This window comes from Bos grunniens, chromosome 19, assembly GCF_055505025.1.
Source record: "Bos grunniens cultivar Pamir isolate PY7600 chromosome 19, Bosgru_T2T1.0, whole genome shotgun sequence".
Lineage (NCBI taxonomy): Eukaryota > Metazoa > Chordata > Mammalia > Artiodactyla > Bovidae > Bos > Bos grunniens.
Window position 1 is genome coordinate 42,862,345 of NC_141183.1, and position 250,014 is coordinate 43,112,358.

General features: G+C 48.5%; 4 protein-coding genes, 2 long non-coding RNA genes, 3 other non-coding genes and 3 pseudogenes across 42 annotated transcripts; 5 read left to right on the top strand and 7 right to left on the bottom strand.

Annotated features, from left to right (window-relative positions):
• The first annotated feature begins 652 nt into the window (after window positions 1-652).
• LOC147352419 (U6 spliceosomal RNA) lies at window positions 653-759 on the top strand. The gene has a single exon (XR_015148531.1). It is a non-coding gene; the product is annotated as a U6 spliceosomal RNA (small nuclear RNA).
• A 4,700-nt stretch (window positions 760-5,459) lies between these two features.
• Window positions 5,460-6,298, bottom strand: LOC147352420 (small ribosomal subunit protein eS1 pseudogene; annotated as a pseudogene).
• A 5,752-nt stretch (window positions 6,299-12,050) lies between these two features.
• NUFIP2 (nuclear FMR1 interacting protein 2) lies at window positions 12,051-38,379 on the top strand. Of its 2 annotated transcripts, XM_086359958.1 has the most exons (4): window positions 12,051-12,394; window positions 17,497-19,221; window positions 29,677-29,709; window positions 31,564-38,379. In XM_086359958.1, exons 1-4 carry the CDS (start codon window positions 12,112-12,114, stop codon window positions 31,614-31,616), a joined length of 2,094 nt encoding a protein of 697 aa, XP_086216084.1. In that variant the 5' UTR covers window positions 12,051-12,111; the 3' UTR covers window positions 31,617-38,379. The 2 variants fall into 2 exon arrangements, with proteins under 2 accessions (XP_086216084.1, XP_086216085.1); XM_086359959.1 differs by lacking the exons at window positions 29,677-29,709; window positions 31,564-38,379 and adding an exon at window positions 28,187-28,215.
• Window positions 12,643-13,942, bottom strand: LOC147352422 (uncharacterized; annotated as a pseudogene).
• A 975-nt stretch (window positions 38,380-39,354) lies between the features above and the next one.
• CRYBA1 (crystallin beta A1) lies at window positions 39,355-46,715 on the bottom strand. Its single transcript, XM_086359960.1, has 5 exons — window positions 45,962-46,715; window positions 44,837-44,955; window positions 43,353-43,494; window positions 41,406-41,548; window positions 39,355-40,966 (listed from the first exon to the last, which is right to left on the bottom strand). The coding sequence occupies exons 1-5, from the start codon at window positions 46,004-46,006 to the stop codon at window positions 40,819-40,821; spliced, it is 597 nt and encodes a 198-aa protein (XP_086216086.1). The 5' UTR covers window positions 46,007-46,715; the 3' UTR covers window positions 39,355-40,818.
• Window positions 46,716-74,987: 28,272 nt separating this feature from the next.
• On the bottom strand, window positions 74,988-79,422 carry LOC147352424 (cytochrome c oxidase subunit 7C, mitochondrial pseudogene; annotated as a pseudogene).
• Window positions 79,423-81,485: 2,063 nt separating this feature from the next.
• Window positions 81,486-95,935, bottom strand: LOC147352425 (uncharacterized). Its single transcript, XR_015148160.1, has 4 exons — window positions 95,615-95,935; window positions 82,748-82,889; window positions 82,032-82,114; window positions 81,486-81,948 (listed from the first exon to the last, which is right to left on the bottom strand). It is a non-coding gene; the product is annotated as an uncharacterized LOC147352425 (long non-coding RNA).
• LOC147352426 (small nucleolar RNA SNORA72) lies at window positions 88,531-88,662 on the top strand. The gene has a single exon (XR_015148430.1). It is a non-coding gene; the product is annotated as a small nucleolar RNA SNORA72 (small nucleolar RNA).
• Window positions 95,899-197,136, top strand: MYO18A (myosin XVIIIA). Of its 32 annotated transcripts, XM_086359976.1 has the most exons (46): window positions 134,339-134,422; window positions 139,951-140,074; window positions 142,374-142,435; window positions 144,846-145,490; window positions 147,579-147,656; window positions 148,850-148,885; window positions 151,037-151,124; window positions 151,316-151,422; window positions 151,546-151,722; window positions 152,065-152,278; window positions 152,682-152,824; window positions 153,378-153,478; window positions 154,180-154,243; window positions 154,495-154,639; window positions 157,151-157,327; window positions 157,507-157,597; window positions 157,818-158,010; window positions 158,824-158,910; window positions 160,939-161,080; window positions 161,254-161,413; window positions 161,673-161,859; window positions 162,207-162,453; window positions 164,453-164,562; window positions 167,985-168,050; window positions 171,466-171,594; window positions 172,311-172,454; window positions 172,826-172,915; window positions 173,055-173,174; window positions 173,374-173,485; window positions 174,033-174,160; window positions 174,456-174,610; window positions 176,334-176,457; window positions 176,545-176,745; window positions 177,296-177,406; window positions 178,187-178,291; window positions 178,568-178,714; window positions 179,078-179,191; window positions 180,779-180,895; window positions 181,065-181,148; window positions 181,567-181,704; window positions 183,715-183,900; window positions 184,285-184,424; window positions 185,229-185,273; window positions 188,386-188,508; window positions 189,950-191,244; window positions 195,746-197,136. In XM_086359976.1, the coding sequence occupies exons 2-45, from the start codon at window positions 140,038-140,040 to the stop codon at window positions 191,238-191,240; spliced, it is 7,161 nt and encodes a 2,386-aa protein (XP_086216102.1). In that variant the 5' UTR covers window positions 134,339-134,422; window positions 139,951-140,037; the 3' UTR covers window positions 191,241-191,244; window positions 195,746-197,136. The 32 variants fall into 32 exon arrangements, with proteins under 32 accessions (XP_086216087.1, XP_086216095.1, XP_086216108.1 ...); XM_086359974.1 differs by lacking the exons at window positions 134,339-134,422; window positions 139,951-140,074 and adding an exon at window positions 140,633-140,859 and having other exon boundaries at window positions 142,376-142,435; XM_086359961.1 differs by lacking the exons at window positions 134,339-134,422; window positions 139,951-140,074; window positions 142,374-142,435; window positions 144,846-145,490; window positions 147,579-147,656 and adding exons at window positions 95,899-96,039; window positions 108,554-109,634; window positions 154,960-154,980 and having other exon boundaries at window positions 148,850-148,984.
• A 7,016-nt stretch (window positions 197,137-204,152) lies between these two features.
• LOC147352428 (uncharacterized) lies at window positions 204,153-220,379 on the top strand. Its single transcript, XR_015148161.1, has 3 exons — window positions 204,153-204,639; window positions 217,769-217,900; window positions 218,574-220,379. It is a non-coding gene; the product is annotated as an uncharacterized LOC147352428 (long non-coding RNA).
• On the bottom strand, window positions 208,206-208,278 carry TRNAV-CAC (transfer RNA valine (anticodon CAC)). The gene has a single exon. It is a non-coding gene; the product is annotated as a tRNA-Val (tRNA).
• Window positions 213,308-225,810, bottom strand: PIPOX (pipecolic acid and sarcosine oxidase). Of its 2 annotated transcripts, none has more exons than XM_086359997.1 (8): window positions 225,650-225,810; window positions 224,255-224,403; window positions 216,428-216,641; window positions 215,963-216,145; window positions 215,258-215,410; window positions 214,712-214,870; window positions 214,049-214,124; window positions 213,308-213,755 (listed from the first exon to the last, which is right to left on the bottom strand). In XM_086359997.1, the coding sequence occupies exons 1-8, from the start codon at window positions 225,761-225,763 to the stop codon at window positions 213,625-213,627; spliced, it is 1,179 nt and encodes a 392-aa protein (XP_086216123.1). In that variant the 5' UTR covers window positions 225,764-225,810; the 3' UTR covers window positions 213,308-213,624. The 2 variants fall into 2 exon arrangements, with proteins under 2 accessions (XP_086216123.1, XP_086216122.1); XM_086359996.1 differs by having other exon boundaries at window positions 214,049-214,320.
• Window positions 225,811-250,014: the final 24,204 nt, after the last annotated feature.

The window sequence follows — 250,014 nt, forward strand, 5'->3', positions numbered from 1 at the left end:
TTACTGTTGGAGGTGGGTCATAGAGGATCTTGCTTTGATTTATGTCATTGAGTGTTCTGCCTATGTTCCTCTAAGAGTTTTATAGTTTCTGGTCTTACATTTAGATCTTTAATCCATTTTGAGTTTATCTTTGTGTATGGTGTTAGGAAGGCTGCATTTCTTTATACTCACAATGAAATATCAGAAAGGAAAAGTACAAAAATAACCTCTTTTAAAATTGCATCCAAAAAAAAAAAAAAACCTTACCAATAAACCTGACCAAGAAGATGAAATACTTATATGCTCAGAACCACAAAACATTGATAAAGAAAATTAAAGATGATTCAAACAAGTGGAAAGATATCCTATGCTCTTGGATTGGAAGAATTAATATGTTAAAATGGACATACTACCCAAAGCAATCTACAGATTTAATGCAATCCCTATCAAATTACCCATGACATTTTTCACAGAACTAGAACAAATAATCCTAAAATTTATATAAAAGCATCAGTTCAGTCGCTCAGTTGTGTCCGACTCTTTGCGACCCCTGAACTGTAAAGATCCACAATTGCCAAAGTTATCCTGAGGAAAAAGAATGAAGCTGGAGGCATAACCCACCCAGACTTCAGACAATACTACAAAGCTACAGAAATCAAAACAGGGTGGTATTGTGCTTGCTTTGGCAGCACATATACTAAAATTGGAATAATACAGAGAAGATTAGCATGGTCCCTATGCAAGGATAACAAAAAACCAAAACAAAACAGTGTGGTATTGGCACAAAAACAGACATATGGATCAATGGAACAGAATAGAGAGCCCAGAAATAAACCCACATGCCTACAGTCAATTAATCTTCAACAAAGAAGGCAAGAATATACATAGAAAAATGACAGTCTCTTCAGCTAGTAATGTTGGGAAAGCTGGATAGTCACATGTAAAACAATGAAATTGAACACTCCCTCACACCATATGTAAAAATAAACTCAAAATTGCTTAAAGACTTAAATATAAGACATGGTATCATGAAACTCCTAGAAGAGAAGAACATAGACAAAATATTCAGACATATACCAATATTTTCTTAGGTCAGTCTCCTAAGGCAATAGAAATAAAAGCAAAAATAAACAAATGGTACCTAATTAAACTTACAAGCTTTTGCACAGAAAAGGAAACAATAAACAAAATGAAAAGACAACCTATGGACTGAGAGAAAATATTTGCAAATTATGTGACCAACAAGGTTTAATTTCCAAAATACACAAACAGTTCATACAACTAAAAAAAAAAAGATGGACATTTCTCTAAAGAAGACACACAGATTGTAAATAGGCACATGAAAAGATGTTCAACATTGTTAATTATTAGAGAAATGTAAATCAAAACTTCAAAGAGGTACCACCTCACATCAGTCAAAACGGCCATCATTAAGACGTCCACCAAGAAATGCTGGAGATATGATCCTGCAGTCCTACTCTTGGGTATATATCTGGAGAAAATTCTAATTCGAAAAGGTACATGCAACCCAATGTTCATAGCTGCACTCAGTCGAGACACGGAAGCAACCTAAATGACTACAGACAGATGAATGGATAAAGATATGGGATGATCCCCTGGAGAAGGGCATGGCAACCCACTCCAGTATTCTTGCCTGGAGAATCCCATGGACAGAGGAGCCTGGCAGGCTACAGTCCATGGGGTCGCAAAGAGCTGGACACAACTGAAGTGACTTAGCATGCAGGCACATGTGATAAATTTGAAATGCCTGTGATGTTTCTAAGATAGAACAGTAGGCAGCTGAGAGTCTGGAGCACAGAGGAGAGGATTAGGGACATATTTTAGAAATAACACTGTAGGGATAAGATTTTAGGCTTGGAGATGGGTAAGCTCTCCTAGGAAGAAAGAGTAAAGGGAGAAAAAAGGAGAGCTAGAGATTGAGCCTGGAGAATTAGCCAGGTGTAGAGCTATGCCACTAAAAGAAATGTTGAGGGCAGTTAAGAGGAGCATGTGGTTTGGAGAGGCTTCCCCAGTGGCTCAGCAGTAAAGGATCAGCCTGCAATGCAGGAGCCATAGGAGATGCAGGTTTGATCGCTGGGTCGGGAAGATCCCCTGGAGGAGGACATGGCAACCCACTCCAATATTCTTGCCTGGAGAATCTCATGGACAGAGGAGCCTGGCAGACTACAGTCCATAGGGTCACAAAGAGTCGGACATGACTGAAGCGACTTAGCACTCACATATGCGTGGTTTGGAAAGGAAACTGATGATTTATATTTGGAACTTACTAAGTTTGAGGTGCACACTACAGTCTTGTTATTTCTAGTGTCATGCCTGGGCAAAATGCGTAGGTCCCCTTCAGAATGTGAATGCCATATTTATATTTTACTTTGTGATTTGGTCTTATGATATCTCTGTGAATTTTCAAAATAAAACATTACTAATCATGTTCATGGTGGAGTTTGGAGCAGTAGAAACAATTCTGCTAAGATCCATGACACTGCAGCTGTTTCTGAATTATAGAGATAAATAATTTTCTATGTCGCCAGTCCTAAACAATAAGTGGCTATTTCATTTTGAGTAATGGACAGGAGATGAAGAAAGAAGAGTTGTCCAACATTGAGCCAATGTGCTTTATGGGAAGTACACGAGCTGGGAATGCAATGAAAATACACATATATTGAACATTTACCATGTGCCAGGTTCTGTGCTGGGTTTTGGGGATAACTCAGAGAACAAGACATAAAAGTCTTAGATTTTACAAATAAGTAAGGAAGATGGGAAAAATTAACCTGCAAATAAAATAGCCACAATGGGTGGCAAGTGCTGTGAAAGAAACAAACAAATACAGGAAATACATGGGAAAGGTGGTATGGCACTTTGAGTCTAGAAAGTGTCTTTAGAGAAATTTTCCTTGGGTAAATTTACTTAAGTCGACATTTACTTTAGTCGATTTCTGACGGATGAGGAGTCATATCAAGATGTGGGGACATGGTTTGCTATTGATAAATCACCAAATTGTTTTTTTGCAGAATTTGCCCCTGAAAAGTTAAAGCAAGCTGAAGAGCTCATACTACAATATGGGCAGTATGGGCACACTGAGGTGGGGGAAGCTGTTGGAAATGGTCTGCCCCCACAGGTAGTATTTTATCATTGACATTGTTTAAAATTGTGTGCACAGGGTGATAACAAAAAGTAGACTGATATTTAGTCAATTTTACTATTATTTAAAAATTTTTTTACAGACAACAGCCCCACCATGGGCTGAATGATGGCCCTCAAAAAGCTGTGTCTATATTCCAATTACTAGAAACTGTGAATATTACCTTACATAGTAAAAGAGTAAAAATTACCTTATATAAAAAGATTTTGAGAACATGTATCAGATTATCCTTTCATAAGTTGAATGCAGATATTAGATCTAAAAATTAAGCTACCCAGTTCTTAAAATAAATAGATACATGCTTTAATAGAGTTATCACTGTAGAATTCAATGCCATGTTGGGAGAAATGCTTTTTTTTTATTTGGCTGCACTGGGTCTTAGCTGCAGCATGTGGGATCTAGTTCCCCAATCAGGGATTGAACCTGTGTTCCCTGCATTGGGAGCACAGAGTCTTAACCACTGGACCACCAGGAAGTCCCCAAGGAGAAATGTTTCTTACATACAAGTTTGCTTACAGCCAAGTTACTTAACCCAAGTTAACTTGCCTGGCCATGTAGGCATTTTTCTTCGTTTGTTTGTTTTTAATATTTATTTAGCTGTGCCATGTCTTCGTTTCGGCATGCGGGATCTTTAATTAGGGCATGTGAATTCATAGTTGTGGCACTGTGGGATCTAGTTCCCTGGTCAGGGAGTGAACACTGACCCCCTGCATTAGGAGCATGGAGTCATAGCCGCTGGACCACCAGGGAAGCCCCCATGTAGGTGTTTTATATTGTCATTCCTATTGGAGAAGGAGGCCTCCTGATAGCTCAGGTGGGCCCTCTCAAGGCAGGACTACAGTCCTGGGCCTGGCCACAAATTTAGGTTTAGATATTAATACTTATCAGCATTAGGAAGACTGAATCACACTTACCAAACTCACAAGGCCAGCAGGTGACAAAATTCAAGTGTTTAAAAATATTTACTAATTTAATAAATGATGAGGAACTTCTGTGTGTTATTCAGTGTACTGTCTCTGCTTACAAACAAGTGACATATAAGGTGAGATTACATTTGGAATTACAGCTAGGTGATGACATCAGAGCAAGCAGAGGAAGTTTAATGAATGGTTTTATACCTGCGGTAGGCAGGCTCTGAGATGGCCTTCAATGATCTCTTTAATGAAAGTACAGTATTCACGCCCTCCTGTGATCTCCTCCCCTTGTGTGTAGGTGTGCACTCACTTCTACTAAATAGAATGCAGCAGAAGGGATGTCACATCTGAGATTAGGTTACAAAAAGACTACGGCTTCATCTTGAGAGCTCCCTCTTGTTCTATTGCTCACTTTGAGGAGAGACAATTGCTATGTTGTGGGCTGCCCTATAGAGAGGCCTCTGGCTAACGACCAGTGAGGAACTGAGGTCTTCGGCCAATATCTCACAAGGAACTGAATCCTACCATCAACCACATGAGTGACCTTGGAAGCAGATGCTCCCAGCAATCTCATGAGACCTTGAGCCAGAGGCACCCAACTAAGTAGCACCCAAATTCCTGACCCTCAGAAGCTGTGAGATAATAAATGTTTGCTGTTTTAAGGCACTAAGGTTTGGGGTAAGTTGTAACCCAGCAATAAATAACATAACACCAAACATATAACTTTTGAAGTACTAATTTAAAAATACTAAAAGACAATAAGAAGGGAAATAAAACTAACAACTACAATAGTAGTTTTCATGGATATACTATTTTAATAGTTTCTTCGGCAGTCTAATCACACTGACTAGATTCCCTATTAGTGGTTAATTTCATCCAGTTTATGTTGAGTCTTACTAGTTTTATTCTCAGGGAGTGACATTTTATCCAACTTCTGGATGCATCTAACTATGGACTCCAAAAAACTAAGTATACACACTGATAACTAAATATGTATTGATTCATTCATACTGAATTTATTTTGTCTACTGGAGACTAGAAAAGAATCCAAAATGGCATACGAAATAATTCCCTGGTCTTTTTTTAAAGTTAATGTTCACAGGGCAGACAGATGTTTAATTCATTTAAAAAAAAATACTCTTTTTTAACAAAAGGAATAAATGTTCAAAGTCCAACTTTTTGAAAAAAACAGAAGCAAAGAAGAAGAAAGTGAAAGTTAACTTTGAACCTGCTACTCAGAAAGGACTGTTAGTGAATGCACTATTGATTTTAGTTGACAACAGTTGCCTATTCTATTTTTTTAAACATCACAAATAAGACTTTTTGTCACCATTAAATATCTGAATTTTGAACAGATTCTTGAACTAATGGCTCCTATCTATCATCTCATTCAACTTTAGCATTCAACTCATCCACAAACTACTACCTTTATTATGAAGCTCCATCAGTTCACCCAATTCAAATGTTTGCTTCTTAGGATTTTTACTTTTCTAACAAGTAATCATAGAGAGGATAAAATGATTGGCAAGGCTTTTTCTATATCTTTCTCAATGCTATCTGGAATCAATTTATTGACAACTTTTTTCAAGTTATTTGTCTGCACTTCTCAGGTCATGATTCCAACCATCTTCTTCCGGATTTGGTGAACTTGTTGGTGCTTCCTTAACACAAGAGGGCTTCCAAATCTGACTATTGTGGTTTTTAGTAAAACCACAACAGAATAGATGAAGCAAATAACCATTGGTAGTCTTGATATCAACATGAGATTCAATCATGGCCTGCCACTTTTGGAACATTTTGGAACACAGTTTATCATGGCTACGATCCATACCATGGAAGCTGATTGGCAGTTTTTGCCCTAAACGGTCTCAGCACTTATCTTGGATTTTCTACATGAAACTCCATTATTCTGCAGATTAGCAAAGCTCACTTTTAAAACATGACCCTGAGGCCGTCAGATGCAATTTTGATTCCTTGAGTTCTCCTGACTGTTTATTCAGTATTTCATATATTGAACATAGCTGCTACTTTCACATCATACCAATTTTTCCTAGAGAATGGATTAATCACTTTCGTCTTGGCAACCTTTTTGCCACTTTTCAGAAGGCACTTGTTTTTGCCCCCTGCCATGGTGCTCTCCAAGAGCCAAAAGACCTATTTGTTTATTCTTTTAAAGATTGGGAAAACATTCTATTCTTGGTTAACTTGCTAATTGATTTTTCTAAAACTGTTTCCTTAATGAAATATCATATCTGCAAGTTTAACTTTATATATCTAATATTTAATAACTTAGTATAAGTAATATTAATATTTAGTACCACAAGCAGAGATATTACTTTGCCAACAAAGGTCCGTCTAGTCAAGGCTATGGTTTTTCCTGTGGTCATGTATGGATGTGAGAGTTGGACTGTGAAGAAGGCTGAGCGCTGAAGAATGGATGCTTTTGAACTGTGGTGTTGGAGAAGACTCTTGAGAGTCCCTTGGACTGCAAGGAGATCCAACCAGTCCATTCTGAAGATCAGCCCTGGGACTTCTTTGGAGGGAATGATGCTAAAGCTGAAACTCCAGTACTTTGGCCACCTCATGTGAAGAGCTGACTCATTGGAAAAGACTCTGATGCTGGGAGGGATTGGGGGCAGGAGGAGAAGGGGACGACAGAGGATGAGATGGCTGGATGGCATCACTGACTCGATGGATGTGAGTTTGAGTGAACTCCGGGAGTTTGTGATGGACAGGGAGGCCTGGCGTGCTGCGATTGATGGGGTCGCAAAGAGTCGGACATGACTGAGCTACTGAACTGAACTGAACTAACATTATAAACACTTTATTCAACAAATTTATTTACATTATCTAATTTGACTTTCATTATAACTTGTGAGGTAGGCATTAATATTACTTTCATTTTCAGAGAAGTAAACTAAGGCTTAGAGAGGAAAAATAATTTGCTCACACAGGATCACAAAGCTAAGCAGTTTCCATTCTAGATTCCATTCTAGTTCTGTCTGGCTACAAAATTTACAATCATACCTTTCTGCTATAGTTTCTCCCTCAAACTTTCCCCTTTATTTTTCATTAAAAAAAAAGTCATTTTAAAAAACTTTCATATTTAGAAAAGTCGTCATATCCCAGTTATTAAAAGACTAACCTAATTTACCCATACCTCTGTTCAACTCCTTTGAAAGTTTTTTGAAGTTAGTGTCTCAAGGCAAATATATTGAGATCTAAAGGAAATATACATGAATAAAATTCTTTCCCTGCTGAAATAAAACAGTGGATGTTACCAGTGATTTGCCTTGTTTGAAATTGGAACTATCATCAGAGAACCAATTTCCATTTATATAAAACTACATAATTCTGTTTCTGATTATAATTTCTGTAAAGTTATAATCAATTGTTACAGTTGGAAAAACTAGATTTTTATCAGCTACATTTCTTGCTGCTGAATAGTCCATTATAATGAAATAAAGGGGTAATCTGGAAATAAAGAGCAGTGATAATGATTATGAAATGTTAAGAGTGGGACGAACTTGGAGGTCACTTTGCCCATTCTCCAAATTTTGAGAATTCAGAGGTTCGAAGATTCAAATATCTCTGTATCTCTTAAGTGGTCATAGTAGACAAAGGTTAAGAATAAAGGTATGTGAAAAATGGCTTTCATCTGACAATTAAGACAGTGTCGTAAACATATTTACCCAAGTTCCAAACCTCTATCAATAAGAGAAATGAATTAAAAAAAAAACAACCCAAATAACAAAAAGCATAAGACCAGGTACATAAAAAGTACCTAATATATATTTGCGAATGAACAAATGAATAAAAAGGTTTTATTGCTTTCAAGTTCCCTCAGTCCTTGAATTCACATTTTACATGCAATCATAATGTATACATATAGTTTATTATCTTGATTTTTGCCCTTGAGTTATAGCATTTTTCCACGTTGTTATAAAACATGACTATAACCTTTTAAAGTACCTATTGAAGTTATACCACCACTGAGTCAGATTCCCAAATGATTGTTAAAAATCACTATTAACAGGGGTGAATCCAGGTTTTGGGGAGGGCCCTTATTAAGGAAAAAATACAAAATGATATTACTTTAAAAAATTTTTACAAAGTAAAATACCTAGCTCTTTCAAGAGATCATTTCTAGGGCCCCTCCAGGGCCTTGGAGGCCCCTGCCTCTGTTGATAACCAGATACTACCTTCATGGGGGTTATGATATAGCTTGAATGTTTTTCAGAGGTTACTACAATTTTAGAAATGTATACCACACTTGATAGTGTTAAAAATTCTTTCTATCCATCTGACCTGGAATCTGCTTCAGGCTCCAACATAAACTTGGTAGCTTTTAAATTATAAGCAAGTCTCTTTTAACTTCTTCAGGTCTCGTATGCCCCATCTGTAGAAATGGGCTTAATATCTACCTCAAGGAATTGCACATGAAAACAAAGGTAAAATAGTTCAGTTCCTGACACATCATAAATGCTCCATAGGTGTTATGAACACGGTGATAGTTAAAACATTAGCCTACCTTATATAGGAACCGCCTGTTTCTCCATTATAACTTCCTACACTGACTGTGGGTAAAATACGGCGTAAAATGAATTTTAAAGATTGTGTAGATTCCATTTTTTATTATTTTAATTACTTTTTTGGCCTCAGCATGCAGCATGTGGGATCTCAGTTCCCTGACCAGTAATCAAATAAGGGAAGTCCCTTATTTTAATTTTTAAAAATAATGTTATTATGAAAAGTAGTGACTATATAACAGCACATTTGGAAAATAGAAGAAAAAAAAAATAGCACCCAAAATTTCTTCAGACTTATACTACATTTCCTTAATGTGTTTTTTTTTCCCTTGATGCAGATTTTATTTAAAATATAAAAATATACTTGAAGTAAGGAGATCAGTCCTGGGTGTTCATTGGAAGGACTGATGTTGAAGCTGAAACTCAAATACTTTGGCTGACTCAACTGAAAAGACCCTGATGCTGGGAAAGATTGAGGGCAGGAGGAGAAGGGGACGACAGAGGATGAGATGGTTGGATGGCATCACCGACTCAATGGACATACTGCTGCTAAGTCACTTCAGTCGTGTCCGAATGGACATGAGGTTGGGTGAACTCCGGGAGTTGGTGATGGACTGGGAGGCCTGGCGTGCTGTGGTTCATGGGGTCGCAAAGAGTTGGACACGACTGAGCAACTGAACTGAACTGAAGTAGACCCAACTATTCTCTTTTCAAGGAAGTTTGGTATTATGGGATTATATTTTTCAAATACATGGCAAATCTTAAAATATGTTTTACATAAAACTATTTTAGAAAAATCAGCAGGAAGAAAAGTTACATTCTACTGTTGTTGTTCCATACTTAATTCCTATGAGCTGTGCAGTGTGGCCAAAGTAAACAAATAAGTAAACAAAGATTCATGTTTTTATAAGGTTATGATCTTACTGTACATAGAATTTAGTACTCTGCATTTTTTTCTTACATTATATCACGTCTTTCTCCATACTATTGCATACTACTACAGCAACATTCATAGTAACTAGAGCATATGAGAGCAAGGCTTAGTTTCCTAAACTTCATATAAATGTGCGTGAAGACACCAAGGCAGGCCAAAGATGTGAAAAGCTAGAAGCTCAGAAAGAGTGCTCTTGGTTTGCCTGCAACTATAATGCAGAAAATGTATTAAGAGAAATTATGACTCAAGGATTCTTGATTTTCAACCAAATGTCCAAATCAGCAAAAGAATATAAAGCCCTGTCAACATAATCCTAAATTCCATAAACACTTTTATTTCTTTAATAGATGGGAAAGTGGTACAATACTATTCAACAGCAAGGACTTATTTGTCATGACGTTATTAGGATTTTAGCTCTCAAAATTGGGTAAATATATACCCCTTTTACCCAAAGGGGTCTTTCTTTAAAATTTAGCAAGGCAACACAATCCTCACTATAAAGATCAAGTCAAGATCTGGACATGGTTGTCTGAATTCAGTGACATTTGCTCTTGGAAAAAGAGTTTTATCTTTTAATTATTCTTTTGTGCTGATATTCATTAATTGCGAAGTACAACTTTTTTCTTTTAAGCTTCTTTGTTCCTTTAACATGATCCTGCTGTAGGAATTCAAGCCACATCTAAAAAATTGTTAAGATATACGGTGAGGAAGCGATCCACATGTTCATTGCTGAATGAATGGAAAAACAAAATGTGGCATATGCATACAATGGAATATTATTCAGTGTTAAAAAGGAAGGAAATTCTGATACACACCACAACATAGATGAACCTTGAAGACATTATGTTAAGTGAAATAAGCCAAACAAAAGGACAAATACTGTATGATTCCACTTATACGAAGTATCATAGAAAAAGAAAATAAAATAATTGTTATCAGGGCACGGGGCAGGGGAGGAATGGGGAGTTATTGTTTAATGTGTATAGGGTTTCAGTTTCTGATGATGAAAAGTTCTGGAAATGGACAGTGGTGATGGATGCATAAAATGTGAGCGTCCTTAGCAACACTGGGCTGCATAGTGAAAAATGAGTAAAATGGTAAATCTTGTGTATTAAATGGTAAATCTTGTGTATTTTATGGTAAATTTTAAAAAATGCCCCCAATATAACACAGACTGAGAAAAAATGTATAATGTAACATTCATGGGCTTCCCTGGTGACTCAGACGGTAAAGAATTTGCCTGTAATGCAGAAGACCCTGGGTCAGGAAGATACCCTGGAGAAGGGAATTTAGCTACCAATTCTCATATTCTTGTCTGGAGAATTCCATGGATAGAGGAGCCTGGTGGGCTAGAGTCCATGGGGTATGGACTGCAAACAGTCCAACATGACTGAGGGACTCACACCGATGCACACATATTCAGTAAGAAATAATTATACAGCAAATATATCTGTAATCACTATCTAGGTCAAGAAATAAAGACTATCAGAGTGCACCCTCCTGCCCCCATCACAACCCTTTCCTCCTTCCTGAGTAACCACTCTCTTGACTAAACATTTACTTTTAAAAATCAGGCTGTAATGTGATAACGCCGGATAAGTTAAACCAATGTTACACAACGCAATAGAGTATTTCTTTACATTCCAATATTTTCCATATATGCAAAACATTTTTTAAAACTTAACTTCTAAAGTACTCTTTTCCTCTCTCTTGAAACTTCGCATCCTAAAACCTTTCTTGAATTCACCGTTGACCTCACCTGCAGAGTTAAAAAAAAAAAACAACCAAACAACTGCTTCTGTGTAGATTTCTAGATTTTCATTCCTCCCGCTCTCCCTTGCCTCCAACTACAAAGAAACAATGATTTAAACCCTTTGTGCCCTTTTAGAAAATTACACAGATACCCCATTGTGGAATCCTATAATCCCTTCGTGGAAAGGAAGAGATTAGCATATGAATACAAAGCAAAATGAATCCAGAATACAAAATGATCTACTGGATTGTGAAGCTCTTGTATTCTTAAAAATGTATTTATTTCTTCTTTTTGATTTGCCCCTTTAGTGGTCTCAGGGTTAAGGGAATTGAGCTTCCCCTCTGGTTACCCGGAAAAGGATTTAGGAAAAAAAAAAAAGAAAGCCAATAGATTCTAGGAGCTGCAAAACCAACAGATGCCTCCCAGAGCCAGCGGAATCGCCAGTGGAATCTGCTACCCTCGACATGAGCTAGCTTGCTGGCGAGGAGTGTAGAAAGTGCTGTTCGCAGACTGCGCGGTGAAGGAGAGAAAGCGACACAAGAGAGAGCCATAGTGCTGACGTTGAAGGCCCGGCCCTGTGAGGTTGCATAGGGTAAGTGGCGTTGGCCAGGAGGCTGTGGCGAAGGGGGAAGGAAAGAGGATTTGGGCTAGGGGCGGGGCCAGAGGCGCAGCGTGGCTCCTGATTGCTGGGATGCAGCTGCCAATCTCGCAGAATCGCTCTGTTAACCAGTGCGCTGGCGAGACGCGCTTAGATATACTGAGTGAGCCCTGAGAAGCAGTCTCAGATCCTGACGGTGCAGCAGCCCGCAGCCTCAGCCAGAGAGTCCCAGCCGCTTTCAATGGAGGAGAAGCCCGGCCAGCCACAGTCTCAGCACCATCACAGCCACCACCATCCGCACCATCACCCCCAGCAGCAGCAGCAGCAGCAGCAGCCGCACCACCATCACCATTATTATTTCTACAACCACAGCCACAACCACCATCACCACCACCATCACCAGCAGCCTCACCAATACCTGCAGCATGGAGCCGAGGGCAGCCCCAAGGCCCAGCCAAAGCCGCTGAAACATGAGCAGAAACACGCCCTCCAGCAGCACCAGGAAACGCCGAAGAAGAAAACAGGTCCGGGAGGGAGGACGAGTGGGGGAAGGGGGATGGGGTGGGGGGTGCGGGAGATGGGGGTGGGGCTGGATCGGAAAAGCGCGGAAGGGGTCGGGGTGTGTGCGCTTGTGTGCCGGTGTCCTGCGGGTGTGGGGAAGCCCCCTCATTCTCCGAAAGCTCGGGCTGGGCCTCAAGGTTTGCAGCGCCCTCTTCTCCTCAGCATGGGAGAGGCCCAACCAGGCCAGTGTGACCTTCCCGGCCCCCGCCCGGGCTGGAGGGAAACCCGGAGGGTCGGCCCTGGAAGTCTAGCCTTTATATTCCTCTCTCGTTTACCTTCCTGCGGCCCACGAGGGACCCTAATTTGGGGGCCCTGAGTTGGGGGCGAACCCAGCCCCCCGAAATGCTTCGGGGTGTAACTCAGGAAGGCCTAGCGAATTCCGACTCGGGTGGCGTCGCGAGACCCTTTTGCAGGCGGCGGGGAGCGGGTAGCGGGGCAGAGTTGAGGAAGTGTCCTCCCTCACCCGCCGCCCCAAGCCCACCTGTGGCCTTGGGGTTCCCCGTCTGGGGGGGCGGTTGGGACCCCTCATCTCTCGGGTCATTTCCACCCCTAGACGCTCGTTTCGGGCACCGGACCTCTCAGTTTGTCCCTGCGGCTCACTCCGAGGCCGGCGCCCCGGGCCCGCTCCCCCCAGAGCCGGCGCGGCTGGAATGTTCTCTCCTCCTCGCGGGGCCGCTTCCTGTCCGCCATGTTGGAAGCCGATTCCTGTCACCGACTCCGGCCCGCTGAAGAGCGGAGGGGGAAGGGTGTCGAGGGGCGCCCGGCGCGGCTGAGCCGGGTGCCTCGGGATCCCCCCGCGTCACCGCGCCCCCGACACTGCGGGGGCGCCGCGCCCCCGGCCCGCGGCCGCCCCTCCCCCCCGTCGCCGGCCGGGTTGTGTAACCCGGCGGCGGCCGCGCGGCCCCGGGCGGGTCCCTGGGGTGAGGGGCGGGGGCGGTTGGGGTGGGGGAGGGAAGCGGCCACGAGGGGAGCGGCCTGCGCCGGGCCCCGCGCGCCGGCGGCCGCGTTTCCCGCTCCCGGGTGCGGCGGGAGGCGCGGGCGGTCGGGGCGGGGAGCCGGCCTCAAAGCTGACGCGAGGGAGGAGGAGGCCGCGGGCGGCGGCCGCGGGCGCTCCTCTGGGCAGGGGGGCCGGGGGGGGATACATTTTGGGTAGAGGCGGTGCCTGAAGGCCGGGTGGGGTACCCAGCGGGAACCAGGCTCCCCGGTCACGAGTTTCTCTGCCACAGGAACCTCGTCTCCTGCCAGGTTCGCTCACGACTCCGCCTCTCAGGCTTTCACTTGGGTCGTTTTCTTCTAGCAGCTCATTTTTACAAAAAATGCTTGTTTTATCTTCTTCCAACAACCCCCCCCCCCCCCAACATTTACCTTCTGGGCTTGGGCAGTGGTTTTGAGGAATGAGATTAGAAGAGTGAGTGATTGAATGGAAGAGAGGGCGAGGTTTTTTTGACCCCTTTTTCTTGCCCTTAGGGGTGAACCGAGGTGGCTCATCCACGAGGTTTGTGCACTACCATCTTGCGTGGGATGAGACTTATTTCATGTTAATAAGGAAAGATGTTTTCCCATTTTAAAACCGATAGGAATCCCCAAACTCTTCTCTTTAACAAATATTAAATTGAAGGCAAAAGTCATTTTAGAAAACATTTAAGAAGAAATGAACTTTAAAAGTTTATAACCATGCAGATTTTTAACAATAGTTGTTCTCTTTATAAGTTGAAATTGTAAGAAAATATTAAACCCAGGGTGTCAGATTTGATATAAGCACTTACTGAGAGCTGGAGAAAAACTATTTCTCTTCTATTACAGACTTAATAGTACTTGAAGACTGAAATTGAGGGATCAGATTTTCCATTTTGGAGGGTGATAGGGACTGATGATGTGCAGTAGAAATGAACATTAAATTTGTTGAGTGTTTAACCTAAGGGTTTGGAACAGTTTAAGAGCTGTTAGAAACTACATCCTATATTTTTTTAAAAGGTTAAATCTTTTTCAGCTTCAGGTGGAAAAAAATTTTTATTATGCTTACTTGAACTATAAGGCAGTATTACAGTTCAGATTGGAAAATTCAGCTTTGTCTGTCAGGTATTAGTATACTCCCCGCAGGACTTCTCTCCACTTACGGAAGCATCCCCTGAGCCGTTCAAGGTGACATCTTTCAAATTAGTTTGTCTTATCCTGAAAGGGGATAAATAGGGGAAACTGGGTTTAGCAGTTGAGAGAATGTGAACAGTGTGGGGGAAGCAACTTTTCTTGTGTGTCCTGGCCACATTACTGTTGCTTCAACATGCATAGGTCTAATTTATTAAGAAAGCTTGTGAGGATTTTTGAAATGTGTCTGTAGCGTGTTGAGGGGGGCTTTGATGACCCATTACTCACAAATCTATAAAGAGGAACAGTTTTTCTTTATCCAGAAGAGGGCGCAAGAGAGGGAGAAATGCAAATATATTCGGTAATTTCAGATACTAATCTGGATTTTTCAGGACTCGAGTTTTGCTGAGTCCTTTTGAAGTAGGGTTAGATGCTTTGGCATGGCAACCCTAAATAATAAAAGCGCTAGGAGGCCTTTCATTTTTCTCAGTAATTCTATGTTTACATTTTTTAATACCTAAATTTAAAAAAAAGTCAGACATTTTGCATACCAACAAGGTTACCATGGGAATTTTTTTTGTTTTGGTGGGAAATTTTTAATATAGTTAAATGAGAAATTTTTTTTTTTTTATTAAAACTTAGAGGTAAAAGTATAGCGGCTTCTTGGTGATTTCTGATATCAGCAACTAAATAGTAAAAATTATTCTAGTTAATTTTAAAGTCTTGGCTTTGGTCCAACTTGATTTGCACTTTGGATTATTAATTTATTTACTTTTGTGTTTAAGACTGCTTATCTTGGAGATGTGAAAAGCTACGACTAATTGGCCCAAGAGTACAAGCCTTTGTTTTAGCCTGTTAGTACGTTAATGGTGTATGTAGTTCTGGTTAGTCTAGAGTGGTACACCAGTAAACTTATATCTGTTAAAGTGTTGAGAGTTTGTTGAAATTTCTGATTTTCTGGGGAAAAACAAACCTTTTAGAAAACATCCTAAGCAGCTCTCTCTCCTGTCTCATAGTTAGAATTTTTTCACCAAAAGTTTGATTTGATTGGTTATCATGGCTTCCCATGAGCTGAGGAGCCTGGTAGGCTGCAGTCCATAGGGTCACAAGAGTCAGACACGACTGACTGACTTCACTTTCACTTTTACTTTCATACATTGGAGAAGGAAATGGCAACCCACTCCAGTGTTCTTGCCTGGAGAATCCCAGGGACGGCGGAGCCTGGTCTATGGGGCTATGGGGTCACACAGAATCATGGCTTTTTCAGCCAGACGAAAAGTAAAATATAACTCTAGAGGAAGTTAAGAACTTTTTACAAATATATTGTCTCATGGAACAGGTTCTGTGCCACTCTTGCTCAAGAACGGTTATGCCTTAAGTATGTTTTCCTGAGTTAATTTCTGAAAGTTCATATAATTTGCTCATTTCACTGATGCAGAGTAAGTGACTTAAAATTGTAGTAAACCCTGTTGTGAATCTTCTCAGTGTGTTCTGTTTCACATCAATTTTTTTTTAAACAATGGTTCTCAAGCTGTTTTTAAAAAAAATCTTAATATTCTTTATCCTCTGAAAATATATGAAGAGCTAGTCGTATGGGCTATGTTTATTGCTGTTACCATATTGGATATTAAAACAAAATTTGAAAACAAAAATATACAAGCTCATGTGCGTTTTAGCCTTTTAGGGGCTACAGGCCCAAGAGAATGAATGAAAATGACAAATTATTTAGTATTTCTATTGGAATACTAATACCAAATACTATTGGATTCCCCCCATCCCCTTGTAAAGCTGATTTAAATGAATGAGTGTGTGTGTCTGTGAGTCTTATCCTTAGCTTTTATCTTGTATTTGTTTCTAATGACTTGACCTCACGGTGCTGTAGGGAATGTTTCATAGTAAGGTACTTAACTAGTGTCACTATTTTACTAGTAAGGAAATGAGAAAAGTTGTTGACCCAATTGAATTATCTGTAATAATAAACTGATTATGGTGATTGAAGTTCTTAAATTAAACTTGAATACCTTAACACTTTTTAAAATTAGATACCTTTTGTTAGTATTTTCTTAATTATTTGGTTAGGCAGTATGGTATAATGAAATGAAAAATGTAGTAAGAGTTGGCACATAGGCATTCTGGTTTCATACAATAATAGTATGATAGAATGTATGGGATGTGTCAAGTTTAACATCATTTTCGAAAAAGTTCACAAGTGTTAGATTTTTTGTTTGACAGAAGGCAATTAGGAACTTCTTATGGTGACCACCCAGAGAAGCCAATGGCACCCCCACTCCAATACTCTTGACTGGAAAATCCCATGGACGGAGGAGCCTGGTAGGCTGCAGTTCATGGGGTCGTGAAGAGTCAGACATGACTGAGCGACTTCACTTTCACTTTTCACTTTCATGCATTGGAGAAGGAAATGGTAACCGACTCCAGTGTTGGCCTGGAGAATCCCAGGGACAGGGGAGCCTGGTGGGCTGCCGTCTGTGGGGTCACACAGAGTCGGACAGGACTTAAGCGACTTAGCAGCAGCAGCAGCAGCATGGTGACCACCATCCATTTATGATTTCATAGAAGTGCAGTCTTTAGTTTTCCTGTAATACTTAGATTTACTGTATCCATTTAACTTGATTTTGCCCGAAGGGTAGCTCTGTTCTTAATGGTAATGGAAATTTTATAACAGCCTTGTGAGAATGATGAGAAGGTTGATGCTGTTAGAGAAAAGATATTATGCTTAAGAAGTTATGTTCTTTCTGACCTTGGACTCTGGTTTGATCCTAGGTCAGTTCTGTCTCTTAGTAAACTTGCTAATCTGTAAATGGGGCTAACAAGTGTTTTCTCATAGAGTTATTAAATAGTAAGATAAAGCTGAAGCTCAGCATAGAGTCTAGCACATTGTGAATATTAAATAGTCCTTAAATATTAGGTACTACTGTAGTTTACATATTCTAATTTTTTTTTTTAACTTTTTTCCCCCTAGGCTACGGTGAACTAAATGGTAATGCTGGAGAAAGAGAAATATCTTTAAAGAGCCTGGGTTCTGAGGAAGCTACCAACCCTATTTCCAGGGTCCTCAATGGCAACCAACAAGTTGTAGACACTAATCTGAAGCAGACTGTAAAGTCCAGCACCTTTGGGAAAGCAGGAATTAAAACCAGGAATTTTATTCAGAAAAACAGTATGGACAAAAAGAATGGGAAGTCTTATGAAAATAAATCTGGAGAGAACCAATCTATAGACAAGACTGATACTGTAGCAATTCCAAATGGTGTTGTAACAAATAATTCTGGCTATATTACTAATGGTTATATGGGCAAAGGAGCAGATAATGATGGTAGTGGATCTGAGAGCGGATATACCACTCCTAAAAAAAGGAAAGCTAGGCGCAATAGTGCCAAGGGTTGTGAAAACCTTAATTTAGTGCAGGACAAAATAATGCAACAAGAGACCAATGTCCCAACCTTAAAACAGGGACTTGAAACTTTCAAGCCTGACTACAGTGAACAAAAGGGAAATCGAGTAGATGGTTCAAAGCCTATTTGGAAGTATGAAACTGGGCCTGGAGGAACAAGTCGAGGAAAACCTGCTGTGGGTGATATGCTGCGGAAAAGCTCTGATATTAAGCCTGGTGTGAGCAGCAAAAAGTTTGATGATCGGCCCAAAGGAAAGCATACTTCTGCTGTTGCCTCCAAAGAGGACTCGTGGACCCTGTTTAAGCCACCCCCAGTTTTTCCAGTGGACAATAGCAGTGCTAAAATCGTTCCTAAAATAAGTTATGCAAGCAAAGTTAAGGAAAACCTCAACAAAACTGTACAGAACTCTTCTGTGTCACCATCTTCATCTTCATCTTCCTCATCATCTACTGGGGAAACTCAGACCCAAGCTTCAAGTCGATTATCCCAGGTCCCTATGTCAGCGCTGAAATCTGTTACTTCGGCCAGCTTTTCTAATGGGCCAGTTTTAGCAGGGACTGATGCAAGTGTGTATTCTCCAGGGGGTCAGCCACTGCTAACTACTGCTGCTAATACTCTAACACCCATCTCTTCTGGGACTGATTCAGTTCTCCAGGACATGAGTCTGACTTCAGCAGCTGTTGAACAAATTAAGTCCAGCCTTTTTATCTACCCTTCAAATATGCAAACTGTGCTGTTGAGCACAGCTCAAGTGGATCTACCCTCTCAGACAGATCAGCAAAACCTGGGGGATATCTTCCAGAATCAGTGGGGTTTATCATTTATCAATGAACCCAGTGCTGGCCCTGAAACTGTTACTGGGAAGTCATCAGATCATAAAGTGATGGAGGTGACATTTCAAGGGGAATATCCTGCCACTTTGGTTTCACAGGGTGCTGAAATAATCCCCTCAGGAACTGAGCATCCTGTGTTTCCCAAGGCATATGAGCTGGAAAAACGGACTAGTCCTCAAGTTCTGGGTAGCATTCTAAAATCTGGGACTACTAATGAGAGTGGAGCCTTATCCTTGGAACCCAGTCATATAGGTGACCTGCAAAAAGCAGACACCAGTAGTCAAGGTGCTTTAGTGTTTCTCTCAAAGGACTATGAGGTAGAAAATCAAAATCCTCTGGCGTCTCCTACGAACACTTTGTTAGGCTCCGCCAAAGAACAGAGATACCAGAGAGGCCTAGAAAGGAATGATAGCTGGGGTTCTTTTGACCTGAGGGCTGCTATTGTATATCACACTAAAGGTAACTTGTTTGTTTCCTATATGAAATTTCTTACTGGTCGTTTATTAATGCATATTTATTGGCTGTTATACTAAGGGTGAATTTTGGAAGCTACTATGAGATTCTTTAAGGATTGCAGAGCTTAGTTGAGAATAACATTATGGATAAGCAGCTGGTATCAAACAATTCAGGGTCTTGGAAATAGTATGGCTGAAGTTTAGAAGGAATATTCACTTTTGCAACTTAAAAACATTTCTTTTTATATAAACAAGTTATAATCGAGCTCTTTTGTTCAGGGAATAAAGGGGTGGGGGTGCTAAAGGGATGATGTTTTATTTTCTCTTAAACACTCATAAGAGTTCTATTTAATTTTTTTCTTTGAATAGCTGTGTCTCCTTTGCTTTTTATATCATGTGCTTATTAGTGAGCTCAATTAATAGTTCTAATTTGCCTAAAATGAATAGGAACAGTGTTTTGGAGAAGTCTAAAAAGTTAAGAGTGTCAGCTAATTTGTTTTCTTATAAGAAGGAGTAATGGGTGCTAAAGGTAACTAGAAATAAACTACCGTTACAGGGACAGTTAGCATTATAGCAACCAGGTTTTTGGGAGTCTGTTTTTCATAGCCCCAAAGCCCATGTTAAAAATGAACCAGATACCTTTCAAGCTCCATGTTAATAACTTCTTTAGAATATGGTTTATTTGTGCTTTAAAGGAAAATTTGTTTTATGGTATAAGTAATTTAAATCCTTAAAACAATGTTTTTCTTGTTTGTTTTTGCAGTATTCATGTAGCAGTTTTTTAAAAAATTATTTTTGAATTGAAGTGTAGTTGAATTAGTGTATTATTGCTCTACAGCAAAGTGACTCAGTTTTACATATCTTTTTCATATTTTCTTGTATGGTATATCACAGGATATTGAGTATAGTTCCCTGTGCTATACAGTAGGACCTTGTTTTATTATTCCATATATATGCCATATCCCATACTCCCAACAGTGGTTTTTGTTCTGTGAATGATGTTTACAAATGATGTTACAAGCACCTCTTTGCTTTGGAGAAGAGTGGTTTTCAGTTTTCCTTCTCTGTCTTCCACACCTCCCCTGAAAGAAATCCTTACCCCCTGCATGCATGTGTACACCCAATATATACTGCACAGCCCCATTTTGAACAGTAGCTCATTTAGGCAATGATTTGCAATCGTAAGGAAGAGGTAGCATACCTGATGGTGGTGATGAGGCAATTCATATTTTCCTTAGAAGAATCACTGCTTTGTAGATGAATAACAAAGCTATTTATGTGACTTCTAAGCAAATTATCTAGTCTCCATACCTTTCTGTCTGCAGATTGTAAAACATTTAGTAAACAGATACCCATTTAAATTTTTCTTCCTTTAAAAAATGGGAATAAATAGAATTGCCTATGGGACTTTAGGAGTAGAAATCCTGGCAGATAAAATTATCTGTCTTCACTTTTCTCCAGCACTGCTCTTTGGAAGTAAATAAAAGTTAACTAAGAGCTGGATATTTTTAGGAAAGTTTAGGGGAAAAAGAAATACTTAGTTTCTTAAGACATTGGTTAATTATAAGTTAAATTCTGCCAGGGTATTTGTAATATTTTCTGTGCCATCTGCCCTCCAGAGACCACTATATTTGGAAAATCTTTGCCAAACTGTTTTACAGCTGTGGTGGTTGTGTGAACCTGAGAGGTTCTCCCACAACCTGGAAGAATTCTGGGGCAAGTTGTTCCATTAGGTGCTTGGTTGGTGATGTCTGATTTTTATTATGGAAAAAATGCAGACCTTTTTAAATGAGAGTATTAATTCTTGTTTATTCTTAGGTGTTACGTGTATGTATTTGTCCTACAGATGGGCTAAACAGATATGAAATCACTGATACTTAGATAAACTAGATAATCATACGTGGATGCAGTTATATTTAGTTTTGGTGATGTTACTGAAAGATTTGCTTTAGTAAAGTGCATCAGTTTGAGTTTTATAGTTGGACATTATTGAGAAGAAATTGGTATTGTTTTTTCCTACCTAAAACAAACAATATTCGGTTCAGTGAGGTCACAAAGTGGCAGATTCTTTGAATTTCTGGCAAATGTAGATTGATCCATCACGTCACTAATTTTTCTTTTGTTTGAATTTTGTTTTGTGTCACAACCTTTGAAAGATATGAAGATCTTTTTAAATTAAGGCAAGTTTTCTGAAACTCTAAAAAGAGGTAATCAGTGGGACTTACTGGAATATCCTTTGCAAGAGCCCTTGACCTTTAAGAGAGTCCTTTAGTATGGTCTTTTCAAGTGTTCAAAAGTAATCTGTAAGTAAAGTTGATTGAAGTTCATCTTTGTTTAGTCACTAAGTGGTGTCTGACTCTTTTGCAACCCCATGGGCTATAGCCCAACAGGCTCCTGTGTGCATGGAATTTCCTAGGCACGAATACTGGAGTGGGTTGCCATTTCCTACTCCAGGGGATCTTCCATTGTGTGTCCTCAGTCACTTTAATCATGGCTGACTCTTTGTGACCCCATGGACTGTAGCCCACCAGGCTCCTCTGTCCATGGTATTCTCTAGGCAAGAACACTGGAGTGGGTTGCCATTCCCTTCTCTAGGGGATCTTGCCGCCCCAGGGATCGAACCCATGTCTCTTAACATCTCCTGCATTGGCAGGCAGGTTCTTTACCACTACCGCCAACTGGGAAGCCTCTTGATCATTGAGCCACCAGGGAAGCACTGGATGAAGTTAGGAGTCAACATTTTATTCATTGATACTTTTGAGTATGTTATAGAGTGATGGCTTTTAATGAACATACCCAAGACATATAACCATTGCCACCTTCAAAGTAGTTACTCAGAAATGCTGATTTGTTGTCAGAGGCTTAAAATTTTTAGATTTCTAACTTTCTGAGGTGATGTCATTGACTTTGAAATGGTCTAAACTTATTTGAAGCCGTGTCTTCAGAAGTAACATTGATTTGAGTTGTGTTTGGTTATAGTGTTAAACTAGTTAATTTACCTTGCCTGGCTAATATTGCACTAAATGATGTCAGGCATTCAAAATGCTGACATTTTGGAGTATTCATTAAATACTTTGATATGGTAAATTTTATCCAGCACATAGAGCTGTAGGGGAGATAAATTTTAATTTTTGATGGTTGGGATAAGTCAAAGTGAAAGTTATCTAGTATAAAATATTCCTGAGGCAATTATAGGCTATTGCAAGAAATTGAAAAAATTTCCCTATTACCTCCACAAGTGGCAGGTTATTGGAATAAGTGGTTTGATCCAGTAGATGTGAGTTGAACCCTGAATTTTTAAAAAAGATTTTAACTTACTGAGTGACACTAATTGCAGACTAGGATTGGAACTCTAAGTCTATAGGGAGGTTTCCTCAGCTTAATCCTTTGTGTGTGTGTGTGTGTGTGTGTGTGTGAGTTTTCCATACTACTGAAGAGTTGTACAATAAATTGTGTTTTCCTTTCCCTTGTATTGTACCTTCATAGGCAGAGTACTTTGCTTAGTTATGAAAGACTTGCATTTTCAGGGTGAATCTTTTCCTTAAAATAACTTCAGTACAGGAGAAAATAACACACACGTTTTAAGGCACAGATTTTAAATGTTTTAAGAAAAGTACAAATAAGAGATTTTAGTGAAGGGAGAGAGAATTTCTAATGGAGTAAAGGTAGGAAGAGTAAGTGCAGGGTATGTTTTCCTGGAGGCAGTGGCATTTAAGCTGGATTTTGATGGATGAGGGAAGACATTTTACTTAATGAAAATGCAGAGAACAGAAACATAAAGAACAGAAAAGTTGGGAAATGAGAGTGATGTGAATCTTGGAAGGTATCCACTTTGGATGTGGTGAGAGGATATATATAAAAGAGAAGAAAGGTAAATTACTGTCAAATCATGGAGGTTTTTAATTCCCATTGGAGGGCAGGGGGAGCCTCTGAGTATTGAAGATAGACTGGTAGTATGTAACTTAAACTGACAAAAGACAGGGGTATTAATGCTGCTATTCCTGACTCCTATGTGCTTGGGCAAATCATTTATCATTTTTAAGCCTGGGTTTCATAATATTATAAAGTAAGTATATCAGCCTTTGTCTACTCAACTGCTATAAAAACTGAGTTGCTCTTAAGCAGTTGACTTGTAGGTCTGTGTTCAGGTATATTAATGTGGCACCAATTTGTAGGGTAGATTAGAAGGCATTTTTCTGGTGACTAGAAGTAAAAGATCAGTCAGATTACTGGGATAGTCCAGGCAGAGAAATAACAAAGATTTTCCTCTTGTATTTTCAGTCTTGTGACTGTATTACTTAACCAGAAATAAAACAGACATTTCAAAAAGCTTTTAGATTTGGTAAGGGCAAGAGAGAACTGATAAATATTCCTTCATCTATAGGATATGGGAGACAGGATATTGAGGAGTCAAGTTATGGTTAATTGATCCATAAAACTGATGGGAACTGTTCATACAGTTTAGACATTTGTTCATGAATAGATCTGAATGTTAAATTTTCTCTTGTTAACGCAGTGCTTGATAAGCATTTTCAGTGTTTTTTATTGCATTTGCCCCGTAATTGTGCCATCAAAGCTATCTTCCTAACAATCTTATAAACAGGTACCTGCAGATTTAATTTGGGTTTCAGTCCAAATTGAACATCCTAGGTTTGGGAAGACTCCTTTTTTTCTCTCTGTAATATGAGACATATAGGAATATATATGACAAGTAATTCTTAACATTATGTAAGATCCTTTTTATCAGTGACTTTCCATTTTAACAACCATACTGGGTACTTGATTTCTCATTAATTCTGCTTTATGAGTACACTAGTTACTTTGCTGCTAATCTGGAAGGTAACTTTGAAGGAATTTAATAGAAGATAAAATTTAACTCCTACATTTTGTTAGCCTAAATCCTGAGGGAAAGGGAAGTAATTACCCATGCTATAGTAGCAGAAATTGTCTGTTACTGTCATAGCAACAGTTTCATTCTAAGCAACTTAAATTTTATATTTTACCATTAAAAGTAATAGAATAAGTGCTCCAAGTTCCTATTGTATTTAGAGGTGGTCCTGACAGTCGTGCTGTCTGTTGGTGTAGCTCCAAGTTGGGAATATAGGATTGAAATTGATCTACTGAAGAGTTAATTTACCATTTACTGAAAAGGTGATGATTTACAACTACCTTAATCAACTTGAAAATGTACTATATTTCTTTCTGGGTACAGTCAAAATGAAAAAAGGTTAGGGAGAAATTTCTGACAACCAAAAGAATAGGCAGGTAGGTGCAATGAGTGGTTGAGGAGAAGTTAAAATAACAAAACACAGTGTTGGGATAGCCAGAAATCAATCAAAAGGATGAATAAATCTGAACTAGGAAGAGAAGCAGAATTTAAATTTATGTCACCACCCCTGCAGGATTTTATAGAATTTGATCTAAAATATCTTAAGGGGTGGAAGCCATGATTACTGATAAATTGATCTAGGGGTTCACAGTTGTGGGAGTCAGCTTGTTTTGCCTTATATATGATTTGATTCTTTTTGGAGGGTGCCATTATGTACTTAAAATGTTAGTGTTTTTAAATGTGTTCTATTAACTGGGGCAATAGTATCTTTCAGTTTTAAAGAGAAAAAGTTAAGCTTCTATTTAGTTTTAACCCTCTTAGTTAACCTCAGTCTTTGAAGGATTTTAGAATTAAAATATGAATCGATATGAAATTGCTTTTTGTAGGTCAAAAGAGATTGAATAATAGTTTCAAATGGGTCTACCTGAAACATGTTCTATATTATTACTTCCTTGACTGATTTATGAGTAGTATTCTGTTCAAATCAATGTTTTATTTATTGTGTCAAGTACTGTGTGAAGCACTGGTGAGAAGTAGATGAAAACAGTGTTCATGTTATTAAAAAACTCAGTGTAATGGGAAAGAAATACATCACTAATGTGACTGCTCTGTAGAAAAATGCATTTGAAATACAGAGAAAGCACTAAGGTTGAGTAGGTGGGGTCAGGGGACACAGGTAGTTAGAATTCAAAGAAGTGGATGTTGGCTTATTGTAGAAGGAGAGTCAGAATATTTTAGGTGAAAACAGCATATGTTTGAAGTTTGCCAGTCACTCAGTTTCAGGAAAGGTGAATGGTACATGTTAAAAATCTTTAATTTATCAAGTTGTTAATGTACCTATTCTAGAAATAAATTTTATATCAGACACACAGAACTAATCTCCATGTTAGCAAATGGGAATCCAATGAAATGTTTTGAGCAATGCAGTCAATTTCAGATTTATATTTTTAAAGAAAGAGAATTATAACCATGGCTTAGAAGATAGAAACTGAGACTCAATTAATGGTCTCTAGATAAAAGACAACTTCAGAACGCTGTATAAGATACCACTGCTTGAACCAGGGCAATGGCACTGGGCAAGAGAAAGGGGAATGGGTAACTTCTGCCTGCCAGTGCAGGAGGCATGGTTGGATCCCTGGGCTGGGAAGATCCCCTGGAGAAGGAAATGGCAACCCACTGCAGTATTCTTGCCTGGGAAATCCCATGGACCAGGGACCCTGGTGGGCTGCAGTTTTGGGGTCGCAGAGAGTCAACATGACTTAGTGACTAAGCGCGCACACATATGCATATATTGTGGGATGTGGTGGTTGATAAATTTAGATAAGAGTTGCAGTTGTGAATACTCCCTCCCTACATTCTCTAACTCTGTCTATTCTTACTTTTGTATGTTTGATACAACATTCCTGATCTTCTTGGTATTATCATTCTCTTTTTCTCAAATGTTGATGTTCCTTCAGTCCCCTTTTCAGGCTTGCAAACTCTTCTGGGTAACTAATCCTGTTTCTGTGAATTAGTTAAGACTTCTTTAGCTGCTTTTATGCTGAGTTCAGACCACATGTATTCAATTCAATGTCACTCCAGTGCTGTGTTTATAAAACTGAATTCATTTTTTCCCCCACAACTGCCCTTTCTTGGCTTCCCCTTTAGTGAATTAACATACAACCCTTGTCATTTAGGTTCATATGGATCTTCTCTAACGTCTTCATTCTTTTCCATCTCTAATACAACTGCCCTAATTTCTTAACTTTTGCAGTAACATTTTGGGCTTTTTCTATTGTCATTTCATCCATTCCTAGCATGTACTATAATAACTTCATTTCTTCAGTGACTTTCCTTCACCTATGTGACTAAATAATAAGCTTTCTTTCATGAATGCTTTGTGCTCTTTCCCACAAATACCAAAATGGCATTTTTGTCTGAATCTTTCCTTTGTGGCAACTTTTAGTTCTGTTCCGTGAATGGTGGTGTTCTTTGTCTAAATCTTTTCGCCTTATTGACTTACTAAATTACTTGTGACTGCTGAAGCCTGAGTCAGTGAACTTGTTTTATAAAAGATCAGATAGTAGATATCTTAGTCTTTGCGAGCCATAGAGTCTCTGTTGTCACTTGGTTCTGCTTTGTACAAAAGCACTGGGTGAGGCTCTATACCAGTAACATTTTATTTGCAAATACAGGTGGTATGTAGAAACCAGTGGGCTGACTGCTGTAAGTTGGCATACGTTGTTTAATACCATCAAGCTTTGTTTGCGTTGATGCTTCTCCCTAGAAAAGTTACCTACCTACTTTACTGAGCTCACAAGAGTATTTCTTTCTGTTTTTGCATCTGTATCCTTATCCTCTAAGTAACACTTTTTAATCAACTTGGAGTTAAGAACTTTTATTTAATTGGATGTTTACTCCAGGAAGCCTTGTGATACGGACTATGTAGAAGTTGTCTGCTTTAGGAAATTGAATGTTAAATTTGCTTCATTTGAGCGGCATTACTTGAGGAAATTTAATTTGATGTAAAAATTCAATTGTGTTTGAATTTTTAAAATTTTGATACAGTAAAATCTCAAATTTTTATGGTAATGGTCTAAATGACAGAATTTTGGCAAAATTGACTACTAAGTTTGGCCCTGTGGCCATTTCTCAATAACTGTTTGGATAATTGGATGCTGTGATGCCTGTTGTAAAAGAACCGGGATTAAAGACTTGGGTATTTGTGTGTGTGTGTGTGTGTGTGTATGTAGAAGAGGGTAGTATTAGTAGTAAAAAGATTAATTACTATGTTGTGATTCTGTATAGTTCTATAGCCTTCTTTATACTGTTCAGCTTCTCTTGTGATAGTTAAAAAACAAGGTTATACAGAGAAACTCATTTTATATTTAACATCTGAATCCTAACTTGTAACCTGAAAGAGGGCAAAATGTCATTCACTTCTTTGTCATGTGCTCTGTATCACTAGCTTCCGGTTAGTCTTTTTAGAGTGGTTTAAACATGGCATAGAATCATACAAACAGTATTTGATTTATTTCCTCTTTTACATCTTAACTTGGAGTTTCATAGAAACATTAAAATTTTAATCAAGGAAATCAAGTTGCTACCAGTTAAGAAGTAATATTAAATAGCAGGAAAGGGAATTGCATTCATTTCTTAGTACAACACTTCAGATAATGCTGATTTCCTGACTGGAAGCTAGGCTGGCCCATGACTAATTTTTTAGCTAGATCAGACCATCTCTTTTCCCTCCTCATGGTCAGAGTCACTTATTCCAGAGCCCATATTTGAGGGCAATAAGATTTTCTTGCCAGAAATAATTAAAAATGTACAGTATTAGAGTAGAATGTAAAGCTGAATGTCCTAGTTGAAGTTAAGGAAATGTCTTCAGTCTGAAGTGTTTGCAAATAGTTATTGTTGTTTTTATTCAAAACATGTATATTTACTCTGCTTTTAAAGTAGCGTGGCTGCTACTGTGACCCTTGAATGTAGTACCCTCCCCATCCCCTGAATAAAGAATAGGGCAGGGGTAGGTTGAAGATTTCTTTGGTGGGGAAGAGAAAGGAAAATGTTATATAGTACAGGTGGGCTGTAACACTGGAAAGTTCTCTTGTTCCTTTCTTCTCTCAACATACAACTAAATATAGATTTATCTTTGCAGGAAGCAAATTTTGAATAATGAGCATCAAGGAACCTGTAAATACAGAACACCTCAGGAATTTTTGTTGCAAATGTGGTATTATTGTACTTTAGAAGGGAAAATGTGGTTGGGTTAATGTTCTTGTAATGATGTTAACCAGGAAAAGGCTTATCTTTGGACTTCTTAAAATTAGCTCTTCTGAGATCCAGAAATTTGTAGATAACAGCTTTAATGACTCTTGCAGCTCCTCCTAATTGTTTGAAACTAATAGTGTTAGAAATTGTATTCATGTGATAACTGAGTGCCATGACTAGAAATCCTTTCCTGATATACCTTTTCTTTCCCCCCAGATTAGATTGGTTGCAATTCTCTCTCCTTAGACCTCCTAGGAGATGGGAATTTTCCTGCCAATCTTTTTCCCCGCCCCCATCCATACACATCAAACAAAAAGTAATAATTTTAGATCTGTACACATTCTTTAGCCCCAGGGAGCCATTATGTTGTACATTAACTATAATTCATGTTTAAAAAAATCCATGTTCAGCTATATCTGATCTTTACGAGCTCCAATTTCATTTTTCTTTAACTATGGTTGATTGCTGATAAGTTACAGAATACAAAAAAATTATAGAATACAGACCATCCAGTTATACAGAATAAAAGCCACTTTTTTGTCTTTTCAGAATGGTAGTTATCTGGCCATGGAAGAGCATTTATTCTCAGTGTTAGTTACAGGTCATTCCTATTACTCGGTACAGTCCTTTGGTTCTTTCGCTGTAATAGTCATCTACTCCTCAAGACTTAAATATCCCTTCTGTGAAGCTTTTTCTATGCTTTGAGGTAGTTTTCCTTGTCCTCTGTCTATACTGTCACTATAGTTTCTTCATATACATACTTATTCTAAGATACTAAAGTAGGCATGTTATAAATAATCACATTTGAGTTGAGCAGATAAGGGTTGAATGCTATTAATAAATAGGCATGCATTGGCATTTTGACCTTTGGGCTTAAATATGAGTAGGTTGGGTTCGGAGGAGAGAACTACTTAAATATAGCAAAGAGTTAAGTAAAATTTTAATAAGGCATTTTAAGATCTAGTTTGATTAAATTTGATAATGCTTCCTTCAAAAGTGCCAGGCACCTTGTTGAAGGATGTTGGGTTGTTTTTAATAACAGTGAGTTTTGTTTTGTTTTTCATCATTTACCTATAGCATGCATCTGCAAATGTTTGCTGTTTGTGCAGATACAATTTAATCTTGGTGGTTTGATTTCAGGTAATAATTTACTTTCTGTAATCAACGTTTCAGACCATCTCAATGACACTCTAAACAATTAAAGGAAAATATGAGTGTTTTGTCTGGGTTTCTTAGAACTGTGTTATTTCAACCCTACCTCCAGCCCAGCAATAGTCAGTCTAGGTTTCTTAGCTTTAAAGTGAAAAGCTCAGCTTTAAACTTTCCTCTGCAAAATTTAGTATTTAAAAATAATTCTTTTTTTTTTCTTCTTTGCAGAAATGGAATCTGTTTGGAATTTGCAGAAGCAAGGTAAGAATGGTTAGGTTACCTGAAATGTTAGTACTAATCACTAGTCACAATACATTATTTTTGGGTGGGAATAATATGAATAGTGGCCCACCAAATAACTAGACTTTGTATTTTAAAGTTGTTTAATAATAACTACAACCAAAGGATAATAGCTGCCATACCAGGACTGCTAAAGACAGGGTAATACTGTAAGTGAAAAGAATGTATGTGAGTGTAGTTTTTACCTGCTGTGTAAAGAATGTGAATATTTTTCCTCCCTGAATATAAAGATAAGAAGACCAAAAATATTTTTTAATCTAGAAAACCAACATAAATGTTTCCACTTACGGTCAATCTTTATCTGTGTTGGAGTTCTCAAAAAACTGAAATTGGTTGTCCTAATTACTGAGTGCCTTCTGTCCAAATATAATAAAATATATTTGCTGTGGGATACCTGAAATAGAAGTGAGTTTTAGTTTAGAGAGTTAGTCACTGAAACTGATAGGTTAATATTGATAGGTTTTGGCTTTCAGAGCTCTGTAACTAAATTGGATCCCACTTGCCATATACTTTGCTGGGTAAAATAAGTGAATCGCAGACAGATGTGAAAGTCCTAGATTTTCAGAACTTGAGAGACATGAGAAATTCGATTTTCTTATTACAAATTAGAAAACTGAGGCACAGAGAGGTTACTATGTAAGCTATGTAAACTAGAGTGTAAACTAAAGTGTCCAGACTACAAAGTAAGTTTCCCTGATTTTCCAACATTGCTCTTTCTTATTCTTAGTCCAGATATTTTTTGTCTAACACAGCTGTGGCCTGAAAATAACTAACAAGTTCTTATTTTGTGTTGCTCTCTGTGTGCCTTTTTATTTAAACACGTAGTCTATAAAATATACTCTGCAAAAGTAAACCTACCTGTTTTTCACTTTAAAATGGTTATTAACTATTAAGAATGAATATTATCTTCATAGCAAGTTGCTAGTGGATGTCCCTTGGAGTTCTAGAAAGGATATTGTTTCTGGACAAAATTAGATTGATTCTTAGCCTGAGGTGAGCTTGAGTTTTTTGATACTGTTTTCAGGCCTTTATACTTTTCTGTTCGATAGCAAGTTTTATTGGTTTCCTATTTTTTTACTAAAGCATGTGTATGATTAAAAGTTCTTAGGATAGATAGATGTGGTATGCAATGCAATCTTTGCTCTCCAGAAGAGGGGGGCATACAGACAAATAATGGAAATTTAAAATAACGCTGGAATGTTTGGCCAAACACATTCTGACTGTTTTATACTCGAGCCCAGGATATCCACAGGTTTTTGCTGTTGCTGAGAATAAAGTCTGGAGGTACTGTGGGAAATTAGAAGGAAGAAATAAGTCATAGTTAAAACTGAAGTGATAGTTCTGCCAGACTTGTTAACCTGAAGTTTTTGGTGTTAGGTGTTAACTTGAACAGTTCTTTACTAGATAATCCTCACTGCTTAAAATAAATTTTGACTTCATTTTGCCAGGAACAAAAGAAAATAAATCTGAGTTTTTATTTAAAGTATTGGATTATTGACGACTTAAATTTTGTCTGCTTTTTTCAAATGTGCTGCTTTTATAGTCAGTAGAAGCACATTGTCCTGGTTAACTGAACTCAACCCTCTAATATATGGTCTTCCTCACTGGCAAGAGGACCTTGTTCCTGGGAATCCATTGAAATGGGTTGAGGAAAAGTGGGTCACATGTGTGTTAATACAAAGAGGAAATGGTCTTTAAATTGTGTTTTCATAAAAGAGGGCAGTTTACATGATGGTTATTGGGATTTATTTTTTGAACATGGGAATTTCAGACTTTGTTTTTATTTATGTGTTTATGTTTTAACCTTCCCTCCAGATCCCAAAAGGATAATCACTTACAATGAAGCCATGGATAGTCCAGATCAATGAAGGACCAGACTGCCTATTTGTAACCTTTCTGCAGCATTAGAGCCACCGTTCATGGGGGACACAAGGCTTTTATGCTCCTAGATCTTCAACGCAGCAGAGGAACCATAAGTAGAATCACAGGATAATATATACAAATATATATATATATACATTATATATATATAGTTATTTAAAAAAAGGCAACTGAAAGTAATTAGACTTCTTAAGGAAACAAATTTATTTCAAGAGACTACACATGGTTATTTAATCTCCGGTACTGAATAGTTTTGTTTTGTTTTGTTTTTAGTTTTTGTTTTTAAGTGTGAATGCAAGTGATTAATGAATATGGACTTATTAACAAGCGTGGTTCTAAAGTTCCTGCTGTCATCACCTTGGGCAACAAATGACCCACTGGAAAGGCAAATCCACTTTAAAAGATCTCTGTATCTTGTTCTGTGACTAAAGTGATACACTAATCACGGGGAACCCAGAATGATTCAACATTTTCCCCCACTCCTCCCTTGATCTTTTGGTTATACTTTGAACCCTGCGAGAATGCTGGATAAAATGCCTTGAAGTTTGCAGGGGTCTTTTTTTTTTTTTTAGTGAATATGATTTGCATGTCTTGCCAGGAATAAGCAGCCTCTGTGGGGTGTTGGGAAATATTTTCTTTGTTTTCTTTTATTTTTTGTGGGGTGGGGGGATAGGGGAGGGCATTGAAGTTCTACAGTTCTGAAGTAGTTGGTGGTACATAGTTTCACTTGGCTTTGGTTACCTATTGGACTTTAATAAGTAAAAACTTTATGAGTGTCATTTAAACAAAAGTTACAGAACAGACAATTGGCTTTAGATATTTAATCTGGAAAAATCCTCCTGTGCCCATGTTCTAACGTAACTGTGTAAGTGGGAGCAAAAATGTATTCTGCTTTTCAACTGTAGGTGCTCCAGACTTGCTCTCTGTCACTAACACTAAATGTGCTATTTTTCTTGTTTTTCATCAAACATCTGAAGAGAAACTTCTGTACCTTTCTGTAAATTCTTTTTAATTTCTCAGAAATCTAAAAGGGGAAGAAAAAAGTCCATGAAAACTAAAACTTCATGTTTTTAGCCAGTGAGGAGGTAATAAACCCTGCCTATAGAAGGTGTGTTTTCATGCAAACTATACTTCTGAGCTTATTAGCTTCTAATTATATCTTAATAAATATATTTTATTACTAGAGCAAATGGGTTTTTTTTAAGGAAAATAATGTGAAATTCTGGAAATTTTCTTTTGGGCAGAGAAGAGCATCAGCCCTGTCTTATCACATTACCATCCTGTTGCACTGCAGCTTGTATATAGCATGCTAAAATAAATTTTTTTGTGTGTGCAGAAACTAAGGGTCCAATATAAGGTTGGGTGATGTCAGTGGCATAAAAACAAGTTCTCTGGCCTGACATAGCATCGCGTCTCACACACACACAAACACAGAAATTAGTATATCCATGTATGTCAAATACAGGTTAAAATAGCAGGGTATTTATACAGAGAGATGTAGTCTTCTAATAAAAGTAGACTGGATCCCCAGGGTTATTTGGGGAGGAAGTAGCTACATTTTGCTCAGCCCTTTTGCTTAAGAAATGTCCAGTTTTGAGCGACTGTAGTATGGATGAGTTTTCATGTTTTGTTTGATTATTTGAGGCTTTTAACAAGTAGTTTGTGAAAGAAGCTGTTGGACTCAGCATAGAGTAGAGAAAATATCTTTATAGTCTGGATTTCTGCCCTGCTTAGATTTTAAAAGTATAAGCATGGATTGCCAATTCCACTTGATGTAAACAAAACTTTTATACATAATATATATATATATAAGATAACTTATTGTATCAGTCCAGGTTCAGAAACTTGTGGTAGGCCAGTTCCAGATAGTTTCATTTCACCTGTAAACTGTATCACTTTTACGGATATTGTAATTTTCAAATGTATAATATGTTTACAGATGTGCCCTGCATTTAGTCTGCCTTGTTCTATTTTGATTTTTGTTGAGTCTCCTGCCTGCTTGCCAAAAGCTAGGATGCTTCAGGCCCATGTACAATTGAAAGCAGAGGCATCCTTGAGCTTTAAAGCATTGAACAAACTGGAAAATGCATCATACCACACAACTGAAGTGAAAGAAGTCTGTGTTTTGTGTTTTTTTTTTTTTTTTTTTTTAATAAAAATTTTCAAAAGGTTAAAAAAAAAAAAGATACAAGGTTGATTAAAGAAAAAAAAAAAAAGGCTCCAGTTTGTTTTACAGGTTTTAAAGTTCTGCTGTGTGTTCAATTGCCTTGTGTAACCACTTGTCGCCTTAGGGCCAGATTCTCTCCCTCTCTTCTCGTCCTCATTCCCCGCCGCCCCCCACCCCTTTTTTTAAAACATCCATTTTGCTTGCCTGGTATTTGAAAGCTCTTCTGTCTCACAACTCACAAGAAACTTTCTGGGTTTGTGATATACAGAGGTTGAACGAATATATATTTTGAAAGGAATTAGAAAAACAGCCCTCATCTGAATTTTTAATTTAGAAGCAATGTTTATCTTCAAAATATCTTTGACAAGCTGTTGTTGCTTTCCTACTTCCCTTCCGTATCCCTCAGGCCTCTCTGTTTAGAGAAGCCAAAAAGAGAATGTCTCCCTTGTCTGTTTGTCCAAAGGTTTTTGAGTCTCCCTTCTAAATGAAACAACGCAACATTTCACTTTGATTTCCCCCACTGAAATTTCCTTCACTATATGGTTAGAGGTATAGAGTTAGGGATGTCTCTTTACCTTCTGGAACCCTAGTGCCCCATCATATTAACTGTCAGTATTTTGGGGGCATTGGGTTAATGGACTTACTTGCCTAGGTACAAGCAGGACTTTGGGACATATCTCCTTTGTGCTGTTTGGTAACACTTAACTCTACTTGTCGCAATCTTTCTTCTTAGGTCCTCACACAATTCCTTACAGAGCACTTATTAAAAAAAAAATCTTAAAGAGTTGATCTGTTTCCTGATTATTTTATGTAAGCTTCTAAACTTCAGCTGTGATTAATTTAGCACATTTAAATAACGTTGATGTGTTATTGTTCGGTATAAAGAATTTTTCTTCAACTCAGAGTATTAGTACTGTAGCATAAACCAAATACAGTCTAGAGGGGATTTTTAACATCCCTCCATTATAAAGACTGAAAAGGTGTGTGTCTGTGTGTTTGTTGAGTGCTTGTGTGTGTGTGAGAGAAGGAAATATTAAAAATTAGTAAGTGAATGTGTGTAAGACATTATATTAGTATTCAGAGAATGAACTTGTATTTATTTTGTGCCATTTGTTTTCATTACACAGAATAAAGTCAGGTGGTTTTAATCCTTAAAAGGGTAGTATTTGAAAAATGGCACTAAGAATGAAATCATGACCTATTTTTTTAATAGCTATGAAGATACTAATTATGGGTGAAGATTTCTTTTTAAATCTGCCTTGATTGTAGGTGTCTGCGTCACATACCACTCTCGTAGATGTCTTGAATAATTCCCCTTCCCCTCAAAAGACAGGGTGTATTTATCTTTCTCTTCGTTCACCCCACTTTAATGAACTGAAGTTAATTCCATAGCCTTTACTCTGACTTTAGTAATGAGCTTTCACATACAGTGTATTTACAGCATCTATAGTTAGCACTTCCTCCTCTACTTTCTAGGAGGGGATAGACAATAACTAGGAATTTGTTAATGCCAGTTTGTTTTTTCTTGAAATAAATGGCTGGAGAGTTTTAGAATTTTGCTGTTTTCCTTAATCATCTGCTTTCCTAATCACAGAATCTTGGCAAAAACTTTATAAAGGAAAAAAAAGTGCTGCATTGTTTTTTCAAATAACAGTTTCTAGGGGAAATACGGCAAACCTCAATTATGAGTGTTGTCCACAAGACAAAATGTGTTTCTTCACAAAACATTACATAGCAGCAGTAGTTTCGTGCTTGGTTGTTAGGCTTGTTGCTAACCCAACTGAAGGCATCTAATGGTTTATTTTATGCTGTAAACTTTTTAAAATACAAAAAAGCCATTTAGTGTGAAATTTGTGATGTACCAAATGGCCACAGTCAAGGAAATTGGGAAGAGAACATTGTTTGATTTTAAACTCCTCTAAGGAGGAAGTCATCGTTTCAAGACTTTCTTCCTCAAGTTCTAGAAATAGATTAAAAGTCCACAGTTTCCAAGGATTATGAGTATAGTTCTATCGCTGGGCCATATTCTCAAATAACACATGATCCCTCTTGTATACCTGTGCTAACTGTGTACAACAGACTATAGTGGAACAAATACATGTTATGATCAGGTTCGTTAATGCTGCACCAGTTGTAGATTCTGATCAGGCAGTGTCTTTCAGTAGTCCTACCCATAATTTTACTGTTGAATTTTTAAAAGAAAGGGTAGGATTTGCTCATCTTCCCCCCCACCCAAAGTGTTAACTTGTTTAAGGGGAGGGGCCAGAGGATAAGACTAGGAGAAAAGCTGCTTTGTGTTTGCAGAGACGCATTAGGTTATTAGTTCTTAATAAAGATGTTACTTTCATTAACTAATTGACAGAGCACCAGGATTCTTTTATAGTGAGAAAGTTGGGCTTCTGCTTCTAATTATCTTAAAATGTTTTTTTAAAAAATATACATCAATCTGTTCAGATGTGTGAGAACAAGGACCACCATGGGTTGGTTTAAAGAAGGATGAGTCAGTCATTGGCTTCATTCAAAAGCAAAATTCACATCACTCAAAGTTAACTGGGTTTTAATTAAATTCCACACCATTCTGCTACTCAAGAAGGAGCTTACAAATAGAAGTTTTAAATTGTCTGCACAACAAAAACACCCAGTGAAGTATGAATGGTATGTTGCTTTTGCATTACTGGGAGAGTCAAATAGCAATTCCGGGCTAGAAATGTATGAAACAGCCGTCCCTCACAAATGGGATTGCTGATTCGTACTTCCCTATCAAGTTTTATGTCCAGAGTTCTAAAGCCATTTTATAATACCGCAGTATCCCCTTTTCTACAGCCTTATTAAAATAGCTGCAAACATTTATTTTCCAATCCAGTTTCACTTTGATTGCACATTGAAATTTTATTCTAAAGACCAACAAACCAACTTGAGGTAGATTATAGCTTTCCATATGTCCTCTCCTCAGGTGCTAAACTAGGCTCCAAAAATGGATACTGCTTTAGTAATGTCTGCTTTATCCTTAAATATTACTTTTGCTAGGTGTAAAGATTTGGTGTTAACAAAAGTGGTTTTAATATGTAAATATGAATGAATGCCTTTAGTTTGCCCCTGTTTGTCTTATTAATCTGTTTCATTTATCCTCCATGGAGGAAAATCCTTTCATGATACTGAATACATTTCATTAGGTATTGTTGCATTTTAGGATGAAAATACAACTATTTTCTGTCTTGGAATAATCCTGCTGCTGCTATGAGAAACTGAAAAATCAAGAATGTGATGCACTTTTTATGTGACTATATACCATACCTTTATAGGTTGCTTTGATTACCTTTCCTGTAGCACAGCCACTAGCAAAAGTGATTGGATTTTAAAATTCCCTTTGGGAGATCCGTACAAAAAGTTTTTTATGGTATTGCCCTGTGAAGGATATTAACTTAGGAAAATACAAATTCTGTTAGTATTACACATTTTGGCCTTAAAATGTCTTCTACTACTGAAAATCTTTTAGTTTTGCTTCTGTTATTCCCTCTGCCTCAAAAAGAGAGGTTGGGAAGAATGGCTTAAAGGAAATAGTAGTACTGGTTTGTTGCTGATATTTTAGAAAGAAATCAATTGTCTACTATATATACTGGGGAGTTTGTTTGTATACAAAGGAGAAGTAACATTGCCCCAAGCCAATCTGATTTAGTTTAGTCAAATCAATCAAAACCAACTATTCTGCTTCTCTAGGTATTTTTACTTAGCAAAGATAAACTTACGCTACTTGACATGAGGAAAAGTCATTTCTCAAGCACATACTTGAAGGAGATTGAACCCAATTATGATGGAGGAAAAACACCAAATGGGGTGGAGGAATATGAGAAAGATACGTGGTCCAAAGCTATCTGATTATATTTTGATGTTGCCAATATTGCAAAGCCAAAATTTTAATTTGCTTATTTAATATATTTGTTGGCCAGAGATCTATTTTTATATCAATGTGCCTTGCATGTATATTTTAAAAAAACAATAAAATTGGAAAGGCCATGTTACAATGCCTGAGATAGTTGATGGTTCTTAACCACCTCACTAATTTTTATGCAGTATGAGATGTTCATTCTATTGCCCAACTGGTGCTCTCTGTTTCAAGTTATAGATCTTGTCACAAACTGGAACTGTTTTATAAACTGGTGATTTAAGTTACTGTTTTGGTTGTTTCTTTTTCTTTTTTCGTTTTGTTCTTAGTCTGTTAGTGGCTGTTCTGTAGTGGGAAATAGTAAAAAGATTCTTCCCTTCCCTCCCCTCTCAGCACCTTCTTCAAGTAATGTGATGACACCACTTGTGTGCTTTGAAAAAAGTTTCAGCTTGCTGTTTCCTTTAGTGTTATAAAGTGTTATAAAAAGCATTGTTTGCAAAATCTAGGGAGATGAGTCCACTTTAATTTGGAATTCTTTGTGAGCTATGATCCAAGTTATTGGCTCTTCCCAACTTAAAAATTTTTTATTGTTAAAGCACCTTGCTTAGAAAATTTTAAATATTTATGTCTGCAACAATTGTCTCAAAATAATGAACTGTGCAATTCTTGTCATTAAAAAAAAGAAAAGATCTGAACTCTCCCTACTGTGGCTTGTTAGTTTCTCTGTATTTTCTGCCAGTGTAAATGTGAAAAGCTTTGCTTGCATTACGTTTTAGAAATGCATTTTGCACACTCAAATTTTGCTGAAGCTCCATGAAAAGGTTAGACCTAAGTAGATGAATAAAGCTATGCACATGTTTTGAAAGTTTAATTTGTGTGTCATTACCAAAAGTGACCTATCCTTATTACTTTGCTGCTCTTAGCTTTACCATCTGTAGAAACATGGCTCAAAGTTAGAGTTCTGGGCTAGTTCATCATTGGAACTAGAAGAGAGAAAAATCGGCACCTATTTTAATAACATAGTTTTAAAATGAGAGCTTGACTCGTGTCTGCTAAAGGGCTTTTTTTTTTTTTTTTTTGAAACAGGGCAGTTTTATCAGCTTTACAAACTGTTGAATACTCCAATGAAATTTTGGTTTATTTGATCAAATAGAAATGAAAAGTGGTTGAAACTGAAATGAAGGAAGGACCTTTACCACATGGAGTTTTGTGACAATTTTATGTCTTAAACCTGGTTTAAAGGTAGGATGAGCTTTTTACCTTTGCTTTAGCATAAATTTTGGTTTACTGAATGATTGACTTGAGATTTAGAATCATTCAGTTGTTTAAAGATCAAAGCACAAGTTAAAGATAATGTGTATCTCTTTAAAACTGCCCAAGCTGATTAGAACAAGTTTAGAAATTGAGCTGATTTGATTTCATTGCTGCAGTCTGCATGTACTAAATAGCTTTACTTCACATGTTGTGTACTTAAAGGATTGTGTAGATGTACTGGCCAGGTTTTGTCAAATCATCTTTTAAAAGATTGTTTTGTATTTTCTTCCGGACCTTCGTAGAAGAGGCTAATATGTTTAAGTAGAGATAATACTAATGATATTTTCCCCTTGCTCCTAGATATAAAAGAAATATTTCCGTTTTATGTTTTTCCTATGTATAGAAGAGGATTACCTTCTCTATCATCAAGTGTGCTCTTAATGTATGTTGTTGACTGAAAACACAGCAAGCCCGCCCTTCTGTGTCTTCCCTGGAAGTGACAGTTAAAAATGAAGTCTACTAGTCAGAATGCAAAAGGTGGCCCATAATGCATGGCCTTAAAAGGCATGAATGCAGGAGTATAGCATCATCTTTGATGGTTATGGCTACTCCTCAGCATCTGTCAGGAGTTCACATGTTCAGTCTTGGAATGTATTGGAGGAGCGAAGTAATTTCTGTGTCTTGTGTGCGTTAGCACTTAGGAGCTGTTACCTCTTAATCTGGGGGAAGGGACAATTAGTGGGCTATAATTATGTGAGAGGATTTTTCCCTTCTGTCTCCCAATTTAAAAAATGTCCTTTCAGTGTTTGTTTTGCCCAGTCAAAAAGATAGGCCTTTTCTAGATATAAGAGCAGTGGCCAGAGATTTCCTCTTTTGCTAAATGCTTAGGTATTTGCCATAGCTGTTTTTGATGTCATGGATTCTGAGGAAGTGTCAGTTACGTGATGATCTTCCTTTATTGATGTCTTACTTCATGTTCAGTGTTTCAAAAATATAAATTACAAGCACTCTACATCCATACCCAGATTGACTTATTTTATCAGAAAAAAAAAAAACTTGAGAAATTTGTAGATCAAATTAAGAGACAATAAGTGTACATTGTTGAATAAAAAATTTTAAAGTTTCCAAGGTGTTTGTGTTATCATCTTTTGTGTGCTTTAATTCAAAAAAATGTACTGAGCACTAAGGTAAGATTGTGACATTGGTAATATTTTTTAAATGGGTCAAATGTACAAATAATTTAAGGCTTAAATATAGCATAGTCATAAGTTCCTAATCAGGTTATTAAGGTGCTTAGAATTTGCATATGTATGGAAAAATCACCTCTATGAGAACAGCTATGCTGTGTTTTGTCATGACACTGAGCCTTATGTTCTTACAGTTGAAATAAGCCGAAATTGAGCTAAACAGTGTGACAATTTGAGAAGCTTCCTAAGTTTGTTTAGCAGTGATCTGTCACAGGTGAAAAAATAGCAGTGCTAACATCAGTGTTAGAATGGGAGTAAGGAGAAAAAGAGAAAAGATGCAAAAACAATTACCAAAAGTGTGTCTGTCACTATATAGACTGATAGATTTGGGTTATATGCTGTAATGTTTTTTGAAATAGAGGATCATCGTCCTTGGTGTGGTAATGACTTACTTGCAAGGACACCAAAGGGAACTTGGGGTTTTATGGAAGCTTGTCTTTAAAGATTCTTAGCCATGTAAATGTGATTTCTATAAAGCATTCAGTCTACAAAGTTGTTGGGGTTTTTTTTTTAATGACATTTATTGTGGATTTCAGCAGCTAACATTTGGAAGCAATATCAGCAGAACATATATTTTATTCTAGATTGTTTAGGAAGGTCTCATGCTTGAGGAATTCTTACTTGGAGCTTTTAATCCACTACTGTTGGATACGGCGAATGGATTGAATCTGGGAAGTCTGGGCATGAGAACCCCACTCTCTCCAGTGTTTGTAGTCTCCTCCATGATGGTCACATTCCAAGATATACTGATAGCCACGGTACCCAGGATACTGGTAGCAAACCCAGCTGGAAAACCCAGAGGATATCAAGTTATTAAAACTAGTTAGAGACCTGGTAAACATCCCCCAAACCTAAGCCTCTGGTTTCCCTAACACAATAGTATGGAATGCTTTTAGGCTTAAAAATTAATAGCAATCCTAAATATTATCAGGCAGCATGTATGAACAGGTGCCTACAACCAGCTGAAAGTTGTGGAAAAGAGGTATGAGAGTAGTCAACGTAAGTCCTTCGGTAGTGGAATGTTTGGGGGAGAAAAAACTGAGGTTAATGATAGTGGTACCAAAAACTTGAGATTCAGAGTTCTAATAGCTAGAATGTGACGGTCATACCAATGGGACATCAATGTGTGAATTCAGATAATACACGACCATTGATACATTAATATTCATAAGGTTTACAACTGCAAGAGTTTGAAATGTGCTCCAACCCTGTTTTTTGCACTTACGCTCCACATTGTATCTTCATGGAGCCAACTTCGTTGTTGGGCCAACCCATGGCTTGCAAGGAGGGGTAGTCATCACAGATTTCCCATTGGCGTCCAATGAAATTTTCTTTCTCAAAAATTGTAATCTTAGACTCCTTATGATTCTGTAATACAGAAGTTTTTTTTCAGTTTAGCACCAGTGTTGAGGCTTGTCATAATTCTTTACCACATTTGTCAAACTCAAAATGCCCCTGGTTTATAGAAGAAAGTGCATGTAAAAATACTTCATGCAATACAGAGATTTTAAAAACTACCCGTAATCCTGTATAATCCAGTTTAATACTATGACATTAAAAATGTACAAAAAAAAAAAGTACAAATAACTGGTATCGTTTGGAACCACAAGAGACCAGTGAAAGAGAATATGACAGCAGGAAAAAAATAGTTGAGACAGCCGACCAAGGATTAATACTAATGTGGAAAAGGTTCTACAAGTTGAGAGGAAATGTAAGTCTGTGTGTGTGTTGGGGGTGGGGTGGGTGCACGCACACAGCATTGGAAAAAACGTGTCTGGTAGGGGACATGAGGACTACACACAGCATTGAGAAGGCAGAGACTGACCTTTATGAAGTTCAGAAACAGGCAAAATTAGCCCTAGTGATAGTGGAAAGGAGCAGTTGGAGAGGGACACCAGGTAATTTTATGAGGCAATGGAATTGTATATCTGATCAGGGTATTAGGTGGGTATGGATATTTTTCAAAACTCATATAAGAATATACAGTTAGAATTTGTGTATTTTACTATGTGTAAAGTATACATTTGAGGGGGGCGGAAATCGGGAGTTAAAATGAAAACACGTCCAGATAGGGAAATACTTTTTAGTTCTAGAGCTGTTTAGCATCTCCACTGCTTGGATTTTGGTAGGACTTTAAGATGAGATCGTTAACTAAAATCATGAGAAAAATCACATGATACAGATGAGTATTTGAAAAGGTTTCAGCCCAGCCTTATTCCCAATATAGGGATCATTTTTCAGCACACCCCTGAAGAACACCCTGCTTGTGCTTGAGTTCTCCACAGAGGAGAAGCGTCCCATTCTGATGCATAATTGAGTAATGCTTAGTGTATGACTTCCCTGGTGGCTCAGACCGTAAAGCGTCTGCCTACAATGCGGGAGACCCGGGTTCAATCCCTGGGTTGGGAACATCTGGAGAAAGAAATGGCAACCCACTCCAGTATTCTTGCCTGGAAAATCCCATGGATGGAGCAGCCTGGTAGACTATAGTCCATGGGGTGGCAAAGAGTCAGACACGACTGAGCGACTTCACTTTAGTGTTAGAAACAAAGTTACGAATCAAAGATAAGAGGTACTGGAAGTCTTGCCTATTTCTTCAGTCATCCCGCATACTAAAGGGTTACTTCACCTTTTCCCTGTTTCTAGGTAAAGTAGTATATAGATTGAAATTTAACTGTTCAAGGATTTACTACATGCCAAGTGCTCTAATTATCCTACTGCACTTTTGAAGATCTGAATATCTGCTTCCTGCCACCTCTAAGAAGGCCCTTGGTTGTTTAGTCGCTAAGTTGTATCCAGCTCTTTGTGACTCCATGTGACTCCATGTAGCCCACCAGGCTCCTCTGTCCATGGGATTTTCCCAGGCAGGAACCCTGGAATGGGCTGCCATTTCCTTCTCCAGAGGATCTTCCCAACACAGGGCCTGCGTTGACAGGCGAATTCTTTACTGACTGAGCCCCCAGGGAAGCCCAGGAAGGCCCACCCTTTTGGCTTAATGAAAATATCTAGGAGAGAAAAAAATAAAATGGCAGACTTGTGTTTTTCTCTTTATACTTTTATCTTCTTCCTACCACATTTCAGCATGACCAACTGATGGGAAATAAGTCAGTCCATATGCACCCTCTCTTATCCATCCCCCACACGCACAGAAATGAAAATCTCAAGGACTCACAGCTGAACAGATGGGGCGGAAGGACATGAGGCGCTCAATGTGATAGGCATTACTCCCGCTCCAGGCATCCCAGCGAGGGTACTCTCCTCTCTCCAGGACAAACTGTTGCCCACAGAAGCTGGTATGCTCATAACCAACCCAGCTGCCAAAGACAAGTAATGGTGTTTGTTCATGGTGTCCAGAGCTTACATGGCCGCAGGGAGAAAGCATCTTTGTTTTAGATGGTAACAGTGGGTGAAATAGCCAGTTCCGACAGAGCCATACAAAGTCATACATTTATCACAAGAGGTGGGGAATGAGCTGGCAGCTGCACTGTGTGGGTTTGTAAATATATTTGTTTTGGGATTGTCTACTGAAGAGGTCTACTTCACTGGCTTGAGTAATGAGTACTGGCAATGTCATTCTGAAATTATATTTCCTTTCTCCTCAAGGTGCTATATTCTCTACTTAGAGCTCCAGGTTCAAGATCTAGTGACTAGGGCATTCAGTTCAGTTCAGTCACTCGGTCGTGTCCGTCTCTTTGTGACCCCAGACTATGGCATTGGCTCCAGCCAAACCTATTGGCTTCTTTCTAAGGAAGCAAAGAGATGAATAAGCAGCATATGGATGACTTAAATCTCTTGTTTCCTTATCACTTCATGGGTTCTTTCTCCTGCAGACCTCTATATGCCTGATTGATTTATTTTGCCTTATTTATTAAAACAGCTCAAATTGACCTTTTTCAACCAGGTCTTAGTTACTGATGACACCTTAAAGTATTTCACTTTGAGGGTTGAAGAGCTCTAAGTTGGGGGTGAGCAACTTGTAGAAGCCTATCTACATACACAGCCAGTTCTGCCTAGACCTAGCCTTTGTGTTTTCAGGCGCAGTGAAATGTTTTCAGATGATCAAGGACTCAACTAACCTGCCAAGAGCAGGAAAACAAAGCAAGAGAGGGTCTTCCTTGCCAAGGAAACTAATCATCACCAAGAAACTCCTGAAAGACTAGCTAGAAACTAATATGACTCTCTGGAGTTGAGTTCCTTTGTATATAGAGAAATTAGCTCACAGTGTCTGCTCTGGGACATGTAGAAAGGGAGTTAGCTGTGAAGAGGCTGTAGCTTGATAGTTTCGTCTCTGTTTTATGTAGGCAAGAAAAACTCAAGGGGCCTGTGGCTTGTTTTGAGAGAACCCCAGGCAGAAGCCTACGGGCTCCAGAAGCACAGAACTGGTAATGTTCACTCCCTCACTCCATGATGTGTATTTCTTTAATCTCCCCCAGATCCAATTCCAAGCCATGAAGAATCTCATGTTCCTTCTAGCTTTGAGTTACTGAATTGCACATGTAAAATTTTTTTTGAGATTACTTAGGTATGGATGCTTCTCTCCCAGAAATGATTAGAGTCTGGGGGAAGATCTTTCTTCTCTGATCTCCATCTTTATGGTTCCATGTATGAAGGGATCAGAAATAGGAGGCCTGAGATTCTGCTGAGGTTGATACTCACGCGCCACATTCCACCTTGAGAGACCGGACGTTGTCAAAATTGCGCTCAGAGACATTTGGGCAGGAGCTGGTGAATTCCATTCTCTTGCCCTGGAAGTTCTCCTGGTCATAGATGGTAATCTGAAATGGGATTAAATGGGAGAATAGAGCTAGAATGTGGTCCATCAGGAAGAACAGAGGCCCAGGCCAACATCTTAACCCATGTCTGACCCAGTGTTTTTCATCACTAGCTGTAGCCCAGGAGGCCTGATGAGGTCTCTTCCAGTGTAGACAGGGTAAGAAGGGGTTTGAAGTAATATCACTGGTTGGAAGTGTTCACAGGCCCATAGGGATGAGGTGTGGGGCCAGGTTTCTAATAGTAATCGTCTACTGGGCATGATAGCTGGCCCTGTGGACATAACCAAGGATTTGTGGACTCATTCCAACATGCTTTCTGCATAAGTGTGGCCCAAAAGCCAGGATTCTGGAAGCTCCAAGGGCTCCCTCTGAATTAACTTTTAGCTTATTCAGCCATACCTGCTATAGAAACCTAATGTGTAAAGCGAGAGTTGTGATAAACCCCTATCATACCCTGAACTAGAAATTGACTCTTGAACCTGGCTAGAGGACAGCTCCCAAAACTGTGAACCAGACTTAGAGTTGATCCACTGAGGAGGTTAAGGGTACTGAGGGAAACAGTGGCTGAGGATCAGCCACTTCAAGCAGTGGTTACAGTCAGCCTCAAGTTGGGGTCAGAAGGAGACCATGATCCAATCATTGATTTGGGATCCGATGGCAAGTCTCTCCTCATTTCTGGGCCCTCAGTTTCTCCACATCATAATCCACTTGGGCTGCTCTATTTTAAGATAACTTTAGCAGGAGGAGAGTTGACCTAGAAAACTAGATAACATCTCCCACCCAACAAGGGTTTCCAGGATCATCCTTCTGTCCAAATGGGAGCATCCTGAGAGAGCCTTCCTGAGACAGCATCTAGACTTTGGCTGGACCCTTCCTTTACAAACTGATGTTTTACTGGCTGGTCACTGTCCCATGGAAAAGCATAGCTCTGGGTCCTACTCTGAGGTTGTATCACACCCCCTGCCCTGATGGATTCCTCAATTTTTCCACGTGATGGAGACGGGCTTACCTTCCATGGCCCCACAGACCCCGGCATGGGGTTAGTTTGAGCCATCTTGGTGGTTGGAAGGGATTCTGGAAGACAGAACACACACCAGTGTCATGGCCTCTGGGGTGAGGGATGAGGGGCACGGGTGAAAGTAAAAGAGGCTTGAAGTCCAATAAACAGACTTTGGTGCAGACTCTGCCTCTCACTAGCTGAGCCTCAGTCGTTTTGCATCAGTAAAACTTCAATGTGCAGAGGTATTATAAGGATGAGAAGCAATGATGCAGATAAAGCACTGCACAGATACCAGGACCACTTAATAAACATGGCTCTCACTCACTTGCCTGCCCCCAGCCACCCACTATAGCCTTGCCTCATTCTCACATACCCCAATATAAACCCTTTGGCAGCCACCTGGTCCAGACCCCTCATATCACCAAGGCGTGGTCTCACTCTTATCTGGCTCTGCCTAGCCCTCAAACTGGCCAGCTGTCCACGGCCATGCTCCCATCCCCTCCCTGCCTCTCTGTCTTCTAGACCTACCCAGCCTCGATCTTGCTTCCCGAGACTTTGCTGCTTTCCCCAGCCTATGGCAACTTGCTTTCTTTCCTCCTTCCCAGCACTCATCACAGCACTGATCCGTGTTCCTATTAAATATGTCCTGGGTGAACATCTCAGGAGCAGGGACTGGGTCTCCAGAGTGATTGATGGAGGACCACACTGAACCCATGTTGGGATGGTGAGGGTTGGAGGAGTGGGACAGGTGGCATCGAAAGACTTATTGAAGGAAAGTGAGGAAGAAAAGAGGATGATAATAATAGCTAACACTTAACCATGGCTCAGGGTTTCCCTGGTGGCTCAGATGGTAAAGAATCCATGTGCCATGCAGGAGACTTGGGTTTGATCTCTGGGTCGGGAAGATCCCCTGGAGAAGGGAATGGTTACCACTCCAGTATTCTTGCCTGGAAAATTCCATGGCCAGAGGAGCCCAGTGGACTATAGTCCTTGGGGTCCCAAAGAGTTGGACACGACTGAACAACTAACACACACACAACCATGGCTCACTCTGTGCCAGGTCTTATTCTTTATGTGTTACCTGCCTGAATACATTTAATCTTCACAATGAACCTATGAGTAAGCCCTGTCATTATCCCCATTTTACAGATGAGGATATTGAGGCTCATAGAGGCAAGGTAGACAGAAAAGATGATAGGAAGAGTAAAGGAAGGAAGGACAGTGAGGAGGGGACAAGGAGAGAGGGAAGAAAGGCAGACACATATGCATCAATTTTCTTAATTCAAAACAGCCATTCATGGCTTTTCCCTCTGACTGGTATTGGCCCAGAGACGAATGCATGTAAACTCTGTGATGTATCTTTCCATTCTGAAGCTCTGAACAAGCATTTTCTACCTCTGCCCCCTCCCCAATTTCCCTCTGTGCCTTAGAAGCCTGTCATTTCTGGGGCTCCCAAGTCCCCTCCCGGCCATGGTGGCTAGGGCAGTGGTTATGGTCATGTAAGTGACTCCTTTGGGGTGGCAAGAGAAGTCTGCTTCCCCCCAGAGTTCCCCAATCTTCTCCAGCCATCCTGAGAGGCTCTGACCACAAGGCAGGAAGATGGGGCCCCAGTCCTGGGCAGGGGGAGGAAAGGAAAGGCCAGAGCACCCCTTGGGGCCTTACTCACCCAGCTCCTGCTGCACAGTCTGGGTCTCCATCTGGTGCCGCTTCCTCGGTGGCTCCCGCTTTTTATAGCCCTGCGGCCAGCGGCCTCTGGCCCTGTCAGCACTCTGCTTTCCCTTGGCTTTTGTTCCCCCTGATCCCGGAGCTTTGGTGGCTCAGCCTGCTGGGCGGGCATCCCCCAGGGCTTTGTTTAAACCTGGGATACAGAAATCCAGGGAGGCCCCGCTGCTATGGGCCAGGCTGTCAGTGCGGGCCCTGCTGCTGTGGACTTGCTCTCAGAGCAGATGGGATGTGAGGACAGGTCTGCATGAGTTCTTGTCCTCCGCTCTTCTCCAGGTTCCTCTCGCCACCCCAGGACCTTCCTAAGACCTCGTGTCATATCAACACATCAAAATGCACCTCCCTTCCCATACGGGGTATACATTTGTTGTCGATGTTTAAAAATTAAGGATTATGATGATTCTGAACTCTATTTTTTAACAAGTGGTTCACAAAAAAAAAAAAAGAAAATAGCTCACTGTGTGCTCAGAAATCTTTATTATGTCATATTTATATGTATTGGGTTGAAAAAAAATTTTGAGTTTTTCCATAAGATGGTACAGAAAAACCCAGATGAAGCTTTTGCCCAACCCGATATAACTATGTAAGAGTTGAATTCAATTATGTAGTCACCTAGTAGACATGAAGTTCCCTATAGCTGTGCTATATTAATATTTATTCATTTTAATTTTGCAATTTTCTTTTTAAAATTTGGAGCCAAAAAGTTTTTTTTTTTTTTTTTTTTTTGGTGTTTGTTTTAATATTGATATACTGGTTTCGGCCCTTAGCAGTCACTCAAACCCAAGATACACTAACAGGTAAAATGATTGCTCCCTGGAAGTTCAGGGCTCCTGGTGAGAGTAGTGTGGGGTAATTGGAGGGCCTGCCCAGAAGGAGGGGAGGGTGTCTTGTTCAGGCCTCGTAGCTGCTGCGAGGAGCAGGAAGATGCCATGGGTGAGGAGAGCTCTGAGCCTGGCGGATGTGAGTTCCAATCCTAAACCCCCTGGGTGGGTGACCAGGCAAGTCATTCAGCCTTCTTTCAACACCGCCCCCCTCCCTCCAAAAAAAGGAGACTATCTGCCTGACACATTGTAGGCTTATTATTACGTATCACCCTACTCTCTTTCTGGTGATGGATACTATAAAAAATCTCAGCAGCTTGCAAAGAGGAAGGAACTCTTCCTAGTAAAGTTCTCTTAATCCCTCTGTGAATCTCTCCAGCCTGTGACTTGGGTTTGTCTGACCCCTCTTTTCTCAGAACCAAAAATCCATTTGCAGATTTAACAGAACATTCCCAGTGGACAGGTCTGACGCTAACACAATGTGCCACCCTAGGATGTTTCTGCCGCGTGACTAACTGGTGGCATCTGGATCAGTGGCTGGCAAAGGACAGAGTGGCCTTGAGTATCGTAGCAGGTACTGGCTGGCTGGTGGCTGTGCAAGGGCTCAAGGCACCAGCTGTTCATGGCTGGAGGTTCTTCCTCAACTTCCCTTTGCTTCCTCCTCAGAGTTGAGGATCTTAGGGAAACACTTACTTGTTCATTCATTCATTCATTCTTTTTTTCTTTCCTTAACCCCTGGACTGGCTTAGGTACCCCCATCAAGTGCTCTCATGGCACCCTGTACTTACTGATTATTGCATGGGTTTCAATAATCAATTATTCAAGAACTCAACAGGGGCTTGAATTGTGTGGAATTATTGCACGCTTGGAAACTGCTGTAGAAACCAGAAATACTGGGCTGCAAGGACAGAAACGAGACACAACTTGGGGCTTGGATATAGGATAAAACCTTTCATAATATACTTTTTTGTATTTTTCAAGTTTTGAACAATGTGGACATATTTTCTATAGAAACAAGGCTATTTTTGAAAACAAAGAAACTGATTGCTTAATTATCTGCTTCTTCCTCTACACACCATCCTTTATGAGGGTAAGAGCTCTGTCTTGTTCACTGTTGCATCTTCAGCCTTGAACAAAAGTCTTGGCTCAATAAATATGTTCTGAATAAATGAATGAATGAATGACATCCAATGACAGGGTTATGTGACTCTGCAGGCAGAGATGAAACTGACATACAGTCCTTACCAGTTCTAGCCACAACTGACATGCTTGTGTTGTCCTTGTGCTTCATATACTCTCAGCATCTCCATTTGGGAGCTTTACACCCTATTGAAGTGTTAGAACCATAAAGAAAGACGATGCTGTGAAAGTGCTGCACTCAATATGCCAGCAAATTTGGAAAACACAGCAGTGGCCACAGGACTGGAAAAGGTCAGTTTTCATTCCAATCCCAAAGAAAAGCAATGCCAAAGAATGCTCAAACTACTGCACAATTGCACTCATCTTACATGCTAGTAAAGTAATGCTTAAAATTCTCCAAGACAGGCTTCAGCAATACGTGAACCGTGAACTTCCAGATGTTCAAGCTGGTTTTAGAAAAGGCAGAGGAACCAGAGATCAAATTGCCAACATTCGCTGGATCATGGAAAAAGCAAGAGAGTTCCAGAAAAACATCTATTTCTGCTTTATTGACTATGCCAAAGCCTTTGAACTGTGTGGATCACAATAAACTGTGGAAAATTCTGAAAGAGATGGGAATACCAGACCACCTGACCTGCCTCTTGAGAAACCTATATGCAGGTCAGGAAGCAACAGTTAGAACTGGACATGGAACAATAGACTGGTTCCAAATAGGAAAAGGAGTACGTCAAGGCTGTATAGTGTCACCCTGCTTATTTAACTTATAAGCAGAGTACATCATGAGAAATGCTGGGCTGGAGGAAGCACAAGCTGGAATCAAGATTGCCAGGAAAAATATCAATAACCTCAGATATGCAGATGACACCACCCTTATGGCAGAAAGTGAAGAAGAGCCTCTTGATGAAAGTGAAAGAGGAGAGTGAAAAAGTTAGCTTAAAGTTCAACATTTCAGAAAACTAAGATCATGGCATCCAGTCCCATCACTTCATGGCAAATAGATGGGGAAACAGTGGAAACAGTATCAGACTTTATTTTTTTGGCTCCAAAATTACTGCAGATGGTGATTGCAGTCATGAAATTAAAAGACACTTACTCCTTGGAAGGAAAGTTATGACCAACCTAGATAGCGTATTCAAAAGCAGAGACATTACTTTGCCAACAAAGGTCCGTCTAGTCAAGGCTATGGTTTTTCCTGTGGTCATGTATGGATGTGAGAGTTAGACTATAAAGAAAGCTGAGTGCAGAAGAATTGATGCTCTTAAACTGTGGTGTTGGAGAAGATTCTTGAGAGTCCCTTAGACTGCAAGGAGATCCAACCAGTCCATCCTAAAGGAGATCAGTCCTTGGTGTTCATTGGAAGGACTGATGTTGAAGCTGAAACTCCAATACTTTGGCCACCTGATGCGAAGAGCTGACTCGTTTGAAAAGACCCTGATGCTGGGAAAGATTGATGGCAGGAGGAGAAAGGGACGACAGAGGATGAGATGGCTGGATGGCATCACCGACTTGATGGACGTGGGTTTGGGTGGACTCCGGGAGTTGGTGATGGACAGGGAGGCCTGGCGTGCTGCAGTTCATGGGGTCTCAAAGAATCAGACACGACTGAGCAAATGAACTGAACTGAACACCCTATTGAAGTGTTAGAACCATGAAGACTGATGGAATCAATTTTTTTTAGCCAGTTTTTAATTTTTGAAGAAAAATGGAGCATTTACGTTTGATTGAAAAGTCCAAATACATGAACAAAAATATTGTGAGGGGGATGATGAGGGTCACTGTGCAAACAATTTACAAATATCCATCCAATTTTCCTAGAGTTATAAGTATCCCCAGCCTGTCCTCTATCTGTTTTCCTCAATTATCCTAAGTTCAAGGAAGCCAGAGAAGGATCACCCACCTCCAGGGCTACCACCATACTTTGCAAATAACATCTGAATATGGTTTTTAACCAAGTTCTATAGGATACCCCCTCTGACATTGTCTGAAGCTGCTGCTTCCCTAGCCCTCTGATGGTTATGGCCTCCAAGCTCCAATTACCTCCGCCATCTCCTTCCAGGAAAGTCAGGGCAGAGCCACTCCAAGAGTGGGAATGAAGGGAGCAAACCAGCTTGTATCCCTTTCTCCTAAACTGAGCTTGGGTCTCTCCTCTTCATCTTTAATAACAATAACTACAACTTATGAAGCATTTACTGTGAACCAGACACTGCCTCCTTTATCCTCACGACAACCCCATGAAGTAGGTCATTATGATACCCATTTTACTGATGAGTTAATTGAGGTTCTGAGGAGCCAAGTTCTGGGCCAGGGAACTCAACAGGGTCTTGAATGTATGTCTATCTGCTCCAAAAGCTGTAGTCTTTCCTCTGGGCAACCCTGCCTCTCTGACATTAAGTCAGATTATAATACTTACCTGACCCATTGCTGTCAGATGAAGGGAAATGAAGGCATTTAGGGCAGTGATGGGACCCAGTGCCATCAATAAATGGTAACTATATTATTGATTGTTCCAAATCAGATAGAATCTTGTGCCAGATACTCACAGAGATTAGTGGGAGCAAGCAGCAAAGATTTTAGAGATATTTATCAGGTAAAAAATATTTCCTTTGGGGAATTTCTGGACAGCCAGTGGGGCTGGTTGGGACTCTGTGATTTTACTGCCGTGGCCTGGGTCCCTGGTTGGGGAGCTAAGATCCTGCAAACTGCGAGGCATGGCCCAAAAACAAAGTTTTTTTCTTTGAATTTGGAAAAGACCACTTTGTTCATTTTTTTCCCCAATATTTTTCTCTATTTCATCTTAACAGCACCTGGTGGCTCAGACAGTAAAGAATCTCCCTGTAATTAATGCTGGAGACCTGGGTTCGATCCCTGGGTTGGGAAGATCCCCTGGAGAAGGGAATGGCGATCCACTCCAGTATTCTTGCCTGAGAATTCCATGGACAAAGGAGCCTGTTGGACTACAGTCCATGAGGTCATAAAGAGATGGACACAAGTGAGCGACTAACATTTTCACTTTTCTGTCATATTTTCTGTACACTGTTGATCTATGGCGGACATGGATTGTGAAATCTGTTCTAAGTCCACACACTCATTGCATGAACAGGTGGGGTAACTGTCTGCCCAGTGGGATGGGCTTTAAGATTTGGAGGTGATAAAAGACATTAAGGGACTTCCCAGGTGGCACAGTGGTAAAGAGTCTGCCTGCCAACGTAGGAGACGCAAGAGATGTGGGTTCGATCCCTGGGTTGGGAAGATGCCCTGGAGGAGGAATTGGCAACCCTCTCCAGTATTCTTGCCCGGAGATCCCATGGACAGAAGAGCCTGGCGGGCTACAGTGCAAAGGGTCTCAAAGAGTCAGACACGACTTAGCGACTGAACACACATACACACCAGACATTAAGGAGAATGAGACCACCCCCAAATGTAATGTGGTTGATTTGAACCTTGAATTTCTCGACACTAGGGCTATGTGCCAGGCATGATAGAGGCTCAGTAGAACTTTATGAATGGCTTGGATCCCCTGGCCTTGCCTCTGGGCCCAGGGAGCCTCACAGGATGAGGCCCAGGGCGGGAGGGGTGAGGTCATGGGGCCAGGGTGGCCCCTGGACTCAGCACTTTCTGGCAAGAGCATAATGGGGCTGACCAGGCGGCTGAGCAGCACTTCTGTTGTTTGGGAATAAGCAGGCTGAGTACAAAGCAAAGGGCCCAGTCAGCGTTCAGCCAGCACCTACCTCCCCCATGAGGGGCTGCTCCTGGGGGATCTTTTTTGCCCTAGTCCTTGCTACACCTTTCAACAAGTAGGAGAGCCAGGACCTGGCTGGGCCTGAGAAGGCTTGAATACTGGGAGAGAATTTGGGAGGCATCTCAAGCCTCCAGATCTTTCTGAGCTCTCTCTGCATTCATCCATCCCTCTGCTTCCAGGCAAAAATGGATGCTTGCCTGCCTGCCTGCCTGCGAGGGACTGCTGCTGTCCTAAGGGGTCAGGCTCCTAGCCTGCTTCTTCTGTGTTTAACTAGCTGGAGGACATCTCAATTCCACTCAATCTTACTGAATTTCTCAGTTGTTGTGCAGTTGCTAAGTCGTTTCCGACTCTTTTGCAACCTCATGACTGCAGCACGCCAGGCTTCTGTCTTCCACTTTCTCCTGGAGTTTGCTCAAATCTTCTGTCGGCCCCTTGTCCTTTTGCCTTCAATCTTTCCAGAATCAGGGTCTATCCAATGAGTCAGCTCTTCGCATCAGGTGGCCAAAGTATTGGAGTTTCAGCTTCAGCATCAGTCCTTCCAATGAATATTCAGGATTGATTTCCTTTAGGATTGACTGGTTTGATCTCTTTGCAGCCCAAGGGATTCTCAAGAGTCTTCTCCAGCACAATTCAAAAGCATCAGTTCTTCAGTGCTCAGCCTTCTTTATGGTCCAGCTCTCACATCTGTACATGACTATTGGAAAAACTTTCTCAGTACTGAAGCTTAAAGTAATTTCCTCTCAGTGGAACCCTGTGAAGCTATTAGAAAAATAGGCACCAATAACAAGAGAAAAACAGGTATCCTATTGCAAGGCACTCAGCCCACTCAAACACAACCAAGTAGCTCAATTCTCTCTCTCTCTTAGTTCCCCAACCAGGGATTGAACCCGTGGCCCCTGCAGTGGAAGCATGGTGTCTCAACCACTAGACCTCTAGGGAAGTCTGTTTCATTTAGAGCAGCCAGGTTCAGCAAATAAAGATATAGGACACCCAGGTAAATTTGAATTCCAGATAAATGATTACTATTTCGAAGTATAAATAGGTCCCAAACATTTTTTGTGTTGTTTTTGTTGTCTATATTTTGGCCTCACCACCCAGCATGTGGAATCTTAGTTTCCTGACCAGGGATCGAACCCACACCCTCTGTGTTCAGTGCAGAGTCTTAACCACTGGGCCACTAGGGAAGCCCCACAACATCTTTTATGCTAAAACATTCAGTTCAGTTCAGTTCAGTCGTGTCCAACTCTTGTGACCCCATGAACCACAGCACGCCAGGCCTCCCTGTCCATCACCAACTCCTGGAGTCCACCCAAACCCATGTCCATTGAGTCGGTGATGCCATCCAGCCATCTCATCCTCTGTCATCCCCTTCTCCTCCTGCCCTCAATCTTTCCCAGCATCAGGGTCTTTTCAAATGAGTCAGCTCTTTACATCAGGTGGCCAAAGTATTGGAATTTCAGTTTCAACATCAGTCCTTTCAATGAACACCCAGGACTGATCTCCTTTAGGATGGACTGGTTGGATCTCCTTGCAGTCCAAGGGACTCTTACCTGTTGTTTATCTGAAATGGGCTTCCCTGGTGACTCAGCTGGTAAAGAATCCGCCTACAATGTGGGAAACCTGGGTTCGATCCCTGAGTTGGGAAGATCTTCTGGAGAAGGGAATGGCTACCCACTCCAGTATTCTGGCCTGGAGAATTCCATGGACTATTCCAGGGGGTCACTAAGAGTAGGACACAGCTGAGTGACTTTCACTTTCACTATACTTATGTGAAATTCAAACTGAACGGGATGTCCTGCATTTTATTTGCCAACACCAGTCTCCTTCCACCTCTATCTGGAGCCCCCTGTGATACTCCTCAGCCAATCCGCTTCTCTTTTTTCCTTTGGAGAAGACAGTGTGAAAAAAAAGTCACCATTCTCATGATCATTTTCCTGGCATACCCTGTCCCACCAACCGTCCTACAACCATCCTTTGATAAAATGGAGAATGGGAGGAAATCTGGATGTTTTAAAGTATTTTCCCAAATGTTATTTAATCCTCCCAAGTAACCCTGAGAGATATGTTTGTGTGTTAGTTGCTCAGTCGTGTTCGACTCTTTCTGACTCCATGGACTATAGCCCACCAGGCTCCTCTGTCCATGAAATTCTCCTGTCAAGAATACTGGAGTGGGTTGCCATTTCCTCCTCCAGGGGATATTCCCAACCTAGGGATTGAACCCATGTCTGCTGTGTCTCCCATCTGAGCCACCAGGGAAGCCTGAGAGATCTGCTTTAATTAACCTCATTTTGCAGTAGAAACCTGAGACTCAGAAAGCCTATGTTACTTACCCAAGGTCACAATGCTGGGAAGTGGCAGAACCAGATCTCAAACTCAATTCTCTTTGGTTCCAAAATCTATATTCTTTAGCATGCTGTTTACAGGAATCCCTCGCCCTTCATTTGTTTAAACAGGTATGACTCATGGTGAGTAGCCATAAAAGCAAATTTATTTCATTTCCTCTGCGTCGTTATGTTTTTCCATTGTGGCTAATTTCTTTCCCTTGCCTTGGATATAAACCTGGGCAGTCCGATGACTTTTTGTGGCCATTTTTAGGTAATTAAAAAGTTGGATGGTACTTTGAAAAATAAAAGACAGTCTCAATTTAAAACGAGAATGTTCAATCCATCATCAAAATGTCAATCTCCATTTGAAGGTAAGTCTCCTCCCTGCTACCTCAGATAGGACCTGGATTAGGCAGAAAGCCTGCACCCAGGTGAAGGGCACTCTTTTTTCTCTTTCCTGCTTACTCACTGACTTCTGATCCTTCAAAGATTGGAGGGAATAGGAGAGAAAGGAGAGCAGGACATTTCTTACTCAATGGTTCTGTGATAAGATGGCTTCACACTCTATGCCCAGCAACTCTTACAGCTGCCTGTCTCCTGGGCACTTCCTGGTTCTTGGGAGAGTCCCACCTATAGTAACCTTGACCCAGGTCTGTGCCTCTCCGCTCTGGCTATTCCTTTTACAGCCCCAAGGCACCTGATGGTTCACCTCTACTTTTACTCTGTGGAGGACCCCTCCATCCTTGGAATTCTGCTGGACTAAATCTGCTCCAGCCCCATTCCAGTTCCTTCTGAGGCATGACCCACCTCAGAAACCCAGACCTACATGGGAAACACTCATACGTGCTTTGCCTCAGCAAATTTCGGAATGCAGGCTGATTGTTGCTTAGGCTCCTCACTTTGCTTCATTCCTCAGCAATTGCCCAGCCCAACTTCTGACCTTTAGATTTCTCACTACAGGGACACATAACCAGTTTTCTAAGTGGAGCCCTTGGAGCCTTCACCTGAAGCTCTTTCACTCCTGCCCTGAAGGTTGGTGGGGTTCCCAGCACAATGTCCCAGAAAAACTCTCTCCACAGTCGGTCTCACATTTCTCCAACTTGATAACCTCAACATCAGAAGGAAAGGTTAAGAGCCGTCAAATCAGTTCTCAAACACCTCCTTTGAAATTTTATGCAACATAGTGTTCTGCTGCATAACTCGTTTTGATTTCTAATACCTACCACTTTAATGCCCATTTTCACATCCTGTGACGTGCTGTGTTACTTCACTGCTCTCCACACTGCTCACCCACCTGGGCTCCCTTTACTCCCAGCAGGAGACCTTACATCCTGTTTCATCAGACATGGATTTCCTCAACTTCCTGCCCCTGGAACCTACCATACCTGCAACACTATTTCCACATCTACCTCTTCACCTCCTGTCCCAGATGTTTACCACTTCCTGTCCTGGGTAACATACCATTCTGTCCTCTTAGGAACTTTGTTTAACTCATTAGCCCTCTCTTGAGGACTTCCCTGGTGATTCAATAGCTAAGACTGCACGTTCCCAATGCTGGGGGCCTGGGTTCCATCCCTGGTCAGGGAACTAGATCCTGCATGCCACAGCTAAGACCTGATGCTGCCAAAATACATACATAAGTAAATATTAAAAACATTGTAAATATTGAAATAAATATTTAAAATACTCTCTCTAGTATTTAAAAAGATAATTTCTACATTTTATTATAAAAGTATATGTGGCTTAAGTCATATATTTTTAAAATATGCACAATAGATAGTTTTTACAAACTATGTGTGATAGTATTTACAAACTAACTATAGATATTTTACAAACTATTTCAGCAGCCCTGCTTCTCATAAGTTACCATTTTCAACTCTTTTAGCTTTTCCTTCGGTATTCCTTGATTTTAGACATTACATGCTGATTTCTTTTTTTTTTAACATGCTGATTTCTTATTTGGCAGATGGAATTTTAGCTCTCTTGCCCTTCCCACCCTTCTGTAGATCTATTACAAATTTTGCTTAAATCCATAATCATTGTATCAGCTTCTACGACTTTGTAAATATTATTTACTACTGGTCCAAGTAATGCATGATAATGTCCTCTTTCTTGAACCATGTTTTGCTTTCCCTGGAGTTAAACATTTCCTAGTTTTGTCGTGTGTTCAATTTTTCTGCGTCTTCATGAAAAGTGAGAATGAAAGTGTTAATCACTGACTCTCTGCAACCCCATAGACTGTAGCCCGCCAGGCTCCTCTGTCCATGGAATTCTCCAGGCAAGAATACTGGAGTGGGTTGCCATTCCCTTCTCCAAGGCATCTTCCCGGCCCAGGGATCAAACCCTGGTCTCCTGCATCACAGGCAGATTCTTTACCATCTGAGCCATCAGGAAAGACCCCTTAATACAATATTCATGAATTTTATTAATATGTTATTATTTGTTATAAATATTATTTACTTATAATATTTATTAATAATTATTTTATATTTTATTAATATGTTATTGTTAGTATTTTAAATTATTTTATTAACAATTTTATTAGTAAAATTATTTAATAATTGTATTTCTATTGTATTAAGAGCCTTTCATGAATATTCATGAAATGCCTCTTAACACAATCTGCTATATAGGCAACCCATCAGCATCTATCGGCTCCATTTTTCTCCTTGGAGACTTCCATCTGGATGCCTCTGTTTTCTTGCTCCAGACCAAAGAAGTTTCCGTCTATGCTGCTGCATAGGTATTGTCCAGAGACCTCTCTTGGCTGACATCCTAGAAACTCCCTTGGCAGTGCTCCAGGGTTGAATCTGTATCCTCATTCATAATTTACCTTTTTATGTTAGTAAAACATATTCTGCAATAGTGTCCTAAGAAGTGGCAAATGGACATCATTTTTTTAAGGTCAAAATATCTAAAAATGTATTTTGGTGTGGTCACATTTGATTGATGGTTTGCTGGGTATAGAGTTGCTAGTACCTACGAACTGGGAAGGCAGCTCCCCATTGCCTTCTGTGTGCAATGTTGCTGTTGAGACATATAATATCACTTTGATTCTTGATCCTTTGTATAAGAGTTTTTTTCTTTCTAAAAGCTTATTTTAAAGGAAAAATTCCCAGTGATCTGAATTTCCTGAGGCTGTGCTTTTGTAAAAATCTTTCTTTATTTCTCTGGGCATTTAGTAGCCTCTTTCAAAAGTATGTCCTTCAATTCTCTGAAATGTTCTTATATTGTTTCTTTGATCATTTTCTCACCTCTTTTTAATATGTTTCTTTCTCTGCAACTTTTATTGTTGGAATGTTGGACCTCCTGAACTGATACTCTAGTTTTTTACATCTCTTTGTCTTTCTGTTCTGACATTTGAGAGATTTCCTTGATTAAAAAAATATATATTTATTTTTGACTGCTGGGTCTTTGTTGCTGTGTGTAGGCTTTCTAGTTGCAGTGAGCAGGGGTGCTCTCCGGTTGTGGTGCCCTTCTCTTGTTGTGGAGCAGGGCCTCTAGCTGCACAGGCTTCAGTAGTTCCGGCACTGTGGGCTCAACAGTCGAATGAGTGGGCTCCAGAGCGTGAACTCAGTAGCACGGGCTTTGTTGTCCCTCAGCAGGTGGCTCTTCCTAGACCAGGGATCAAAACGGTGTCCCCTGCATTTGCAAGGCCAATTCTAAACCACTGAACCACCAGGGAAGCCTGAGATTTCCTTGATTTTAGCTTTTAATTCTGTATTAGTGTCCTGTTGCTACTATCGCGAATTACTACCACAAACACAGTGACTTCCACTTCTGGAGGCAGGACTATATTCTTTCTGGAGGCTCTTGGGGAGGATCTGTTTCTTTGCCTTTTCCAGCTTCTAGAGGCTGGCTTCCTGCATTTCTTGGCCAATGGCCCCTTCCTTCAACTTCAAAGCCAATAGCATAGCATCTTTGAATCTGTCTCTGACTCTGGTCTTCCCAACTGCATCTGTCAGAAGGACCTTGTAATTATGAAGCCAGATGAAGAAGTGAACTGAAGTGAAGTCGCTCAGTCGTGTCTGACTCTTTGTGACCCCACGCACTGTAGCCTACCAGGTTCCACGATTCATGGGATTTTCCAGGCAAGAGTACTGGAGTGGGGTGCCATTTCCTTCTCCAGGAGATCTTCCCGACTGAGGGATTGAACCCCGGTCTCCCACATGGTAGGCATTGTAGGCAGACGCTTTACTGTCTGAGCCACCAGGGAAGATCCCATTAAGCCATATAACCCACCATAATCTCTCCCATCTCAAACTCCTTAATCATATCGGCAAAGGCCCTTTGTCAGGTATGATCATCTTCATAAGCTGTGTAGACATCTTTGGAGGGCTGTTATTCTGTCTGCCACAAACTTTTTGCTAAATTTGTTATTTTAACGATCCCATTTTTAATGTCCAAGAGTCCAGTTTTGTTTCCTCTGATTGTTTCATTTTTAAAGCATCCTGTTCTTATTCCAGAGACACAGCATTTTCTTTTATCTCTCTGAGGGTGTGTTTGCTTCTTTGAAGTTTTCTTCCTCTCCCTACATAATCTTCACTCGCTTCAGATTCCTTTACTTCTGTTTATTATTATTATTATTTTATGTTGGAGACATTTCCCAAATGTGTCATGATCTGTAGATTCCATCCTTATGAAAGAAAAAGCAGACTGAGTAAAACTTATTGGAAATTCTGGATGGCTGGGTAAGTAAGTGTTAGTCGCTCAGTCGTGCCCGACTCTTTGCGACCCCGTGGACTGCAGCCCACCAGGCTCCTCTGTCCATGAGATTTTCCAGGCAAGGATACTGGAGTGGGTTGCCATTTCCTTCTCCAGGGTATCTTCCCAACCTAGGGATCAAACCCGGGCCTTCTGCACTGCAGGTAAATTCTTTACCAACTGAGCTACAAGGGGATGGCTGGACAGAGACTGTCAACTGTAGATTTCATTATATGGCAAAGGGTGGTCAGTCAGCTTTTTTTTGTTGTTGTTGGCGATTGTTAAAAACCAGTGATGTTTTGCTTGGGTTGGCTTCCCTTTCTGGATGTCATACTGCACTCTTTGGGTCATTGTGCACAGCCCGAACACAGGGACTGGTGAGTTACACTCCTTAAGGGACCCTTGTTCACTTTTTGTTTTGTTTATTTGTTTTTAAATATTTGTTTATTTGGCCGAAACAAGTCAGAGCTGTGGCACGTGGGATCTTTAGCTGTGGCATGTGAACTCTAAGTTGCAGCATGTGGGCTCTAGTTCCCTGACCAGGGATTGAACCCAGGCCCCCTGCATTGGGAGCACAGAGTCTTAGCCACTGGACCACCAGGGAAGTCCTTGATTTTTGTTTTGAAGATCTGCTTGGAAGTTACATATGTCTCTAGTTTCATCAGGGAGGGAGTTTGTGTTTCTGTTTTTTGGTTTCTGTGTCATGTTCCTGTAGTTTTTAATCTCTCTCCAACTGACTTTTTCCTCAGCCTGTAAACATGCATAAGCCTCCCTCATTTCAAAAACAAAACCCCAATCTACCCCCTCCCCCAGCCTCTGCTTCCCCTTCTGGTCATCACCCACTCCCTCTGCCTTTATAACCACAGGCCTTAAAAGATTTAGTAACTATTTCAACTTCCTCACCTCCCTCTCAGGCTTCAAAAACAGCAGTCTTATTTCTGTCCTTGCCTTTCTTCCAAGACTGTTCTGCCCCAGAAGACCAGTGATTTCCATATTGCCACACCCAACTGACCCTTTTTTTTTTCTCTATGATATTTGGCCCATTGAACATGTCCTTCTTCACAAACACTCTCTTCCTTTGACCTCCGTCCAAGTGACCTCTCTGCTGCTCCTCTTCAATCTTCTTCATCTATTCCTTTTCCTCTTCCTGCTCCTTCCATGTCAGTTTTCCTGAGTCTGTTCTTGGCCTCCTTTCTCTTCTCATTCTAGACTCTCCTCAGATAATCTTATCTACTCCCAAGACCTCAACAACCACTTACTTTATGCTGATAACTCTCAAAGGTAAATTTCAAATTCAGACATCTCTCTTTGTATTCATTTCCTAGGGCTACTATACAAATAACCACAAACTTGGCTTAAAGCAACAGAAATTTATTTTCTGACAGTTCCTTTGGCTACACATTTTACTCATGGTGTCAGCATGGTCAGTTCCTTCTGGAGGTTCTTAGGCAGAAACTGTCCCCATGCCGCTCTCGTAGCTCCTGGCAAGTGAAGTCATTCAGTTGTGTCTAACTCTTATGGACTGTAGCCCACCACGCTTCTCCATCCATGGGATTTTCCAGGTAAGAGTACTGGAGTGGGTTGCCATTTCCTTCTCCAGAGGATCTGCCCAACCCAGGGATCAAACCCCGGTCTCCTGCATTGTAAGCAAGACACTTTACCGTCTGAGCCACCAGGGAAGTCCTTTCGTAGCTCCTGGAATTGCTGGCAATTCTTAGCCTTCCTCGGCTTGTGGGTTTATCACTCTGGTCTCTGCCATTATCTTCACATGCTGTTCTCCCCAGGTGGTTCTCTGTGTCTTCGCATTTCTGATTTCTGATAAGGACACCGTCATTGGATTTAGGGCCCACTCTAATCCAGTAAAAAATCTGCCTGCAATTCAGGAGACCTGGGTTCAATCCCTGGGTTGGAAAGATCCCCTGGAGAAGGGAATGGCAGCCCACTCCAGTATTCTTGCCTGGAGAATTCTGTGGATAGAGGAGTCTGGCAGGCTATAGTCCATGGGGTCGCAAAGAGTCGTACATGACTGAATGACTTTCACTTCACTAATCCAGTATGATCTCATCTAAGTTTGCCTAATTTCATCTGCAATGACCCTACTCCCATATAAGGTCCTGTTCTGAGGTTCCAGATGGACATGAAATTTTGGGGAGACACTATTCACCATTCAAGTCCAGTTTTGTGTATTCAGCTTCCTCCTGGGCACGTCTAGTTAGAAAGCTTCAAACAGACTCCTCTGTTTGAAACCCAACATAGCCGAACTGCTCAGATGATCTCCACTGTCACTCCTGCTCCCCAACTTGGTCTTCCTCTGACTTTGGCTGCCTCAGAGATGATGTCACCATTAAGTTATCCAAGCTAGAAATCAGGATCGATCTTGACTCCTCTCTGTTTCTAACCATCCCATCTAAACTTTGGCTGAATATTGCTAATTCTACCTCCTTAATAGTTTTAGACGTCTCCACTTCTCCATCCCCATTGTATCAGTTATTATAAGTTTGGCTGTAAGTAATAGAAAACCTAACGCAAACTGGCTTAGATAATAAGAAAATTATTTAGTTCGTTTCACAGACAATAATGCAGTAAGGTAAGCTTCAGGCTTGATTGACCCAGTGATGTTGCAATAACCTGGGTTTTTTCCATCTTTGTTTTACTGACTTCAGTGTTGGCTTCATTGTAAGCCTGATTGCTTTCACGAATTGGATGTTTTCCAGTAGCATTCGGGGCTGTGTGTTTCATTGTTCACATCCATCAGAAGAGAGAGAGTGGCTTCCTGTGACTTTCTAAAGTAAGAAAGAACTTTCCCAGCCGCCTTCAACCTCTAAACCTCATGCCTTACAGCCAGAATTAACGAGGTTAACATTTGGACATATTTACTTCAGATCTTTTTAAAAAAATAAACCTTACAGATAAAATCAAAGATTCCTTTGTACTCACCCCCTGCCCGTCTTATTCCCTTCAATCCTTTCTCAGAACCAACCACTATTCTGAAGTTAGTATGGATGTTTCCCATCTATGTTTGTATATTTCTAGCACAGAGTCGGACACGACTGAAGCGACTTAGCAGCAGCAGCAGCAGCAGTACATACTTATAAGGATATATGTGTATAATTTTTGTTTTGCAAAAATAAGTATATATAAAAATATTTGTGTATAATTTTCTACGTTTTGCAAAACTAAATACATAATGTACATGTAAATTATATACATATAAATATAAATTACACATATAAATTCTGCAAATCCTTTTCTTCCTTCAACATTATATTTTTGGAATCTGTCCTTGCTGATACATTCACTCACTTTATGGACTATATAATATTCCACAGTGTGAATTTGTTGTTCAGTTGCTCAGTTGTGTCACACTGTTTGTGACCCCATGGACTGCAGCATGTCAGGCTTCCGTGTCCTTCACAGTCCCCTGGAGTTTGCTCAAACTCATGTCCATTGAGTCGTTGATGCCATCCAACCATCTCATCCTCTGTTGTCCCTTTCTCCTCATGCCCTCATTCTTCCCAAGCATCTGGGTCTTTACTGCAATTTACAGTCTTACTTTGTGTCTTTTTTAAAAAATTGTGATTTTCTGTGCTTTTCTCCCTTCACTCCTGCCTTATGACTCTGTCAATGACCTTTTTTTTCCTCCACTGGCTTGAAAAGTGTACAGTCTCTTTCATTTTAGCAATTACATAGTCTTAAATGTGTCCAGTTTCTCTATGCTTCTGAACAAGATAAAGATCTTAATTCTGAACTTTCTATTCCTATATTGTATGTTATTGTTTGGTCCTTTATTTTATTCACTTTTAAAAAACACTTACTTAGATTTACCAATTAAAAACAAACAAACAAACAAAAAAAGATTTACCAATTAATATTTTATCATTCCTTCTTGCATTTCAGTCCTTTCTTCTGGATTTGTCTTCCTTGTTACCATAGTAATTCTTTAATAGTTCTTTCAGTAAATTTATTAAAATAATAAACTCTCTTAATCTTTATAAGTCTGAAAACAAATTATTTCACCCTTACTTTATATGTAAGTATAAAATTTTGATTGACAGTTATTTCCCCTGAGCAGTTTGATAATATTATGTCATTGTCTTCTGGAAACTTCAGCAATGATGGGAAATCCACTGTCCTTCTGATTAGTGTTCCTATGTAGGTAATCTGTTATCTTTTATCTTTAGTAGCCTTTAAGATATTCTGTTTATCTTTCAGTTCAGTTCAGTTCAGTTCATTTCAGTCGCTCAGTTGTGTCCGACTCTTTGCAACCCCACGAATTGCAGCACGCCAGGCCTCCCTGTCCATCATCAACTCCCGGAGTTCACTCAAACTCACATTCATGCATGTTGATGTATGGCAAAACCAATACAATATTGTAAAGTAAAATAAATAAATAAATAAATAAAATAATAATGAAAAAAACAAACTCACGTTCATCGAGTCGGTGATGACATCCACCCATCTCATCCTCTGTTGTCCCCTTTTCCTCCTGCCCCCAATCCCTCCCAGCATCAGAGTCTTTTCCAATGAGTCAACTCTTCGCATGAGATGGCCAAAGTACTGGAGTTTCTTTAATGCTCTGCAATTCCATTGGAGGTGCTGGATATGGACTTTAAAAAAAATTACATTTTGTGCTTCTTCAATTGGCAAACTCACCTCTCCTTCAGTTCTGAAAACTTCCCATTGTTACCTGTTAGTGTGCTTCCTCTCTTTTCTGCTACCTTTATCTTCCTCTCTCTGAACTCCTGTCTGGAACTTCTCATCCTATAGTAGTATAGTGTGTTAGTTGCTAAGTCGTGTCCAATTCTTTTGCAACCCTGTGGACCATAGTCCACCAGGCTCCTCTGTGTATGGGATTCTCCAATCAAGAATACTGGAGAGAGTACCCATTCCCTTCTCTGAGGATCTTCCAGATCCAGGGACTGAGACCTGGGTCTCCTGCATTGCAGGCAGATTCTTGACCGTCTGAGCGACCAGGGAAGCCCTCTCATCCTATATACCATGTATACTTCCTCTTTCTTATTTTCTGTCTCCTTATCTCTCTGTACCACATCCTGAACAACTTCCTCATCTTTGTCTTCCATTCATTAATTCAGTCTATAGCAGGATCTAGTTAATTGTCCGACTCTCTACTAGATTCTGTTTAAAAAACTGAAATCTCTACATGTTTTTTATTTCTAGAGTTTCTATTTGGTCATTTTTGTTTGTTTGTTTTGTTTTTAGAGAAGATGTGGTTTTGAAAAATACTATTTATTTGGCTGTGCCAGGTCTTATTTACATCACATGTGATCTTTGATCATCACTGTGGCATGCGACATCATTAGGTGCAGCCTGCGAACTCTTAGTTGTGACATGTGGGACCTAGTTTCCTGACCAGGGATTGAACCTGGGCCCCCTGCATTGGGAGTGAAGAGTCTTAGCCACTGGACCATCAGAGAAGTCCCTCTATTTGGTCTTTTTCAAACTCACCTTTCCCCCCACAATATCTCACTTATGATATGGATTTTACTTCTCCCTTCATGTATTTGAACATTTTGCTGCTGCTGCTGCTGCTAAGTCGCTTCAGTCGTGTCCGACTCTGTGCAACCCCAGAGATGGCAGCCCACCAGGCTCCCCCGTCCCTGGGATTCTCCAAGCAAGAATACTGGAGTGGGTTGCCATTTCCTTCTCCAATGCATGAAAGTGAGAAGTGAAAGTGAAGTCGCTCAGTCGTTTCTGACTCTTGTGACCCCATGGTCTGCAGCCTACCAGGCTCCTCCATCCATGGGATTTTCCAGGCAAGAGTACTGGAGTGGGTTGCCATTGCCTTCTCCGTTGAACATTTTAGACTTGTTTATTTTAAATCAGCTTTCATGTTTCATGAATGGAAGCATTTTTTCAGATTATGCTTTTACCTGTAAATCTAGGGGTATAAATTTTCTCATTTATTGCATCTGCCATCTCTCCATCATGACATTTTCTTCAGTATTTATTTGCTTCTTGAGGGGTCAGCATTTTGCTCATTCTCAGGGTTTTGGAGGATTCCTGTAGGGGTTGTTTTGTCTTTCTCTGTGCTATTATTATATGGGTTTCACCACTTCTGTTTCCTAATTTCTTGGAATGGAGTTCTCAAACGGGCAATCTAGCATGGGCCCAGGTGCTAGCTTTGTGATTGGCTCGGTGTTAGAGTCTGATTTTTCCACCTAGAGACTCCAGGCAGATACTGAGCCCTCTTGCTGTGTTCCATAGCACAATGATGTAGTTTTTCTAGAAACTGTTTTATCCACAAGAAAGGCTTTTTCTTCTTGGCTTTGAGCAGGAAACCTGCCTCCAGCTCAAGGAGCCTAGGCCACATTTCCCATCCTTAGAGGAGCATTGAATTCCTGATTCTGATACCCTATAGGACTCTGGGCTCTTGTAATGAGTGATATCTGAGTATATTCTGTGACTGGTCATGAGGGACCTATCAAGAGATTTTTAGGTAAACTTTTTATTGAAATCTAATATACTTATGGGGCTTCCCAGATGGCTCAGTGATGAAGAATCTGCCTGCCAATGCAGGAGATGGAAGAGAAGCAGATTCAATCCCTGGGTCAGGAAGATCCCCTGGAGCAGGAAATGGCAGCCCACTCCAGTTCTTGCCTGGGAAATTCCATAGACAGAGGAGCAACTGAGCACACATGCAACATACTTACAGAAGAGTGCACAATATATGACAAGTTTTTATAAAGTGCACACAATTGTTTGATTGCCACACACATCAAGATATAGAACTAATTGCCACTTTGCAGAAGCCTCCTCATACCTTCTCCAAGCACAAGAGTACTCTACTCTGAAAGGTAACTACTGTTCCAATCCGTACAGCATTAGATTCATTTTGACCGCTTTGTACTTCTTAAAATTTATTTATTGTGCCAAGTGGCTTGCAGGATCTTGATTTCCTGACCAGGGATCAAACTTGTGTCCCCTGCAATGGAAGCACTGGACTGCCAGGGAATGCCCCATTTTGTACTTATATACATGGAGCTGTAAGGTACATGGTCTTCAGTGTCTGGCTTCTTTGGCTTCTTTCTCTCAACATCAAACAATCTCATATTTGTGAGATTCTCCCATGTCATTATGTTCATTCCTAGTTTGCTCCTTTTCATTGCTGTATGGTAGTATTCTATGAAAATACCAGTTTTTAAATCCATTCTACTGTTGATAGATATTTGAGTAGCTCCCACTCTGGGACTGATATAAATAATATTGCTATGAACTGGGCTTCCCTATTGGCTCAGCAGTAAAGAGTCTGCCTGCCAGTGCAGGAGACACGGATTCAATCCCTGGGTTGGGAAGATCCCCTGGAGAAGGAATTGGCAACCCACTCCAGTATTCTTGTCTGGGAAACCCCATGGACAGAGGAGCCTAACAGGCTACAGTCCATGGGGTCGCAAAAGAGTCGGACACAACTTAGCAAATGAACAGCAACAACATTGCTATGAACATACTTATATATGTTTTTGGTTAAGATCTATAAGCATTTATTTGGAGCATATACCTAGGGGTGAATTGCTGGGTCATACACACACTCAGTTTTAGCAGACATTGTCAAACAAGTTTCCAATGTTGTACTAATTTACACTCCCACTAAGGGTGTGGAGTAGTTTGCATGTCTGTGGAACTAGAATTGGAGAAGGAAATGGCAACCCACTCCAGCATTCTTGCCTGGAGAATCCCAGGGACAGAGGAGCCTGGTGCGCTGCCGTCTATGGGGTCGCACAGAGTTGGACACAACTGAATTGACTTAGCAGCAGCAGGAACTAGAATAGATCTTTTCCCTCAATTGCACAGAACTGAGAATTATTAATAGTTCTTTTAGCTCCTTTTCATGGAGAATAAATCAAGATTGATATGAGAATCCCTGGTTTATCTCTTTTATATTCCATAATATGTGTGCTTCCTCAGTCACTCGGTGGTGTCCAACTCTTTGTGACCCGTGGACTGTAGCCTGCCAGGCTCCTCTGTCCATGGGATTCTCTAGGCAAGAATACTGGAGTGGGTTGCCATTTCCTCCTCCAGGGGTTGCCATTTCTTCCTCCTTCCAGGGGATGCCATTTCCTCCTTGCATCTCCTGCATTGCAGATGGATTCTTAACTACTGAGCCACCTGGGAAGTCCATAGTCCATGATATATAACTACAAAGTATATCAAAAGTACTAAGTTTTTCAAGCTTCTACCATGTGCCAGGCACTCTTCTAAGAGGCCGTTTTCCTCCCCATTACAACCCTGTGAGGTGGTAATTATTATTGCTTCATGTTCCAGGCGAGGGAGCTGCAACTCAGGAAGATTAAAGAACTGTCCCAGGACTCCAGAGCCTGAAGCAGCAGTTGCAGCAGCCTAACTCCGAAGCCTGGCCTCCTCACACCGCATGGCAAATACACACCTGCATCTTCCGCCAGAGTGTGGGCTCAGCTTTTCTCAGAAACCTCTTTTACACCTCCCTAAAAATCTAAAATGGGCTTCCCAGGTGGTACTAGTGGTAAAGAACCTGCCTGCCAACGGAGGAGACACAGGAGACGTGGGTTAGATCCCTGGGTCGGGAAGATCCCCTGGAGGAGGACGTGGCAACCCACTCCAGTATTCTTGCCTGGAGAATCCCATGGACCGAGGAGCTTGGTGGGCTACAGTCCATGGGATTGCACACAGTCAGACATGACTGAAGCAACTTAGCCCACGTGGACACGCAAAAATCTAAAATACAGAGCCATGTGTTATCAGATATGACAACCTGGAATCAGTTCAGTTCAGTCGCTCAGTTGTGTCCAGCTCTTTTGTGACCCCATTGACTACATGACTACCTGCAACAGGTGACATTTGCCCAACTGCAGCTTGAAATCCATGCCTCTGTATTGGTGGGTGAAAACAAGTAAGCAGCCACCTTGAAGAATGCTGTTCTCAGAAGTCTTGCTTCTGTCACGCGCATCATGAGTTATGCTGGCTCAGTGCTGGCACACAGTGGCACCTTAGGAACATTCACTGAACAGAATTGTAGAAAAATTCTCATTTGTGATACTGACCAGGAGCCCTCTCGGCTGCAGTTCCTGGCTTCTAATATCTGACCACCAGGGGGCACAATATCTGTCGCTGGTGCACCCTCTTTGTCCTGAAGCCATTTCCCTGTGGAAAAGAGGTGTCTGCAGGAAAACTGAATTTTGAAAAAAGATACAAGAGAATTGGGTCTTTCCAGGTGTGGTTCAAGTACCACCAAATCATAATCACCTACTGTGTGTAGCTAAAATGCAAGCTCCATCTTGTTCACATGAGACCTAGAAAATCAGACTTTCCAGGGGTAGAACCTAGGAATTGTAGCTTAAGCAAGGTCATCAGGTGATTTTTTTTTTTTTCATGCACGTGGCTCTGTATTCAGACTACCCGTGTTCAAATATTGACTTTTTCACATGTTAGCTGGTGGCTTTGAGTAAGTCAATTAACCTGAGACTCTATAATCATCAAAGAAGATCTTAAAAACAGACTTAACTCTTAAGAGATGCTGTAAGTAATAAATGAGACAATCCATGTGGAGAGCTCAGCATGGTGCTGGGCAGTATGTTAGCACTTATAAAGCTCAAGATATCATCATTATTGATTGATCTTAGGAAGGAGTGTGATGAAGGGGCAAGAGGACAGTGGATGAGACCCAAAGAAGTCTGGGATATCTACTTCCAGTGTAGGCTCTGCCGCTCTCACCAGCTGTGTGTTCTTGGGCAGGTCACTTGACTTCCCTGGGGCTCAGTTTCTGTACAAATAAAATGAGAGAGTGGGACTAATTGGCCTGGGAGATCGCTTCCAGTGCTGATGCTTCATGAACTCTTCACAGGGTTTGAGGATTCTCATAAACACACACAACATTTACACACACACACACACACCACCTCTACAGCCCCTGTGTGGCTCCTATGTGGGTCCTATCAGCCCTTGTGTGATTGTATCACATCAGATTACATTGCTAATTCTCTTCTCTGCTTTTTGTGAGAAGAGCAGGGCCCATGTCTTCATTCCAGGGACTCAGAGCCTGGCACATTGCCTGCCACATAACTGCTGTGCAATAAATATCATGTATATTGAGAAAGTAGAAATACACAGTGTGACACAAATGTGAAGAATTAGGATAACTGTTGTTCTTGTTGGTCTTAAGAAAACACCTATTGGGGTAGAGAAGAGGGTGAGGCCAAGAATGGCTGAAGGAGCCTGGAGGCTAAGGTGGGATTCGGGTGTGACTATTGGGTAGACAGAGAACTGGGAGCAGGGACTGGAAAAAAGGGAAAGCAGGTGGGACTCAGGGAGTTACAGTGGTTTATCTACCAGCCTCCTTCTGAAGGTGGCTTTCTTTTTGTTGTGGTCCATCTTATTTTTGTGAGGAGCAGGAATAGGGTCAGTGCCTAGCGTGATAACCTTCAAGTCGTAGACCTTCAAATATAGAAGTGCTGTACAGAAGTGCTGGAAGGAAGAGAGAAGTCAGAGGTGATCCTCTCATTTTTACAACAAAGCAGAAAAATATGTGCCAGGAAGAAAGAACCCCTTGCTTAAGACAACACATCGCAGGTTGTAGTGGAGACGGGCACGTGGGTCTGCCAACTTCCATCCCAGGGCTCTGCCCTGGACCCGGCTTCCTCCAACACTTTTAATGAACAATGAATGGACACAAGTGGGAACGTTTCGGAATGTGTGTGCATGTCTTTACTGGTCTTTGCGTCTGTCCAGCTGTGTGTCTAGCTGCCTCCTGCATCACTTCCCCTGGGTGGCCCCCAGGCATTAAAAATGCAGATAGCCCAAACTCACAACCTTCTTCCCAAGTCTTCTACTTCCCTTTTCTGTTTTCTCTCTCAACAAATGATGCCACTGTTTATTATTCTGTTACTCAGATTAGAAACCTGGGTACCACTCTTTTTTTCAGCTGCACTGTGCAACTTGTCAGATCTCATTTCCGCAACCAGGAATTGAACCCGGGCCCTCAGCAGTTAAAGCCTGGAATTTTAACCACTAGGTAGTTAGAATTCCTGTGGGTACACGCTTGACTCCTGCTTCTCCCTCACCCATCATCACCAAGGCCTGGCAGTCCCACCTCCTGCTCTCTTCCTTTCATCCCCCTGAAGCTGTTGGGGACTTTTTCAGGAACCCTGCAGAGTCCTAACCAGTGTCACTTCTCTTCACTTCATCTCCAGATCCCAACAGTTTGAAGCATCAGTTGCTGTCTGGTTGTAAAATATGAACCTGTGAAAATATTTATTGAGGTTCTGTGCTGGGTGATAAGTGAATGATGATGAACAAGACAGGGATGGTCCATGAAATAAGCAGAGCAAGGATGATATGGACAAGTAAGTGGGTAATTACAGTGGATCATGGTAAGCGTTATGATGAGGGAAGTATGGAGTGAGATAAGAGCTTTGGGGAGCGGCAGCTACTGAGCTTGGTTTGTTGAATGAGTAAATGAGAGTAAATGAACAGTTCTAATCCTGTGAGATTTCACTATCTGCTCACCCTCCCCAACCCCCATGTCTTGTGGGCTGTATGTGCACTGCACTTTGTGAATATGTCTGGTTTAAACAAGATAGAAGTTTCTTTGTTCTCTGACTTCAAGTCCAGACTTAGTGGTCTAGGGCTGGTGTGCTTTTAGAATAAGGTTGAAAATTCTTTGACACTCCTCCCATTGAGAAGTATAGGTTTGTGACCCTTCTCCTCAATTCTGGGTGAGCTTGTGACTGCTTTAACCAATAGCATAAGCAGAAATGATGGCAAGTGGTTTCCAAGGCTCAGTTGTAAAAGGCCATGGAGTGTCTGTCTGGATCCTTGGAAGCCTTGCTCTTGGAGCCCTGAGCTGCCATGTAAGAAGTCCAGCTCTCTTGAGGTTATCACGCTGGTCACACATGGGTGCTCCAAAAGATTGTACCACAGGAACCTTTCCCTAAAAGCTGCCCCACCAAAATGCTGGACATGTGAGTGACACTGACTTGGACATTCCAAGCCAACTCGTGCACCAACTGAATACCAGCAGGTGACCTCAGTCAGTAGTACAAAACCACCTAGCTGAGTCTACCTGGAAGTTGCGTTGGCACTTCCTGTACATCCATAGAGCGTAGTCATATGGCCACCCTCTCTGAAAAGAAGACTGGGAAATGAGATCTTTAGTCTGGGTAGATATTGCCTAGCTACTGATAAAAAATTCTATCACTACAGAAGAAAAGGAATCTCATATTAGGGGAAGATTAGCAATCTCTGTCACTCTGTGTATATGTGTAAGTGTGTGTGTGTGTGTGTGTGTGTACAAGCTGGACCTGGAATGTGAAGCTTTGGTTGAGGTTGACCACTCACTTCCCAAGACCAGACTGCTCACACTTGTTTCATCTGACACCACTTTCTGGTACCCACATTCCAGATGGATGAAGAGATTCTGAATTAGGGCAGTGATTTCCCAGCATTCTGCAGAAGAGAGAGAAGACAGGCTGGTGGTGGGTGCAGCCTGGAATCCCAGCAATGCTTCTGAGCCAGGCCTGGGGACCCCAGTGCCAGGTGGGCCAAAGACCCACGGTCTGGTCTTTTGGTCCTTGGGAGTAACCTCCCTCCTAGCCAACTTCCTGCTTCTGCAGGTGAAACCAGTTCTCGTCAACATTCCATTACATCCTTGCCTGGGAAGCTGCCTGACTTGCTAGTATACAATATTTCTTGATGCTGGTGAGTGAGCAGCCTGAATGATACTGGCCAGCTAACTCCTGAGGCTTTATGGTGCGTCTGGACAGTGTGGCCCAGTGGCTGCTGCACAATCTCTGGAGTCAGAAAACTGAGAGCCAGACTCCTCACCTACATGTCGTAAGATCTAGGGGCACAGCTCTCTGAGGGTCAATTTCCTCTTGTGTAAAATGGGGATAATAAGAACTGTCTCATAGGATTTTTATGAGAATTCAATGGAATTATACAAATATGGCACTTATCATAGTGCACCTCAACATATATTAAGCCATTGTTATCATTAGTGTTATTCCCGCTACTGCTAGTACTAAGCCCTGCAAGGCTATATCTCTGCCTCTAAGGAAAAGAGAATTGGAAGAAGAATAGTACGTTTGTATAAGATTGTTGATGTAATTTTTTTTTGAGATCTTACACATTTCCCCCCTTACTGTTGATGTTTTTAACAGCTCACCCACCATTGCCCACCTTTCAAGGAGCTGGGTTATCTTGTGCTCGTTGCCTCAGAGGATGATGCCTCGGATATAAAGTTGCTTTTTGGCCTTGCTGGCTCAGACAGTAAAGAATCTGCCTGCAATGCAGGGGATGCAGGTTCGATGCCTGGGTTGGGAAGATCCCCTGGAGAAGGAAGTAACAACCCACTCCAATATTCTTGTCTGGGAAGTCCTATGGACAGAGGAGCCTGGCGGGCTACAGTCCATGGGGTCGCAAGAGTCAGACACGACTTAGTGACTAAACCACCACTACCACAAGACAGATATAAAGTTCACATCTATTTCCCACACTCTGCAGTAGAGGACTATGCTGTGTCAAGTACCATAACTTTTAAAATATATTTTAAAATATTTATTTATTTGGCTGTACCAGGTCTTAGTTGTGGCATGTGAAGTCTTTTAGTTGCAGCATCTGGGATCTAGTTCCTTGGCTAGGGATCGAACCCACACCCCTGCATTGGCAGCATGGAGTCTTAGCCAGTGGAAAACAAGGGAAGTCCCTCTAGTACTTTATAGTTACAAAGGGAATCTGTGGAGTTGGAGTCACCTAGACCTCGGTTGAATTCCAGATGAGTGATCCCAGCTAAGTTACTTAACCTCTCTGGTCTTCTGTCCACCTTGCTACAGTGTACAGATACTAATATCAACCCCACAGGATTGCAGAGAGGATATGAAAGAGTCAAGGAATGTAAAGTTCCAGAGTCTGGCCCTGGGAAGCCATACAGTATTTGCTTTGCTTCTGTTACATAAATGAGGATCAGAGAGGTGGAGTGAATTGCCCCACGCCACACAGGAAGTGATAGAGCCTGATTTCAGAATCAGATGCTGGAGACATCAAGACAGTCAGACACACTGGGAAGTCTTTCTAAAGAAGAGGGCTTTCTCCCAGGGAAACACTTCTAAACTTCATCCCCAAACTTCCCCAGGCCCCTCTACCAAGCAGGGAGAAAGGATTTTCACTAGTAAGAACTTCTGCTTTGGGAATGGAACAGCCCCACCTTCTGACTCATTCCTGGTCTTGGCGGCCAAGCTCTTCTGGGGGCCAGGCGGTTTCCAAGCCAGGCCTCACCGATGCCTCGGCATGGGTAACTTGTCAGGGTGTCTGTACCTGGAAATTGCTCAGAGGGAACTTCCCAGATCTGGCAGGCCCTGGCCACAGCTTGGTCCTGAACAGTGGAGGATGGGGGTATACTTGTAGTTTCTGTTGTAATGAGTGTGTAGGATTCTAAACATGAAGAATGCCCATTGTGTGTCTCAGCTTTTTTTTTTTTAAACAAGCTAAATCAAATGCATATTTAATTAAGAAACTAATAATGCAATATTACCCAAACAAAATGTAAGCACATGTTCAATTATCATGTTCCATATTTCAGAGAAGAGGCATTAAGGATTTATGCTATAAGTTTATTTACAAACATATCTAGGATGCTGAGTTCAAGGGATTGATCCTTTTAAGAGACTGCACCTCTTAATATGCTCCTCTTTCTATCTGTCTCATGGATTACTTTTTAAGCAGTTAGTGTCTTACTATAAAGAAAGGTGCAGCAAATCCAGACCCAAAGAACAAAGTCATCATAGCTAGTAATCTCCACTTGTTTTCTACTGAAAATGGTATATTCTTCCCTGGACCCTCCTCATAGTGGCTCCGACGAACCACTGAGGTTGTGAACCTCCGGATGCTCTGTCCCAGCCTAGCACTGTTGGACACTCTACAAAAGATCCAGAGACCGGAGGCGGAAGAAATGGCGGCTGCAAACCTACTGCTCCTTGCCTCACGACCTTGCTCCTCTAACAGCAAGGATCCTTTTTTTTTTTTTTTTTTTAATCTTCCTTTTATTTATTTGTCTGAACTGGGTCTTAGTTGCAGTGCTTGGGCTTCTCTTGTTTCCATTCATGGGCTCTAGAGTGTGTGGGCTCAGTAGTTGTGGTGCTTGGGCTTAGTTGCCCTGTGGTATGTGGGATCTTTGTTCCCCCACAAGGGATTGAACCCATGTCCTCTGCACTGGAAATCAGACTCTTAACCACTGGACCACCAGGGAGGTCCTGTCTCAGTTTTGGCTCCACCATTTTCTGAGTTTCCCTCCTTCAGGGCCCCCACATCTTGGGGATAAAGAGCCCATGTTCTGCATGTTTCCAGTTCTGCAGCATCCCAGAGCAGGCAGCAGATTTATTTCAGCCTCCAGTTCCCAGCGACAACCACACCCTCTCAGGGAGGAAAGTGATGGGCCTGACTCTGGGGGTCTCCAGAATCCAGAGCGAACATAAAAAGTATTTAGAATAGACTGAAAGATTACCTTGCTGATGGGAAGGAGGAGAAGGAAGGCTCCAGAGCAGTCCTTGTCTATGGCTCAGGTTCAATGCCATTTTTTTAAAAACTGGGATCAGAGAGATGTCTAGGTATTTCTCCCGTACCCTGTGGGCTCTAGATCATGTTTGTCTCTTGCTTGGGAGGCTGCGTCATAGGAAGAGCACAAGCTTTGGAGGCAGCGGACCTAGATTTAAATCCTGGCTCTGCTACTCAGTTTTCTCATCTGTGAAGTGGGGATAATCACATCCATCTCAACTAGCTGTTGGGAAAACTTCAAACAGTGCACATATGAATAGCCTGGCATGAGGTAGGTGGTTTCTGCAAAGAAAGCGAATTCAGAGTAATTTTCTGTTAGCCAAGGGGCTCCAGTGTTGCCCACCTGGGATCATATGAAACAAGGAATTGGGAAGAAAATGAAAGAGCAAGTAACTACCTTCTTAACCAAGAAACTTTGGGGTAAGAATGACAAAGAGATGCCAGCATGGGTGTGCTGGTAAATGTTTAAAAACTGGCTCCTTGGAAAGATGTGTACAAACACATAGGTTATTAAAATGTTTTGTACGTATAAAGAACGTGTAGCACACAATTTAGAAATAACAAAATATACCACATTCTTGTCAATTCCATTTAGCCAATTCATTCCCACAAAATGCTTTCATTGATTTTTGAGAGCCGCTTGTATCAGTAATCAACCTTAAGTTATACATGATAAATAGGTGTTTTTGTTTTTAATTTTCTTGGTTGCAATGCATGGCATGTGGGATCTTAGTTCCCCAACCAGGAATCTAACCCACTCCCCTTTCATTGGAAGTGCTGAGTTTCAACCACTGAACCACCGGGGAAGTTCCAAATAGGTGTAGTTTTGACATGAATGTTGGTTGATATTTTTGTTTAAGACATAAAATGAAAGTGCGACGATTATGATTTCTTTTTGTCTGAATTTGACTTGTTGGTTAACAACTGAGTAACTTCCTTGCTGAATTGCATAGCAGTTTTCAAATACTGGAAGGCTAGTTCCTCAAATTTTTGTGCTATTCACAATACAATGGCTATAGAAGTGACGCACTAAGTTTACTCTACATTATTAATATTTCTCCACCAACACCTTAAGTCTAGGGAATTTCCTGGTGGTCCAGTGGTTAGAACTCAGTGATTTCCCTCTTGGGGATCCAGGGTTTGATCCCTAGTCCAAGATTAAGATCTGCAAGCCACATGGCACAGCCAAAAAAAAAAAAAACAAAACCCAAAATAACAACTTAAGCCTAGACAATCAGCTACACAATGAACAAGCCCTGTTTTGTGGTGTTTGCCAATTTCCATGTTGTAACTACTCCTACTGTGGCCAATTTCGTGCCTCTAACATGACAAAACTGAACACAGTGTTGGGAAGAGATGCAGTAGTACACCAATATAAAATATTTCCACCATACAGGAGTAATAGGTATACATAACCTCAAGAGCATAGATAATAATAAAATGGTAAAATAATAGTTATAGTAAAAGCTTGGAAGGACTGATGATGAAGCTGAAGCTCCGATACTCTGACCACCTGATGAGAAGAGCCAACTCCTTGGAAAAGACCCTGATACTGAGAAAGATTGAAGGCAGGAGGAGAAGGAGGTGACAGAGGATGAGATGGTTGGATGGCATCGCCAAGTCAATGGACATGAGTTTGAGCAAACTCTGGGAGATAGTGAAGGACAGGGAAGCCTGGCGTACTGCAGTCCAAAGGGTCGCAAAGAGCTGGACGTGACTGAGCGACTGAACAGCAATAGTAAAATAGTAAAAGTAGTAATTAGGAAGTTGAGTTTTATTTTCAATTTAATGTACTTAATTGTAAGTTTATATAATTTAATTTAAAAACTGATTTTATTGAATTATATTTGATTTGCAGTGCTGTGCCATGTAGATTTCTTAATATTTATTTATTTTTATTAATTTATTTGGCTGTGCCAGGTCTTAGTTGCTGCACGAGGGATCTTTAGTTGAGGCATGTGAATTTTTAGTTGTGGCACATAGGATCTATTTCCCTGACCAGGGATCAAGCCCGGGCCTCCTGCATTGGGAGCAGGAAGTCTTAGCCATGGGCCACCAGGGAGGTCCCCTAATTTAATTTTTTTATATGAGTGTGCTCAACAGCTGACTCTAGAAATTTGACCATTGGCTCTTGTAAGCAGGCATAAACCAGCTCTGGCACAGAAAATCAGATGGGTCTTATAAGTGGGAGAAGCCGGGGGAGTGTGTCTGAGGGAAGTTGGACAGCACCTCCTACCTTAAGATTCCCTGGTAGCTCAGCTGGTAAAGAATCCGCCTGCAATACAGGAGACCCCAGTTCAATTCTTGGGTCAGGGAGAACTGTTGGAGAAGAGATAGGTTACCCAATCCACACCAGTATTCTTGGGTTTCCCTGGTGGCTCAGCTGGTAAAGAAACCGCCTTCAATGTGGGAGACCTGGGTTTGATCCCTGTGTTGGAAAGAGCCCCTGGAGAAGGGAGAGGCTACCCACTCCAGTATTCTGGCCTGGAGAATTACATGGACTGTATAGTCCATGGGGTTGTGAAGAGTCGGACACGCCCTAGTGACTTTCACTTTCACTTTTTTTCCTACCCTAAGCCAAAAACCACTAACCAGGTCCCGCCAGCCATTGTCTATGGTATGTAGTGTAGCTAGATCACCCAACGTTTCAAAAGAAGCCAGAAATGTGGATTTTTATGTGATTCTCTTGACTTTAAAAAGATTGGCAACAAATCAAGACATTTTTGAAAACACAGTGCTAGCCAGTCAAAACACATTTATGTGCAGAATTCAGCCCACGGGTTTCCATTTGTGACCTCAGCATTCACTTGCGCCTTTCAGGCTGACCTGTTGGGGACCCACTGAGCTGGGCTGGGGTGAGAGTGAGGTGAGGGAGGCAGTAGCCTCAGGCACAAAATTGAAGGAATGTCAAAAACTCACTAATTAAGATAAAAACATATTTTTAAAAATTTAAACGACCGCAAAAAAAAAAAAATTCTTGTTGAACACAATAATGTTCTCTATACAGACAGGATCAGTGACAGTATTGTGCCAGGCCACATTAGGGCCTGAGGCAAAAAGAAAAATCTGTACTACTGATCTGGAACTAGAGGAGCTTGAGAACATTTCCAAGCACTGCCACTCTCTGGCCCTGTATCCTAGAGTTTGGGGGAAGGGCAGGGATCCCCTAAGAAATGGCCTGGAAGTCTTCCCAGGCCTCGGTTCTTCTTACTAGCCTCTATGATCGTGGCTCCAAGGAAAGCCCAGATAAGTCTGTCCAGCAGCCTCCTGCAACCCCGGAAGGTCTGAGTTCAGAGGAAGAACTGGACCCACCAGAGGTGAGACGGAAAACCTGGGGACTCACTGCTCCTAACTGCAGGGTCCTTGCTGTGTGACCTTGGCCAGTTGATTGGAGATTCAGTTTTCTGTGATGTGGGGTTTTGCTCTGCTCCCTGACTTCTAGCCAGTCACAGCATCTTGTTTACCTCTCTTGCAGTTTTTCATTTTGGATCTTAGAATCTGCAGGTCAGCTCTATCATCCCCTGCTCCAAGCAAGAAAACAGTTTGTTTAGCCTAAACCAGTGGTTCTCAATTTTGTTACCCAGAGGCTATTTGGCAATGAAGATTTAAAATATATATATTTATTTATTTGTCTGTGTCAGGTCTTAGTTGCAGGATTCAAACTCTTAGTTGTGGCGTGCGGGATCTAGTTCCCTGACCAGGGATCAAACCCAGGCCCCTCACATTGGGAGTATGGAGTCTTAGCTACTGAATCACCAGGGAAATCCCAGTGGGAACACTTTTGATTGCCACGACTGGAGATGGCTGCTGCTACTGCTGCTGCTAAGTTGCGTCAGTCATGTCTGACTCCGTGCGACCCCATAGACGGCAGCCCACCAGGCTCCCCCATCCCTGGGATTCTCCAGGCAAGAACACTGGAGTGGGTTGCCATTTCCTTCTCCAATGCATGGAAGTGAAGAGTGAAAGTGAAGTCGCTCAGTCGTGTCTGACTCCTCGAGACCCCTGGACTGCAGCCCACCAGGCTCCTCCATCCATGGGATTCTCCAGGCAAGAGTACCGGAGTGGGTTGCCATTGCCTTCAACTGGAGATGAAGTCAGGTGCTATTGGCATCTAGTAAATAGAAGCCAGAGATGCTGCTAAACCTCCTTCAATGCAGAGGACAGTCCCCTGTAAAGGAGAATTATCAGGTCCAAAATGTCAATGTGCTAAGGTTGAAGCTGGGGTTGAGAAACCCGGGCTGGGCACAGATAGATCTCTGCCCCATTTTCAAAGTTCTCCTGAGAGATTGTGTTCTCATCCATTGCCTTAAAGCCCTGGTAACCAGAAACATCAACACTTGTTCACTCATGTTGAGAACTTGACGTTTTGAAAGTTAAGGAGAGGGACTTCCCTAATGGTCCAGAGGCTAAGACTCCACGTTCCCAATGCAGGGGGCCAGAGTTTGAACTCGATCACGCATGCTGCAATTAGAAGTTTACATGTCAAGCCTAGAAGATGTAGAGTGCTGCAACTAAGATCTGGCACAATCAAATAAATAAACAAAAATAAATAAGTATTTTTTTAAAGAAAGAAAGTTAAGGGGGATAGAAATGTTCTAGGGACGGCTCCAGGATCCTGTTTAGGAGACAAGGGGAGGGAAGGCAATGAAGTCAGTGGTGAAGGCTGGAGTCCTATCTAGCCCCTGAGTTTGCACAATAAGCCAAGCTGCTGGTTTATTTAGAGTGTGCATTTGGGAGCCTGAAAGATGGGGTTGATGGTGATAACGGGTGTCAATGTTATGTTGCAGGAAGGAGGACCCCTTCCAGGGCCCGAAACTGGGCTCTTGTCTAACACTCGGAAATGAATTGTCCGAGGAGACACATGTGCTGACAAAGCAAGAGACGTTATTGGGAAAGGGCACCCGGGTGGAGAGCAGTAGGGTAAGGGAACTCAGGCGAACTGCTCTGCCGTGTGGCTCGCAGTCTCGGGTTTTATGGTGATGGGATTAGTTTTGGGGTGATCTTTGGCCAATCATTCTAATTCAGAGTCTTTCCTGGTGGCGCATGCATCGCTCAGCCAAGATGGATGCTAACGAGAGGGATTCTGGGAAGTGGGTGGACACGCGGTGTCTCCTTTTAACCTTTCCCGAACTCTTGCTGTTGGGGGTGGCTTATTAGTTCCCTATTCCTTATCAGGATCTCCTGTCATAAAACAACTCATGCAAGTGGTTACTATGGTGCCTGGCCAGGGTGGGCGGTTTCAATCAGTGTGCTTCCCCTAACAACTATGTTTAGTCGCTAAGTCACGATGATTCTTTTGCAATTCCGTGGAGCCCGCCAGGCTCCTCTGTCCATGGGATTTCCCAGGAATGAATACTGGATTGGGTTGCAGTTTCCTTCTCCAGGGAAATCTTCCTGACCCAGGGATTGACCCTGCGTCTCCTGCATTGGCAGGCAGTTTCTTTACCACTGAGCCACCAGGGAAGCCAAGGGATGTCAATGCCCATCCCCCAAACTATTCTTGGAAATATTTTCAGTAATTCCCAGGATGAGAAGCTACAGACATGTAAAGTCAGATAAGATTTTTACAATGTGAGGCCTTAAAGAGGGTCCACCTGGCAAGAATGGGGGCTGTCAGACCTATCTCTTCCAGATCCTGCCATGGGGACTAAAGTTATTTGTGACCCTGGAACCTGGAGGAAAAACTATCTAAGTTGTGGATAGTCTGCTGTGGCCTCTTGGGAAAAACATGCCTGGTGCTATGTAAGTCTGAAAAAAAAAGTGCCCAGGACAGCTGGAAGGTTCAAAATCTCATCAGTCAGGAACATTTCTGCAGAAGCCCAGTTGTAGCATTTAAGCGTGCAGACTGTCTTGGTTAATTCGCGGTTGTGTTGGGGAGAAACTTGGAGAGTTGCTGCGTCCACCCTTTACTCCTCAGTGTCCTTTTCTCTGCCAGTTTGTTCTTCTTGTCCTTGTCAGGCAGCAAGTGGCACGCCTGGGCGTCAGGCACAGATGGAACTGGAGCTCTTGCTGAGGGCCAGAAATAGTTATGCAAATATCTGGCTGCTGGGGCTTTATATTCTCCCCCTTCCCCTCCTCTTCCTTCCCCTTACTTCAATTCCTTCCTTAAAGCTTGAGATTTCAGGGATCCAGACTGGAGCTCCTGGGGTCTTCTCACTTCCTAGAGGCACAGCTCCTGGTGGGAGAGAGAATTCTCCCCTAGTGCCTGGAGGCTGCAGCCCAGGACCCCAGCCTGAGGTCACACAGGCCTTTGGCCATCTACCTCACCCACCTGGTGCTGGGGGCCTTTACGGGGTTGGTCCTCCTGCTGGGGCAATCCCCTCTGTTTGGGGTGGATGTTCCATGCTTGTTTCATGGCTGTTCCTACCCCGACCCCTCGTACTAAAAAAGATGATCCTCCTGAATTGGGGGTGAGAGTGGGCTGCTTCCTCCTGAACCTGGTGGAGCTGCAGTTCTTCCCCTGCCAGTGGGGTCTTTCCCCGCCAGCACCTTCTTGTGGCCTGCATCGGGTGCGCCCACTTCTGGGCCGGCCTGCTCATCCTCCCCTGCTCCCTTCTAACAAGACAGCCCTGGGTTCCAGGAGCCCTCCTGCATGGAGGGGTAGCAGCTGGCAAAGTGCAGACCCCAGCATGGCGTGCTTCAGGCTCACTGCCTGATAGTGAGAGGCAACCAGCTCAAGGGAGCAGCAGAGACCTGAGGTCTGACTGAGCAAAAAACCCTGCACTGGCCATCACTCTCCTGCCTGATCCTTGAGGTTGGGGAATGTGGCATGGGAGTGGGGAACCCTGCTTCCTCCTGAAAGCATTACCTCAACAGATATAAGATAGCAAAGTGATTAAGAGCAAGGTTTCTGGGTCCGGACTGCCTGCGTTCAAATCCCAGATCTGCCAGGTACCAGCTGGATAGCTTTGGACAAGTTGCTTAACCTCTCTGTGCCTCAGTTCTTTCATCTGGAAAAAAAAAAAAGGTAGGGGAGATAAAAATGAACCCTGCCTTCTAAGAACACTGTGAAGATGAGTTTATAAATGTAAAGTACTTGCCAATAGTAGCTGATTGCAATAAACATTAGCCACTGTATTTTTTTTTCTTTTAATATTTATTTATTTAGCTGCACCGGGTCTTAGTTGCAGCTTGCAGGATCTTTGATTTTCACTGTGGCATGTGAGATCTAGTTCCCTGACCAGGGATTGAACCCAGGCCCCCTGTTTTGGGAGCTCGGAGTGTTAGCCACTGGACCAGCAGGGCAGTCCCTATCCATTGTGTTAACCTTAGCTCTCTGGAGAGTTGCTTTTGCCTTGCTGTCTCATGCACCCAGAACTGTGAAATCAACTACTAATTCCTCCCTCACTTGCTCCTATGGCTATTGTTAGCTGAGTCCCCACACAGATCCTCCTTCCCAATCTCTCCTACGCTGTCCCCCTCCTTCCAGTCCCCCCATCACCTCCCTGGCTCAGACCTGCCTTCACTGCCATTGCTGAACCTGCCCAGCACCTTCCTGCCTGAACAGTCCCCTCCCTCCCTCCCAACCAGCACTTGCCTCCTGGTCAGCACTCCAGCTGAATTAACCACCTGAAGCTCCTCAACCTGGCATCCAGCATCTTCTATGAGTCAGCCCCAACCTCACTCGCTATCCACTCTTTCCCATTCCAGCCACGCTAGGGGCCATGCCTGGACTTTCTTCCCACCCTTTGCTCCAGTCCCTCCTGGGGAGCTCTGCCCTGGTCAGCTTTAGGACCAAACTAACTGGGTTCCAGCTCTGCTTTGCCACTCACTGGCTGTGTGATCTAGGACAAGCAGCTAGGGGTTTGGGGGTTCTTTTCTGTATAAAAAGAGACTGACAGGGACTTCCCCGGTGGCCCAGTGGTTAAGGCTTCACCTTCCAGTGCAGGGGGTGTGGGTTCAATCCCTGGTCTGGGAGCTAAGATCCTACATGCGTCTTGGCCAAAAAAACATAGCATAAAACAGAAACAATAGTGTAACAAATTCAATAAAGACTTTAAAAAGAGGTCCACATCAAAAAAAAAAATCTTAAAGAGAGACTAATAATACCCACTTCACAGCGTTGTTGTGAGGATTAAACAAGATAATAAAGTAAATAAAGTGCCAGGTGCACAATGCTCCTTGGCAAGCAGTGCTCTTACCATCTAAATCCTACTATTATAGGCTCTGATCCTAGCCTCTGTCTGTGAAGCCTTCCTTGACTCCTCCTCTGCTCTGTTCCTCCTCTGAGCCTCCATGACGATTTCACTCGACAATTAATTACACACTGCTGTGACTCCCCTTGACCGTGGCCTTCAGTGGTTATTTCCATCCATCCTGCTGTGTGACTTTGCATGTATCTCTGATGTCTTTGCATCTCAGTCGCAGGAGGGGGAAAGGTGCTGTGCTTTGTGGAAAGAGGACACACAGTCCTGCTCTTAACAGTGCTTTGCAGGGAATAGCGGCTTGATGCATCTATCCTGATTTATCCTGATATTGTTAGGCCAGAATTGGGAGTGGCCAAACAGGGCTTCGTCTGAAGCATGTCAGAAAACCACAGGAGATGGTATTCCTTTGTCTCCTTCCACAACTTGGGGCAATTTTTAACAATCATTTAACAGCTATGAAAGTTCTTTCCAAGGTCTAATTAGAGTCCTGCTTGCTGCAGTGGAAGCTATTCTCCTTGGGCCTCAGGCAGTTGGTGTCTAGGTCCTGAGTATCGGTGAGCTACTGCTTTTTGTTGTTGTTCAGTCACTCAGTTGTGTCCGACTCTTTGTGAGCCCATGGACTGCAGCATGCCAGGCTTCCCTGTCCTTCACTATCTCTGGAGTTTGCTCGAACTCATGTCCATTGAGTTGATGATGCCATCCAACCATCTCGTCCTCTGTTGCCCCCTTCTCTTCCTGCCTTCAATCTTTCCCAGCATCAGGGTCTTTTCCAATGAGTCTGTTCTTTGCATCAGGTGGCCAAAGTATTGGAGCTTCAGCTTCAGCATCAGTCCTTCCAGTGAATATTCAGGGTTGATTTCCTTTTGGATTTACTGATTTGATCTCCTTGCTAACCAAGGGATTCTCAAGAGTCTTCTCCAGCACCAAAATTCAAAAGCATCAATTCTTCGGCGTTCAGCCTTCTTCATGGTCCAACTCTCATATCCGCACATGACTGCTGGAAAACCGTAGCTTTGGCTAGGTGGACCTTTGTCGGCAAAGTGAGATCTCTGATTTTTGGACCGCCATGAACAACCATGAAAGGCAAAAAGTGCCTTTGGGTTATGTTAATAAGCTTGGACACTATTCCTTAGGCCATGGGTTAGCAAAGTGTAGTCCTTGGGCCAAATTTGGCCCACATCTTTTTTTTTTTTGTGGCTGCACTGGGTCTTCATTGCTGCACTCAGGTTTTCTCTAGTTGTGGCAAACAGGGGCTGCTCTCTAGCTGTGGTGCACAGGCTTCTCATTGCAGTGGCTTCTCTTGTTGCAGAGCAGGGGCTCTAGGGCACGCAGACTTCAGTAGCTGCGCCTCACAGGCTCTAAAGTTCGGGCTCAGTAGGTACAAGGACTTAGTTGCCCACGGCATGTGGAATTTTCCCAGACCAGGGATCGAACCAATGTCCCCTGCATTAGCAGAAGGATTCTTAACCATTGGACCAACAGGGAAGTCCCCACCATCTGTTTTTATAAATAAACTGTTTTTGGGACACAGACATGATCATTGGTTTCTATATTGTCTACGGCTGCTTTTGTGCTGCATAGAAATGACTAGTTGAGACATGTGAAAAGCCTAAAATATTTACTATCAGACACCTTACAAAAAAGTTGGCTGATCCCTGTACTAGGCCATCAGAAGCCTTTGAAGAATTCCAAGCCGGGGAGTGACATGATCGAGTTGGTATTTTAGGAACATCACTGGAAGATGTGTCAGAGGGGATGAGGAGGGAGCAGGTGGCTGCGAGGAGATTGTTGCAATTGTCTGGTCCAGAACTGATGAGGCCTGAACTGAGGCAGTGCAATGGGGATGGATAAACGATGCAGGCTGGAGAGATAGTTAATGAGAAGAACCAATAGGACATGAGCTCTGAGAAGGAGGGGATGGAGGGAGAGGGAGGAGGCAGGGGGAGTGGATTTCTGGCTTTACTGACTGAGAGTTAGAGTCATCAACCAAAAGGAAGAAGTCAGCGAGGAAGGCTTGCACACTTGGCTTTGGATACAGTTTACTTGGGGTATTTGCAAGAGATGGGGAAAGTACCAAGCCCTCTAGTGTGATGTCTGCCATGGAAATTTGCGAGTTATCCATGGCTTGGGAGGTATTTGGGGGTCCTGGGAATGAACAAGATCTCCTAAGGAGGGGGTGCAAGATCCAAAGAACAGAACACAAGGAAGAAATCCTAGGAAGCACCAACACTGAAAGACAAACAGAAGTATGTCCAGCAAAGAGATTCAGAAGAAGAGATTCTACGGGCCAAGTTGAGAAGAAAAGTCAGGTCAAATAGGCAGCAGTGAGCAAGCCTGAGAGGCAGTCCCTAGATTAGCAATTGGTAGGTCATGGTTTGGGTGACTAACTTGTCCCATTTTGCATGGAACTTTCTGTTTTGACACTGAAAAATCCCATATCTCCAGGGAACCCTCAGTGTTGGCATTAACAGTTTGTTACTCTACTACTGACATCACCAAGAATGATGTCAAGAAAAGTTTAGCTTGCAAAGTACCCCACCAGGACTTCCTTGGTGGTTCAGTGGTTAAGACTCCACGCTCCCAATGTAGGTGGTCTGGGTTCGATTCCTGGTCAGGGAACTAGATTCCACATGTTGAAACAAAAAGGTCCCGCATACTATAATGAAGATCGACGATCCCACACGCTGCAGCCAACACCTGGTGCAGCCAAATGAATACATTAAAAAAACATTTTTTAAAAGTAACTAACTTCCGGAGACATTATTTTCCCATTGAGCTGATAAACCTATATCCTAGTTGGATCCTCTTTGAGTCACTGCTAGCATGATGAAAACATGAAGCCCTCTCTTGGTACAGCACTTGACCATTACACAACTTTATTCCATCCTTACAACAACCCTGCGAGGTAGGAGTTCACAGCCCTAATTTTATTGGAATGGAAGCTGAGCGGTTAAGCTCTCATGGCAAAATAGGCTCAATTTCAAGCCTCATAACTCCAGAAGCCCATGTCCTGGCTGCCTCCACAGCTCTGCTTGTAGATGTCTATAATCTAGAACACTGGGCTGGAGGCTGGTGGGACTGTGGATCCCCTGCTTGTTGCAGAGTTAGGCAAAGGCCATGAAATTCTTGGGAGCATGGATTGAACCCTATAACTATGTGCAGATCAATACAGAAGGAGTAAGGCTGCAGGTTCAAACAAAAGTAGACATATAAACTGAGGCCATCAAAGTTGTGTAAGAGGACCCATATTCTATGCAATAGCTGGGTTCTTTTTTTTTTTTTTTAATTGCACTTGAGTGGCTTGTAGGGTCTTAGTTCAACCACCAGGGTTTGAACCTAGGCCCCAGTAGTGAAAGCTCCAAGTCCTAACCATTGGACTGCCCAGGGAACTCCCAATAGCTAGGCTCTTTTAAATATTGTTTTATTGTAGTAAAATATGCATAACATAGGGCTTTTCTGATAGCTTAGTTGGTAAAGAATCCACTTGCAATGCGGAAGACCTGGGTTTAATCCCTGGTCTTGGGATGATTGGTCAGGGTTGGGACGATCCCCTGGAAAAGGGAAAGGCTACCCACTCCAGTATTCTAGCCTGGAGGATTCCATGGACTGTATAGTCCATGGGGTCACAAAGAGTCGGACTCGACTGAGTGACTTTCACTCACTCATAATGCATAACATAACATTTACCATTTTTACCATTAAGTGTATAATTCAGCATCATTAGTTACTTTCATAATGTTGTACAAGCATCACCGCTATTCATTTCCATTAGTTTTTCATCATCCCCAACAGAAACTCTGTACCCATTAAACAAGGACTCCCCATTTCCTCCTCCCCTAGACTCTGGTAACCTCTACTCTACTTTCTGCCTCTATGAATTTGCATATTCTAGGTACCTCGTGTGAGTGGACTCATATAGCATTTGTACTTCTGTATACGGCTTCTTTCGTTTAGCATAATGTCCTTAAGGCTCAATCACGTTGCAGCCTGTGTCAGAATTTTTCCTTCTTTTTTATGGCTGAGTGATATTTCATTGTATAAATGCCACGTTTTGTTCACCCATACGTCTGTTGAGGGATGGTCTCTTTTCATATTCTTATACTTCTAATAAAGTTAATCATATATTTCTAATGTTTTTAAGTGTCATTTGAGAGACAAGGATACTATATGCTTCCTAAAAAAAGAAGACCATGCCACCTATGAAGTATTTGTCCCTTCAAAATAAAACTCAAATCTGCTCAAGCCTCTAGATTTGCCAATATACAGGAAATACAGAGGCCTGAGTATCATATTAAACTACCTTATGGGGATGCCATCAACAAAATCCAGACAGGAAAATCTGTAGGATAAATGACCTAGTTTCTTCTACAGATAAGTTGCAAGGGGAAAAAATATAGAGATAGGAGAGATAAAAAAGATATAAGAGATACTTAACAGTCTTGTCCTGCGAATATTCTCGCTCCTCTAATTTTGTAATAATTTGGGCAGGCTAAACATGTGCTACACTGAGACCATGTTTGTGTCTCCAGACCTAGATCTTTCCTTAGTTCTGGTTTTATAAATGCCGGTAGTAAATCAAGCCTGACTTATACAATGCATCTTATGTGGAAAATGTCTGTGACTCCAGGTATCTGACCAAACGTGAGAAATTACTGAATAACTAGTATAATAATGGGCTTTCCACGTGGCTGGGTAGTAAAGAATCCGCCTGCCAATGCAGGAGACAAAGGAGACGTGGGTTTGATCCTTGGGTTGGAAGATCCCCTGGAGGAGGAAAGGGCAATCCATTTCCGTATTCTTGCTGAAATAATCCCATGGACAGAAAAGCCTGGTTGCAAAGAGTCAGACACGACTGAGCAACTGAGCACACATGCAGCGTAACATTTGAAGATAACCATTGCTAATTTGATGATTACCTGTTGCCGTTAAAAGAATTGGGCTTCCCTGATGGTTCAGACAGTAAAGAATCTGCCTGCAATGTGGGAGATCTGGGTTCAATCCCTGGGTTGGGAAGATCCCCTGGAGGAGGGCATGGAAACCCAGTCCAGTATTCTTGCCTGGAGAATCCCATGGTAAGAGGAGCCTGGCAGGCTACAGCCCATGGGGTAGCAAAGAGTCAGACACGACTGAGAGCGACTAACACTTTCACTTCTTCACTTTCATTAAGTGAATTATATTTTTTTAAAAAAGTCAATTAACTGCAACATGTGAATCTTGATTCAATCAAACAAGTAGTTTTTTAAAAAAAATGTTATGGAGATAATTGGACATTTGAACACTGATTTTCTGATGATATCAGCGAATTATTGTTAAAAAATTTTAAGTTTGACAATAGTATGTGGTTTTGTTTTTAAAAAAGTCCTTATCTTTTAGACACATACACTAAAATGTTTTCAGATGAAGTGATATGATATTTGTTTTATATAATTTGGAATTTGTTTTAAGGTTATGGGAGGGAGTAGAGTTGAAATAAGATTTCCATGAGTTCATAACTATTGAAACTTTGTGATGGATAATCAGGGGTTTGTTGTCTTATTTTGTTTGCTTTCGTCTGTGTTTGGACTTCCTCAAAATAAAACTTTTTTTCCTTTTCTCTACACAGGCTCTTTGTTGCAGTGCACAGGCTTAGTTGTCCCAGGGAATGTGGGATCTTAGGTCCCCAACAGGGACTGAACCCACATCCCCTGCATTGGAAGGTGGATTCTTAACCACTGGAGCACCAGGGAAGTCCTCCCAAATAAAACTTTTTAATGTCATTTCAGAGATACACTCCTTTATTTTGGGCTGACCTTCGGCAGGTGCTCTCTTCCTAGGATTTAGCTTCAAGTTCCCTAAAGAGCATTCTCCACCCACATTCCAAGTGTCTGTACAAAAGAATAAAGGATCTTATGCTAATAAATGCATTTTAAGGAACAGTATTCAATATGTGTTCTTGTCATCTGAACGTCACTTGTTATCAGGCAGCTATGCAATTCTGTGGGCTTGAAAAAAATGGCTTGCCTAGGAATTTTCCTGGTGGTCCAGGGGTTAAAACTTCACCTTCAGTGCAGAGGGTGCAGGTTCGATCCCTGGCTGGGGATCTAAGACCCCACATGTCTCACGGCCAAAAAGCCAAAACATAAAACAGAAGCAATATTGTAACAAATTCAGTAAAGACTTAAAAAAAATTGTCCACATTAAATATATATATATATGTATATAGTTTTTAAAATGACTTTCCTACCTGCAGTCCTTTCTGGAGGGTCATGTTGTGGTAGCTTACTATGTGACAAGTATCATCTACATGCTCTACATTTGCCATTTCTCCTAAGCCTCACAGTACCTCTATGACTTACACATTATTATCAGCCTCCATTTTACAGATGGGGAGAGTCAGAGAGATTAACAAGGGCTGACATCTGTTAACCATTTACGATCTGTCAAGTACTGGGCTAATTGCTCTAAATGAATTTGCTTGTTTTATCCTTACATGCTTATGAGGTAGGCACTATTATTATCCCCATTTTATAGATGAGGCAATTGAGGCTTAGAGAGGCAAAGGAACTCGCTAACAGCTGCTAGACCAAGTGTTCCACTCTGCCCTGAACACAGCCCAGTTGCGTGATTCAGAGCAAGCATTCCGGGCTCCGCTACTTATTAGCTGTGTAGACTTGGGTAAATTATTTCATCTTCCTCAGCCTGGTTTCTAATGTGCAAGATGGGGATAAAAACATCACCTCCCTGGTGGGATGGTGGGGTAGGGTGTTGGGGGGGCGTGATGGGAGGGAGGCTTAAGAGGAAGGGAATATATGTATACATACAGCTGATTCACATTGTTGTACAGCAGAAACTAACACAACACTGTAAGGCAATTATCAGCTCAGTTCAGCTCAGTCACTCAGTCGTGTCCGACTCTTTGCGACCCCATGAATCGCGGCACGCCAGGCCTCCCTGTCCATCACCAACTCCTGGAGTTCACTCCAACTCACGTCCATCAAGTCGGTGATGCCATCCAGCATCTCATCCTCTGTCGTCCCCTTCTCCTCCTGCCCCCAATCCCTCCCAGCATCAGAGTCTTTTCCAATGAGTCAGCTCTTCGCATGAGGTGGCCAAAGTACTGGAGTTTCAGCTTTAGCAATTATACTAAATATAAATATAAAGCAATTATACTCCAATGAAAAAAATAATTTTAAAAAATATAAAAAAGAACATCACCTCTGTAATAGGGTGAGACTGAGCACTAAATGAGACAATTCTGGCCAAAGGGTTAGCACGATGGTGACCTACCATGAGGGTTCAATTGTTGTAATCAATTTTTATTATCACCAGGCTTCTTGCTCAGGGCGCTTTTCCACTCAAGTCAGATTGCTTTGGGAGCTTAGGAATTTTCTGGAAAAACCAGCCTTTCTGTGGTCATCTGAGCTATTTTAAGTGGACAGTGATGTGCTGTTTTTCTATGAGGGGTGGAGGGGACTCCACTTTTACTTAGAACCAGTACAGGGATTATTCTGACCTATGAGACGTGAAAGATTAAAAACAAGTGAGCTTGAGGCAAAATCGTTGTGGGTGTTGCCCTGGTGTTTCGTTCTTGCCAGGTCTCTGAAATCAGTTCCTGGTCCAGGCTGGAGGAGCTCTTAGGAACATCGTGTAATACTCCAAGTGCCCTGATGTGGACATACATAAACAAAGCAGGTGTTAATATCTCTGTTTATTCACTGCCATGATATAGGGAAAAAACATGGGCTCTGAGCCTTGGGGACCTCAATCTGAATCCCGACGCTGCCACTGGCAGGCTGTTTCCTTAGCTGAGAGTTGGGAAGGTTATGACAATAAAGCTAAAAGTTACAGAATGCTTCCTATATGCTGGGCCCTTTTTACTCATTAACTCACTGAATTATTTTAAAAGTTGGTAAACTTTATTTTTTAAAGCCATTTTATTTTTTAGGCTGTGCCACACAGCACGTAGGATCTTAGTTCCCCTACCAGGGATCGAACCTATGTTCCCTGCAGTGGAAGTGTGATGTCCTAGCCACTAGACTGCCAGGGAATTCCCTTTAAAGCAATAGCAGAACTGAGCTCAAAGTACAGTGTTCCCTTAATACCCTCTTCACCTCCCCACACACAGCCTCCCCACTGTCAACACCCTGCACCAGCGTGGGACAGTTGTCACACCTGATAAACATACACAGCACATCATCATCGCTTAGCCTATAGTCTACATTAGGGGTCACTCTTGGTGTTTACATTCTGTTGGTTTGGATAAAAGTATCAGGACATGCATCCATCATTGTAGTATCAAATAGAGTAGTTTCGCTGCCCTAAAAATCCTATGTGCCCTGCCTGTTCATCCCTCCCTTATCACAACCCTGACAACACCTGATCTTTTTATTGTCTCCACAGTTTTACCACAGAGTTGGAATCATATAGCCTTGTCACATTGATTTCTCTTGCTTAATAATATACATGCTCCACCATGTCTTTTCATGGCTTAATAGTTTATTTCTGAATAAGAATACATTGTCTGGATAAAATAAAATGTCTGTTTAACCATTCAGCTACTGAAGGATATCTCGGTTGCTTGTTAAGTGTTGGCAATTATATATAAAGCTGTTGTAAACATCCGTGTGCAGATGTCTGTGTGGATATGTTCTCAACTCCGTTAGGTAAAGAACAAGGAGGACAATTGCTGCGTCATATGGATAGAGTGTGTTTAGCTTTATAAGAAACTGCCAAACTGTCTCCCAAAGAAGCTGTGCCATTTTGCATTCCCATCAGCAATGAATGAGAGTTCCTGTTGCCCCTCACCCCCTCTAGCATTGGGCATTGTCTGTGTTCCAGTCATTGGCTTTTCTAACAGATGTGTAATGGTATCTTGTTGTTTTAATTTGCGATTCTCTATGACATGTGTCGGAGAAGGCAATGGCACCCCACTCCAGTACTCTTGCCTGGAAAATCCATGGACGGAGGAGCCTGGTAGGCTGCAGTCCATGGGGTCGCGAAGAGTCAGACACGACTGAGCGACTTCCCTTTCACTTTTCTCTTTTATGCATGGGAGAAGGAAATGGCAACCCACTCCAGTGTTCTTGCCTGGAGAATCCCAGGGATGGGGGAGCCTCGTGGGCTGCCGTCTATGGGGTCGCACAGAGTCGGACACGACTGAAACAACTTAGCAGCAGCAGCAGCATGACACATGTACCTTGGACAGCAAGGAGACCAAACCAGACAATCCTAAAGGAAATCAACCCTGAGTATTCATTGGAAGGACTGATGCTGAAGCTGAAGCTCCCAGCACTTTGGCCACCTGACGAGAAGAGCCGACTCATTGGAAAAGTGCTTGAAGCTGCGAAAGATTGAGGGCAGGTGGAGAAGAGGGTGGCAGAGGATAAGGTAGTTAGATTCCATCACCGACTCAACAGACATGAGTTTGAGCAAACTCCCAGAGATAGTGAAGGACAGGGAAGCCTAGCGTGCTGCAGTCCATGGGGTTGCAAAGAATCGGACATGACTTAGCGACTGAACAACAAGATGACATGTGATGAAGAACATCTTTTCAAATGCTTATTTGCCATCTGTATATCTCCTTTGGTGAAGTGTATATTCAGGTTTTGGGTCCATTTTTAAATCGGATCATTTGTTTTCTTATTGAATTTTAAGAGTTCTTTGTATATTTTGGATAACAGTTCTTTATCAGATGTTTTTTGCAAGTATTTTCTCCCAGTCTTTGGTTTGTCTTCTCATTCTCTTGACATTGTCTTTTATGAAGACATTTTAATTTTTATTAAATTTTAATTTTAATGAAGTCTAGCTTCTTATTAATTCTTTCTTCTTCTCATTGTTTCATAAATTGTGCCTCTGATACTGTATATGAAAAATCATCACCATATTCAAAATCAGCTAGGTTTCCTCCTGTGTTAACTTTCTACAGCTTTGTGGATATGTTTAGGTCTATGACTCATTTTAATTTTTGTGAAGGGTGTAAGGTATGTGTCTAGACTCTTGTTTTTTTTGCCTGTGGAGGATGTCCAGTTGTTTTAGCACCATTTGTTGAGAAGACTAAATTCATTTGATTTTCAAACTAAACTTTGAGGTGGGCATTTTTAGCCCATATTTTTCAGATTAAAAAACTGAGGCACAGAGAGGTTTTGTAAGTCACTCAGAGTAATACAGGCAGACATGACAGAGCTGAGATTTGATCCCAGGCAACCTGACTCTTGAGTCCATGCATTCAATCCCTATCTATAAAAATAATGTCTCCTTAATAGGTTTGTAGTGAGGAAGAGACATAGTGTTTAGCACATGGTACGTGCTCAGAAAGCAATTGTGATGGTCATTGTGCTCCCTAGCTTCCCAGGTTTCATTGAAGCGTCATGTCCTCAGAGCAGCTTTCTTTCATTCCTTCAGCCAAATGAGCCATCCATCACAGCATCATCTCATCATCCAAGGGATGACAGTGTGGTGAATCCTGTGGGCATGCTAAGTCGCTTTAGTCATGTCTGACTCTTTGCCACCCATGGACGGAGCCTGCCAGTCTCCTCTGTCCTTGGGATTCTCCAGGCAAGAATACTGAAGTGGGTTGCCACGCCCTCCTCCATGGGATCTTTCTGACCCAGGGATCGAACCCGCGTCCCCTGCATTGGCAGGCAGGTTCTTTACCACTAGGGCCATCTGGGAAGCCCGTGGTGAATCCTACTGAGGTCAAAGTTCACCCCTCGCCCTCACCATGTGAGTTCCCTAGAGAGAGGGTCCAAATCTGATATCTCTCTGTTCCTCAGAGTGCCTGGTGCTGCCCTTGGCACTTGGCAGGGTCTCAGCCAAAGTGTGTTGAATTAAGTTTGGATTGCGTGCTATTCCTTTATTCAAGATGCACATTCTGGGTGTGGTCTATTCCTCAGGATCGCCCAGCTAATCCTCAGCTCTTAGCTCCTGAATCCCCTCGCTTGAACCTTCCCTGGTGTGTCAGGTTGAGCCACCTCTGCCTGGAGAAGTTCCGGGTTGGGCTGTTTATGGAGGCAGCTGCCCTTGTCTGCTACACCCTTCTTCCTGCACCACCCGGCTCAGTTTCTTCCACATTCTGGGTACCTCCCTTCAGTATGGACACCGCCTGTAGAAGCACCCACCTCTCTCTCTCAGCTCAAGACGTAAGCCCTTTCTTGGAAACCTGTTCTCTAAATGCCTCTGGCCTCTTTGGGAGAGTCTAACACTCCTTCTCAATGGGTAGAGCAGCTCACCTGATATTGACAGGACATGAGGACCCAGGGGCAGACCTCATTCCTAAGAGCTTCTGAAGCTGTTAATTTTGGTATTGTTGGGCTCCTTTAGGGAGTGCGAGCCACTTATGGCTATCACCGGTGGGTCTTGGTTCACCCCATAGACAGCTCCACCTGAAGCATGCCTCTCTCAAACCAGCCCACCAGGAATCTGGGGGGTACATCCTGCCAGTGCCCCCTTGGCAGCCCCTGCTTTGGACTGGGCCGTACAGCATCCTCCAGCATCATCCTGCGTCTGCCTCTGCAGAGCTGCTCTGGGGAGATGTGACCCGCAAGACTCACCTGGACAGCACTGCCCCGGGAAGGCACCCTCTTGGACACAGCCAGCATAGTCCACTGGCGCCCGCCTAGGACAGGGCCTGTTTTATACACTCAGCGTGACCCCAGTGCCCGCCCTGGGCGCGCCCAGCAGCCTCCGTTGCCCGGTGCAGAGAACCTCTAGGCAGGGCCTCTGGGACCCTCACAGAGGTCTCCAGGGCAGTGCCCGGTGCCGCCTGGCCCGCTCTGGAGGCGCGCCCAGGCGCTGCCAGGAAGGCCGACCGTTTATCCCCGGAGCCGCCAGCAGGGAGCTCCCTTTCGGTTCGGCTCGCGCGGCCGCGGGGGGCGGCGCTGCGCTGCGCCGCGCTGCGCTCCTGCCCGGACCGGGCCGGGGCCGCTGGATGCCGCGTCTCCGCTCCTGCTCCCTGCCGGGCGGGCTCCAGTGGCCGGTGAGTGCGGGGCGGCGGGGGCGACCGCTCCGTGACCGGCCGGGCCCGGGGTGGGGGTGGAGGGGCGGCGGGGCGGGCTCGGGCCGGGAAGGCGGGCGGGCGGCGGGGCCCGCCGGCTCCTCCTCCTCCTCCTCTCCTGTCCCCTGGAAGCGGCGGCCCGGACTCCCGGCTCTGGTCCCTGGCCGCGCCGCGAAGCTCGGCGCCGGGGACGCGGGGCCGATCCGGAGCGGGGCGGGAGGGCGAGCTCCCGCCCCTTTGCCTGCTCGAGCGGCGCTGGGAGGCCGGACAGGGTGGCCTTCAGTTTGGGAGGGTTCGGGGCTGGGGGGAGCCCAGGTGGCCCCGAGCTGCGGGGTGCAGGCTGCAGCCTGGGGGTGTAAGGAGAATTCTTGAGGCCAGTCCCAGGCACCCTCCTCGACAGACCGATGGACCGAGGTTCGGAGGAAGAGCCCTTTATCCCTCCCAGCGGCCTTCAACCCTTTCACTGCCAGGCCGACACCGGGCTCCTCTCAAAGGAGCAGCTGCCAGACAGCTGGCAAAACAATGGAGACCCTGCTTGCCTGGGCCCCCTCTCCTTGGGACAGAAGATGAGGTCGGGGGTGGTGTGGGGGCGGTGAACCGTAGGCTGCGGGGATTAGGGCGTGCAGGCTGCCCCCTGCAACTGGCAGCTCACCTCGCTTCTCCCTGCCAAGGGGTGGGGTACGTGTGGGAAGGTCGGCCCGCCTGCCCCAGGCCTCTGGGAGAGACTGACCCGACGCCCCGCCCTGCGAACCTGTCATGCCAGTTGCTTCACCAATGGGAAGGGGAGGTGGTAAGGTTCGCGATCGCCGCCCCCCCCCCCCCCCCCGCCGCCCCAACCCCGCACGCCGCCCCGCCCTGCTGGGGGTGCTGCTGGTACCCAGCCTGGTAAAGAGTGGGTGCTGTTCCTGGCTGAGATAAGGCCTGCAGGGACACACTGCATATTGGGGCTTTGTTGGGGGTGGGGTGGACTGGGGGCTGGGGGCGTCACCCTGTTGCAAGGCACATGTGTCCTGCTGATTAGTTGGAGAGGCTGCCAGTAGGGAGGGGGAGGATGGGGAAGGCTGCCAGCTGGGTTTTGAAGCGGTGCTCCTTTTGCCTGGTCACTTGGCCAATGGGGCATGTGTTTGGCAGTGTCCTCGTGGTTTGTGTTTGTGCACGGAGGCCTGGGAGGATGTTTCCTAGGAGGAGCTCTCCTGCCTAAGGTCTTCCTGCCTTCAGATGGTTCCCCCCAAATTATGGAATCGCATTTGCTCCGCTCTTCACTATGGCAATGATTTATATGGATTCATTTTGTCTTTTGGAGTGCCTGGTATGCTGGTGGCTGAGGAGGCCTAGTAAAACCCCCGTATAAAGAGTTAAATGAGCTGAGTGTGTATGCACTGCAGTCAGGCTGGTCAGGACGAAAGGTCGTCCAGGTGATTAAGAGCAAGATCACCTTAGCAAGACATTGAATCTAGATGGTCAAGCTGCCTTTCCAGGTGCTTGCCAGGTCTGGAGCCCTTTTCTTGGGCAGGTTGGTATCCTGTTGTCATGGCAATGGGCTCTGCCTTGCCTCCTATTCTCCACCCTCTTAGCTCAGAAGTTGCTTTCTATTTGGGGATATTGAAAGTTACTCTCCTGAAGTCTCTGGCTTCCGGACAGACCTCACTGGCTCTTTGTCAGTGGCCTGCCACCTCCCCAGCTTCCCCTTTGTCCTTTTGTGATGAAGACTTTCCAGGAAATATCCTCCTGGTTGCTGGACATGACTGGTTGGTTATATATAGCCTCGGGTGGAGGTGTGCTTGTCCATTTGGGGTTAGGAACATTGAAGCTGGGGCTCAATTCCAAGAAGATGGTGGGGAAAACTATTGTGTTGGGGGGTTTAGGGGAATGAGAAGGGTCACAGGTGAGAGTGCAGGGTGGGTGAGGGAGGAGGGGAATGTTGATGGTCACTTCCTGTGGGAGCTTTGAGCTTTGAACAATCGATGACCTGGCGCCTGGCAGCTCTGAATATCTGGTTTGTTTATAGTCTCTTGGCCTGGCTCAGGTGCCAGGGTATGTGACCGAGGGCTTCCTCTCATGCTCCAGGCTGTCCTCAGAAGCCTTCAAGTGTATATGCCCTTCCTGAATCCTGCCTGCTCCCTTAACCTCACTGCCTGGCAGTTGGGGCAGCCAGCCTGTTGCCTGGAGCCCCCTTCATTGGATGAGTTTGTGGCTGCTCATTGAGGGGTGCGTGTGTCTTCAGAAAGCTGAATCTGAAAACTCCAGTGTCCCCCCAGAGGCAGACATCTGAAGGTGGACTGGGAGGGGCAGAACTGGGGCTTGTGTGAAAGGGAGAATCCAACCTGCTTGGGTGGAGCAGAGAGTTGTCGGAACTCAGGAAGCCTTGATCCAGGCTTGCTGTGTCACAGGTCTCCAGGGCAGCAGGGCTGTGCTGACTCTTTCTCAACCAGAGGTCAGTCCCCTGCCAGACCTCCCTCACCTGGAGTGGACACCACAGACTGGAGCCAGAGCATCTGAGTGAGCAGGGTCCCGTGGGTGGCCCTGGGGCCCAGGCCTTGTCCTAGGCCTCTCCTGGATGTGGCGGGTAAAACCGAGGGGCTCTGGCCCCATGTAGTTTAAACATTTGAGGGGACCGGAGGGCCCAGCCCACACTGTGCTATGATTAACAGGCTTCCCCCGGACTTGGGTTGGGGGCTTGATGGAGCTTTTAAGTTCTGCTTTGCATCAGGCCCTGGGGTTCTTTATGGCCTGCTCACTGCACCTCCCCGCCCACCCCCTTCACCATTTTTTGAGGCAGCCTAAATTAGAGGGTGAGGTGGTGCAGTGGTGGGAGCTGGATTGGGAAGGGTGGGGAGCAGACCTGAAAACCCCACCCCCCACCCCCACTTTCCTGTCTTTTCCCTTGAGGTAGGAATTGTGTGGCTTGTAAATTATACACATTCCCTTGACATTTCAAATAGTTTACAGTCAGGCAGCAGTTTAAATTGTGGACTGACGATTTTATAGGGCCCAGGGCCCTTTCTCTCAGCCAAGTACTTTAGAGTCACTCTCAAGGAATTGTTTTTGTTATTCTCTAGTATTCAGAGATGTCGGATAACTGGGCTGTTGGTCATGCAGCCAGTCAGCAGGAGAGCGGGATTCGAACCTGCCGTGTGTGGTTGAACCGAATACCTCTTCGGCAAAGGCCATGTCTGAAGTCTCAGGCCCCTGGAGATTTTGGAGTTGGACTAGCTGAGGTCTAGAGAGAGGACGGGACTGGTTCAAGGTCACCCCGGAGGTGGGGTGTGGGGATGTCAGCTGAGGTTAGTGCCCTGCGGGCTGCGGCAGGCCCCGCGTGGGGCCGAGGAGGCGCACCTGGAAGAGCCGCGGGGGACCTGGCGGGGCTGCTGGCGTAGCTCCTGCACTTGTTTCTCCCGGGACCTGCGGGATGGTTGCGTTCCAGGGGAGACCGTATCGCTGCGGAGGCGCCGCGGGGCCGCGGCTGCCCCGGACCGGGCCGCCTGGAGGTGCCAGGGCCGAGGTTCCCCGCGCGGTGGCGGGCTGGGCGGGGAGCGGGCGGGCCGGCTGATGTCATGTGAGAAGCGTGCAGACGGACTGAGCGAGCACACCTGGAGCCAGATAAGCTCCGTGTGACCCGGCCGTGAGTCACGGGGCGCAGCGGGGCTCAGCAGCACCGCCGGGAAGAGGCTCCGCGGCGGCGACAGGCGTCACCCTGCGCTGTCCTGGGGCCCGGCTAGGTGCCAGGGGAGCCCCCCACCCCGGGCCACTCCTGCGATTGCTCGGTGCGGGCGGGTGAGCCGGGTTAGCTACCCATCAAGGCCTCGGGGAGGTCAGAGGCCGAGCGAGAGAGGCCGGCTCTCTCGGGAAAGTATTTCCTTTGTATTTATTTATGAGTGCCGTGCTGGGGGGCGGTGAGAATGGGGGGACTGATCGTTTTAAGTATCCACCCGCAGCAGCCAAGTCTGGGCGCCCTGTCTTGGGATTTTAACGTTATAGTTTCCATTTCCTGGGGTTTCTGCTTTGCCAGCTGCAGGGTGACCCATTTAAATCTGTCCCCGACTTAAAGCCACAAGACAGCAATGAGATCTATTTTAACCAAGTCCCTCAAGTCACTTTTTTCAAAGCATGAGAAAGCAAGCTTTGAACTTGCCCTTGCAAACCCCTTTACAGTGGTAACGCTAAATGGATTGCTTACTGCTTTGTCAAACCTTCCTTTTTTCTCTTTTGAACTTTAAAATCACAAAAGTAACATGCTAAAAAAAGGTTCCATCTGTAGCAAGTCTACAAGTGTTACCCCTCTTTGCCACTACTCCACAGAGAAAATCACGGATATATTTGTGTAATGGATCTTTCCAGGCTATTTTTTTTAAAAGCTTGTCATGAATATTTTATATATTATGTATTTATAGTTTAATACATATATTTTATATAAATAGAATTTTATATAAATTTTCTTTCTGTGGGAAATAAAGGGCATGAAGAAGGAAATTTATACATAATCCACTATCTAAAGGCCCTAGGCGTAAGTGAACACATGCAGGTGTGCACACACGTACCCGTACCAGCTAAATATTCTCGCCATCAATAATTAAAACAATATAGACAAAACACAGAAGTCTCCTTTGGTTTTCCCAAAATCTTTGTCTCTTTCCCAGAGTATACATTTTTCTATCCATGTGGAAATACTATACATAATACACATGTGTATATATGCACACATATACATAGCTTAAAAGTTCTTAGTAAAAATTATATACTATCTTGCAGCTTTCTTTTTTTCATTAAACAAGAGAGTATAGAATCTTTCCAGGTCAGTATACACAAATCTACATCATTCTTTTAAATAACTGTCTAGTTCTATAATTATAGCTATTACCCTAGTGATGGATATTTAGAGCGACAGAATTTTGCTATTACAAACAATTCTGCAAAGATTAACCCCATTTATTGTGTGAATATATCTATAATGTCCTATAAATGGAATTGCCCTGTCAAAGAATATATATCTTTAAATATTTTCATAGATACTACAAACCTGCCCTTCTTATATCAATTTATATTCTCATCAACATGTATGAGACACCCTGCTTCTCATCCTCTGATTGATGTTATTAATCTTGGTACTTTTTACTAAATTGCTAAGTGAACACAATATATCTCTGTTTTACTTCATACATCTGTGATTATTATTGAGGCTGAATACCTGTTCACGTTTGTTGGCCATTTATATTTCTGCAACTATGAATTGCTCGTCCTTATCTTGGCAGTAGTTTTATGGGGCCTCTGGACTTGAGCCAGTGTGATCCAGCTTGGCCCTGTTCTCACTGGATTGCTTTCACTTCTTTAGGCTTTACTTTCCATACACAAAGGTCCTGTCCAGCATTAAGATTGCTTGTCTAGGGATTTCCCTGGCATTTTGGCGGTTAAGACTCTGAGCTTCCAATGTAGGGGGCACAGGTTGGATCCCTGGTCAGAGAACTATGATCCTGTGTGTCTCACATCACAGTAAAAAAAAAAAAAAGATTCTATGTCTAGACTTACTTTGTCATACTGGTGCTGATAGTCATTTGTGTACTTCATCACCCTCTCTACCATCCCATTTAGATGGCAAGACTGTGCCCTGCTATTATTGGGTACCACTTTTGAGGGCTTAGTCTGGGCTAGGCATTTTATGAAAGGTATATATATATATATATATTTCATTTAATTCCCATGGCTTAAATGGCAGGTACTATTATCTCCATTAAAAAAAAAATGACTTAAGTCATTACCTTAAGTGACTTGCCCAAAATTGCCTCAATATTAACTCAAATTTGTTCTCAGCTTTATTTCCTGATACCCGAAGCCTAAATTCTTTCATGAATTTTATTTATCTTTATACTCCCTGTATTTGGTAAGGTGCTTGATAAATATATATATTTTCCCAACATTTTATCACAAAGCTCTGCAAACATTTTTAAAAGTTAGAGTTTTACAGTACCTTCTAGATTCTACAGTGAACACTGTGTGTGTGTGTGCTTAGTCATGTGTGACTCTTTGCAACCCCATGGACTGTAGCCCACCAGGCTCCTCTGTTCATGGGATTCTCCACGCAAGAATACTGGAATGGGTTGCCATGCCTCCTCCAGGGGATCTTCCTGACCCAGGGAGTGAACCCGAGTTTCCTTTGTCTCCTGCATTGGCAGGTGGATTCTTCACCACCAAGCCACCTGGGAAGCCACAGTGAACACTTAACTCTCCTGTTTACCACATCTTTATCCCTTGATACAACCCTAAGCCATCTTAACTTTATTTACTTTTTTTTTTTTTTTTTGCCACACTGCGTGGCTTGTGGGATCTTAGTTCTCTGACCAGGAATTGAACCTGGGTCATTGCAGTAAAAGTGCTGAGTCCTAGCTACTGGATCACCAGGGAATTCCTCCATCTTACATTTTTGATGCATCTCAAAGTACATAACAGACATAAATATACCTTCCCCCAAAACATTAGCATACATATCATAAACTAGAGTTCAGTATTTGTTTATAATTCTTTTTGTCTTTTGAGTATTTCATCCAATGAAATGCACCAATCTTTCTTGATAACTGTTACATCTGTTAGTTCAATTCAGTCACTCAGTCATGTCCAACTCTTTGCAACCCCATGAACTGCAGCACGCCAGGCCTCCCTGTCCATCACCAGCTCCCGGAGTTCACCCAAACCCATGTCCATTGAGTCGGTGATGCCATCCAACCATCTCATCCTCTGTCGTCCCTTCTCCTCCTGCCCTCAATCTTTCCCAGCATCAGGGTCTTTTCAAATGAGTCAGCTCTTCGCATTAGGTGGCCAAAGTATTGAGTTTCAGCTTCAACATCAGTCCTACCAATGAACACCAAGGACTGATCTCCTTTAGGATGGACTGGTTGGATCTCCTTGCAGCCCCAGGGACTCTCAAGAGTCTTCTCCAACACCACAGTTCAAAAGCATCAATTCTTCGGCGCTCAGCTTTCTTCACAGTCCAACTCTCACATCCACACATGACTACTGGAAAAACCATAGCCTTGACTAGACAGACCTTTGTTGACAAAGTAATGTCTCTGCTTTTCAATATGATGTCTAGGTTGGTCGTAACTTTCCTAAGCCTAGTCCTTATCAAGATATGTAACATGGGGGGATGAGGCCTGGCCTCAGGCTCCAGCTTGTGACCAGAGAGGGCTCCGGTCGCCCGCCTTGGGGCTCTCTCCCAAAAAAAAAAAAAAAAGATATGCAACATGAACATCACCCCCAAAAGTCCCCTTATGCCCTTTCTCAGGCAATTCCCACTCCCAACCCACCCTTGCTTCCCAGAGGTAACCACTGTTCTGATTTTTTTTCCCCATAGGTTACTTTGACTATACCAGAAGTTCATATAAATAGTACCAAATAGTAGTTCAAGGCTTCTTTTATAGTCACTTAAGAGATGGAGAATCCCAGGGACAGGGAAGCCTGGTGGGCTGCCGTTCTATGGGGTTGCACAGGGTCGGACACAACTGTACTGGCTTAGCAGCAGCAGCAGCAAGAGATGTTTTTGAGGTTCATCCTTGTTGTGTGTATCAGTAGTTGTTTCCTTTTTATTGCTGAGTAGTGTTCTTGCTTGGAGAATCCCAGGGACAGGGAGCCTGGTGGGCTGCCGTCTATGGGGTTGCACAGAGTCGGACACGACTGAAGTGACTTAGCAGCAGCAGCAGTATTCCATCATGTGACCATGTACATTGAATTGATGCATATTTGTTTTTTAAGTTTTATTTCTGTATTTATTTTTGACTGTGTTGGTCTTTGTTGGTGCACTTGGGCTTTCCCCAGTTGTGGCGAGCAGGGACTTCTCTCTAGTTGCGGGGCCCAGGCTTCTTATTGAGTTCTCTTGTTGTGGAGCACGGACTTTAGGGTGCAGGGCTTCAGTAGTTGTGGCACTTGGGCTCAGTAGTTGTGGCTCTTGGGCTCTGGAGCACAGGCTTAGTTGTTCCATGGCATGTGGGATCTTCCCAGATCAAAGATCAAACTGGTGTCTCCTCTACTGCCAGGTGGATTCTTTACCACCGGACCACCAGGGAAGCCCGATACGTGCATATTTGAATTGAATGGTCCTTGTCTTCAAAATGCTTTATGTCTTAATGTGATAAAGCAGCTGAGTTGATTGAGTCAATGGTATTCTGCTTAGATTTGGGGGATAGTAGGGTCGACATGGGGAACTTTCCAGATGGTGTGGTGGTAAAGAACCTTCCTGCCAATGCAGGAGATGTGGGTTTGATCCCTAGGCTGGGAAGACGCCCTGAGGAGGAAATGGCAACCCATTCCAGTATTCTTGCCTGAGAAATCTCATGGACAGAGGAGCCTGGCAGGCTGCAGTCCATGGGGTCACAAAGAGGCAGACATGGCTGAGTGACTGAGCGTGCGCACGCACGCACGCACACACACGGTCAAGATGATTCAGGTACATATCCTAATTTGCATACATACCTTTCCTCCACTTAAAATTAGGAAAGACCTCCTGGAGTAGGGTGATGGGTGAAAGGCAGAGAAGTGGATCAAAAAAAGTTATCATCACTGGAGGGAGTGAGAGATGAAGGGGAGGCAGGTAGAAACTGCAGCCTGAAAGGAGTCCGGAGGTAATGATATCATTGCTACCAGAGACTTTGAACTTGAGGACAGGAGATGTGGCAAAGTCCAAGGTCTACAGGAAGTTGACAGAACCCAGGTCTCTGGCAAACTAGGCTCTGAGACATAAGAAACAGCTGCAGCTGTATTGCAGGTCTGACCCTGGAGGGGGACGCTGCCAGTAGCTCTAAACGTGGGGCACAGGAGAGAACCCAGGCCACAGCCAGGCCTGGCAATTGGTGGGACAACAGTGAGGAGGGGGGATCTTGTGAGCTGTGGAGATAACAGTGGCAGGACAGGGGGTGATGAGGAAAGGGCTGAAATGGATCTAGTTTCCAGAGGCCCCAAGGATTGGGATGAGAGAGGGGTGACTTTGGCAGAAAGTTAATAAATAACCTGTGTCCACAGGAGACTTAGATATTTGGAATTTTAGAGCTAGAAGAGACCTAGATCATGTCGTCCAACCTTGAGCAAAGTGACAGGTTCAAGGTCCCCCAGTGATTTGTTGGCAGATCCAGGCCTAGATACCAGATCTTCTAACATTTCCTGCCAGCACCGTCCCCGTGCTGCTGCTGTGACCGTCTGCGGCTTCTGCCGGCTGCAATGACAGTGAGGGACAAGCTTTTGCCGAGACAGCCCAAAGATTCTAGAATTCTGGGGCTGTTTTCCGTTGATACCGATCAGATACCTAGCCCCCAGCAAAGAGCCAGGATTGGGTAAGGACTGCAGAGTGAGAACTGGAGACTCTAAAAGGTGTGTTGGTGGGACAGCATTGGAGGCAGTTGGGTTCTCTGTGGTTGAACTGGGGCTAAGATACTGGTTTGTTCCCTCCAAGTCCCCAGGGTGGGTTTCTTTCCCCATTTCCCCCCCAGGTCCCTCTGGAACCATCTTCTAAGCTAGCCTTTTAAGAGCATGCAGGTAGTGATGGATGAGAGGTAAGATGAGCAGTGATCAGCCAGAGATCCTTCATCCTAATATATGGTAGGTCTGTCCACACCCCCATCAGCATTCAGGAGGAGAGAGAAAGACTCCCTATGTTGAAATAGAGGCCTGAAGAGACAATACCTGATCCAAGCACTCTGCCACCCTGTATCAGTCCAGGTGCAGCTGCTGGCCAGGGCTGTTCCTGGATTTGTACTTCTTGGGCCCTTAGATTGATTTCCTGGCTTCCCACCCCCAGGTACTATGCATGGAGCAGTAAGAACGAAACAATTCAAAGGGAATTTTGTTTTATCAGGTAGAAACTGAGGTCAGAGGGGGAGAAGGGTACCTGCTAGGTCCACAGAGAGCTGATGGCCAGATTTCCCACCTCTTTGCATATGCTCTACAACAGAAGAATTCTCTAGGCTTGTGCTGCCCAATCTGATAGCCACAAATCAGATTGTCAAATACAGTAAGTCCCTTACTTAAGAACCTTCACATTGCAAACTTTCAAAGATACAAATGTGCGTGCCAGCCCCTATATGCCAGCTGTTGGTTGCATTGTACTACTATACTTTTCCAGGCGCAGTACTGTAAGAGTAATGTTTTCTTTATTTTTTGTGTTTTTTTATCTACATATCATTTATGTGGAAAGTATTATAAACCTATTACAGTACAGTACTATATAGCCGATTGTGTTGGTTGGGTACCTAGGCTTTGTTGGACCTGTGAACAAACTGGACTTACAAACATGCTCTTGAAACAGAATTTGTTCATATGTAGGGGACTTACTGTACTTGAAATGTGGTTTGTCTGAATCGAGACATGCTCTAAATGCTAAACACACACTGGATTTTGAAGACTTAATATGGAAAAGAGAATGTAAAATATCTCAATATTTTTATATAAATAACATGTTGAAATGACAATATTTTGGATATATTTACATTAAATAAACGGTATTGTTAATTTTACCCATTTCCTTTTACCTTTTTTTTTTAATGTGGCTGCTAGAAAATTTACAACTCCACATATGATTTGAATTATATTTCTTGTGGACAGTGCTGCTCTAGAAAAGATACAATGATCTCTCAGGAGCCACATGGGTCAGGGCGCTGGGTGGAGCAGAAACAATCAACCAGCACCCCAGGGCCCTTGGGCATTCCTGGCCCTTGAAGCCTTCCTAGGCACTGTACCTGGGTTGGGAATCCTCAGTAGAATGGGGAGCCCGGAAGACCCTCTTGGTTGTGAGGATGGGGTGCACTGAGAGGAAGGGCCTCTCCAGGGCTTGGCCAGAGCTCACTGCTGCAAAGAGTAAGCTTGCAGGTCTTGGGTCTAGAACTCAGAACAGGAAGCTTTCACAGAGAGAGAAAAAATTACATTTAATTTCTAATTAGGCGGTATGGCCTACTTCTTGTTCCCTGCTGGTTAGAACTAGGAAACCTCTCTCAACTCCACCCCCACCAGGTTTTTCTCTGGTCCTGTCCCCAGTTGAGTGTGCTTGGGGATGGGAGGAGGTTGGTCTCATAAACACTAGAGCTCTGGAGCTAGGTTTTTCTCTCTGGCTGCCACAACTTACTTCCCAAGGCTATATTTAGGTGTCGGTCTGGGGAAAAGGATGTGAGTTTTTCAGGATCCTGTTTATCCAGCAGACCCCACCCCACCCCCACCTTGCAGCTGTCTGTCTTCTGTTCAGTCTGGAACTTCCCCCTTACTTCCCTCCCTGCTTCACTGTGGGCGCCCAGGCCCTAGAAAGAAAACAACATTTGCCATTGAATCCTGCAGTTGCCACCTACTAGCTGTGTGACAACTAACATATACTTAATTTTCGGAGCCCCGTTTTCTCATTTGCAAAGTAGAGATAATGATACCTACCTTGCAGGGATGCTGTGAGGTTCAAATGAGATAGTGTAAAGGGCCTGGCATTATGCCTGGTGAGTGGCAGTCATTAAATAAGTGTTGCTTCTTTGAGATCTGTCCAGCGGTGGCTCAGGCTGCTGCTTCAGGGGTAGCAGGTTTAGGAACGAGCCCAGGAGCATGTGATGTCTGGTGCCTTAATGGACAGTGGCTGTGGAAGGTCACTTGCCTTGTTCCTTTGTGTTTGAATCTTAAGTTAGGTCCCAGGTTGGCTTGATGGCATCCTTTTTTTAAAAAAATACTTTTATTTACTGACTTATTTTTGGCTATGCTGGGTCTTCATTGCTGCATGGGCTTTTATCTACTTGAGGTGAGTGGGGGCTTACTCTCTAGCTGTGGTGCTCAGGCTTCTCATTGTGGTGGCTTCTCTTGTCGGGGATCCGGGCTCTAGGGTGTGCCCGCTCTAGGGCCCCCGGGCTTTGTAGCTGTGGCACATGGGCTCAGCAGTTGCAGCTGCCAGGGTCTACAGTACAGGCTCAGTAGTTGTGGCGCATGGGCTAAGTTGCTCCACATGGCATGTGGGATCTTCCTGGACCAGGGATTGAACCTGTGTCTCCTACATTGGCAGGCGGATTCTTTACCACTGAGCCACCAGGGAAGCCCCAACAGCATCCTCTTAACTAGGAGGTTAGAGCTCCCAGATGCCATGCTGTGTACACCTAAGCGTGGGTCTATCAGGGATTACAGGAAATGATAAGATTTTGAAGTCTGGGCTTTTACAAACTTGTATCGTTTCCTTGTTTGTAAAATGGGAGTAATGATAGACCTATCCATGGCATCACCAACTCAATGGATATGAGTTGGAGCAAACTCAGAGATAGTGAAGGACATGGAAGCCTGGTGTGCTGCAGTCCATGAGGGTCGCAAAGAGTTGGATACGACCTAGCGACTGAACAACAATAACAAGAACACCCATAGCAGTGTTATGAGGGTCACCTCGAGACAGTATTGGGTGAGACAGAGCCCCTGGCACGTAGCTGGCACTCGGTGAGGGGCAGTTGTGCTCATTGGTTGGCCATGTCTGGGCTCTGCTGAAATAACCTCTCTCTGTTTCTGTCTGCAGCGGCAAGGGCGGGGCACAAGGGCCCTGTACTAAGCACCTGTAATCCTCTGGGGGTGCCACCCCTGGAAACAGCGCCCCCACCATGTTTAACCTCATGAAGAAAGACAAGGACAAAGATGGCGGGCGGAAGGAGAAGAAGGAAAAGAAGGAGAAGAAGGAGCGGATGTCGGCGGCGGAGCTGCGGAGCCTGGAAGAGATGAGCCTGCGTCGCGGCTTCTTCAACCTGAACCGCTCCTCCAAGCGCGACTCCAGGACGCGCCTGGAGATCTCCAACCCCATCCCCATCAAGGTGGCCAGCGGCTCGGACCTGCACCTGACGGACATCGACTCAGACAGCAACAGGGGCAGCGTCGTCCTGGACTCGGGCCACCTGAGCACAGCCAGCTCCAGCGATGACCTCAAGGGCGAGGAAGGCGGCGGGCGGGGTTCGGTGCTGCAGCGGGCGGCCAAGTTCGGCTCCCTGGCCAAGCAGAACTCACAAATGATCGCCAAGCGCTTCTCCTTCTCCCAGCGTAGCCGGGACGAGAGCACGTCGGAAACCTCCACCCCCTCAGAGCACTCTGCCGCCCCATCTCCGCAGGTGGAGGTGAGGACCCTGGAGGGACAACTGACGCAGCATCCCGGCCTGAGTATCCCTCGATCAGGACCTCGGTCCCGAGCCCCGGAGCTGGTGACCAAGAGGTTTCCGGCTGACCTGCGTTTGCCCCCGGTGCTGCCCCCACCACCCCCTGCCCTCCGGGAACTAGAACTGCTGCGAAGGCCCACCGGGGACTTCGGCTTCTCCCTGCGGCGCACCACCATGCTGGATCGGGGGCCCGAAGGCCAGGTCTACCGGCGGGTGGTTCATTTTGCGGAGCCCGGCGCGGGCACCAAGGACCTGGCCCTGGGGCTGGTGCCCGGTGACCGTCTGGTGGAGATCAATGGACTCAAGGTGGAGAACAAGTCCAGGGATGAGATTGTGGAGATGATCCGGCAGTCTGGGGACAGCGTGCGGCTCAAGGTGCAGCCTATCCCAGAGCTCAGCGAGCTCAGCCAGAGCTGGCTGCGGAGCGTGGAGGGACTCCGCAGGGAGCCAGCCCATGTGAGTGTTTGCCTGGGCAGCCGGGGGTGAGCGGGGACTGGGTATGCTGGCCTCTCTGGTGTTTGTACCTGGGAGTTTGGTTGGGGTACCCAATAGCTATCATTAGAGCCTAGCAAGTGCGAGGGGTGATGCGATCCACTCCTTGGGCTCTGGGACAACTTATCTGGCCTGTGGGGAGAAGTGACCCCAGCAGATGTGATACACTGCAATACAGAATGTGTGATACCTGCGTGGGCTTGTATGTCCTGAGCCCTAAATTGAGGCACTGAGAAAGCTAACATGTGCCACTTCCAGCTATGAGAGACACTCTGGACTACTACTAGTCCAGACTGGTATGTGAACTAAAATATAGGATTTCCATTTTTTATGTATTGGAGGTGAAAAAAAGATAAATTATTTTAAATCAGGTCTCACATGGGACATCTGTAATGTGTGGCTGCTTTAGTATAGCTCTTGGGGAGATGACTGCAGGCCTCCTTTTACCCCTGAGCAACTGAGGAGCTGAACACCAGGTAAGGTTGCAGAGATAAGCAGGGGCCAGATCATGGAGGACCTTGTAAATAATGGTAGGAGTTTAGATTTTAGTCCAGTGAAATGGTACCATTGTAGGATTTTCAGCAGGGGAGTGACTGGATCTGATTTATAAAGATCACTTGGGCTCCAACAGTCTTTATTATCTCCTGGAAGAAGAAAAGCACAGCCCTGGAAAGGTAACAGGGATCTAGCCTACAGAGATAGTATGACCTGACTGTCCCTGAGATCTCAACTCATATCCAGCCCACACAAAACAGCCATGGAAGGGGTGACATAGGAGCAGAAGACACTGAGATTAGATGTGTGAGCAGGTCTCTAGGGGAATGGATATCTCTAACCCCAGGGGACTTTTGATAGGGTGGCTACATATCAGTTTGGAATGTTCTGCCTAGAGACAATCCATGAGGGATAAGTTGGCTCTAGCCCTCCCTTTCTCCTGCCTGTGGGTTTTAGGATTGTCTGGATCTGGTCCCTGCAGCCTGACCACTGCATAGCCTGGCCGGGACCTTTCAGCACTAAGTGACCGGCCAGATGTGTCAAAGTCAAAAGTGGGAGGAAATGCTAAGGAAGCAGGCAGAGTCCCCATCCTAGCTTTCTCCCAGGGAGGGGAAGTGGACACTCGGTTGGCTGTTCAGTCTGGCAGCATCTTGGGCCTGGAGGGCCTGGGAGCAGCAGGGTTAGGCTCTGGCAGGAAGCACTGGAGTCAGGTCTCCGACCTTCCTCTACCCTGGGGCTGGTGGGGTCAGGATGCTCTGCTAGTCAGGAAAGGGTTGTGAGGGGGAGGGAGCCTGTCATGGAATCCAGGGTAGGACTGGGACTCATTTATTCCAGAAACACCCATCAAGCACCTACTATGTGTTAGCCATCAGACTAGACTGAACTCAGGGAACCACGGCCTAGAGGGAGTAGGCTTTATTTCAGAGCCAGAGATCATACCATGATCATACCACGGGTCTCTCTGCTTTCTACCAGGGTAATATTGCTTTTAACAGATGGAATTTTCTTCCTCTTTAAGAATGAATCCCCTCTGGGAGATTGTTGCCAGCTCCCTGCTGAACCACAGCACAGGCCTCTGAGGGGCCCTGGGCCTGGCATCCCAGATGCTGTTCAGTTTTGTCCTTAGAGCACACGGATCATCCTGGCATCTCACATTTCCCAGCCACTCTCGCTTCCCAGCTAGCTGCTGCTGCCTCCTCCCTGGGGAATTGGATGGCTCAGCTGTCGAGGCCCTGGTGGATCCTGCAGTACAGCAGGTACCCCTGAAAGGCCGGGTTGCTCTCACCCCTGTGGGGCAAACCCAGCTGATGCCCAGAGGACGTCTCCCTCCACCTGGGGGATCAGGCATGGGAGGCAATAGAAAGCCCCATCGTCAGGAGTCTCCTAGAGCCCTCTGACAGGTTCAGAGTAGCCTCTGCATCTTTTCCTACCTGGGTAGGTGGTGGGGACTCGGGCCACAGCAGAGAAAAGCAGAGCGAGCCCGGCATTCCAGTGTCCTGGGACGGCCCCCCGGGGCTGGTGGAGGAGTGTTGCACCCTCTTCTGGGACTCTCGTCCTTTATCTCCTCCTCTTCCTCCCACTCCTACTCCTGCTTCTTTTCTTGGCAGCGATTCTAATCCCAGTTCCATGCCAAGAAAAGAGTCTTCCCGCCTCCTCCAGGCTCCTGGGCGGGGAACCCTGACAACTCCAGCCCCACAGGGACAGCTCCTGGCGGTCACCCTGCCCATCAGGCCATCCATCAACTGTGTCCACACGTCGCCTGTCCCCAGGGAGCTCTGAGGGAGCTGGCTAGACATCTGTTCCCTCTCTGCACACAGATGGGGGCCATGGGGCCTTTTCTCCGCAACCTCTTCAGAGGACCCCAGGGAGACACAGCCCCGTGGGTTTCCTTCTCACATGGTGTGTGTCCAGAATGCTCGGTTCACACCTCCTTCGTGTGTCCCTGTGGCTGCTCAACAGGGTTCCACTGGGAGCAGGGGTGAGCTCCGGCAGGACTTGGGACCTCATAGGAATCACTTAGCTGGCCCGGGAGAAGCAGCTCTTGTGTCTTTTCTTCCACTCACCTGCCTATGAAACAAACATTTGTTGAGCGCTTCCTGTGTGCTCGGTCCTGGGGTCCAGCACTGAATAGCACATAACCCCAGCCCCAAGGAGCTCACAGTCTGGTGGGAGAGGTGCTCAAGCAGCAGACAAAGACGGTGCCATTTGAGAAGCTCAATGACAGAGGCCAGGACATGGTCCTGGGGAGCACAGAAGAGGGACTTCTAGCACAGCCTTGGGAAGGAATGAGAGAGAACCAATATCTGGGAGGGAGATGAGTGTAGGGGAGACAAGAGGAGGAAGAGGAAGGAGGTAAGACACATGCCGAGGTCTAGAGACTGGAGAGAATGACACATCTGGGGAATAAGACTGGGGGATTGTGTGGGGACAGTATTGAGAGGAGCAGCAGGAGAGGCGAGCAGGAAGCAGGTCATTGAGGCCCTTGTGAGTCATCTAGGGAATGCGAACTTTAACCTAAAGGCAATGAAGCGATTTAATTAGGGAGTGATGGGAACAGGTTTTTGAAAAACCTCTCTGGCTGCTTATGGAGAATGCTTTCAGCTCGAGCAAGGATAGCTGTGGGGAGACTAGTGAGGGAGCTGTAGTATCTCAGTTAAGATGGACGGAGGCCTGAATTCTGGTAGAAGCAGTGCAGATGGAGAGACATATCCGACAGGAGCAACTGAAGTAGGCTCTGTTGTCTTTTTTTATTTGTTTTTATTTTAAAAATTTTTTTAAATTATAGTTGATATACAATGTTGTGTTAGTTTTTGGTGTTCAGCAAAGTGATTCAGTTATGCGTGTGTGTGTGTATATATATATATATTTTTTTTTTCAGATTCTTTTCCACTATAGTTCATTACAAGATATTGAATATCGTTCCTTGTGCTATACAGTAGGACCTTGTTGCTTATCTATTTTATTGGTATTTGTATTTGTTAATCCCAAGCTCCTAATGCATCTGTTCCACCTCCCGCTTTCTCCTTTGGTAATCATAAGTTTGTTTTCTATGTCTGTGAGTCTGTTTCTCTTCTGTAAATAAGTTTATTTATATCAAATTTTTAGACTCCACATTTAAGTGATGTCCTAGGATATTTGTCTTTCTCTGACTTACTTCCCTTAGTATGATAATATCTCTGTTTATTCATGTTGCTGCAAATGGCATTATTTCATTCTTTTTTTTATAGCTGAGTAGTATTCCATTATGTGTGTGTATGTATGTGTGTATAAATATATATATATATATATATCACATTTTCTTTATCAGTTCATCTGTCCATGGACATTTAGGTTGCTTCCTTGTCTTGGCCATTGTAAATAGTGCTCTTATGAACTTAGGGGTGCCCTGTAGTCTTGTTGATTGGCTGGTGTGGGAGAAGGAAGAGAGGAGGGGTCAAGTGTGATGCCAGAGTTAGGGGAAGAGGCTAAGTCCTTTCTTCAGCTCCTCAGGGAAAATGTTTTAGGATGTCTGTTTGGGGATCAGTTACTAAAGTTTTCTAAAGGCAAAGAGATCCTTGAGTCGGTGAAATTGGAGGAGGTTTTGGTAATGATGAGGATCTTAAAACCCTAGTTGGTTCAGAATTCCTTCCTCCAGGTCCATGAGTCTGTGTGGGCAAGTCAATACTCTATAAGAAGGGGGAAAAGCCTGTTATGGACTAGGACCTGAGAGAGGGGAGAGCCGATCTTTTCTGTTCATATTCTCATTGGGCCTTCACAGGGGACAAATATGGTGTCTGAGAAATGGAGGGTGTTTCTACTGAGCTCAGAAAAGCCCACCTGGCTAAACCCTGCCCAATGCATTTGTCCCCCTGCCACCAAGAGCCAGAGGAGCTGGCCTGCATGGGAGCCATACCTAGAAAGCACTGGTCCCCTGAGCTTTCGAGGATGTGGTAGGAGGGGAGAGGTTGGTGCTTTAAGGAAGGTGTATCACTTATCACTCCCTCCCATCCAAGGCTGGTTTCCTGAACCCTCTCAAGCTGTCGGGCATTTGCCTGAGATCTGTAGTCCAGTCTCTTCTGTTGGAACTTAGGGTTTGTACTCAAAGGCTGTAGGGATGTAAGTTTCCTAAAGAGGTCATCGTGTCCATCTAAAACCACCTCCAGACTCAGGAGAATCTGGAAGATAGCATTTATAATGTAAACAGCATGGACTTTGTAGCCAGAAAGACCTGTGTTTGCGTTTTCCTAAAGTTACCAAGCTTTTGTGAGCTTTAGTTTACTTACTCCTTTAAGCTTTTTTTTAAAAAAAATTTGCTTGGCTGTGCTAGGTCTTAGTTGCAGCATGCAGGATCTGGACCCCTGATCAGTTGCAGCATGTGGGATCTGATTCCCTGACCAGGGATGGAACCTGGGCCCCCTGCATTGGAAGGTGGACTCTTAACCATCCGACTGCCAGGGAAGTCCCTCCCTTAAACATTTAATGAATCTGCTTAGGGACTAGCACTATACCAGGCTTAGGGAGATTAAATAAATAAAATGCAATCTTTCCTTGAGGAAGCGTGAAGTGAAGTGAAGTGAAGTCGCTCAGTTGTGTCTGCATAGACCTAAGTAAAGAAATGCAACCAGGTACTATAACTGCTATCACAGGTCTGAACAGCTATGCAGTGGGGTGAGGAGGAGGAAATGGCCAGTCCTGCCACAGGAGAAGGGGTGGCAATTAGGAGAGGCCTCCCAGGCAAAGTGAGCCATGACCACTCTAATGCTAATGCTAAGTCACTTCAGTCGTGTTCGACTCTGTGCGACCCCATAGACGGCAGCTTACCAGGCTCCCCCGTCCCTGTGATTCTCCAGGCAAGAACACTGCAGTGGGTTGCCATTTCCTTCTCCAATGCAGGAAAGTGAAAAGTGAAAGTAAAGTCGCTTAGTCGTGTCCGACTTTTAGCGACCCCGTGGACTGCAGCCTACCAGGCTCCTCCATCCATGGGATTTTCCAGGCAAGAGTACTGGAGTGGGGTGCCATTGCCTTAACAGGCTCTATTCTTTCCTCCCAGAATTTGAGAAGACTCAAACTCAGAGAAGTATTCACGCCCAACTAACTACAGTTTTCTCTGAGAAGGAGAATAAGACTGGTGCTAAAGGGAAACTTGTTTTTTATTCTGCACACCACGCTCTGTGGGCCTTTATTGAAGATAAACGTGTTTGTGTATCAGATGATGTCACTTATTAGACTTTAGCAGTAGTAAACGCTCAGGGAGATTAGTTCCCTTCCCTCTGCCCGGTCTCTAATACCATCCATGGGAGGCAGTTTTACAGCCTCTGTGTTAATGAGGGGCTTCCCTAGTAGCTCAGCTGCTAAAGAATCTGCCTGCAATGCAGGAGACCCCAGTTCAATTCCTGGGTTGGGAAGTTCCCCTGGAGAAGGGATAGGCTACCCATTCCAGTATTCATGGGCTTCCCTGGTGGCTCAGACGGTAAGCAATCTGCCTGCAGTGTGAGAGACCTGGGTTGGATCCCTGGGTTGGGAAGATGCCCTGGAGGAGGGCATGGCAACCCACTCCAGTATTCTTGCCTGGAGAATTCTCCCCATGGACAAAGGAGCCTGGTGGGCTACAGTCCATCGGGTCTCAAAGAGTCGGACATGACTGAGCCCACACACGCATGCTGCCTGTGTTAATCAGCCCATTCTAGTGCTCTTCCTTTCTTGCCCCTGGTAAGGTTTTCTTTCCAATAGGACTCCTAACACTTTTGTCCAAACTCTTTCTCTGAAGCTCTGTTCTTAAAGACAGCCCACTGGTGGGAGAGGTGGGACACTGGGGTGCTCTCTTGCTTTTTCCAGCATTTTAGAGCCAGGCTTTTCTGACCTGCAGGCGTGTTCCCCAATGGCCTTGCAGGGGACTGGCCAGGCAGGGTTGTCTGCATTTGGGAGAAGGCTATAATGGAGGCCCTGGGAAGAAACGGTGTGAGCCTCCTCTTCCTGGTCCCCAGGACCCCTGGGTACTGTCACGAGTGGGGCCCAAAAGGTTCCAAGGGGAGACTTGAAACTGCTGCTTCCTGGTCTGCTAGGCTGGCTTCTGGGCAACAGGCTTTCCCAGGGGATTCTGCTGGTGGTGGGGTGGTGGGGTACTGCCTGAGTTCAGTGTTCTAGAATGCCCTGTTCCTACTGCTACTCCAGGACATTGTCACTTCATTTTATGCCAAAGTTTCTGGAATCAGAGTCTCACCATGGGAGAGCCTGGTTTGGGGGCTCAGGGTGGAACCCAAACTATGTCCTTTTGGATATATGAAAGGCAGGTGGGTAGGTTCAAGGATGTATGACCTGGTGAGCGAAAGGTCTTTTGGGGAGCATTTTGGGGGGTTGTCCTGGATTAGTGGGGCGCCTGGGACCAGCAGAATAGTGTGGTGAACTAGGTCACTTCCATTCTGCTAGGTCTCCCTTCTGTCTTCAGAGGTCCAGTCTGCCTTTTCCCCAGGGAGATGCTAGACGAACGACAGCCCCAGAGTGCCCTGGCCACCCAGCCCGTGGGTGGTGGGCACAGTGCCCAGGCCGCATTGGCCTGGGTGTGGGTACATGTCATGGTCACTGGTTGTTTTCGCAGGCACAGCTTGGAGCCCTGATGCAGGGGCAGGGCCTTGATGGAGGTAGGCTGTTCCAACCCCTTCCGGCACTGGCCAGCACCCCTCCGGCCCACCCTGATCCCCCAGACCACCTTGGCCTCCTCTCCCTTCTGATCTCTTTTATTTATATTGAAATGGTTCTGGAAAATACCAGATATGCAAACACCCAGACGGGGGGAGGTGGGTGAGGAGTGGGGTGAAGGAGGGGGGGTGTGTGTGTGTGGCGGGTGGGAACACAAGTATTTTAAAAATGCTGCAAATCTCTACAGCATTTCCCAGAAACCACAAGCACGCGTTCTGCCTGCCAGCAGGGCTCCCGCTGCCCCCCTACCCTGAGCTGCTGGATTCTCCTCACTGGAGCCTGGGGTGGGGAGCAGCGTTGTGGGGGTGGGGATTGGTGACCCGTTGGTGTGGGGGCTCCCCTGCTGCCTGGGCAGGTTGCCTGGCGCCTCCTTTGTCCGTCTGGGCAGCGGGTATGAATGTGCCCCAGGCCTCCGCAGCACCCTGGGCACCCACCACGCCAGACAGGCACTGCCAAGGAGTGGAGTCATCATGGTCCCCCACCCTTTGCTGTGCTGTTTGGGGGGCCCCCAGCCAACCCTCGAGTCCCATGTGGTGTTTGGCAGCAGCTTCTGTTCTGTTAAATACAGGGGACAGTGTTAGCAAAGCTTATTTTTTCAGTCATTGGCTCTAGTTGGGTTGGGAAACTATTTCCTTAGACCTGGGTCACTGCTCTGGCTCCCTTCACCTCCTGCCATATGTTCCTCAGAATCAGGGCATGGCGTTCTGCCCCGGCCTGGTTCACCCAGCCACTCTGCACAAACTCTGTGGCAGGAAAGAATGTCAGGGGTCCACCTGGCCTTCTGTGTGGCACCCAGTACAGTGTGTAGCTCACACAGGCTCCCTAGATGGTATTTAATTGATCTGGTAAAGATTTAGTCCGAATAGAAATGCTTTGAGGGAAGGGCAGGAAAAATAGTAGCGAGATTGAAGATCATGGTTAGCGTTCACTCCGCTTCTGTTAGAGGCTGTTCTAGATGTCTTCCACATATGAACTCAGTACATTTTCCCAGCAACCCTTTGAAGTAGGTACTATAATGATCTCTGTTTTGCAGATGAGGAAACTGGATTACAGAGAGGTTCAGGTTAGGTAAGTTGCCTACGGTTTCATGGCTACTAAGTCCCTGGTCAGGATTTCAACTCAGGGTACACCTCCTGGCCCTTCACTCTGCATAGGAGAGCTGTGTATCCACATGTGTATGTATGTGTTAGTCGCTCAGTCACGTCTGACTCTCTGCGACCTAATGGACTGTATGCAGCCTGCCACGCTCCTCTGTCCATGGAATTCTCCAGGCAAGAATACTGGAGTGGGTAGCCATTCCAGTATTTTTCTGGGGATCTTCCCAACCCAGGGGATCTTCTCCAGGGGATCTTCCCAACCCAGGGATGAAACCCCAGGTCTCCTGCATTGCAGGCAGATTCTTTACTGTCTGAGCCACCAGGGAAGCCCTGTGTATCCATATATCCATGTTTATATCCATACATCTACATAAGGTAGAGGAAGGCAGTCTCTGGGTATCCTTATACATCCACTGCCCAGCCCAGGCCTGGGCCTTCTGATTCCTGCTCCCAGGTCCCTAGAAGCCTCTTCTCCAGAAGGAAAGGGGGCGCCAGGGGGATGACTGGCCACTCATGCTGTGTGGATGCTACAGAAGGATGTGACCGTTGCTCTCAGCCTCTCTGGAGAATCCACCTGAGGAAGCGAGCCCAAGGGGCAGCAGGCAGGATTCAATCATTTTTTTTTTTTTTTTTTTCTGATGTGGACCATTTTAAAAGTCTTTATTGAGTTTGCTACAATATTGCTTCTGTCTTATGTTTTGGTTTGTGGGCACTGACGTGTGTGGGATCTTAGCTTCCCGACCAGGGGTCGAACCCATGCCCCCTGCATTGGAAGGTGAAGTCTTAACCACCGGACCACTGGGGAAGTCCTGGGATTTAACCTTGTGGGAGCTGGGAGAGGTACTGGAAAGGTGCCTGAGGGAAGCCATGGGAAGAGAAGTGTCTTGGCAGCCTTCAGGTTTGGAACCCTGGAGTGGGGGAGGGGTGTTCATTTGCCCCTTATACATCTTCCCCTGCTAGATTCCGGAAGCCAGGCACATTGCCCCCTCACCTTTTTGGCTCTCACTGACATGCTGGTACTGACCTCTGTAGCCCTTAGGGTAGCAAGATCCCAGAATGTCGCCTCTGACCAGGAGCAGGTCCTCTTATTTTATACAGGAGTGAGCGTGTCATTTTCTAGTGTGCCCCGTGGGACAAAGGCAAGGACTGTGGCCTGGCACAGCGCCTGGCAGGTGGCAGGCGTGCAACTCAGCGTTCCCGCTGGCTTCTGCCATCCAGTGCCTGCTGTTTCTTTTGTCTGTAATGCTTTTTCCCGTCCACCCCCGTATATTTATACATACACGGGGGCCCGGTTTGACCATCATTTCCCCAGGGAAACCTTCCCTGGTCCTCTCTCAGACCACGTCAGGTCTACAGCCCCCTTCTTCTCCTTCATCAGGATTGTAATGAATTTGTTCTCTTCTCATGTCTGCCCTGCTGGAGCACTTGAGAGGGGTGGATATTTTGTTGAAGGAAAGAAGGTGGTTCTCGAGTAAGAAACTGGTTCCCTTGTTCAGCTCAGTCTGGGTTTCCTAGAACCCTCCCCGCTGGCCGTCCTCCGTGACTCAGCTGCAGTGTGTTACGACTCTTGGTTCTGTGCTCAGATGCTCAGCGTCCCTCAGAGGAGTGGAGGCGAGATGGGACTAGGCAGCCAGGAGCTGGAGCCTGGGAAGGGGCTCTGGGAGGAGGGCCGCTGGGACAGCCTGCCCAAGGAGGCACCGAGCGCGGGTGAGAAGCAGATTCGGGGTCACCTGGGTCACACAGTGTCCAGCCCAGGGGACCTGGGAGGAATGTGCCTGTCTTAGTGGCTGCAGGTCTCTGAGTGGGTGGAGTGTGGCCCGGCCAGGGCACAGGGCGCCCTCTTCCCTTCTGCTTTCCCTGGGCTGCCTGAGTGCTGGAATGTTGGCAGGCTGGGAATGTTCACAGCAAGGATTTTTCCCAGTCAGGGTGACAGATTCCAGCTGGAGCCTGGGGACAGCTCCCCCGTGGGCAGGGGCTACCGGAGAGATGGGTGGGGCGGGGGCAGAGGTGGGACACCCCCAACTCCTCTGCTCTTGGGGCCGGGACTCGGTTCCCATCCTCTCTGGGAGATGCAAGGGGGACCCAGCGAGGGGGCAGCCGGGCTCCTGGAAAAGCGGTGGGAGGCCTTGGGGACCAGAGACCTTGCTCAGCAAGGCAAGAACATGGCTGGTCTTATCCTCCAAGCCCTCACTTCCTCCAGTCGGTGCATGCATCAGGAAGGGTGCCGCCTGGAATTCCGTCCTCAGGTGGGGCTGCATCTGCTCAGACCTGGTTCTCTGGCCTCTAGGGACCAGCAGCCTTGGCGCGAGGTAGCACTGCTGAGTTTGTCATCTGCATCTTTCCGCCACCTCGCAGAGGCCCCATAGCCACCTCCAGGGCCCGATTCTTTCTTAGTGACCTTTCCAGCCCCTATGCCCTCTGATCTCAGTTCTGCTGGCTCCTCCCTCCCACTCCCATTTCTGCAAGGAGCTGACTCACTTCCTTCCTTCCCCACCAGCTTCTCTCACTGCCAAGTGCTAGGGCAAGCGTGTACCCACAGGGAGGGGGGTCTCTCACAGGGCACTTCCTGGGCTCCCTTCTCTGTCAGCAGGACTATGAGGCTGCCCCTGGCTCTGGGCAGAGCAGGGCTGGAAGCAAGGTGGACTGGGGATGGGTGGACCTGGCTCCAGGCTATAGGGAAGACTGGGTACCAGCGCCCAGAGCCTGGGACAGTCAGGGTGGGACATCAGGAAACCTTGAGGAGCACCTGAGCCCCGTTACCCTGGTGGGGGGTGGTTCTGGGGAGAAGAAAGGCTGATGACATCATCCCTGGGATCAAGAAGCCTGTGCTTTCTCTAGAATAGAAGACATCTGCGAAAAGATAGATCTCAGCCCGGAGTGGCGCGGGCCGGAGGCCAAGCAGTGACAGCACTCGTCAGGCAGCACGAGACGGTCATGGCTCTCTGTGACACCCGGTTTCACGCCCAGCCCCATCCCATCAAAAGTGTCTGGAGAGTCCCGAGGAGGCTTCCAGGGACAAGGCGATGGGAGGGGTCTGATACAATGCCCTCGTTAGTTCCTCCTGTGGGTGACAGCGTCCTCCCCTCCCCGCCCCCAGCTCCCTCCTCTGTGTGCTGGTTTGGTTGTGGAGCTGCCTGCAGAGGCACCAGCTTTGGGGCAGTGAGAGATTTCCTCTCCGGGTGGGCTGGCATCTTCTCTCCCCCCTGGAGCCTGTGTGCCTGGCACCGCGGGCACACAGGGACCCAGCCTGCACTGGGCCTGCCGCAGCCTTGCTTCCTCCTCTGCAGGCGGCCTAGGTTACCTAAAGGACACGGGCACAGGGTGAGGTCAAGTCCCCACTCACTTGGCGGTGCGTCAAGATCAATAGAGGCGAGAGGCAGACTGGGCGCCCCGCCTGAAGAGCCTGGGGGGCGGGGGTGGCTGTGGGCTGTCTTCCTGGAATCCAGTGGCCAGCAAACATCCTTATTCCCCTTCGTGCTTGGCCTTGCCTGACGGAGCCCCCGTTTTCTCTGGCAGTCTCCGGTGAGCCTGATTCTGGCTTCATTATTTCTGGACAGTGACAGGAGGTTCTTACCGAGGTGAGGTTGGGGGTGGCAGGCAGGAATGAGGCTAGGTTTGGAGAAGGTGAGGGGCACCAGCCTGAACACCTAGCTTGGGAAAATGCCCTCACCCTGCATCGTGGGAGGTGAACCACGCTGCCCAGGCCCATGGATGCCTGCCCGCATGCCTCTCAGGCAGGCATCTGTGTGCCTGGGCAGGGCGGTTCCCCTCCCTGCACCCATCATTACTTGGCCCTGACTTGGGGAGAAGAATCAGGTTCTGTGATGGGACACCTGGCTTGGAAATGGCTTGTACACACACACACACACACACACACACAGCGGAATTTAGTCTGGGTTGTCCTTTTTACCCAGACCCTTCCAAAGCATTTTTGCCATGAGTCCTTCTAACCAGCCGTCACCTTCTCTGTGCAGAGGAAGGCTGGCCTCAAACCAGAGGACTTGGTTTCTGGGGCAGAAGAAGGCACAGTTTTCCTGATTTTTTAATCAGGGCCCTAGGTTCCCCACCCAACCTCTGTGTCTTCCTTAGACCACTGGTTTTGAGGTCTCTCTCTGTGCCTCTGAAGGAGGAGCCCCTGCTATAAAGAGTCTCCCCTCCTCACTCCCCATCCCTTCTCTTCAGAATCCCCAAACTGCAGCTCTTACTGTTCTGTAGGAACAGATGCTTGGCAGATCTGAAGTTGGTTGGGAGGGCTGGTTTTGGCTGCAAGAACTGCTTTCAGCTTATTTGGGGGAGGGCAGCGTGGGCAGAAGGGCCCACAAATCGAGAGTTGTATGTGATTGTGTGTGTTGTTAACACATTGGTACTGGGCACATCATGGATTCTGGAGCCGACTGCCTGGCTTTGAATCCTGGCCCTGATGTTTACTAGGCACATGTGCCCAATCATGTCTGACTCTTCACGACCTCATGAATCGTAGCCCAGGCTCCTCTGTCCATGGGATTTCCCAGGCAAGAGTAGTAGAGTGGGCTGCCATTTCCCCCTCCAGGGAATCTTCCCAACCCAGGGATTGAACCTGCATCTCCTGCATTGCAGCCGGATTCTTTACTGTTGAGCCACCAGGGAAGCCTCACTGGGTGACCCTGGGCAAATTAATTTCTCTGTGCCTCATTTCCCTCATCTGTAAAATAAGAATAATAGTACTCTCCTCATAAGGCTGTTTTGAGGATGAATGAATCAATACAAGTCACTCAGAACAGTGTCACGTCATTATCTGTCTCTGACAGGCTGAGAAGCTCTTGATACCTGGGAGCTTGATGGGCCATCTGCCCACAGGAATGCCACAGCCTGTTAACAGCTCAGCTCGGCTCATGGCAGGTGCAGGGAGGGGTTTACTCTTCTCCTCAGGATGATGCTTTTGCCCCTGCGGCCTTCCAGGTCGTGGGTGTTCAGTTGCTCAGTCGTGTCCAACTCCTTGTAATCCTGTGGACCGCAGCATGCCAGCCTTCCCTGTCCTTTACCATCTCCCAGAGCTTGCTCAAACTCATGTCCATTGAGTGGGTGGGGCCATCCAACCATCTCATCCTCTGTCATCTCTTTCTCCTCCTGCTGTCAGTCTTTCCCAGCATCAGGGTCTTTTCCAAAGAGTCAGCTCTTCCAGGCAGAGATGGGGAAATAAGGTCCAGGTGGGACCCCACACTTACTTGGGGCCACAGAGTAGCCTCAGAGTGGGATTGCCTTGCCCTGAGCATCCACTGTCGTCTGCAGTTTGCTGCCAGCTTTTGAAGCTCTGCTCCTATTCCTGTGACTTCCTCCAGTCAAATTCTTGGCTGGTACCAGTACCTTTCAAAGGCCAGGCTTCTTTCTACCTATTTGTTTTCCAATTGAACAAACAAACTCTACTTTTTTGTGGTCTCTTTACAAATCAATGTATTTCTTTACACCTGCCTTGCCTCTGACAGCCCATGTGGATTAGGGCTAACAGGAATTGAGGCATATGAGACTTCTCAGGTGGTCCAGTGGTGAAGGCTATGTGCTTCCTTCGCCACTGGACAAGGGGGCCCGGGTTCAATCCCTTGTCAGGGAAGTAGATCCCGCATGCCACAGCTAAAGATCCTGCATGCCACAGTGTGGCAATGAAGATATCATGTGCCCCAACTAAGACCTGGCACAGCCAAATAAATACATATTAAAAAAAAAAAAAAGAGTATTGTGGCACAGAACAGAGAGGCAGCCCTGACCCACCAGTTCCTGGGTCTGCTCTCTGCTCCTTCCTTCACACACAGGAGTTTGCCCACGCACTCGCACCTTGAATTTTCTAGCTACTGTTGCAAAACTTTTCAAGTGAAGTGCCCATGATAGAATGTGGTAGCAGTCGGATCCGTGCCTTGCTGTCTTGTTCCTCCCGAGGGAGCTTGTTGGAGCCTCTCTAGCATGGTGAGCGTGCCCCAGAGTCCTCCTCCCGCCCCTCCTCTTTAGCTTTATCCAGATGACATTGCAGGGAAGTGTCCAGCCATGGTCCCCACTACTCCAGGGCAGACCTCCTGGCTTTCTGCTCAGTACAAGACTTTATTGCCTTATTTGCCCTCAAGAGTTCAGGGTTCTGCTGGCAATTCTCCTTCTGGGAGCACTATCATCAGATGAGTCCAGCAGCCGGTGATGTGGGGAAGCCCTCAGGCCACTGCATTCCAGATGTCTTACCCATGCATGGTCCAGAGACTCTGCAGAAACAAGGAATGATTGTGTGGCACTGAGGGGCTTTCTCCCAGGCCTGGGATGCCTTGGGGTGGGGGCTGGCTTCCACTCAGCCTTGCCTTTTCAGCCCCTTGGCATCTGGCTTCTGCTCCCAGGCTGGGGGTTCAATTGCAGCTACCATCCCTTCCCCCACTTCTCTCTGAAGCCTGGAGGTCAAAGCAAAGCACATGCGGACAGGAGTCTAAGCTGAATCTGGGTCAGGGGTGGGAGAGAACAGCAGGGGGTCAGGGACAATGCCTGAAGGAGTCTTTGTCAGAGACGACAAAGACTTTGTCAAGGACAAGCTGAACAGGGATCCTCTGGACCAGACCTTCCCAGTAGAAAGTTCTGCAGAGTGATAACTGTTCTGTCATCTGTGCTTTCCAGCTTGGTAGCTGTTAGCCACACGTAGTTATTACCTACTTGAAATGTGGCCAGTGTGACTAAGAACTGAATTTAAAACTTTATTTGATTTTTAATTTAATCAGAAGCATTCCTTTGTTTCAGTTTAAATAGCCACACTTAACTAATGACTACCATGTTGAATAGGGCAGCTCTAGATAGCTCATTCAGGAAGAGATGGTGGAGTGGTCTGGAAGCTTGTCTCCTCTTGCAGCCCCCCCGGTGAGTCTGGGTAGGGGGCATGTTTTCCCTTCCTCCCAGGAAGGAAGGCTTGTCCTCTTGGGCAATTTCTACACTTCACCAGCTCAGGAATCCTGATGCCCCAGGGCCAACAGGTCCTGGCCGTGTGCCACCACAACTGTGGTAGTGCTTCCCCAGCTCACCAAGCATGTTTTCTGCCCAGCCTGGTAACACACAGGCACTCACATGCCCCAGTGGATTTGGCCAGGGCTCTTAACGTGGAGGTGTGGGTTGGTAGGAAAAGTAGAAGCTTCTGCATCTTCCTTCCTGCTTCTATGGAGTTTGGATCTGTGCTTTATTTTGACTTCAAAGGATTCTAGAAACAGGCCCAACAGAGGTCCCCAAAGGTGAACACACAGATCCTCAAACATTTATTGAATGTCCAGTGTTTGGAAGACACTGAGATTTAGCTGAAAGAACTGCTCTAACTTTGAGAATAAATAGCACAGGCTTCCAGCTCACACCCCAGGAGACCTCACTGATATTTTATTTAAACTGGTGTGTCTGACCCTTAAACTGGGTTTCCTTTTTTTTCTCCTATGGACATAGAGAAGAGTTGTCGATTATGTGAAAAAGAGAAGAACAGTTCTTCATTATGCCTATCGGCTCCTATCTCTCAGAGCGGGCAGGGATGGGAATATTGTGTCATTCATTTACTAGTGCCCCAAGTCTTGGTGGAATTTGGGGCAGGAGAGTGAAGGATGTTGGGAAATCATCCTCAAGGCTGGCCCTTGGCTTTGGACCTTGTGGGAGCTTGGCAAGCAGAGCCAGTTTGGAAATCCCCAAGGGCCATGAGGAAATCCCCAGCAGCTGAGAGTCCTCAGGGAGCAGCAGGCCAAATGGAGCCACCAGTCAGGTGGTCCCTGCCGGCAGCCAGGACCTGACTTCGAGGAAATGGACTCCTGGTCTTGTCAGAGAGGACAAGCCCAGACTTCCCTGCCTGGGCTCTGTGCCCATGAGATGGTATGGGGTCCACAGGCTCTGAACAAACCTTTGGGTTTGCAGAGACAGGGACTTGGGGAGCCCTAAGCCTTAGTGGGATTCCCTGGTGGCTCAGACGGTAAAGAGTCTGCCAGTGTTGCAGGAGACCCAAGTTCGATCCCTGGGTCGGGAAGATCCCGTGGAGAAGGAAATGGCCACTCACTCAGTATTCTTGCCTGGAAAAAATCCCATGGACAGAGGAGCCTGGGGGCTACAGTCCACGGGGTCGCAAAGAGTTGGGACACAACTGAGCGACTTCACAAGCCTCAGTGACCACCTCTGGGGCAAGCCCACTGACCCTTCTGGATTGCTTGTCCCAGAACTGTCCCCACCACACAGGCTCAAGGCGTCCCTGGAGTCTTTTCTTTATTCATGAAGTCATCCATTCATCTGTTTTATTCCATCAGTAAGCGTTTGAATGCCTACTATACATGAGGACTGTTTTGGGCTGTGGGAATGGAGCAGTAATGAGCACAAAGTCTGCGCGGAGCTCGTCCTTCTCGAAGTACCCATGCGGTGAACGGAGAGGCCATCTTGACACTTCAGCCTCCTCTCCAGGGGGCGCCTCTTGGGGGCGGGGCCGGGAAGGCGACCCCGAGGAGGTGATATCCCACTGCCTGGGCCCTGGCGGACCCTTGAGAAGGAGGCGGCCGCCCTCTGCCGGGCTTTAGTAGCAACACAGGGCGGATGCACCGCGGGATTCCAGGCGCATGTGCCGACCTGGCCCCGCCCTCCCGATCCCGCCCTTGCGCTGGCGGCGAGCGGGCGGGGCCGGGAAGTGTAGGCCTCAAGGGTTGGGGGCGGGGCCGAGGCTGACTGGCCCCCTAGCCACCTCCTAGGCAGGATTATCTGCCCAGCCCTGGGTGTGCACCCTGGGTCTCAGCAGGTTTCCTCTAGTCCTCCTCCCCTCCCAGCAGGTTTCCTCTAGCCCTCCTCCCCATCCCTAGGCTTCTTCAAGGAGGTCTGTTGATTATTGGTTATTGATGCCCAACAATTTAAAAAAAATTGATGCCCACTTGTTATTGATGCCCAACAATTAAAAAAAAAACACCTTTAGTATCTCAAAGGGTACCAGTCACTACTAACACCCTTACACTGTTGTTTCATAGGCGAGAAGACGTTTGTTACACACACACACAGGTAATAAAGGATAATCCTTCCCAGCAGAGGAAAGTCACAAGTACTGAGGAACCTTTGAACTGATCACCCTGGAGAATGCATTTGTCTGATGGTGACGTTTCCTACCACAGGAAGCATAAATGCTCCAGCCCCTCCCCAGCCATCAGAGCTGAGTGCTGGAAACAGAACTTGTCCCAGCTTCCCTAAATAAAGAGTTCTATTGCATGCTTCTCTCATAGCTCAGTTGGTAAAGAATCTGCCTGCAATACAGGAGACCTTGGTTCAATTCCTGGGTCAGGAAGATCCCCTGAGAAGGGATAGGCTACCCACTCCAGTATTCTTGGGCTTCCCTGGTGGCTCAGCTGATCAAGAATCCACCTGCAATGTGGTCAACCTGGGTTCAATCCCTGGGTTGGGAAGATCCTCTGGAGAAGGGAAAGGCTACCCACTCCAGTATTCTGGCCTAGAAGAGAATTCCATGGACTGTATAGTCCACGGGGTCACAAAGAGACACGACTGAGCGACTTTCACTTTCACATTGCATGCTAGGTCGCTTCAGTTGTGTCTGACTCTTTGAGACCCTATGGACTGTAGCCCACGAGGCTCCGCTGTCCATGGGATTGTCCAGGCAAGAATACTGGAGTGGGTTGCCATACCCTCCTCCAGGGGATCTTTCTGACCCAGGGATCAAACCCACCTCTCTTACATCTCTTGCATTGGCAGGTGGGTTCTTTACCGCTAGTGCCAGGGGGGCAGGCCAAGAGTCCTATTAGTGACATTTTATATATTGCAAATTAGTAATAGTACAATGGATACTACACAGTTAGATTCCATTTCTGGAGACAGTGCTTATAGCCTTTTTCTTTTTTGGAGTTCTGATTAAAGGGGAATAACAAAGACAAATGGGGTCAGAGCAGTATTCTTTCATTAATGTGTTAACTAGAACCTCAGTCTCAATGTTTTACAAACGATCTCCCTGTAAACCAGCCTCAAGAAATCCAGTCTAGTGGTTAGGGGATGAAACAAACAAAAACCCAAAAAACCCAAAACAGGCATTGTGCTTCCCCACAGTGTTCACCTTGAGGTATTACATGTCAAAACTAGTTTCACAAGTAAACCACTTACTCCTCGGAACCTCCTGCCTAGCCTGCCCCAGCTCTGCTCAGCCACTTTGTCTGGCCCAGTGCCCAAAACAGAGCCAAGGACCATTGACTCATCCAATGCCACCAATGTGGGAGAGCAGGGTAGTTGAAACTGTTCAGTTCAGTTCAGTCGCTCAGTTGTGTCCGACTCTTTGTGACCCCATGAATTGCAGCATGCCAGGCCTCCCTGTCCATCACCATCTCTGGAGTTCACTCAAACTTAAGTTCATCGAGTCGGTGATGACATCCAGCCATCTCATCCTCTGTCATCCCCTTCTCCTCCTGCCCCCAATCCCTCCCAGCATCAGAGTCTTTTCCAATGAGTCAACTCTTCGCATGAGGTGGCCAAAGTACTGGAGTTTCAGCTTTAGCATCATTCCTTCCAAAGAACACCTAGGACTGATCTCCTTTAGAATGGACTGGTTGGATCTCCTTGCAGTCCAAGGGACTCTCAAGAGTCTTCTCCAACACCACAGTTCAAAAGCATCAATTCTTCGGCGCTCAGCCCTCTTCACAGCCCAACTCTCACATCCATACATGACCACTGGAAAAACCATAGCCTTGACTAGATGGACCTTTGTTGGCAAAGTAATGTCTCTGCTTTTGAATATGCTATCTAGGTTGGTCATAACTTTCCTTCCAAGGAGTAAGCATCTTTTAGTTTCATGGCTGCAATCACCATCTGCAGTGATTTTGGAGCCCCCCAAAATAAAGTCTGACACTGTTTCCACTGTTTCCCCATCTATTTCCCATGAAGTGATGGGACCGGATGCCAGGATCTTCGTTTTCTCTATCTAAATATTCCTTTGGTCCTCATTCTTTTCTCCACAGCTAATTGCACATACAGGCTTCCCTGGTGGCTCAGCGGTAAGGAATCTGCCTGCCAATGCAAGAGATGCAGGTTCCATCTCCGGTCTGGGAAGATCCCCTGGAGAAGGAAATGGCAACCCACTCCAGTATTCTTGCCTGGGAAATCCTACGGACAGAGGAGCCTGGCGGGCTATAGTCCATAAGGTTGCAAAAGAGTTAGAAACGACTTAGCAACTAAACAAGTTGCACAAGTACCTTTCAGATCAGTTGGTTAAATCCAGTGGGTATTTACTGAACACCTACTATGTGCCTAGTTCTACAGGGTGGGATGGTCTCTAAAGGAAGTAGGAAATGTTCTTGTTCTCCAGGGAGAGAAGAAGGCTTAAACATATCACACAAATGTATTACCATCAAAACATCAGTTTGGTCATGGCATACATTCACTCATTAAAATTCAATAAATTCAAATACAGCTCACTACCCACCCTTCCACCACACACACACAACCAGTGCGAAAGTAGAGCTTTCCTGTGAAACCTTTTGGAAGATGAAATGGTGCAAAGTGAAGAAGCAATTACCTTGGGGCACATTTTGCTAATGGATGCATTACAAAATCATGAAGCACAGATACAGATTCAGTTCAAATCTATGGTGATTTGATGCCGAGAGGCTGAGTGTGGTTCCTGGGGAAGGAGCTTGGCAGGGTTGCCCGGGGTGTGTGCTGCCTCTAAAACGCTTGCTGCAAAACAAACGCTGGACGCAGTGTTTGCTTTTATAGCATTTTTTTTTTCCGTAAAAACGAACCACCTCTTCAGATTTCTTTTGCTTGTCGGAAGCAGGTACTAATGTAGGTCTTCTGTAAAGCTAAGTAGCATAAAGCAAACTTTCAAAAAGCAGAGGATACCTGTATGTGGTTGTGTAGGAAACTGTATTACTTGTAGTCTGAAACTGTAACCATTGTATTTTGTCTACTTCACTGTGTACATTATGCTTTCAGGTATAAGGATGGTATATACAAAAGCACGTGTACTGTATTTTGTGAGCAAGTTAAGGGATTTTTAAGAGTAATTTTGACTATATTCTATTTTTGTCTTACATGTTGACTTTAGGGAATCTAACCCCCCATGGTGTGTGACTCCCATGTATGTGACAGAGCACTGTGCTGAGTATATTCAAGAATCACCATGCATGAGCGGTGGTATTAATATTTATGTATAGACAGTGAACGCTGTAGTTTTTAGTAATAATTTAATCACTATCGACCATTTGGCAGACCTAATGCTAGGTGCTTTCCACGTACTATTTTTTTAAATTCTCACAGCAACCCAAAAAGATAAGTATACTATAAGACAAAAAATTGGAAAGTTTAAGAAGTAACTTCCCCTTAGGTCAGACTGCAAAAAAAAAAAAAAAAAGAGGCTGAGCTGAGATTCGGTCTTTGCACTACCACAGCACGCAGGCCTTGGGTTTTTAGGAACGGCTTCATGAAGGAGGTGGGACTCGAGATGGACTTGGAGAAGTGGGGAGGGTTGGGAAGGTGGAGAAGCTTTCAGAAGTAGAGGCTCTGAGGCTGATGAGGGCCTGCGGTCTTGTCTGAGAGAGTGAGAGCCTGGCGTGCTGGGGAGATGGCGAGGGTGAGAGAAAGGTGAAGAGAAGTCCCGAGGAGGAGCCAGATTGTGGCCGTCCTTGGAGGCACTTGAGGCACCCAGCGTGGTCTGGCTAGCTGTGGGAGTGGCCGCATGGCCCCCCAGAGCTGTAGGGCAGGTGTAAGGACCAGGCCCCGTAACAGCACTGAGCGTTGGGCTGCAGAGGGACCAGCCGTGGTTATGTGTGAATCTGAGCGGGTTGCCAGGACCCCAGCTTCCCTCTCTGAATGAAGAGGTCTTCCTTCTCACGAAGAGAAGTGAAACTGCTCCGAGAAGGTCCCTGTCAGTAACACCAAAAATCTCAGAGACAGAGTAGACAGGACCTAGTCATGAGCAGAACCTCAGAGTGGATGGGCCTGTGGTTACCAGAAGTTGGAACAAGACTGTGCAGATAAAGTGACCCTCAGTCACCCAGAAGCTTCCAGGACATTGCTGACTGGGAGGGGCGCCCCGAAGGTTCTCATGCAGCCAAAATAGAGAACACCCAGTCTATGTGTGAAAACCCAGGCCCTTCACTCCCAGCAGAGGCTGTGGGCTCGCCGACATCCCACTGGTTCTGCTCTGGCCTCTTCTGTCAGGCTTGGTTATCGGGTTTTACAGCCTTTGGCAGAAACAGCTTGTCAGAAGGAGGTGAGACTGCTGGAGATAGGCACGTTGACAGGCAGAGTGACAGCAGGGGTAGGGGACAAATGGACTGAACGAACAGCAGATACACAGACACAGAGGGCATCGGAAGCCACAAGGGTGGAGCGAGGCTTCACGTTGGCTGCGGTGCCGAGATGGGCCTGGAGAGTGCCTCAGAGAGTGGTTCGGGGCATCGATGAGGCAGAAGCCAGGCTGTAAGTCAGGAGCTCAGAGTTTAAGGTGTTTGAGATGAGTTCTGTGCCTCAGACAGTAAAGAATCTGCCTCCAATGCAGGAGACCCGGCTACCATCCCTGGAGAAGGGAAGATCCCCTGGAGAAAGGAATGACAACCCACTCCAGTATTCTTGCCTGGAGAATCCCATGGACAGAGGAGACGGGTGGGCTACAGTCCATAGGGCCACAGAGTTGGACACGACTGAGAGACTAACACTTTCCCTTTCAGAGTATTTTAACTGAAGAAATTTAGAAAGTCTATAAAAAGTCTGTTATTTTTATGATTTTAAGTAGGCACAGAATTGAGAAAACTACTTAAAATAGAAAATATTTTGTCCCTTAAAGGGGGTAGACTTCAGTTACCTGGAAATTTTGCTTGTGATGTCCCTTTTCTCCCCCTAATGATCACAGATAATAACTGTTAAAACTTATTGAAAACGTATGGGCTTTGCAAGTCCCACTTCATTTAATCCCTGCAATAACCCTATGTGTAGGCACTGTTTTTCTCCCCATTTTACAGGTGAAGAAATGGAAGCACAGAGTTAAGTTGTGTAGTTTACTACATGGAGGAGCCAAGATTAAACCAGGCAGTCTGACTCTGGAGGTCTCACTGACTTAAGCACAGTACACTGTGAATAATTCCTTTAAAGCAGTGATCCTCAGAATCATCTGGAGGGCTGGTAAAACCATAGATGCTGGGTCCCCTATCCAGAGTTTCTGATTCAGTAGGTCTGGGGTGCAACTGTAAAATTTACATTTCTAAAAAGTTCCTAGGTGATGTTGATCCTGCCAGGCTGGGGACCACATTTTGAAAACCAAAGCCATTTCACCAACTGAGGTTTCACCCATCTCATACTAACAGTATCAGTGCAGCCTAATCCTTGTTTTGCAGATGACAGAAATTTAAGTCATCTGCTCATGGTCCCACAGCTAAATCATTCAGTCCTTCATTCACCGACTCTCTCATTGATTTAACAAAGAAGTACCTCTGCCTTAGGCCTTATGTTCACCCTCCAATCAAGCAACTCTCAGCTGTGGCTGCATGTAGGAATCACCTGGGGAGCTTTTAAAAATCCCAGTGTCCGGGCTGCCCTCCTAGACCAATCAGATCAGAAACTGGGAGGAAGTGGTGGGATCCAGGCGTCGGTATCTTTAAAGTCCCACAGGGGTTATCAGTGTGCTGCTGAGGTTGGCATCATTGTATCAAGAAAGCCCTGGAGATGCAGAGACCTGTGACACGTGGTACATGGCCCTGAGGGGCCAGATCATCTTCCTAGGAAGACACACCATTCCCTAGGAAGCAGTTATTGCTGTTTAGTCGCTCAGTCTTGTCCGACTCTGCGACCCCATGGACTGTAGCCCGCCAGGCTCCTCTGTCCATGGGATTTCCCAGGCAAGAATACTGGAGTAAGTTGCCATTTCCTTCTCCAAGGGATCAAACCCGGATCTCCTGCATTGGCAGGTAGGTTCTTTACCACTGAGCCGCCTGGGAAGCCCCCTCCCTAGAAAGCAGGGCTTGAGCACTAAGGCGCTTCAGTTGTGTCCAGGTCTCTTTGACCCTATGGACTGTAGTCTGCCAGCTTCCACCGTCCATGGAATTCTCCAGCCAAGAATACTGGAATAGGTTGCCCTGCCTCCTCCAGGGGATCTTCCGACCCAGGGATCGAACTCGCGTCTCTTAGGTCTCCTGTATTAGCAGGAGGGTTCTTTACCACTAGCACCGCCTGGGGAGCCCAGTCCTGATGGCTGGTACAGTGAGTGGCAGGTAGGAGGTGGAACTGGGCTTTGGTCTTCTTGGGCAGTGCTTAGCAGCCTTTTCACTGGGCTCACTGGAGCGGCCAGGATGACAGGCCTGGGGTCTCCAGACCCCCTGCTGGGCCCTGGTTAGGTGACAGTTCTGCTCAGGCTTCTTAGCACCCTCACCCTCACCCCACCGTTGCTCTTCCTGGAGAGGAAGAGGGAGGTGACAACTGTTTCCTTTATTCTGCAGAGCTGACAGCGTCTGAGACAGCTTCAGAAGAGCTGTCTCTTGGCTCCTTCCCACCTGCTCCCAGCCCCCACTTCGGCCTCATGGGTGTCCCCAGCCCTGGTCTGGGCACCCTGGGGTACTAACTCCACAGGCTTCTCTCCATGTGGAGCACTGGCCTCTCACTGCAGCCCTTGCTCACCACCCAGACACCCACAATTTCCTCTGCCTGCAGGCCCACCCACCCCGCCCCACCAGCCCCACCCTCCTCAGTCGCTGGCAGCGTGGGGGAGAGGGACGTCTACACAGAGCGTGCAGTCGATTCCATGCACGTCCCCGGTGTATTTATAACAGGGAGGCGGCCACAGTGGGCCTCAGACTGATCGTGTGGGTCTCCGCTCCTGCTGGACTTCACGGGGTGGCCGTGCGGCTGCTGTTTGGGCACAGCGTGCAGCGGGCCCTGTGTGTGTCTGTTGCTGCTGTTGTATCGGAGGTGACGTTAGTGGTTGTCTTGGCCTCTGCCGCAGTCATTAGATGGCTGGGGTGAGCCTATGATTGCATGTTCTCAAGAACACCGTGCTGTGATCGAGTGTTCATGTGTGCTGGTGTGTGTGTGTGTACGTATGCTCATCTTGATCCTGGCCTGTGGGGCTGGGGGGCTGCAGGTCTCAAATTCCTCTGCTATTTTTAGGGGCCATATCAGCTCAGCTGTCGGGAGCCTGGGTGTGTGTCAGCCGGAAAGTCTCCCCCTCCCTGTCCCTTGCCCCTAGCCCTCCAACACCTCCGGCCCCCCACCTCCACCCCACGTCCTTCCCCTGAGAGCCTCCTCCTCCTCCTCCAGGCACGCTGTATCCCCCCTCTGCCTCCTAGCATACCTGGTTCCCGCAGTCCTCCCGGCCAGGCCACTCAATCTCTCACTCTCTCCGACTGGCTCTGGCCAGGGTTGGGCAGCTCCGGCCGGGAGGGGCCTGGGGAGAGGGAGGGGAACAGGGGCGGGGCCGCTGCCAGTGCTATTTTGAGCCGCTAACGGGAGCAGCTTCGGAGAGGAGACTCCTTGCTCTGGGCTGCTCCGGGCCAGGCCATGCGGGTGAGTGTCCCTGTGACCCCCCACCCCGGAAACGCCCCAGACTCCTCACGCTATTTCCTCATTTAGGAAAGGAGGGGCCTTTTTGTCGTTTCCCTCGATGTGGCTGAAGTAGGTGGGGAGGGAGGGGTCAGGCTCCTCTCTTGGCCTCTTGGTGGGGAGGAAATCCTTCATCCTCGCAGTCTCTGCCTCTCTGAGGCAAGGGGCAGGGACTCCTGGGTGTGACTCATGACTTCGGGAGTTTGGGAGGGGGCACCATCCTCTAAACCTCAGGGTCCGGGACAGTATCAGTCACCCCACCTGCCGGGACACGCCTTCCCCACAAACCGTGAGTGCCCCAGGCCTTCATTCCTGACAATGCTATTTCCTCCCGAAGCCCAGAACCCTAGCATCTCCCAGGCCTTTGGAAGTCCTGTCCCTGGTTTGCGTTGCCAGCAGAGCCCTCCACCTACCCCCCACCCCTCTTTCCTCCTGGTGAACAACAGAGAGGGGCTTGAGAGGGCTGGTCTGGGGACTTGTCAGGGCTCCCCACTCAGAGCACCCGAGGGTGGGCTCAGCGTTGCCTCCTCCGTTTCTGTGAATCGGACACTCGAACGGGGCACAGATGGCATCTTGGGGATGCCCTGACTCTCTACAGGTCTCTTTTTTAGCAGAGATTACTTCAGAAGAGTAAGTTCCTTAAAAAAGCAAGTGAGGAGAGACAGAGCTGCCCTCAGTGTGTTCTGCTCCCCCCACGCCGCTCCTCCTGGCCACCAAGGATAAGGTTTTCAGTTGTGTCAGCAGTTGGCCGAGTCTAGGAGCTGGCCTGGCGGGGGTGGATCAGGAGCCTGAGATGTGCCCGAGAGCATTTGTGTCCCCCTGTGCCCAGAGCCTGCCCCGCCCCAGCCTCAAAACTGGCACCAGCTCCGAGGTGTGTGGGCGGGCTGGGGGTGGAGCCTGAGAGACTTCACACCCTGGGAGTGGGTGCTTCCTGCTTAACACCCCACCCCACCCCACCCCTGCCCACCTTGGGCATCCAGGTCTCTGGCACCAGGTCACAGATTTGGGGCCATGCACGATGATGGCCAGGCAGTTGGCAAAGTGCCCTGCAGGTGGGCAGTGAGGATCCCCAGAGAAGGGGGGCCCCCCAGCAGGTCTGGCCGTTGGAAGAGGAAGCCTGGGCCTTCTGCAACTGCAGTGCTGACAGGAAGCCATCCCAGTGCACCTGCTTCCTCCAGGCTGGCCCGGCCGGCAGAGGCCTCTCACTTGGCGGCTTTCTGTTCCGCCCTGGGCCAGAGGAGGGCTCTCGCTGGAGGCTGGACCGAAGGGGCTGGGCTGTCCCTGCCAAACTCTTCTCCCTTTTCTCCTCTGGCAGCCTGGCCTTGAAGGCATTCCTGGCAGAGCCACCCCCATTCCTCCCAGGCGGCTCAGTATAAAGCTTATTGCAGTCACGGGCAGGTGGAGGGGTAAGGCTATCTCTGGAAAACCCCTGCTTTCTACCCAAACTGTTGCTCTGGCAGGAGGTGTCATGGGAGGTCAGTGACGCAGGTGAACCAAGGAAGGGAGGGGGCAGGGCTACCTTCTGTCCCCTAACATGAGCCTCTGAGGTTCCTGCTGGAAGACAGACCTGGGTGTGCGTCCCAGTCGGCTACTTGCTCCCATGAGACTTTTGTTGTTGTTCAGTCGCGAAGTTGTGTCTGACTCTGTGAACCCATGAGACCTTGGACAAGTCACTCCTGAGCTTCCTTTTGCTCATCTGTAAAGTAGGAATCAAACTAGTACCTGCTTCAGAGGGATGTTGTGAGGATTAATTGAGATAATGCATGTCAAGGGTTCAGCACAGTGCCTGACACTTAGTACATGCTCAATAAAGGCTAACTGTTCTTACCCGTATTTCTTCCTCACACTGCCACCCTCCTCTCCCATCCTTAGATAAGTTGGTGCTAGGTTAGGACTAGCAGGAAGAGGGTCACCTGGGAGATACCCTCTGCATTCAAATGGTAGAGGGGAGAGCTGCCAGGCTCCTTGGTCACAAGCGGCGGATCTTCTCTTCCTTTAGGCACTCACTCTTGGGGTGTCCACTGTCCTTGGGGGCTCACAGTGGGTGGATGTCTTGCATGGACATTTGGGCCTCAATGCATTTGCCCAGGCTGAGCACTCCATGCCTGGAGGGTGCCTGGTGGGTGGGATGATTCTCCTAGGGGCGTTTGTGCACCCGTCCCCTCCTGCAAGGGACCCAGAGGATGATAAGTAAAGAGCGGATGGTCCTGCTCGTGGTGCAGAGGGTGAGACCCAGCCTGCCCCAGCCCCCCCAACCCAACCCCAGCCTTGGAAGCCTTCAGGGCAGAGAGTAGATGGGTCTCTCCACACATTTCTTAGATTTCTCCTCCTTGAGAACAAGTGTTTTTGGCTGTTATCTCTTCCGCTTTTTCTTTTTTATGGACTGTTTTGCCATCTTTATAATAGAAATAAATAGTAAGTAACAAATACATAACACAATAAATACCAAGTGTTTCTATTGCGTCTAATTTGCACAATTTACAAGATTGTTATGATCACTGTTTGCTTACTATTTAGGTTCTAGTGTTTTTGATTGATGTTATTTTAGGAGGAGTTTTCCATGTGGCTACATTGTCCACATATTTGTTAGTTTAAATGGCAATATAACAATGGATTGTACTAATTTAGCACAGTTTACCTGATCCCCTCCCACTCTAGGGAGTTAATTATTTCCAATTTAGGGCTATTATAGATGGTGCATCTTTGCATAGGTTTGTGTGTGTGTGTGGCGGGGAGTGGTTTCTCCTAAGTCAGCTTATACATTCCCTAAGGTGGGATGGCTACTGTTGGCTCTGCAAAGAGCTACTAAGCAATTTCAGAGTGTCCTGTTCTCCCCTCATCCCCATGGCAATTGGGTTTACTATCTACTTATTGTTGCTAAATTTAGAGATTATACCTCCCTTGTTTTTCCCCACATCCCTGGGAATCGGGATGGACAAGCTTTATTCTCGATAATTTACAGCCAACGGAAGAGACCAGATGGGAATAAGAGGTTTGTACAGAGGACCCCCATTGCAGGACCATCAGGCAGCAAACATCTATTAAGTGCCCACAGTATGATGAGTAAAAACAGAGTCCTGCCCATGAGGAAATCACAGTCTGGAGAGTGATCTAGGCAGCACAAGCGGCTCCCAAGATCCATCCTGGCTGTGAATCACAATGCTCCCACCTGCCAGCTGGGGGGCCCTCAGCCCAGGACTTGCCTTCTCCATTTCCTTACCCAGAAAGTGCGTTGTTGTTAGGATTAGGTGAGGAGGGAGTGTGAAGCACCTACCCCTGTGCTGAGTACCACAGTGAGGATTTGGTGAGCCTTGGTTTCTCTCCCCTTCCCGGAAGAGAAGAGGCCAGGAGTGCCAGAGAGGCAGGAGGTGGCCAGAGCCTTAGAGAGTGGCAGGGTTATGGTCCCTTTGCAAGTCCAGAAACTCAGTTTGGACACGTTGAATGCTGGTAAGCTCCGCCCTTTCAATCTCTGCTTTGGCTGGACCCAGGCCTCCCGGAGCTCGATGCTGACACAGATCTTAACCAGAGTTGGCCACTAAGGATGACTCAGCCCCCCAGCCCTGCCTGACACAGCAGAAAAGATGGGCCTCCAAGGGAGCCGCACAGGCTTGCAGCCGGAGCCACTGGGGTTGAAACCCCAGCCCCACCACTTACCAGCTTTGTGACTTCATCTCTGAGTCGTCTTCCTTGTCAGTAAAACAGGAATAATAATGGTTCTCCTATCCTAAGGCTATAAGATTTATATACAAAAATACACATAAAACACCTTTACAGGGCCCTTCTCATTGTAGGTGTTCCAGGTTCAGTAATGAATGTTGTTGGAAATGTCTGAACTCACCAGAGAGAGGACAGGTCAGAGAAGGGAGGCTGTTGCTCCCAGGTACCCTCGCTCCACAGAACCATCAGGTCTCAGTTCTGCTAGGGTAGCAGAGAGAGATGTAGGTGATGTAGCAGAGATGCTGCCACCATCTTTGGGACTGCATTCCTTACCTGTTCTCTGTGGGACAAAGACAGGTATTTCTTAATTCTAATTTTAGTTAAAATCTAGTGATAAGGAAGAGAGGAAAAGATCCAGGCACTTGAGCACAGAAGCCACAGAAAGAATTTCCTCCAGGGAAAAGCCTACATCTGTGGTCGGAAGGATGCTCCTGAGGAGCAGCTGACGTGGAGGCAGCCCGGTGTCCTCAGAGCCTGAGGCTGACAGGCTCCTCTCTGGACACACGGGAGAGCTGGAGCAAGGCATCAGAGGATGAGTCAGTGAATTAAACAAGCCAACTTACAGTCTAGAATATAACCTGACAATAGGGTAGAAGCTTCCATGGTGGCTCAGTGGTCAAGAATCTGCCTGCCAATGCAGGAGATGAGGGTTCAATCCCTGGGTCGGGAAGATCCCCTGGAGAGGGAAATGGCAACCCATGCCAGTATTCTTGTCTGGAGAATCCCATGGACAGAGGAGCCTGGTAGGCTACAGCCCATGGGGTCACAGAGGAATTGGACACAACTTAGCCACTAAACAGCAACAAATAGGATAGAAACATAAACAAAGCAAGTTAAAAATAATTCACTGAAAACAAAATATTCTCTCCTTTTTTTTTGCTATGAATTCATGATAAGTAAGAATAAGAGTGATGGGCTTCCCTGGTGGCTCAGTGGTAAAGAATCTGCCTGCAGTGTAGGAGATGCAGGTTCAACCCTGGGTTGGGAAGATCCCCCGGAGAAGGAAGTGGCAACCCACTCCAGTATTCTTGCCTGGGAAGTCCCATGGACAGAGGAGCCTGGTGGGCTACAATCCATGGGGTCGAAAAGAGTCAAACATGACTTAGTGACTCAACAACAACAATAAGAATGAACCAGTTTAAACTCCGCTGACTTGAACAGATTCTTGAGATGACACCTCTCCCTGGGCTGAGGCAGATTCCACCTGTTGAGTTTTGAGAGGACCCACTCTGGTTTCTAACCCCCGGACGGGGCAGCTGTGTTGTTGTTCCCCAGGCTCCTACCCTTGGCAGGTGCTGGTGAGTTGCAGGTAAAAGGCAAAGCCACAGGAGTCCTAGTCCTTCCCTAACCCCCTCCTGGTTCCCAGGCCTGCAGGGTCACTGAATTAAGAGCTTGCATGAAAATCCCATAGACCGAGGAGCCTGGCGGGTTATAATCCACGAGTTATAATCGCAAAGAGCTCGACACGACTGAGCATGCACGCATGTGCCTGTCCGCACCCCGACTCCTAGGGTACCGGACCTAGAAAAGACTTTAGCCACTGTCTGGACCAGCCCATCCCCTGATTCCACAGAGAGGCCAGAGAGGTGAAGCAGCTTATTCAAGGACACACAGCTGCCCAGGGCAGGAAGGTCGAGGGCCTGTACCTCATTTTGTCTTCTCTTTCCTCTAATCTTTTATTCCTTACTCCTTCTCTGACCTTTTGAGCTTCATAATCCTCCCCCCTCCACTCCATCCTTCCTTTCCCCTGTGGCCCACAGTCTTTGTCCCGGCAGGTCCTGGTCTTTAGGAAGACTCCGAGCCCCTGAGAGAGCCTGCCCCCGTTTCTTCTCTGACCCAGGGTGTGGGCTGCTTTCGGCACCATGGCCTTTTCATCAAGGTTTGCCTTCTGGGAGCAAAAGGAAAGTTATACTTCAAAATCTTTGTGCTTTTTTCCCTCTGTGCTTGGCATGGCGTGTGCAGGCAGGAGACTGGCTGGTGCGAGAGGGAGCTTTGGGACCTGGCGATGGACTGGGGCATGTGTATTAGGGGGTTGGGTAGAAGGACCAGGGCGGGCAGTGAACTCCCTCTTCTTGCCTGGATGGGCTCCTCTGCTGGGTCATGCTCCTCCCCTGAGCTCCACCTCTGGTAAGCTGAGCTGCCTTTTGTCCCACGGGTGCCCCTCCAAGTTAACCCCTCAAGTCCTCTGCACGCCGCTGCTTCTCTGACTCACCCCTGTGCACTTGAGCTGCTGTGAAGGGGCCACTGGGATGGCTTTGGCTCTGAGGCCTCAGAACTGGGTCTCCCCAAGTCTGGGGTCTGTGATGGGGAGGGCGAGAAGGAGCCAGGAGTGGGGAGCCGGGCCAGTTGACTGCCTGGGGCCAGAGGGTGATTCAGGCTGCAGACCTGCGCGTGCCTTTGTGCTGTGCACAGTCCCCAGCTGGGCAATGACCTCCAGCAGACAGAACCCTCCGGTGGGGGAGGGGTGGTGAGTCAGCCTCAGGCTAAATCCAGACCTGAGCTCAGAGCTGGGTCTGGTGTCACAGCCATCTCAGGGGGCTGCCATGCCTCACCACTTGGGAAAGACCCTTGGGGCCCCAAGCTTGAGCCACCCAGAAGGAGGACAGACTTGGAGCTGGCAAAGGACACGGAGTGGACTTGGAGTCTGGGCCATCGCTGGGCCCGAGCTAACAGCACTGCGTGCCGTAATGAGTGTGTCTGGGTGGTGTGTGAACACTCGCTGACCCTCTAACCTGTGTGCCCGGGAATTAATGCATGGTGTGATGGGGGATGGGTGGCATGGGCCTTTGCGGGGGGCGTCAGGTGCAGACCTAGACTCTCCTTCCTTTCCTCTCCACCAGCCCCTCTCTGCCTGTTCTCTGCTCCAGTCCCAAATTTCTAAAGTCGTGGAGTCCCTTCTGATGAATAATGGGCCTTTTTCCCCCTGTCCGTGGCAGTGTGAACTAACTTTGAAGCTTGAGCCCACTGAAAATAGCTCTATGGGCTATTAGCTTTAAAACTGCAGCAGCCATCAGGCTGGTCAGTGCCCCCAGGCATTGCTAATTAGAGCTCAAAATCAGCCATGGACCCTGGTTACACAAGGATAGTCCCCGCGGGTGGATAATTAAAATGATTCTGGATGCGTTTCTAAGGATCTTTTCCTTTAGGAATCAAGGACTCCTTCCCATGCTCCTGTCCCTGGTGACAGACCTGTCTTTTTCCTCTAGTCCTAAGTGACTGGGGGAAAAAGAGAAATGAAAACCACTGGGACTGCCTGAGCTTTTGAAGGGAGGGATGCTAGTGAGCGGGAGAGGAGAAGCCTCACCCAGACCGGAGGCCTAGCCCTCTGGGTCTGTTCTGAGCCAGGCTCTGAGCTGAAAGAACCATCAGAGTGGCCATACTGTCTCTTCTTTTCCCAGATACGTTATGGTCACTGCCGTCTGCCCCTGACTCTGTTCCTCCTCTCTAACTCAGGCCAGCCAGCTCCCAGGCCGGGCACAGACCCCAGAGCCCGGGCATCTTTCCTCCTTTCCCCTCCTCCACCCCCCCAACCTTGGGGTTGCCTCCCTCAACTGCATGGTTGGCAGAGTTCTGTGGGTCTGAGGTTGGGAAGATATCTGGTCTCCTGAATTCCTGCCTCTGCCCAACTTCCTGTCTCCAGCCAGGGCTCGGCTGGCTGGTGGGGAAGGCATGCAGACTCTGTGCTGAGGAAATCGTACCTGGAGGCCAGCCTGATTGGGCTGCCTATTCACCCCACACTGAGCTCTGTAGGCCGCATACACAGGGGTCCTTCCCCCGCCTCAGTCCTGGGGTCAGGGGGCTCTTGTTCAGACCACCTCCTGTTTGAGCTGGGAATGGCTCTTGTAGTTCGGCCTGAGTTGAACTCGCTGGATGCTTCCTATAAGCAAGGCCATGATGTCACTCTCATGGGTGGACCTCTGTAGGCAGCCCATGTGGGCCACATGGCCGGTCACTGACGGTAAAGGATCCATGGCTTTAACCCCCCACAGCGATGCTTCATCCTTGAAGTTGTCCCTGGACAATCTTGACCCCAGGGTAGGATAACTGTTGCCCGGGTCCAGAGCCCCAGGACTCCCAAGCACTCAGGAGCTCTGCCTCTCGGAGGGAGCCACAGCTTGAATGTTTACTTCCTGTGCTTTCACTGCCGGGTCTCCCCACCCTGACCTCTGACCTGCCAGTGACTTCTGTCTGCTCCCTCAGGTTAAAGAGGAGGACAAAGCTCTCCCGAAGCCTGGCCCTCCCGCCAAAGAGGAAGGGGCTGTAAGTGGTTCTCCCAGACGCATGTGTGTGTGTGTGAGAGAGAGAGAAAGGAAGTGAGTGAGTGAGTGAGTTGTGTGTCCAGGCGGGCTGTGTCTGGGAGGCAGTTCCATGGAGCCGGCAGGCCTGGTAGCATGCCCCTTCTCGTGTGGGGTGGCTGGAGGGAAGGCCACTAAAGTGATGGGAAGAACAGCAAATGTGATGCCAGCCTGGGGTGTGTGAAGGAGCTGGCAGTGCCAGGCATGTTGGGGACCTCTCCCTAACCCCCCTCTCCTTCATTCCTTCCTATGGTCCTGGTTTCCTGAACTCTCTGGGGCTGGAGAGGCATGGGTAGGATCGCTCTTAGGTGGGCGAGCGTCACATGAGAGCTCAGCTGTTGGGACTCCGGGTCCTGCTCTGATGGCACAAGACAAGATGGGGAGGGATCTCACTGCAGCTGCTGCCATCTCTTCCCAAGGCCCCGTCAGCTGCTTGGTGCAGGCAACCAGAGGCAGGCGCCAGCCACCCGGTGCCGTAACCCCCACCAGTCATTCTGCCTTGGGACAGAGGCAGAATAAAGGGACAGTGACCCTGAATAAAGCTGGACGCTTTTAAGGCAAGAGGGGAGAGAGTTCTACAGCAGCCAGGTCCAGATATGTGCATTTAGGCGAGGGCTGCTGTTGGCCCAGTGGGCAGGAGGGCCAAGGGCTCTGGGACTACTGGGTCACGGAACAGATCCGAACTTCGTTACCCCAGAAGGTGCCTGCCCTCCCCCGCCCCGCTTCCTTGGGTGGAGATTTGATTAGCCAGGTGTTAACGGCTTCTACCTGATCTGTTAGCAGTCCTGCCAGGCCAGGGTGATTTCAAAGGGATATGTTTGAGATCTGTGAGGGAGGGGCCTTAGAGCATGCCAGCTGGGGAGGGAGAATTAGATGTAAAGAGCTTAAAAGACTGCCTGGCACATAATAAGCTCCGGATGATGTTAGCAGTTACTAGCATCATCACTGTGATCATTAGCTTCAGTTAAAGGGTGTGGGAGGAAAGCCAGAAGGGAGTGGAGCGTGGGACCCAGCAGTGGGGGTCACGTCAGCTCTAGGGGCTCTACATGCCACTGAACACTCTCAACCCAAGAGCTTGAGGAGGAGGCCCCTTTAAGGCCTCCCTTCCCCACCCCTGCAGCCGGGCCACCCCTGCTGCTGAGGCTTGGGCTGAGGTCACTTGGTCTCAGTCCACACATGGCAGCCAGAGGTCTGTCCACTTCTCTGAGCGCCTTCCTGCATATCAGCAGAGTGGCTGCCAGCCCCTCTCAGAGTCTGGTACCCAGGAACACCCTAGAACCAAGGTCACTGTTTGGGAGAACGAGGACTCAAGCACATCTCATGAATGGCAGAGGCTTACCAGCAAGGGGCCCCCTGGTTGACCTGGCTTCCCCAGGCAGGGTGGCCATCTTTGCAGGGGACTGCCCTGCCATACTAGCCAGCCTGGTTTGCCATGCCCAGTGGCAATCCCTGGGGACCACAGACTGTCTCCACCAGGCAGAATGTCACAGCATCTCTGGGGAACTCCTGGGTGCCCAGAAGTGGGCTGAGCCAGGGCCCCAGCTCTGAGCAGAGCTGAGATGTGGTTGCTTGAGTGCTTAACCCTTTGAGTGTCGCAGCTGCCCCTCTTCCTCCTATTATTCCACACACACACTCTGGGAGTCAGGAGGTCTCCAGTCCTTGAGAGGTTTGCACAAGGAAAACGGCGGGGAGAGTGGCAGAAAGCAGGCTGAGGTGGAAGCTTCCTGGGCCAGCACTGGTTTTCCGCAGCCCTGGAGAGCTCGGGTGAGGAGTGGATGGTGGCCACAGACCAGAGGAGTCGGGAGGAAAAAGGCTTGGCATGTTTGAGGGCTGAGAATTCCTTCCTGGCTGTGGTTTTCATTGGGATGGGCAGGCTCTGGCGCTGACTGCTGAGAAAGCCGGGTCATAGGAGGACCACAGAGGCAGGAAGGCCCAGAGTTAGGTGCAGGATTTAATGGTAGGAATGGGTGTTTGGCCTCACTGTGCTGCATCTCTGCTGTGTTTGGTCTGTGAGGGATTGGGCTTCCCTGGATCCGAGCTTGATTGCTGTCTTGATGTAAGCCTGTATTGCTGGGGTTCCTCCTGGGCCTTTGGATATCCTGTGCTGGCCTCTCAAAGCTCAGCCTAGAGATGGACAGCAGGTGACCTGCCTGTGCTCTGTGGGAGAGAGAAGCCAAACTCTTCGATGCAATTGTTCTATCTGGAGGATAGAACGGGGGCTTCCTGGGGCGGCCTCTTGGAGCTTGTGTTGTCTGTTGAATGAATGGAAGTTCTCCGTGACCAGGCGTGAGGGCACGCCTCTTACTTCCTCTGGGTAGGGTGGGCAGGGACACAGGGCCTGCTGCTAATGTCTCCCTATATTTGTGTGACCGTAGCCAGAGGGCAGCTCAAAGGGCAGCAGTGGCCCATCTAAGAGTCCTCAGCCTTCCACCAGCCCTGTGCCCTCCGAGCCTCCCCAGAGAGCCAAGAGCCCCACTTCTACTCCAGCCATGAACGGCCCGGCGGCTACCTCAGCGGATGGCCCCAGCGAGGAGGCCCAGGGCCTGTCCCGGAAGAGGGTGGCGAACGCAGTGAGGAAGGTGGTGAGCAGGGTGCTGCCTGGTGAGGAGCCTGGGAGCGCCAAGGAGCCTCCGGGCAGAGGGGTCCGATCCCCTGAGCACCCGGCTCGAGGCAAGAAGGCAGAAAAGGCAGCCCCTGGCCCCAAGCCGCCACCCCCACCTGCCCCCGCTCCTCCGCCTAAGCCCGAAGCAAAGAAGGAGGCAGCCAAGGACGAGCTCTCCGTGGGCCTGCGGAGCCTGATGTCCCGGGGCCGGGGCAAGGACCACAAGCCGCGGGGCAGGCAGTCTCCTGGGAAGGCAGAGAAGCCCTCCTCCAGCCAGGAGCCAGGCTCCTCAGGGAAACCAGGCTCCCCGGCCCCGCCGGAAGAGCTGGCAGACCCAGGCTCCGCTGGCCCGAACCTCAAGTCGAACCTCACTGGATCGCAGCCGAACAAGTCAGCAGTCCCTGATGCTCAGCAGGAGGTACCCAAGTGTGTCACTAACCGCCCGGTCCCCTCGCTGTCCTCGACGGAGGGCTGGCGGTCAGCTTCCCCAGGCTCTTTTGCACAAGCCCTGCATGACCGCAAAGAAGCTGGGCCCGGGCCACATGCAGATGGCAGGGCTGCATGGCTTTCCTTTACTGAATGCCAGAACCCAGGGGCCCTGTTGACCGCATGGAGCTGCTCTTTTCTCACTCTTCGTGGGAGGTGGGGCCTGGCCCTGAGCCGTGTACCGTGTCAGCGGGAGGCGCCACATCCCAAGCTGCCCGTCAGAATCTTAGCAGATCGTTGCAAGGGTAGAAAGAATTTCTGAGGTCAGGTGGCCTGTGCTCACACCGTGCCCCCAGCCCCTCACGCCTGCGGGCCCTCAGCATCTCGAAGCCTTCCGCTGTCGCATGGGGTTCATACCGGTCTACCGTCTTTCCTCTGAAGCCCTTGGGGCCACAAGTATTTTGGAAATGAGTGATTTTTGTATTTGGGAATGTCTTATGATGTACATAATGAGCAGCAACCCATGACCAAGCACATTATTTCCACGAGAAAACGATGCCCCGGCTCAGTGGTAAAGGACCCACCTGCCAGGGCAGGAGACGCAGGTTCGATCCCTTAGTCGGGAAGATCCCCTGGAGAAGGAAATGGCAACCCACTCCAGTATTGTGGCCTGGGAAATCCCATGGACAGAGGAGCCTGGCGGGACACAGCCCACAGGGGTCGCAGAGAGTCAGCCACGACTGAGTGACTGAGCACACGGTGACGCTGATAACAGGGTTTGTTAATGCCATCCCTGCCGTCATGGTTTCTTCAGGCCTGGACAACTGTCCCCTGCTGTCCCCTCTGGCAGCAGGACTCTTGAGGAACTCTAGGCCCAAGTGGCAAAGGAGCACAGTGGGCCCCCCTTTGGATCTGGGGTTCCCATCTGTCCACAGAGTATCCTCTGGGTGGGACAGGAAGCTGAGAGGCACAGGGGATTCATCCAGCCCCTTTCCCTGGAAGGTGATGCCTGCTTGGCTGGTCCTTGGGTTGGGGGGCATTTCTCTTCAAGCTTTGCCATTTTGTGAGCCCTTCTGGGGCCTCATGGGGTTGCGCAGGGGAGTGGGGTACGTGCCAAGTTTCACTACTGCTTCTCTCTGCTCCTTCTGGCTGGAAGGGGACAGTCGGGGACGTGGGGGCAGGGGACTTCCTAAAGGCCTGTCCTGTCCCCCAGGTCCTAGAGGCCTACCTCTCTGACTGCTACCCGATAGGATTCCTAAGGTCCCAGACCCGCCTTGCTCCCCATTCCATTCTTCCTGGGCTTTGAAGAACTGAGAGGGGAGCAGCCGCAGCTCCCCCATCCCTCCTGGCCCACTCTGTCTCAGGGAAGTGACGACCTGGCACACAGGAGTTGGCAGGGGCATTTTGGCTGGATGGGCTGGTCGTGAGTTGAACCGCTAGCCCGTAAGGAGAACCTCCAAGGAGCCAGAGAGGGTCATGTGCCTGGTCCTGGGCCGGCTTCCCTCCCTCTGGCTCTCTGGGTCGAGTTGGGGCTGAGATGGGCCTTGACCTGGAGTTCAGCCATGTGTTTCCTGGGCCTGGGGCGGGGGCCAGAGAGGATGCATGGGAGAATGGGCCATCTAGGAGCTGAAAGGGTTAAGGTGGTGGAAAGAATTAACCCTGGAGCTCCCAGGCACCTTTTTTTATTCTCCTGCGTGCGTGCTAAGTTGCTTCAGTCGTGTCCAACTCTTTGTGACCCCATGGACTGCCGCCCACCAGGCTCTTCTGTCCATGGGATTCTCCAGGCAAGAATACTGGAGTGGGTTGCCACACCCTCCTCCAAAGGATCTTCCCAACCCAGGGATTGAACCTCTGTCTCCTACGACTCCTGCATTGCAGGCAGATTCTTTACCTCTGAGATAGCGGGGAAGCCCTTTTATTGTCATTTGATAGCTTAAAAGCTTAAAGTGGTGCCTTGCTTGCCTCACTGACCATATTCCACTTACCCATGGGGGTCCCAGTGGCTTCCTGAGCTAGAAGCTTGGTGTGCTGTGCCCCTAACGTTCCCGGGGGCCAGGACTAATGGTGGTTTGACCTTTAGGCTGGAGCTGCCCCTGAGGTCTGGCTGACCCCCGCAGAGGAGGCCCACCGGCGGCTCGAGAGGATCTTCACAGCTCCAGTAATGCTGCCTCTCACCTGTGGTTCCCAGTCCCTTGTCTCTTAGCAGGGGCTGCCGGCCAGGCTGTGTGTGTCCGTGTGTGTAGGAGCACTGACCATGGAAGGCGGGCTCCCTGGTGGCCTGGAGGCCTTCACGTGGGCTTCCCACGTGAAGAAATGAGAGAAGAGCAGGGCGGGGGGTCTGAGCACAGTGAGGCCTGTTCCTCCAGGGAACCCATGGGAGGGGCCCCTCTTGGCTGGAGATCCAGCCCGCTCCTCTGGCCCCAGTCTCTTGCCCCAGAGGGCCTGTCTCGGTGCCAGGACCTAGTGGGTGTGAGGCAGGGAGCAGTCACTCTCCTTTTTTGATCAAGCCCTGATTCTCCAGACCCAAGTGGGGCTCTAAACTCCTTGCCCATTTCTCACAGGCAAGGTCCAAGGCCGGGCGGCCTCCCCTTCGTTTCTAAAAAGGCCTTGGAGTAACCAGACCGAGATGGGGAGGTGAAGGCTGGCCACAGGCTCTGGCCACAATCTGTGGTCCTTGGGCAGCTGGCAGGTGCACCTGGATAGATGCAGCCTCTGCGTGCTGTGGGGTGGGAGTGGGGTGGGTGCTATGGGACTTTGAAGAAGGGATCCTAGACATAGAGCTGCTGGTGGTCTTGTTTGATGAGCTACGCAGAGGTGACAGCTCTGAAAGACCATCCTTGGCTTGGGGAGTGGCACCCTCGGGTGGGTGTTTGGAGGCCAGGGACAGCCCATGTTGGGGTCTGGTGGCTACAGGGGAGCTAGGCTGGGCAGTTCCCGGGAGATCAGGCCACAGGCTCCCAGGGTCTCGGGCCCTGTGGGTGGTGAGGTGGCCTGGCCTAGCAACACAGAAGAGGAGGCTGTTGCAGAGTAGACTAGATGGCCTAGGAGAGACTATGGCCAGAGGCAGGGAGGCTGCCACCTGTCACAGGGAACGACTTATCAGAGCATCTGCACTAAGGAGTCTGATGGTGACAAGTGTTTCTTCACCACCCAGGGCCTCTCCTTACCTGGTCTGGCCTCTCCTTACCTGGGTGCAATGCGCCTGCCCCAGCCAGCCCCCTTACCTCCTGGGGATGCGTCCCTCTTTCCCCCTACTTGGCCCGGGGTGCTTGCTGAAGGGGACACGCGGACAGCCTGCTTGTCTTCACCCCTCTCCTCTCTCTCTCTTTCTCCTTTGCCTGCCGCTGGTAGCTGGACCCTGAGGCCGCCTCTCCTGCCCACAGCCAGGTAGGGCACTCCTGCCCCGCTCAGGAGCCCTCCGGTGACCACCCGCCACCCCCGGCCTGTACCTGGGCTGGCGTCTGTGCTCGGGCTTCGTGCTGGAGTGTAAGGCCTCTTTCCCCTTCTGGCTCCCAGCTGGTATCTGGGGGGATCCCTGGGGGAGGCGATGCCGGGAGCTGGACATGGGGCCACCACTCTGTGTCCAGCCCTGGAGGAGCCTCTAGGCCTCTGTGGCGCGAGGTTCTCAGCCACTGAAGCCCGAGGGCCTGGCGAGAGTGTCGGCTCCTAGCTGTTTCTGTTTCTGCGGTCTCTGGGTGTGTGTCTTCGCTCAGTCGTGTCCAACTCTGTGTGACCCTGTGGACTGTAGCCCTCCAGGCTCCTCTGTCCATGGGATTCTCCAGGCAAGAATACTGGAGTGGGTTGCCATACCTTCCTCTGGGGGAATCTTCCCAACCCAGGGATCGAACCCCAGTCTCCTGTGGCTCCAGCTCCGGGTAGAGAAAGCTGAAAAGACTGAATCTCTACCCAGCGCCCCACCACCACCTCTGCCCCCTCCCCAACTCTGGAGCCTGAAAAAGTGCCTCCTCTGTCTCCCCCTGCTGGCCAGTGTGGGAACCTCTCTTCGGATTAGCTTTGAAGGACTTAGTTGAGTTAGTTAGAGGCCCTTATCCTTTGATGTCATCAGTCACCAAACATCTGTCCCCTACCACGTGCCCATTCAATACAAAGGTTTCACCTGTCTCATGATTTCTTTTTAAATAATTTTGTTTTATAAAGCCATTTTTTTTTTCAAATATAAATATCTAGCCTTTTTAAAAAGATGTCTTATTAAAACGCTGGCAGCCCCATGATGGTGATCCTCCTGTTTGAGGGGTAATTTCACCTGTCCACAATGTGCAGAGTCTAGAGACCACTGTGTTAGCCAGCCTTCTGACTCTAGAGCCCAGGAGAGCTGAAGCAAGGGAGAGGGAGTGATCTGAAGCTGGAATCCACCCTGGGAGTAGGACACAGATCTTTTTCTTTCAGCTCCAAGAAATGTAATAGAGAACATACTTATTGTTATTATTTGTTCTTGTCCTTTATGATCCCTCACCCAGAGGATCAGTATCACAGAGCAGTGTCTGTACGTTGGCCTCAGGCCTCATGAGGATGGGGGACTCTAAGAGACTAATTATACCTCCGAGCTGGGGACCCCCAGAGAGCTGGGAGGTAGGGCTCGTTTGAGGACTGCTCATGCCCTGGGGAGGGTGACCATCTCCCCACGAGGCCACTGGATGAATCCTGCTGCCCTTCAGCCCACAAGACAAAAGGACCCTGATGGGCCGTGGGGGCTGAGCCCCTCTCCCGTTTGCCCAGCTCCCCCAGGCACCATTTCTGCTCAGCTCAGGTTGTCTTAGGGGGTGCCAGGTTTGGCAGCCCCACACCCTGACAGTGCCCGTGAATGCTTCTTTCTGACTGGTGACCACCTGGGCCTCCAGGGGCTCCCCGCCCCTTTATACCCATGTCCATGCCCATTCGTGTGGCATGCATGTTTCTTCCTGCATTTGACAGAGCAGTGCTGCCCCCGCCCCTGCCTCATGTCCCTGGCCACGCTGCTTCATGCCCTTCTGTGGCCTCAGCACGTCCATATGGGTCTGGGCCCATTCTGGGGAGGCATGGAGGGGGCACAGGAGGCTGGCATGTGCATCTGAACACAGCCCCTGCCAGGATAGCATCCTCTGGAGGGAAGGCCAGGGACGAGGCTAGGAATCCAGACCTTCCCATCAGCTTGCACTGAGTCCCCGGGAGACATTCTCAGATTTGAGGACATGCGTTTTCCCTGCTTGGTGAAGGAGGGACTGTCAGGTGGATGATGGAGAAGCTGGGCCTGTGAGGTCACAGCAGCTGCAGCCCAGGGTGAGGGCTCAGGGTGCAGAACACTGATGGTCCAGGCTTCTCGGAGAGGGGACAGGTGATTTGCTCTCCTGGGATCTGCTATCTCCTGGGCATATCCACCACGTGTCCCTGTCTTTCTTCTCTGACATCTCTGATGTCTCTCGTCCCACTTGCCCAGTGGCTCATCTGGAAGCCCCTCCCGTCACGCATCTCCCCTCCTGCTGTCCCTGCCTGCTTTCCAGAACAGGCTCCGACTCTCTGTCCTTCCCCTCCCTCCGACAGGTGAAGACAGAAGAGCAGATTGCAGCCGAGGAGGCCTGGTATGAGACAGAGAAGGTGTGGCTTGTCCATAAGGATGGCTTCTCGCTGGGTGAGTCTGGGGAGGCCCAGGGGCCAGGTGCCTGGGCCTCTCTGGTTTCAGGACTGGGCAGCTGTTGGGCCTCTGGGTCTGGCCAGGGCTGGATGGTGCACAGGGAGAAGGCAGGGCCGTGAAGGCCCCAGAGAGGACTGCCATGGCTTCCCAGGCCCATGTCTGTCTGTCTGTCTGTCCCTGCTTTGCAGCCACTCAGCTCAAATCCAAGGAGCTCAGCCTGCCTGAGGGGAAGGTGCGCGTGAAGCTCGACCATGATGGGGCCGTCCTGGACGTGGATGAGGATGACGTGGAGAAGGTTCGCGGGAGGCTGGTGGAGGGCACCAGAGGCGGGCCGTGTCGGGCTGGGCAGGCTGTCTGCTGGCGCGGCCAACCAGATCTGCTGCTTCTTCGGTGCCCACCTGTCTGTCCCATCCCGCAGGCCAATGCTCCCTCCTGTGACCGTCTGGAGGATCTGGCCTCGTTGGTGTACCTCAACGAGTCTAGCGTCTTGCACACGCTGCGCCAGCGCTACGGTGCCAGCCTGCTGCACACGTATGCTGGCCCCAGCCTGCTGGTCCTCAGTCCCCGAGGGGCCCCGGCCGTGTACTCGGAGAAGGTGCGGCCCCACAGACCCACCACCCTCTACCTCCCCACCTTGCCTGCCTTCCCCAGCTCTGCCCCTTCCACTTGGCATACCACGGGGCTCCTGTCCATACTCACAGTGACCTTGGGGACAGGAGTCATTTCAAGGGATGGGGACAGAAGCCTCACCCCCCACCTCACACGGAGGCCAGGACTTGACTGGTATCTGCATTTCCATGCATGACCTTAGCCTCCAAACCTTCTGGCTCCTCTGGAGTGAAAAGCCCAGAAAGGTGTGGGTCTTGGGGGTGAAGGCTGTCCACATGGGGCCAGCTAAGAACGCCCATCCCTTTTTTCCATTCCTCTCACACCCAAGGTGATGCACATGTTCAAAGGGTGTCGGCGGGAGGACATGGCCCCCCACATCTACGCAGTAGCCCAGACCGCTTACAGGGCGATGCTTATGAGCCGTCAGGACCAGTCCATCATCCTCCTGGGCAGCAGTGGCAGTGGCAAGACCACTAGCTGCCAGCATCTGGTGCAATATTTGGCCACCATCGCAGGCACCAGTGGGAACAAGGTGTTCTCTGGTGAGGCAGAGGCAACCAGGGAAACAGAATGGACTGGAGGGGGCGGTGCTGGAGAGGGGCGGGGCCGGAGGGAGAGGGGGCGGGGCGGGACTGGGAGGGGGTGGGGCTGGAGAGGGGCGGGGCCGGAGGGAGAGGGGGCGGGGCGGGACTGGAGAGGGGGCAGGGGCTGGAGACGGGGTGGGGATGGAGGCCCTGCCAAGATACCAGCTCTTTTCCTCCCGGGCCTTTCTGTGCCCTCAAATCCCCTCTGTCCCCAGCAGTTCTGGTGTGAGTAACTGAGCCTTTGGGTACTAGGGGAGTAGCCACGGGCTGAGCCTCCCATTCTGCCTGGGCCTCTGGAGCCCGTGGCTGGGGGCGAGCAGCACCTGGCCTTCCTGACAGCCCCGGGGTTTGTTTTCTGTAGTGGACAAGTGGCAGGCTCTGTCCACCCTCCTGGAAGCCTTTGGGAATAGCCCCACCGTCATGAACGGCAACGCCACCCGCTTCTCCCAGATCCTCTCCCTGGACTTTGACCAGGCTGGCCAGGTGGCCTCCGCCTCTATTCAGGTGAGGGACATGCAGGATGGTAAGAGACTGGCTGCCCGATTTCATGCCTAGAAACCAGACTGTCTCCTGCGCCTCGTTTTCCTGAGATTCTGCCCCAACGAAATGGACCCCAGCCCCAGCAGGGCTGTCCTGCTTTGCCCTCCACATTCTGCCCACCCGCCGTGCCTCCTGCCCTGGGTGGGGCATGGCTTGGCTTCCTGCCTATCCCCGGGTGGCCCACACCTTAGTTGCTCAGGGCCTTCTCTCAGCCTGACTGACCCATGCAAGACTGGCCTGTCAGTAAAGTAAGGCCCCCTCTCTGAGGCTGGTTCCCTTCCATGCTTGTGAAATAGCTCACCCCGAGTGCCTGGTTCCCCTGGAGGCTGGGTTGGGTGGCAGGGCCTGTGATCTTCCCCAGCTCTGTGGTCTGCCCCCACGCTTGCCTGTGAGGTGATCTGGCCTCTGGTTGAGCTCCTGGAGAATAAGATGCAGCTGCTCATTGCCACGGGCCTGGTTGGGGAAGCCTGACCTGGGCCTGCGCTCTGGCCCACACACTCTCTATGCTATGCCGCAGACCATGCTTCTGGAAAAGCTGCGTGTGGCCCGACGTCCAGCCGGTGAGGCCACGTTCAACGTCTTCTACTACCTGCTGGCCTGTGGGGATGGCACCCTCAGGTGAGTGGGACAGAGGGCACTGGGAGGATGCTCTAGGCTCCCACCCACTGACAGCTCCTGGGCTTTGCCCCCTGATTGCATCCCATGCCGGTTGTTTATTTCACGGCCACTATGTGTTAGGCTATGAGCTAGGCCCTGGAGGTGATGAGCTGAATGAGCCATAGGCCTTGCCCGGCAGGAGCTCCCTGGCCTTGGACCCTGGGGGCCTGGCTATAGGTGAGGGGCACTATTGACCCTTCAGCATTCCCAGGGCTTGGCTAGGATCTCTGCTCCCTGTGACACCAGATCTAGAGAGGAAAGCACCCCGAGGTGCAGGTGGTCAGGGACTTGCCTGCAGTCCCATGGCTAGTGTGGGGCTAAGCTGGTGTTGGAGCCCACATACAGGCCAGAGACTGAGCCTTTTTTCCATTGCCCTCCATGCTGGCCCCCTTGCCTCGATGTTGGCTCCTCTGCCAGGCTCTTCCCTTTAGACCTTGGGCTTGCTGTCTGTGTTCACTGAAAAAAGGATAAATGATAAGGCTGAGCAAGCAGCTCAGGGTGCTAGCCTCGCATCCGGGCCAGTTAGGAAAGGTGCCTGATGGAAGGGCATGGTGGAGAGACGGAACTGAGTCTGGAGGCAGAGTCTCTGCCTCCACCCTGGTGGGGAGATGGACTCGGTGTGGGGACCCAGCCCTCCACTAACGCCTCGTGTGTACCCCTAGGACAGAGCTCCACTTGAACCACTTGGCAGAGAACAATGTTTTTGGGATTGTGCCGCTGGCCAAGGTGAGGGGCCTGTGTGTGTGTGTGTGTGTGTGTGTGTGTGTGTGTGTGTGGCGGGGAGGTTGGCAGCCCGGGGCCTCAGAGTAGGAGAAGCTTCGGGTGGCCTGGATTGCCCCGGGGGAATAGCAGGAATCTGGCTCCAGGTGGGTGGCAGTACCCCAGCCTGGGCTGCCCTGAGGGCCTGGCAGCATGGGGATGGCTGAGGGGACACCCCGTCTGAGATCCGCTGCCCATGTGCCCGTCTGACCCTGCAGCCTGAAGAGAAGCAGAAGGCAGCTCAGCAGTTCAGTAAGCTCCAGACGGCCATGAAGGTGCTGGGCGTCTCCCCGGACGAACAGAAAGCCTGCTGGCTCATCCTGGCTGCCATCTACCACCTGGGGGCTGCAGGCGCCACCAAAGGTAACCCACCGTGGAGCCCAGCAGGCTGGCTGGTCACCAGGGAAAGCTGGTGGGCGCCCGGCCCGCCCCCAGTTTGTCTTCACCCCGCACACACTTGCCTATTATCAGACACCTCTCTCTGGCTTGTCCCTTTTCCCAGTCCCCCTCATCAGAGCAGAAGCCTCTAAACACCCAGAGGAGCGTCTCTGCCAGTGATGGCCAGAGGCGACAGTGGCCGGAAGGGCTGTGAACAGCAGGGGGCTGGGGGGAAAGACTAGGGCACGAACTCAGAGTAGCCCGCCTCCCCCAGAATAACTCTCCTTCTGTTCCCTTCCTGACAGAGGCCCCCGAGGAGCAAGCGGGTAACTGACGTTGACCCCGACCAGGGGTGTAGGGGCCACCGTGCCCTGTCTTGGTGCTTGCCCTGGGCTCTCTCTGGGGGCTGGGCTTTTTCTATCAGAGCAGAGGGCACTGGCCTGGGAGAAGCCCCAGGTTTGAGGGTGGAAAGGGTGCCTGTGGGCAGCGGGGCTTCTCAGAGGCCCAGGAATAGCTTCTTCTACGTGCTTTGAGTACAGATCCTGGAACCTCTCAGGATGCCCTCCGTGGGGCATAGGTGGGGAAGGGTGTGTTGCTTCCTGGGGCTTCCCAAGGCCAGTTTCCCCTCAATCTTCTCTAGTCTTCACTGGTTTGGTATTTAAGAGCCTCTTCCTCTTGCATGTCAGGGTGGAGACCACTAGGGGGCAGCAGGCGCTATGGTTCTTAAGGGCCTCTTCCTCTTGCATGTCAGGGTGGCGGCCACTAGGGAGCAGCAGGCGCCGTGGTATCGAATGGGCTGCAGCTTCAGCATTAGTGCTTGGGGTCTCACGAATGGCTGGGAGCTTGGTGTGGCTTGGTCTGCCTTCCTCCGAGATGAAATGGATGGGCCGGCGCTCTGAGCGCCTCTTCGCCTCTTTCTCCTCCAGTATAGAGAAAGGGCTGCTGCTTCTGAACGGCACCTGGGGCGCTGGCTTCATCTTCCTCTGGGATATGAAGGGCCCCAGGCTGTCAGCAGGAGTGAGGAAGCGCTGGTGGGTGGGAGGCGGGGTGGGAACAGGAAAGAGCAGGCATCATAAGGTAGGTACCTTATGATCCCAGCAGGTGGCATCCCTGCCAAAGAGGAAGCGGGCTCAGAGTTAAAGCTGCTCCGCACTTGTGGATGGGCGGGTGGATGGGCGTATGGTTGTGTGTTGAGGACGTTCTTTCCCTCTGAGGAGGTGACAGCCCAGGTTTCCTGTAGCCCTACTCAGTGCTGACTGCATGTGGAGAGCTCTGAGTGCGTCAGCACATGGACCTTGTTGAGCAGCGTCTGTTAGCTCTTCAGAGCTTCCAGGATTTGCTAGAGGGGTGTGTGTGTGTGTGTGTGCGTGCGTGCGCGCGCACGCGCACATGTGTGTATGTGTGGTAGAAAGTATTTTTGGGTCTCTTTCTGTGTGTGTCGGTGTGATTATATCCATACAAATACTATGAGGCTGTGAATGTGTGCGTGTGTGTGTGTGTGTGTGTTTGTGTTTCTGAGTTTCTGAATGGGGGTTGTGTTCTCTGTCTGGCTCTTCTTCACAAACCCCCACCCCCTACAGGCCCTACCCTGGGCCTGGCAGGCTCAGCTGATGACTGTTTGCTAACACGCTGTTTTTCTTTGCATGCTGCATGCTGGTCCTTTGCCTTACAGAAGCTGCCGAAGGTAAAACCTTGTTTCTTGTTAGCGTTCCCTAATTGCGGCGATTAGAGGCGTGTTGGCTGAGGCGCGTCGTCCCAGCCCCCTGCAGCTCTTTCTTGCCTCCCCACTGTTGGGCCACAGTGGACATTTGAGATCTCCCCTGGTGGATGGCTGGGGCGAAGGGGAAGGGCCCTAGCGTGTCCATGGAATGGGGGGGGCGCCAGTACTCTTCTGATACACGTCCCCTGCCCCCCCACCACCAGGCACAGGCTGGTCTTGTGCTTTTCACAGGTGGGCCGGCTTGTCCTCTGTCCTTCCCTACCACTGGCACCTGGAGCCAAGCCCTCTAAAGGGGCTTTCCCAGCTGTTGGGGCGCCCTCTGGTGGCCGCAGCGTGGAGTTACCTCCTCTTTTTGGATCTGCTCATTCTGTCCAAGGGGCTTCCCTGGCGGCTCAGACAGTAAAGAATCTGCCTGCAATGCAGGAGGCTGGGGTTCAATCCCTCGGTGGGGAAAATCCCCCTGAAGGAAATGGCAACCCACTCCAGTTTTCTTGCCTGGAGACTTCTACGGGCAGAGGAGCCTGGAGGGGAGGGAGTCCATGGGGTCACAAAGAGTCGGAAACGCCACCCCTAAGAGACACAGGCAGCACTGGCAGCTGGTGGTTGTCCCTGTTATGCCTGGAGCCCTTGCTGATGTCATCAGGGCTCAGTTTTTTCCTTCTGGAGGGTGCCTGTTCCCTATCGCTGTGGGCACGAGGGAGCCGAAGGGTACAGTGGTCATCAAGCAGCCTGAGGAAGGAGACCCAAGATGCTAGATTCTTTTTTCTACTTCATAGCTGGGCGCAGGCAGTTTGCTCGCCATGAGTGGGCCCAGAAGGCTGCGTACCTGCTGGGCTGCAGCCTGGAAGAGCTCTCCTCAGCCATCTTCAAGCACCACCACCAGGCTGGCACCCTGCAGCGCTCCACGTCCTTCCGCCAGGGCCCTGAGGAGAGCAGCCTGGGTGACGGCACAGGTACTCGAGTCCCGTGTGGTCAGAGGCTGCTTCCAGGGTGCACTGCCATCTCCGGGTGGGCAGACTGTTGGGCGAACAGATGCTCCGTGCTGCCTGGGCCTGGGTGGGGGTGGGTAGGGAGCATGCCCAGGTATGGAGTCCCAGGGAGCAGGAGATAGAGCTGACCCTCTTGCCCACAGGCCCCAAACTGAGTGCGCTGGAATGCTTGGAGGGCATGGCATCCGGCCTCTACAGTGAGCTCTTCACGCTTCTTGTCTCCCTGGTGAACAGGTGAGTGCCAGGCACTCTTGGCTTCCTGGCCTGACAGAAGTAGGGTTGATGCCTATTGCCTGTGGGGTCGCTGAGGCAGAGCCAGCCTCCACCAGCAGCTGAGTTCTCCCCTCAGGTCCTGGGCTCCTGGGCGGGGATGGGGATCAGGCTTAGGGCAGGGTGGGCTGCCTGGCCACCGGGCACCACCCTGGGGGGCTCTGACCCGGCTCTCCCCGGGCAGGGCCCTCAAGTCCAGCCAGCACTCGCTCTGCTCTGTGATGATCGTGGACACCCCAGGCTTCCAGAACCCTGAGCAGGGTGGGTCGGCCCGCGGGGCCTCCTTTGAGGAGCTGTGCCACAACTATGCCCAGGACCGGCTGCAGAGGCTCTTCCACGAGCGGACCTTCGTTCAGGAATTGGAAAGATACAAGGAGGTAGTACCTTGCCCCTGCCGCCTAGCCCCCCAGGCTCGCCTGGCCCTGGCACACTCGGGAGTCGGGGGGCATCTGTGGATGCAGTGGATTCCCTGCCGGCTGCTCCCTGCCCAGCTCTTTACTCTCTGACATTTCTGTCCCCTGTGCTGTCTGGAGCAGGAGGCATTTCCTGCCAAGGGCGCATCCTTTCTTTTGTGGAGTTTGCTTTCCAAAAAGCCAAAGATGCTTGCAGGGCCCCTCCCTGGGGGCCCCTCTTTGCCCACCTTCAAGGCCACCTGCCTTGGCCCCATGAACCATCTCTGGGCAGTTCCTGCCTCCACGCATGTCTGGCCTGACCTTCCCTGTCTCCTGATGTGTTAGGGTGATGACTAATTAAAAGGGTATCCCAGATGGGATCTGAGAATCCTACCTCACGTGGAGCTGAGTTAAATGAGCTGGGAGGTGTTGGGGGGTGATATTTATCTTGGATGAGAGAAGATTCAGGAGAAAAATGACCGTTGTTCTTCAAGTGTTTCAAGGATGAGTATGTGAAATCGAGAGTGGGCTTACTCCAGGTGGCCAGATCAGCCGGTGTGAGTAACAGGAATGTGTACGAGACTTTATCTCACTGTGAAGGAGGTGAGGAGAAGGTTAACTGTCCAGAGGCACAGTGCGGGGCCTTGAGAGGTGGTGAGCGTCCATCAGTTGGGCTGCTGGAGTGTCCCTCATGCTCTGATGGGACGTTGGACTTGCTGACCCCAGTGTCCCCTGCCTGGCCTGCTCATAGGGCCGCACATGGCCCCGTGCTCACTATCACCCCACCTTCCTTCCTAGGAGAACATCCAGCTGGCATTTGACGACTTGGAGCCGGCCACGGATGACTCTGTGGCCGCCGTGGACCAGGCCTCCCATCAGTCCCTGGTAGGAATTCCAGGGAGGGCCTGGGCTGGCCTTTTATCTCCCTTCCTGTTCTTCTCCCTCGGTAGAGCCCTTCCCTTATGAACTACTGCCTGCCAGTCAGAGCGGACACTGTGGGGGGGTGGGGGGCGTGCAGCAGTCAGGCCCAGATACCAAGCACTTTGCAGTTGTGTGCCCTGCCCTCAGCTGTCAGCCGGTCTGGCCAAGGAGGGGACACTGTGACCTTCGGCCCTGGTGCCATAGAGAGCTTCGCCCCTGGGTGTCTGAGCTCAGGCCCTGTCCCAGCTGTGCTTCAAGTGTGTCTGCCAGGAGCCCTCGTACCACTTCCTTGCGGGTGAGGGCCTGGCTAGACCCAGAGGACACAGTCATCCCCTCCCCTTGTCCCCAAGTACAGGAACAAGCAGGGCAAGGAGGTGGCATTCTGGCCGAATATGGATACAGTATGCAGATATAAAACCAAGGGGCTGTGTGGGTGTGAGCCCTCACCCCTCATTCTGGGGATGGGCCTTGTCACCCACTGGGCAAACGTCTTGGGCACCTTGCTGCCTGGGGGACTGGCTGGCCTGATGGGCACTTAGAGTTCGGCAGTCTTCAGTTAGGGAAGCTTCATAAGGTGTTTGATTGAAGAACCGGCAATTTTGCCAGGTTGCTGATCTCCCTCCTCTGCTTGGATCCCACCTCCTTTCCCCCTCTCTCTGTGGGAAGGCTCTGGCCCAGGGGTGGTGCCCTGAGAGAATGAGTATCCATCCCCCTGGGACAAGTGCTTAACGTGCCCAAGTGCCCCCACCTCCCAGGGGAAGTTGGCTTTTCTTCCTGATACCTGGGCCCCCACCAAGGCCTCCCTCGAGAGTCTTTGCCCTTCCCAGGAGGTGGGCCAGTTGGCCCCGGGGACTTACGTGTAGCAGTGGGTCAGGTGGTGTGTTTGGATAGCGCTTGGCTGTCTCTTCCTTCCTCGGACCTCCCTCGCCTGATGGGCCTTGGCATCAGCAGCTGCACCTCCGGGCAAAGGAGCCCCTGGGCACCCCGCCCGCCACTCGCCCCTCCAGTGGTTGCCTGCTCATTCCTGCCACGCAGCTCCAGCTACTCTGTTGCCCACCGGTCCGTAGCCACCTTCTGCTTCCTCCTAGTCCACACAGACCCCCTTGGGCAGCTGGGGTCAAAGAGGGCACTTCTCTTACTTCTCTTGTCCCCAGTCCCTAGAGGCCAGCCAGAGTCCTTCCTGCCCAAGGAAGACCTGGGAACTGCATAGAAAAGGCACCCTCACACCTAGTTATTTGGTCTGTATGGGGAATTAGAAACAGAATTCAGTATTTCCACATTCTCTTGGAAAACTGGGGAATTTACCAACACTCTCAGGCCCAGGTTCTTCCAAGATGGCAGGTGGCTGCTGCTAAGTGCCGGCTGGTAGATGCGGACACCTGTCCCCAGTCACCCCAGCTCTGCCCGTTTTAGCTGCTACATGCGTTAAGTCAACCATCTTAGGCTTTCGGCACTCAAGTTTATAACCTTGCAGTGACCCCACCCTCAGAGCTCCAGGCCCTCTCTGCGTTCTCCCCTCCTGGGGGGACCAGGGGTCACCCCACAGCCGTCTCTTACCTCTTACTGACAGCCTTCTTTGGGCCAACCTCTGTACAGACCTGCTCTTTAAATGTGCTTGGAAGGTGATACCCAGAGAGTGCAGGCAACATGGGGCTCGCTCAAGCCCCCCTGACCTCCCAGGGCTGAAGGTGGAGGAGAACCTCTGGACGTGGGCCTGGCGTTCATAAGAAGCCTTCAGTCTTTCGGGACTTTGGACACAGGTCCTAGGAATCATGTCGTGCTGTGGGCTTCTCTCTCTGGCCCTTCTTTCTGCTTGCTGCCCACCTGCTCCACAGGGTGGCAGCCGTGAGTGGCAGGAGCTGGAATGTATGTGTGTGTATCCATGTAGCATGTTTAGAGTGTGTGGTTGGGAACCAGTGGTCCTGGCCGCCACCCCCGTCCCCCCCACCACAGCTCCGTGTGACCCTGTGGGATTTCTTTCCATCTCCCCAGGTCCGCTCGCTGGCCCGCACAGATGAGGCGAGGGGCCTGCTGTGGTTGCTGGAAGAGGAGGCTCTGGTGCCAGGGGCCACGGAGGACACCCTCCTGGAGCGCCTCTTTTCCTACTATGGCCCACAGGAAGGCGACAAAAAAGGTGGGTACCCCTGGAGGGCAGCTCCCCGCTTCCTCTCCTGAGAACCTGGTTATGTATATATGAGTCCAACTGGCCTTGCCTGGGGTGGGGCTCACTGAGTCCGTGGGCTTTGTGGTAGGGGGGGCCTGGGCACTGATGATCTGAACCTTGCTTCTTCACCACCCCCAAACCAGGCCAAAGCCCCCTCCTGCGCAGCAGCAAATCGCACCATTTCCTCCTGGGCCACAGCCACGGCACCAACTGGGTGGAATACAACACGGCCGGCTGGCTGAGCTACACCAAGCAGAACCCAGCCGCCCAGAATGCCCCCCGGCTCCTACAGGACTCCCAGAAGTAAGAGTGCCGCTCGCTCTCCCCACCCCGGTTTTCTCTTCTTGCTGTTTGAGGGTTTCCTCTGCAGTGTCTCTGTCAGGTGAGGGAGGGGAGGGTCTCCCCCGCCAGGGTCCCCCACACACACCCAGATAACCTGGACCCCTGGCCACGGTCATGTTGGGGTGGTGGGGCGTCCTAAGAGCTGTGCGAAGGGGCAGCCGGCCTCTACAGGCTCCATGAATGAGACCTTTCCCCTCCCTGGCCTCCCCTCCCCCGGCAGAAAAATTATCAGCAACCTGTTTCTGGGCCGGGCGGGCGGCGCCACGGTGCTCTCAGGCTCCATCGCAGGCCTGGAGGGCGGCTCGCAGCTGGCGCTGCGCCGGGCCACCAGCATGCGGAAGACCTTCACCACTGGGATGGCGGCGGTCAAGAAGAAGTCCCTGTGCATCCAGATTAAGCTGCAGGTGGTGAGTGTGCCCGCGGGGGCGCCGGGGCACTTCCGGAACGCTGGCAGGTGGCCAGGGGCCTCCTGGGCTCACTGAGGTCACCCGCGCTCGCTCAGCACCCCACTGGCCTCGGTCGCGGCTTGCGGGGGTCGGGTGGGGGGCACGGTCCTTCCTCAATGTAGCCGCCTGTGAGTGGTCTCCGGGGCCTGCTAGGGGCAGGATTGGCTAGGCTCAGCAGTGTCCTGGCCGGGGGAGGGGAGGGGGGCCACCTGCCATCCTGCCCAGAGTGGAGATGCTGGTACCCCGGTCCCCGCCTCCTGGCTCGGGCTGTCAGCGCCCACTGAGGACCGATCCTTCCGCTTCGGCAGGACGCCCTCATTGACACCGTGAAGAAGTCCAAACTGCATTTCGTCCACTGCTTCCTGCCGGTGGCCGAGGGCTGGGCCGGGGAGCCCCGCTCCGCCGCCTCCCGCAGAGTTAGCAGCAGCAGCGAGCTGGACCTGCCCCCGGGAGAGCACTGCGAGGCCGGCGGCCTCCTGCCGCTGGACGTGCCACTGCTGCGGGCCCAGCTCCGGGGCTCCCGCCTGCTCGACGCCATGCGCATGTACCGCCAAGGTGGGGCCCTTCATCCCAGAGCCGCCCCTGACCCTCCCCACCGCGCTAACAGGCCCCCCACCCCGGGGTCTGGAGGGGAGCTTCTCCCCTCCCGTCTCCCACCGGCCCTGGACCTCGCTCTTCTCTGTCACCGCCTCCCCTGGGGTCTCTCCCTGCATCTCTCCAGCTGGGTCTGTTCCTTTCGCTCTTTCTCTCCATCCTGCTGATCTTCCTTCTCTTCCACAGTCCAGCCCTCTTCATCCCGGCCCAACTGCACCCCACATGCCCTGTCCCCACAGCTCTCTCCTTCCCCTCCCCTGGTCTGGGTAGGCCAGCTCTGCCCACAGCTGACCCAGTGTCCTACTGGTACAGCTGCCTGTAAGAAGGGGCCAGCCCCGCAGTGAGAAATGAGGTGCTAACTCTTTCTGAAGAACTTGAAATTTCCAACAAAGGTCAGATAGACCCTTTCTATGGACCAATCTAGAAGAGGGGGCCAGAGAGGATGATAATAATAGTGGTTAACATCCTTAGCACTTTTATAGTATACCAGATGCTATTCTAAAGCTACCACACAGATTAACTCATTTAATCGTCACAACAACCTCATGAGATGTAGGTACTAGTACCATCCCCAGATGAGGTGGCTGAGGCTCAGAGAGGGTAAGTAGCTTCCCCAAAGTCACACAGCTCGTTAGTGGCAGAGCAGATCTGACCTAAGCAGACCAGCTTCCCCATAGCGTTTCGTTTGCCTGAGATGTTATGAGTTGCCAGGTTTCTGCCCTCTTCTCCCTTAGCTGGAGGATCAGGCAGGCTCCCACCCACCAATAACCAGGTCCCCATGAGGTACCCCCAGGGGCACCGTCACTTTTCCTTAGCAGCCAGAGCCAGGAAACAGGCTCCCTGCCCTGCTGAAAATAAATCATCGATCTGTCCCCACGTCTTGATATGGAGTTGGTGTTTATTATTTCAAAACCAGATTGTTACCGCTCTGAACCAAAATCAATGTGCTTTACTCAAACAAGCAGGTCGATGCAGCCAGCGGCGGCAGGCCCCCCTCCCCTCCCCCAGCTCCCAGCCCCCATCGATAGCACTGATGATTAATTAAGATGCCAGGCGTCCGGACCTGCTATCCTGGCCCATCAATTTAATTGCAATTCAGATACAATCAATAGCTCACTTTGTCTTGGCCCTTCGGCGGCCCCCGCCTCCTGTTTCAATTATCAGGCACATGCATCAGCCCTTCTCCCAGTTGGAGGGTTTCCCAGAGCAGCTCTGGCTGCCGTGGCAGAGCGAGCCCCCAGCGGGTTGCTGGGAGCCCCGGTTTGGAATCCAGGGCTGCCCTCAGCTGCTTCTTGGGAGTTTGAGCAAGCCTGTCCCTCCACCTCACGGGCCTCAGTTTCCACATCTGGAGGATGAGGTCTTTCTGGCTCTAAGGCTTCTTTTTTGGTTTGAGATTCTGTAGGAGTAGGTCTCTTAGTCCTCTGCTATGGGCTCTGGTGTTCTCGGGTGACTTGGGGTAACCTCTCACTGGCCTCCATGCTGACCTTGCTCCAGCCTCAAGCCCAGGTGGTAGAGGATCTCTGTTAGAGGTGACACTCTTTAGGGAAAAGGAATCTACAAGGCTTTTTGGTCACCAGGCCTAGGGCCCACGGTCAGGATAGGGGCAGGAGGGGTGCCCTTTCTGATACCTGCCACAGGGAACCGAGGAAAGGAAAGGAGCATTTTACTGAACATTCAACAAGTGAGCCAAGCTTGTTTCTCCGTGTTTTCTCCTGTAAGCACTGTGACTGCGGGATAAGTGGGAGGGCTCCCCATTTAAAGATGAGGAAACGGAGGCTCAAAGAGGTTGAGTGACTCATCCAAAGTCATGTGATATGAGGAGCCAGGGCAGGATTCCAGCCCCAAGCACTTGCACTTTTCCTCTCTGCTACTCCCTGATGCCCTCGTTTTTATGAAGTCCTCGAGACATCATTCTCTGGGAACAGACGAGGCTGATGGGCCTGGGCTCCTCTCTCCCTAGGTTACCCTGACCACATGGTGTTTTCCGAGTTCCGCCGCCGCTTTGATGTCCTGGCCCCACACCTGACCAAGAAACACGGGCGCAACTACATCGTGGTGGACGAAAGGCGGGTATGTCTGGGCCCCCACGGCCCCACCAGGCCCTCCTCCCCCTGCTCAGACCCCTCTGAGCCAGCTGCCCTCCCTTGCCTAGAGAGAGCTGGGCTGGCCCTTGCTCAAGTGGCTGGTTTGGGCCGCCTAGGGCCGGGATGGGCACTTAGCAGTGGGCTTGGTGGTGGAGGGAAGGCAGCCTGGGCCATGGACTGCAGAAATCACAGAAGAGCCACCTGCTCTCAGGGCCCAAGGTGAGGGTGTCTGCTATCTGCTGAGCCAGACAGTCCCCCAAGAGCCTCCCAGGGGCAGGTTAGAACTAGTGTTTTGGATGCCCCACCGGTAGCCCCTGGGCTCCTCAGCCTTGAGCTCTACGTCAGGAACCGGTCCCTCCAGCAGGAAGCTGCCCAGGGCTGAGGCAGGCATCCCTCCCAGGAGAAGGGTTGCCGTGGCAGCGCCTCCCTGGTGCGGGGTGAGCCTCGGGCTCCCGGGGCAGGCCCTTGTCAGCCAGGTCAGTGACTTCCTGCCGCACAAAAGGATATCTTCCTGCCATTCTTGGCTGTCACTCTGACCCCCAGAGGCAGCTCCTCAGAGAGGCAAAGGGCTCCTTGAGCAGAGGAACCCTCCTGCCCTGTGCCTTGGCCTCAGGCACAGCCTGACTCGGAAGGCATCTCAGGCCTTAGGATGGCTTTCCTACAAGGGAGCCTGCTATGCCAGATGGGGCAGGACCCCCCCACCTCCCACTGCCCCCCTGAGTCACAGACCCACACTGATGGAGCCTCAGAGACCCTCTCTCCACCCGTCCATCCAGGACCTGCCAGTGTCCAGGGTGACCTTGGCGTGGATGTCGATGACCCGAGTCATGCCCCCTTGTCTCTGACCCTTGACCTCCATTCCCAACTCCGCCCAGGATACACCCAGTGCTTCATCATCTCTGGAAGTGCTCCACTTCTGAAATCTCTGACCACAGCCTCCTGTGTGTGCGGCTCATCCCCTTGCTTCCTCTCAGGACACCCGCTCTGTGACTCCATCGAGACTTCTCATTTCTGGACCCCACTCCATTTTCTCTGCTCTGTCCATTCCTTTCTGACTTCCCTTCCTCTTCCTCTCCATCTGGATGCTGTGGTCCAGTTGGTTTTCATCACCCTCAGTTTCTCAGTCTCCCATAGCACCTGCCCTGCCCAACCCCCTCCCTGAAGGGCCACCTTTGGGCATTAAGCCCTCCTTGGATTGGAGCTCCCAAACAGCTGTGGGGGAAAATGATGCAACCGTGGGGACCGAAATTCCTATAGGTCCTCGATCTCCAGTTTTCCCCGCGCTCCATCCTTACCTGGCTTCTGTTCCGAGCTCCTCTGCTATCCCATTCTCCATCTTTCCCCTCAAATCCTCTCCTGCTGCATCTTCCCAGCACTTGACCTTGCCTCCGAACCCTAATAACAATCGGGGTTCCAACCTCCACTGGCCCCTGCGCTCTCCTCTCCAGGTGTCCCCTCCTCCCCCGCCCTCCTGTCTGGGTGTGGGAGGGGCACCTCTCATCCAGTCCCTTCCTCCTGTGCTTCAGAACCCATTCCCTCTGGTCTCTCTGGAAAGCTGCTCCATCAGCATGAAGTCTTCTCTGTCTCCTGTCCCTTGAGCCTCTCCTTCTCCGCCGGCTCTTTTCTCTCAGTTGAGAAGTAGTCCACAGATGTTATGTTCAGAAGGGAACTTCCATCAACCCTCCCTGGTGCCCTGGGCCATCAACATTTACTTCCCTCCTGCCGTTCATCCTTCCGCCCGCCACCCCCGGTGGCCCAGTTCCCAGCCCGAGGACACCTGGGACTGGCTTGTCCTCCCAAGCCCTCCGTGTTGCCAGAGCTCACAGGCACTTTTCAGTGCTTCTTGCCAACATGTGACCATCGACAGCCCTGTTCTTTTTGAAGCATTTTCTGCTCAGTTTCTTCTCTGCCGCTCCTGGTTTTGCCCTTGTGTCCCTCTTCTCTCTTTCTCGGTCCCTCTGAGCTTCCCTTCATCCATGTGCCCCTGAAGTAAAGGTCCTTCTCTTCTTTAAGACTCTGTCCTTGACCATATCTGTTTTCTATACAACACCCTCTTCCTAGGCAACCTCATTCACACTCGTCACTTCAATTACCGCATATATATTGATGACTCCCAGATCAATACCTCTAACCCAGGCTTCTCTCCCTTTCCAGACATGCATTTCTGTCCAGCTGCTTTCTAGCTCTTCTACCTGGATGCCTTACAGCACCCCAAACTCAGCATGTTCAAACCAAACTGATCATGTGCTTGGGCTCAGTCACAAAGTTGTGTCTGACTCTCTGTGACCCCATGGGCTGTAGCCTGCCAGGCTCCTCTGTCTCTAGAATTCTCCAGGCAAGTGGGTTGCCATTCCCTTCTCCAGGGGATCTTCTCAACCCAGGGATCGAACCAACCAGGGGTTGGTTCAATCGATCAACCCAGGGGTCTCCTGCATTACAGGCAGATTCTTTACCACTGAGCCACCAGGGAGGGCCCTAGAGATGGAGAATTGAATTAATTATTTACTATGCGAGTCAAAAACCTCCATATGTCCCTAGCTTCCCCTCTCTCATCTACCTCTCCCCCACATTGAGCAAGGCTCTGTCTTTTTTTTTTTCTTTTGGTCACACCCTGTGGCATGTGAAATCTTAGTTCCTGGACCCAGGATTGAATCCTGCCTTGGAAGTGTGGCGTCTTAACCACTGGACCACCAGGGAGGTCTCTAAGCTCCATCTTCTTAACGTCTCTTGCATCTCCCCCTCCTCTTCTCCCTTTGGATCGGGCTCTAGTCTTCTGTCCTATGGATTCCTGCCTAAGGGGTCCATGCATCCTCCACTCATGGGCCGGTGGGATTTCTGTAAAGAGCAAACCTGACCACGCCCCTCCCAGGGAGAGAACCTTCAGGGGCTCAGAGCGCACAGGCTTACATCCTTTAGCCCCTGCCCACCTCTCCACCTGCCCCTTAACTGCTGCCCACCCCTCTCCAGTTATTCTGAACCACCTGGAGTTTCCTCAGCGCTTCCCATTGTCTTATGCTTCCAGGCCTTCATGCCTGCTTGTCCCTCTGCCTGAAATGCCCTCGCCCCTACTTTGTCTGGTTAATCCTTACTTGTAGCTAAAGACAGCGCAAGCAACACCTCCTCCGGGTGCCTTCCACGGCCCCCTTCTCTGGCTTAGATGCCTCCTCCTCTGTGCATTTCACCAGTTTTCGTGTCTGGCTCCCCCACAAGATAGCTTTGTTCCTCTTGCAGTCATCTTTATATCCCCAGAATCCAACACAGAGCCTGGTGCTGCAGAAGCCACCGAAAGTGCCTGTTGACTACATTGTGGACTGAACGGAGGAAGAGAAGGGCTGAGTGACTGGGTGAAGCCCCGCGTGGAGGCGGGGAGTCTCCTGGGGGCTTCCTGACAGAGGCGTCTCCTTGCAGGCAGTGGAGGAGCTGCTAGAGTCCTTGGACCTGGAGAAGAGCAGCTGCTGCATGGGCCTGAGCCGGGTGAGTTGACCCTGCAGGAAGGCAGCCGGGCCCACACTCTGGTCACCCTTGTCCGGATGGTTGGTCCTCCCCTCCTGCCCTCCCCGCTCAGTCCAACTTCTGGAGTCTCCTGGGGCCCCTGCTGGGTCTTGTCCCCCAGCCCCCTCACCCCAGCTGCTCTGGGGCTGCACTTCCTCTCAAATGGGCTTCCCTGGTGGCTGAGATGATGATGAATACGCCTGTAATGCAGGAGACCCAGGGTTGATCCCTGGTTTGGGAAGATCCCCTGGAGAAGGGAATGGCAACTCACGGGGAATGGCAACTCACGCCAGTATTCTTGCCTGGAGAATCCCATGGACAGAGGAGCCTGGGGGGCTACAGGCCATGGGGTCGCAAAGAGCCAGACACAACTGACTGACTGACACTATTGCTACAACTATTTCTTTTCAAGCTGCCCCCTTCAGGGCTGGGGGCCAGGAAGTTAGGTGCTCCAGCTGCAGCAAACTTGACTCTGCTTCCCTCTCAAATATTGGCTTGCTCAGGGCCAGGAACACCTCTGTGATGTCAGGAGGGAGTGGGTCGGAAGGTGGTCCTGAGTGGGCCTGAGTCCTGGTGTGGGGAATGGGGAAGACTGAGAGCTGGGAGAGGCGGAAAGAGCGTCTTCATTGCTGAGCTGTCCAGGGTCTCAAAGAGGAAGCAGGGCTCTGTGAGGCTGTGCCACTGCCGCCTGCCCACAGGCCGGGTTCCTCACCTGATTGGAATGTACATAAAAGGCAGGCGTGCCCGGCCCTGAGTGCCAGCCTGCCGCATCACTCCACCCCAGAGGGCCAGCCGGGCGTCCCTCCCTCGGGGCTGGGAGCCTGCGTGTCCCCCTACTGAGATTGGGAGGCTGACAGGCAGCATCCACGGACGTGCTCCAAGGGCCGAGGTGGGCAGAGAGCCGTGGGGAGTCCCGGGGAGGGTTCTGGACTGTCCATCTGTCCGCAGAGAGGGAGGGAACTCGTGGGGAGAGTGAGGTGGCAGGGGATGCTTGCAGAAAGGGCTCGCGCTCCACTCCTCAGCTCTGTTCTCCCTGCTCTGTGTTCTGAGTCATGATTTTGATTCCTACCGCCCCCTCCCTCCCTCTTTCCCTGGGAATCCCTTTCCTGTCCTCCTGTCTTTGGGTCTGCTGTCCCTGGTTTTTCCTTTTTCTTTGGGCCCCGGCAGTCCCTGCTGGTCTGTGTTCCTTGGTTTCGGGCTCTGCTATTTTCTGCTGCTTTCCTGGTTCTCTCTGCCTCCTGTGGTCCCGCCCTCTTCCGTGTCGTCTCTCGGGTTTTGGTCTCTGCTGTGTCTGGCTCCTTCCTCTCCTCCTCCCCACTTCTAAGTTCTTCTTCCCTGGGAAGCCTGAAGTCAGATTTTTTTCACCACAGCCTCTTTGGTCTTTCTCTGGGTGGGGTCCCATCCAGGGACTGGCAGGCTGAGCTGCTGGCTAGCCTTGGGGGGATGGCACCGTCTCCAAGGCATGTCTTGGGTAGTAGAGGGCCTGTCCAGGCTGGTCCTCTTCCCAGCTGCTGTGTCTGTCTCTCGGCATCGTCCCAGGCACCTGCTAAAGCCGGTGAGCCCCAGAGCCCACTCACCCTCAGAGCAGAATTAGGGGCAAAGTCAGATGTTTGCTGACATCTGGTTTGAAAGAGAAATTTCTGGGTTTCTAGGCTGCGGTTGGGCTTCCCTAGTGGTTCAGCGGTGAAGGATTCCCCTGTGGTCCAGGAGCCACAGGAGATACAGGTTTGATCCCTGGGTCAGGAAGATCTCCTGGAGGAGGGCATGGCAACCCACTCCAGTGTTCTTGCCTAGAGAATCCCATGGACAGAGGAGCCTGGTGGGCTACAGTCCATGGGGTCGCAAAGAGCTGGACACGACTGAGCGACTTAGCACGCACGCACACAGGCTGTGGTGGTAAGCGAGGATTCCTGTGTGTTTGTCACATTGTTCCAGAGGAAAAGCGGTCTCCATCTCATCCCACAGGTGGCTGGGAGTGGAGCTCAGGCAAGGAAGTTTGGGGGTTTAAGAGCCTCCCTGACTTTGTTTGTAAAATATGTATGGATGGGTATGTCTCGGGGAGGAGATGGCCCTGAGATTTCACCTAATACCCCAAAAGACTCAATGGCACAGACAGCTGTTAAGAGAGGCTCACTACTCTCGACTCTGCACCACCATTTCTCCAGAGTCTCCGTGTGTTTCTGGGCCATTCTTCATCCCCCTCCCTGGCATCTCGCTGCTTCTGCCTAGTCAGACAGCTGCGTGCTGACCACTAGCACGTTGGCCCCCTCCCTCCAGGGACCTGGGTCTTCCCCACGCGCTGTGGAATCTCAGGCTTCCGCACTGTGGGACACGGAGGCTCAGAGAGGGCTGAGACCCACGGGAGATGCCCGGTGCTCAGCCTTATGTGTTGTGGAGGACTGAGCTGGCTTTCTCCCAGGCCAGCCCCACGGTACTCGGTTCCTGCCAGGAGACAAAACGTTCCCAGCAGAAAGTGCGGCCGTCTCCCCACTCCTTCCTTGGAGGGAAGCCTGGGGACGCCATACCTATTGGTGCTGTTTCCTATGGAGTTCATGTCTCCTCTGTACCCCTCCAAAGTGAATATTCTGTCTTCTGGGCTTGGTGGTGGTGGTCTATACTTCCACGGCCTTTGCCCTCTCTGAGGATACCAGAGTCCTGTTTTTTTTCACCTGACCATTTCCCCCTCTTCTTCTTCTCTTAGCACAGAGAATTTTACCCAGGCCCAGCTCAGGGCAGAGAAGACTGAGAGGAAAGGCCAGGTGTGGGGGCGCCCAGCTGGTTCCTCTCACATCTTCCCTCCTACCCCCAAACCTGTATGACAGGTCCCTTGCCTGGGCCAACCCCTGCCCACCCCACCGGTTTTTTCACGAGGTGAAACCTGGGTGTGGGGGTGGGTGTTGGCACATGAAAGAGGAGACGGTCTGGAATGAAACTGAGTGGGGAGGATGCGGAGAAGGGGCCCCCTCCCCACCCTCTCCCTTCTCTGCACGCTGCTGCCTGGTATTTCCTTCCTTCACACGCATGCCATCCCCTGATCCCAGGTGGCTGGAATCTGTGGTTGGACCTGTGGTGGCCGTGGTGGCCGTGGGCACAGGGGCGTGGGTGGCCCTGGGGACGAAGCCACCAGCGGTGTTGCAGGGCGTCCACAGCACATCCTTCTTGTCCCAGATGACTTCCTTCTGGCCTCCGTCTCCCTCGTCTCTTTCCCACAGTACTCCCTCCCAAGCCTCCCCAGCCGCCAGCCCTCCTCCCCCTTAGACACCAGGGTTTTAGGCTCTCCCCAGGCCAAGGGCCACGCCCTGGGCCTGCTGGTTTTCTGTTCCAGCTGCTCGTTCCTCTACCAGGCTGCCCCCTGCCTCTCTCCTTCCCCACCTTCATCTGGCCCATGTCTCCACAGGTGTTCTTCCGGGCAGGCACATTGGCACGGTTGGAGGAGCAGCGAGATGAACAAACCAGCAGGAACCTAACCCTGTTCCAAGCGGCCTGCAGGGGCTACCTGGCCCGGCAACACTTCAAGAAGAAGAAGGTGCTGCTCCAGGGACAGCCTGGTCCCTTTACCCAGCCTATCCGGGCAGAGCTGAGCTCCAAGGGTCGGGGTGGGACTGGGAGGGACATTCCCATGGGGCAGGAGGCTGGGCGTGGGGCTGTGAGTTATCTTTGTCTGGGGGACAAGAGGCAGGACCTCCCAGGGGCACCCTGGGCCAGGGCAGGGGATGAGCAGCACCCCCCTGCCAGCCAGAGTGCCTGTGTGCCTGGTGATGAGACCGTGTGGCCTGGTCCGAGGCTGGGTGGTGAGGAGCAGGGCCCAGGCAAAGGTGGGCTAGGGATCTCAGGCTGCTCCATGAAGATTAAGGAGCTGTGTCAGCGACTCCTTTTCTTATTAGCAAGTCCATAAAACAGCCAGCACCGCCGCCTCTTGTGTTTCAGCAAGATTAGGTTTTATAGCACATCTAGGCCGGCGTGCTGGAAATAATCAGGCAGCAAATAAAGCAGACGAAATTATTCCTAATGATGGCAGATCGGTTAGTGCCCAGTGCGGTGCTCCAGGGGCCGCACTCTCTGCCGCCCACTCTCTGAGGATTGGAGGGAGGCTGGGGGCAAGGGGTGGCTCAGGGAGTGTTTGACTTGAGGTGGGTCCAGTGGCCAGAGGGGCAGCCCCAGAGCCTGGGGCTGGTGGCGGGGACCATCCTGGCTGGACTCGGGTCTGACAGCCTGCTGAGCACCACCCCCACCCCAACTTAGATCCAGGACCTGGCCATTCGCTGCGTGCAGAAGAACATCAAGAAGAACAAAGGGGTGAAGGACTGGCCCTGGTGGAAGCTCTTCACCACCGTGAGACCCCTCATCGAGGTCCAGCTGTCAGAAGAGCAGATCCGGAACAAAGACGTACGGAACAGCCCGGGGAGGGGAGGGTTGAACTTCATCCACGTGGGCCAGAGTTTTGCCAACTTGTCTTGGGCTCCCCAGTGCTCCTTTTTGCAGTCCACAGAGCTGGTGTCCTTGAACCATGCCCAGCAAACAGAAGGCGTCCTTCTAGGGTGCTGGCTGAGCCCCCGGGTATCCTCTTAGGATAAAACCTCAGGCGTCCACCGCCCATGGGGAAGGGTCTAGGGAAGGAGCCCCAGGCAGGCGGTGGCTTCCAGTTCCCTCATGTCACGGCTTGAGCTTCACCAGCTTGGTTCACCCCAGGGGTACAGATCCTGCCCCAGCATCTCCCAGGGGCTCTGCCTTACTTTGCCCTCCTTCCTGCGCCCTAGGAGGAGATCCAGCAGCTGAAGAGCAAGCTTGAGAAAGTGGAGAAGGAGCGGAACGAGCTGCGACTCAGCAGTGACCGGCTGGAGACCCGGGTGAGTGAGTGATTCCCAGCACCAGCCAGACCAACCCCCCTCTGCAGGGTGCCCGGCCCAGGAGGCCCCCCAGCCACCCCCCCACAACTGTTCCAGCTGAGTGAGGCAGTCAACGGGTGGTGACTCCCTCCCCCATCAGATCTCAGAGCTGACATCGGAGCTGACGGATGAACGTAACACAGGAGAGTCCGCCTCCCAGCTGCTGGACGCAGAGACCGCGGAGAGGCTCCGGGCTGAGAAGGAGATGAAGGAGCTGCAGGTGAGGGCAGGGCTGAGCTAGTGGCTGCCACACATGCTAGTGCCTGTCTGGTCCCCCTAAGACACATGGCATCCTTGCCACCAGCCCAGCACCCCTGTCTGCCCTGGTAAGCTTGTGACCATGGTCTGTGTGGTTCAGGGGCATGGGCGGTACTGAGTGAGGGGGTGGGGCAGCACGGCACATAACCACCTCTCTGCAGACCCAGTACGATGCACTGAAGAAGAAGATGGAGGTGATGGAGATGGAGGTGATGGAGGCCCGTCTCATCCGGGCAGCTGAGATCAACGGGGAAGTGGCTGATGGTGACACAGGTGGGTCAGAGGCCGGAGGACTTGGCCATGGCCTGAGTGGCAAGTTCTGAAGCCCCCCCTAGGCAACCACACCCCTCATCTCCTGTCTGTAGACCTTTATAAGGCTACGTGAAATAAATTGATGAGAAAGTAGAGGTCCCAATAAGTGCAGGGGATTATCATGGAAGGTGGTAACAATGGCAACCCACTCCAGTATTCTTGCCTGGAGAATCCCATGGACAGAGGAGCCTGGCAGGCCACAGTCAATGGGGTGGCATGAGTCAGATATGACTTAGCAACTAATCCACCGCAGCAACCATGATAATGACAATGTTTGAGGACCATGGTCTGGCGGTCCTTGGGAGAAGACAGCACATGGGGCCGCATCACTCTCTCTAGGCTTCTCCCGGCTAGTGGCTCCTTCTGCCTTGGAAGGAAGTCACTGATCCAGGGACCTTTCTGAGTCCCTCTGGCTGACTCCACCTGCTCCCCAAGCCTTCATCCCCCTCCACCCCTTCTCGGGGACTCTCAGCATCTCATTCATCCGCTGTCTGCCCCCACCCCACAGGCGGCGAGTGGCGTCTGAAGTATGAGCGAGCCATGCGGGAGGTGGACTTCACCAAGAAACGGCTCCAGCAGGAGTTTGAGGACAAGCTGGAGGTGGAGCAGCAGAGCAAGAGGCAGCTGGAGAGGCGGGTGAGGCTGGTGCTGGAGAGGTGTGGAGAGGGGCTGGGCGCCACATTTTGGCGTGGGGAATGGCCAGTGAGCCAGGCAGGCCCTGGGAGCACAGGGAAGGGTTGCCGCTGGATGTGAGGGACACCCAAGGGCAGACTACTGTCAGAGTGTCTTAGATTCCCTGGACGAGACTGACTTCATCCTTGGTCCCCAGACCACCCTCTCCTTCACCCACTGCCCTCTCCTCACCTCCTCCACCAGTACCTCCAGGCCTCTCGAGGGCCACTGACCCTGTACCCCCATCTCGCCCCCCTAGCTCGGGGACCTGCAGGCAGATAGTGATGAGAGCCAGCGGACGCTGCAGCAGCTCAAGAAGAAGTGCCAGCGGCTGACAGCTGAGCTGCAGGACACCAAGCTGCACCTGGAGGGCCAGCAGGTCCGCAACCACGAGCTGGAGAAGAAGCAGAGGAGGTGGGTGGGTCCCCTGGCCTGGATGCAGCGGGCCTCTTTGAGCAGTTCCCTGCCTCCCTCCAGGGAGGAGAGACGAGAGGGCCTGAATTTGGCCCTCTCATCTGCCTGGTCCCTCGCCCTGGAATAGGAGTCAGGGTCTGACTTCTGACCTCCAAGGCGCATGTAGACCACAGCGTTCCTGACGGCCTGCTCAGGGCTCTGCTCTCAGATGTTGCCTCCCTCACACCCCAGTGTGTGCTGTTACCCTGCCTGGGATCTAGAAGGATGAGCGTCAGCCAGGCCCCATGCAGGAACCACTCCACGGTGGTCCTGCCCCTTGCACCCCCCAACACCCGGCTCCCCATTCCTGTGCCCCCCCACCCCCGCCCCTGTTGCCTCAGCTACACAAACACAGACTCCTGGCTAATGTCATTAAACTACCTGCCACTTCCATCTCATTATGATAATGCCCCGAAGTGGCACGGGTAGGGGGGACAGCCCTCGCAGGAGAAAAGCCAGTCTAAATTAATTTCCCAGGCCAGGATGGGAATGGGACACCTTTATTAGGAACAGGGAGGAACCCCCACATTTTGGGAACAGCAGGACGTTCCAGGGAATGGGGTGAGCACCCAGTTCCCCTCTGCAGAGGACGGGTTCTCAGAAGAGGCACTGGTTGCTTTATGAAGGGACAGCCCCATGGCCCTGGGGGTAAGGAGGGCAGGGCTGGGTCCCTCCAGGGACCCGGGGTTACCCTCGGCCTCCTGGGCTCATTGCCAAGTGAGGGGCACTAGGAAAGCCTTATATTCTTCTCCCCCAGCGCTCTGACTCTCTGCTCCCCTGGTTCTTATCTGTACCCCCACCCTCCCTTTTACCTAGAGGCAGGCACCCTTAGGGGTCCCCCTTGGAGCACCCCATGACAGTGCCAGCTCGACCTAGTTACTATCTTGCTGCACTCCCTGCTGGGTAACTTATTAAGTTTCAGCGGGCCTGGAGTTTTCTTACTTTTTTTTTTTTATTCCTTAACGTGGGGTTGGGATGGGAGTGAGCTTGTCAGTTTTCTACAGGGACAGGAACCCGATTAGCTATTCCAGGAAGGTGTTAAGAGGAATTTCAGCAATTGCTCCTTGTTTGGAGTCACTGGGCAGGAGATGGAAGGCTGGGAAGTGGAGGAACAAAGGAGGAACCCCCCACCCCGGCCATGGCCCGCGTTCCCCCTTGAAGCATGCTGCCAACTGGGCACAGGGGGATGGGGTCCCCAGCCCGGGGTGGGGTGTCCTGGGGTGATGGGGTGCAGCTGGGACAGGTAGGCCCAGAGGTGGCCTGTCTAGAGCTGTAGAAAGTGCGTGAGATGAGGCAGGATGTTCATTTCCACCCCTTCTGACACCCCTTCTGCCTTCACCCTGGTCGCTCTTCCTATCCTTTGATCTGTTGAAAGAGAAAAGGCTGAGACTTAATGCCAGAGGAGAGTCTGTCCACTTTTTCCCTGGAAGCAGTCTGTGGGTCCCTCTTAGGCCCCCTTGATGAAATGCTCCCCCACCCCTCAAGCCCAGACCAGGTTGCTCAGCAGGGCCCTGGTGGCCTGACCTGTAACCCCTTTGCGCTGGCCCCAAGCTCAGGCTGCATGAGTCCTCCCGTCTTGCACCCTGTCTGGGTCTGTGGCACCACTTCCTGGCAGCCTCCGGGTGCTGGGGGCCGTGACTCTTCCTTCATCTGATGGAGCCGCCATGGCCATGCTCCCTGGCAGGTTCGACAGCGAGCTCTCTCAAGCACATGAGGAGGCCCAGCGAGAGAAGCTGCAGCGGGAGAAACTGCAGCGGGAGAAGGACATGCTCCTCGCTGAGGCCTTCAGCCTGAAGCAGCAGATGGAGGTGCGTGGAGCTGCCTGCCGTCCATACCTCCCCCCGCCCCAGGCTCGGGCTCGCCCAGGACCAGCCTCATCTTCTCTTTCCCTCCAGGAAAAAGACATGGACATTGCAGGGTTCACCCAGAAGGTTGTGTCACTGGAGGCCGAGCTCCAGGACATTTCCTCCCAAGAGTCCAAGGATGAAGCCTCTCTGGCCAAGGTCAAGAAACAGCTCCGAGACCTGGAGGCCAAGGTTAAGGATCAGGAGGAGGAGCTGGACGAGCAGGCGGGGACCATCCAGATGCTGGAGCAGGTGCTGAGGGCTGGGCCAAGGGAGGCAGCACTGTCCTCTCCATGTGGGGCAGAGGAGGACGAGATCCTAAATCCAATCGGTCATCCCTTCTCTTATTCACAAAGTACTGAGGGGGCACCTGATCTGTGCCAGCCACAGTGTGAAGATAATTAAGCTTTTTCATGGCACTTTCCATGAAAGCAGATCTTAATTGAGCTCCACTGGTGAGGGGCTCAGGAGGCAGGGTAGCTGGAAGGCCGTGAGCCCGTCCAGCCTGCCACTGAGCCACCGTGTCAGTTCAGGCAGCTAGAGCCCCGAGGCCAAGTGGAAAAGCGGCAGGATTGCCCCCGCGCCCAGCAGCCTTCCCTGGGCCTGTGCCAGGCCTCTAGTAAAGGAGTTCAGTTTCTCTGGAGAAGCCAGCTGCCACCAGAGCAAGGTGGGAGCACAGGGAACTGCTGGCAGAGACGTTCCTGCTCCCGAGCCCAGGAAGAGCGGCCGATCGGGACGTGGTGGGGAGGAGTCGGGGTGCTGCCAGAGAAGAAACCCAGCCCTTACTCCCATCCACCTGCAGGCCAAGCTGCGACTTGAGATGGAGATGGAGCGGATGAGGCAGACCCATTCCAAGGAGATGGAGAATCGGGATGAGGAGGTGGAGGAGGCCCGGCAGTCATGTCAGAAGAAGGTAAACCAGTTGGCTCTGACCCGTCCAGTAGAAACACTGGTTCCTCCATCACTGCTTTACAGTAATAACTTTTCCAGATGTAAACTATTATATATAGGATGGATAAACACTAAGGTCTTACCCTATAGCTCAGGGAGCTATATTCATTATCCTGTGATAAAGCATAATGGAGAAGAACACTTTTTAAAAAAGAATGTCTCTATGTACATAACGAAATCACTTTGCCATGCAGCAGAGATTGGCACAACATTGCAGATTAACTATATTTCAATTAAAAAACAAATCTAAAGTAAGGGCTTTTCTGTTTTCTTTACCTCTGTTGTCATTCAGTCGCTCAGTCATGTCTGACTCTCTGCGACCCATGGACTGCAGCACGCCAGGCTTCCCCATCCTTCACTATATTCCACTGCTATTCAGGACTGGGAAGTTCTGCTTGGGATCCTGGCGTTGGCCAGGATGTGTGCTGCTCTGAGGGTCCGTAGAGAGGCCCAGGCCCTTAGGGAGCTAACACCCCCCTGCTTTCTGTGCCAAGCTGCAAGCACAAAGGCTCTGGAACAAGAGCTCCCACCTGGGCCTGTGCCGCTGCTCGTGGCCTGCTGTCCCTCCCCTCCCTCCAAGGCTGCTCTGAAACCCTGGGAACTTTGAGTTCAGGGTATGCCCCTCCAGGTCATCCATCTTCAGCCCCTACCCCACTATTCTCCCAGGGGCACAGGGGGGTCCAGCAGGGAAGGGGCTGGCTGGCACCTGACTCTGAAGGGACCCATGGGCCCCTATTTGCAGTTAAAGCAAATGGAAGTACAGCTTGAGGAAGAGTACGAGGACAAGCAGAAGGTGCTGCGGGAGAAGCGGGAGCTGGAGGGCAAGCTGGCCACACTCAGTGACCAGGTGAGCAGAGACTGCTGGCTGCGGCGGGGAGAGCCGGGAGCAGGAAGGCGCTGGCTCTGTAGGGCCCTGCCAGGAGGGTGATCACCTGCAGGAGGGTGATCACCACCCAGGGCACACCGGGCTTTCTCACCTCGGCTGGTGTGATCCCAGCCCTGCCACTATCGTTGCTCATTAAGGCATCTCTGAGAGTGAGGGCAGGGCGAGGAGGGGGCTCGGGGAAGACAAGCAGAGGCCCTATGGCGGAGCCCAGAGCCCCAGCCCTTGGTGTCCACCCAGGTGAACCAGCGGGACTTTGAGTCAGAGAAGCGGCTCCGGAAAGACCTGAAGCGCACCAAGGCCCTGCTGGCAGATGCCCAGATCATGCTGGATCACCTGAAGAACAACGCACCCAGCAAGAGGGAGATCGCCCAGCTGAAGAACCAGGTATCCGCAGACAGGACGTCATCAGTTCCCTCTCCCTCTTGCCCCTGCCAGTGGTTCTTGAATCCTTGGGAAGGACGGTGATAGGGAAGCGGGGAGAAGCTGGACTCCTGAGGGTCAGCGTGTGCTGTAGGCATGACAGTCAAGCCCAGAGTGATGTGGATGGCCCAACACCTGCCACCCTGTCGTGGGCAGAGAAGTCAGTGCACTCATAACGCATCACAGCCCTGGGGTCTGAAGTGAACAGAGGAGAAGGAGGAGAGTGCCAGGTTCCCTCTCCCCGGGGAGCCCCCTGCACAGCCCTCCTGTCCCTGGGGAGTGGCTGATGTCCCTCCCTGGGGCGGGGGTGGGGTTGGCTGTGTTCAGTTGGAGGAGTCAGAGTTCACGTGTGCAGCGGCCGTGAAAGCTCGGAAAGCGATGGAGGTGGAGATCGAAGACCTGCACTTGCAGATCGATGACATCGCCAAGGCCAAGACAGCGGTAAGGACGCGGGGTGTGCAGAGCCGGACTCGGGCGGCTGAGGGACAACGGAGCCATGACAGTGGCTCCTTTTACGCCAAACAAGGCTCCTTCCCCAGCCCAGGACTTTCTGCAGGGAGAGTAGGCCTCCACTCCTCTGCCTCTCCCCCACTTAGAGGCCTGGGAGGGGGCGGCGAGACGGAGGAGGAAGCCAGCGAGGGCCCATCTCCCTGTTTAACCACCTGCCTGTGGGAGCTTGGCCACAGGCCTCAACACCATAAATAAAGCAGCTAATGTGGCTGAGGGATGTAAACAGGTACCTAGAGATTAGCAGAAGCACCGATAAGAGGACGGGATGACTCTGTTTCCCTCCCCTGCCCCCGGCCAGCCCCACTGACAAGCCCAAGCGGCAGCTAATTAGAGCGCTTATTTAATGCCTCCCTTTTAATTCCCCACCTCTCCCATGGCCCATCCATCGGCCGAGAGCTCATTACTGGGATGCGGCCGCTGGTATACCTCCTCGGGCAGGGAACGGGGCAGGGGAGGAGGCTGGGCTTGGCTCTGAGCTCCCTGGCCCCCCAGCTAGTCCCCCAGCTGCAGAGAGATGCCAGTCTCCTGGGCTTGATTTATCCCTGTGACATTTGTGCTCCTCAGCAGTTTTCAGGTGAGTAATTCAAATTCCTTAATTGTGTTAAAAAAGGCTGTTATAAAATTACCATTTTATTTAAATCCAAGTTAATAAATTTCTTGGCGGAGGCATCCCCAGCTCCCCGCAGCCCGGTAACAAGATGGATGGGGGCAGAGAAGGAGCCAACGTAGTCATTTTGGTTTGGAATTACTGGCTAATAGATTCATTCATTTCCTGAAGCTGCTGTTGGCTGTCTCTTCTCCTCCCTACAGGAGTGGACTGGCCGTGGGGACTGGATGGTCAGGAAGCAGGCAGTCCCGGGGGAGAACACCAGTGCAGGCCAGGAGAGCTTCACAGATTTGAGGGATCCTTCCCTGGGGCCTGGAGAGGGCAGAGGTTAAGGCCTAGCCGCTAGTGCTGGACGATGGGTCGTTTGGTTCTGGGTGGACCTTTTCTGCCTTCTCATTAGCCCTCAAAGAGCTGTGGGGAAGCAGCTGTCATTTAGCCCAGGGTCTGCCTGAGCTGGGCTTCCCAGGTGGCACTATTTGTAAGGAACCTGCCTGCTAATGCTGGAGATATGAGAGACATGGGTTCCATCCCTAGGTTGGGAAGATCCCCTGGAGGAGGGCATGGCAACCTGCTCCAGTATTCTTGCCTGGAGAATCCCTTGGACAGAGGAGCCTGGTGGACTATAGTCCATAGACTTGCAAAGAGTTGGACATGACTGAAGTGACTTAGCACACACACACACGCTGCCTAAGCTGCAAAGACAGTCCTTCCACTCAGCTCCCAGGCCCAGAGCAGGGCAGGACAGGCAGCTCCCTGAGCATCACTGGTCCTGGCACCCCCTCCAGCGGGTCGGCCTGGCCCCATCATTAGCTCCTCCCACGGGTGGTGGCCAAAGGAGGTTCAGTCTTCCCACCCAGAGCCATTAGTCACGCCAGGCCTGAGGCTCTTGGTCTGTCTTTGCCTCTGTCCAGCTGGAGGAGCAGCTGAGCCGCCTTCAGCGTGAGAAAAATGAGATCCAGAACCGGCTGGAGGAGGATCAGGAGGACATGAACGAGCTGATGAAGAAGCACAAGGCGGCCGTGGCTCAGGTACCCTGCCCGGGAGTGCCCCGCCACACCCTGCACGGGCACCGTCCCCTGGTCCTCCTCGTAGGTCCCTGTCATGGTGCCTGTGTGCCCTGGCCCTCCAAGTGGAGCAGAGCGTGCTGGAATTTGGTGCTCATGGGAAGTCCTGCTTCGGTACTCTTTCCTTTCCCAGGCCTCCCGGGACCTGGCTCAGATGAATGATCTCCAGGCTCAGCTGGAAGAAGCCAACAAAGAGAAGCAAGAGCTGCAGGAGAAGGTGGGGACGAGGATTTCCCTTGGTAAAGAGAGGGTGACAGGGTCCCTGTTCGTGGGGACCAGCTCCCAAGCTCACAGGTTCACATGCGCTTCTCTCTGCCATCAGTCAGCGTCAGTGAGTGCAAAGGCCTAGGCTTGGAGCCATGTCACCAGAGCAGACGTTTTTTGGCTTCAACTGCCTCATTTTGCATTTCTATTCCCTCTCTGGTCCTTAGTTCTCTCCTTTCTCTCCAAAGGGCAAAATGTTTGTCAGCACAGGGTCAGGTTGGGGGGTGCCCCTGTCTCAGGGACCCATCCTTCCAGCTCCCTGTCCAGCCTTCTGGTCACCATGGTGATCTTGCAGGGAAGGGGGTACAGAACCTGCCCCTTTTCCCTTTCCAGGCTCAGTTCTTTCTTCCTTTCCTGCCCCCACCCCCCAGCTACAAGCCCTCCAGAGCCAAGTGGAGTTCCTGGAGCAGTCCATGGTGGACAAGTCCCTGGTGAGCAGGCAGGAAGCTAAGATCCGGGAGCTGGAGACACGCCTGGAGTTTGAAAGGACCCAAGTAAAGCGGCTGGAGGTGGGCACACACTTCCCCTATCCCTTCTGCAGTGGGGAAGGGCCGAGCGGCCCTGGCTGGAGCCACGCATGCTCAGCAGGGCCGGGCAGGCCTGAGGCCGCACCCCCGAGGCCTCTGCCAAGCTTCCAGACCAGCTGACGGGCGGGTGCCTTCTCCCCCGCCCACCCGGCCTGCTCTCTGGGCACCGCGGAGCCTGCCTGCTTTACATTCTGTTTCCGTGCGTGCTTTCTGCCAAGGGACCACAGCAGCTTAGCTTTTCGTCTTCATATTTTCCTCCACCGTGCGCTCCCCTCGTCGGTCCCCTCTCTGCTCTCCGGCAGGGTCATAAATATGCAGCGGATGGCGCCACTTCTTCAAGGGCTGGAGTCTGTCCTCTCATCTCACCGCTTGCTCTTTCTCTTTCCCTTTCTTATTCCCCTTTTCCGTCAATTTTCCCCATGCCTGCTGTCTCTGCTTTTCTCCTTCCCTCTTCATTTTCCTCCATTTTTGCCCCGTTTTTTCCCCTCTCCCTCAGAGTCTGTTTTCTCCCCAATCTCATTCCCTTCCTTCCTTCCCTGAGCTATTTCTTCCTTTCTCCCCATCCCCTTTGTCCTCTCCCTCTACTTTTCATTCTCTTCCCTCTAACCCTTCTCCTTTTTCTGTTCACCCCCGTCTTCTCTTTCCATCCCTCCTAACTATAATCTCCATCCTCCACATTTAATCCTTTCGGTTCCACTCTCTCGAAGCCCACATGCTCCAGCGCCTTTCTAACAGAGCAGGTAGGAAGAAAGAGGCCGGCAAAATGATCTCTCTGGGTTTATACCCCTCTCTCCCTATTTCCTTTCCTCCATCTCGAGCGTGCAGACATCATCTGAGCGCTGACTGGCCTCCATGAGAAGTGTGTTCATGCTGTGGGTGCTGAGCATCCCTGCCTCTTTCCCCCTTACCCATGAGTCAGTGGAGCAGGAAAGAGGATGGGGATGGAACCAGGTGACCATGGGGCTGGCAGTGGGCATCGGAGGGCATTAGTACCCTTGACCTAGAGAAAATGTGGCTGAACCTCCTAAGACAAGGTCACAGTTCTCCAGAGAGCTAGAGAGAATTAGAGGAGGCTTAGTAATAGTCCGTGCTCTGCCTTGGTAATATTTTGGTCCACAGTGTGCACACAGAAAGGGTTAAGTAGGTTGCCTCAGGCCCCAAAGCTATTACAAGGCAGAAGAGGCCGGTGGGCTGGTGGCTGTGAACAGACTGCAGCATTTGCCTCCTTTTCTCAAGGGTCCCAGTCCCTTTCCTCAGCTCTGTCTCTCATTTTGCCTTCAGCTCAGACAGCAGTCCTGTGGTTTAGATGCGCAGAATGTTAAACACCTATGGCCCTTAGAGATGTAGCCTAGCACTCTTATCTTTTCAAGACATAGAGGCTAGGGGCCGAGAGCGGAGCCCAGGATTAGGCTCAGAGGCAGTCCAAGATTAGGACCAGAGGCAGGGTGCTTCCCTCACACTGCCCCCACCTCCAGGTTGTTCTCTGCTCGGCGTCCTGTGGCCTGGGAGGGGGAACGTGTTCAAGTTTCTGGGGAAAGAGATTCATCGGGTTTAGAGGGATGGCTTTGTGTTTGGCATGTGATGACTGTTTAGTCTTCTCCCAATCCAGAATTCTCAGTAAAGTCATTTGCCTCTGAGCACAGGCTCTGGCTTTTAGAGTTCTGGGTTTAGGGTCTCTGGGGGAAGCCCTGCTGCCTGTGGAGGCCCCGCACATGGCGTCAGTATGGACTCGAGACAGAGCCCTCTTCCGACCTTGGTGATGGTGGTGATAATGACGTAGCACCTTTCGTCTTGCAGAGTGCTGTTACATCGCTTACCTTATTTGGGCCTTAAAAGACCCCTGGGGAATAGGTGTTATTCTCCCCCTTTTATAGAACGGCAAAGGGAGCCACCCACCCTGGGGCTTTAGTGCTTGCCCACCTGAGTCCGGAGCTCTGCCACACCCCATTCTCTGCCCCGCTGATGGATCTCTCTTTCCACTGCCCTGTCCAGAGCCTGGCCAGCCGGCTCAAGGACAACATGGAGAAGCTGACTGAGGAACGGGATCAGCGCGCGGCGGCTGAGAACCGAGAGAAGGAGCAAAACAAGAGGCTGCAGCGGCAGCTCCGGGACACCAAGGAGGAAATGGGCGAGCTTGCCAGGAAGGAAGCCGAGGCGAGCCGCAAGAAGCATGAACTGGTAATGCCCCCCACCCACGAGGCCGCAGGCCGGCAGCCCTCTGAGAGGCTGCTAAACACACACCTCCCCACCCTGGGCTTGTGGAGGTGGGCTGCAAAAAAACCATGGTTTAGAGAATTGGAGGGATGAGAATGTGCCAAGAGGACAGACAGTCCACCAAGCCTGAGGGCAGGCCAGGGGCTAAGGAGGGTGGCACCAGCTCTGCCTCAGGTGAGGCCCGGCCCCCACAGCCCAGCCACACCAGGGCAGAGAAAGTTCTGCAGGTTCTCTGCAGCACCCACAGAGCTGCTGCTGGCCTGGAAAGATGTGAAGCCAGCCTTTTCTGGGGCAGCTGGATAAGACGCCAGCCCTCCTATGGACTGGACTGCCCCCTCTCCCTTCTAGGAGATGGATCTGGAGAGTCTGGAAGCTGCTAACCAGAGCCTGCAGGCTGATCTGAAACTAGCGTTCAAGCGCATCGGGGACCTGCAAGCCGCCATTGAGGACGAGATGGAGAGCGACGAGAACGAGGACCTCATCAATAGGTGAGGGGCCTCTGGCAACTGTGGCCGGCTCGGAGGCCCTCTTGACCACCTCCAGACCAGGTAGAACAGCTGTGACCTGGGTCTCCCCACCACTGAGCTGCCTGCCCACCCTCCCCTCACTGCCAGACCCCAGCACGGACCCCCATCCGACGGCGGCTGAGGGCTGGACAGGTGGTGCCCACGTGAGAAGCCCTCCCCACGTCCTCTCCATTCCCCTTCCTGGGCCTCCCAGGACCTGGCTCTCCAGCTCTGCCTGTTCAAGATGAGTTATTCCCCCGTTTAGCTGCATTTCTGATGGCGCCTGCCCCACTCTGGGGACAGCAGAGATTTAAGGGCCGTGGTGTCTTGTTACAGTACCAGAGATTTTCTCTCATAAAACCCACCCGGGGAAAGGTTTAGGAGATTTGTGGTCTTAGGCTGAGGAGGCAGTCACGAGGCAGGCAGACCAGCGGTAGGGGTGAGTCTGGAGTAGGGGTAGGCTCTGGAGAAGCTCCTAAGGCTGCCCTGGGCAGACCCTCCTGCCCCGGGATTTCCCCCCATCCCGCGTGAAGGCTGGGACTCCATCCTGCTCCTGGGCTGTCCAGGAAGCCTGCTCCTTTGGGGCAGGGAAATGGTACCCTAGGCAACCTCCCTCTGAGCCTCCCTCTGAGCACAGCACTGTCCAACCTCCTGGTCTTAGCCAGCCAGAGCCTTGTCTTGCTGAAGAAGGAGGGGGTCCTCGGCTGAAGGGTCCACCCTGGTTTGCCCGTTGACTTTTCTGTGTTCTTTTGGCCCCCTTGCCCACCCTTTTCTTTCTGTTTCCAGTTTGCAGGACATGGTGACAAAGTATCAGAAAAGAAAGAATAAACCGTGAGGACTGGAGCGCACATGCTCTCTGCCTCTCCTCGCGTGGTGTCTAACTGCCCCTAACCCCGGGCTCCCGCTGTGCTGCATGTCGCATGTGGACACACAATGACCTCCACTCCTCCTCCAGCTAGTCTCTCACGCTAACCGGGCTGACTCTGTCCTGGGGGAGGCAGGGCAGCAGGCCAGGGCCTGCGTCGGAGGCAGAGGGCAGGCCATGAGGGTGCTCCACCTGGGAGGCTTCTGGCCCCCACATCCTTGGTCAGCAGGATGGGGGCTCCATCAGAAAGTGGCTACCCTTGGTAGCCGCTTTCCGGCCTCTTCCTCTTGGGGGGGAAGATCTGGGTTGGATTTCTCCCCATCTGTGGGCTCCTTTGGAGCCTGACCTACGTCAAAGAGGTGGGTGTGTTTCATTTTGAAAGGTCCGCCCCCCTACTTTTGGCAGACGGGGTAGAAGGAGAGAGGCATCTAACAGTTACTTGTTGGGAGAAAGCAAGCAACTGTGGATGATGGCGTGGCAGGCTGTGTGTGGCAGGGGGAGGGAACACAGCCAGCTGTGTTTACTGTACCCGACGTGGGCTCCTCGGGCTCCTCGGGGCAGGAGGCCCCAGGCATTGGTGCCGGAGCTGTCAGTCAGGTGGGGGGAGCCCAGTAGCCCCACCCCCTTTCAGTTTCCTTCTTTCTGGGTGGGAGCCGGACAGCAGGTGCAGATGCTTGCACCTTCAGGAGGATTAGATCGAAGTGATCCTCCGTCAGATTCAACAGGGCTGGTCTTTAGAGGTTGTTATTCCAGGGCGGCCTTGGGTTTCCACCCCTCCCCTCTCTCTTGCTGGCAGGCCTACTCCTCTGGCCAGGATGGGCTGGCGGCAGCGCAAAGGACTCCGTGAGAGCTAATGATAAATGTAATAGTGTGTAACAGTGATAGAGGGCCGCTGGAGCCCGGTTGTCACACACAATTAATATCCCTCGCCATTCTGTCTCCGTTTGTTTGTTCCCCCGCGATTCGGCTCCCAGTTAACTAATAGCACATGAGCCTGGACATAAATTGTATTTGACACGAGGTTTAATTCCGACCATTTAAAATTTCAACTGCCCCCTGAGCTGGCCTGGCCCTGAAGTTTGTTTACGGGCCTGATTATTTAAGGAAAAGAAGCCAAACATCCTCTATAGGCTTGAAACTGAAGAGAAGGCGAGGGCAGGCAGGCCAGCTTCTCAACTCATGCGCTGCTCTGAATGTAAGGAGGCAAATTCGTATTCTGGGCCCGTAACTGTGTGTCCCCTGTGTGTTCCAGCCCTGCCATCCTTGGGCTGTTGGAGCTTCGAGGCCTGATAAAATGCGCATTTCAGTTCACATTCTAAATTCTGCACACATGTGCGTGCACACACACCAGTGTGCACTCATGCAGGCACACGGGGGTCTGCAGTCCTAGCCCGGTTCCTGCTGATGGTAGAGGGTGGTGTAGGGGTGGTGTGGGTCTTTCCCTCGGCAGCCCTGAGCCCGAGCTCCAAGTTATTGAGCGCGTGTGCTAAGGCGGGCAAAAAATAATGTTTCGATTTACTTAGAGATACAGTTGTTATTGCCATAACCTTAATGAAAGCAGTAAACAGCACAGTATTAAGGGAGATTTATACAGAAACGCTTTTAACATGTAGACATAGATTTTGCGATGCATACAGCACCTCCTTTCTAAAGGCAATCAATATGGTTATGAACGGTAGTGATAAATTACAGGCTCTGAAGCTGGAGAAGGAGGTTTTTTGCACGGGTGTATAAATCAGGAGGTATTGGCGTTCCATGGGGCCTGTGCACCACAGTAAATCTGCCGGGCTCAGATGGGCACAGGGCTTGCATTAACGGTTTCGGGGTTGTCTACTAAACTCCTGTTTACCCGGGGCATCAGCCAGCCTCGTCTTTGTTATAATTCTGTATTTGACGGAAGCCCATAAAATACGCCTCTTTATTCCCCTCCCCACGAGTCCTGCTGTCTCACAGTCCCCAGAACAGTGTCTGGTGGTGTGGTTTCTTCTCTCTGTGTGTGTGTGTGTGTGTGTACATGCCTGTGTGACTGTTTATTCAAGAACATAATTCAGGAACGGGGCTGCTCCTGTTGACACAGATGAAAGGAAATTTATATCAAGGAGAAATCCTAGCGTATCCATAGCAGGGAACATGGTGAGCAGACATTTTGCAGAATTCTAGAAGCATTCTCACTCAGAAGCTGTCTCCAAGCCCTTGCTGCTTTGTGAAGAAATCTCCATGATTTCAGCATCAGAATTTGACTCCTGTGGGCTATCGAGAGGGCTCAGGTCAGCTTGGCCAGTAAAAGCCTTTGGGGAGCAAGAGCCACAGGCTACCTGAGGGAGGAAGAGGAGCTAGGAGAGACAGAGCCTTTGCCGGGGACTTCTGGGCGCCCCCCACCCCAATCTCCTGGTGCAGCTTGGATCTTGGAGCTGTGACCAGCCCCTTGGAAAATGCTGCTGCCCTACCCTGTCCTTTCTCTGTTTCTGAAAGGCCAAGGGGAGCTTCAGGACGGATCTGGGGTACAGTCTGTAGTGCCCAGGTTGGCATTGCCATCAGCCCAGGAGACTCCAAGTTCAAGTTCACTTAAGTCATAATAAAGCCCTTCTCTTCTCCGTCCCATCACCACCAACCCTCCTTTTGCAGTGAAGTCATGGAAAGTGGGAGTAGCCGTAGCCACATGTGGGGGAACAGGCAGACAAGAACAGCAGAACAGGCCTCAGGGAGGAGGTGAAGGGCCCCTGACTCCGCTTTTTAACCAAGAGCCATTTAGCTATAATTGATGAATGGATGGTCTCCCTGTCATTCTCGGTCGGCTGAACAGCAGCTTGTCCCAGAAAGTGGGGTGGAGGTGCCTCCATGCTCCTCAGGGTCTTCTTGGTGGCTGTCACACAGTGTGGCCTGCTGGGCGGGGCAGGGTCTTTGTGAAAGGTGTGCTCTGGTCTAACCTCTCTTGTTCTCTCTGACTCACTGATGCGCATGCCGCCCTGCATCCCACCCCCCGCTGAGACAAACCTGCTGCCACTTAGTGCTCCCTCCTGGACCGTGGGTCATCACCTCTTCCCAGCCTTGCCTACCTTTCTGCTCCTTATCCCACAGCGAGGGGGACTCAGACGTGGACTCGGAGCTGGAGGACCGGGTCGACGGTGTCAAGTCATGGCTGTCTAAAAACAAAGGGCCTTCCAAGGCGGCTTCTGACGACGGCAGCTTGAAGAGTTCCAGGTAAGCACATGGCCTTCGCTGAGAGCAAAGGCCACCTCATGCCTCAGGGATGGATGAGCAGTGCCTTGATCCCAAAGGGTGTGCCTCACGCCACCTGCGTCTCTTTCTTGCCTGGTTTCTTCTTAACTCAGGGTCTGCGTCACCATTATTTTGCCTAAGGAATATTTCCTTTACCAGGCTCAGGGCTTTGGTTTGGTGTAGGTTTAACTTCATCCCTACTCATTCATTCAACAAATGTTGATCGAACTGCCTGATGGTTTGTGTCCTTGGAATCAAGACTGAAATAGGGCACAGGGAGACTCTGTATCCCACAACCCTGGACAGGGCCAGCTTTAGACCTCTGAGGTCTTGGTAGGAATAGTAGCAGAAGAGGCCTCAGTTCCCCTTGACTCCCCATCACAGCTACAGACACACTTCATTCTCTGCCTGTTCTCTTCTTCCTCTGGTCTTTTCACTTGGCCTCTGCTATGCTTTCTGCTAACACCCATCTACTGCAGAAACTGGCTCCCCTGTTGTCCAGGCCAGTCACGGTCTTCTGATGGCACAGGCAGCTAACCCAGAAATGTGGGACTCTGATTCCCATTCCTCACCTCTTGGCCAGCATGGGTCCCCTGCTCTTACCCCTCCTGCCACCCCTTCTCTGCTGACTACCCCCTCCCAACTCAGAGCCATCCTGATCCCCCAGGACACACTGTTCCACCCCCTCCGAGAGACAGCTGGTGTGCTGGGTAGAAAGAGTAATTCCTCTCTTCCCACAAGGGCTTCCCAGGTGTCTCAGTGGTAAAGAATCCACCTTCCAATGCAGGAGACGCGAGTTCGATCCCTGGGTCAGGAAGATCCCCTGGAGAAGGAAATGGCAACCCACTCCAGTATTGTTACCTGGGAAATCCCATGGACAGAGGAGCCTGGCAGGCTACAGTCCAGGGGGGTGGCAGAGAGTCCGGGGACACAACTTAGCAACTAAGCCACAACCACAATTCCTTCTCTAATGCCCCTGAGGCCCCTTGCCAAGCCCAGACCCTCACCACAAACACCCAGCCAGCCCCCCTCTAATTGGTTTAATGTATTCGGCCAAACATTTTGTTATTGCAGAAAATGCTGCCTTCCCCGCCCCACTGCCATTCACCGCAGCGTGGCACCAGGCTCCAGGTAGTTGACAATGAAATAAATTGAACTAAACGTTTTAGAGGGGGAAAAGTGATGAAATAGAACAATAGTCTAATTTACATGACATTCTCCGTGAAGCTATTTTCACTGACGCAAATTATTTTGCTTCATTTCCTCCGACGTGCTCAGCGCCACTTTGCCAGAGCTGCTGCGAGCTCTCCTTCTTCCTCCTCCTCCTCCTCCTCCCTCCCCCGGTGTCTTTATTCTCTGGGTTTAATGCCTCTCTCTCTCTCTCTCATTCTCTCTCTGCTGCCCCCGAATCTATCCATGCCAGAACCGCCCTCAGCACCGCGGGGAAGGAGGGCAAGGGGGTGGAGGAGAGGCCGGCCTCAGTGCTCAGCTCGCTGAGCTACCGAAAGCGGCTCACCCTGAAGGACTCCATCGGGGGCACCGGGGACGAGGATTCGCTCTTCACCACCCTGAGCGAGCGGCCGGCCTCCCCAGAGAGGCCCCCTCGGAAGGCCCGCGGGGGCCCCAAGGAGGAGCCGGGCTCGGCCAGAAAGTCCGAGGAGCCAGACGAGGGCGGCTCGGTCCTCTCCGGCGGCGTCGGGGGCCGCACGAGCCGGCTGGAGAAGCACTGGGGCTCAGACTTGGACCGGGCCTCGGCCGTCTCAGCGCCGGTCAGCCGGGCCTCCTCGGCCACCCGGCGCGGCTCCGGCGGCGAGGACGGGGTGCGCTCCTCCTTGAGCTTCTCGCTGTCGGGCTCCCCCAGTTCCCGTCGCAGCACCTCCCGGCTCGACAGCCTATCGGTGACCCTCAGCCCTTCCTTAGGCCGGGCCTCACTCCTCGGCCGGGAGAGCCCCGATTCCCGCCTGTCCCTGGGCCGGAGCTGCCTGGACGACTGGGACGATGGAGCCAGCGTGGCCTTGAGCGAGGCACACTCGCAGTACAGCCACCCGTCGTCTCTGGCCCGCAGTCTGTCGGTGCCACCCCGGCCTCGCGCCTCCGCCTCCTCCACCCCGGAGGAGCCTCTGGGCTCCAGCATCCGCCCGGTCAGCCGCCGCTCCTACCTGGACCCAGACCTGGAGGCCGCCATCAACGAGGTCCTGAGCTACAAACCCACCCCGTTCCACCGGAGCAGCCTGGAGCCGGACTCTGAGGAGGATGACCGGAAGAGCATCCAGAGCACCCGCAGCGCCCAGCTGGACCCTCCAGAGCGAGCCACCAGCATTCGCCGCTCCGCCTCGGCCGCAGACGTGTCTCGGTCCCGCGGCAGCCGGAAGAGCCGGAGCAAGAGGAGGAGTAGCTCCAGCTCCAGCTCCAGCTCCGAAGATTCCTCGGAGCACAGGCAGCGGAAGAAGGGGCGCTCTCGGAAGAGCAAGAAGAAGGCCAAATCGAGACGGAAGAGAACGGAGTCCTCCTCCTCCTCCTCCACCACCTCCTCCTCCTCGTCCAGCGGCTCTACCATCTCGGGCCACAGCCGCTCGAGCGTGAAGAAGGGCCCGGCTGCGGAGGATGAGGAGGCCGGGCAGGGGCGCCGGCAGTCCCGGAAGGAGGAGAAGAAGCGCAAGAAGGAGGTGGACAGCCTGATGATGCGGTACCTGTACAGGCCCGAGAGCGACTAGTGCAGTAGGTGGCACCCGGCACGGAGTGCAGAGCATGGCGTGTGCCACTCGGTGTGAACTAACGTGCTCCCGGCCCACTCGCCACCACTCGGGCCCCTCCTGCGTTCCTCTCCAGCAAGCCTGGCCTCGCAGAGCCTCCTGGCTCCCTCAGAGAGCAGAGGCTGGCTGAGCTAGTCAGTCGTTCTGAGCCCAACGAGGAACTCGCTGGTGACGTCAAGTCACAACTCCCACTTAGCAAGCCCTTACCCTGGGCCAGGGACCACCCCCCTAAGATACTTGCCGTATTTTATTCACTTAATCCTCACACTAACCCCAAAACAAAGATCCGATCACGAGCCCATTTTCTAGGAAAAGAAGGTGAGGTTCAGGCGGGTTAAGTCGTTTGCCAAGGTTACTGAGCTGGAAAGTGATGTTGCCAGGATCTGGATGAAATCTCTTCAGCTCACCTTTAACCAATCCTCTGTATGACCCAAGGCAGATCACATGAGCGTAATATTTACTGTATGGGCCTAGCAGCATACATGCAGAGCTTTTGCCCATAGCCCTGAAAGGCTGGGCCCGGGAAAGGGCTGGAACTGACCCCCCGATGTGAGTTGATGCATCAGTGGCCACCAGCAATTAAGGGGCCTTTTGCTCAGCTCTCCCTCTGCCCTGCAATGTCATCTTCCCCTCTGGCATGGATCTTGAGGCTCAGAGTGCAAGGCTTACAGCACCCACAGCACCACACCCTGCAGCAGACCTGGAGATGCCTGACTCTCTCCCCACCCCTCCCACCTGAAGCCCACACATGGGCGTCACCTCATCTTAGCTCATCTTGTAAAGTTTTAATGAATAGAAATTAGCAGCTGTTGAGTGACAGCCCCCTCCTGGCTCTCCTGCCTCTCCCAGCCTTCTCCCTGTGGGAAGGAAGATCAAGCTGTTAGACCCTTTATGCCCACACCCCCACCTCCGAAAAAAGGCAAAGACTGACTCACTGGAATACCATTGTTGCCACTCTCCCTGGTGGGTGGTGACATTTTGATCACCCTGCTTATATGAAGCTGTTTTTGGCATGGTACCCTCCCAGGGCAAGCTTGCTGCTTCCCAGGAGGTATGACTCTAGAGCATAGCCCCCCTGGGGCACGGGCAGTGTTTCCTTGATGCATGAACTAACACACACGTGTTGCATGGTTGTGGGCCTCTTATGCAGTGGAGCTGCTGAGCAAGCACACGGACTTGGGCTGATTTCTACCAAAAGGGACCAGTTTCGTTTTAAGGAATGGAGCCTGTGAAAGTGAATGTTACTTGCAGCTGCTTGGAGATGGTGATGGGATGGGTTTGGGGAGACAGTATGGGGGAGGTGGAACCTGAACCCAGACCAGGCTCATGGCCAACTCAGATTCTGTGGGCCCTGAGTTGCTCCAGAACCAAGCCCTTGGATTTAGACCTGCTCTGTGGCTTCCCGCATGTGCCAGATGGTTGCAGGATGCTCTGGGAGGAGCAGGAAGCATCTCAGTTGTTCTAGGGAGCTGCTGTCAGCACCGCAGTGAGAAAAGGCAAGGATCATGATATTGTGACCATCGCAGCTTTCCACTCAACCACCCTGCTAAATGCCCTACTGCCCCAGGGCAGGAAGTCAGCTGATGGGCTATGAGGGGAGGTTTGGGAAGCAGAGCGGGCCAGGCCCTTCTGAGCACTGCACTAATACCTGAAGAGGGAGACACGGGCCTAGCCAGGACATCCGACACTGCCCAGCAGCTGGTGGACTGCAGACCCCAGTGACTCAGTCCGTCATCACCGTTGACCCAGCAAGAACAAAAACACATACAACCTGTTTCTTCCTTCAGCCACCAGCACAGCCCTTTTTGTCCACCAGGAACACAGGAGTAGTCCTGAAACCCTACACACCACCACCTCCAACAAGGGTTGGATTCACTGCGGGGAGAGTGGGCACCAAGCCAGAAGCTAACCAACCAATACAGAGCTGGCAAGAGAAGGGCTGGGGGAGAGAGGACCTAGTTGGACTCAGGGGGAACTGGCTTTGGGCAAATAAACTGTGAAGAGTTGGGGCAGGGGCTGAGTGGCTTAGCTTCCCACCTGGCGATGGGGACCTTCGAGAATTCTGAACAGGAAAGCATCCCAGCAAAGGGTGGGGGAGGGGACCGCCACCCTGGGCTCGCCCAGCGGGAATTAGCTTGTGCACCAAATCCTTTGTGACAGCATGGAGCAGGAAACACTGGCTTGTGGGAAGGAAAGCGTTTGAAACCATTTGGTTAAAATGTTCAAATTGCAGCCCTGACTCTGCCCTGGGGAAGGGGGCTAGCTACCTGCTGTTGGTCACAGCTGTGGCTGCAGAAGCCACAAAGGAAACTGGCTAAGGAGCATCCAAGGTGGGAGCAGGGGAGAGAGGGGCCTGGCATGTACCCCTCCCGGCTGCCTCTGCCACTGCGCCCAGCATCTGGATGGAATGGTGTTGAAACCCAGCTGTCATTCATCCAGGTGTCTGCCTGGCAGGCACAGGAATGTGGAAGTGGGGGCTGCAGCTCCAGTCTGAGGAGACATGTGAGGAAGGAAAGGAGCACCCCACTTTCATCTGGGTCCCAGCCCTGGCATCTACCTCACCCCTTCCTTTGCCCTTAAAATAACCCTGCTGTCTTTCCACAAAGCCAGTTCCTTCCTTTGCCCAACAGCAGACCTTAGCCTTGAGTTCCCAGAAGTTCTGTCTAAAAAAAAAAAAAAGAAAATAAAACCAGGCTCCCACTAATTCAGAATTCAAACAATCCAAAAGCTAAAACGACCCCAATTTTTCCTATGTTGCACAGTCCTCGTTGAGCTTTATAATTTTGTCCCTGAGACACCCCAGAGTCCTTAAGTGCCTGTGGCCCATCCAAGTAAGACTCATTTATGTTCAGTCTAGTTTGTATTAAATGTGTTTTGTGCTATTCTGATTCCTTTAAAAATGGTAATTCATTCATGAGACATACGATAACTATTAACCAGGCTGCCCCATTCCTGAACCATTTTGCATAATTGAACATGTATTCTATCAGGCTCTTCCTGCTCCCCAGGGGCAGAGAGAGAGAGAGAGACCGACCTATACACACCCCCGGGCTCTCACCCAGGCCAGTGGGGAGAACGCAGGTTTCTTCTTGTTTTCTCCTCAGGTCACCGGTCTGGTGACAAGGTGGAGTCCTCAAGAGGCTCTGAGGCCTAAGGTCCCAGGTTCAGATTTACATACTGGCTGTGTGACCTTGGGCAAGCTGCTTGTCTCTTTGAACCAGCTTCCTCATGACGTTTTACGTGGTAAAGAATAAGCACATCCAGCCTGTCTGGGACAGTGTCTCACATACAGGAAATACCCAGCCATCAAATCCTTTCCTCACCACCGTTGGAAAAGCTGAGAATGTGGTTCTTTCTTGGAGAACGCTCTTTCCTCCTGTTTTGGTTTAGAGATACAAGATCTCGGACAGGTTTAGTAAACAAGGGCCTTCCTCAGATCCGTAAATCAGAATGGGAGGCATTGAAATCACAGGATTCCTGTTTATCCTAGCAGAAGCTCTCTAGGATCTGGAAGCAGGGGCCCACTGAGGCAGGGCACTGGTAGGGGTGGAGCCATCTTGGGCTGCATTTTCTCCAGCAGTGCTGAAATTACAGTTCAGAAGCGAAGGTGGGAGGGGCAGGGGAAGGGTGCTCTAAGGCTTTGGAAAAGATAAAAAAGAGAAGGTGACTAGAAGTGGAAGAGAGATCCCATCCATGCTGGACACCATGAGTCTGCTCCGTCCAGGGAGAAATGCTTCATACCTTGGTCGGGGAGGGAGTGCAAGGCTCCCAGTGGCCTGATGAAGACTATGGGGTTGGATTGTGGGATCAAGACAGGGATGACTTTGCCACCCTCAAACAGAGGTCTTGCCAGCTCCTACATCCTCAGTCTCCATTCCTTGTGAGTAGATGGTGTCATGGTCAAAGATAGAAATTCTCACCATCCTCAGAAAAATCTGATTAGGAGGCAGGGTTGTGATCTGGGAGTATTCAATGGGGAAAGCCTCTCCTTAGAAGGAATCTTTTGGGGAGTAACCTTTACTAAGACAGGTTGTAGTCCTGTAATCACCAGATCTCCAGTCTCCAAGTCAATGCAATCCATACACTGCCTGTAGCAGAATCTTCCAGAGAGGGAGTTGAAAATGCAGAATTCCTGGGTTTCACCCAAGAGCTAGCAAATGAGAACTTCTTGGGGAAAGAACACGGGATCCGCAGCCAATTCTTATGCACATTCAAGTTCGAGACCCACCGCTCTTCAGCATTGCTTTCTTCAGAGTTGTAGAAAGTTCTCAGAATCAAAGAGATGTCCTTCCTCCTACTACTCTGAGTATCTTCTGGGGAAACCAGGGAATCTCACTTCTATTTCTCAATTTGTGGCTTTGGGGAATGCTGTGACAAGGTTGGGGGTGGGGCTTCCTTTGGACCAAAGGCCTTGGTGCTGAAGGTAAAAGCGCCCCTCCTCTTATCTGGTTTCTCTCTCCCTGCAGCCCCACCAGCTACTGGAAGTCCCTTGCCCCTGACCGTTCAGACGATGAGCACGACCTTCTCGACGGCACCTCCAGGCCCCGATACTCCCACAACTATCTGAGTGACAGTGACACAGAGGCCAAGCAGACAGAGACCAACGCATAGCCCAGGGGAGTGGTGTGGACCCCTCCCACCCACCGCCTCCTGCTGCCACGGGCGCCTGTCTCGTGGGGCACGGGTCTCCCCCATCCGACTGCGGATCTGCACGGGAAACCCCTGACCCTCTTCGGTCTGGGGGCTTCCCAGGCTGTGGGTATCTGACATCTCCACGTGGAAGAGTGGAGGGAAGAGCAATTCTGAAAAGAGAACTTTCTGCTCCTGCCTTGGGCCACCGTGGGTGGCAGGTGGCTTGGCACCACACGGAGCCAGCAGGTTGACCTCCATGTCAGCGCCCCGCTCAGGGACGGTGGACAGATTGCCTACTGGGACATTCTCGGGTTGCTGGGTCCGTGGGGTGGAGTCTGGGGCAGGAAACAGCAATTCCTTCCCCCTTGGCTTGGGGCGAGGGCTTTCTCTTCTCAGTGCCTGCTGTCTATTTACTTTTTTTAATTTAAATACCCAACCTCTCCATCGCAGCTGTATCCCTGAGAGTGGGAGGGGGGCTGCCGCGGCAGCTGGCCCGCCTCCCCACACCGGGAACGACTAGAGGAATCCCAGCTTCATCTTTACTCTTCAGAGAGCAGGCCTTTCTCTGTGCAGCTGGAGAGACTGGTGAGCAGAGCTGGGTCCAGCTTCTTAAGAGTCTGAGTGGGGAGGGACTCTCAGGTGCTTCTGGGTTCAAGCTGAGCAAGCCTACACAGACAGGGGTGTGGACGTACCAGCAGGAACTTCCAGCCCCCATCCCCCTTCGTCTCATCCGTGTGTTATGTGCAATGACCTATTTAAGAGTAAACCCGCTCCACCTACGCCAATTCGGGGCTTATCCAAGCACTGCCTCCCTCCCCCTCAGTCCAGGTTGCCTGGATCACAGGCTCAACTGGAGAGGGAAGGCCTTGGGTGGAGGGCTTGTGACTGAAAAAAACTGAAGATGGAGGCTTTGGTCAGTACTAAGGTGTGTTAGACACAAGTCCTCACCCTGAGACCTGAGCCTGAGTCATTTTTCTTCTTCTAATCGCCCTGCCCACACACACTTATCCCAGACATGACAACCTGGGGACTGACAGTCCCAGCTCCCCCCCACACACAAAGATCATCCCACCAGCACCTCCAGACTTGGGGGCCCAAGGGCAGTGCCTGGCGCCGCTCCCATCTGTCCTCCTCTTCTCTCCTGCAACTGGTGTGTACTCATTGGGCTGTGCTCTCCTCCCCATTTACCTGATGTATGGAAATAAACGTCCTTTTTCTCCTGGCACTGCCAGTTTTCCTTCCTGTTCCTTCAGGCTCAGTAAAGTCTAGGGTCAGCACATGGGAGCAGAGCAAGGCTGCTGCTGAGGACCGGGGGGAGTCACCCTGGCCTCTGACTCGCTGCCATGTCAGACCAGTGCCACTCAGAGAGCTTTGGCAGGTCATCTGGAGCAGGCAGAGGCAGTGGGTGAGAGAACCGGTCAAGAAAGACATAAACCTCCCTTCTGTTTTAAAAGCCCAAGGATTGTAATTCAGGTTGGCAGAGCCGTCCAGGTCTTGTCCTACCCTGGCCTCCACTTGGGAATGTTGAGGTTACTCTGATTGTTAAATCTTGCCAATTACAGAAATCCTGTCTTCCTTTTTAAGGATGCAAACGTTTATTAGATCTTTTTAAAACTTTTTTATTTTTGGCTGTGCTGGGTCTTTGTTGCTATGCTCGGGCTTTCTCTAGTTGTGGCGAGTGGCGGCTAGCTCCTTTCCAGTCGGTGTGCTCAGGCTTCTCATTGCAGTGGCTTCTGTTGTTTCAGAGCATGGGTTCTAGAGCACACAGGCTTAGTTCCCCCACAGCATGTGGAATCATTCCAGACCAGGGATCGAACTGTGTCCCCTGCATTGGCAGGCAGATTCTAACCACTGGACTACCAGGGAGGTTCCAAAGATGACTTTCTGATCAATACTTGGCAGAACTCTCTCTGACCTCCAATCCCATGGGCCATAGGGCAACTTGAATAGGCTGGGTGTGCTGGCTTCTCCACCCTGCTCAATCCCTGCCTGCATGTCCCAATCCACACTTGGTTCTCTTCCTGACAGCTGAAAGACAGCTCATGCAAAAGGACAAGAAACAAATGACCCTCCTCCTTCTCTACCTCTTGTAATATGACCAGTTATAATCCCTGCATGCATATTTACAGCTGGTCAATCAGGCTCTCCTGGTTTGGACAAGTAGGCAAGAAAGGATATCAGACAGGCCTACTGCTGATGTCAGGCATCTAGAAATGGGCAAGAAAGGGAAAGGGGGGGAAAAGTCATCCCCAAAATGAATGGGAATGAAGTGTGATGTGGCTCTATCTTGAATGAAAGAAACTGCCCTGAAGGTTGAATACAGAAGGCAGTAGAAGTGAAGTTACTGGGTTGTCTTTTTAACTGCTGACTCTTCATGTTCAGTTCTGTCGTTCACATCTTTTACTCCTGCGTTCAGCTAGCTTGGTGCATTTTTTCTTCCAAGGAACTAGTGTGACAAAAGTCGACCTACAGGCAAGATCCCAACTCTGCTCACCTACGCTGACTCGGGCCTCTGATTAATTATTGAGAGAAAGTCCCAGCATCAACCTCTGATAGCCTGGCCTGGGGCAGAGGGATCTGTTCAAGTCAAAAAAATATGTATTATTCATCTGCTCATTCATTCAACAGTCAAATATTTCATCACTGCCTGGCTGTCATCTGGACACTGTTCTAAATGCTGGGGCGGGATGAGGTCCTGCCTGCATGAAGTGGATATTCTAGTAGAGGAGTTAGACACGGAAAATATGTACCACACCTCCTAATATGTACAAGCTTTGGGTGAGTACGATAAAGCAACTGCCCACAATGCAGGAGACCTGGGTTCAATCCCTGAGTCAGGAATATCTCCTGGAGAAGGAAATGGCAGCCCACTTCAGTACTCTTGCCTGGAAAATCCTATGGATGGAGGAGCCTGGTAGACTACAATCCATGGGATTGCAAAGAGTCAGACACGAGTGAGCGACTTCACTTTCCTTTTCCTTTTGGGTGAGTAGAAAGGAGTAAAACATAGTGTTTGTCCTCCAGGGACTCATGGATTAGGGCTAGGGCAGACCCCTTTGGAAATAATTACATGAGACAGAAAAGGACAAGTTGTTTTGGGCATGTTATAAGAGAGAGGAGGTTCTGTCACTGAGAGAGGAGGGTCAGGAACTGGGAAGGCTTCTAAAAGGAGCTGGTATTTTGAGCTGGTACTTGAATAAAGGATTGCACTTCCCAAGTGGCACGAGTGGTAAAGAACCTGCCCACCAATGCAGGGGTTGTAAAAGATGCAGGTTCGATCCCTGGGTCAGGAAGATCCCCTGGAGGAGGGCACAGCACCCCACTCCAGTATTCTTGCCTGGAGAATCCCATGGACACAGGAGCCTGGCAGGCTACAGTCCATAGAGTCGCAAGGAGTTGGACACAACTAAAGCAACTTGGCTCACACGCACTCACGCACTTCTACAGATAGATATTGCTGTACAGGTGTGCTAGGAAGAAAGAACTTAAGCAAAGGCCCTGAGGCAGGGAATGCTAGGTGGTGATGGGGAACTCCACAGGGTGTCCAGGGAAGCTGGACATCACCTTACATGACCAACACTTTGAGATGCAGCAAAGCATCTTGGCCAGTGTGCTGGGCTCCAGACTAGGAAGGGGGCAATTCCCTCCACACCAAACTCCCTAGGGGAGCCCCAGGAGCTGCAAGGCCATCAAAGCCCATCTTCATTCGGGATATGCCTTCTAAGCTCTCTAAGCTCCTGCCCCAACCTGTACACTCATGGTCGCCTTGGTCCCTAAGATGTAAGTGATTCCCACAAAACAGACAGCAAATCTGTCCCTGTGCCAGGCTCAAAGCCGCCTCGCTAGATCCTCCTCTGTAATCTCAGACCACCGGGACTGCTCTGACTCCTGGATAAGAGGCATGGGGGTGCCCAAAGCCCTTTGAGGCTCCCCATGGTGCCCAGTCTGTGCGCAGAGAAAACAGCAGCACGTGGTGATTCCCCAACCACCTCCTTTTGTCCTGTGTCCTCTTGGCAGACCTCCCCGTTGTCCTTCCCCCAGGCCCCGCCCCCATGCCTGGTGGCACAGACACTTAGCGATTTGCTCCTTAATTGTCCCCCAGCTAGGCTGCGCAGATGCCGCTCTTTAATCTCTCTTGATAAATGAATCGCGCCGCTCCTTTAATCATATGTTCATATCCAAGCCAATTTGAATCAATTTGGCAGGGAGTATGTTGCAAGAGATGCCATGACTGCTGCTTCCTACCCCCGCGCCCACCCCCCCAGGGCCCTGGAGCCTACGCATCTGCTGTCCTCCCCCTCAGCAAAGAGCCCAAGAGGCTCATCGGGGGAAGGACCTCCTACCTGAGTGATGGGGACTTTTCAAAGTCAATCATTCCTTCCTGTCCTCTAAGCAGGCCCACATGGGACAGGAGGAAGATGGATTCCCAAAGGCCTCAGAAGTGGGAGAGACGGGACGAGTCCACAGCCTTCCCTGGTCACTGAACAAAGCACCCCATTATCACCCCTGGGAGAAAGTGCTGCCTTAAATCTAACCTTTATGCTTTCCGTTCCCCTTTCATTTCCTCTGAGCTGGTTCTCAGGGAAGTTGTAACATTTCATCACCTCTTATATAGCAACCTATTGCAGACCAGCCTATGATAATTTGTCCTTGCCTGCTCCTGCCACTGGCTGCCACCCCAATGCCTTTCATCTTTCCCCAGGAAGTCTTCTTTTCTACATCCTCCGGGCTGGTGGGCAGTCCAGGACATGCTTGGTAATATACCAAGTTCTGCTGCATTTGGGGTTACTGCTCTTCTTCACCTACAGAGTGGTGTTCACACACCTTCATGAAAACAAGACCAGTGCTAAACTGAACGCTTCTGCCGCCAGCACTGAGACCTTGGAGAAAGGCCTTGACCTCTTGAACCTCAGTTTCTCCATCTGTAAAACAAGGTGGAATTACTGGCAAGAAACTTTTGGCTCCTAGGTTCGTACAGAACCCCTCAATGCTGCCAACAGAACCTCACTCCCACCTCTTCATCACCTGCAATGAGGGGCCAGAGGAACCAACGGGTGGCACTAGTGGGGACTCCAGACCCGCGGGCTGGGGGACAGATGTCTTCGCCCAGCGCGAGGGCTGTCTGGGCTTGGTTCCGTCCAGCAGCCCAGATGCGCCTCCGCGTCCTCTTCATTTCTTTTCCTTTCTAATGGCGGGTTCTGCGCGTCCAGACCAACCAGCGCCCTCCAGTTCACGGTGAACCTGGGCATATTAGCATATTCATATTTGCACCCTCGCTTCCGGAGCTTGAGACCTCTGGCTCCGCCCCGGTCTGGAGGTTCCCCCGCCCCCTTTCCGGAAGCCACGCCCTTTAAAGGGTCAATGCCCTTGAAGGGTTCCAGAAACCTTAAGGACCAGGTTCCCCCGCTCAGCAACCCGACAGTACTGTTTCCCGCCCTTTTAAGGGCTCCTGGAAATCCTTGGCGTTAACTGAGGCTGATGTAGCCCAGCCTCACCTGTCAGGAGTGTTGCTGAGGATGAGGAGGGCTCAACCAATATAACCATGGTGAGCACTAACTATGCCCCCAGTGGTTAAGCACTTCATAATCGCACTTAACCCTTGTCACAGCTCCGTAAAGTGTCCTTCGCCTGAGGAAACAGGCTCAGGGAGGGTGACGTCTGTCCTAGCAGAGACCTCAGCTTGGCTCCAGCAACTGGCCAGGCGTCCCCGAGCTACTCTGGCCTTGTCAGAGGATAAAGGGAGAAGCGAGAAAACCAAGAATTGCTGTCACGAATCTCCTCTCAAGTAGCTGTGTGCCTGGTATTCACCAAGGCCTGCCCTTAGGAAGGAAGCAATTTCTGACAATTTGGGGAGGTGAGGGAGGGAGTAGGGGTGGGAAAATGTCAACCTCACATTTGTGTTGCTCCTTACAATTCTCAGAGCATCCCCCATGTGTGATCACATTTGTGCTTCAAGAACACAGTGCCAACGATGTTCCACATGGCCTGGAATGCATATTTGAATCTCTAGGCACCTCAATCTAATTTCATTCATTACAGTACAATGGAACAATCCATACCATTCTCTGGGATTCCATCTGGGAGGAGTGATTTTCAGAGCAATAGCCATTTTGGAGTTAACAAGGATGCTAGGTTTATTTAGAAGGGATTTTACAGAGAAATCGAGTCTTCTGTAGCGTAAGCTCCAGTGATGGGTCATATACATGAGGGAGATTCCAAAAAGGATGTGTGCTTCGCAATTGAAGTCAGTGACATAAATCTCCCAGAGGAATACTTAAATGTGCATATAGAATTTGCTTTAGATATCAAAAGCCAGCTATGACAGCTTTAAGGGAAAAAAACACAAAAAAGATATAAAGTTTTGACACTACCCAGGCAAATTATATTTGAGATGGTTTAAGAGTCAAAGAGTTTCCACATTTTAATAAATTTTTATATGTTTTGTGCCACATCTATATGATCTGACTAGATTAGAAAAAGAAGCAAATGGATTTGGGGAAGAGAGGACACTAGAGAATTTGAAAGTGGAGAATTAAAAAAAAAAAAAAATCCTGGTATGGGAATACAGCCAGTAGCTTTAGAAATATTACCTCTTTGAAAGACAGGTCAACAACTGATAACCAGGCAAATATAAAACTGTATGTGATGAAATAAGCCTCTTGACTCATATTTAATCCTGGGGACTGGCATCAGCTGCAGGTTGGCATCCTTGCTTAAGGGCTGCTTCTGGCCCCCACTGTCCTCTGGAGAGCAAGGGGGATTGACCCTAGTGAATGGCAGTGCCCTGGAAGGTTGTGCACTAGAAGCACGGGGCCATGACCTGCCTTTGTATGTCCGGCAGCTCATCTGTGGAGGCTGGTCCTTCCAGTGGACCATATACTGAGCCACTGGGCAGGATTTAATAGCAGAAAAGGAGCTCCTGCTCCCTCAAACTGGCAAAATAAGCCTAGAAAACCAACTCAGTAGTGAGGCACTCTGAAGCTCTGTGAATGGGTTCCTAAGGGAACATGTCCACATGACAAAAGTACATGTGAAAACACAGATAAATATTAGATGAGACTTCTGAAAACTAGAAATAGCTTTATATGGGCACGTGGGATTCTAGATGAAGTCTCTGTGCTTGAAATAAAAGTTTTCATACAATTTCTCTTTTAAGTCAGTACAGATATGTATGTGTCAGAAACCAAAGAAGGCCCCCAATTAGTCATATTAGTGTGACTCTAAGAGGAGTGTCTTTCCCAGCACTGCATAGATAGAAATAGTAGCTGTGGAGGGTAAACCATGTGGCAAAGCTGCTTAGAAACCGCTTAGCTCCCTTGCTCAGGGAAAGCCATTCTTAAAGCAGCAGGCATCTCTTGGCATGGCTGCAAGTGGAAGCTGGAAGAGGAACAGATTGGAGGGTGGAACTTGAACAGCGTATTTAGGGAAGAGGCGCAGCGAGGGAGGGGTGAGAAGAGCCTCCAGACATAGCCTCCCATGCTGCCTGAAGCCCTGCAGGTGACAGGTTTAGACAAGGAGACACGTGTTGATGCAGGGACCAGTGATGGAGTGGGGTGAGGAGAAGCCGAGAATCAAAAAGGTCATTTAGGATATTTGTGTCACAGTTACATATTAAAAAAAAAATCTGTAAGGGTGGACTTGACTCAATGGCCAGACTGTGCCTGGTTAATGGATTCCTGCTTCTCATACCTGACTCCATCGAAGAAGGTTTAGCCCCTTAAGGAAAAAGTATTTTCGCTATTTCGGAGTCAAGTGACCGGTGAGTTCTCTGAGAAAAACGAGAAGGTATTGGTTTTAGAAGGGGAGGACTGGGGGGTTCAGACCTCGCAGAAGGTCTGGGATAAGTCTCCTGGGGCTCGGAGGTGATCATCTCCCTCCCTGCCCCCACTCCTTGCTCCCCAGTAAAAATCAGCTACAAATCTCAGCTTGTTGGGAACAGATGGCCTTGGCTGACGAATAAGCCACCGCAGGCTGCTCCACCTGTTCTCGGGCTGGAATAATCAGCTCGAGACAAACATCGGCGCTGAAATAACTCATGGCAGCGGGTGATGCGCAGGCACAGATTCCAAAAATCTCTTAAATAGACCCCCTCCAACTCTCTCCCTTCCCCAGCCCCTAGAGGCCATCAGGGGAAGGTAATGGAGCGGAGAAGAAAGATAGAGCCCCAAGCTGAGAGCCATGGTGGAGCTGGTGGTTCCGCCGGTGTAAGTGGGGGCGGGGCGAGGGCGGGGCAGGGGCGAGAACGGGGCGGGGCAGGGGCGGGGCGAGGGCAGAGCGGGGACGGGGCGAGGGCAGGGCAGGGCAGGGCAGGGGCGGGGCAGGGGCCAGGGAAATACCTTGCTCCAAGCCAAGGTAAGTTATTTCCCAAGAGCATATGGAGAACGTGGGAATGGTTGGTCCCTGTCAGGGACAAGTGTGAGGAGAGCCAACCTGTCGGGGAAAGTAGAAAACTGAGAATCTGGGATTCTTGTGAATGTGTTCGTTGAAGAAGTGATATGCAAATGAGATCAAGCTACCCACGAATCTCTCAGCAGCTCAGACAGCTCCGCCGGCAGCCGCTTGGGGGTGGCTGCCCAGGGGCCCGTACTTCTGCGCACTGGTCTTCAGCCTCCCCTGTGTTCAGCCTCCCCTCACGTTCTTGATGAAGTCTGCTGGGCTAATGTTGCCTGACAGAGGCAGATGAGCCCGTCGGGAGAGTGACAGCGCTGGGAAGCAATGGTGACGGCTGGTATGAGGCGGGGAGGGCGGCGGGGTTGCTGGCTGAAACTGGGGTCTAGCTCCTGTGGAGTCAGTCAAGAGAGGGCAAGGATTGAGAGAAAAGAGCTGGGTTGATGGCTTGCTCTGGGTGCCTCAGGCACCCTTTGATCCAGCCTCCTGGCCTGATGCTCAGAGTGTAGAGGGGCTCCGAGTCTCCAGAGGTTGTGCTGGCCTGGGGAAAAAGCCAGAGATCTTGGACACCCCAGTGCATCTCTAACTGCCAGATATGGTTCCCCTCAAGTGGTCCCTGTGACTCTGCCTGAAGAATAGGGCTATGGAGAACACAGCTCTTACCTGTCATTTAGGGTCCCACACACATGGTCTCCTTTAAAGCTGGTCATGCCACTGAGGTGGCCCCCATCCTGCTGAGTGCCTGACTCTGGTTCTCACCTTGCTGTATGTTAGAAATGCTCATGGAACTGTTTTTGTTTTGTATATGAAGAGTAAAAAACATAGTATAATGAGCTTTATCTATCAAACGGCTTCAACAGTCATCAACAAGCAATGAATCTTGCTTCATCTAAACCCTTGGATTATTTTAAAGCAGGCCCCAGATATATCATACATTTCCCTCGTGGCTCAGATGGTAAAGAATCTGCTTGCAATGCAGGCGTCTCAGGTTCAATCCCTGGGTTGGGAAGATCCCCTGGAGAAGGAAATGGCTACCCACTCCAGTATTCTTGCCTGGAGAATTCCATGGACAGAGGAACCTGGAGGGCTACAGGCCATGAGATAGAAAAGAATCAGACATTACTGAGTGACTAACACTTTCACTTTCCAGATATATCACTTTGTGACTGAGCTCGTGCACACACACACACACACACACACACACCCATGGAAGATATTTGTTTAGTGTCTCTCCCTTAGAGAAAAAGAAAATGACTCCTTAAAATGTAACCACAATACTCTTATCACACCATTAAAAAGTTATCAGTAATTCCTTAGTACCAAATATCCAATCAATATTTACATTTTCCTGATTGTACATTTTACTAATTATATTAGTTTTATATATTATTTATATGTATAATTTATATATAATTATATGTATATATAAATAAAGTTGTTGCTCAGTCACTCAGTTGTGTCTATCTGCAACCACATGAACTGCAGTACACCAGCCTTCCCTGTCCTTCACTATCTCCCAGAGTTTGCTCAAACTCATGTCCATTGAATCAGTGATGCCATCCAACCATCTCCTCCTCTGTCACCCCCTTCTCCTCCTGCCCTCAGTCTTTCCCATCACTAGGGTCTTTTTCAGTGACTCAGTTCTAAGCATCAGGTGGTGAAATTATCGAAGTTTCAGCTTCAGTATCAGTCCTTCCAATGAATATTCAGGGTTGATTTCCTTTAGGATTGACTTGTTTGATCTCCTTGCTGTCCAAGGGACTCTCAAGAATCTTTTCTAGCACCACAATTCGAAAGCATCAATTCTTCAACACTCAGCTTTCTTTATGGTCCAAATCTCACATTCATACGTGACTACTAGAAAAATCAGGATTCAAACAACATTGAGGAGCTTTTTAAGAACTAGACCTGTGCCCAGAGCCTTTTCTCTCGGGGATTCTGATTTAATTGGCCTTGGGTGGGGCCCAAACATCATATTTTTTAAAGCTCTCTTGATGGTTTTAATGTGCAGCCAGGAAACCCCTTACCAGTTTCCTGCCAATTCCTTCTCATCCAGGCTATTAAATGCTTCTCCCACCTCCAGCCAATAGACCAGAGCAGTTGGCATTCACATGCCTAACCTGGAGGTGTGTCTTTTCTAGGCTCCTCTTTCCAGGTGGGCTCCAACTCTCAACGGACACGAGAATTCCTTTTCTCTACTGATTCACGTACCATGTAGACCTGTTCCTACCACTTTCTCTCCTAATATGCCTGGTGTCTGTTCTTGCCTTGCAAGCATAGCAGATTTTTGTGTGTGTGTGAAAATAGCAAAATTCCTGCCTCAGGAAAAAGTGAGAACTTCCCTGGGGGCAGTTCTCATTTGGCTGCTCAAGTGGCTCCTTGCTGCATTGGAGCTGAGAGAGAAGCCTGCTGGGGGCTTGGCAGCAGATGTAAGGGAAACTGGGGACTGAGTAGGACTTGAACCCAGCACTTTTGGGGGAGTCTAAGAAACCTTTCTGTCCTGAAGATGTTGGCCCCAGGAGCATTTTAGAGAATTATGCCCACGTCCCTATTCGTAGAGTCTGCCTGCCTCTGCTCACCCACCCTGCCCCTCGACTCTGCACCGCCTTTCAGATTTCTTCCTCCCTCCTGTGTCCCCCTGCTCCACGCCTCACTGACTGTTGGTGAAACAAACCTAGTCTAAAATAATGAGCAATCAACTACCCTGATGCTTGGGGCAGGCTGGGCAGGGGCAGGGGGGAAGGGGTAGGGAGCTGAATCATTTATAAAGCCTAATAAAGATGCAGATGAACACGCTGACTTGGAGCCCCAGAGCTGGGCTTATTCATTATTCAAAGTTATGTAAATGCCACTGGGTCCTGCATGTTAGAATCCTGCCCCTTGTCCTCGCTGCTTCTTCCTGCCTGACAGAACCAGCCCGCCTTCTGCCTCCCCTTTCCCCTCAGGAGCTTACATTCATTTGCCCTGCCCAGAATCCCATTTCAGACTCTACCTGCTTTCTAGCCACAAGTCTTCCTGAGGCTTGTTGGGAGGTCCTGGCCTTCAGGCAAGATTGTGTGTGTGCTCAGTCACTCAGACGTGTCTGACTCTTTGCAACTCCATGGACAATAGCCTGTCAGGCGTTTCTGTCCATGGAATTTTCCAGGCAAGAATACTGGAGTGTGTTGCCATTTCTTGCTCCAGGGGATCTTCCCAACCCAGGGATCGAACCCATGTCTCCTAAGTCTCCTGCGTTGGCAGATGGGTTCTTCACCACTGAGCCCCCTGGGAAGCCCATCAGGTCAGACTGCTGCTGCTGCTGCTGCTGCTAAGTCGCTTCAGTCGTGTCCGACTGTGTGTGACCCCAGAGACAGCAGCCCACCAGGCTCCCCTGTCCCTGGGATTCTCCAGGCAAGAACACTGGACTGGGTTGCCATTTCCTTCTCCAGTGCATGAAAGTGAAAAATGAAAGTGAACTCGCTCAGTCGTGTCCGACTCTAGCGACTCCATGGACTGCAGCCTACCAGGCTCCTCCGTCCATGGGATTTTCTAGGCAAAAATATTGGAGTGGGGTGCCATTGCCTTCTCCACAGGTAAGACTATACAGGCCCAAATAGATGGACTTCTTATTTATAAAGATTTCCAAGGAAAGAACACCCTAAGAGTGCTTATATACATGTTTTAATATCTCACAAATCTGTTTACTTAGTGATTGGGTGGATTTCCTGAGGTCTAACCTAAATCCCTCTTGCTGCAAGGAAGAGGAAGCCCATCATTGAAATAGAATATCCAATAGCCAAATTCTCTTCACTCACTCTTTTAGAAAAAAAGAAATTATTTAACTGCGCCGGGTCTTAGTTGGTACACATGGGATCTTCAATCTTTGTTGTGGTATGCAAACTCTTAGTTTCGGCCTGTTGGATCTAGTTCTCTGACCAGGGATTGAACCTGGGCCCCCTGCATTGTGAGAACAGAGTCTTAACCACTGGACCACCAGGGAAGTCTTTTAATCACTCTTTTGAGAAGTAAAATGCAAGCATCAAGTCACTCCAGCCTATTGTCCCTGCATTAACTCATCCTTGTTGCCTCCTCTTACCTTTCTATTTTTGTTTGTTGTTTAGTTGAGGCGTCCTGCACAGGGTGCTACTGGAGGTTGGGTGATGCCGTGTCTTGTATTCAAGTGGCTTCTTTTGTGTGAGTTCTCAGTATTTGATACTCCCTAGGGTTAGTTCTCCGGAGAAGGCAATGGCATCCCACTCCAGTACTCTTGCCTGGAAAATCCCATGGACAGAGGAGCCTGGTAGGCTGCAGTCCATAGGGTCGCTAGGAGTCGGACACGACTGAGCGACTTCACTTTCACTTTTCACTTTCATGCATTGGAGAAGGAAATGGCAACCCACTCCAGCAGCAGCAGCAGGGTTAGTTCTCTGGTAGTCTAGGGTCTTGGAGGCAGTGCTCCCACTCCAAAGGCTCAGGGCTTGATCTCGAGTTTTGCGTGGTTCTATATATTCTTTTTCACTGTTAAGGCACTCCTGTCCACTCTCAGCTGGTCTTCTGCATGCACTTCTGTGTCTGAAGGTGTATTCCTGATGTATCCATGGCGAGAGAGGCACTCCGTGTCCACCTACTCCTCCGCCATCTTGTTCTCCTGCTTACCTTTCTAAACAGGTGACCCTCATTCCGAATTAGAACCACACTCCTTAAGACCTAAACCTGTCGTGGTTTAAAACCCAACCAAACTCCGATTAGGTTTTCACTTGTATCAACTACACCACATACCTTCTCTTTTCCACATTGGCACTACTAATTTGTGCCACACAGTTGCCTAGGTCTCAGGACTCAGATTACTTTCCCCTGACTCTCCTCTGTTCCAGTCTTTCCCTTTTCCCCCATCACCTCCTCATTTTTCAGATGGTGAGGCTGAGAGATGAAGAATTGGGTCAGAGTCGCAATGGCATCGATTGCCTGTGCTTTCCCTTCTTTTCTGGACTGCCTCTCCTCCCTCCCCACCCCCAATCTATTTTTAGCCTGCCTCTGTTTGCCTTAGTCTGGTTGGCAACCATGCCGGCCTCTTTCTCTTTGCTGCCCTTATCTCTCCCCTGCAGCTCATGTGGACCCCAGTTGCCCTTCCAGAGGTCTCTTCCTGCCTGCCCAATTTATTTTGATTTTCTCCCATCTTGAAGATAGGCAGGGTTTCTGCCTGAAAGTGGATGCCTGGCCACGCTCAAGCAGAAGGGAGGCAGGGAGATAATGCTGGCAGGTCTGCTTGGCAAATCCTTCAGTGTTACTAAAACCCTCAAGTTGGTCCTCTGAGCCCATTTGCAAGGGCTAGTCCTCTACCCCATAGCCATAGACTCTGTTCCCTGCACCCTCTCCTCCCCTCTGTGACCCCAGCCCACCCGCCATGAGAGATGCTCAGTTCCTCCCACTTGGGCTGTGTGCACATCCCTGCAGGTCCTCGCCTGCCTCCCTGGCCTGCGTGTTACCAGCCTCCTCTTATCCAATTCCTACTTCTCTCCACTCTGCCCTGACCTCACCCCTCCCACACATACCCGCATGCCCCTGCCCCCGCCCCCGCCTGCACTCTGTTTCTAGGACACCCTGGCTCATTTGTAAAGGGCCTTCGCCAGCTCAGGCAGGGCTTGTCAGCGTCCCCCACTTGTCCTTTCTCAGCCTCCTCTAGACACTGGTCCCCTCCTTTTGCTGTCACCAGCAAGCTGAATAAGACTGGATATTTTGGAAGGGGAGCTGCAGCAGCTGGCTGGGGGAGGAAGGTGGCCCTGAGAGAAGCAGAGGCAGAGGGAGTGGAGGGCAGCCGTGGAACAAGAAGGAGAGAGCGAGCCCCAGAATCCTTTCTCCCCAACTTTGCTGGCTGGGGAGCTGGCAGGATCTTCCCCTGATCCCTGTCTGTACCTCATTTCTGTCTTAGTAATAACACAATACCTTGCTTTACAATTCACCATGTGCTCTTACAGACATCCTGGTATCTGCCTGGCGCACTGCCTCTCCTCCAAGTCTGCTCAATGAGTCTCACCCTGACCACCATCCAAAAGGGCAACCCTTCCCCCAGCATTCTCTGTCTTCCCCACTCTGCTCTGTTTTTCCCCCAACGCACTTGTCACCATCTAATGTACAATACAATTTATTTATGCGTATTATTTACATGGGCTTCCCAGGAGGCTCAGTGGTAAAAGAATCCGCCTGCCAATGCCGGAGATGTAAGAGACGTGGGTTTGATCCCTGGGTGGGGAAGATCCCCTAGAGAAGGAAATGGCAACCCACTCCCATGCTTGCCTAGAACATTCAATGGACAGAAGGGCCTAGAGGGTGGAGTCCATGGAGTCGAGAAGAGTTGTACATGACTGAGCGAGAGCACAAGCATGAAAGCATCAGCTACATGTCTGCTCCTCACTGGGCTGTAAACACCACAAGAGTAAGATTGCCATAGATTGTTTTATTCATAGATACATCCACCATGCCTAGCACAGTGCCTAGCACAGAACAGAAGCTACAAATATTTGTGTGTTGAATGAATGACCTTATTGGATCCTCACACACTCCTTTAGAGTTGGTCAGTATTATTATCCCCTTTTTAAAAATTTTTATTTATTATCTTATTTTTGGTTGTGCTGGGTCTTCATTGCTGTGTGAACGAAGTTGTGGTGAGTGGGGGCTACTCTTTGTTGTGGTGCATGGAGTTCTCATGGCAGTGGTTTCTCTTGTTGCAGAGCACATGTTCTTGGCACACAGGCTTCAGTGGTTGCAGCGTGTGGGTTCTAGAGCATGGGCTTAGTTGCCTCCATGGCATGCGGAATCTTCCTGGACCAGGGATCAAACCCTTGCCCCTGCATTGGCAGGTAGATTCTTATCCACAGGACCACCAGGGAAGTCCCCCACTTTTTAAAATTGTGGTAAAATATACATAACATACAATATACTATCTTAACCATTTTTAAAAAGTCTTTATTTGGCTGCATCAGGTCTTAGTTGCAGCATGCAGAATCTTTTAGTTGCCGCATGCAAACTCTTAGTTGCGGCAAGCAGTATCTAGTTCCCTAACCAAGGATCGAACCCAGGCCCCCTGCATTGGGGAGCTTGGAGTCTTAGCCACTGGGCCACTAGGGAAGTCCCCCATCTTAACCATGTTAGTGTACAGTTGAGTGGCATTTAAATACACTCACAGTCTTATACAAACATCACCATCATCCGTCTCCAGAACTTTTTCATCTTCCCAAACTGAAGCTCTGTGCCCATTAAACAATAACTCCTTATTCCTCTCTCTGCTGCTGCTGCTGCTACTAAGTCGCTTCCATAGACGGCAGCCCACTAGGCTTCTCTGTCCCTGGGATACTCCAGGCAAGAACATTGGAGTGGGTTGCCATTTCCTTCTCCAATGCATGAAAGTGAAAAGTGAAAGTGAAGTCGCTCAGTCGTGCCTGACTCTTAGCGAACCCATGGACTGCAGCCCACCAGGCTCCTTCATCCATGGGATTTTCCAGGCAAGAGTACTGGAGTGGGGTGCCATTGCCTTCTCCATTCCTCTCTCTAGCCCCTGGCAACCACCATTCCACCTTCTGTTTCTGTTAATTTGACTACTCTAAGTAGCTCACAAGTTTCCCAAGAGGTACTAGTGGTAAGGAACCCACCTGCCAATGCAGGAGACACGAGAGACTCGGGTTTGATCTCTGGATTAAGAAGATCCCCTAAAGGAGGGCATGGCAACCCACTCCAGTATTCTTGCATGGACAATCCCATGGACAGTGGAGCCTGGCGGGCTACAGTCCATAGGGTCGCAGAGTCAGACATGACTGAAGCAACTGAGCACACAACACACACACACACACACATGTAGCTCACACAAATGGAAACACACACTACTTGTCCTTTTATGTCTGGATGATTTTATTCAGCATTATGTCTTCAAGATTGATCCATGAGATTTAATATTCCCATTTTACAGATATGATTATCCTCCCCCGCCCCTTTACAGAGGCTGTGGCTCAGGGAACCAAATGAGAGCACCCAAAATGCAGAGTTGGAATGATGTTTCATTCCAACTGGCTAGCTTTTATAATTCCCAGGAGAAATCAGCATTAATCCATGTGCCTAGGCCTATGCGGCAATTGAAGACTAATTTCCTCCGTGTTGTTTTTCCTTTGAGAATATTTTTACTCTTTTTCTCATTTCCCACTCCTCCCCCCTCAGGGATTCCTCTGAACATTTCCAGCCCACCCAGTCCCAGTTTTTTTTTTTTTTTCTCCCCAGAGCTCATTAACTCCTATTCTTTTGGGTCCAAGGGGCCCCTGTCTGGAGATGCTCCTGCTTCGGTTTCATCTGAATGCGCTCAGCCTTGCTTGAGTCTCTGTTTACACCTCTCACCCCTCCACCCACCCTGGGGCAGTTATGAGCCTGTTTCCTTCCAAAGCAATTAGTGCAAGGAGGCCAGCCGACTCGGTGTTAATGCTGTTTCATTAAGTGGGAGCAATCCTAATGATAATAAAATGGCACATTTAACATTCAAACATTGAACAGGGTTTCTGAGCGAGTGTGTCTCTCTCTTCCTTTCTGGTAGAACAGCTCCATCTTCATAAAGACCTGACAATACACCTTAATGAGAGACTGGGGAGCCGAGCGTCTTTATGAGAGGAGAGAACCAGACAAAGAATCCAGAGAAAGAGGGTGTGGTGCGTTGAGGGGATAAAGACCCTAAGGAGTCCTGGGGTAATGGATTCTGTGGTGCTAATTCAGACAATTAAATTCTGTAAGAAATAAGGTCACATGGAAAATAAAGCCCGCCACAGGCTTTCATGCAAGGCAGTCATTTACTTATCTGTTTGTTCAACACATTTTTTTTTTCAACAAACATTTGCTGTGCACCCACGACGAGCCACATTTTGTGGGGGTTTGTGATAGAGGATGGCTCTAGTTTTGTGAAAAGGAGCTCCAAGGGCATGAATGGTCTACAGACTATCTTGTTTACCCTCCCCTAGGCAACTTTCATCAGATCTATCCAAAATTCAACAAAGGTCCCAGTGAAGAGAACTTTAATAGCTGTTTTGGTCTCCTGAGCCGGTCCTTATGCCCCTTCCTTACTGAGACATCCACCTCCAAGGTCCTTGGCACTCTGTGATTGTAGAATATCTGATTGAACTGAAGCAAAAAAGTGGTGTGTGATTGGGGAGTTGGCCAGAGAAAGAAGGTACGTTCAATCAGCCGGTGTTTATGGGGGACTGAAGAGAGTCACGAGGAAAGGATAGCCTCCCACAGCCTTTTTCTTCCTCTTACATGTCTTTCCCAGCTTTATTTCCAACTCCTGGGCACAGAAGGGGAGCTGCTGGCCAGGGGGTCAAAGGTGGGCTTTGCCCAGGCTGGGAAAGCGGCTGATTCGAAAAGGTGTCAAGTCATAGGATGGCGTTAATTTCATGCTTAATTCGTACAGGATCTTCCCCACGACGGGGGACAACTTGAACCCATGCCCTAGGGAAAGGAGAACAGGTGGTCAGGCATCCTCATAGACAGGGGCTGGGCTCCCTGGAAGTCCCCTACACAGTCCCCAGACAGGGTTAACCTTCCCACCGGTCGCACCCCAAAGGCAGAAGTTGCCTCCCACCATGAGCACCCCTTATTCTCTGATAGCCCCGTTCAGCCCCCTTATACACGCGCAATCTGGACTTTGGCCCTCCTCTATCAGCTTAAAGCATGAAAAACACCATTCTGTCTTGCACCGAGGTCAGCTTTAGGGCACCCCATCTTCCCTCGCTCAGGCTCACCAGAGAATCCAGCGCCAATAACAATGTTGTCGTACTTTGGGTGTCTATCAAGAACGAAGTGCCCATCGGGGGTGTTCTAGAAAGAAACAATCACACCTGTGTCCTTTGAGGATAGAGGGAGGAAGAAGAGCTGCAGGCTCAGAAGGGACGAGACTCGGCTGGATTTCTTTCCAGAAAGAATGGGAACAGGACACAGGCGTGCTTTCTGCATGCCAGTGCCCTGGGGTACGCAGGTCTTGATCATTTGTCCATCTGTCTCTTCTCGTACAGAGCTATGAACACAGTAGGTGCTCAGTTAGTGTGTGTAAACTAACTTCAGCCAAGACGCCTCGGGCCCTGGTGACATCTGTCTCTTCTCTTTGTCCCCAAGGCCTGCTCAACTAGAACATCTTGCCAAAAACTCTTTTAGAGTTCTTCTGGGAAACATAGTGAAGGACTGCCAGACGTAAGCCTAGTTTCCTAATGAAAAGGAATATGAATAACCTCTAATGGGCCCTCTCGGGTGGAGGCGAGACGACCCTCAGAAATAAGCTCATTTGTTTCAAGTCACATTCTATGTCAGGGGTCAGGCCGAGTCTGGCCCAAGCTGCGCAAGGCCGGTCTGCGCCATCGCCCTGCTCCCAGGGCCGAGGGAGGGCCTGGCCCGGCTGCCCACACACTTACTGTGTACATGCAATGCTCCATCACAGCAGGCTCGGGCTGCAGGTCAGGTAAGTGATCTCTGACAAAACCGCTCAGGATGTGGACATCTCGGATGTCTGAGAAAGCTGCTGGGCAGTCCCGCTCCTCGGGATCTGCATTGTTGCCATGGTGATAGCAGACCTGGCTCCCAATCAGAGCGGTTTGAGCTGGGAGGCCCCAACTTCCTGCACACCACCCCCAGCCCGGCAGGAGATGGGGGGGCCAGGTTGTACACAGGAGGCACCCCAGCCATCACCCCAGCCTTCCGCACTCCTGTCAGATGCTTTTTGTTGCCATACAAGGTTGCCTAGCCCTCCGATCCCCTGCTAACCCTCTGTTTGCAAAGGAAGGGCTCCTTTTGCTGGGCCCCAGGACAGCTGGGAGTCTCGTGCGGCACATACTGAATGGTGAAGTTGGTTCCTGCTGCTGCTCACTGGGGTCTGAGGGAGCTCATTGAGAGGGAAGTTAGGGTAGCCGCCCCAAATCTGCATGGGACCCTGTTAGCCTTCTCTGGGCCTCTCCCCTCACCTTCATCAGCCCTGGGTACTCTCTGGAGGGCAGCCCGTAGATGTGGTGAGGAGCCAGGCTGAGGCCCAGGCCCATGAAACATGGAAAGGCCTGGGACACACTGTAGCTTCCAGGAACCTTCTCTTGCCAGTAACACACGTTGATCCGCAGGGTCTTGGAGCAGGAAGAGAAAGTGGGAAATGAAAAGGAGAGCATTCTGGGGTCCTCCAGATGCCCTGCTCAACTCACCCATCTTTGTTGCACTCAGTTCTCGTGTCATTTACATGTGATATTATGTTGTGTGCGTGTGTGCTAAGTTGTTTCAGTCGTGTCCGACTCTGCGACCCTATGGACCATAGCCCCTCAGGATTCTCTGTCCATGGGATTCTCCAGGCAAGAATATTGGAGTGGGTTGCCATTTCCTTCCCTAGGGAATCTTTCCAACCCAGGGATCAAACCTGCATCTCCTGAGTCTTCTGCATTGGTAGGCTGATTCTTTACCACTGCACCACCTGGGAAGTCCCAAGGCCTTTATATATATCATTTAATTTAATTCTCCAACAGCCCTAGTCCCCATTTTACAGGCTATACAATTGAGGTTCAGTGAGGTGAATGAACTTGCCCAAAGTCATCCACTAACACATGGCAGGTGGCAGATTCAAGCTCAAGTCCCTCTAGGTCCAACTTTTCTTAAGCACAACCTCCCAGGCTTCCAGGTCCCTTTACCTGGAGAGGTAGCTCAGCTCCCAAGGGACGGAGGAGCCGGTTGGTCCAAGGACCTGCTGTGATGATCAAGCTCTTGGCTTGGTAGCTCCTGGAGGTAGTTTTCACCGTGACTGGTAGCCCTGGTTTTATCTCCACTACCTTCTCTCCATCATGCACTATGCCACCTAGCTGTCGAATTGCATCCTGAAGGGGCAGAATAGGGAAGGAAGAATCAGTTTTATATGTGGTTCACCCTGGTGGACAAAGAATCCTTCACTGAGGGCAGAAAAGAGAGGGCAGACTCTAGACCTCCTCACCCATATTGTCCAGGCCTAATAGGATATCTAAAATCGCCCTGCCCCCATAGTCAAGACTAGAAGCAGCAGGGCAAAGGCGCTCATCCGGCCGGAGGTCAGGGGATGGCTGATGGGGACCCAGGATGCCCAGAGCAGGAGCTGTGTGGCCCCTAACGATGCACCATGTCACCTGGAGGGCTCTGAGTGCCTTGTCGGCATAGAGAACTCCTCCGGACACCTCCAAGAGCCCCACTTCTCCCCTGGCCAACCGAATATTGGGGAAACGTTGCTTCAGTTCCTCAGATGAAAGACACTGGTGCTCCACTCCCTGCCTCGACAAAGTAGCCTGGATTATCTTTAATTCTGGATTCTCCTTCATTCCCAGCAGCAGTAGTCCAGTCTGCCTGTTAAAAAGAAAAAAAGAGCCCTACGTGAGAGTTTGTGCCTGGGCCCTCCCTTCTCTGTCATTCTTCAGCAAGGGTCCGGGGCCAGGCATCAGGGAAGTCCTGGCCTCACATTCAGAAAGCAGGCAGAGACATCTCTGTTCCGGGTGAGAGTCCCAGTGTTGAGCTGGTATCCAGCCCGTCCCTCAGTCTGCCCTTGGCAATCACTATTGGTTTGCTTGTCCCTCCATCTTCCCTCCTCAGGATCCACCCTGCCCTTGAGGACAGAGATCCTAAGTCCTCTTTTACTGTCACACCTAGAAGGTGGTAAAGGTTGAATGAATTTGATAAGATTTCTTCCCCTCCCTCCAGTTCCCTGACCCTACTCACTGTTTTGATCTCTGTTCTTCAGAGATCAAGGGGACAACAGAGGATGAGATGGTTGGATGGCATCACCGACTCAATGGACTTGAGTTTGAGCAAGCTCTGGGAGATGGTGAAGGACAGGGAAGCCTGGTGTGCTGCAGTCCATGGGGTCTCAAAGAGTTGGACACAATTGAGCAACTGAACAACAACGACTTTATCTCTTTTCCCTTCCCCAACCCCTTGCTGTTTCTTTTCACTGTCCCTTTTCCGTGGCGTATCATGGTTTATCCCTTCCTGTGTGTCTATCTCTTGGTTCCTTCTCAGGCTGCTTGTTTTGTGGAAAGGGTCCTAAGTTGGGGGTTCTGGCTCTAGGTCCAGTCCTGGCATCCTCTCTGTGACCTTGCTCTGATTGCTCGCTGAGCCAACCCCCAGATTCCTCCTCTGTAATGCATGGCTGTTGGACTGTCAGAGGTTTCACATCAGAGAGGGTGTAGAAGTGGCCTGGATCTTTTTTTTTTTTTTTTTTGCTTGTCATAATACCTGGGGGTTGCCACTAACATTTGGTGGGCAGGGGCCAGGGATATTAAACCTGAAAAGTTCAGGAAAATCCCACCCAAATGCCAATAGTGCCCTCATGCAGAAACCCCAGTAGACAGCCTCTTAGGGCTCCAGGAATTAATTCAGTGATTCGGTGATTGTGTTTCTCCCTGTACATCCCTGTATGCTTCTTACTCTGAGTGAAAGCCGTTTCTGTTTAATGCTTTCCACCTCTCTGTCACCAGAGATCAGAGCTGCCTTTTTGTGGAAACTGATAAAAACAACAGAAGGGTCACTTTGGCCCTTGGGACCACTCCTGTAGTCCCTCTCGGTTCCAGCAGCCACAGTGACAAGCATCAACCTGACACATCCCCCAGGTACTGTATATAAAGCTCGTAATAGCCTATAATGGAGTCTCATGGATATTACATGCTTCCAAATCCCACATTATCTGGTTGGGGGGATTAAAGAGAAGATTGGGAGGGGGTAGGGACACAGCGGGCCCTGGGGCCGGTGTCAGTACACAGAGCCTCGCAGTGTGCCCAATCCATTTGCCATGGCCCCCACCTACTCAGCATCCACCACTGATGAGAAAGCACTGAGCGCCTCTGCCTCTTCAAAGCTCGGCAGAGGGAAGATGCTGTAGAAATCCCCACCTGTCAGCAGACAGTCCTTTTCCTGTGGCCCCAGAAGGACTTCAGATTGGGTTTCAGGTAATGAAAACTCGCCTAGTAAACTCCTTGGTCAACAAGAAAAAGAAGCCACCCAAGCACACGTTCTTGAGCCCTTTGTACCCCATGAAGCTGTGGCTGGCTACAATTCTGCTCAAGTCCTGGCTTCATTCTCACCTGAGCAGTCATAATATCAGATCCCTGACCCGGAAATTCCCGAGCAGCATATTTTAACCTCTGCCTGCAACGTACCAGCCTTGGTCTCTCGTATATTCTGAGATTTACTTTCCCTTCATTTTACCCTCCTTTTCTTCCTCCCTTCTTGCCTTCCTTTCTTTTTTCCTTCCTTCCTTCCTTGAAATAAGAACTCCTCTTACAGGAATGTGCTGCATGGAGGAAATGAACTCATGCCAAGGCAACGGGCAAATCTGTCAAATTATGAAATACTGAGTGATGTTCTAATTCCCAAGCGGTCCTGTGGTGGCTGAAGCGGGAGCACCCCATCCCTAGGAGTAATCAGCGAGCTGATTCTGCCGGTGAATGTAATTGTGCCGATTGTAATCATTTTGCTCCAGCTCTCTGCCCCTGTGGCATTTATTTCTTAGCCCAGATATTGATCTAACAGTGGGAAATTTTCCGTCTGAATTTGTGGTGCCGGACCCTCCCCTAGTCCGAAGATGCGTTTGGGAAATTCTCATTTTCCGTGGATCACAGCTGAGCTATTTGGCCCGAGGGAAACCATGCACTGCTGGAGAAATGCCTTGGATTGGAGAAAGATTTTTTGACCATTATGAGCAAATCGGAAATAAATGTAAAACACTGCCTGGAAATGCAAAGGCCTGTCATTATGGGAGATAGGTGAGAGTCTCCTGTGGGAAATGTTTAGAGAATTGGAAATCAGTCAATCAAAACCGGGATTGGAGAACGGGCTTTTTCTCCCCCAGTATGAAGATAGATGACTTCCACGGGCAGATTGAAAATCATTTAAGTGCTTATTTTCTTAATGGCTTTTCCTAGATCCCAATAAACAGTCTGCTCATTCTGCATCAATTTCTCACCCCCATGCTCTGGACCTCCCTTTTCTCTTTTTCTGCTCAGACCCTGGCTACCAAGTTTGGGGAGGAAGAGGGTGAGAAGGGACAAAGATCTCACAGGCCTCCCCCCCCACCCCCGCGCCAAAAAAAAAGACCAGGAAATGAGTAGTCAGGGAGTAGTCAGGGCTGGTCTAGAAAGACAGCACCTTGAAGTGAGGCTGGGTGCCAGGGAACTCTGAAAACAGTTCAGCTCCGAAGTCACAGGACACCATCAACTGAGTGCTGAGAATTTGGTGCTAAACTGTGCCTTCCTCCCAACCCTAGCTGGATCCAGTGCTATGAAGAGATTCCTCCCAGCAGCCTGTTGACTTCTGTGTGTGTATGTGGGTGTGTGTGTTAGTTGCTCAATCATGTCCAACTCTTTGCGACTCCATGGACTGTGACCTGCCAGGATCTGCCCATGGAATTCTGCAGGGAAGAATACTGGAGTGGGTAGCCATTCCCTTCTCCAGGGGATCTTCCTGACCCAGGGATCAAACCTGAGTCTCCCGCATTGCAGGCAGATTCTTTACTGTTTGAGCCACCAGCGAAGCCCTTGACTTCTCTGTGGCCCTATTAAAGCCTTAGACGTGATAGAGGGAGTTGGTGATGAGGGATTTTTACCAGTTACTACAATAGGACAGGAGGCAGGATGGAGCTGGGAGGAATTGGGAGGGGCAGACAGCTCTCCGTGCATCTGCCATCTCCCATTCCAAGCTCCAGCTTCCCCCTCTCTGGGTGAGAAGTGCCAGGCAAGCCAGCTCTGAGAGTCACCTTGGGAAAGCGACTCCGATAGGACTTGGTAATGGCTGCTGTCTTTGTTGGTTTTCGAGGAGCTCCTGGTGTTTCATCTTCAGCTCAGTGGGCCGAGGTGGAATTGGTTAACAAAGACTGCTCCAGGGAGGGGATGTGGCTGACAAGCCAGACACTTCTCAGACACAGGAAGCAGCAGCTGCGGAGGGGGCCACCAGGTTCTACCAGCAGCTGTACTGCCTACGGCTGTGATCTTGTCTGATATTGTCAGCTAAGCAGGGGCAGCCGGGGTCAGGAGCTAGATAGTAGGACTCAAAGGGAGAAGGCGGGGGCAGGAAAGAGATGGGCCACAGACCTGGGATTTGCTCTGGGTATCAGCATCCTGGCTGTACACATCACAAAAGACTCAGACCTTGTGATCTGACACATGTGTCATTGTCTGTTCCCGGAATATATGCAAATATCCAGAGCCCACCTATATTCAGTATGCCACTGTCACTGGAAGTGGCAGAGCAGAATGAAAAGAATTGGACAACCACCTTAACTCTCAATTCTTGAAGGCTTTTTTAAAAAAATCATCATCAAATATCAAATATCAAAATCATCATCAAATATTAAGTAAATATATTTGTATCTATCAGTTCAATTATGATATTGTGCTGGTTCTTCCAGAAGAACTTAGGAGAATAAGAACCACACGGCTGATGAATCATTTAGAAAATCAGAATTAGGAACAAAAGTTCAAGGAATTGGAATAGGAAGTATCTGTTCTGTGGCTCTGAGTAAAAGAACTAAATAAACTTGTGTGCCTGAGTAAATTAGGTTGGCCATAAGGAAAGAATTGTTAATAATAACAACACAATAATAAAACCTAGCACTATACAGAACTTTAAAGATTTTTCAAAGAACATTCACTTCACTCTTCATTTTCTGTAAGTGGGGCTTCAAAGCATAGGGAGAGTCTTTTTTGGGGGGAAAGCAGAGAGAAAGTCTTTTAAGATGGGCTAGGATATGTCCTGGGCCTCACACGTGGCTCACTGGTACAGAATATGCCTGCCAATGCAGGAGACCCAGGTTCGATCCCTGGGTCAGAAGATCCCCTGGAGAAGGAAATGGCAACCTACTTCAATACTCTTGCCTGGGAAATCCCATGGACAGAGGAGCCTGATGGGCTACAGTCCATGGGGTCAGAAAGAGTCAGACACGACTGAGGCATGAGCACATGTATACACATATAGCAATCTTTGACCTGGGATAATTTAGGCATAAACTTGTATGGAGGCAAGAGATGGACAAGGTAACCAGTCTGTGGTATTTCCTAAATCAATCAATCAATTCAGTCGCTCAGTCATGTCTGACTCTTTGTGACCCCATGGACTGCAGCACAACAGGCTTCCTTTCAACTCCCTGAGCTTCCTCAAACTCTTATCCTTTGAGTTGTTGATGCCATCCAACAGCCTCATCCTCTGTCATCCCCTAAATCAGGAGCCAGCAAGATATGACCCAGGGGCTATATCAGGTCTGCCACCTGTTTTTGCCTATTCCACAGCCGAGATGGTTTTCATGTTTTTAAATGGTTGATGAAAAGCAAAAGAATATTTCATGAGATGAAAATTATGTAAAGTTTCAGTATCCATAAATAAAGTTTTATTGGAACCCAGCCATGGTCATTTGTTTTCATATTATGGTGGCTCAGATGGTAGAGAATCAGCCTGAAGTGCAGGAGACCCAGGTTCAATCCTGGATCAGGAAGATCCCCTGGAGAAGGGAATGGCAACCCACTCTGGTATTCTTGCCTGGAGAATTCCATGGACAGAGGAGCCTGGCAGACTATGTGGGGTCACAGAGTCGGACAGCTCTTAGCGACTTTCACTTTAACTTTATTCGTGGCTGTTTTCACAATGGCAGAGTTGAGTAACTGGCAGAATTGAATCGCTGCAAAAGAGACCATATGGCCGGCAATGCCTGCAAAACTTACTATATGGCCATTCACAGAAAGTTTGCCAAACTCTGCTCTAGACTAAACGTTGAGTAATTCTATGAACTGCACTACTGGTTAAGATCTTGACTGGTCAGTAGCAACCCTCTCATAAGTTTGTGGGGAGAATTAAATGAGTTAACATGGATCAAGTACTTTTAGAACAGCCTTAGTTTCCTTTTTATTTTTTTCTGGCTGAACAGCATACAAGATCTTCCCTGACGAGGGATCAAACCTGTGTCCCCTGCATTGGGAACGCACAGAGTCTTAGCCATTGGACCCCCAGGGAAGTCCCAGCTTCTTATCATAAGCACTAAAACATGAAGTGATGATGATGATGATGGTGATTTGTCAGGTACCATTCTAAACCCTTTACATACTTATCCTCACAACAGAACTAGGAAATAGATATTATTACCTCTATTTTGCTGATGAGAAAACTGAGTCTCACAGGGGTTAGACAGCTTGCTCCAAACCACACAGTTAAATATGTCAGAGTGAGCTGATATCTAGAGCCAGGCCTGCCTTATTCCAAACCCCTTCCAAATTCCTGCCTTCCTGCCAAAGAGGATTGTGAGATCATGAGTCTCCTATCCAAGGGTCCCTTTCCCTCTCTCCAGTAGCCTTCCCCTTGATGTCCATGCTTCCTGCATCCCATCTGCCTCCTCCTGCATTTCTTCCCCTCCTTGCTCAATGGAGATAGATCGCAGCTGACCCAGAATAACTGGAAGGAAATGCCATATATTCAAAGGTGCTAGGCATAGTGCCAAGTATTTCATAAGAGTCTCGTTTAATCCTCACAAAGCCCTAGAAGAGAAAATGAGGTGAAGAGAGGTACAGAAACTTTTCCAAGGTCACACAGCTGGTCAGAGGTAGAGCACAAAGTCAAATTCAAGCCTGTCTGACTCCAGAGTTGTCTCCCCTCTGAAAGATTCCACTTTCCAAACATCTCTCCGTTCCCTCCTTGTCTTCTGGGATGAAGTGTGCCCTCCAAGACCTCGGCAGGTCTTTCAGCACAAGACACTCAGCAGTATTCACAGATGGATGACAGAGAGGGGGGTCCCTTTGCCAGGCCACCCCTCAGCAAGACATGCTCCTTTATTTGGGTGCTGGGTGCATTAGCTGCCTCTGGAATCAATCTGTAATTAGCTGCCCTAGCTGTATTTGCATAATGGATTTCACTTTGTTCTTAAGTTAATGGTGTTTTTGCAACAGAACAGTAACCTCTTGGTTCCTGGCCATTAAAATAACCGCCACCCTGTAGGGTAGAGCAGTGGTTCTGTAGGAAGTTCAGTTAAGAGCCATAGAGAAGGTGGGAGGATGATACGACGGGTGGTAAAACTTCTCTTTGCCTCCTGGGTTGTCGCCTTCTTCCCCATGAGTATTTGAAAGGTCGTGGTTGGGGGACGGATCTTAAGGGTCAGAAAAGACATGGGAGCAACAGGCTCCCATGGAAATAGCTGTAGGCTCCCTCCATGGCAAGCAGTGCAGCCTGAGGAGCATCGCCATTTGTTCCCATGGGAGGAGGTATGCAGAGAAAAATGAAATGGATTTATATGGTTTGTTCTAGGGGTGAGGACCCAGTATGAAAAGTTGTGATACTAGTAGGAACATAGAGAATCAAGCAGAGGGACTTCCTCTGCTTGGTCCCATGGTTGAGAATCCACCTTGCAATCCCGGAGTCACGAGTTCGATCCCTGGTTGAGGAACTAAGATCCTACATGCCAGGGAGCAACTAAGTCCATGCACCAAAACTACTGAGCCTGTGGCCTCAACTAGAGAGTCCACGTGCCGCAAAGAACAACACCAGATCCCGTACGGTGCAACTAAGACCCAACACAGCTGAATAAATAATTATTTTTTTTAATTAAAAATAATCAAGCAGAATTCTCCTCCTCTATTTCAATCCCTGCCCCGACAGGGTTTCTGTCAGCTCCACGGAAATGTAGATACACACTCTAGCTCTGGGCACCTACCCACTGTCTTTCCAACAGCTTTCCCCAAACAACCTCTGCAAGCCTTGGACACATGGTCTGAACCCAGCCCTGGAACTCAGAGCCTGGCTGGAGCCAGCTGGACCCGTGGGGGGATCGTGATGACAGCAAGCAGAATGCCTCCATGTGTCTAATACCTCCGAGACCTTGTGTGTCCCTTGTTGCACATCAAAAGTGTTCCTGGCACCACCCCCTCTCATGGTAAAAGCACCCCCAGGTGCCAAGCCCCAGGATTCAAGGAATTCTCCCCCACCAACCCAACCTGTATAATTGGGTTCCCGCCTCATGCTCCAGCTGGGCCCACATGGAGTAGCACTCAGCCATCATCTGGGTGTAGAAATCTTCTGGGTATGCCCTTCGGATGATCCGGCTCTGCCCATGGGAGCTTCCTCGGGAGTGCGGGAGAAAGAACTGGAGAGCGAGAACAAGAGACAGCTGCAGCTGACACCCCTCCCCTTTAGGAGCCAGCTCATCCTGTGCTGTCAACAAGGAGCACTTATCCTTCAAATATTTCCATACAGTCTCCCTTTATGGCCAAGTACTGACTTGGCTTCAGAAGAGAAGTTCTTCAGTAGTTCTAACTCATGCCTCATTTTTGCTAACATCATTCGCATCCCAAAGTCCCTCTGTGAGTTAGTCTTCAGTCATCCTGTTGGAACCTCCATTTAGACTCTTGGAGAAGCAGAATTAGAAAGATGCTTTGAGATCTTTCTAGTCTAGGCTCCTCATTTTATGGACAAGGAAACTGATGCTGACTCTTTCTCTGTAGTTCACATTGCTCAGGACAAGGGATCTATCTTGGGATTTAACAAGAGACGGAGTGTTTCCTGCGAGGTTGGACCAGGAATCCCTCAGGCTTTGAGAAAACTGATCGAGAAATGAAGAAGGTTTCCAACCAATCTAGCTCATTACCAAGAAGAGAAACCAAAAGCATCCTGGATAGATGCAGGTAGAATGGGAAGGTGGAAAGCTTGGGAAGGTGGGCTGGGTGGACCTGCCCTGGGAAGGACCCTGTGGATACACAGGGCCTACCTACATGTGCAGTGGCCAGTAGATTGCACTTCATGGGGTCACTTTTTTATAAGGAAAAAAAACAAACCTAAGTCTCATTTCCTGTGTATCAAACAAGGAGACTGCTATTATCCAGAGGTGACAGAAGAAAACAGAAGCCTCTGCTGGGTTGCAGGGTAAGGGGCCAGAAATATGCCAGGACAAACCCTGCCTCCTAGGCGGACTAATCAGCCTTTGCCTCCAGGCAGAATTACCTCTACTTAAGGTTACCCAAAGCAGAACTGATTACTTTTCTGGGCCAGAGCAGCCATTTTGGCACAGAGGATCCTGGGTAGATAGAAGGTAGAGCATGGGGCCTGGGACGCTTCTTGGTCAAGGACAGGATCTGGAAGGCAGCAAAAGGAGGAAATGTGCCTAGAAACCCAAAGCAGGTCTTAGGGAGGGTGGAACTGTCTTTGCATTGTCATGAAACACACCAGACTGCTAAGCTTCACACTGCACAGAATTTGTGATGACCAGGCCCTTTGATTTGTGATGATCAGGTCCTCCACCCCACTGTCTGCTGGCTCCAGAAAACCCTCTGGGGGTTGGGGGAGAGGAGAAAGGGACCGTCCCTGAGGTCAGGAGTGCAGAGGGGACCCGGTACCTGCTCCAGCAGGAGGACTTTCTTGCTGTGTTTGGCCAGGTGGTACGCCGTGAAGCAGCCCTGGATGCCTGCCCCGATCACAATGGCGTCATAGAGCTCCCTCTGAGCAGCCATCCTGCCCGCTGAATTAGCCCTACAGCCTCAGAGACCACAGAGACCTCAGAGACCAGAGAGGGCCGGCGGAGGCAGGCTCCAGACTCAAGGAGGAGGAGTAAAGCAAAGTCCAATCTGGTCAGCATTCCCACAGTCCCCTGGGCCCTGGCCTTCGCCCCACTCCTCCCAACCCCCAAAGCCTGGCACCGGGCTGGGTCCCCGACTCCCCTGCAAAGCAGAGCCGGGGAGTCTGATTTGTGAGGTTTAGCCCGGCTCAGCTGCCAGCCTCACCCCTTGCATCCCTCTAGCTTTCTATTCTTGGCTCAATTATTGTCATGCAAATGGACTCCTTCCTATGCCACCTTCCTGTCTCATTACGATCTTTGTCTCAGGACTCCGGCCCTGGAATTTCAATGCCTCTCAGGCCCAGCCGGGCACTGGGACTGCTGCCTCCCCCTGCTGTCTTCCCACTCTCCAGCCTGATTTCCTTTGGAGACTCTAGAGGGCCCGGCTGAGAACTTGGCACGATGCTCAGGGTAAGACCCACCTCCCTGGTGGGTGGTGAGGTCAGGGGGTAGGCTCAGGGGCCAATTGGGAGGGCAGGTTTGTGATTATGAAATTATTCTCAGCGTGTCTGACTTGTGTCTTTTAAAAAGGAGAAGGGGAAATGATCCTGAACAAATGGAAAGGACAGAGTAAAAGGAAGAGCTTTCTCTGGAGACACAGAAGGGGACCAGGCACTAGCCTAGGACGTGAGGGGCCCTGGAGTGAGGGCTCCCTCTGTGCCAGGCAGTATGCTAAATGCATTTGGGACATAGCCAGGCTGTGTAGGGCCTAATTCTTATACAATTCGGTGGGACTCTTGAAGAAAAGGAAAGGAAAAATTGTGAATACAAAATTAGTTGCTAAGACTTGGAAAAGATCGTGCAATTAAGGAGCCCCGTGGTTGAAGTTTCATTAGCTTCACGGTGAATCAGCCTCTGCATGCATTATCTAGTTTAATCCTCACAGCCCTAGATGTAAATATTGATATTTTTATCCCCACTTTTGGCACATTAAAGATGGCCCCCACTTCTTGGTCACGCTTCCCATCACAGGCTCTGTAACAGCTTGACCCGTAGGATATAGAGGAAGTGACCTGGGGACACTTTCTGGCCCAGGCCTTAAACGCAGCTTTTTGGATCCTCCATGTTAGTCCAACCATCCTGTTGGAGAGACCACGTGGAGAGGCCCTGAGACTACATGGAGAGACAGACATAAGAGTGAAGCAATCTTGGGACTTCCTGATGGCCTAGTGGTTAAGAATCCCCTTGCCAATGCAGGGGACACTGGTTTGATCCTTGGTCCAGGAAGATCCCACATGCCACAGAGCAACTAAGCCTGTAAGACACAGCTACTCAGCCCATGCTCTAGAGCCCGTGCTTTGCAATAAGAGAAGCCACTGCAATGAGAAGCTCATGTACCACAACTAGAGAAAGCCCAAGTGCAGCAACGAAGACCCAGTGCAGCCAAAAACAAATAAATAAATAGTTTCTTTAGAAAATAGTGAAGCAATCTTGGACCTTCCAGCCCACCCTAGCCACCAGCTAAATACCACTGAGTGACCCAATTAATGCCACGTGGAGCATAAGACTCATCTAGCCAAAACCCATCTGAATTCCTGACCTACAAAATCATGAGACAAAATAAAACAGGTTTTTCTGTTTATTTATTTTTGGCTATGCTGGCTCTTCATTGCTGTGCTCAGGCCTTTCTCCAGCAGTGGCAAGTGGAGGCTCCTGTCTAATTGCCAGGTGGGGGCTTATTGGGTGCCTTCTCTAGAAGGCATTGTGCTGCTCAAGAGCATGGGCTCGAGGGCGCTCAGGCTTTAGTAGCTGTGGCTTCCGGGCTCTAGAGCACAGACTCAATAGTTGTGGGCTTGTTTGCTCTGAGGCATAAGGGATTCTCCTGGATCAGGGATCAAACCCGTTTCTCCCACAATGGCAGGCAGATTCTTTACCACTGAGCCACCAGGGAAGTCCAATAGTTGCTGTTTTTAGCCACTAAGATTTTGGGTAGTTTTTCATGCAGCTATAACTGAAATACCACTTTACAGAGAAAGACATGAAGACTCACAGAGACTGTAACTTGCCCAAAGCCTCGCACCTGGTAAACAGGGGTACTGAGAGGTGAGCCTCGGTGTGTCTGGTACAGAACATGTTCTTTAAGCACTGTGCTATAGCAACGAGTAGTCAGACTTGTAATGATGATTCTGATTTGAGTATTTTGTTGTTTCTCTCATGGCCATGCTACAAGCGGGAGAAAGTAATGGACCAGGACATCCTTGGGACCATAGGAAGGTGCCTAGCCTTAGCAAAGGATCCTCCAGCATGGCCTTGGCAACTAGCCTTTCAGCCCAGGCTTCCTTTCCTAGGAAAATAGGGGCCCAGAGAGGGGGTGCCATACGACTGGCATTTTTTTTTCTTCTGAAAGAAATTTCTCTAGGATCCAGAAGTGACCTCAGGACTCTCCCACTCCCGAACCACATGTGACAAGCTAGCATCTACCTCACAATGTGACGGGTCCCTTAGGGAGTGGCAGATATAACTGAGAAAAATGGACTCTTTCAGTATGTAAAGTCTTGATATAAATACCTAAGATCAGCCTTCAGATTTCTCTTGATAAGACGTCAGAGGAGATGAACAGTTTACAGAAAGGAAAAGCAGACAATAAATCCTAATGTGGAAGTCTGCCCAGTCTCACTGGCAATGAAAGAAATGGGAATTAAATAACTTCAAGGTACAATTATGTCCCTATTAAATGAGCGAAAATAAATAAAAATGATAAAATCTGATGTTGTTAGTGCCTCGGGGATGGAGAGAGAGTAGGGTGGCCACTCAGATTGCCTGGGTTTCCTGGAGAGCACTGGAGCGGTAAAATGGTTCAAACCTTCTGACCTAGAAATTGGACTTGGGGAACTATACCCCAGGGAAATATTCAAGGGAAGAAAAAGGCATTTATGAAGACATTCCTTGTTGTGCTTTTATAATATATTAAAAAAAAAAAAATGGAGAGACTTCTCTGGCGGTCCAGTGGTTAAGACTTCACATTTCCGCTGCAGGGTGCTTGGGTTCCATCCCTGATGAGGGAACTAAGATCCCATGTGCCATGAGGCCAAAAAAAATAAAAGAAAGGAAAATTTCTTGAACTGAAAAGCAATGAAAATACAACATACCAACTTAAAAAAAACCAAATGGGGAAAGTAACAAATTAAAAAAAAATAAAATTGGAAACAACCCAGCCACAGGGGTGGAGGAACAGACACTGGCACATTGACACTATAGATAGGATATTCAGAATGACAAGCCTGAGGACAGAGGGCTCCACAGACATGTGTATATAAAATTATACCGAGGAAGAGGCGCAGAACACAAATAGACACGCACGGATCACAACCACGAGTCATGTGTGTGTATCAGAGATCTAGAGAGAATTTGGCGAAGGTAATTGAGCTTAATGCTCATTAATTTCCATATTCTATAAAAATTGCGCTTCCATTCATAATTTGTAAAAGGATAAGGACAAATCCCTCGAGGAAACAGATGCTTCAGATCTCCCCGGTCACCAGTTCCAGGGCCTGGGGAGGTTCTTTCTTTGTTCTAATCTCAGTTTTCCTAGCCACTCCCCCCACCCCAACCCTGAACCTTTCTCATTGTTCATCCTCCTGGGAAACTACAAAGCAGCTCTGTATCCCACCTCTCCTTTGTTTAATAGAATATAACTTCAGTAAAAAAATAACAATTCTATCTCCCCATTCCTACTTCACAAGCCTGCCCTGGATTCCTGGACTCAAGCATTCTGCTTCTTGTTAAGAATTTCAAACGACTCCTCCGAAAGCAGACACTGGCCGTGGTCCAACCTTCAGATGAAAAGCACTCCGGATTGTGAAGGCTTCCCCTCTCTCTTAGTGTTGCCCGTCCTTGTGGTCATCCTGATAGGGGCAAGTAGAGAGAAGTGAACCCCTCAAATTTCATTTTAACACCCATTCTGGATCGGAAGACCATTAAAGGGAGAGCCGGCGGCCCTACACCGCTGCTCTGTGTCAGCAATTGCTGCTGTGTCCTGGGGCAGAGCCGCAGAGGATGGAAGGCTGAGCTGCTCATCCGATGGTTTGATTGACACTTCACAGACAGGGGTGGGAGAGGCGAGTCGGGGAAGCAGCAAGCTGTACAGCTCAGAAATAATGAGAGGACCCGAATCGTGAGAGAGAGAGAGCATGGAATAAATAAGAGAGACCTAGGAGTTGAATGATGAGGAACAGGCTTCTGTTCTTTCCTCTGCACCTCTTTGCCAAGCAGCTAGAGCCTGGGGCAAGGAGACAGGCAGGATGACCAGGGAGTGGCCCCTGGGGACCCATTCTGCCAGCTGCTGGGGATATTTGGGGCAGAATGGGCAGAGGATGCCCGTGTGAGAAAACCAAGCACGCAGAGCTAGATCTGTTCATGGTCACCATGCACATTTCAGACCCATAGCATGTCTCAGCTTTTATCCCTCTCCTCCATCCCCACTCCCTTTGTCATCCATCTGCCTTCCTTCTCCTAGATTCCTGCATTAACCTCATAACCAGTCTCTCCACCCCATTCTTGCCCCTCTTAATCTATCCTTCTGTGTTCCTGCCAGAATCCTCCCTCTGAACAGCCACTCTGAACGGGTCACTCCTCTTCTGAAAATTCTCTAATAGTTGCCTATTTTCTATTAGGATAAAATCGTGGCTTCTTAGCCTGGCACACAACGCAATAGGCGTTCTGGCCTCTGCCCCTGCAGTTCCACCACGGTCTGTTCTCACTGTGCTCTTCAGGCCCTGGCAAGGCTGAGCTGAGAGAGGTTCCAGCACTCTCTGTGATGATTCCAAGTCCCCCACACACACCCGCATACCGGCTCGGATGGCCTCTCTCCCACAGTCCCTTCCTACCCTGTCTACGTCTCCATGATGACAATGAGCAGAGAATATTTCAATTGTCTGCATGTCTGCCTTCGTCCTCAGCTCCCTAAAGAGAAGGGTCTTCTTTGATTGTCGTCTTTTATAGGTAATACAGACACGGTGAACAACAATGAAAAAGTTCAAAAGAAAACACTACAAAAAGGAATTCTCCTTCCCATCCTACCCTCAGCCATTTCCTGCTCCTCATCATAGGCAATACTCTTACTATTTTCTTTTGTATGCTTCCAGGGATGTTCTGTGGGTATACAGACATACTTACATGGTATATTCCTTTTTTTTTTTTTTAAATCTCAGAAGTAGCATACTATACCGCACCTTGCTGTTTCCATTTCCTATATCTTGGCTCCCTCCTGAGTCATCCTGGGCTGGTACATTCCTGTTGATGGCTACACAGTATTCCCTGGTGTGGAGAAGGCATATGGGATAGAAAAGCACCCACACGTGTCTGTTGAATTGATGGTGGGTTTCTCTGCTGTCCCAGGCATCTTAGACATGTGGCTCTCTCAGTTCAGTTCAGTTCAGTCGCTCACGTGTGTCCAGTTCTTTTCGACCCCATGGACTGCAACAAGCCAGGCTTCCCTGTCCTTCACTATCTTCCGGAGCTTGCTCAGACTCATGTCCATTGAGTTGGTGATGCCATCCAACCATCTCATCTTCTGTCATCCCCTTCTCCTCCTCCCCTCAATCTTTCCCAGCATCAGGGTCTTTTCTAATGAGTCAACTCTTCGCATCAGATGGCCAAAGTATTGGAACTTCAGCTTCATCATCAGTCCTTCCAGTGAATATTCAGGACTGATTTCCTTTAGGACTGACTGGTTGGATCTCTGGTACTAGGTATTTGGGGGAGGTGAGAGGTCTGTTCTGGACTGGCCCAGTAAGGTTTATCAAAGGCTGAGAGTGTCTTCTATGAGATGCTGAGCACAGTACCCTCCTTCAAGCCAGGAAGTAGGTTGTGGAATCCCTAGAGACCTTAACTTCTGCTTCCTGCCATGCCTTTGTTTTGCGTTTGTTGAATAGCAAATATTAGGGTCAACTCTGCTCCCTCAAGATACAAGAGTTCAGTTGCTAGGCAGTCTCCAAGGGAGGGAGGAAATAAGGAAAGTCCTGGAAAATGAGGCTGAAACCTCTGAGAAAATATTAGATCATCATTTAGCCTGAGCACTGGGGGTTACATGGATGCTCTCAGACCTCACTGGGACGAGAGGAAATGCAATAAACATGAGAGAGGATCGGTTTTCATTGTCTTAAGGGAAAACATCCCTGAAGACGAATGATGGCCTCTTCTTAATCTTGTTTCAAGGCCTTTCTATCCAAGCTCTATACAATTTGTTGTGGTTGTTGTTATTCACTTGCTCGGTCATGTCCAACTCTTTAGCGACCCCATGAACTGCAGCCTCCCAGGCTCCGCTGCCATGGGATTCTCCAGGCAAGAATACTGGAGTGGGTTGCCATTTCCTCCTCCAGGGGATCTTCCCAACCCAGGGATTGAACCGACTTTTCCTGCATTGGTAGGCGTGTTCTTTTGCACACTCTTCTGACTGTGGTGCTCTAAGATATACCCAAGTGCTCATTAAGCTGTCTTTACAGATGTATGTATCTGAATGGGTATATTCCCACTCCAAGGATTTTGGAGAAGGTTCGATTAAAGCTCAGCTGATGTTGAGGCAAATGACAAATCAGAGTGCTGAGAGGATTTCCCTGGTGGTTCAGTGGTTAAGAATCTGCCTGCCAATGCAGGGGACACGGGTTCCATCCCTGGTCTGGGAAGATTCTACCTACTGAGGGGCAACTAAGCTCGTGTGCCACAACTATTGAAGGCCACGTGCCCTAGAGCCCATGTTCTGCAACAAGAGAAGCCACCGCAGTGAAAAGCCTGAGCAGCACAGCTAGAAAAAGCCCACTTGCAGCAACGAAGACCCAACGAAGCCTAAATAAATAAGATGTAAAAGTTTTTAAAAAAACAAACCAACCCAATGCTAAAAACTGGCGTCCCAGTGCTGCTCCTTGGAGGTGAGGGTGTGTCTGGAATGGAGACTATATATGAACCCTATGTCAGGACCTCCCCCTTCCTCTCTCTTTTGTGTCCTTCCCATGCTTCATATCCTGGATATCAGGAAAACTCTGGAGTGGCGAGTTGAGGGGAGGAGTGAGAATTGAGGGCAAGAAAAGAAAAGTAGCTTTCACACGGCTTGGGCTGGCTTGACAGGTGACAAATAGCAACTAAAATTCAGTAGCGTGCAGGAAGATTAACTCCAGGGGTTCAGCTCTCTGGTATTCTCCAGTTTTCAAGTAGATCTTGTCTTCCCCTCTCCCATCTCTGCAGATGGTGCTGTTAGGGAAGGTCGATGAATAGGGGAGTTCAGGTCCTCTCCCACAATATACTGCCAGATGTGGGCTCATAGAGGCAGAGAATCAGAGGGAAGCCTAAGGGAAGGGAAGAGAAGCAAAATTCTGGAGAGCAACTTTTTTTTTTTTTCTTTTTTGGCTGTGCTGTGCAGCATGTGAGATCTTAGTTCCCCAACCAGGGATTGAACTTGGGCCCCCTACACTGGAAGTACAGAGTCTTAACTACTGGACACCAGGGATGTCCCTGGAGAGCAATTTCTAAGCCATCATCAATCCCCATTTTCTGCTTGTTGCCTCCAGACTGCCCCCCCCACCTCCCAGAGCCAGTCTAGCCCATCTCCTGAGCAATAATGCCTGCAAGATTCATCTCTTACTCTGCTTTCTTTTCTGTTTTTTAATATTTATTTATTTTTGGCTGTGTTGGGTCTCTGTTGTGGCACACAAGATCTTTTGTTGGGGTGTGTGCAGGCTCTGGTGTCCACAGGCTCGGTAGTGGCAGCACACGGGCTTTGTCTCCCCGAGGCATGTGGGATCTTAGATACCTGCTGCTGCTGCTGCTGCTAAGTCGCTTCAGTCATGTCCAACTCTGTGCGACCCCATAGACGGCAGCCCACCAGGCTCCCCCGTCCCTGGGATTCTCCAGGCAAGAACACTGGAGTGGGTTGCCATTTCCTTCTCCAATACATGAAAGTGAATAGTGAAAGTGAAGTCGCTCAGTCGTGTCCGACTCCTAGCGACCCCGTGGACTGCAGCCCACCAGGCTCCTCCGTCCATGGGATTTTCCAGGCAAGAGTACTGGAGTGGGGTGCCATTGCCTTCCCCTTAGATACCTGACCAGGGATTAAACCTGCGTCCTCTGTGTTGGAATGTGGATTCTTAACCACTGCACAGGCAGGAAAGTCCCTCTTACTCTGCTTTCTCACTGGTTCTTATTCTTCCGTTCATTTTTCTGTTTCTGCCTGGGCCCCCTTTCTTCCTTTGAGATCAAGAGTGAAAGAGAGGTTTGAGGGAAGGCCTTTGTGGACAGATGGTATGATACCAAGACTTGGCTGGAGGAGAGGCCTCGAGGCAGTGAAAGAGGGAAAGGGGACTAAGGGAGCCAGGGAATCTAGGGCACCAAAGCCACAGGGCTCTGCTTCTTACTGATGTTCTGCCACTAAATCGTGTCTGACTCTTTTCGACCCCATGTACTGCAGCACGCCAGGCTTCCCTGTCCTTCACTATCTCCCGGAGTTTGCTCAAACTCATCTCCATTGAGTCGGTGATGCCATTCAACCATCTCATCCTGTCACCCCCTTCTCCTCTTGTCCCCAATCTTTCCCAGGAGTAGGGTCTTTTCTAATGAGTGGGCTCAAAGTACTGGAGTTCCAGCTTCAGCATCAGTCCTTCCAATGAATACTCAGGACTGATTCTTGGTGGGAGGCTTTATGGAGTTTAGCCTGCTGGGGCTGGGAAGGAAGCCCTCCGTTGTACCACTTGCGCCTTTCTCCTCTGGCTGCTGGTTACAAACAGGACTTTCATGCTTGGGATTTACTGGCGTCTTGAATCTGTGCACTAGTGTCTTTTACCAGTTCTAGAAACTGCTCAGTCATGATCTCTTCTCAGATATTTGCTTCTGCTCTATTTGTTCTGTCTGGGATGTTAATTACATGTGTGTCAGGCCTTTGACCACTGTGTCTCTTACCTTCCCAAGTCCCTCCTTCCTTTTTTTTTTTTTCTCTCTGTGCCGCATTCTGGGTAATTCTTCACTATTATCTTTTACTTTGCTAATACTCTGTTCCACTGCATCCAAGTTACTTTTAAATTAATGAGTGGCTTTTCAATCATAGTTCCTGTAGGTTTTTTCTTTTTTTAGAAATTTAAAAAAATTCTATTTTTTAAATTTTTTAAAAGTTTTAAATTCTTTTTCAAATTTTAAACTTTTTTACTTTGTAATGGGGTGTAGCCAATTAACAATGTTATGGTACTTTCAGGTGAACAGTAGAAGGACTCAGCCATGCATATACGGCACCCATTCTCCCCCAAATCCCCCTCCCCTCCATAGAATTTCTTTTTTTTTTTTAATTCATTTGACACCTTACACAATTTCTTATTCCTTGTAAATATTTTCAAGCTTATCTTTTACTTTTTTGAGCGCAGGAAGCATGATTTATTGTCTATACCTTTTTTTTTTTCTTTCCCTTGGTCATGCCACACAGCTTGCAGGATCTTTGTTCCCCAACTAGGGATTGAACCTGGGTCCTCAGTGGTGAACGTGCAGAGTCCTAACCACTGGACCACCAGGGAATTCCCTATAGTCTACATCTGATCATGCTAATTATGAAGCCTCAGCTGTTTCTCCTTTGTCCCTTGTTTCTGTGATTCTCACTCATGGAGCCTTATTTTCTTGGAGGCTCCGTTCTTTAACCAAGTTCTGGTAACTTCACTTGAAGAAATGATTATTTATCATACATTGCTCCAAATAGACAGGAGTCATTTGAATATAAAGGAACCTTCCTCTAGAGAAGAGTGCGCTTCCTTCTGCCAGGCATCAGAGGTACCACCAGCCCTGAGCTACCTAAACATGTTCTGGTCCGAGTTTCCCTGGGTCACCGGGCGATGTGAACCTGGCCCGGGGTACTTCGGTCCGCCTTTACCCTGATGATGAAGCCACTCAGGGACTCAGCGTACAGAGAAAACCATCCTTATTCGATTCTGCACTACGTGCAGGAGCTGATCGTGGACGTCTAACTCCCTCCCTCTTCCAAGTGATCGAAATGAAAGTTCAGCTTTGCTAGGACTGTTGAGCTCTTTTAGGGAAAACTGGTTTCTATGCTCTGGTTTTCTCTTCCATGTTGGCCCATTAATTCTGTACTACTTAATCAATTCTTTGGGTCTTTTAAGGTGTTTATGATATTTTATCCAGCATTTTTAGTTGCCTTTACTGGGATAGTTAGTCCAAATAACTCAGCCTGCCATAACAGGCTTCCAGCCTCAGCTGCAATCAGATTGTTGTTGTTTAGTCACTAAGTCATGTCTGAACTTTTGCAACCTCCTTTACTGTAGCCCACCAAGCTCCTCTGTCCATGGGATTTTCTAGGCAAGAATACTGGAGTGGGTTGCCATTTCCTTCTCCAGGGGATCTTCCCCAGCCCAGGGATCGAACCCTCGTATCCTGCACTGGCAGGTGGATTCTTTCCCACTGAGCCACTAGGGAAGCCCGGATGACTAGTACCCAAAATACATCACCCTTTCAGTATGTCCTCCATCGACACATCCCTGTCCAGTTCCTTCTCAGATACCTGCTGCTGCTGCTGCTGCTAAGTCGCTTCAGTCGTGTCCGACTCTGTGTGACCCCAGAGACGGCAGCCCACCAGGCTCCCCCGTCCCTGGGATTCTCCAGGCAAGAACACTGGAGTGGGTTGCCATTTCCTTCTCCAATGCAGGAAAGTGAAAAGTGAAGTTGCTCAGTCATGTCCAACTCTTAGCGACCCCATGGACTGCAGCCTACCAGGCTCCTCCGCCCATGGGATTTTCCAGGCAAGAGTACTGGAGTGGGGTGCCATTGCCTTCTCTGTCTCAGACACCAAGAGTGAAAAAAAAAAAAAGGCAATAATCAAATAAGAATGACCACCTCACTCAGAGAACAACAAGAATGGGATGCTCATAATAGCCACATGAGAGTCATATTTGGGGTGGACCAGCCAGGCTTTGGCTGAAGGGCCAGTATAGATGGGACCCTAAAGCATCATCATGACCGGAATAAGACAGAGGAGAATTTTGCTGACCAGATGCCTTTTAGAGAATCACTCTATTTGTTTAAAAACGATTTTGATAAGATGCAGGTGTAGATTGGGACATGCCTGTCCCATCACCCATGTTAATGGCCTTCAGCTGAGAGTGGGTCCCACGCACTTCACTGTTTTTGTTTTAAAGAATGAGGCGTGCAATTGTCCACCAGAGCCGAACTGCTCAGAACAATAAAGAAACTCGGTCCTCTGTTCAGTCTTTCTCTTTGCAGCCCCTAATCCCTTTAAATAAAGTGTTGAACAAATATTTAAAGAAAATCAGTTTTCTCTCTATAAGGATAGCAAGAAACTGGCAACAGTAGTGGCCTCTGGGGAATGACGCTGGGTGGAATCTTGTTATATAGAAAAAGGCTTAGAAGAAAACACTACAGATAATTGCTGTCCTGAGGGGGCTCAGGGACGGGCTTTGGGCGTCGTCCTACCTGGAACCTAAGCTCCCAACCACAGGCAGGGATTGGCCTTGGTAGGATGGAAAGTCACAGGAGGACCAGAAAGCAGGTGAAAGGTGGCATGCAGCACCTGGAAGCGTGGGGAATATAAAGGGAGTGGGATTGAGGGGGCCCATGCTGGGTCTCGATGAACCGAACCTTGAAAGGATCCATAATGAGTTCCCAGTGACACAGAGGGTATGAGGCAACTCTCCCTGTCTCCTGCCTCATCCTTGGAAACCCCCCTCTCTCAGTCTCTCTCTGTCTTTCCCTTCCTCCCTCCACCTAGCATATTTGTCTACCTGTATTTTCTTGATATTTGGAGGGGCAGAAGGAAAAGCTTAGAAAAGACATTGGGAAGGGTCCAGCTGTGTTTGAGCAGATCATCAGCGCTCCTTGCCCAGAATTCTTAAACGAAAAGAAAAAGCTGAGATTCAGGGAATGGGCTGAGACCTCTCAGCCCAGAGCACATCCAGAAAGCTCTCTCTGAACAATGCTGGTTTTAAGTTTTTTTTGCTCCTTAATAAGACGGGGGAGCCTGGTGGGCTGCCATCTATGGGGTCGCACAGAGTCGGACACGACTAATGTGACTTAGCAGCAGCAGCAACCCTTCAGTACATTGCATAAAGGCCCTCGCTTTACAGACAGGTCATTGGATCTTCACAACAGCCCTGGGAGGTAGGCGGGGCAGGGATTTTTAGCCCCATTTTGCAGATGAGGAAACTGATAGCTGGAAAGGGACAGAGCCAATATTCCAACCCCCAGCCTGGATTTCAAGCCCCAAGTCCTGTCTCCACATCCAGAGACAGGCCCAGAGCATCCTTGCTCCAGAGCATCCTGCGTGCTGGACTCAGGGCTTACACCGAGGGTAGACAAGAATGTGGATTGGTCCATGTTGCAAATCACAGCCTTCCACATCCCCACCCCCTGCAAAGAAAGAGGAGCATGACCCCCAATGGGAAGAGACTCTAAAGCAGCCCCTGGGGATCTTTGGAGAAGCTATGTGATTTATTCTAGTCCCTACTGGTATTGTGTGCCACATTTATAAACGTCAGCACTGGAAATGAAGTTCCCACTGCCCTGGCAGCTGCTGGTTGCTGCTGTTGCACACCAAGGGTTCAGATAAAGTGTTTTCCCCTCCCCTTGATTGATAGAAAGCTGAGAATAAAAGAAAAATTAAAGCCCCCCGGAGCACTGATGGAAGGGAAGAGACAGCTTCTCAGAAATAGAAAGAGTGAAATAGGAAAGGCTGATATTCGTAAAACAGAGAGTGTGTATATATAAGGAAAGGATCCGGTTTTGTTTGTTTTTTTAAATAATTTTATTTATTCATTTATTTTTGACTGTGCTAGGTTTTCTTGCTGCTTGGGCTTTTCTCTAGCTGTGGTGCTCGGGCTTCTCACTGCGGTGGCCTCTCTTGTTGCAGAGAATGGGCTCTAGGGTTAAAGGGCTTCAGCAGTTGTGATTCCCAGGCCCTAGAGCACAGGCTCAATAGTTGTGGCTCGTGGGCTTAGTTGCTTTGCAGCATGTGGGGTCTTCCGAGACCAGGGATTGAACCCATGTCTCCTGCATTGGCAGGCAGATCCTTTACCACTGAGCCACCAGGGAAGCCCTGTTTGTTTGTCTGTAATATTTATTTGGGCTTCCCTGGTGGCTCAGCTGGTAAAGAATCTGCCTGCAATTTGGGAGACCTGGGTTCGATCCCTGGGTTGGGAAGATCCCCTAGAGAAGAGAAAGACAACCCACTCCAGTATTCTGGCCTGGAGAATTCAGCAGTTGCAAAGTCCACAGTCCACAGGGTCGAAAAGAGTCAGACACACCTAAGCAACTTTCACTTTGTGCTTCCAATGGGACTTTAGTTGCAGCAGTTGGGATCTTCCATCTTCATTACAACATGCAGGATCTTTAGCTGCGTCATGTGAACTCTGAGTTACCACGTGTGGGATCTAGTTCCCTGACCACTGATTGAACTCAGGTCCCCTGCATTGGGAGCACAGATTTTTAGCCACAGGATCTCACCAGGAAAGTCCCAAGATCCAATTCTTAAGGCTACATGGAAAATAAACATTTTTGACGTATGTGGAAAGAGGGAAAATAGTGAAATCCACGGTTCATTTCAGGAGCTCTGACACAAGAGGAGGGAAGGAAAAGGCATCTGTGAAGCTGTCTTTGTAGCCTCTGGGCTTCTACTCTCTCTGAGCAGAGTCTACTATTTTTTGGGGTCTAGGAAAGGGACAGAGGCTTGTAGAGACTTAGAGGAAAAATGTCCTGGAGGAAAGTGGAAAAAATGAAAGGTAAAGGTTCCCAAAGGACCACACACATACAAGGCATTGTCTTTATTAACAGAACCAGTGGCTGAGGTTGGAGATGCCCTGCTGAAACCAACACACTCTGCAATGATGCCTTTCCTTGATGGCCACCCAAACCTGTGATGCCCTCTGGTCTTTGAGAAATGCTAGTTGGGTTCGACTCCATCAGCCCCGACCAAGCATCTGAGAAATGAAATAGTTAACCAGGAATGGCCTCAGTGGCCCCCAGATGAGCAAGTCATTTCAAAATTGCTTTAATTTAATTTTATTGTACTTACATTTTTTAAAGTACTAAGCCAAATATTTCCATTGTTCTCTTCAAAGTCGCCCCCCCTGAGAGGCTGTGTTGTTAATCGGGCACCACTCAGTGTGCGGCCCATATCATGTTGGAGAGCAATGTGCGAAATACTTTCAGGGCCAGTTTATAACCTGGGGCAATAAAATGTCAAGTTATTTTATAGGGGGTTCCTTTCTTTCCCTTAACTTGATATATCAGATGTGTTTCCTGGTAACTTTTGACCCTTTCCAAGCACCAAATCCTTTGCCACGCTGCTTTCTCAGAGTGGTCTCGAGTGGTCCTTGGAGGACAGCATTGTTCAATTATTAGCAACAGAGAGAAACACACAAAAGAAAGAAGAATTGTTATGTTAATGTGATGGAACTCTAGATGAGTTTTCTCTTTTCACTCTCCTCCTGTGAGTAGAAATGTTTCTATTTTGTAGGGGAAAAAAAAGTGTGGAATAAACAAAATGTGGTATATTCACAGGATGGATTATTTTTCAGCCTTAAACAGGAATGAAAAACATTTTTAAATTTTTATTGGCATAAAGTTGCTTTACAATGCTATGTTAGTTTCTAATGTAGAGCACAGTGAATCAGTTATACATATACATGAATCCCCTCTTTTTGGGATTTCCTTCCCATTTAGGTCACCACAAAAAATTGAGAAGAGTTCCCTGTGCCATACAATAGACTCTCATTCATTATCGATCTTATACATAGCATCCGCAGTGTGTATATGTCAGTCCCAATCTCCCAGTTCATCCCACCCCGCTTTCCTCCTTGGTATCCATACGTTTGTTCTCTCTATCTGTGGAATGAAATTCTAACACATGTTGTAACATGGATGAACCTTAAAGACATTAAGCTAAGTGAAATAAGCCAGTCACAAAAGGACAAGTACTGTATAATTCTACTTATATGAGGTGCCCAGAGCAGTCAAGTTCATAGAGGCAGAAATTATAACGGTGGGTTCCTGGAGGTGGGAGACGGGGGAATGGGAGTCACTGTTAATGAGTACAGGTGATGAAAAAGTTCTGGAAATGGACGGAGGTGAGATTGCCCAATTATGTAAATGTACTTAATGCCACTGGACACTTGAAATGGTTAAAATGGTAAGTTTAAAAATAAAAATAGGGAATTTTCTGCTGGTCCAGTGATTAGGACCTGGTGCTCTCCCTGCCGTAGGTCCGGATTCAGACCCAGGTCAGGAAGCTAAGATCCCACAAGCCCCGTGATGTGGCCAATAAATAAATAAAATGGTAAACTGTATGTTATATGAATTATACCATCAAAAAAAGTGTGGTTAACAAAATCAAATCTACTCCCTGGACTTCCCTGGTGGTCCAGTGACTAAGACTCCAAGCTTACAACGCAGGGGGCTGGGGGTTCAATCCCTGGTCGGGGAACTAGATCCCACAGGCTGCAACTTAGACCCAGTGCAGACAAATACATACATACATAAATTTAAAAATTTATATATATATATATAAAAGATCTACTCTCAAAAGGTGAAAACTTGACATCACTGAACCTCCAAAGAATTTGCTGCCAGGTAAGCCACAGGTCCAAAGAGAAAGGCTCTAAATATTCTTTGCTCTGGAGCAAAACCAGGACACTGGGGTCAGGCCGGTGCTGGGTTCAGGCCCTGCCCTCAGACAGCTCCAAGTAGGGGCCACCTCCTCCAGCTCTTCTGTTTTCTCATCTCCAGGACATCGTTCACCTGCAAGCCTGCTGGAATGCTTCTCTCAGTCCTGGAACATTCCACAGCACAGCCCAGGCCTCCCTGATCTGGCCCGCCGGGGCTGGCCCGCTCCCCTGGCAGCATGAATGAGGCTACACCAAGTCGTGGCTCTGCTGGCCAAGAGGCTGCTGAGGTGGCTTTTTAATCCTCCAGCCGTGCCGTCCTAGTGATTGCTTTTATTAGGAAATGTAATGAAAAAGACTATATGAAGCCCCTGCCAGAAAAAAAAAAAAAGCTAATAAGATTCTGCACCAAGTGTGGCGAGAAAAGAAAAGGGGGAAAAAGCACATTAGGAGTCAGATAATGAGATAAATGAAAGACCGCAGGGAAGATCATTTTTGCAGACTTGCTGGATGGTTGTAAAATTTTTAATTTGCTGAATTTTCTTTTTTTCATTGTCTCTGACTCTCCACGTCTCTGCCTTTCACTGTTTCGATGCTCTGAATCTTGTCTCTGTCTTTCTCTCTTTGCCTCTCCCTGTTTTTCTAGATTTCTCTCTCTCTGTTTCAGCTCTTTCTGTCCAAGTGTGTGTGTGTGTGTGTGTGTGTGTGTGTGTGTCCTTTCACTGTGGTCAAACCTTTCCTCCCAGAACTTGGGTCGGAGGCTGGTACCTTGGGCAGCGAGGTCCCACTCTGTCAGAAAGAACAAGAGGACAAAAGATTGCTCCCCGCCCCTACCCCTAAACCCCTCATCACACCTGCCTTCTAGGGAGCTGCTGTGATTCTGCCAAAGGGAGAGAAAGAAGGAGACATCAAGGGAGGAAGGAGGGGAAAAATGGAACTATGAAGGAAGGACAGGAGATCAAAGACCAGGGAAGTAGGGAGGAAGAGAAAGCCCCCGCTGCTCCCGCAAATCGATTCTCCGCAATGCCCGCCCTCCCGTCTGTGCTCTAAGCTGCTGAGCAGAATGCCACATCCGTGGGATGCCAGGCCTGAACAGAAGGGTTCTGGGGCACTGGGCAGGCACACAGGTCAGTCTGCTGGGGACCACTGGGGCTGCCCGGCCCTGCTGGGAGAGGTTCCGTATCACCAGAACTACCCTCTCACCACCTGTAAGGATGTCCGCTCCAAAATCCAGCTTCAGTACTTGCTTTGGCAGACTTCTCCCTCCTGTGTCACACTTCCGCGATGGGAGGGGCTTGAGGGTGGACACAACTACTAGCTTCCCCGAAGGGAGGGGTGATGCCTGTGAAAGTACAGCAAAGAATGGCTCAGGATGGCAGACTCATTGTCAGGTATTAGGAAAATCACTCTCCATCCTCCGTCCCTTCCCCGCTGGAGACTGTCTGCTCTGTTTCCCTCCCAGGGAAGCCATCTCTCTCTGTGCTCCGCCTCCTGCGCTGCTGGTTACCTAGGGGATGGGTGTTTCCTGTATGGGGGCTGCAAAAGATAAAAGAGCCATGAACATCGGTAAGATCCATGGGAGTGAAAGGACCTATTAGAAATCAGGCAAAAGACCTGCTGAAATCTGATTTCTGTCTGCAGAATTCTGGGAATCACAGGGGGCCCTCTAAGAACCTAGGGGGTCTGACAGTGGGGCCCTAAGCCAGGCTGGGCAGGGGAAGAGGGATGGGAAATAAGGTGGATTGGGACAGACAGGCAGTCCCAAAAGAGAAGATGAAATAAGTTTGAGATCAGTTGGGAGGACTTCCCTGGTGGTCCAGTGGTTAGGAATCCACCTGCCAATGCAGGGGACATGGGTTTGATCCCTGGTTCAGAAGATCCCACATAAAGGCAAATACACGTAGTTAGTGCTTCCTAGTGCTTCCTACTGGAGAAGGCAATGGCACCCCACTCCAGTACTCTTGCCTGGAAAATCCCATGGATAGAGGAGCCTGGTAGGCTGTAGTCCATGGGGTCACGAAGAGTTGGACACGACTGAGCGACTTCACTTTCACTTTTCACTTTCATGCATTGGAGAAGGAAATGGCAACCCACTCCAGTGTTCTTGCCTGAAGAATGCCAGGGACGGGGGAGCCTGGTGGGCTGCCATCTCTGGGGTCTCACAGAGTCGGACACAACTGAAACGACTTAGCAGCAGCAGCAGCAGCAGTGCTTCCTATGCTCCAGGCTCTGAGAACCTGAGCATATTTACTTCTTTAATCCTCACCACAATTCTATGAGGTTGGGTACTATTGTTAACGTCTCCATCTTACACATGAGGAAACTAAGGCACAGTGAGAGGTGAGAAGGAGCCAGGATTCCCAACTCCAGAGTCTGTGCTCATAACCTCTTCTCTCTTCTTCTCTGTCCTTCCAGAGCAGGAGACAGGTCTGGCAAAGGATCAGAGCCTAGTTGAGAGACAGAACAGCCCTGTGGTTAAGAACATGAACTTCTAGGCCAGATAGCCTGACATGGACAATCAGGGTGACCTTGGATAAGATCCTTAGAACTTAAGGTTACCCCCCAGAGTAAAATAAGAAGGGACTAAAGGCTTGTAAGTTTAAACACCAACACAGCACCTGGCCCCTGAGGTCAGTCAGGGGCACTTTTGTGTTTTGTTTGTTTGGCTGCTCTGGGTCTTAGTAAAGGCATATGAGACTTTAGTTGCAGCATGTAAACTCTTAGTTGAGGCATGTGGGATCTAGTTCCTTGACCAGGGATCGAACCTTGGCCCCCTGCGTTGGGAGCGCAGAATCTTAACCTCTGAACCACCGGGGAAGTCCCAGTCAGTGGCCATTTTTAACATCATTACTCTGCACCTTCCATGAGGAGAACAGAGCATCTTCTGTGCTTGGCAGCTGAAAAGCCTCAACTTCTCACCTCTGGGAAGCATTTTCAGAAACACTGGAGATGGGCCCTTCCAAGGATCAACTTCTTAGGCACACAGTGCTGCAAACAGGCCCCGCACCCACTGCAGATCCTCTCCCCTCAGAGACCCTGCCCCTGCTCTGATCAGGTGACCCCAGTGGTCCCCAGGCCACAGGAGCAACCCCCAGTCCTGTGACTCATTGAATTTTTCCAGGGAGTATGTGTCACTACCATTCCCTTTTCCTTTTCCTTCCCTCCCCTAGCCCCTGCTTTTCTCTTGATGGAGAAAGCACAAATTAGGCAAAAAGGAAAATGTTGACAGTTCCCAGCCCTCCCTTGCTGGGGATAAAGAGAAATACGTTAACGGTTGAAGCTTTAGGCGGATCAAACACAGTTTGTGAGATGCTTCAAATGTATTATTCATCTCACCAATGAGATGCAATCGTGGGCGTTCTCTTTTCGCCCCAGCAAGAGGAAACCTCAGCTACCATCAAGATGCTGGGCTCCAGGGAGGAGAGGAGCTTTCAGAATGCCCTCTTTTCAATATTAAATCAACAAGTCCATCTCGTGTCCCTCTTGTTCCTCTGGAAGCCTTCCAGATGGGATAGGTCAACTTGCCAGAGAATCTTAGGGAGCAAAGGCTGCAGGTAAGATCCACAAGACCTGGGCAGCAACGAGCGCCTAGAATCAAAGAGAAGACTGACTGTGACATTTAGAGGAAGTAGGAATTGGAAGGTGCTCCATGCGCCACATGATCTTGAGGGATGTCACTCTCATGGACTGGAAGAGCTCTGAGAGGAAGCATCCCAGCTGTGCCTTTAGCCTGGAGACCCTCACAGAGAGTGGGGCTGCACTCACCCTCTGCTCGGATGCCTGGAGGAAGGATCTGGATCCAGACCCAGATGCTTGATACACAAACCTTCGACGTTGTGATTAGGACTTGCTGAGACCCCTGCCATCCCGGCCGGAGGGTTTGGCTCATCTGAGCACTGAGGTCCCCTCTGGGACTCCTGAGAGGATCCCAGGGGTCTGAGGCATCTCAAATCACACACTGCCCTCTTCTTGAACATCACCCAGAGAAGAAACAGTGCCAGCCTCCCCTGGCTTTGCCCTACTATCTCACAAACCTGATACTTTTGTGCTGAACAAATCAGAAGTAGGGGTGGGGAGCTGGTGGTGGAATGGGAGATTGAAACAGCCCTGAAGGAAGGAAAATTGACATGATGGATCAAAAAGCCCTTAAAGTATACATTCCCTTTAGCAATTCCATTTCTTAGAAACTGCCCCAAGGAAACAATGGATGAGTGTGCAGAGATGTACAAGTGTCCACCCCCCAGCTTTGTTGATAAGAGCAAAACCAGCAGACATCTTCAGACCACAATAAGAAAGGATTGGTTAAATAATAGCCTTCTGATGGAGTCATTTAAAAGTAGATTCTGGAATATTGGGGGGAAGCAATATACAAATATATTTGCATTCTAAAAAAAATCCTGTATAATGAATACAAAGTTCACCCTTTTCCTAACCCAATCCAGTTCCTCTCCTCAAGATACCAATTATCAGTTTAGCACGTATCCTCTCAGAACTTTATTTTTGAAGAATAAATATTTAATGTAAACAAGTGACAAACTCAGGTTATGCAAATCTGTGGGCTTCCCTGTTGGCTCAGTGGTACAGAATCCACCTGCAATGCAGGAGACATGGGTTCAATCCCAGGATTGGGAAGATCCCCTGGAGGAGGAAATGGCAACCCACTCCAGCAATCTTGCCTAGAGAATCCCTTGGGCAGAGGAACCTGGTGGGCTACAGTCCATAGGGTCACAAGAGAACAGGACACAACTGAGCAAATAAACAACAATATGCAAGTCTGTAACTAGAGATGTGTGTGTCAGTGCAGAGAAAAGGCTCCCTGAGTATACACCAAGACATCAACAGTATTCACCGCTGAATAGTGGGATTGGATATGATTTTTATTTCCTTCTGCACGAATAATTGTATTTTCTACATGAACAAAAAAGGGAAACAATGCTATTTTTAAATATAGTCAAAACAAAGAATCAATAACATTGGCTGCCTCGGAGGAGTGAGAAAAACTGTTCACCATATACTATTTAATGCATTTGGAATTTTGCACCTTGGGCATGAACTACCTACTTGAAAAATGAATAAAACTGTTAAAAATTTAACACGGCAATAAAATAAACTGAGGGGCTGGTGGAGAAGACCTCTGAAGGATGACAAGCCCTGATCTTCTGAGAATCTGTAAAATTCTCCAAGCTATAGTTACAGTTTCTGAATCTGGTCAGGATTCACTCCAATAGTGTTTCGACTCTTTCTCACCAGACAAGGAATTAGGACCTATAACCTGGAAGAAATGAGGTAGGGTCTAAAATAAACCAGGCTGGCAGCCAGAAATAACTTTGCAATAATTTACAGCATAGCAACAATAATGGCTTGGTTGAGCTCGATTTCATACTTTTTCAAAGCACTTTTCATTTCCCTTTGGTTCTTCAAATTTTCCTTGAGGCAACCTGCTGCTGGCAGTTTCCTGGGCAGGAAAGGATAGAATGGAAGGCCTTGTCTGAAGAACCATTGTTTGAAGACAGCCCCAAAATTCACATTTCCCTGGGCTGGGCGTCAGGTCTCAGACCACAGTGCTCTCTTCTAAATCCCAGATCATCTCATCTGTCAGCACCCAGCCTGCCACCTGTGTATGAGCCTCAGGTTCCTAACTTGTAAAATGAGCCTAATCAACCTTCTCCCTCAGACAGAAAAGCGGGTGATGGCTGGGTAGACTGTAAGGCGAGGGCGCTGCCCAGTCAGAACAGAGGGGCCCCCAAAGTGGAAGCGGCTTCCAGGCAGCCCCCTGGGTGGGGGGGCAGGCAGGATCTAGACAGCCCCCAACATCCTGCCCTCGAAGTGTCTCCCTTGCTCAGAGACCCAGGCCCACGGGTGATCCCCACCCCACCCCCCACCTTCACGCTGCTCGGCACAGGGACACCCACCGGTGATCCCGTCTCACCTAATAATTTCCTGTCAGAGAAGCTGTCAGGACCTGGGAAATAAATAATGATATTTAACATTTTGTAATAACAACAATTAACCAGTAAATAATGTCCTTTAAACTGCAAACGCTGGAGTAAATTAATTCTTCTAATGAGCTGTCAGGCACGAAGAAAAAAAAAATCGCCGTTTTCTTTGGTGCCACGCGACTGCCGTGTGAGCAGCGAGGAAAGCTCACCTCGGCCCCGGGAGCTCATTACCGAGAAGCAGGCGGCGCGGGTTTCCCGGAGACTCGGCCGGCCTCGCCTGCTCCCACGTGGGCGCTCGGCCGCCGCCCGCCCCGGCGCGCCCGGCGCCCCAGGCCGGCCGCACCTTCACCCGCACCGCGCGCCGCCAGGTGCCGGCTGCAAACGCGCAGCGCGGGGAGCATTTCAATTAGAGACGCCCCCCTCCCTCTCCTTCCCCTGCCTGAGCAGCCTCTGCTTCGAGGTGGCCCGGGGTTGGGGGAGCAGGAACCGAGGCCGGAGCTGGGGGCAGAAGCCCGCGCGCATCTTTAGTCCTTGCTGCGTGACCTTGGAGCGCTTTCCTGCCCTCTCTGGGCGGGGTAGTCATAAATGGAAATGTGGAGCTAATCAAACCAGATGTGATTACTTCTGAGCTCCCCGAGAAGCCTGTGACCATAAAAAGACACCTAAGAGGAAGGCAGCTCTTTATGTACTGATTCAGAGTAATCTCCAAGATATATTGTCAGGTGACAAAAGCAAGGCAGAGAACAGCGTGCCCGGCTAAGCTGCATCTTGTGTGTTAAAAATGAGACGAAGGAAAGAGAATATGTGTCCCTATTTGCTTGTATATGTGTGGATGGGAAACAGAACATTGCTTCCCCTGGGGAGGGGAACTGGGAGACTTGGGTGGGAGGGAGACCTTTCACTGAGCCAGCTCATTTTTTGTACCTTTATTTTTTGAAACATGTGCAGGTACTGCCTATTCAAAAAATAGAGAAGGGGCTTCCCTGATGGTCCAGTGGTTAAGAATCCGCCTTCCAATGCAGGGAATGTAGGTTCTATCCCTGGTGGGGGCATTAAGATCCCACATGACTCAGAGCAATTAAGACCCCCAAGTAGCCAAAAATAAATATTAAAAAAAAAAAAAGTCACACTCATCAGAGGTCATCTTGTCTCTCAGTAGCTTTCAAGAAGTGGGAGTCACGGGGTGTGGGTGGACAGCTGAATTGAGACCCCAACTGAAACCGCCCCAGAGACAGTACTGCCTCTTGAATAACCTCTCCTAGAGACAGTCTCCTGCATCTGGAAGTCTTTCCAGCATCTACTCCCATTCCCTCTTGCTTTCTTCTGAGTTTCTCTCTTCATGCCCTGTATTTGGTGGGTCAAAAGGCTGATAGATGCGAAACGGGGTGTGAGGAGCAGCCTCCACACAGGGAATAGGGAGTCCAGGCAGCCCCAGTCCTCTGGAGTCACACAGGCCTGGGTTTGAATCTGCTTCTGTCACTCCCTAGCTGTGGGGTATTATATGTCACTCTCCATTGCTAGGTTTCAAGGTTCAGACGCCCCTGCCTCCCTCAGGGAAGACATAAGATGCAGAGCCTGATGAACAAGTGTCTACCCCTACAAGAGCCAGCTCAAGCTCCCTGGGACAGATAGAAGACCCTTCTTCATAGTCCAGGGCCATCTGGTCCCCAGACCCAAGCGTCTACAGCTGCAATGCCCAACCCCAACCCCCAAAGGATGTAGCTATGTGGCTTCCCTATGGCCAGGGGCAGCTTTGCCCACTTCGCACCTAAATTGTCATGCTCAAAACCCAAACAGGCTCACGGTAGCTGTCAGGTGAGAGATGGTGTCGGACCCAGAAAAATAGCCAGGCCCAGGGCTTGGTCACAGCACCTGGGGTGCAGGGGGCAGTTACTATGGGGCTGGGGGTGAGGGAAGGGCTGGAACAGGAGGGCTCCCAGCCCCCATCCCCATCTGACCAACTCCCTTTTGTTCTGTTTGTATCCTTGCCTTTATTTTATTATCCTTTTTTTTTATTGTTGTTATTTTATTATTATCCTTGGTTTTATTTTCTTGGGCTCGAAAATCACTGTGGATGGTGACTGCAGCCATGAAATTAAAAGACACTTGCTCCCTGAAAGAAAGCTATGACAAACCTAGACAGCATATTAAAAAGCAGAGATGTCACTTTGCTGACAAAGGCCCATCTAGTCAAAGCTATGGTTTTTCCAGTAGTCATGTATGGACATGAGAGTTAGACCGTAAAGAAAGCTGAGCACCGAAGAATTGATTCTTTGGAACTGTGGTGTTGGAGAAGACTCTTGAGAGTCCCTTGGACAGCAAAGAGATCAAGCAAGTCAATCCTAAAGGAAATCAACGCTGACTATTCATTGGCAGGACTGATGCTAAAGCTGAAGCTCCGATAATACTCTGGCTACTTGATGGGAAGAGCTGATTCATTGGAAAAGACCCTAATGCTGGGAAAGATTGAAGGCAGGAGGAGAAGGGATGACAGAGGATGAGATGGTTAGATGGCATCACCGACTCAATGGACATGAGTTTGAGCAAACTCCAGGAGATAGTGAAGGACAGGGAAGCCTGGTGTGCTGCAACCCATGGGGTCTCAATGAGTTAGA

Bases quoted from the DNA above. Each gene is read 5' to 3' on its own strand.
- PIPOX (XM_086359996.1), bottom strand. From the start codon at position 225,763: ATGGCTGCTCAGAGGGAGCTCTATGACGCCATTGTGATCGGGGCAGGC. The intron at 224,404-225,649 runs GTACCGGGTCCC...CTCGCTCTCCAG, and splicing joins AAGTCCTCCTGCTGGAGCAG to TTCTTTCTCCCGCACTCCCG. The intron at 215,411-215,962 runs GTAAAGGGACCT...TCCTGCTCCAAG, and splicing joins GAGCTGAGCTACCTCTCCAG to ACCCTGCGGATCAACGTGTG.
- NUFIP2 (XM_086359958.1), top strand. From the start codon at position 12,112: ATGGAGGAGAAGCCCGGCCAGCCACAGTCTCAGCACCATCACAGCCAC. The intron at 19,222-29,676 runs GTAACTTGTTTG...TCTTCTTTGCAG, and splicing joins TATTGTATATCACACTAAAG to AAATGGAATCTGTTTGGAAT. The intron at 29,710-31,563 runs GTAAGAATGGTT...CCTTCCCTCCAG, and splicing joins TTGGAATTTGCAGAAGCAAG to ATCCCAAAAGGATAATCACT.
- CRYBA1 (XM_086359960.1), bottom strand. From the start codon at position 46,006: ATGGCTCAAACTAACCCCATGCCGGGGTCTGTGGGGCCATGGAAG. The intron at 43,495-44,836 runs GTGAGTATCAAC...TGTCTTTGGCAG, and splicing joins CTCAAGGTGGAATGTGGCGC to CTGGGTTGGTTATGAGCATA. The intron at 41,549-43,352 runs GTGAGTCCTTGA...TCTGTATTACAG, and splicing joins TCCGCCCCATCTGTTCAGCT to AATCATAAGGAGTCTAAGAT.
- MYO18A (XM_086359961.1), top strand. From the start codon at position 108,636: ATGTTTAACCTCATGAAGAAAGACAAGGACAAAGATGGCGGGCGGAAG. The intron at 161,860-162,206 runs GTGAGTGTGCCC...CCGCTTCGGCAG, and splicing joins TCCAGATTAAGCTGCAGGTG to GACGCCCTCATTGACACCGT. The intron at 184,425-185,228 runs GTGAGGGGCCTC...TTCTGTTTCCAG, and splicing joins AACGAGGACCTCATCAATAG to TTTGCAGGACATGGTGACAA.